The 254,483-nt window shown below is 41.6% G+C and overlaps 4 protein-coding genes and 2 pseudogenes across 6 annotated transcripts; 2 read left to right on the plus strand and 4 right to left on the minus strand.

The window, feature by feature from the left end:
- Positions 1 to 320: 320 nt before the first annotated feature.
- LOC132885363 (zinc finger protein RFP-like) lies at positions 321 to 15,883 on the plus strand. The gene is made up of 6 exons (XM_060919996.1): positions 321 to 512; positions 675 to 770; positions 891 to 1,124; positions 1,221 to 1,383; positions 1,511 to 1,537; positions 15,335 to 15,883. The coding sequence occupies exons 1-6, from the start codon at positions 321 to 323 to the stop codon at positions 15,880 to 15,882; spliced, it is 1,260 nt and encodes a 419-aa protein (XP_060775979.1). The 3' UTR covers position 15,883.
- Positions 15,884 to 21,786: 5,903 nt separating this feature from the next.
- LOC132900913 (serine/threonine-protein kinase D3-like) lies at positions 21,787 to 37,266 on the minus strand. Its single transcript, XM_060943322.1, has 11 exons — positions 37,145 to 37,266; positions 36,953 to 37,030; positions 34,694 to 34,907; positions 28,498 to 28,526; positions 28,345 to 28,417; positions 28,151 to 28,257; positions 27,897 to 28,058; positions 25,066 to 25,164; positions 24,449 to 24,716; positions 24,222 to 24,307; positions 21,787 to 22,077 (listed from the first exon to the last, which is right to left on the minus strand). The coding sequence occupies exons 1-11, from the start codon at positions 37,238 to 37,240 to the stop codon at positions 21,925 to 21,927; spliced, it is 1,365 nt and encodes a 454-aa protein (XP_060799305.1). The 5' UTR covers positions 37,241 to 37,266; the 3' UTR covers positions 21,787 to 21,924.
- A 33,786-nt stretch (positions 37,267 to 71,052) lies between these two features.
- LOC132900986 (E3 ubiquitin-protein ligase TRIM39-like) lies at positions 71,053 to 216,777 on the plus strand. 3 transcript variants are annotated; one of them, XM_060943426.1, is made up of 8 exons: positions 71,053 to 71,190; positions 71,846 to 71,935; positions 202,847 to 203,403; positions 203,566 to 203,661; positions 203,782 to 204,015; positions 204,112 to 204,250; positions 204,353 to 204,388; positions 216,034 to 216,777. In XM_060943426.1, exons 2-8 carry the CDS (start codon positions 71,869 to 71,871, stop codon positions 216,579 to 216,581), a joined length of 1,677 nt encoding a protein of 558 aa, XP_060799409.1. In that variant the 5' UTR covers positions 71,053 to 71,190; positions 71,846 to 71,868; the 3' UTR covers positions 216,582 to 216,777. The 3 variants fall into 3 exon arrangements, with proteins under 3 accessions (XP_060799409.1, XP_060799490.1, XP_060799438.1); XM_060943507.1 differs by lacking the exons at positions 202,847 to 203,403; positions 203,566 to 203,661; positions 203,782 to 204,015; ... (1 more) ...; positions 204,353 to 204,388; positions 216,034 to 216,777 and adding exons at positions 91,620 to 92,176; positions 92,339 to 92,434; positions 92,555 to 92,788; ... (1 more) ...; positions 93,134 to 93,160; positions 96,040 to 96,709; XM_060943455.1 differs by lacking the exons at positions 71,053 to 71,190; positions 71,846 to 71,935 and adding an exon at positions 200,844 to 200,928.
- On the minus strand, positions 105,558 to 131,479 carry LOC132890005 (serine/threonine-protein kinase D3-like; annotated as a pseudogene).
- On the minus strand, positions 158,028 to 178,047 carry LOC132890015 (serine/threonine-protein kinase D1-like; annotated as a pseudogene).
- A 3,813-nt stretch (positions 216,778 to 220,590) lies between the features above and the next one.
- LOC132885369 (serine/threonine-protein kinase D1-like) lies at positions 220,591 to 237,081 on the minus strand. Its single transcript, XM_060920008.1, has 13 exons — positions 237,066 to 237,081; positions 235,940 to 236,069; positions 235,671 to 235,794; positions 235,479 to 235,556; positions 233,289 to 233,502; positions 228,084 to 228,112; positions 227,934 to 228,003; positions 227,742 to 227,848; positions 227,121 to 227,282; positions 222,315 to 222,413; positions 221,699 to 221,966; positions 221,475 to 221,560; positions 220,591 to 220,883 (listed from the first exon to the last, which is right to left on the minus strand). The coding sequence occupies exons 1-13, from the start codon at positions 237,079 to 237,081 to the stop codon at positions 220,731 to 220,733; spliced, it is 1,536 nt and encodes a 511-aa protein (XP_060775991.1). The 3' UTR covers positions 220,591 to 220,730.
- Positions 237,082 to 254,483: the final 17,402 nt, after the last annotated feature.

Below are 254,483 nucleotides of genomic sequence, written 5' to 3' on the forward strand. Positions count from 1 at the left end.
GCTCCCACCCAGCTTCGCTCCTTGGGTCCATAGCCCTCCCAATCTACCAGGAACTCTAGTTGACCCCTTCTGCATCTAGAGTCGAGGATCTTGTTTACCTGGTAGATGGGCTCTCCTTCAAGGCATAGGGGGAGATATTTTGGGTGTGAATATTTTGGTGAGTGACTTCATGAAAGAAAAGTATTTTATTGTTGGAGTGTTGTACTGATTCTGTATAAGAGGAATAAAGCACTCAAGCCTGAACAGTTTTATGGAAAAATAAATCCTGTCTGGATTGTTCTGCAAGTTTGTGTAAAACTCATCTAGAGTTTCATAGTAATATGCCCAAACTTAAGAAACACAAACTAATAAACCCTGTGGAGAACCTGGAGGACTACATATGCCAGAAACATGAGAGACCGCTGGAGCTGTTCTGTAGAGATGATCAGACGTGTGTGTGTCAGTTCTGCACTGAGACAGACCACAAGAATCACAACACTGTTCCTATAGAGGAGGAGAGCGGAGAGAGGAAGGTGAGAAACACTAATTAACATCAACTTTAGACATTATTATAGAAAATACAAATTAATTTATCCAGTGGTAGAGCAGACTGGAAATTTCTGAGATCAAATTCGAGGACAAGAGGTACAAAAGTATTAAAAATATCAATGATTTATCTTCTGCTCTGTCCTCAGATTCAGCTGGGGAAAACACAGACAGACATGCAGCAGATGATTCAGGACCGACTGAAGAAGATCCAAGAGATCAAACACTCAGTCGAGCTCAGCAAAGTGTGTGGAAAATAGTTTATGTATTGTTTGCTTGAATCTGTAGAAATTAACGATCCGCAATAAAGATTAGTTCATTATTCAGTGTGATGTAAAGAAAGTGAAAATGTGTTGCTCCTTTAGAGAAGCACAGAGAAAGAGAAAGCAGACAGTGTTGAAGTCTTCACTGCTCTGATTCGCTCCATTGAGAGAAGTCAGGCTGAGCTGCTCGAGGTGATGGAGGAGAAGCAGAGAGCAGCAGAGAGGCAGGCTGAAGGACTCATTAAAGAGCTGGAGCAGGAAATCACTGTGCTAAAGAGGAGAGACACTGAGCTGGAGCAGCTTTCACACACTGAGGAGCATCTCCACCTCCTACAGGTCAGTGTTCCTCTCTCTGCTTACTGGCAATGCAGAACATCACAGAACAACACTCACCATGCTGAGGGATTTCTCCTCTCTCCTGCTCTACTGTAGATTTACTCCTCCGTGTGCAGCCCTCCACACACCAAGAACTGGACTGAGATCAGTATTAACACTGATCTGAGTGGGGACACTGTGAGGACAGCTCTGTCTCAGCTTCAGCAGACTCTGAATGAGAAACTCACTAAAACACTCAATGACAAGTTAAAGGAAGCAGGTGAGAAACTGTGTGTGTTTTCTTGGCACAAGTCTATAATAATGTTGGTTCGTTTTTAGCTTTATCCTGCAATAAAACCATCTGAAATCTAATGAAAGTGATGTTTTGTTGTAATTATTTTCCACAGAACTGAAGAGGATTCAGCAGTATGCAGGTACAGTGAGGTTTCTGTTTCCTCTCATATTAAAATGTACAGATCATCATTACACCACTGCATCATCAGACTTATTTTCATCTATAGATCTCTCCAGCTAAAAGGAAGTCTTAAAGTGTCTCTCATTAGCCTCCTCACTACACTGTAAAAACAAAAATGTTGAGAAAACTCAAATTATCAAGGAAACATGATGCAATAGATTTTTGAATTGTCTCAACTTTTGACTACTGTTGTTGACTTTTACTAGTTTTCAAGTTTAGACAAGAGTTCTGCAGACTTTAATTTTCTTGTTCACATAATTTTGATAATCTTGCGAGGCTAACCATGAAATTCTTGCTTCAATAACATGTATTTCTATCTTCAACAAATACAGAAATTCCTGCTGAATAAATACACAATTCTTGATTCAGTGAGATAGAAATATTGCTTTATAAATCAATAAAAATGCATATTGCTGTAATAAATAAATTAATATTTAACTAAAATGAAGAGCACAAAGCGTTAAGTTAGCCGACACTATGTTTATTCCTCTTGGTAAACATCGTGGTGAACAGGACATGCATACATAAAATAATTGCCTGTCCAAGTGTATCTTGAAGTTGTAAATGAGCGCTAATCACAATGAAGTAGACAAGTTTAAAATTGCACATACACTGAAATTTTAGTAGAGATGAAAGTGGAGCAAAGAAAAAAATCCTGAACTTTTGAAAGTCAAACTAAGATGGGGGGGCAACATCCCCCGAAAAAAATTTTAATAACATCTCATCTCATCTCATTATCTCTAGCCGCTTTATCCTTCTACAGGGTCGCAGGCAAGCTGGAGCCTATCCCAGCTGACTACGGGCGAAAGGCGGGGTACACCCTGGACAAGTCGCCAGGTCATCACAGGGCTGACACATAGACACAGACAACCATTCACACTCACACCTACAGTCAATTTAGAGTCACCAGTTAACCTAATCTGCATGTCTTTGGACTGTGGGGGAAACCGGAGCACCCGGAGGAAACCCACGCGGACACGGGGAGAACATGCAAACTCCACACAGAAAGGCCCTTGCCAGCCCTGGGGCTCGAACCCAGGACCTTCTTGCTGTGAGGCGACAGCGCTAACCACTACACCACCGTGCCGCCCATTTTAATAACATAACATGCAAAACCCTGCATTCTAGTACTTATTTTCACTAAAACAAGTTATAACTTTTAAACCTTTTTCTTTCATGTACATTAATGATTAACCTGTCAAAAATATCAAATTTAATTCCCCTCGTTAATGAGTAATTTTCAGGAGTGCATTTAGAAAACGCGGTGATTTTCCTGCTACGCAGTTCATTACTTTGAAAAAAATCAGACAGTTGAAGGTAAAGTCAGCAAAATCCCAAAACAGTGCTGTTAAAAAGTAAAGGTCTGTTAGAGTTTCTAAAGCTTTCAGGTTTCAATGTTGGGGACATTGAGCCTTGTTTATCAATCTTTTAGTAGAGTTGTGCGTTTGCAGAAGCTAAAGTGAACTAAACATTTCCAATTCAGATTTTTGCGAGTTGAAGCCAATTGTTTACATTAGTTCGTATTGTCTGTAAATTTAAACACACCAATGAATACCAAATTTCTCATGTAAATCAGGGGTGTAGGGTGTGTGTGTGTGTGTGTGTGTGTGTGTCACACACTGACTGGCAGCCGAGTGCATTATGTAACAAAAAATAAATTACCATTGCTAGTTATAGGTAGCTTAGAAACGGGCTCTTCCATTATTGCTGTTTCTTCCACGTTTTCTTGATGCTGTGTTCTAGAAACGGCACTAAAACTTGGCTTCAAAGCCACAAAATGCAACTTTGATGGAAAAAAAATATAATAAATTGTTTACCTCTCTTCACGTCGAAAGAAGGAGGAAAGTTTTGCTTGTTTTGACATGGCGAATTATTAACACAAGAGCAGGGGCGTAGCTTGGGTATTGTGACGGGGAGGGCGGTAGATGTTTCAGAGGCCCCCCTACCCATATCTTAGGCTACAGCCTAATAAAATTCCGGCGATAAAGGCATTTTTACAATTTCGAAAATGCGACCATAATCTTCAGCAACAGACTCACGCATGACAATAAGTGCAAACTAAGAGGCTTTAATTTTATTTCACATCAATTATAAATCATACAGCTCGCTCTGGGTGATTATATCATTCGAACTCTGCAGCACTGCGTAGCGCACTGGAACTGCGCATTGCAAACAAGTACAAACCAGTGGCAAAATATCATTTGGTGGAAATTATTGTATGCCCATCAAACAAGTATTGTATGTCCATCATAAAAGTAATGCCTATGCCCATAATGATTGATTATTAAGATTGCGTCTGTGGGCTCAACTGAACAAAAAAGGGCAGCCTTAACACATTTAATTTAGTTTCAGCTTTAGCTTTCTCTCCTTCATACTAGCAAATCTGTCAACAACGCTTTCCTTATTCACATCGATGTCCCCCTCGATACAGATCAGCGCCAAATCTGACAAGCGCATCTCATACGGCTCATTCAAATCGAGGGATGAGCTAGCGCGAGATGTGCTCGCAGTAGCCGCGCCACTTTCCCCGACAATGCATCCCCCCAGGCGACTAGTGTTTTCAACCTCAGAAGGTCTGCTGACCCTTTCGCTTACGTTCTCTTCCTCGCTCAAGTCGAGAGATGAGTGAGGGCAGGTTGTGCAGTCAGAAGAGCCATCTTCCCGGACAGTAAACTCCACCTGACTATCATTTTCCACAGTGCTAGTACCAGCACATCCGCCTGTCTCGTTCACCTCAGGTGTAGCATCAACCGTAGCCTGGCGAAAATATCTCGTCAGTGGAGCACAGCTAGAAGTCACAGCATCTCTCCTCTGTTGCTCCTCTAATCTTTCTCTCCTTTTACGTGCGCCGGATTTAAACCGCCTCATACTTGTTTTAACACTGCTAAGATAACCGTACCATCACCACACCACAACTCAGCTAGCAGATTAATTCTTTGTTTGAGTAACCATAGCATTAGAATCCTGAGCAGCATGGACCACTGCGCAGGGGCAATTTCAGAATCTGGAGGGTACGCATAAACAAGCCATAAGCCTATGTCAGTGCCAGTAGGCCTAGTGTGTCTTACCTTGATATAAGCTGTCTCGTCACAGAAAATAGAATAATTATATAACCATATTCCACGTTATGTGTAGACGCCACCGGAGCAGGCACATAGTGTAAATAAAGTTTGACCAGCACGTCCGGTGATTGGCAGGGGCCCCCCCTAGTGGTGAGGCCCTGGGTTTTTGGCGCCGATGCCCCCCCCCAAACTACGCTACAGCACAAGAGGAAATACTTGTAATTCGCAACTAAAAAGACTGCAGCTCCACTGGCAGCTTGAACATGCTTTCTAGTGCGATTGTGTTGCGCAGAACGGTGCCAGTCCTGCGCGTGCCTTAGCTCGTGCACCTGAAGGCGCGCTAACGAACTCCGGCACGCGCGCCGTTATCAAAGAACACCTGTCTTTAATCAATGAACTGTGTTTGGGCTATTTAAGGACTGCGCCCATGCAAGGACGATGCGAAGTATTACGCCGCGTCTAGGAACGCGAAAAAGCCGAAAAATAAATGTCACCATTCGGGAAACCGGAGATTTTCAAGAGCTTTGTCAAATATGCGGATTTCCGGTTAAATCCGGAAGACTTTCATCTATATTTTAGTAACAAACTTGAACAGGAAAAACACTGGTTATGTGCCTCTTACAAATCTTGTAAAATGATCGAGACAAACGCATCCAAAAACGTCTTGAATTACGTCGCACAACACGTGCATCTTTCAAATGCGTTTAAAAGGTCTTTGAATCAAAGAATTTAAGAATAAAAAATTATAAAGCTCCACTGCCTCTTGTTAACTGCAGGGCTCGAAATTCTTTTTTTTTTTTTCCACCAGCCAGCCTGACTAGTTACCTTCCAAAGTAACCAGCCAAACAGAAAATCAACTAGCCAAAATTTGTTCATGTATGAATTTTACTTCTGTCAAAAATAACGCAAAAGAGAGTAGTTACCATTGTTCATGACTAATGTGCATTTATTTCAAGACCTGATTATTTTGATACTGTTGTTAAATACATAAATGAGAACAACACAGAGCACCATAATATAATATCAACAAATAATAATATATTGGAAAACTTGGCAACTTGGTGTATGAGTATTGAAAACAAATATACTTACTATCATGACTATAGCACCCAAAATATGTCCAACATGCTTTGTAGTGCTGCTGCCTTTCGTGATGACAGGGTTTTTTTTGCACACTTTACAAATTGGCATTTGCTGTTCCACGTCCTCCTCGCGATATCCAAAAAAATGCCAGATGACTGACCCCTTACTAGGTCTTTTAGGAACCAATTCATCCGCTTCCATTTTTAATTTGTCGCCGACATTGACAGAGCTTACACGGTAGCCTATGGAACACCAGCGATTGCATGAACTGAGTCAGCGCTGTAAACCGAAACTAGAAAATCTTCCCGCAAGTTCCTTTCAGCACCTAGATGTCGCCCGGGATTGGTTGGAGAGTGTGTGACGTTATTGGGGTTTTTTTACCCTTAGGCAGCCTCTCGCGTTACTGCCTGAGGGACAGGGAGAAAACCACCGGAAAAGGTTTTAAACAAACGCAACAAACACGAAACAAACGCAAGTCGGCAGATGACCATAAAATACTCGATAGTTTACAATATAATAATTTTATGTATCTCACACAGAATTTTCAGAGATATATCGAGTCTATTCGATATATCGCACAGCCCTAGTATGAATCTTCGTTTCATATATATTTTTTATTTTCAACTAGCCAGCCAGGCTGGCTAGTGACAGGAATTACCCGCCAAATGACAAATTAAGTCGCCTCGGGCGACCGGACCACCGCGAATTTCGAGGCCTGAACTGACATCCAACAATACCAAAAATGTATATTTCACAGGCAAACTGGAGTTCCATGCTTAAAATGACTGCACATGCAAGCTAGTGCATCCACCCAAGTTTTACTTGAGCACCAACAACAAACATGAACAGTGGAAACACGGTATATGCACCTCTTGTGAACTGGCAGCTGACATCTCCAAAAGTTTTATGAATCTTTGTTTCAGAGGCAGAGATCTGCATGCTTAAAATGACTAGCTCACAGCAATAGCTTTGTTTTGAGACCCCTTATGTGCTGTGAGCATCGAGAGCCAAGCTAAAAAAAAAAAGATAGTCTGAAGTGCTTCAAAGGTATACCTCATCTCCTTTGGATAATCAATGTTCATGGCATACAGAAGGCCAAAGATGGATGCAAAGGCAGTACTGAGGTCTGGTAGGTCATGGAGCACAATGGCCCCTTCCAACACAATAGCCATGTCTCGCACATTTGGTGAAACGGCAGCATCATTGTCTTCGAGGACAGTGAGGATGGCAACAGACCCACCTCTGAGCACTCGTTCTTCAGGGTCAGTGTCCTGAAGAGAAGTAACAAACATGATTGAATGTTAAAGAAAACTGAAAGACAAAATGCATTTCTTCTTATTCCAACCTAAATTTTAGTAACATGCTACTGACCCTTGCCATTCAGCTTGTGGAAGTTTAAAAAAAAGCACATTGAATTATCTGTGTAGGAAATGTGCTATAGAAATAAACTTGCTATTACTCACCGAACACTTCAAGAAGAATTTAGCGGTGTCATCCCGAACAAAAATAGGCAGGCCCCTCAGTGCTGCTGTCTTTCGGTGAGACACAATGTCCGATGTCTAACAGTACCCAGTGGAAAACACACAAGCATATCAATTAGTATAGTGCCAAAGTGAATTTATACAAAATGCAAAAGGAAAGAGGGAAAGAAATTCCACTGCAATCCTGCATTTATTTGTACTTTTACAAATCAGAAATACTGTGATCATTTTCTGTTTCAATTCAGAACACCAAAGCAATGACTGGTACCATCAATTTTTGCTGATGCATGTCCATCAAAGCATCTTTTAGCTTTTCTGTCTCTCTGGAATGAAAAAAAGTATATTCATGTTTTCCTAATAATCCCGGGGAAATATTTCATATTTTCAACAAAGGAAAGAGGCATGGGCGGTCACGTCTTCTTTGGCTACTGAACACAGCAAGTGCTCAAGGTTTGGCAGTTGAAAAGCATGACAGGTTATTTTCCCTCAACTTATGAATGCTTTTAGCTTCAGGCACATCACTTAGCTGTTCATCAAGGTTATCAAGGAGGTGTTCCATCTTCTGACCAAAGCCTGCCTTCCCTAGCCCGGTACAGTCGAAGCAGGCGAGGCACATATTTGTCAAGGGATGTAGTGAAAGTCCCCAGGAGGTCTTTGCTGGTGATTCGATTAAATTCTTCAGATATATGAACACAAACAATAAAATAATATAATTAATTGGGGGCGGCACGGTGGTGTAGTGGTTAGCGCTGTCGCCTCACAGCAAGAAGGTCCTGGGTTCGAGCCCCGGGGCTGGCGAGGGCCTTTCTGTGTGGAGTTTGCATGTTCTCCCCGTGTCCGCGTGGGTTTCCTCCGGGTGCTCCGGTTTCCCCCACAGTCCAAAGACATGCAGGTTAGGTTAACTGGTGACTCTAAATTGACCGTAGGTGTGAATGTGAGTGTGAATGGTTGTCTGTGTCTATGTGTCAGCCCTGTGATGACCTGGCGACTTGTCCAGGGTGTACCCCGCCTTTCGCCCGTAGTCAGCTGGGATAGGCTCCAGCTTGCCTGTGACCCTGTAGAAGGATAAAGCGGCTAGAGATAATGAGATGAGATGAGATAATTAATTGGACAATAATGATTCTGTTAGGGTTTTTTTTTCTTAACAGAAAATTCCTAGGAAGCTACAATACAATTACTCTATAAAAATGTGTATCATTTAGTTTTGGCAAAAAAGTTTCATTGTTTCACTGGCATCCGTAAAGACAAATCCTAAGGACTAACAATTAATCTGACTATAACACATCAATAATAATAATAATAATAATAATAATAATAAACAGGTTCAATTTATATAGCGCCTTTCTCAAAACCCAAGGTCGCTTTACAATTATAGACAGAGAGAAAAAAAATAAATAAAAGTCCACCAAATAGGGGTCAGGATGTCATTCCAGTGGTGTAGCAACCACAGTCCCACCAAAAGGCGCACGAAAACAAGTCCCACACCGCCAGCACAGCCACCGTGACGCCGCCAGCAACATGGCTTGAACACCACACCATGGATCCACAAAGCGAGCACAGAAGCACCGCCACGCAGAGCACTGGTATGTCCTAAACCTATCTGTGAAGATTCTCAATCATCCAGGTCATAGTAACCTGTGGGTGGTAGAAAAGGGCAACTGGACTTGCTTGAAGATTCTTGAAAACGTTTCACCTCTCGTCCGAAAGGCTTCCTCAGTTCTGTCTGACTAATAGGGAGTATCAGATATTATCTGATTGACTAATAGGGAGTATCAGATATTATCTGATACTCCCTATTAGTCAGACAGAACTGAGGACGCCTTTCAGACGAGAGGTGAAACGTTTTCAAGAATTTTCAAGCAAGTCCAGTTGCCCTTTTCTACCACCCACAGTATGTCCTAAACCGCCTGCACAACCGCCACGACGCCACCGAGCAACATCGCTCGGAACATCACGCCAAGCATTAAAGCATAGAGCGCTAGACAACCACGATGTTAAAATGAGCAATGAGCTCACTGCAGTCCATAGCTGGGAGCACAGGCATCACCCACAGCTAACCAAGGCCTGGAGGGAACCAACGCCCAAAACTGGGTCCGGAGCTACACCACAACCGGAGCTACACCACAACACTCAAATAAACATCAAACTACACAAACGCACAGAAAAAAGAAAAAAAATTGTTCCAATTTAAAAGTTGAATTAGGGGACATACTCCTTGGGAGGACAAATTCTATTACGAATTGTGGGGCTGATAGTGTAGTGAGTTGGAGTGTGTGGAGTGGCCTGTAGTGGAGTGGTAGGGCAGGGTATAGCAGGGTTTTTTAGAAAAATCTAGTATGAGGGCGCTCACCATGGTGGGGGGAGATGGTGCAGGGGTGCCCCCCCCCGCCGTGCGAAGCCTTTGAAAAATTGATGCTACAATGGGACATTCTGAGGCTATCTGAGAGGGAAATTGTAACAAAATTGTTTGTCAACATTGAAAAAGAAAATAAAACTGTCACAAATGCTTAAATCAAATTCTAATACCTCAATTCAAATTACACAATACTAATTCCTCATGATTCAAATAGAAATTTATAATTCAAATGAATCAAATGTAAAGTATTAAACATTCACCAGAGAAATCTGTTGTTTTCTTATACTAGAATAAGGTAAAGTTAGTTGTTCAAAATGAAAAAAATAATTCCAGAGCAAAATTATTTTCTTTAAAAGGAAACTAAAAAAGTAAACACTCTAAATTTGGAATCCAACCCAAAATCACAAAGTTTGAAACCATGCAAAAAATGTAAGCGTGCTAAAAAAAAAATATTATTATTTTCTTTTTTTTTATACACACACACACACACACACACACGAACTTTTCCTGGAACTCGGCCTTTTTCTCATTTTGCTTTTCCACTGAACACTCATACCCCTTTTCCACCAAATCAGTTCCAGGGCTGGTTCGGGGCCAGTGCTGGTGCTGGTTCACAACTCGTTCAACTTGCGAGCCAGCTGAGAACCAGTTTACTTTTCCATAGCTCGGGGTGCTACGCGGAGCCATGTCATTACGTCATTGTATACGTCAGTTACGTCGCTGCGTTTGTTTAACAACAACAACACGGAAAAGAAGCAGCAGCAGCAACAACAACAATAATAATGGATGACTTCGCGTTTGTACAGCTGCTGCTTCTCGCCGCTTAAAAATGGCGACCTTTCGTGATCTTGCTATTGTTGTTGGTCTTAACAACTCCCCCCCCCCCCCCCCCCCCCCCCCGCTGACGTAAGTGGTTCTTTCCTCTGGCCCAGCAGAGAGTTGATGCTAGCCTGGAACCAGTTTTTCTGACCCCAGAGCCAGTTCTTTGTCAGTGGAAACAGAAAACCCGGTTCCAAACTAAGCACTGGCCCCGAACCAGCCCTAGAACTGCTTTGGTGGAAAAGGGGCATCAGTGCCTTCATCAGAGCAAGACATCTGTCTTTGTTCATCACGGATTCCGCGACGCCACTGTCACAGCGCTCGGTTGGCGCGTCCTTCAATGAGCACGACCGCTTCAATGAGCTTCAATTGGCAGCATGGACCGATCCCTCGATTGTTGCGATCTCGCCATCGGAAACATCTTTATCCGCTTTGTGACAGAAAAAAGAAGTCATCTTCTTCTGTCCCGGACAGTCTTTGGCTTTCTTCCATTTCGTGCCGCTGGATGACATCTTTAAATGCCCAAGTGTCAACAAAAACAACTCACGAACTTCTTCTGTCCAAAGCTCCTGCGCCGGTGGGTGAAACGTCATTCAGTCTCGAGAAATCTCTCTCGACAAGTCAGCTGACCTTGTATGTAACCTATGTCAAATCTCGCGAGAGCAGCTGCGACAAGTAAACAACTAAACAACATGGCGCCTCGGTCTGGAAAAGGCCAATTCGGATCATTTTTGCACCATTTGACGGTGTATCTACTATGATTGGAATGTTTTTGGAGTCATTATAATGTATTTGATGATCAGACACATTGTCACGTGGTGTTGCTGGGATGTTTTCACGGAGAAAAGATCATTTTGAGAAAGACTGCATGTTGTGCAGTAGCATATAAGTGCATGGCCTAAGTGTGACTTGGGGTTCAATCGGCATTTCGGTAAGGGGGCGCACACCAAGAGTAAGAGGGTGCAGCGCCCCTGTTCCCCGGTTTAGACGAAAGCATGGTATAGTATAGCTTGCCAATATAGCTTATAACAGATTGCGCATTTTGTCAGTTATAGACAATGTGGTAAAATCAGACCTACCCAATTACACACACACTGCATTGGGCATTTGAACAATAAAATTAGGAAATAAATGAGCACAATCTTACCTCCTCAAAGGAAAACAGCGCAGGCCATCTCTCCTGGACCTCGGATACCATAGGCTGCCCCTCTACTACCTCTCTCCGCCTAAGGGAAAATGTCAGCTCCAGCTTGTGCCGCATCATTGTCAGGTTCTTTTTCTTCTTCATTTCATCAACCAGAGCAACTCTTCAAGAGTAGAATCATCATGGTGTTGTGGATAATCTGGAACATGGTTGACCTCTCCATGTTTGGGCTTTTTCAGGGTGAACAGGCGGTCATCCTCATCTCCACCTTTTCTTTTCCTGTTCACATCCACCTCATTGCAGCCTGCCTGGTGCAGCTTTGACCTGTAGTTTCCAAGCTTGTACTGGATACTTGTTTTCCATCCTTCATAGCCTGTGATGCTACCTAGCTCCTTAAGAACCAGGGAAGAGGCAACTGATTGAAGTTCATCTTTGTCAGGGTAGCTTTTGATTTCAAAAATTGCCTGTGAAATTTTATCCAAAATGCCCATTTTATTGTCTCTTGTCACGTCAAGGCCCTTCTTTGACTTTTTGTACATCTCCTTACCCTTACGCAATTTCAACTCAATGTCATACGAGAACTTAGGGATCGGGAACGGAGAGAGATGCTCAGCAACATGCCTTAAATTGCTCTGGATAGAGTCTGAGCTAGACCTGAAATGCTCAGAGTGAACACTGGCTGTATCAAGAGTGGAGACTGAACCAATCGAATGGTCACTGGATTGGTTAAGTAGAGATGAATTACAGTCCCGCATAATATGCAGGACTGCACACTCAGCTGGTAATTCAGACATTGTCAAGTTGCATAATGCACTGCCAAAATCTGGATCCTCAAACTGGAGTGAGAAATCACCTTCAAATCCAAGTCTCTCTTTCAGTCCATCAATCAGTTCACTGACAGATTCTGGTACAGCAAGCTCGATTCGTCTGGCTTCTTTGGAGAAGACAACCACCCAAAGTAACAAAGTCTGAAAACAAGAGCGAAATAAAGAGCGGGAAATAGTCAGACTTGGTTCAAAAACATTTGACAAGATAAAGCCAAAGTCTTAAGTGATCACAGCCCAGAGTGACCTCTTCAAATTGCTTTCTTAATCTGAGCAGCAGCCAAAGTATTAATTTTATAATAAAAGCAAAAGAACCTTAACACCTCAGTGAAGCTAGTATAAGAAAATGTTTAATATTTTAACCTGATAATTTTAATCAGTTTTCAAAAGAATACATTAGTTTAATCTCAGATAATTAAGCAATTGCAGATACATGTATATGTATGAAAATATAGATGTTCGTGTTTTATAACTGATATGGTTCAGCATGAACTGAGAATGAGACATTTTCCCCCACATGCATGGACAGTTAAATGACTTAAATAAGACAGAATGTTCTGAGTAACTTAAATGGATTTCAATTTAAGCACAATTTTGAACAATGAAAACAATCCTACAAAATCTTATACTTGGACTATTTTTCCTCACATTTCACACAGGAAAAGGTTAAATAAGATCTTTGTTGAATCGACCCTTTAGTGTAAACAGCTGGCACAAGGAAACATACCATTCTGAGTTGCTTTAATGGAGATACGATCGATACTTTAGATTGATACTTTAGATCAAGCTGCCCACCGCTAGCATTTCCATTCCTGCCGCAGCGTCCATTCGGGAGGCACTGGGAAGACTGTGCTCTTCTCCTGGGCCCAAGTCTAACCAACTTCGAAGCCCCTTCACTTTAATCAGCGAGTTTCCCGCATGGCGCTATACACTGGCTTGGATCTGCAGAATTGTAACATTTCTGACTGACAAATCGCCCTGCGTTTGCGTTCACTGCGCGGCTACTGCTAACTGCAGAACCAGGTCACCCCTCCCCCTCCTCCCAGTGCTCATTTGCATCATTTCCTCCTCAAACAAAACTACACCATAATTCAATTACAACGCATTATAAACACACGCAGTGCATTCCAACACACTAAAGTTAGCATAAAGTCGTGTTTGTGCAAGAATTCTTTTGAGGGTCACTAAGCTTGGAGTGTCGTCTGTAGTAGGGTTGCCACCATTCAGAAATGAAAATAAGGGACGCCCACCATGGCTCCTTGGGGCCATGACCACCACGGGCACGACTCCCATGGGGTGGGGTGCCCGCAGCAGTGGTATGTTTTATTTTGTAGGTGTTTTTAGTAAAGGGGTGATCAAGAAAGCAATTACTCATACTTAAAGCTTGAAATGCTTTATTGCCAATTCTGTAAAAGTGTATAATGTACAAGTGGGCAACAATGAACTTTTAAAATATAATCTAAATATATTGAGAACTTTATCACTGTAAATGTAAGTGCATAACTGTTCTTGGTGTAGGGACTCTCTTTGTGAACCTTGGGGACATTTTTACTTAGAGAGGAAAAAAGAGAACAAAAAACAACAAAAACACAACAAACATGTATGTCTGCTCATTCAAGAATGCAGAAAACAAGAAAGTGCAAAACATTACTCCTTCCCTCAACAGTCCTGAGTTCATCAGGAACTGTTGTGTTTCTCTTGTCTGTGGAGTAGACCAGATTTAAACAGTCAACAGATTTCCCTCACTTCTTTTCCCAAGTGTACTTCTTGTTACTCCTTGCTGCACTGAGTAACTCTTTGTCTTTCAAAGCGCTGTTGTAAAACTCTGAACAGGACTGCTCAAAGTTTAGAGTGATCAGGAGCTCACTCCTTATGAACTCCATGGAGCACCTGTTCCTGCAGTCACTCCATTTGTTGGCCATTCTTGAAAATACCCTTTCCACATATCCAGTGGATGCTGGGATGCTCAAGATGTGGCTGATGACAGACAGCATGTGAGGCAGGTCAGCTACTTGAAAGAGAGCCACCCACCTGGCAGCCACACCTTTGGACTTCCATTCATCCTCAGCATCTTCTTTGAGCCTCTTCAGAATGGGCTTTGCTGTGGAGCATTCATCATAAAGTTCATCCATGTTGACTTTATGGATGAGGTTGAGCTTTGTGGTTACCCTCTCAACATCACTGAAGGTCAAGGTGCCATGGTGCAGAGAAAGAGGTAGACATTTTTTAAAGGCCCGGGTTTTTTGAGCAGCGCCGGTGTGTGTCTGTCCGTCTCTAGGCAACCGTGACAGCGCCACACGCAGTGACGCAGGCAGCCAGGCGCAGACGCACAGAGCGGGACGCAGAGTGGAGGGTTTGTGTCCTGGGTAGATCCCGCAACGGAGTATTTCCTGTTTTATTTTGTTCATTATTGTTAGATTTAGTGTTGATATGTGTGAGACAGACATGTGTATTGGACATTTATGAAAATACGGAACAAATCGCGTCCCGTATCGGTTCAATACTGGACACAAGATTTAATTGCCAAATAAAGGACGATTCCGTATTTTACGGGACGGGTGGCGACCCTAGTCTGTAGCCTCGCTAGCAATGTTAGCTTTGGTGGTCGGACAAAATGAACCCATATTTTGTTTGAAACAGTAAACTGCGCTTCACTGTTAAATCCCTAGTCTAGTCAAACAACACTTACCTGCTTAGCCAAACGTAAACGGTGGCAGTATTTTAAGAAACTCGCATCCACGGTGTCCCACAAGTTGAGTCGGAGTTCAAAATGTCCGACCAGCAAGTGACTCCCACAGCTCATGTGGCCACTACGGAGTTTCCATCAAGGGGCTAAACGGAACCTCTCTCTGCTCAGAAACCGGTGTTTACCTGTTATTAAAATGCGTGTTAAGATATGTAAATGCTACAAATGATCCTCACTACTGGATGATGATTTAATCTGTTTTACCTGCAAACTCACATCACACACTGTGTGTTTCTCTCAGTGGATGTGACTCTGGATCCTGATACAGCAAATCCATATCTCATCCTGTCTGCTGATGGAAAACAAGTGACATATGGAGTTGAGCGGCAGAAACTCACTGATACACCACAGAGGTTTAATCCGGGTCTCGGTGTTGTGGGAAAGCAGAGTTTCTCCTCAGGGAGATTTTATTATGAGGTGCAGGTCAGAGGGAAAACTGCGTGGCGATTAGGAGTTGTGAGAGAGAACATTAACAGGAAGGAGAGGATTACACTGAAACCTCAGGATGGAGTCTGGACTGTGGGACTGTATGATGAGAATCAGTACTGGGCTGGTGCTGATCCCCCTGTCCGCCTCCCATTGAGAGAGAAGGTGGAGACGGTGGGGGTGTTTGTGGATTATGATGAGGGTCTGGTCTCCTTTTATGATGTGAAGTCCAGATCTCATATCTACTCTTTCACTGGTCAGTCTTTCACTCAGAAACTCTATCCATTCTTCAATCCTTGTAAAAATGATGGAGGTAAAAATTCAGCCCCACTGATCATCTCTCCTGTATTAAAGACTAAATGAATTTTCAACTCACAAATTTAATCATCTATTAAATGGTGAGAATAAATAGAAATATTTTACATTTTCTGTTTAATTTTAGAAATACATATTCCCCTTTAAAATGCTGTACAGTGTATTTTAATACCTGGGTTTCTTTTTTGTAGAAACAAATAATTTTACTCCTACTGTCTGTTTTTACACATTTTTATTGTGGAACTTTGTCATGACAAATCAAATATTAATAAAGATTATTTACAGTTCACACTGAGTTTTACTGCAGAATTTAATCTGATCAGTAAAATGTATGAAGTTCAGCTGCTGATGTCTGTGTAAATAAAACCAAACAAAACTGTTTCTCCTTCAAACCTCATCAAACACAAACAAACTTGTATTTTATTTCGAAATAAACATGTCAGGGCGGCACGGTGGTGTAGTGGTTAGCGCTGTCGCCTCACAGCAAGAAGGTCCTGGGTTCGAGCCCTGTGGCCGGCGAGGGCCTTTCTGTGTGGAGTTTGCATGTTCTCCCCGTGTCCGCGTGGGTTTCCTCCGGGTGCTGCGGTTTCTCCCACAGTCCAAAGACATGCAGGTTAGGTTAACTGGTGACTCTAAATTGAGCGTAGGTGTGAATGTGAGTGTGAATGGTTGTCTGTGTCTATGTGTCAGCCCTGTGATGACCTGGCGACTTGTCCAAGGTGTACCCCGCCTTTCGCCCGTAGTCAGCTGGGATAGGCTCCAGCTTGCCTGCGACCCTGTAGAAGGATAAAGCGGCTAGAGATAATGAGATGAGATGAGATAAACGTGTCAGGGTTTTTCTGTTCTTCAAAATAGAAACGAATGAAGAAATGAATCCTCAATCTGCACTAAATCCTTCCATCTGCTGGTACAAAGGTGAAATGACGCGGGCCATTTGGGCTCAAAATACTAAATTAAAACAAATATGTTAAATGTAGGATGGCAGAGGGAGTCTCATTAATAGCGGAGCTCCAGTGGAGCACCATACCTAAGAAAAAATGGTAAACCCATTGAGTCAATTTTTTTGTGGTTGTACCACCAGCAGTGGCATAGTCAGGATTTTTTACATGGGGTGGCCAAAGGGGAACCAAGGATATACCAGGGGTGGCCATATTTCCTGTATTCTGATGTATCTGGTGGCATATCTGGTGCCTAACTCATGAACAAAACCCATGTGAGCCAAGAGGTCAGAATTCTCATCTCATTATCTCTAGCCGCTTTATCCTGTTCGACAGGGTCGCAGGCGAGCTGGAGCCTATCCCAGCTGACTACGGGCGAAAGGCGGGGTACACCCTGGACAAGTCGCCAGGTCATCACAGGGCTGACCAGGCCCGGCCCTTACCAATTTGACACCCTACGCAAGATTTTAGGTGGTGCCCCCTCCCCAACACCAGTTAAAGCCAATGATAGTGTATCTATACTAACAAGAAATGGAATAGCTTTGTCTTAAAACATTCTTTTATTTAAACAAAAAAATTGCACGTTCAAAATACTTAATTAAAGGCATTAAATAAAGAAATTGCACTTTCAAAATATTTAATACTGAATTAAAGAAACAAATACAAAATATGAACTGAATATATGAAACATAATATAAATGGCTTACATAAAGTATTACATTTACAGTACTCCCAAAATAAAAAATGTAAACAAGTGTTGTAATTCGTAAATGCAATATAAATAAGGCATTGCACAAAATAAGATATTAAAGAAACCAGTGTGCATGAAAAATACAAGGATTTAAATAAAAATATATAAAATTGTGATATTAAAAAGACCTCTAGTGGTGTTTTTTGGTACTGCCTTCAACTTCAACTATTGAAAAACTATTGAACAGGGGGAAAAACTGTTGATATGTAACTATATGTGTATATGTTGATACTGAATATAGTACAAGGGAAATACTAGTTTACTATATGTTGATATGTTGTGCTGCTTTCCTATTTTTTTTTTCTCAGCACTTTGATGTCTGTCCTGTCTCTGTCCACGTATGGAAGAGTGAAAAACGTAATTTCAGCAGGGGCGCAGATAGGATTTTTGAACTGGGGGGGACTGCGCTGTCAGCAAATGATTCCATTTTGTGTATATATATATATATACACACACACAACTGTTCAAAAGTTTGGGGTCACTTTGAAATGTCCTTATTTTTGAAAGAAACGCACTGTTCTTTTCAATGAAGATCACTTTAAACTAATCAGAAATCCACTCTATACATTGCTAATGTGGTAAATGACTATTCTAGCTGCAAATGTCTGGTTTTTGGTGCAATATCTACATAGGTGTATAGAGGCCCATTTCCAGCAACTCTCACTCCAGTGTTCTAATGGTACAATGTGTTTGCTCATTGCCTCAGAAGGCTAATGGATGATTAGAAAACCCTTGTACAATCATGTTAGCACAGCTGAAAACAGTTTAGCTCTTTAGAGAAGCTATAAAACTGACCTTCCTTTGAGCAGATTGAGTTTCTGGAGCATCACATTTGTGGGGTCGATTAAATGCTCAAAATGGCCAGAAAAATGTCTTGACTATATTTTCTATTCATTTTACAACTTATGGTGGTAAATAAAAGTGTGACTTTTCATGGAAAACACAAAATTGTCTGGGTGACCCCAAACTTTTGAACGGTAGTGTGTATACATGTTATTTCACCTCCCTCACTGCCATCACCAGGAACTACCTGCAGGCCAGGACAATGATAACATTTTAAGATAGCCTATGGAAATCCAAAGTTTACACGTTATCATCACGCACAGAAATTGCAAAACTGCAAAACTAGTTTTAAAACCGCTAAATTCCAACTGTTAAACCTAGCGAGAGGCTGGGCTACGTGTGTGTGTGTAAAGTGTAAACCAGTGCATCCTGACTTTCTAACTATGCCTGTGTGTTGCGTGAGCGGCAGTCAGTCAACAACTCTTCGCAAAGTTTCCTTATGAAACAATATGCTCGCTGAAATTATGGCAGGGAACGCCAGATTAAACATTAAAACTGCCTTCTGAGCACTGTATCTACAGGCTACCACCGAAAGAAGGAGGCTACCAGAAAGGCATCTCTACTCCATACGATTTTACTTTCACTACGACATTACTTTGAACAGACTATCAAAAAATTGCAAGGTGATATGATAAAGTAAGGCACAGTTTACTTACAGTCGTTTTTTTTTTTTTTAAATGATGCAATCGTTTTCTGCCTTTTGGCACCCTTCATCATTCCATGTTGGGGTCCTGAACTAGGAGGAACTGTCCCTGATATGCCTGTCAAACTTGTTGTGGGTAACCATAGCAACCAAGCTCGAGCTCGCAACCCGTGCAATCTGCGCAGTTGCAACTATGTATGTACTGCTGTGCACCTCAATAAACCGAATGGTAATTAGTCTTTTGATTTTCCCGTGAGGTTTGCCTTATGCAAGGAAACACAGCATAGACGTTTTTTCCTCCCTATAAGTGGGGGGGACCGAACGAGGTGAATTTAAATCTGGGTGGGACGAATCCCCCCCGTCCCCCCCTCTATCTGCGCCCGTGAATTTTAGCTCCTTTGTATTTATGCTATTTGTAAAGAGAACACATCTGACTGCTTGTTTCGTTTCCCTGCAGTCTTGACGCACTGAGATTATTTCTTGTTTTTAAACGCGTTTATTATATTTTCCTCCAGGAAGCTCTTCACAACATGGTTGCTTGAATGAGCTGCTAAACTGTCATTTTAATGAGAACACAGATCAACAAAGCAACTTTGTTTTATTAAAAAAAAAAATGTGCCAGGCACCATTGGAATATCTTGCTGCGAAATGTGTTCGGTGCATAAAAGACCTTTACTTCAGCCCAGACTGCTCAACGACACCGACAGACTGCTCCAAGTGCAGCCATATTCAAAACAAGCAACAGATCTATGTCAGTTATCTACGTTATGCAAAAACACTCTTTAGCCAACAACACTTAGGCTATTACATGGCCAAAACAGAGAATAGCCGCGGATGCGCACTTGCGCGCCCGAAGACACACTATAGACAGGGCGAACCACTGTTGAGCGCTTATTGTTTCATGATTAACAACCACCACACCCCACCCCACCCCACGCCACCCCGCTTTTTTTGACAAATCGCACCCTGACTACATGCTTTGCTGTACAATTAAATTAGGCTAAGACATTATAATGCTGACTCGTTTTCAGAATAGTGGAAGTCATAATTTTTCTCCCCCCGTTTCTGCGTCCCTGGATGGACACAGCGCCCTTAGCATTTGCCTATATTGCCTATGCCACGGGCCGGCTCTGAATTACATGCCAACTAAAATGTTTCAAGCATTTTTCTATTTTAATTTGGATAATTATGGCCAACAGCACAAAAAAAATCTCATGAGAGAATATTTAATTTTGAGTCTGAGGGGTTTTTTTTTTAATAAAAAGTAAAAATAAATCTGTCTAGTTCAGTACATGTTCAACAAGCATATATGGGCGTACTGATCAGGTGTAATAATCAGACTTTTGACCATATAATGAAGTTAATTAGGCCTGTTATAATGTATTAGCACACAGACTGTAATTTGTCTTAAAGGTGCCCTTCCACCTAAAACGTTTAATACTGGCTCTTTTTGAAATACCATAGTTCACTCCGAGTTGCATATGCATGCGAAAACGTAATTCTACTCCCATTCCCTGTATCAGCTTATGAAAGAAAATAGTCGGAAAAACGAGTAAATCTGAAAAAGCCCTACGAACTTACGTCACTTCGAAAATTAGTATTCATGGCCTCGCCCACCTTGGCTTGCGACCGCCCACGGGAAGAAAGTTCGGATTTAAGCACGAGGAGAGATAGCAGAGCCCATCTCGTCAGTAGCTAATGAAGAGGACCTAACAGCAAGTTGAAAACATGTCTGAACAAGTTCGTGCCTGTGTTATTTGTGGCAGTAAGACATCAATGTTGCATTTCTTGCCCAAGATAGAAGAGCTGAAGAAGAAATGGTTGGAATTTATCTTTGAAACACCACCAGCGAAGTATAATGCAGCGTTAGTACTGTGTTCTGATCATTTCAACCACAGTGACTTTTCAAACTTCGGTGCCTTCAGTAGTGGTTTTGCTTCGAGGTTGTTTTTAATACCTGGATCTGTGCCGTCAAGATGATCGACCACCAGCTCACAAGCTGTACTGTAAGTAAAACAACCTTTTGTTTGAAGGTTTTTGTCACAAAATAGCATGTTCATATTCTCCATGTTAGCATGCATGACATGGTCACAAGCTAGGCAGGGATGAGAGTTTTCTGCTTTTTCTGAGTAAAAAAATAAAAAGTTCGTATTATGCCAAATCCATTGAGAATTTTTTTTTATTAATTTTGGGGGGGTTGGGGTATGTTCCTTCATGCTGTTCAAACTTTATTAACTCCAACGATGTTTACACATTATTTGTAAGTCGCCATCTTTAGTCTCGTTTAAATCTCGTTGAATGTGATGTAAAATTCGTGTTATCTACATTGTTATTCGTCAAAACATCGATGTCGAGACCATAATAGCCAATCAAAACAGTTTTTACAAAAAGACACCAACATCCGCTTGTTCTGACCCACTGGAGGTAGCGTCACAGTGCTGTTAGCCAATCAGAGGTAACACGTTTACATGTCATGAATATTAATGAGTAAGAGCTGAAATCCTGTCGTTCTCCCGCTACCCGCTCCTCCACCAAACTAGAACAGCCTGAAACAGGAGAACCACAGCATTTTTCACCAAAACCGGCTCACAGGGCATTCATTCATTCATACTAGAGACCACCGCACAATTAATGAAAAAACGATGCAATGAGACCTTTAAAAGTAACAATTCTACACTTCCTGATGGCTTCTGTACCTTGTTAGTGCTTTGCATAAGTGACACATTTTATATACACTTACTGTATACTGTATGTTTAAATCAAATTAAAAACCCAAATCCAGAGTTTTGCATCATTTTATTAAAAATAGTCAGTGTGCATAAAATGTACATCACATCAGGGCACTGGATTCTGTACAGTCCACACGCCACAGTCACAGGTCTCCTGATCAAACTGAGGTGTCCAGTGTACGTGTGTTAGTGTCCCTGCTCTGTCTGTAGATGTGGAGGGAGACTGAGGCCTTTCTCCTGAGCGTGGCATCTCCAGTGCTCATCATCCGAGTCATGAGTGAGGTAACGGCAACCCAGACGCTGCTCAAACTGACGCAGGTCACACCACAGTTGGAAGTTCTGTAGGCACACATGCACATGAAAACATATTTACAAATTATATTACTGCATCATTTTCACATTTTCTTTCTTTCGTTCTGATTCAGCCCAAGTTTTGTTTTTTCAGCTTTCTTGTTGGACTTGTTGGAAGTAGAAGATCCTCCACAAGTGGATGTATAACTGTGAATCCTGGCAATATTTTATCCTCTTCAATAGACCCCTTTCACATGACATCACCGCACCGCGAGATTTTGTTAGGCGCCATATTGGAAGACCAAGTACATGCACTCACAATATAAAACAAAGTACGAGCGAGAGTGAAGTGACACGATGGCTGATAATTCTGGTTATGTGAGTACATTACCAGCTGCAGAAAGGGCACAGTATGTGGAGAAACTGGCTGTGATTGATGGGTTTGACGCATATGATAAGACTCGCGGCAAGGGAGAATGGAAACATAAGGAGGACCTGACACCAATTCTGCCATCTGTTTGCTGTTAGGACTTGAACTGTTTTGGCCTCTAGAGGCCGCTGTTATTTCCTTTTCGTGTCATGTTTATTTTGGCCTCTAGAGGCCGCCACTGTTCCTGTGTTTTGTGTTAATTGCCTGTTTAGTCCTGATTATCTTCACCTGTGTCCTTAATTAGTTTGTGTATTTATACCCCTGAGTTCAGTCCTCTTGTCACGGAGTCTTTGTGCTGTTATGTTTATCTCCAGTTTCCTTTGTACTGTGTTCTTTGTTTTGCACTTTGCTTTTATTTTGGAATTAGTAGTGACTGTGTTTTGTGGATCTTCTGAGCTTTTGCATTTTTGCCTTTTTCCTTTTGAATTATACTCTGTTTTTTTTTGTTTTGCCCTGGATTGTATATAGTGTACATAGTATAAATAAACCTTTTGTTACTTTTTCTACTTCTGCCTCACGCCTCTGCATTTGAGTCATCCCCCTAGTGGCCTAGTGGGGGTTTGCTGGATCATCACACCAACGAACCAGGTTCGAATCCCAGCAAAACCCTAACAGTTTGCTACCCAGACATTGTAAACTATTTGTTGTTTACACCCAGTGCCTACACTCAGTGTTCGAACTATGCCGATATTTTCGGGGGGCCCCTTTTTTTCCCTTGGGGGTGTGTGTGCTTGCGCTTGTCTCGGAGCGCGGATCTCCAAACACATGAGAAGCCTATCTTATGCACATATCACGCGGACTCCACACCTCCACACACGCATCGCTTCTGAAGTCATAACTCATCAGGGGAAATCGTGTCCGCATTGGCATGTTCAAAAAACAACCTCGCGTCAATGATACCACACGCAAGGAAAAAGGAAAAAAAAAAAAAGTCAGGCTACTCAACAACCAACCTGGCAGCAGCGAGCAAGCCCCAAACCATCCTAAATTATTATTATTAAATTGTAGAAGTCTGGGAGGCTTGCTCCTCATACAGTTATCAACTTGGGGCCACTTTAGCATGTTTTAAATCTGAATTTCTTGCATTTGCTTACCTGAGTGTCCGCAGATCATGCACAGACTTATCCATTATATCCACAGTTTTTTGCCAAGTCTCACACAGGTTTCTTTGAAGTCTACTGTTGGGCCAATAAATCATAAATAAAACAGCTCAGATTTGTTTAAGTTGTTTGCCACTCCACTTTATTCTCGTGGGTTCACATACCGCTGCCGTTATTATCCCCTTATCACGAGTTTGTTGGTCTTCCAAAATGGCGCAGGGTCTGTTTACTTCCGGTTTCGGGTGACGTCAGTGAAAGGGGTCTATAGTCTTCTCTCTGTCGTTTTGGCTTTTATAAGCACAAAATCAAGCATTGCACGTGGATTGAAAGCACAACACACTGTTTTATAAGTGTGAGGGATTTTAAGGGTTAAAACACTTTACCCTGATTAACTAGAAATCACAATCATCTTGTGCCATGGTACTCATAGTGTGATCCCTGAAGCAGAGCCAGATGATCTGTGATTTGTTTTAATATTAGTATAATTCGGTACAGCTGAGGTCTGTAAATTTTTTTTCTCTTTTTTACAGGATCCAAAAAGTTAAACAACTCCTGATCTTGTGCATCACATAAAAATATGTGCGGATGTATAGGATTTACTATCATCAGCTTGCCTCGCCTCCACCCCCCATACTGAGACCAGGATTAAAAGGTGATTTTACCTGGAGCCAGGGGTGTCCCATAGCTTTCCCCACACTGAACCTGCGGCGCACCACCACCTGCAGCAGGTTATTAATCAAACTCACCGCTGTGAGAAAAAAGCAGAGAAAATCAGTCATCAGTAAAAGTCAAGTTGATTAATCACAGATTCATCAAAGTTTTCAGCATCAATTTAATCAAGCCAGATGTACATTCAGGTTTCTAGAACAGTCTGTGTTTTATGTCTCACCCTCGAGAGAAATGAGGGCCCACAGATGACGTGGGTACATGAAGGCAGCGTTAGTGATCTGCTGGTGAATGTCTTCATCCTCGTTGAAGGGAAACGTGCCGCTCAGGCTGACATACAGGATCACCCCTGCAGCCCACATGTCCAGGGAGCGGTTATAGCCATGGCTGCTGATCACCTCGGGGGCAAGATACGCCGGCATACCCACCACCGAGCGCCGGAAAGACTTCTCACCGATGAGCCGCGCAAAACCAAAGTCACACAGTTTCACCTGAAACACAGACAGTGTGGATATGTTTCAGCTTGTACTGCAAATGTCTGGGGCTTATTTAAATGTAGCTATTGATACACTCACTGTGCAAATCATCCTATATCATATAGTAGTACAATAGTAAAAAAGAAAACATCATTTAAATAGACAGGTTCAAAATCCTGTTCCTTGATGACTTCATCCAGTCTACAATCCTACTCTATTACAACTCATAAAACGTTTGAGCCAATAAATCTGCGCTAATACAAGTAAACCGTACAGGGAGATTAGGAGCATGGACAGAATCTGATCTCTGCTCGGACATGTTTGGGGAAAGCAGGCACTGGACAAAGCAAGTCAAGAGACACACCTGAGGAAAAGGATCTGGTGAGGCAAGCAGCACGTTCTCAGGTTTAAGGTCACAGTGAGCGATGTGTCTCATGTGCAGGTAGCGCAGAGCCTCCAAAATCTACAGAAACGCCCAGACACACCCAGATAAACATCTGACATCCAATAGCAAACAAGCATCGTCATGGTGTGGCAAAATATGTAAGGAATAGAACACCTGAGGGTGCGCAGTTACAGGAAAACAAGTACCATACAGTGTCTTGCAAAAGTATTCTCCCTTGGTGTTTGGCCTGTTTTGTCACATTACAAGATGGAATTAAAATGGATTTTATGGAGGGTTAGCACCATTTGATTTACACAACATGCCTACAACTTTAAAAGTGAAAATTGTTGTTTTATTGTGACAAACAATAAAGATGAAAAAACAAAACTGGAGCGTGCATAGGTATTCACCCCCTTTTATACGGTATGAAACCCCTAAATAAGAGCTGTAAAGTTCTTGAATTAAACACTAAGACAAAGGAAATTCTGTAAATGAATATTTCTTTACTTCACTCTCTCGAACACATTACAGATTATGTTATCCGCCTTCTGGCTTCTTCCTCTCTCGCTCCTTCCGCTTCCCACCTTTCTAGCTTACCCCCAAACAGTAAACCTAGCGCCCCCTTGTGGACTGAATTAAACAATGAACAGGTCATTGTGAATCATGAACATTACAACACTTCCTTTTTTTTAAGTTTAAATTGTGAAATGAAATTATCCACATTATTCAAAGTCAGCGAGATATGATGGGGGCCCTCTGTTCATCCTGACTGGGTATCTGCGTCCAGGTGACTGTGACCCTGGAGGGTCAGGGGGTAAGGGCTCTGGAGTTTGTTCAGGAAGGATTTCAGTCCAGTCCATGACGTCTTGTTGACCACTCATGGCTCTTGGATCACGTGACTGGGTAGAGAGATTTCCATTTGCTGTTATGGGTTTGAAGTGGGATGAGTTTCTGGTGATGACATGATTGTTGTTTTTGGCTGTCACCATAGAACCTTTTATGGCAACGATTTTGTATGGGTGGGGGTTGTAGGCAGGGCATAGCTTCCCATCTTTCTTTTGACGACACAGGACGAAGTCACTCACCCTCAATGTCGATGGAGTAACATGGCACATCCTGTCCGCATGTCGTTTCATCCGTTTCTTTGCCAGGGCATCTGCCTGTTGTATTGGTACAGCAGTTGGACACCAGTGGCCAGTGAAGGCCTTTCTGTGTGGAGTTTGCATGTTCTCCCAATGTCAGCGTGGGTTTCCTCCGGGTGCTCCGGTTTCCCCCACAGTTCAAAGACATGCAGTTAGGTTAACATGGGGTGGCCTTGGGCTGAATTGCCCTTGAGCAAGATACTTAACCCCTGACTGCTCCCCGGGTGCTGTAGTGTGGCTGCCCACTGCTCTGGGTGTGTGCGCACGCGTGTTCACTGCTTCAGATGGGTTAAATGCAGAGGATGAATCTCACTGTGCTTGAAGTGTGCATGTGACAAATAAAGGTTTCTTCTTTCTGCTGCTTCTTCTTCTTGAAAGAGAAGGCCACCCGCCAAAGTTCACAGACCAGACAAAGAGGGCATTTGATGCAACAAAGACACCAAAGATAACACTGAAGGAGCTGCAAAGACCCACAGTGGAGATGGGAGTATCTGTCCATAGAACCACTTTAAGCCATACACTCCACAGAATGGGGCTTTATAGAAACGGGGCCAGAAAAAAGCCATTGCTTAAGAAAACACATTTGGAGTTTGCCTAACAACATGCGGCAGACTCCCCAAACACATGGAAGAAGATTATCTGGTCAGATGAGACTAAACTTGATCGTTTTGGCCATCATGGGAAATGCCATGTGTGGCACAAACCCAACACCCTGAGAATACCATTCCCACAGTGAAGCATGGTGGTGGCAGCATCATGCTGTGGGGATATTTTTCATCTGCAGGGACAGGAAAGCTGGTCAGGACTGAAGGAAAGGTGAATGGCACTAAATACAGGGCAATTCTGAAGGAAAACCTGTTTGAGTCAGCCAGAGGTTTGAGACTTGACGAAGGTTCACGTTCCAGCAGGACAGTGACCCTAAACATACCGCTAAAGCTACATTGGAGTGGTTTAAAGGGAAACATTTAAATGTCTTGGAATGGCTATGTCAAAGCCCAGACCTCAATCCAACTGAGAATCTGTGGTCAGACTTGAAGATTGCTGTTCACCAGCGGAACCCATCCAACTTGAAGGAGTTGGAGCAGTTTTGCCTTGAGGAATGGGCAAAAATTCCAGTGGCTAGATGTGCTAAGCTAATAGAGACATACCCCAAGAGACTTGCAGCTGTAATTGCAGCAAAAGGTGGCTCTACAAAGTACTGACTTTGGGGGAGTGGGGTGAATACATATGCACACTCCAGATTTCCGGGGGGGGCATCTTAATGATCTTTTGTGTCACAATTTTAAAAAAATACAAAAAAAGCCTTTAAAGTTGTAGGCATGTTTTAGTAAATGAAATGGTACTAACCTCCCCAAAAATCCATTTTAATTCCAGCTTCTAATGTGACAGAACAGGACAAACACCAAGGGGGATGAATACTTTTGCAAGACACTGTATCTTATCCTTTCTAAATTAAGACCAGGAACATCCATAGTGCTACAGATTCCAGTGTTTTCCTGGTTTAATACTTAAATAACAAGAGCTTGAGAATCGGTATCTGAGTGGTGGTGTGGAGTAAACAGAATAAAAAAGTTTCCATTTCAGACTGATAATTAAAAAAAATAATAATAATAATTATAATAATAATAAAACATCTGATTATAATATAGCACAGATTTCCATGGCTACCTGCATAACAAGGAAGCGTGTGGTGCGTTCAGGAAGACGTCCGTTCTCGTTGGACAGAATCATCTCCAGCATGTCGCTATGGAGCTTCTCCATGATGACAAAAGTCCGCTCAGGTGTCTCAAACATGCCTTCGAGTACAATGACTCCAGGATGGGACAGACTCTGGACACACAAACATACAGCATTAACAAGGCAATATAGCAATCATTTTCTGAAACTAATTCCACTATAAAGAACACACTCATTCAACAGACCTGCAGTATTGCCACCTCATTTTTGCTCTGTCTCTCCTGCTTGGCCGGGAAGCGAGTTTTATCAATGACCTTAATGGCTACTGGTCGTCCCGTCTGCCTGTGAGTACCTGCACACAAACCCAACTCTCTGTACATGGCCAGCTCTTAATGGACTAACAGTGTAGATTACTTATCACTCTGAATGAACACCTTACCTCCGTACACCACTCCAAACTGACCTGATCCCAACACTTCATCAGAGAAAACCTGATACAGCAAACTAATATCCTGAGAAACACCCATGACAGTGTTAGCCCACACAGAATACAGGCATTTCCTGCAACAGCTGTATGAGAATAAATACTCACCTGGATTTCTTCACTGATGGCTCGATCATCTAGATAAATAACAAACAGCAAAACTTTATTCTCAAGCAATTTTTTTTCTGTTCTCACTCATTACACTCACCAATTCTTACATTTCAGTGATTAATGCACACTGTGCTTTCCTCTATAAATATGGATCAAAAAGATTTATATTAAAAAAAAAAACTCATACAGGAGACATAGTGGGCCTAAAGTGTGAAAGTGGACTTATAGATTATCATTTAATTCTAATCTGATTTGCGTATTTAGTAGTTTTCAATACTTTTGCATCATTTCATTTACAGAACATGCCTACAACTTTGAAGATGTGATTTTTTTTTAATTGTGAAGCAAACAACAAATTGCCAGATTTGACCTAGACACAGAAACGCTGTGTCCAGGTCCACTGCCGCTGTTTCCCAAATGCAGGAAAGTCCAATCTTGGACACCGCCACTCTCAACCAGTCAGAAAGAACAAAACAACAATCTCTTTCTTCCGGTCAAATCTGGCAGGCGTTTAAACTGTTGAAGATGGGGGGGGGGGGGGGGGGGTCAGAGATGACACCATTTGGAGACACACCATTTGAAAGTTGGGAGCACTTCAAAGGGGGTTTTAGTGTGTGGTGCAAAACAAATGGTCACCTTTTTACTGTGAAGAATTCCAGAACCGTTGAAAAAGCTAATAAGAACATCAGGCCTGGACAGCCACTGTACGATGCCAAGTTTACGTACTCCTACATGCGCTTTGAGTGCAAACACCTTGGATAACCTTGACTTAGGCCCTGTCCACACGGCAACGGATTCAGGTGACTCCGATACAATTGCTTATAGTTTAGACCTGGCGTCCACACGGCACCGGCGTTTTGGGTGCCCAAAACGCAATCTTTTTGAGAACGGGTTCCAGAGTGGAAAGATCTGGCAACGTTGCCGTTGTGAAGTCATCTGGATGAGTAGAACGGATTTGTTTACGATGACGTCACAACCACATGACTGTGAGTGCTTCACACCGGGTAGAAGTGTAACGAACTCGATGCGAGTTGTCAACAAATCCTATAACTTGGTTCATGAAACGCGCTTACAAAATATTTTCACTGTGAATATTTATTGTGTAATGGTGCAAAGTGAGAGAGAGAGAGAAAATAGCCCTTAGGGCAGAGTCAATCCCGCCAGCAAAAATAGGGAAAAAAAGGAGCGATCTCACCTCTTCAGATGTTGGTTTACAGGAAGTCCTACAATACATTCCTCAAAAAGGGCGTAGAAGAGCAAATTAATCCATCAACGTGTAGCATTCAATTTATTCCGGACCATTAAAGACGCCGCCTTCCGCGTAGAATCATACGTCATCCTCGCCGCCATATTGGATAGGTCAAAGCGGAGAATAAAGATTAGCTGCGTTTAACTGTACCGTCCAAACGAGATCACATGGGATTACCTTTCACAGGTGAGACTGGAAAAATACTTTTCATTGTATTTGGTCATTATAATGTAATTTTACGAACAGATTTTCCTGACTTTGTGGCTAATATGAAGTCTCGCGCATAATAGTTTATGCGCATGCGTCCTTACTTCTATTCTTCTGGTGTCTCCGAAGGGACCGTCTTACAGCGCCCCTAGAGGTGTGGCATGTGTATTGCATCGTTTTCAGCAAGCGTTGCGTTGCCATATGGACCTGATATTTTACTGATCGTTGCCCATTTGGATGCAATATATTTTTAAATAACATCTCGTTGCCGTTGTCGTGTGGATGTAGCCTTAGTTGATATACACTAAGGCCGGTAACATACAGGGCCCTTGGCCATTTTTTATTGATATTAATGTAAGATCAGTACATGAATAAATATATACATGTGTCAAAATTATGGCTCTCTTCAAGTATGGACATGGAAGGATTTTTCTTTTAGTTTACATGAATGTGCATACACAAATAGACCGTCATACTTGAATAAAGTACATAAGCACGTGTATGCACACATCAGTGCAGAAATTTAGTGCCACGGCACAACTTGACACGTATTGGTGTCCTGCAGATGTTCTATATATGGAAAATGTAATAATTTTTTTTTTCTATGTGCTATATACCGGCATATTTTACAACAAGTTGTAGTTTCCTAATTAACCATTTTTTTGAGGAGAAAGCGTGCCCAGTACCCGCAAGTAAGAACATTATTTTAGGGAAACAGCGGCGGTGCCCACAAGTAAGATATTTATTTTAGGGAAACAGCGCCGGTGGCCGCAAGCAAGATATTTAATTTAGGGAAACAGCGGCGGTGTCCTTAGCCTCAGCCAAACAGAAAACTTCAGCGTGCATAACTATTCACCCCCCTAATGTCAGTACTTTGTAGAGCCACTTTTGCTGCAATTATAGCTGCAAGTCATTTGGATAAGTCTCTATGAGCTTGCCACATCTAGCCACTGGGATTTTTGTCCATTCCTCAAGGCAAAACTGCTCCAGCTCCTTCAAGTTGGATGGGCTCCACTGGTAAACAGCAATCTTCAAGTCTGACCACAGATTCTCAGTTGGATTGAGGTCTGGGCTTTGACTAGGCCATTCCAACACATTTAAATGTTTCTCTTTAAACCACTCCAGTGTAGCCTTAGCAGTATGTTTAGGGTCATTGTCCTGCCGGAACGTGAGCCTTCGTCCAAGTCTCAAACCTCTGGCCAACTCAAACAGGTTTTCCTCCAGAATTGCCCTGTATTTAGTGCCATCCATGTTTCCTTCAGACCTGACCAGCTTTCCTGTCCCTGCAGATGAAAAATATCCTCACGGCATGATGCTGCCACCACCATGCTTCACTGTAGGAATGGTGTTCTCAGGGTGTTGGGTTTGCGCCACACATGGCATTTCCCATGATGGCCAAAATGATCAAGTTTAGTCTCATCTGAGCAGAGAATCTTCTTCCATGTGTTTGGGGAGTCTGCCACATGCTGTTGGGCAAACTCCAAACGTGTTTTCTTAAGCAATGACTTTTTTCTAGCCACTCTTCCATGAAGCCCCATTCTGTGGAATGTACGACTTATTGGGATTCTATGGATAGATATTCCAGTCTCTGCTGTGGAACTCTGCAGCTCCTTCAGGGTTACCTTTGGTCTCTGTGCTGCCTCTCTGATTAATGCCCTCTTTGCCTGGTCCATGAGTTGTGGTGGGCGGCCCTCTCTTGGCAGGTTTGTTGTGGTACCATGTTCTTTCCATTTGATGATGATGGATTTGATGGTGCTCCGGGGTATCATTAAAGATTTGGATTTTTTTTTTAAAGAACCCAACCCTGACTTGTACTTCTCAACAACTTTGTCCCTGACTTGTTGGGAGAGCTCCTTAGTCTTCATGGTGTTATTTGGTTAGTGGTGCCTCTTGCTTAGTGGTGTTGCAGCCTCTGGGGCCTTTCAGAACAGGTGTATTATATACAACCCCGATTCCAAAAAAGATGGGACAAAGTACAAATTGTAAATAAAAAGGGAATGCAATAATTTACAAATCTCAAAAACTGATATTGTATTCACAATAGAACATAGACAACATATCAAATGTCGAAAGTGAGACATTTTGAAATTTCATGCCAAATATTGGCTCATTTGAAATTTCATGACACCAACACATCTCAAAAAAGTTGGGACAGGGGCAATAAGAGGCTGGAAAAGTTAAAGGTACAAAAAAGAAACAGCTGGAGGACCAAATTGCAACTCATTAGGTCAATTGGCAATAGGTCATTAACATGACTGGGTATAAAAAAAGCATCTTGGAGTGGCAGCGGCTCTCAGAAGTAAAGATGGGAAGAGGATCACCAATCCCCCTAATTCTGCGCCGACAAATAGTGGAGCAATATCAGAAAGGAGTTCGACAGTGTAAAATTGCAAAGAGTTTTAACATATCATCTACAGTGCATAATATCATCAAAAGATTCAGAGAATCTGGAAGAATCTCTGTGCGTAAGGGTCAAGGCCGGAAAACCATACTGGGTGCCCGTGATCTTCGGGCCCTTAGACGGCACTGCATCACATACAGGCATGCTTCTGTATTGGAAATCACAAAATGGGCTCATGAATATTTCCAGAGAACATTATCTGTGAACACAATTCACCGCGCCATCCACCGTTGCCAGCTAAAACTCTATAGTTCAAAGAAGCAGCCGTATCTAAACATGATCCAGAAGTGCAGACGTCTTCTCTGGGCCAAGGCTCATTTAAAATGGACTGTAGCAAAGTGGAAAACTGTTCTGTGGTCAGACGAATCAAAATTTGAAGTTCTTTATGGAAATCAGGGACGCCGTGTCATTCGGACTAAAGAGGAGAAGGACGACCCAAGTTGTTATCAGCGCTCAGTTCAGAAGCCTGCATCTCTGATGGTATGGGGTTGCATTAGTGCGTGTGGCATGGGCAGCTTACACATCTGGAAAGACACCATCAATGCTGAAAGGTATATCCAGGTTCTAGAGCAATATATGCTCCCATCCAGACGACGTCTCTTTCAGGGAAGACCTTGCATTTTCCAACATGACAATGCCAAACCACATACTGCATCAATTACAGCATCATGGCTGCGTAGAAGAAGGGTCCGGGTACTGAACTGGCCAGCCTGCAGTCCAGATCTTTCACCCATAGAAAACATTTGGCGCATCATAAAACGGAAGATACGACAAAAAAGACCCAAGACAGTTGAGCAACTCGAATCCTACATTAGACAAGAATGGGTTAACATTCCTATCCCTAAACTTGAGCAACTTGTCTCCTCAGTCCCCAGACGTTTACAGACTGTTGTAAAGAGAAAAGGGGATGTCTCACAGTGGGAAACATGGCCTTGTCCCAACTTTTTTGAGATGTGTTGTCATGAAATTTAAAATCACCTAATTTTTCTCTTTAAATTATACATTTTCTCAGTTTAAACATTTGATGTGTCATTTATGTTCTATTCTGAATAAAATATGGAATTTTGAAACTTCCACATCATTGCATTCCGTTTTTATTAACAATTTGTACTTTGTCCCAACTTTTTTGGAATCGGGGTTGAACCGACAGAACATGTGACACTTGATCTGTTGGTATATAATACACAGGTGGACTTTATTTCACTAATTATGTGACTTATTAAAGTAATTGGTTGCACCAGAACTTTTTAGGGGCTTCATAGCAAATGGGGTGAATATATATGTACACGCCAGTTTTCAATTTTTTATTTGTTTTTTTTCTTCATTTCACTTCACCAACTTAGACTATTTTGTGTAGAACCATTACATAAAATTCAATTAAAAAAAAAAACACATTTAAAATTACAGGTTGTAATGTAACAAAATGGGTAAAAAGCCGGGGGGGCGGGAGTGAATAATTTTGCAAGGCACTGTAATAAGTAAGGAATGAAACACTTTGGGGCATGCTGTAATAGGAAAATAATCAATGACAGGCTGGTGTAACTGTTACAGCTCTGAATTTGACCCACACCCCAAACAACAGCACTTACCTCTTCTACCACAAAAATGTTTCAACAATTACATTTTTAATTATTAAAGAATGGCACGTCATGCTTTTTAACTGTTACTCTAGTTAGAAACAAGTTACTTCCTGCTAGCACTTGTATTGTAGGTGTTATAGTCACTCCTTCACCAGCCTCTCTTTTTTCAGCTTGTGCAAGAGAAACCACAAAGTGTAACATCCTCTGGCTTGTAGACTTGTTGGAACATTTGCTGACCATTACAAAGCTCTGACACAAACCCTAACCCTTACAGAAAATTTCACGTTTTTCTTTGATAACTAACAAAGTCTTAGGTTTTGTAGAGTATCCACCATACAAGTCTCTGTGAAAGAGCCGTTACTATAATAATACTAGTGTAACAGAATGATTGCATTAAATATAAAGATATTGCACTTGAATTACAGCCAGAGCTGCTGTTATGGAAAAGTAAGCAACACCCTTATGACCAGTCAGATTTAGAAATTTAACGGTACTGTCGTCCAAGAGTATTTTTTTTTTAATTTACTTGCTTGCGCCATTAAACCTTGCAGCACCCGTGCAGAACTAAAGAAGCAAACATGTCTTGGTTGCTTGACTGCATTTGGATTAAAGTGGAAAGTGCTGTCATTGTTATTTTTTGTAAAGGTTTTAATTTCGGGTGTAATATTATGGGACATTTTGGAATACCTGGAATAAGTTCGTATAAACAATTTGTGTGTGTGTGTGTGTGTGTGTGTGTGTGTGTGTGTGAGAGACCTGCAGGCCCTGCTGTGCTGAGGCCAATGCTCTGTAAAGGCATGAGCGCGAGTCTGACGGCCGACTCCCAGGCTGCTCCTTCTGTATTTGTGAACACACAGTAGACCACAGAACTCGTCAGCAGCTCAAATGAATGACCAGCGTCATCCGACTGCACAGTAACAGTGAGCTGAGATGAACCTCGAACCTGCAGCACTTCAGACAGAGGCAGCTCCTGTACAGCAAGGAGGAAGGATTAGGAACAATGTGTGACAGCTTATGAGAGCCAAACACAGAACATTTACATTTTTAAAGATGCCATATGAGATAAACAACAAATTATGTTATATATATATATATATATATATATATATATATATATATATATATATATATATATATATATAAATAAAAGTAAATAAAGTGGACATACTAAAAAGGATATGTTAGATTTTTGCGAAGTGAGGAAGAGAACACCTGGGTGGGGGGGCATGATGTTATAGGAAAATTATCGAAGGCGGAGTGGTGTGTGGGAGAGTTACTGTTAAAACCCACAAAATGATCATTCTGCATTATACACCAGTTAGTTCCATTTGACTAATTTGACTGGTCACGCAGTTTACCAAGAGTGCCCATATTTCCGATAAATGCACTGGGACATTTCACTGTGTTGACCACTCTGCTTGTCTGTGTCCACCACGTAAATTACACTTCCTATTTTGAAACCATTACTGCAGTGGTGTTCGTGACATCAACAACAAACATGGCAAAAATGACACTTTTCAGGAATATAACTTTTGGCTTAAAATATGAAAGCTCATCAGATGAAGATGAAAAAGAATACAGGATGCCGATTTTACCTGAAGTACTTTTAACGGGAATGTACGAATCAATCAATGTGAGCTAGCTAGCCAGTTACCTGATGTGCTATAAAGTGAGTGTGGTTTCTTTGGGATCAAAAAGAAACACAGTGTTTGGCCATACTGGCGTTGAGTAGTACATATATCCGATATATTCCATTCAGCTAGCATGAAATTGAATAAGTCGAAGATGAGTTCAATATTATGCTAGCTGAATGAAATATATCTGATATACCATGAAAAAAGCCAGCCAATATTATTAAGTCGTCCCGGGTATGATTTTAAACTGCAACCAGTTGAGAGTCTCAGGTCCAGGAGGACTTGAGCATTGGGGGAAGTGGAGTTACCCCTTAATCACCATTGCCCCTAGGTCCGCTCTGACCCGGAGTGGCTTCCAGCTATGGGTTAAATAGTACATCACCAATAAGGCGCTGGCAGCAGGGCACTTTTCGGTGCAGTGTGGCAGATGAACCCAACAGGGTCAATGGTACACCACTAGATGGCATGCAGAAGTGCCACTGAAATGGCCAACGGATGGCATCACTCGGCAAGTCGGTTGTCACTGTGGGGCAACTTCTATACCCGTCAGGTCTGTGGCACTTTTGTGCACCAATTGGCATCAGGTCTGGAGGTCCAGAGACAACACGATGGAGGCATGACATTGTTTGTCTGACCTTACCGTGCAACTCTCTTTTTCAGTTTTTCGATGTCTGTTGGTATGTTTTTCTCTTGTAAATCTACAAGAAAAACATTTAATGAAGTTTTGGGAGTCTTTTGGGTGTTCAATGCATCTTTGTCTTTCCCAGCGAACAAAGAAATGCTTCTGTGCATGCGCAGCAGAAACCTCTCACTGAATATTTGTATCAGCTCCAATGTGTGACATGTTGTCTTGACAACCATGCAATATAAACCATATTCAACGCTCATTCTCCATTGGGTAGAGTGACGTAATGCACATAGGATAAACGATATGCTAGCAATACTGCATGCTATCAAACCAAATGAATGAAACCTGCTAGAAGGGAATAGAACATTTTTATTCCATCGAAAAAGTGCCCTGTATGTATAATAATCAATATTAATGTCTTGCTTATAGAACCGTTGTATAAAAGTAATATTGCACTCGTAATTGTGTGGTTATACTGAATAATCAGCACAGCTGTAATTACCTATTGCACTTGGCCCGCAGGCTGGTACCTACACAGAACCAGTAGATATTCATTATAATCACACTCTTGCTTGTATGATACTGCTTAAATAACGCATCCTGAAGTGTTTCATTCCTCTAATATCACATCTGCTATTATGGAAAATTAATCAGCACCTTCTGACCAATCAGATTTGAGAACTGAATAGTGCTGTAGTATAAGGTACAATAACGTTCTGGGAGGTTGTGTGATTCACAGGGAATACAAAGCACCTTGTAGTACTTGTTGCTGTTCTCGTTCTGGTACAGTGTGATGCTTTTCCCATCTAGAACCCAGTAGTGCCTTTTTCTCTGCAAGACAAACCGAACTGATGTTCATTATCTAACATTTACAAATCTACACAATTTTCCCCTGACAACAAATGTCAGTGTGTTCTTCTGGTGTGTGTATTAGTGTTCACTCACCAGTGTATCTACATTGGTATGGTGCAACAGCCAGCCTTTCTTCAATATTCCACTGGATCTCCTCTTAGTTTGTTTAACTGACTGCACCACCCTCATCAAGGGGATATTACTGCTGAAACATGGACTGAAAGACAGACAGGGACAGAGAGAAGAGATGGATGGCTGGCGAGTGTAGTGTTTATGCAGGATACATGATGTACTGTATAAACACTAAATGTAATATTAGTACAGACTATAATACTGTACTATAGTCCATGATGTGTGGTTACCCAATTGGTGGTTGTTCGGCAGAGTCCTCAACATGAGGTCGCGCTTTAAAGGGATATTCTTCATAAATAGCGTTGACTGTTACCACAGCAATGTCCTCCTCAGATTCAGGCTTCTGGTTTGAGTTGCTCTCTGTGCAAGATGGGTGGGAGAAAGCATGTGGTTTGTCACTTCTTGTGTTAACTGGAAGTGTGTGTGGGTTCTGACTCTTCAAAAAAAAAAAAATTAATTTTGGTTACAATAAATTGCCCCTAGGAGTGAATGTGTGTGTGATGGGTCTTAATTCCTTTCCAGGGGGTATTCCTGCCTCGGTAGACTCTAGATCTATTGTGGCCCTGACCAGGATAAACCACTTACTGAAGATGAACGAATAATGAGTCACAACATCTGTATTTTCTCCATTTCCTGTTTTGTAGACGAAAATTTAACTGATTGGTTTGTACGTGTGGTAGAAATGCAACAATACATTGCAATCCAAAAACATGATGTGCAATATCAGTGATCTATTAATTAGTGTGAGTGCACAAGCTGTCACTTATTGTTCATGTTCCGGGTGGAGCTGTTTAGCCCAGGAAGCTGTATTTGTTATGCTACAGATGCTCAGTGCTGTGTTTATACTCAGCATGTACCTCCATCAGAGGTTTAGCACGGTATGTTATAAAGCTTTACTGTCTGTCATCCTGATATGTCATTCATTCGCAATGTAAAGTTTGTGCTTGCTGTTTATTGATTGTGTTTTGTTTGTGTTCAGTGCATTGGTTGAACTGTAGTTAAGCACTAGACTTTGAGCACAGAGGCTAACGGTGCATGTTTAGCGAACTTGTAGAGGTCTGCACCCTTGGTTTAGTTGAGCAAGGTATGTAAAGTTCAGAAAATAGTCTGTAAAAATGACTCTGCAAAATTGTATATTTGTTTACAACCATCCATCCATCATGTGTAACCGCTTATCCTGTGCAGGGTCGCGTGCAAGCTGGAGCCTATCCCAGCTGACTATGGGTGAGAGGCGGGGTACACCCTGGACAAGTCCCCAGGTCATCACAGGGCTCACACATAGACACAGACAACCATTCACACTCACATTCACACCTACGGTCAATTTAGAGAGTCACCAGTTATCCTAACTGCATGTCTTTGGACTGTGGGGGAAACCGGAGCACCCGGAGGAAACCCACGCGGATATGGGGAGAACATGCAAACTCCGCACAGAAAGACCCTCGCCGGCCGCTGGGCTCAAACCCAGGACTTTCTTGCTGTGAGGTGACCATGTTTACAACCATGTTACGCTAATTTTGTTTTCTTTAATTTTATTACTTTTGTTTTCTTTAGTTTTCATGGTGCTCGGTGTATGATGTCTGGTGTTCGAAGCTATACTCGTGTTCAAGAGGAATAAAACGCATCTGCACCTGTCATAGACTCTTTCCTGTTGTTCTTAATTCCAAGGACTGCTACACAGTGTTAGTAAATAATCCCACATTATTTTTTAAAAAGCAAATTAAAAATAAGCGCTGGATAAAAACCCATCTCTTATGTAAACAAAGATACAAATTTTGTTGTCTGGTGGTCAAGTGTTTATATGTTGCCTTGCACTTACGATCCAGTTCCCTGTGGTGGTGCACGCATGTTGTTCACCAAAGTCATCAAAAATCTGGTGACTTGTCTAGGGTGTACCCTGCCTCTCACCCATGGTCAGCTGGGATAGGCTCCAGCTTGCCCGCGACCCTGCACTGGATAAGCGGTTACGGATGATGGATGGTTGTAAACAAATACACAATTAGTTGATGCATTACCGCAGGGGTGGGCAATTATTTTTTCCATGGGGCCACATGAGAAACAGAAAATTTTGTGGAGGGCCGGACCAAAAGGCTGAACTAAATTCTGCATAATATAAATTGTATTTCTTTATATAAAGCAATAAATAACATTGTTTTTACAAGCTGCTAAGACTGGTAAGAGTATGGAAAAAATGAGGTTGCCTTACAAAAAAATGCCATTTATTCAATCAAATTTCCCAAAACAATGGTTAACAGAATGTGAACGTTTGTACCATTTTTTTTTCAGTCACATTCACCCCAAAACACAATAAAGACATCACAATATTGTCTTTCTACTCCAAATATCAAGCAAGATACATCATATTATAATAATGATGCCCACATTTGTAGTCTAATCACCTCATTTGGTGTTTTTCAGTTTTTTATTTGTTCAGTGAGAGAAATCTAGTCTCTGTTGGTCTTTAACGAGTGCATCAGAGTCAGGCTGAATGTCTGAGGTGGAGATGCGAAGCACAGCTGGCAGATGATCATCAGTCGATTCGGTGTAGGAATCAGATCTACAGATCGGCTCGGGCTCCGGCGCCTGCTGGTGACGTCACACTATGTGATTGGCTGGACCGTTTGAAGGATGACGTACAAGTTTGTGGTTGGTCTGGACAAATTACGGAAGTAGTTATCGCGGGATTAGGTTTCGTGGGATTTCATGTCATGTTCATGTCGCGCGCATTGCGTTTTTGTTGAACACAACTTCAAAATAAAAGCAATGCACATTCAGTCCATGCATGAGGTAAAATTAGAAAATACATTTATTTTGTAATTTCTAATTAACCTTACGCGGGCCGGTCAGAATGAACCAAAGGGCCGGATGCGGCCCGCGGGCTGTAAAATGCCCAGGTCTGCATTACCGTATTCTCTTCAGTATGGAGCTCTGCTTCACACACAGAAGCTCCGCTAAAATACACTGCCCGGCAAAAAATAAAAAAAAATTGCACATACTAATATTTAGTTGAACTGCCTTTAGCACTAATTACAGCCCATATTTGCTGTGGCACTGTTTCAGCAACCTTATGTAATGTCACAACATTTATTTGTGTTCAGAGTTGCATTAATTTTTCGCCAAGATCTTGTACTGATGAAGGGAGAATCGAACCACCCTGTAAAGTGTTCTCCAGTACATCCCGAAGACTTTCAATGGGGACCTGTCAGGACCCTGTGATGGCCAATTCATGTGTGAAAATGATTCCTCATGCTTTCTGAACCACTCTTTCACAATCTGAACCTTAATTTTATGCCCGTGCCATCAGGGAAGAAATAATCCATTGATATGATAATAACCTGGTCATTCAGTTCATCAGCTGACTTCATTTTATTGCCCCATAACGTTGCTGAGCCTCGACCTGACCAACTGAATCAACCCCAGATCATAACACTGTCTCTAGAGCGGCGGTTCCCAAAGTGTGGTGCGCGCACCCCCGGGGGTGCGCGAGCTGCCACTAGGGGGTGCGCAAGATAAAAAATGTAATGGCGATTTTTAACTCTTCTACGCCGTAACGGTTCTGCAGTAGTTTGTGGTTTCATTCATTCATTCATTTGCGATGCTCAACTGGTTGAAATCGGCGAAACTAAATGCGCCACCACAAATCAGGGATGAAGGAGGAGAAACCCCAACAGATAGGGAGGAATCCACCCACCCACCGTCTGTCTGTCTGTCTGTCTGTCTCTCTCTCTCTCTGTCTCTCTCGCTGCAGACTGAGCCGCCAGCGCTGCACTTCACAATCAGATGGATCCTCTTCTTTATCTGTTCCTGATATGCTCCTTAAATTGTTGTATCTCTTTAAAATACATATGTTCATAATTATCATTGCTATTTTTACTGTTATTATATGTTAACTTTTTTGCAAATTAAATTCATTCTCAATTCATTTTCATAACCTTGTAATGACAGGGTTGTGTTGCTAGTGTTTTAAACACGGATGAAAATCATATATTTTCCCCATATCTGGCTGGTAGACTACATGCCTCGATGTGATCTTCCTTTGTAATGAATTTGCGCATTTACCGTGTTGCAACGTTTTAAAACTGTTACATTTCAATCAAATTCTATCTAATTCAAATACGAGAGCGCATAATATGTTAATGTAATTCGATGTTCTCATTCGAGCAGGACATGCTGCCTTTGTAAGAAAGCTTTGGTGGTTTTTTTTTTCACTTTTGTGGTTTCCTGCAGGTGTGGCAAACGATGTTTATCTTTTTAGCACGATCAAAGATGCTGCCTTTATAAGAAAGCGTGTGTTTTTTGAAACTGGGGAACTGGGGGTGCGTCAACCTGGTTGGAGTATAGAAGGGGGTGCGCGGCCAAAAAAGTTTGGGAACCACTGCTCTAGAGGCTTGTACAGTGCATGATGGGTTCATCGCGTCATGTGATTCCCTTCTTACCCGGACACGTCCATCACTCAGGGACAGGGTCAATCTGGACTCATCAGACCACGTGACCTTTCTCCATTGCTCCAGAGTCCAATCTTTATGCTCCCTAGCAAATCGAAGCCTTTTCTCCTGATTAGTCTCACTAACAAGTGGTTTTCTTATGGACACACACAGCTGTTTAGTTCCAATCCAGCGAGGGGTTCCTGCATCGTGTGTGGAAATGCTCTTAATTTCACTATTAAACATAGCTGTGAGTTCTACTGTCAGTTTTTTTTTTTTACAATTTGACTTCAAGTGTTTAAAGTGATCTCTGATCATGGACAGTCAGGATTTTTTCCTGACCATGTTTCTTCTGCAAAGTTGATGGTTCATCACTATCCTTCCAGGTTTTAATAATGTGTTGTACAGTTCTTAATCCAATTCCAGCAATCTCCTAAGTTGTTTTCTTTGCTTGTTCCAGGCCAATAATTTGACCCTTCTGAAACACAGTAACATCTTTTCCACGACCATGGGATATGTCTACTGATATAACTGTTTAAGAAATGAGAAGTTACTCACTGCATCAGTTAGGGGTAAAAGAATTATTGCTAGCTGAAACACAATAATCACTGCAGTAATTATCCAATTAAAGGCTCTTAAATAGTTGTGCATTTAACAGCAGTGTAAATGGAGAGCAGGCTGGTCACATGATCGCATTCTTTCACGGAAAGACAAGAATCATCAGCACTTATGAAGCGACCAGTTGCAATGAACACCACGCACTATACGTTATAGCAGAAATAATCAACCTTTCTACTGAACTGAATCATGACCAGAGTGCATCATTATACCAGTAAATGTAGTTGCTTGTATGCATGTAATTTGGCAAACCTTCTCCATTGGCTCGCTCCCCTCTACAGTCCGGTGGAACCTGAGACTCACAGCGGCGATGACAGTTAAACTTGCAGTCTGCATAAAGAAGACAAGATGAAAAAACTTCAAAGGCAAATCAGTAAAATACAAACTAAGAGCAAGCGTAAAGAAATAACATCACATGCCTCTATATGCACTGGGCTAATGCTGCATTAAAGAATTACATCCCTGTTTTCCTCCATTATCTCTATCCACTGCAACTTTAGTGTATGTTAAGTTACCTTTCAAAATTCACCAAGGACAGATTTTGAACTCTGAATATACAAAACATTTTTATTGATTGCTTTAATAAATTCCCAAAGATATTTATAAATTAAGCTCTAAATTTGTATAAATTGTCTTTTTCAGTAATCAGATTAACTTTTACGTAGTAGTTGTTTATAGTTATGTGTAAACTTTAACGTACTGTATAAGTAATCAGAATTATTGTTTTGCTCTAGAGTAATGACAGTTTTGGAATGACTCCCCCCCCATCATTACTGTCAAAGAATTGTTAATAGTATTAACAGCGCTAATAGAGGAATAGTTTTAGATCTGAATTTGCTTTGTACAGTCACATGTTTAAAGTGCATATTCTGGACCAATTTCGTGTTGTTTTTTTTTATATGAAAGTATGTCCCTTTACACACTCATCCAGAAAGGTAATTTTGCACAAGGCCATCTGTCTACAGCAGAAAAAAATAAAATAACAAAACGTGTCTGGAAAAATCCCAAGGGAGTCTGGAGCCAGATTCGTGACGTCACCTGCGGAAGCACCAGCAGGCTGCGCGAGCTTTGCACGGTTTCAGTGCACAGCCTGTGTAGACCAAGCACTCCCATTTCTCTCTCATTGTCCGGTCTTTTGGGAAACGATGAGCACTAATCCCATCAAGAATGGTGTTGCTACACCCTCCTACGATACAACTGTTAACCATTTTAATAATTACTCGATAACGTTAAAGAAATTTGCAGAAAACCACCAGGTCGTTTTCTCATAAACAAACCAGCGCTGACGTAGGATTCAGAGGGAGGCGTCCCGCACGCGACGTCATGAAAATCAATGTTTCACGGGAAATCCAAATGCCAATTTTTTTCAGAGGCGGACCAATTCGCCTCAAATGGCTTGATTTCAACTGAATTTTTCTGGTATTGCGCAAGGTAAAAAACTGCAGAGAATGCAGAATGTGACAGATATTTGACCAAAGTTTCATATAAAATAGGAGAATTACATTGATCTTGCTCCTGAATATGCACTTTAAAAACTTCATAGCCAAATTCTTGACAACTGTCCTTAGACTTCCATTAAAGTACATTTCTGAGTAAACAAGATCAACTGTGAGTGACTGCTCACTTATGTATAGCCCCGCTCTCGCTTATATCAGAATGCAAGCATTCGAAGGAATAGGACAATTATTATGAATGTTGATTTCAACAAATAATTAACCCTGAAACAAGTATTAAGTAAAGAGCAGTTTTCTCCCCAGGGATTTCAAATAGCATCCTGGTAAACTGTCATTTTGAAATAGCATTTTGCTTCTTGAAATAGCGTCAGGATCTACCTGATAGGTTTCGTAAATACATTCAGTTGGTAAACAGGAAGTTGATGTGCGGCAGACATCAAAACAGTATACACGGTATAGAACCCCAAGCTGAAGCTCGGTACCAAATAGCAAGCTGTTGTGATTTGTAGTTGCTGAGAAAAGTGTGACGAAAATTTTGTAAATCCACACTATAGGTTTCGTAAATACATTCAGTCGGTAAACAGGAAGTCGATGTGCGACAGGCCTGAAAATGGTATACACAGTATAGAACCCCAAGCTGAAGCTCAGGACCAAGCAGTTGTGATTTGTTGTTGCTGAGAAAAGTGTTACGAAAATTTTATAAATCCACACTATATGTTTCGTAAATACGTTCAGTTGGTAAACAGGAAGTCGATGTGCGACAGACCTGAAAATGGTATAAATGGTATAGAACCCCAAGATGAAGCTCAGTACTCATTTGTAGTTGCTGAGAAAAGTGTTATGAAAATTTTGTAAATCCATCCTATATATTTCGTAAATAATTCCTTTCAGTAGATTTAGATCAAGTTTAAAAAAAAAAAAACGGATTTCTTTTACTATGGTCTTTGAGCCAAAAGGTCAAGAGTCCAGCATCTTCCTGCTCAAGCACATAGACTTAACCTAGATGTGTAACTAAAGTGTGTTAGAGCACAGAAGATACAAAACTGTTCAACCTTGACCTCAGTTATGTCCTTCATGTGTAATCTTTGACCCAGAAGTGTTAGCAGCTCTCACCGGAGCACTGCAGGCCTTGGCGGAACAGACCCTTCAGCAGCTGGTGACAGTGCTGACACACTGTAGGCTTGGTGTATGTGTGGATGTGAAAGGTGTGTGGCACCAGGGGTCTGCCTCCTTTAGTTCCATCGCACAGCCCCAACCACACGGGCCTGTCTGCCCACGATGGGGGCCGAGAGCGTGACCGCTTGGAAAGACTGATCTGGAAAAGAGAGGAGACAGACAACAGCATGAGTAAAGGAAGAATGGAAAATATAATTAATGTGTATTATTACTGAGCATTTTGTATTATTCTTGAGTGTTTATATGCCTGTCTTGTAGTGACGAACAATTACTATGAGAGCTGGGACTTCAGCTCAGCCAAACCTTAGCCAGACACCAAAAAAGCAACAGGGCCAAGGATTTTGCAAGGGATTAGCAGCAGGCTGCCAGGTTGCTCCGTTGTGTGTAGTTGTCGAAGTTCATTTTAAAAGTAACTAAGTAAAATCACACAGGGAAATGAATACTTAAGTTTGAGTGAAAAATACTGTTGCAAGTGTGCATGGAAGAAGAGTCTGGAGGCAGAAATCTTAGTTTCTAGGTTGTTAGCCTGTACTACTTGCTCTCAGTGGCACTGCTTTATTAGCATTCGTTAACACTACTGATGAACACTACACCAGCTGGAAGGTGACTTCACTGCTGCGCTGATGGTGCTGACTCACAGTTAAGCTTGCGTTGGCCTTCTCCGCACTGCTCTCCAAACTAAAAACCATGGAATTGATAAACTGGTCTCTTCATGCAATTGACACAATCTTCTCGATGAGAAGCCTGGGTTCGGGGGAACCAGCCTGTCCTGCCGGAACATTCGCAGCTGGCTACACGATGGATGCGTGGGAGCGGTGGTGGGTCGTGTGCCTGGCGGTCCTTTCTGTGGAGGACATTGAAGACATCTACCTATTCGGAACCAAGATTACAGGACTTTTGCTGATTGGATTAGGCATTGCCCTGGTTTATTGAGGAAATCAGAAAACGGTGACAGCTGTCCAAAGCCCCATAAAGCTGCCCGACATGATTGAAGCGGTGGGCAGAGCTGTTGGCACTCAGACTGTGCCTATTCAGAACTTGAACCGCAACATGGATAACATCATGGAGAAGCTTTCAGCTTTGCAGATGAAAACGGATTCGGAGACCAGAATGGACAGAGTAGTCGTGTAAAGGAATGCGTCTACTCATCCCAAGACCAAACAATCCCAATCTTATTTGCTTTCGGCTCCCTCAGACAGCACTGGCCTTGGCCAAGGCCGTTGCTGGGGTAACAATTCCCCCCGGAGGTCACTGCTGTTAGACTCTCTAATATTCCTCCCCCCTCTTCCCGCGGTCGCCACTACCCCCAGTGTGACAAGCGGGTGCGTGACCAGTGCCATCATGGCTGCAGGAACGGACAGCTGCTTGCTTGCGCTGGGTTACCTCTATCTCCTCCCCTCCCCCCTTTCCCCTCTCCCCCCATCAAGTCCCAAGTTTTCGTGTTGTAAAGTGTACTTGTGTTATTTTGTGCTTATGTGCTGAGGTGTTTTTTTAATGTTCCCACACTGTACTCCTCACAGGAGCATAGTGTGGGGGTTGTTGTTTTTTTCTCCTCCCCTATCCTCATGTTACTCTGTATTTTTTTCTTTTCATCCCCGTCTTCCTGTCCTGTCTAATCCCCCTATATCAATTGTATGTGTGTATGTAAGGACAGGTTGATGGTCAATTTTGCTGGTACTTGTGACTAGTGATAATAAAGGGTTCATTCATTCATATATATTACACACACACATAAAAAAAAAAAAACCTCAAACTCCTTCTCACCCCCCGGGGGGGTGGGGGGGGGGTGGGGGGTGGGTGGTATCCATGTCATCCTCAAGCTCGGGTCCTCTACCAGAGGCCTGGGAGTTTGAGGGTTCTGCGCAGTATCTTCGATGTTCCTAGGACTGCGCTCTTCTGGACTGAGGCTTCAGATGTTGTTCCTGGGATTTGCTGGAGCCACTCTCCCAGTTTGGGGGTTACTGCCCCAAGTGCCCCCACTACCACGGGGACCACGCAACCCTTGACCTTCCACATCCGTTCCAGCTGCTCTTTCAACCCTTGATACTTCTCAATTTTCTCATGTTCCTTCTTCCTTATGTTGGCGTCAGCTGGGATCGCCACATCTATCACCACCACCTTCTTCTGCTCTTTGTCCATCACCACTATGTCCGGTTGGTTAGCCAGGATCTGTTTGTCAGTCTGGAAGCTGAAGTCCCACAGAACCTTGGCCCTGTTGTTCTCAGCCACCTTCTGTGGTATGGCCCATTGGGACTTGGGTACTTCTATTCCATACTGGTTGCAGATGTTCCTGTATACTATCCCAGCCACTTGGTTGTGCCTCTCCATGTACGCTGATCCAGCTAGCATCTTACACCCTGCTACTATGTGCTGGACTGTTTCAGGGGCTTCTTTGCACAGTCTGCATCTTGGGTCTGATCTACTCTGGTAGATCCTGGCCTCTATGGCTCTTGTGCTTATGGCCTGTTCTTGTGCTGCCATGATTAGTGCCTCTGTGCTGTCTGTCAGTCCTGCATTATCCAGCCACTGGTAGGATTTCTTGATATCAGCCACTTCCTCTATCTGACGGTGGTACATGCCATGTAGGGGTTTGTCTCTCCAGGTTGTCTGTTCCTCCTCCTCCTCTGCACTCTCATCAGGGTTCTGCTGCCTGAGACATTCACTTAGCAGTTCATCCTTTGGGGCCATCTTTCTGATGTATTCTCGGATTTTCGATGTTTCATCCTGGACTGTGGTCTTGATGCTCACTAGCCCTCGGCCTCCCTCTTTCCGCTTAGTGTATAGTCTCAGGGCGCTGGACTTGGGGTGGAACCCTCCATGCATGGTGAGGAGCTTTCTAGTCTTGATATCTGTGGCTTCTATCTCCTCCTTTGGCCAGTTTATGATGCCAGCGGGGTATCTGATGACTGGTAGTGCGTACATGTTGATGGCTCGGACCTTGTTCTTACCATTCAGCTGACTTTTCAGGACCTGCCTTACTCTCTGGAGGTATTTGGCTGTGGTTGACTTCCTTGTGGCTTCTTCATGGTTTCCATTAGCTTGTGGGATGCCAAGGTACTTGTAGCTGTCTTGGATATCACCTATGTTGCCCTCTGGTAGGTCAATCCCCTCAGTCCGGATCATCTTGCCTCTCTTTGAGACCATCCGGCCACACTTGTCCAATCCGAATGACATCCCTATGTCATCGCTGTAGATCCGGGTGGTGTGGATCAGCGAGTCTATTTCTCGCTCGTTCCTGGCATACAGCTTGATGTCATCCATGTAGAGCAGGTGGCTGATTGTTGCCCCACTACGGAATCGGTACCCGTAGCCGCTCTTCGTGATGATCTGACTGAGGGGGTTCAGGCCTATGCAGAACAGCAGTGGTGATAGTGCATCTCCATATATATATACACACACACACACATTTCCTGGGCCACGCGAGGCAGAGTGTGGGGTTGTTTAGACGCGCATTCCAAAGTAAGCACACACGAGCACACACGGAGAGTGAAATAAAACGAGATGTTGTTCCATTTATTTTCCACAGTCCGGTTGACTTTCAATGAATCCAACAAACAAGGTAGTAAAAAAAAAAAAAAAAGGGTATAAACTAAGAGGGTACGCTATGTGGTCGAAAACTATGTCCTACTCACACTGCTTGCGAGGCACCTGTGAGTGCACCAATTAAATCTGTGATTCGCGCCACCAATGCGTGTCGGAGGGAGGGGTTTCACAGTACCGCCCACATCACAGGTGCATTGGGCCAGACAGAGGGTGTTTAGGTCCAGGTAAGTATACATAACAAGAGGTACTGTAAGTATATAAACAAAGAGGTAGGAATATAAACAACAGGTAAGTATTTATAATAACTAACTAAAAATCTCTCTTTTACAGGTTGCCAGCAACTCAAAGCAAATTTCTATCAATCTCAAATATGGCTCCAATACACTGGCCCCTAATTGTCATGGCTACTGCAGGACAATTACTAACATTATTCACCAAAAGGAGCCATACAACACTAAATAGATGCCATGCAAGACACCTTCTCATATTCCATAACCATAATACATCAGTCCATATATCAATCACAACAATGTTTACATTTGTGTTTGTTTTTTTTCACATTTTGTGCACCAGTAAAGTCCTTCAGGTGAAAAAGGTCAAAAAGGTTCAAAAAAGTTGAAGTCCAATGTAAATGTAGTGCAATATGGCAAAGTCCATGTATTTACCATCATTAACCTCATAGTATAATTAAATACACACACGCTGTCCAAACCTCCAAGTCGTCGCAACAGTCACAACCTACACAAACGCACACTTTCACAATGCATGTACAGTTAAAGGGCGTGTGTGTGTGTGTGTGTGTGTGTGTGTGTGTGTGTGTGTGTGTGTGTGTGTGTGTGAGAGAGAGATGTAAAAACTATTTCAGCACACGCTAATGGAAATGAGTTTTAAAGAAACTATGTAAGAGCTCTCTCTCTCTCACTGATGCTGTAGTAACCAGAGGTGGGGACTTGAGACTTGGACTCGAGTCACTGTTTTCATGACTTGTGACTTGACTTGACAAAACATGAAAATACTTGAGACTTGACTCGGACTTGGAAGTTTAAGACTCGGGACTTGACTTGACACACGATGACTTGAGTGACTTGAGTGTTATTTCCATCATGTTTTTATTGTGAAAATAAAATGTAATATGCACATACTTCAGTAATTTTGATTGCACTGCCGTTGCGTTGTCACCGCCCTGTCCATCAGGCATGCTCTCTGCGTGGGCTGTATACCACTAGCCTGGCTAACGCGACTTCAAAGCTCTCAGAGTTGCGTCACGCTTAGGATGGGCGGGCCCAGGCTAATATACCACGCCCCATGCCACGATGTGTTCACAGATTTCACATCTGTCATCATGTCAGCAATCCCAAGAGTAATCACTTTCGGCTTCAAGGGCTACTGCCTAGAAGGTAAACGACAAACGGCGCAGTGCAACGTGACGATTTCTGACAGCCAGACCACGACCTCCAATTTCGTCCGGCATTTGAAGATCCATTCTGCCCAGTAAGTTTATTAATGTGTTGTTATTTGGTGATAGCAGCTAAACTCCTCGTTAGCCAATGTTAGCCACGAGAGTGAGCGGTAGGAGGATTTTAGCCGTTGCAGATGTAGCTAGGGATTCAGTTTATTATTGTGAAATTCTTGTGTGAATGCTGGTAAGCAATGTAGTTACGTCAAGTTTAATGATATTGTATATCAGTAGTAGTAAGTTGATTGTGCACTTTGCAGTCGTGATGCTGAATAACATAAGCAGCTTCCTACCCTGTTGTTCTGTTTCAGGGTTAAGCTAATGGTCAGCTTGTGAACATGTACGCGTTCATGAGCAGCACAAATTGGTGTAAGTGTGTTCGTGTACATTAGCCAGACTGTCCATAGGGCAGAGAGGCAGGGAGTTTATCATAGCCGTTTGAAATAGCAGTGCAGCAACCTGCACATTTTTTTCGTCACACTACCCGATCAAAAAAGAAAAGAAAACTCCGTCCCACTGCCTATCATGCACTATTGAAGAAAGCGCCACGATTTGGATTCCCCGGCATGCCACTCGCTGTTTGAATACAGGCTAGCAGCGATACTAAACTCTGCAAAACAGGCTGACTGTGCGCGGGAGTCTCGGTTCCCGCTGTAACACAGTGTTAGGAAAATAAATTGTGCAGCCATCCAAACCATGAATTTACATTTAGTATATCAGGCTACCAGGCCGCCAGAACAATGGTTTGAATGACTACAATTTAGAGAGCACAACTCTGTAACTGAACAGGTGCATTGGATATTTCCAGTGAGGTCATTTAAAAAGTCTCTGGGTAATTGTTGAAGGAAAGCTGAATCCCGCGCGCTGTCCTTTCCGTATTGTTCCCGAAACGTTGCACTTGTGGTAAGGAGGACAGTGCGTTAGCCACGACCGAAACGTTGTGAGCAAAGTTCCTGTGGAAAGGAATGCGCGGGATGCATATTTCATTTAACATTGATTTTCGTAACAATCTATTCTAGCGGGAACCAAGACTCCCGCGCCAAAGTCGCTCTATATGTCCCCGCTCCGCACAGGCTGAGGCAGCCTCGGAGAGAGAGAGAGCGAGAGAGAGAGCGCTTTTGCACACACCTCTGGAGCTTGTCATATGGGGTAAGATGATGTCACTTTTGCACGGGCGAACAGGTCTTCTTTTTGAGACCTAAATTATGTCTGACACATTTCTCTATCCTCTCATCTCATCTCATTATCTGTAGCCGCTTCATCCTTCTACAGGGTCGCGTGCAAGCTGGAGCCTATCCCAGCTGACTACGGGTGAAAGGCGGGGTGCACCCTGGACAAGTCGCCAGGTCATCACAGGGCTGACACATAGACACAGACAACCATTCACACTCACATTCACACCTACGGTCAATTTAGAGTCACCAGTTAACCTAACCTGCATGTCTTTGGACTGTGGGGGAAACCGGAGCACCCGGAGGAAACCCACGCGGACACAGGGAGAACATGCAAACTCCGCACAGAAAGGCCCTCGCCGGCCACGGGGCTCGAACCAGGACCTTCTTGCTGTGAGGCGACAGCGCTAACCACTACACCACCGTGCCGCCCGCATTTCTCTATCCTTTGTTTTTTTTTTTACTGGCACAAACATACATCGAAGTCACTTCAGGTTTCTCCACGTGTATCTTATTAATAATAATCATCTCATCTGACGTGATTAGAGATTGGAGGAGCTCATGCCCCTGTTAACCCAAGGTGTCGTCCTACCCTCTTTTAACTACGCACATAACAGAATGCCAATTCTCTGCATGAGTAGGCTACCATAATGGGGTGTTTTTTTCATTAATTTTTGCATTTACTATTTATATGTATTTATTTATATATTGTTTAGTTTTATTTTATTGTGAAAAATGAGACAGACAGCTCCCTGAATTTTTCATCTTCCTTTGCTGTTCTTAAACTTCAGGGTGTACAATTACATTAAACATAGTGTGTATGGCATTAGACATGGTGTTCGACTTCGGCCCCAAAATTTCATTTCGGTGCATCCCTAATAATTAATTAGATGGCCTGTTACTGGATCAAGTAAAGGTGTTAGTAGCGGCTGCTGTTATTCCCATCACTGATCAGAAATAAATAAAATATAAAAATTAATGAATGAGGCAGTAGTGTGTAGACCTGCAATTTGTGATGCAAGGCATCATGGAATCTGTTGTGCAGGCGAGAGTGAACTATGAAACATAATACTTATAACAAGTTAAAGCAGTAAAAAAAAAAACAGGAAGGTCAATCAACTAGGCTTAAGTTGTGAATAGGAATACATGGTAGAGTGTTTACACTATGGACCTGGCATCGATACCTCTGACTTTATCATAGCAAGCCAAGAAGTTCAAAATACATTACTCCTTCAAAATGACTCCTATCGTAATATGTTTTTATAACACTTTGTTTATTTTTCTTGTTGGCTGATGACAATGTGAGAAACTAGGTTGGCTTTCAATCTTGCAATCAATTTTCTCATCTCATCTCATTATCTCTAGCCGCTTTATCCTGTTCTACAGGGTCGCAGGCGAGCTGGAGCCTATCCCAGCTGACTACGGGCGAAAGGCAGGGTACACCCTGGACAAGTCGCCAGGTCATCACAGGGCTGACACATAGACACAGACAACCATTCACATTCACACCTACGGTCAATTTAGAGTCACCAGTTAACCTAACCTGCATGTCTTTGGACTGTGGGGGAAACCGGAGCACCCGGAGGAAACCCACGCGGACACGGGGAGAACATGCAAACTCTGCACAGAAAGGCCCTCGCCGGCCACGGGGCTCGAACCCGGACCTTCTTGCTGTGAGGCGACAGCGCTAACCACTACACCACCGTGCCGCCCCGCAATCAATTTTGCCATCAATAAATTACATTGTGACATTATTACTGTTTTGTTTTATTCCATGATGTATTTTACAGAACATGAGTATTTAAAATGCAAATATTTAACAGGTTGGGCACATATGCCAGGGATGTTTACTGACATTTACTTATGTATTGCCTTTTCAATGTATTAAATTCATATTCTGCTGCTAAAATTACGCCAATACGCCTAAGGTGACTTGACTTGGACTTGACTTATTATAGGACTTGACTTGACTTGCCCAAGACAAAAAAAGACTTGGGACTTACTTGGGACTTGAAGGTTAAGACTTGAGACTTACTTGAGACTTGCACATGTGTGACTTGGTCCCATCTCTGGTAAATACTCACCACTTTAAACCTCATACACACTTCTCTAGCACATTACTCACTTCAGTGTGGCAAAACAAAATTACAAATTCTCTCTCTCACACACATGCATGCGCACTAAACATGTGCTGACAATCTGTGATACAATATATTGCAATATTCGACATGCACAATATTAACACACCTCTTGTGTTAAAGGAACAGTCCGCCGTATTTCCATAATGAAATATGCTCTTATCTGAAGTGAGACGAGCTGCTCCGTACCTGTCTGAGCTTTGCGCGACCTCCCAGTTAGTCAGACGCAGTCAGACGCACTGTCACTCCTGTTAGCAATGTAGCTAGGCTCAGTATGGCCAACGGTATTTTTTGGGGCTGTAGTTAGATGTGACCAAACTCTTCCGCGTTTTTCCTGTTTACATAGGTTTATATGACCAGTGATATGAAACAAGTTCAGTTACACAAATTGAAACGTCGCGATTTTCTATGCTATGGAAAGTCCGCACTATAATGACAGGCGTACTAACACCTTCTGCGCGCTTCGGCAGCGCATTGATATCTGAGCTCCGTATCAATGCGCTGCCGAAGCGCGCAGAAGGTGTTAGTACGCCTGTCATTATAGTGCGGACTTTCCATAGCATAGAAAATCGCTACGTTTCAATTTGTGTAACTGAACTTGTTTCATATCACTGGTCATATAAACCTATGTAAACAGGAAAAACGCGGAAGAGTTTGGTCACATCTAACTACAGCCCCAAAAAATACCGTTGGCCATGCTGAGCCTAGCTACATTACTAACAGGAGTGACAGCGTGTCTGACTGCGTCTGACTAACTGGGAGGTCGCGCAAAGCTCGGATAGGTACGGAGCAGCTCGTCTCAATTCAGGTAAGAGCATATTTCATTATGGAAATACGGTGGACTGTTCCTTTAAGTCCTGGAGGAGGTTGCCTATAGAGACCGTACTTTGTGCAGCGAAATAAATTCTGCCCTGTTTAAAAAGCTGTCTAAGGTCCTTAGTTTGGATTAACTGAATGTGTTCTTGATGGTGAAGGCAAAGTTTGCAAACATTATTCCAATGCAGGAAGATCACGCATTTTTAAGAATAATATTCTCACCGTATCATAAACCAGGTTTAAAGGTTAGGCAATTGTGCCAATATCGAAATGTAATATTGACACATGTATACATGCAGAGTCCTGTCTCAGAAAATGTGACTGGGGGCCCTGCTACACGAATCTATAAATAAATATTTAATGCAATATCAGTTGCATGACAAATGACCGATGCACAATGAGTGGACACACTGACATTTGACATGAGCTCAGGATATTTGTTGTATGTAGTGTGTTGCCAAAACATCCCTCAAGTGAATCTTACCACTGAAGAATCCCTAATTTAGTATGGAGACAGCGATGGTTTTGCTGTGCATGAAATATTTATACAAAACTGAAATCTGAGTATGCTGTTATCTGTTAATGAATAAGGGCCCTAATACACCAAGCTGATCACAGTCTATAGTAAGTGGAAATAACACCTCATTTTGGGTTGATATCAATATTAATATCAACTCTGTACAACCAGATAATGGGAACAGCAATTGAGAAAATATAAATCATCATCATCAATGGTTGAGGATTCAGTCTTTTTGACCGCAACTGCAGTATTCATTGCTTGAGAAAGTTTAAATCTATGTTTCTCATTTGTTCAAGTAACCTGTCCTTGATTTGCAATGTCTATAAAGCTCCAATGAAGCACATGAAGACGAGGACATGGAGTGCAAGCAGGTAGGTCAAGAAGCAGTAGCGAGATTTTGCTCTGGATGTCAACATCTTGGAGCAGTAAAGACTGCGACCTTGCAGCCAGCGACGGCATGAGTGAACACCACTCTTCATTGTGCACATAAGCAGGTGTTGCTTCGGATCTAAAATGAGCGCTTCCCATTCCTCTTCAGGTTCTAACTGAAGTCTCGCTGAGAAGATCTGGAAGGGCTGGGTTCCATACTCTTAATCCTCTGCTCAGCCAATCCCAGTGCTTCTTCCACTGCTTGTCTCCGCACTTGTTCTTCCTCCAGTCTGTCGTTGAGCAGAGACACATTTTGCTGGGTAGAGTCAAGCTGGAGCTCTGCTTCTGCCAGTCTGCTCTTAAGTTCTCTGATGTCCGATCCATCCAGATCACCTGCAGCACTGCTGATTTCCTGAGGAGCTCCAGGAGCAACTTCCACACATACCGAGCCCTGAGCAGGCGAGTGCTGGACTTGTTGTTGATTTGCTACCCAGTAATAGCGGTTCTGCGGCTCACTCAAACTAAGCTGGGTTTCTCTCAGAGTCTGAGATACGGCTCTCAATTGAGCAGAAACGGCAGTTTTCTCCTCTACAGCCTGCTGCAACTTGATGTTGAGCTGCTGGAAGCCAATATCTCTCTGCTGAATCTCTACTAGGCAGCGCTGTAGGTGAGACTGTAGCTGCATAACCTGTTCTGAAGTTGGGCCTTTACCTGGAACAAATTGTGAGTCCTTGCTGGTCTCCCTGAGAGCTTGACATTCAGACTGCAGTCGACTCTTTTCAGACCTCAGCTCTGCCTGGTATCCCAGAATGTCTTTTTCACACTGTTGTTTGAAAGTGTGTGCTTCTTGTAGTGCCCTCTGTTGGTCATCATATTTTTGCTTCAACTCCACTAGCTTGGTGTTTTCAGCCTGCAAATTTCCAACCTCCTTAAACAGTCTATCTCTCTCAGTCTGAAGAGCACCGACACTGACGCTAAGGCTATTTGAATCCTCCAATTTGATTGAGTTGAGTAACTCAGGGCTTGTTTGCTGTCTATGTTCGACTTCCTTCTTGGCCTTCCTGAGTTCATCCATCAGTCTGTCTCGGTCAGACTGCAGACTGACCATTGCTTTAGAAAACTCATTAACCTGTCTACTATAGGAACTCTTCTCCAGCGATGCGTGTTTAAGCTGGGCCTCTTTCTCAGACAGGGTTTGTGAAAGACCGTTCACCAGTGCCGATAATTTTGTTTCGAGTGTGGAGCTTTGCTTTCCAGGGCCAGAAGCTTTTGGACCAAGACATTCTTTTCTGTAGCAAGAGCTGATATCTCCGAGGTGGAATCATTTAGCTGATGCTCAAATTTATTCATGGATGCTGTAGCTTCCCTGAGTTCTTCATCGTATCTGCTGCGTAAAATCTTGAACTCTTCAATGAGCTGATCACGGTCATTTTGCAGTGCTGCCATGGCTTTCCCAAGCGATTCATTCTGAGATTTCAGATTCTTGTTTTGGCTTTTAGCTTCAGACAAATCCTGTTCTGCTTACATAATGTCTCTGGCCAAACCTGCAACTCTCTGGTCTGCAGTTTCTCTCTCGTTTCTCAGTAAATTAACTTCACGCTCAAAAGCATTTAATTCTACATTGTACTTTTCTTCAGCCTCCACCAATTTCCTCTCGGACTCACTGATCGCTTCCTTTAGGCTCTTGTTTAAGTCATCTGCAGGTACCTTCTGGGCAAACAACTTTTGCTGAAGTTCATTACATTCAGACGGTTTCGCTGCTACGGCCTGCTGCAAATCAGCAATCACTTTACTCTCGTTTGTCTGCTGCTTGTGGTCGGCATGGTCAATGTGCAGCAGTGTGGGGTGTCTTCCTTTACATGTTTGGCATTCTAGTCTTTTCTCACAGGTTTTGCTCATGTGACCCCTTCTAAGACAGCCAAAGCAATGACTGTTGTTTTTCAGATGTTCTACTTTCACAACATGAGGCTCCAATGCAAACTTGGTGCAGTAAATGACTGAATGGGCATCATCACAGAAACTGCATGTTGGCAAGGTAGGTAGCTGTCTATGTTTTTGGCCCACAGTTGATGCCATAATGGCTGCAAAGCTCTTCTTGGGAGTCTTTGAACTGGTCAGTCTTGATTTTGATGTTACGCTTTTGACTGGGACAGGATCTTTGATATCCCGAAATATGGGATGCAGCAAGATGTTGGCCTGGGTCTCCAGAAATTCCACGAGTTGTCTGAATTTAATGCGAGTCCTTTTCTGTTCAGATGCATACACTATAGTGCGCCATCTTTCACGCAGTTTGTATGGAACCTTTGACAACAGCAATTTCAAGTTGGATGCAACATTTAATTCATCCATGTGCTCCAGGTCGTTCATGGCGTTAAGGCATTCTCTCAGGTATAGAACATATGACTGTAATGATTTTCGTCATCAGGCTTAATGGGTGTCCAATTCAAGGCCTTTTCAATGTAGGCATTAGCTATTTTCATTTCATTGCCAAAGTGTTGTTCGAGCAGCTGTTTGGCCTCAGTGTAGCCTTGGCGAGGGTTCATGTGCATGCAGCTACGCACTAGATCTTTGGCCTACCCTGATGTAAACTGCTCTAAAAAATAAAGCCGATCCTGGCAATTACTTGTCTTGTCTTCAATGAGATACTTGAATGCGTGTACAAATGACTGATAAGACAGTGGATCTCCATTAAACACTGGCACTTCTCTCTGTGGCAATAATGAGAGATTCTGCTGCTGTAACATTAATCCTGTGAGCTCCTTTTGTGTTTGTAGCATTGTAGCACTGAGATCTGTGACATTGTTAATGACTAGAGTTACCATGGGGGCTAGATGAAGTAGTTGGTAATTGCTCACCTTTGCTGATGTGTTTCACCGCCTTTTGCAATGGCGTCCTGGGCACTGCGGTAACGGGAGCGGATTCAATGGCAGATGCATCAGTGAGAGTGTGTTCGTCCGTGTGGGGCACGTTCTGATCGTAATATTCATTCATTACGTTTCCCTGGTGTTCAGAATCCTCACACAACACTTTTAACTTGGCGTCAGCAGCATCCAGCTTTGCCTTAAAGGTGGGGTATGAGATTTTGGAATAACGGTTCCCGCAAGCCATATTTTGAAAAGAAACAAGCCCGCCCTCGCCATGCTCCCACCCCCCGCGTCTCGTTAAGTTAGAGTGTAGAGAGCTTGGGAAAATAGCTCAAACTTTCTCATTTAAACTGTGTTTTCAGCCCCAATTTTCACTCCACACACATAATTTTCTCAAAAGTAGTAGCCACACTTGTCCTGATTCACACAATGTGTCTACCTACACGATAGGACTTGCAGTTTTTGAATGAGAAGCCTGAAAGTGAGGAGAGCACACCCGCCCAGCCCCATAGACTGCCATTATAAACTTGGCAGAAAAGTCACTTGTTTTTAACTCGCTCGAGTGACCTCATTTTTTACACTACCGACAAAAAAAATACATCACTGTGTTCAGGGGAGCCTTGTGGCGCTCACTGTGAAAGAATTTTGTGAATATCTCCTACCGTTTTCGTGTAAATCCCCGTTGTTTGGAGGGACCTTTTTCTGTGCATTTCTGTCTCTCCCTGCTCGCTCGCTCTCTCACACACACACACACACACAAAGGGCTGCTCGCGGGCTTCAGTCTGATTGACGTGTCAGTATCCAATCATTTTGAGGTGGTACCTCGATAGGATTGGATGGCGTTTTTCCTTTATTTTACACTGTAGACTGGATTAAAATATTTCATTTTGGGGTCAAACCTTCTATTGTACTGCTTGCAACATGGGTGTGAGGAGCTTTTCAAGCAATATGGTAAAAAATACTCCTGAAAAAAATCTCATACCCCACCTTTAAGTTCTAGTTGTTCCATTTTTGATTTTAAAGCAGTTTCTTCCATCTTCAGCGCATGCAATGCAGGCAGAGCTTTGGCGCGCGCCTCCAGCGCAGCCTTCTCAGCCGCAGCGACTTTAACAGAAGAGGAGGAGGAAGACGATTTTATTGGTGGGACATGGCGATTCATTTCCGCCAGTTCGTTCATGTCGGTCAGTTCAGCAAAGAAATTCGTTCGTTCAGTTCGTTCACTCGTTCATTTTGATGATGTCACACCAAAGCAGCACAACAATGGCTGTCGTCCGAAGTTTAGTTCATCTTGAGTGAACGAGAGGCGGCAGAGGTGCCATCCACAATAGATTTTCATACATTACAATGTGCTTGAGAAAAAGATGGAAGAAAAACATTATCCTAGCATTATCTGAAAAAGACTACATAAACAAAGCTCTGAAAGTTAATTAAATATAGATGAGAATAAAGCTGTTTTTATATTTATTATATTTATTTTAGTAGAGCCATGGTCTGCCGGCTATGCAGTTGTTCTCTCAAACCCATTAAGCAAAAAAAAAAATTGCTTATTTAACAGCAACACTCATTTCAGAGAATAAACAACTTTACAAGTCATCGTATTCAGCGAACAGTAACCTGCGATGTCTCTCTGCTGCATTCATGATCATTCATTGTTTGGCCTGGTCATGGACATGGAAACGGTTGTTATGCACGAACATTCGATTGACGTCACGTCTAGCGAGACCTTTTCCAGCTGTTCGAGCAAGAGACCTCCTTTTCTCTCCTTGACGCGGACTAGGGAGGGGGATGCCGACAAAGTTGAGAAGAGACAATTCATCATCTTAACTCGACAGGTAAAATCACGATGGCTATATGAAATACATTGTTGTTTTATATGGTTTATTATTGCCAAGTTGCTTAGAGCTCTCAGTCTGAGGCCACCAATTTAAAATTGAAACGCAGGAATATCTGTTTTTGCTCGACTGCTAAGGTAAGACCAGACATGTAGCTCCTTTGGTTTTCGGAATTATGCTCTGATGTACTACGTCGTGTACTTTTAGTTCGTGCAAAAATATTTTGTAGAACCACCTGACCAACCATGTCGGTTTACCCCCTTGTCGAATATCACACGGACGTGACCGTGTACCACCATACCATTAATGTTTGCCACCATAACCATCTGCTTTGTTAATGTGATTAAGGCTGTTAGCATGCCACCTGTTCGGGCGGAGTCGAAGTTTGTTTCGTGGCCAAATAAATCCCCTCGGCTGAGAAGATGACGGTAGCATGGTGCATCTAACCCTATGAAATTCTACCATGCTTTTACTATGGCTAAATAACCATGGCTTTCATGGCGTTTTTTTGGGCAATTGAGCGCCATTTAATTAATCCAGAGTTACTATGACATGCCATGCCAGGGTGGCCGCGAGTCCTTAAAGTCTTGTGTTATTTTTTTTGTCAAATAAGGCCTTGAAAAGTCTTGAAATGTCTTAAAATTTCAAACCCAAATGTTTTAAAATTTTGCAGAGGAATCATTGACATTCATGTCTCTTTGAACTTTGGGGAATAAAAAAAGAAAGCAGTTTGGTAGCCACATACAGAGAGAGTATCACTTGCATGGATTTTGGGCTTTAGCACGCGCCTCACGTGCGTTTCATGCAGCTCACGTGCGTTTCTGGTCAAAGATTTTTCAGCTTTATTTTCACGTGTATAATCTTGCATGTTGCTCTAAAATGTCTAATAATAATGTCTTAATTTTCACTTGGTCAAACCTGTAGACACCATGCATGGTTAAACCATGGCAAAACTAGTTATAAGTGTGTTGAATGTAAAGATAGTTTAAGTAAATCATTTAATATGGTGGGTGTGTAATGTCAGCAAAAAAGGGCGATGTATACTCCTGAGTTGTGGGTCAGAAAGATTGTAATTTATAGATAATAGGAATAGAAAAGGAATAGAACATCAATTGTAACTGTCAATACAAATGACAAAGAACAAACAGCTCAATGAACACTCCCTCTCTCTTTCTCTCTCATTCATTCATTCATTCATTCATTCCAGTTGGTGTTGAGGAAGACCAGCTGCCGAACTTTGGAGGACTTGAGCCTGCTCCTGCGGTCGGTAATTATCCCTCCCATCTTACTGAACACTCTCTCTGACGGAACTGATGAGCCGGTGACACACAGCCTCATCAAAGCAGTCAGCCGGGGATAGATGGTGCTGCGACTCTTCCACCAGGCAAGTGGATTTTGAGACCTTGGTAGGAGGGACTCCTGAGAGTAAGCCCGCACCTCAAGGATCGCCTCAGCAGAGCTACTTCCCTGAGAGACGAGGCCCGACACCTGGTCATCAAAGTCCTTCCAGATCATGCTCTCACTGGCTGAGGCTGATGACGCTCCATCTTCTGCCACACCTTCAATCTGGCTTCCACTGATTGGCACTTGAGCAGCTGCTTGAGTCAGCCTCTGCGTGACCTCAGAGGCAGCGTGGTCGTCAGAGAAGGCCTTCTTCTTGAAACGGGGGTCCAGGTAGGATGCCTCTGACAGAAGGGTGTTAAATTCCATCCTGTGAAACCTTTTGGCCATGAGGCCGTTGAGGGCTGTCAGGAGGTCAATGGTGATGCGGTTTTGAAAGCGATTTGCCCTCAAGTTGTTGGCCGTCATGCGCTGAAGCCCCCTTGCCAACAGAATAATTTTTGAGGCGGTCACATATCTGAAAAAGCATAAGGAGACATAAATTGAAGGTTTTACACATTGTCCCCCAGCGTAGCCCCAAAACACACACACACACACACACACACACACACACACACACACACACACACACAGAGCTTTTTTGTTACAGTTGGTCACAGTTTTTATTTATTGACTCATGTTTAATTTTAACATTATGGATCAACCCCTTTGCGCAGAGCCTAGACTCTCTGTATTGTCATAGCAATGTTATGACGTTTTTAAGTATTTATAACAGTGAATGGGGCCCATCCACGCAAAGAGGCTTCATGAATTGCATAATGTGTTCTATCTATCTATCTATCTATCTATCTATCTATCTATCTATCTATCTATCTATCTATGAATTGCAGTGTATTGGCGTACAGTATGATTTTACCCCCACAATTATGTTATCAATATAAACAGGTTTTTTTTTAATTATTTGCACACAGTAGAGGTAGCATTGGAAGTGTTGTATTTGACACAAGTTTTCTGTTGTGATCTGTTTCAGCTCTGAACCCTAGCTGTAGAGCCTCCCCCCACCCCCAAGATGGATACCCTCCCCACCCCCCAGGATGGATTCCCCCTCTCCCCTGAGAGACGAGGCCCGACACCTGGTCATCAAAGTCTCTCCAAATCATGTTCTCACTGGCTCCCCTCTCTCACCAGTTCCCTTGCCCTCCCCCCTCGCCTTCCCTAATGCATGTGTATTTAATATATCTATATGTATTATTATTATATCTATGATCTCCTAACCATTCTACCCCTCATTCCTGCTACACCCTACGTTTCCTTGATGAACTATTTAAATGCACTAGGTATTTATTATTATTTATTATCTATTTCATTAAGAGTCCCATATTCCTTTTCCATAATCCAAATCATCCCCACCCCAAATGAGTTTCCTGAGTGTAAGCCCACAACTCCAGGATTGCCTCAGCAGACCTACCCCCCAATTTCAATGCACTATTTATTATCTATTTTATTAAGAGTCCCATATTCCTTTTACCTAACCCAAATACACCCCCCCCCGCTATAACCTACATTTCCTTCATGAACTAAGAACTATTTCAAGCACAATGATCAGCTGTAGAGCCCCAACCCCACCCCCAGCTGTTTTTAAATTATTGATTTATTAACTTACCTCTCTGCGCTGATCTCTGTGGTGACCTCCTCAAAAGGCTGCAACACCTCACATGCTTCCGTGATGGCTTCCCACTCGGTGGGGGAAAGGGTTGCCATGCTAGGATTTGTGAGGGCCATGGTGCTCACAATGGCATCCTTCATGTGGCTGAACCGCTTCAGCATGTACAAGGTGGAGTTCCACCTTGTCGGACAGTCCATAATTAACTTAAGGTCTGGGAGCTGCATTTATCTGAGTGTCCCTCTCAGCCTCTCTGCTGCCACGGTACTTTTATGGAAGTGTTGCACTATTGCTTTCACCTTCTCCACAGTGCCCTCCATCACACCCAGCGACCCTCTAACAATTAAATTGAGTGTGTGGGCAAAACAGGACAACTGCCTCCAGTCTAGCTTCCTTACAGCTGCCACAACGTTGGCAGCGTTGTCAGTGACACAGGCCACCACCTTATCAGAGACGCCCCACTCCTCCGCAATCTTGCTTAGCTGCTCTGCCAGGTTGTCTGCTGTATGCCGGTCTGAGAATTCAAAACAGTCCAGCAGATAGCTGACCATCTCAAAATCCTCATCAATGTAGTGGCAGGTCACTGACAAAAAGCTGGTGGTCGTCCGGGATGTCCAGCAGTCGGTGGTTAGGCATACTGATGCAGCCTGTGCCACTTTCCCTTTCACCTTGGCCTGGCACTTCAAGAACCGATCCGGTACCATGGTCTGCGAGAGCACCTTCCTGCCAGGCAGTGTGTAGGAAGGATTTAAGGCCTTCGTGTATTCCCTGAACCCCTTGTCCTCCACAACCGAGAATGGCTGAAGGTCAGTAGTGATCATTTTGATCAACTTCTCATCCACCTCCTTTTGCCACACGGCATTCATTGGTCGATGTAAGAACTGTGTCATCGGCACTTGTTCGGCAGCCCTTGACCTTGCAGATGTGGTTGGAGGTAGTGCCTGCTGTCCCCTGGCCCCTGCCCCCTGTCCTCCTGTCCCCTCCTGCCCTCTCCTCACCTCCGCTAACTGCAGGGTTGGGTGCCTGCTCTTCAGATGGCAATGTAAATTTGCTGTTGAGCCTCCTTTGAATGAGATAGTTGCCTTACAGGTTGTACATACCGCTGAGGTGTCTCCAGATGGATTAAAGAAATTCCAAATGACACTCTTTTTTCTGGTGGTCATTGTTTCTTTTAGCAATTTTCAATAATCAAACGCTGGTATGAATGGGTCAATGATCAATAATAAAGGTCAAAATGTCTGCCCCCAGCTAGGTCACCATCAGACAAACCAAAGTGGGGGGGTGTGGGGGTGTGGGTGATGGCGCTAATTTATTACAGTAGTGGAACGTCTCACTTTGTTTGTTTATTTATTTATTTATTATTGCTGGGAATGTCATGTTAACTTTTTCGGTGCAAACATTGTGCACAGAGGCACAAGTGTTGACTTAACATGCACACCCCCCCCCCCATGTTCATGTTAAAGACCAACGGAATATTCAACTCTCGTCCCAGCCGGGGCGAAGGGGGGGGGGGGGACTTATCGTGATGGTAAAAGTTGTGATAAATCAAGTCACTGTAAAGTTAATCTGAAAAGGTAAATAAAGTTCTTGTAATTTTTATATGTATTCGTACTGCCTACATTGTTTGCATTGTTTCTTCTTGAACTGGTCTCAATTTTAAAACTCACAATTTACAATGACCAGTCAATTGTGTACTGTATCTGGCGCTAGCTCCGGCCAGTACTACTCTGTCAACAACGAGAGAGGTGGTGGTGTTGCTGAAAAAATGAATACAAATGCTAGTTCTGAATAAATAAGTAGTGGCAGCCCACTGTATTTTATTCTCTCTTTTTTTAAGTACTGTGGCTGGCGAGGGCCTTTCTGTGCGGAGTTTGCATGTTCTCCCCGTGTCCGCGTGGATTTCCTCCGGGTGCTCCGGTTTCCCCCACAGTCCAAAGACATGCAGGTTAGGTTAACTGGTGACTCTAAATTGACTGTAGGTGTGAATATGAGTGTGAATGGTTGTCTGTGTCTATGTGTCAGCCCTGTGATGACCTGGCGACTTGTCCAGGGTGTACCCCGCCTTTCGCCCATAGTCAGCTGGGATAGGCTCCAGCTTGCCTGCGACCCTGTAGAACAGGATAAAGCGGCTAGAGATAATGAGATGAGATGAAATTGTAATAGACCTGCATGCCCCCCGCCCCCATAGTGGTGCGAACTTTCTGATAATGGTATCTCCCAGTAGGCAAGGGGAAATAAAGTAAAGCCAACTACGATAGATGCAGACTGTTTCATGCAGTTGTTCAAACCCATTAAGTAACACCCATTTTGCTCATATTCAACAGCAATGCTCATTACAAAGAACAAACCACTTTATTACAAATTGCATTAACATTAAAAAAACGAACACAGTATGCCGCGATCTCCAGAGCCACGTTCTTCATTGTTTATCACAGTCATGGAAACCGTTGCTATGCGCCCAGCACAGTATGGCAGCAGGCAGGCTGGCTGCTGGCTGTTCGTTCGTTCGCGAACTGCTGAGCTCGTTCGCTGTGAACTGAAATGTATTGCTGAGTGAGAGCTCTAAATTGTAAACTAAAGACCTGGCATGTGTCAACGCTCTGATAATAGGGCTCAGATAGCCCTTAAAGAAGTAAAGTGGCGCTGCTCTGCACAGATCAAAATGCAAGTTGGACGCCCTTCTGCTACTGAACAGATCCTGCTGATTCGCCAACGACCGAGATTCAGCGACCGCCCTGCTGCCAGCGAGCAGAGACTGCTGATTCGCGAACGACCGAGATTCAGCGACCGCCCTGCTGCCAGCGAGCAGAGACTGCTGATTCGCCAACGATCGAGATTCAGCGACCGCCCTGCTGCCAGCGAGCAGAGACTGCTGATTCGCGAACGACCAAGAGGCAGCGCGAACTAGTTCTAGTCGTTCACTTCGAAGACTCGTTCAAAAAGAACGGTTCGTTCATGAACGACACACCACTAGACGATTTAGTCGAGACCCGGGAAACAATGGAAACTCTGTCTTTGTGGTCAACGAGCTCTTGCAGCTTGCGCTGTTGCGTTTTCCAAGTGTCCACATCCTTCATAAAATATTCAAAGTTCATCATTCGGGGCTCGTACCACTCCACGTAATCAGTCTCCCTTTCATCTTCGCCGACAAGATCCTGCAGCTTTCCATGCATAGGCGGTTTTAAACGGGGGCCAGGGGGGGCCAGTGCCCCTGTAAAATTGCTCCTGGCCCCTGTTGTGGCCCCTGTGCTGAACAGATAATAAGCTTTATTAATTTCGACGTGCGCTGGCTCGAAGATCGGAACTGACATGACGGAGTGTTCTACACGGACTCCTTAAAGCGCTGCACACACACTGTTACCTGCAGCAGCACGAATTGTAAACTTCGGATGTGAGAGATAACAGCTGCAGCCCTGCAAGGACTAGGCTACTGCAAAGAGGCAAAGGTAAGGAAAATTATTCAATTTCGTAATGTCAGTGTTTGCACATATCCGTGTTTTACTGTTGTTGTTCACTACAATAATAAATCCGTTTTATTGCGCTTTCTTAAACGTGCGTTGCACAGCAATAAGTAGCCTAACTTAATATTTTTGGGAAATGGGTAAAATAACCGACAGTGTTTAACCTTCTTGTAAAACTTGAATGGCCTTGTGATATGTAGAGGCTACATTCCTCTCCGTTTACTTTTTAGTATAGGCCGACTGTAGGCTAGCATCATGGAAAGGAGCAAGAAGGACATTATGTCCTTTTTTGCCCCTGTTGGCAAAAAGCAACATAGAGAGAGTAAGGAAGATGAAGATTATGAAAGAGGAGAGAGAGCCAGAGGTGGAGAGAGAGCCAGAGGTGGTGGTTGGAGAGGTGGAAAGTGAGGCATCTGAAAGGCAGTCTGAGAGTGAGGATGAAGACATTCAGGATCAGATTGAGGGACAGAATGAGGGACAACCCAACGAGTCATTGGGACAACCAGATTCACCATGCATATCAAGTACAGCACCATCAGGTTTGTGATGTTGAATAAATGTGTGTGTGTGAGAGCAGTGTCGGCCTACAATTCATATAGCCTACCCTGAAAGTGTGAAGTCTGAATAATAATGAATAAATATAAAATAAAAATAGATATAATAATAAATTAATAAATGAATAATGATAAATGTTGTTCTCAGTCGCACTCTCATATTTACTGTATTCATCTTTCTCCAGATATCAGCAAGTGCTTGGACGACACTCCAGTGCAGCCACATCTGAAGAAAAGGTTCATTGTGTGCAAAAATAGAAATCTTATTTTACAAAAAAGAGAAATATGGTTTTAAGATTTATTGAGCACAATTTATTTTATGTTTAGGCTATTGAGACAGAATGTTTATCTCATTGTATTTATGCTCAATGTATTTTGTTTTGGTTTTAAATAAACTAAACAAAAATTTTGAACACTTAAATGTTTTGTCCATATGTGCCCCCCTGAAAAAACACTGGCCCCACCTTGGCCCCCCTAGTAATTTTGGTCTAGAACCGCCACTGTTTCCATGTACATCTTTAAAGTCATTTAAGTATGATACAAAGTCTTTCATAAGCAGCTCTACTTTTTCCACATCTCCATTTTCGATAAGCAGGGCTTTAATTTCGTTGCTTTTCCTCGTACATGTTCCTAATTTTCCTCTTCGCGTTGCACAGAGTGATTTTAAAAGTTCCTCCGCTTCCGCGGCGCTCTGGGCTTCCGGGTCACTCATTTTAACTTAAACAATTAACTGTCCGTTTTTAACAAATGATGGAGGATCAAAGAATAAAGTTCTGCTGCTTTTGTGTCCGTCAAAGTAATTTCCAAAAGTTCATTCATTAATTCCTCACAATGCCAGGTGAAGTCTCTTCAGTGCGCTGTGTCCTTAAACGTCGGCTCACGCAGCAAACTTTCTCCTGTCCTCGCTTCCGTATAATCCACAACGCTATCTTCCAGGTTTGTAATCCTTTGTTCCTGCGTCAATCTTCGGAGTAGTTTTCGACTAATGCTGTGGCCATTTTTTACCAAACATTTCCTGGGCCACGCGAGGCAGAGTGTGGGGTTGTTTAGACGCGCATTCCACAGTGAGCACACACGGAGAGTGAAATAAAACGAGATGTTGTTCCATTTATTTTCCACAGTCCGGCTGACTTTCAATGAATCCAACAAACAAGGTAAAAAAAGGGGGGGGGGGGGGGGTTATAAACTAAGAGGGTACGCTATGCGGTCTAAAACTGTATCCTGCTCACACACTGTCTGCGAGGCACCTGTGCGTGCACCAATTAAATCTGTGATTCGCGCCACCAATGCGCGTCGGAGGGAGGGGTTTCACAGTACCGCCCACATCACAGGTGCATTGGGCCAGACAGAGGGTGTTTAGGTCCAGGTAAGTATACAGTGGTGCTTGAAAGTTTGTGAACCCTTTAGAATTTTCTATATTTCTGCATAAATATGACCCAAAACATCATCAGATTTTCACACAAGTCCTAAAAGAAGATAAAGAGAACCCAGTTAAACAAATTAGACAAAAATATGATACTTGGTCATTTATTTATTGAGGAAAATGATCCAATATTACAGATCTGTGAGTGGCAAAAGTATGCGAACCTCTAGGATTAGCAGTTAATTTGAAGGTGAAATTAGAGTCCGGTGTTTTCAATCAATTGGATGACAAATCAGGTGTGAGTGGGCACCCTGTTTTATTTAAAGAACAGGGATCTATCAAAGTCTGATCTTCACAACACGTTTGTGCAAGTGTATCATGGCACGAACAAAGGAGATTTCTGAGGACCTCAGAAAAAGCGTTGTTGATGCTCATCAGGCTGGAAAAGGTTACAAAACCATCTCTAAAGAGTTTGGACTCCACCAATCCACAGGCAGACAGATTGTGTACAAATGGAGGAAATTCAAGACCATTGTTACCCTCCCCAGGAGTGGTCAACCAACAAAGATCACTCCAAGAGCAAGGCATGTAATAGTTGGCGAGGTCACAAAGGACCCCAGGGTAACTTCTAAGCAACTGAAGGCCTCTCTCACATTGGCTAATGTTAATGTTCATGAGTCCACCATCAGGAGAACACTGAACAACAATGGTGTGCATGACAGGGTTGCAAGGAGAAAGCCACTGCTCTCCAAAAAACTTGCTGCTTGTCTGCAGTTTGCTAAAGATCACATGGACAAGCCAGAAGGCTATTGGAAAAATGTTTTGTGGACGGCTGAGGCCAAAATAGAACAATTTGGTTTAAATGAGAAGCGTTAAGTTTGGAGAAAGGAAAACACTGCATTCCAGCATAACAACCTTATCCCATCTGTGAAACATGGTGGTGGTAGTATCGTGTTTTGGGCCTGTTTTGCTGCATCTGGGCCAGGACGGCTTGCCATCATTGATGGAGCAATGAATTCTGAATTATACCAGGGAATTCTAAAGGAAATGTCAGGACATCTGTCCATGAACTGAATTTCAAGAGAAGGTGGGTCATGCAACAAGACAAGGACCCTAAGCACACAAGTCGTTCTACCAAAGAATGGTTAAAGAAGAATAAAGTTCATGTTTTGGAATGGCCAAGTCAAAGTCCTGACCTTAATCCAATCAAAATGTTGTGGAAAGACCTGAAGCAAGCAGTTCATGTGAGGAAACCCACCAACATCCCAGAGTTGAAGCTGTTCTGTATGGAGGAACGGGCTAAAATTCCTCCAAGCCGGTGTGCAGGACTGATCAACATATACCAGAAACATTTACTTCCAGTTATTACTGCACAAGGGGATCACATCAGATACTGAAAGCAAAGGTTCACATACTTTTGCCACTCACAGATATGTAATATTGGATCATTTTCCTCAATAAATAAATGACCAAGTATAATATTTTTGTCTCATTTGTTTAACTGGGTTCTGTTTATCTACTTTTAGGACTTGTGTGAAAATCTGATGATGTTTTGGGTCATGTTTTTGCAGAAATATAGAAAATTCTAAAGGGTTCACAAACTTTTAAGCACCACTGTACATAACATAAAAGGTAGGCATATAAGTATTTATAATGACTAACTAAAAATATTTTTCTTTTACAGGTTGCCAGCAACTCAAAGCAAATTTCTATCAATCTTAAATGGCTCCAACAGACGTTATCCTGTCAAATCTAATCTAATAAAATATAAGAAAGATATTGCTCTTTCTGTGGTAATGCTGAAGAAACAATACCCCACTTATTTTGGGATTGTACATATGGTCATATTTTCTGGGTTGATTAAATAACTTCATAAATACTAAAATTGACCACTCATTCAAAATTAAAATTCAATATGTTTTATTTGGTCTTATGAAATCTGAGAAAATAACCATAGACAAAATGTATGTTATCAACCTTCTTTTAATGCTAGCCAAGTTTCATATTCATTGTACAAAATTTCGAAATCAAAGACCAGATGTTATTGTTTTCAAGGCTGTATGTTCATCATAAGGGGCGGCATGGTGGTGTAGTGGTTAGCGCTGTCCCCTCACAGCAAGAAAGTCTGGGTTCGAGCCCCGTGGCCGGCGAGGGCCTTTCTGTGTGGAGTTTGCATGTTCTCCCCGTGTCCGCGTGGGTTTCCTCCGGGTGCTCCGGGTTCCCCCACAGTCCAAAGACATGCAGGTTAGGTTAACTGGTGGCTCTAAATTGACCGTAGGTATGAAATGTGAGTGTGAATGTCTCTATGTGTCAGCCCTGTGATGACCTGGCGACTTGTCCTGGGTGTATCCCGCCTCTCACCCATAGTCAGCTGGGATAGGCTCCAGCTTGCCTGCGACCCTGGACAGGATAAGCGGTTACGGATAATGGATGGATGGATCATAATCCATCTGTACTGAAACTTCAAAGTGAAGATTCTCTTTGTTTTTTTTTTTTTCAAGTACAGATATAAAATAAGCTTTAAAAAAAACACAGATACATAACTGACATAATCACACATTTCATTCAGTTGTATGATTGTGGAACTTCATTACAATTCAAATATTAATAAAGAAATTTACAGTTCACACTGATATTAAAATGATCAATAACATTTGTTAAAAGCAGCTGCTGATGTCTGTGTGGATAAAACTGAACAAACATGAGTTTCTCCTTTCAACAAAAATACAAACATTATTCTTGTTTTATTTAGAACTAAAAATGTTCCTTAAAAATACAGCATGACCAAAATAAGTGTGAATCAGGAATACAATAATTGCAGCATGTGATCATGAATGAATGAAGTCTCCATTTGGGCCAAATGCTGCCATCTGCTGGGACAAAAATGAAATGACGTGGCCCACGATCTTCTCCGATAATCACGATAATCTGCAGGAGAAATAAACCACATTATTGTTATTTCATGTGCAGTTTGAATGACTGTATAAATCCACATGAGCAGAGGTGAAGTCTGGGAGGCGGAGACAAACTGCACTGTGATCATATGAGGAACCGCCCCTTTATCAACCCCTACAAAGGGAACAAGGAAGGGATTAAAGTGAAAGTGAAAGCAGTTACAGCTCACATCGAGAAGAAACCGTTATTTTCACATTAATTTCTGAAATGAACTGCAGGATTTTCACCGACTCTGAAATATAAACACAGACAATTCTCACTCCCTGAAAAGAGGCGAGTAAAATAAAGGTATGTTCTTCAGTGAATGTTTTATAGTTCAGAGGTTTTGTCAGTGTGTGATTTATCAGGATAAACTGCACATGTTAACAATGTCAGACAGAGACAGGGTCTCTAACACACTGCTGAAACACTGACACTGAAATACAAGCTGATTATAAGTGTTTTTATTGAGTTTAGTTTAAAAACTGTCTTTAATGATCAGTGATCAACCGAGACAACAAAGCTGAAAAACAGGTTCAAAAGTTGCTGTGTTTTATTAACTGCTCAAAACTAAACTGATTCCAGCATGGACACTGAAATACAAGTTAAAATACAATTTTATACTTTATACTGTGTGTGTGTGTGTGTGTGTGTGTGTTTGAAGTCCAGAGGTGATCACTGGGTGAAACATAAACACTTATAGAAACATATCAGTCAGTGAGAAACTGTGAATGATCCAGTTCCTGAGCTGAGAGCTGTGAGAATGATCAGTGAAATCCTGTGTTTATTACAATCTAATGAAGATGAGAATGTTTACGTGTGTTTTATATCACAGTCTAAATGCTTCCAGTGTCATTGCTGAGGTTTAACACTGCAGACAGGCCTGTGGAGTCAAACAGACTAATCAGTAACACCTCATACTGTTACATGTGTGAACTGAATGATGTGATTTCTGATTGAAAAGGTTCAAAACACAGGAGGAAGAAAATGGCTGAATCTTCATCACCAGCAAAAGACAGAAGAAGGAGAAGCATGGATGAACCACGTTCATCATGTAAGTTAAACAGCTCATACATGATTGTTTATGTTTATTAAATAGTTATGCAGTGGTAAGTTACTGTTTCTATAGTAACAACTAATTTACAGGGATTTGTACTGCATGGAAAAACCACCTTTATGTAAGTTATACAGCTCATACATGATTGTTGATGGTTATTAAATAGTTATGTAGCAGTAAGTTACTGTTTCTATAGTAACAACTAATTTACAGGGATTTGTACTGCATGGTGGATGAGCTACATCATTTAATGAAGGTATTTTCATGATAAAAAAAAAAGATGAATACACAGTGAGGTGCAAAAGTCTGAGACCACATTAAAAATCTGGGAATCTGGACATGAACTAAGTTTTGAATTTTTGCACATGTTCCACATTTAAAGTCACTACAGAAAGACAGCAGGCAATATGATATTATTGAAACGCTCGCTAGAGAGGGAGGTGGGATGACGCACTGAGATTATCGCAAGACTCCGGGTGAGATCCAACATGGCGGTGCACTGAATACCGTTTGTAAACACAGGACTACAGAAATACCTTCAATCCAATTCCTTCTGCATAAACTGGATATAACATCTCAACAAGAACCGAACTGTCTACCTACCTTCTCCGGCGGCCACCTCTTCATTCCGGGCAACATGACATCTGAACCGAGCAAGAAACGTCCAACACGCGACTGGTCCACCGAGACAGACTCAGACATGGAGCAACACGCTACCACCAACGGCAATACTACAGCTATTTACACATCCATCAACAACAAACTTAAAATTATTGAACTCCTTCACGCAGATATTAAAGACCTAAAAGCAAGTCTAGAATTCTCTCAGTCACAGATCGACACACTTGTACTAGAAAGCAGCGAACTCAAAGGAAATGTCACTAATCTCTCCACCCAAATAACCCATCTGACCAACGAAAACAAAAACATGAAAGAACAAATATTAGACCTACAGTGCCGTAGCATGCGTGATAACCTTATTTTTTCAGGAATACCACTACCAACAGCCACTCCCGACAACCCAGAGAAAGCAATCCAAGACTTCATGCAATCATCCCTAAAAATTCCACCGGAGACAGTTAACAGGATCACTTTCCACCGTGTCCACCATCTGACCTCCAAAGATAGTAAGAAACCACCTCCAATAATAGCCAAATTTGAACACTATAAACACAAAGAACTGGTTAAAAGCAAAGGGAAGGAATTGAAAGGCACATCATTCGGACTAAACAATCAATTTCCCAAAGAAATCCAGGAACGAAGAAGAGCCCTCTTGCCCCTAATAAAACAACTCAAGGCCTCTGCATGCTCTTGCGACAAGGCTTTCGCAGACAGCTTTTCGCAGACAGTTGTAATTTATCGTTGAAGGCCAATTTATGCTGACAACCCAGTCCTCGCAGACGGTGTCGCAGATAGCGTCTGCGTAGCCCCTCCCACCTTCGCAGACGCTCTGCGCGCACTTCCCAAAAATTGTGACCACCGCAGAAGCCTCGCAGATAAGAGGGCTCTGATTGGTCCACTCTACATCCGCTGTACACGCACTTCCACTTCCCTACTTTCCGGGTTTGGTTTGTTTTCACGACCGCCATTTTTAAAAACACGAGCGAAGATGGAGCAGCACGAAGAGCGGTTGATCAAGGAAGTGAGGAAGTACGTACATCTATACGACTCCAGTTCTAGTCATTATAAGTAACCGGAGGATAAACACTCCACTAACCACACCCACCAACTACTCCTAGCGACTTCGCGCCCCCTTGCGTTGTGGCAGTGAATAACATCGCGCACGCCTATTACTCCCCGCTCAACGATAAGTTACAACTGTCTGCAAAAAGCTATCTGCGAAAGCCTTGTCGCAAGAGCATGCAGAGGCCTTTACTCCCCGCTCAGGCAAGAGGGCAAACGCGCCACACTGTCTGTCGATAAACTGTATGTAAATGGAACAATCTACCGCGACCATAATATCACTACCTGGCTATAGCAACTCACTCGCCATTATTCATTTTGATTCAATTCACTCACCCCTCCTGCTTACATACTGCTGCTTACCGATGCTAACGTTAACAATATTACCTATAATTGCCTTCTGCCTCTTTCTCTCTCTTCCTCAAGCTCACAACATCTCTTTTTTCCATCTCTTTTTTAATCACTTTGCTTAATGTTATGTTGCCGGGAAATGATGTACACAGAACAACAAATGCATTTCAAGGGTTTTATCTGATAGAAAGTATCCTTAGTAAGAGTAAAAAATAGAAAATAAAGAGCACCACACTTGTGACTCAGAAGATCAACAAGAATTACAATTGGAAATAAAATTGACAGGGTTGCTTTTGGTCAGAGTAAAATGTTCCCAGTTCGTGTTACAGTACAACTGCCTCAAAACACCCAAGAGGCTAATCTCAAAACAAAATTGTTAAGTACTACGAGATAAAGCAGCCAAACTGATAGAACATTGAATAAGCTTATGACCCCAAATAAGTCAGAACAAACGGTAGTGGTGATACTGGAGATGAGAAAGGCACATAAGAACATTAGTACACCACAAACCCCATAGTTCACACTCCAAATATGCTTAAGGATTTACAAGGAAACCTTTTCACTTACACAATACACACGACGCCACACCAGCACGTGCTCACTGATCTTCACAGGACACCGAGTCTCCCTGGTTAGGGTTACAGTATAAAATCTATGTTTCAGTAATAGTCACCGTTTAAAACATGGAAGACACATTCTTATCTTGCGACCGGAGTACAAAACAAACCTTACACAAACACACCTACTTACATCAGCTAACATTTTAACTCTATATCCTCTTGTAGCGGCACTACGTTGAGTCACAGTATACCATACTAGTGAGGCAGCAAATCTGCAAGTAAATCTACATTCATCTGTTACATAGGCGAACTCTCTGAAATCATCTTCAGCAAAATTCACCGTGTTAATTACGTGTAGCGATATATTTGAACAGAGGTGAACTTACAACGTTGCTTAGTGCAGATTATTTCTCGTCTCGCTTGGTTTTCAGTCTGGGTTCGTGAACCGTTTCCCCAACCGGAAAACCCCGATCCTCCTCATGGCATATCCCGCCTACAACCTGAAGTCACTTCCTGTTTTGAGTCAATTTCAAACCAGGGTAGTTAAACCCAAAATTAAATAATCAAAAATCCATAAACATGACCCGGTTACATTCTCCCCTGCTTACAAGTCAATGGCCTCGGTGACTACAAATGAGTTTTTGATTTCCCTAACAGCTTCTCTGAACAACACTGCCCCTAGGTTTGCAAATATCTGAGAGATTACAGCTGAAGAACTGGGATCTAAAACTGACTTTGGCTCATGGTGAGGGTTGGAGTGATGGCCTGCTGTTGACCTTTGACTCCTGCGGGGAAAGGAAGCAGGTTCAGGCCTGGCCTCATCTTCTGTATCAGAATGTGCTTCCTGTGATTCTACCTCAGATTCTGGTTCGGGAAATTCTTCATCCTGTTCAGACTCACCATTGATACTACCTTCGGCGCTATTCTCACTGCTAGGGAGCCTGACCTGGCCTGGATCTTCAGTGCGAGCTGGAATATGGACTGGACAAGGAACCCTCACTTCTTCCAAAACTAAACCATCGGTAGTGTCCTCTGAATCTATACAGTCCTCCTGCGGGGACGCTAGGGGCTTTCTAAGACACCTGCTACTGGTTCGTGACCTGGGGACAGGCGGGAACACACATGGTCTGATGTCAACTCTGTTAACTCTTTTTGTAGGCCCCCCTTCTACTGGTTCGACTGTGTATGTGGTTCCTTGAATCTGCACCACGCGGTGGGGAATGGGTTTCCAAGCATCTTGAATTTTGTTTCTGCCTGGGGGCCGATTTCTGACATACACAATCTGACCTAGCTCAATGGGAGGACAGTACACCTTCTCATTATGCATGGAAATGCGTTCAGCAGCTTTCTGTTCACAGTACTCTTTGGCCCTGGCATGAGCATCGTTCAGACGCCGCTGATGTATCGCCAGCCAGTCGTGACTGGGTTCTACAGTGGACTCCTGTCCTAAAAGGGCATCAACAGGAAGGTGTGGGTCCACACCGAAAAGAAGGTAGTAGGGGGAGTAGCCTGTCGTTGAATGTGGGGTAACATTGTACGCATAGACTAACTCTGGCAAATGCTCTGGCCATCTGCGTTTTTTCTCGGGCGGGAGGGTGCGCACGAGTTCATGCAGCGTCCTATTAAAGCGCTCACATTGAGCATTGCCGGTAGGATGATGGGGGGTTGTACGACTTTTCTTCACACCATACAACTTGCAGAGCTCTGAAATCACTTCGCTTTCAAAATTCCGGCCCTGGTCCGAATGCAACCGTTCAGGGACACCATACTTGAGAAACCACTCTCTTAGCAGAACCTTGGCTGTTGTGTCAGCTTTTTGATCACGTGTTGGGAAAGCCTGTGTGAACTTCGTAAAAACATCAGTGATCACTAGTACATTTTCCCTACCGTCGCTAGCTGGTTCTAGAAGAGTAAAATCCACTGCGACTACTTCTAATGGCCTGCTAGCTAGAAATGACTTCATAGGGGGCTGAATCTTAGGATTCGGCATTTTTGTTAACACACAGCGGTCACATTTCTTTATCCACTGTTTGACATCCTCATGAATCCCCACCCAAAAACACCTTTGTCGTAGCAATTCAAGAGTCCGCTCAATGCCTTGGTGCCCCATTGAGTCATGCACACTCTCTAGCACTTGGGACTTCAAACAGCCTGGCACGAGTAGTTGAAAACATTCCCCATACCTCACATCCTCAATCACCCGATACAGCAGTCCCTCCTTCTCCCTAATATCTGGCCAATGTTTCAAAAGGGATAGCACTGGTTTTTCAAGATTTTTCCTCTCCTGAAAGTTAGGCTTACTCTTGCTGTCCCAAAACCTTCTAAAAACCCCCAGTACTGGATCCTGCCCCTGAAATTCTTTCAACTCATCTTTTGAATAGCCAGGTAAGGTTGGAGTATTTCCCTGTGCTCCAAAACCGGAACCATCTCCCTTTTCGTTTGCCCACATCTGCCTAATTTTATAACTCTCAATACCAGCGGTTGTTAGCTCAGCGGCAAGTGCTGTCCCTTTCTGGATAACATTGCAGATAGCCACACACCCATCATACTCCATGTCAGCCGGCATAGGTTCATGCTCCCCTGCAAATGGGTGCCTAGATAATGCATCGGCAGCCCGGTTGGACCGGCCAGGCCTATACTGCACATCAAAATCAAACACTGCTAACTGAGCCATCCATCGCTGTTCAAGTGCTCCTAATCTGGCAGTGTTAAGATGACACAGCGGATTGTTATCAGTAAGGACAGTGAATTTAGAACCTAGCAGGTAGCCTCTAAATTTTTCTGATATTGCCCATTTCAGAGCTAGAAGTTCTACTTTCATACTGCTATAATTTCTGTCATTCCTCTCTGCATTTCTGAGCCTACGGCTTGCATACGCAATAACTCTTTTTTCCCCCTTTTGTTGTTGATACAAGACTGCTCCCAACCCTTGGTTACTGGCATCAGTCTCAACAACAAAAGGACGAGTAAAATCAGCATACCCTAGTACTGGGGCACTAGTGAGTTTCTGCTTCAGAACATCAAACGAGTTTTGACATTGCGGCGTCCATAGACTACACATCCACTGATTCACCTTGGAGGGAGGCCCTGCATTCAAGCAGAGATTCACTAGGTCATGGAGCGGGCTAGCAATCTGGGAAAAGTGCTCAACAAATCGCCTATAATAACCACAAAACCCTAGGAACGAGCGCAACTCCTTCAGTGTGGTAGGCACAGGCCATTGTTTCACTGCCTCTATTTTACCTGGGTCCGTTTCAATTCCCTCTGCTGAAATTTGGTGACCTAAGAACTTAACCTTCTGCTGCAGAAAGTGGCATTTCTCTAGTTTGACTTTAAGACCGGTATCCTGTAGTCGTTTCAAGACTATGTCAACTCTTTCTAGGTGCTCCGTGAAGGTCTTGGAAAACAGCAAAATGTCATCCAAAAACACCAGCATGATTTGGAATATCAAATCATTCATTGCAGTTTGCATTAATCTTTGAAACGTTGCTGGACCATTACAGACACCCATCGGCATTCGCAAGTATTCATAAAGTCCAAAAGGGGTTGTGAAAGCGGTTTTATGTTGGTCATGCTCTTTTACTGCCACCTGGTGGTACCCACTTGCTAAGTCAATTGTTGAGAAGAACTTCGCGCCCTGCAAAGCATCAAAACTCTCATCAATTCTTGGCAGCGGAAAAGCATCTTTTCGAGTCTTCTGGTTAAGTTTACGGAAATCCACACATAGCCGTATACTACCGTCAGTTTTTCTCACTACCACCACAGGAGATGCATAAGAGCTACAACTCTCCTTGATTATACCCTTCTTCAACAGCTTGGATATATGCTCTTTCACCTCTGTATACTGGTTAGGTGGAATTCGCCGATAAGGCAGGTTCACAGGCACATCATCCACTAGGTTTATGTCATGTTTGACTCTGTCGGTGTACCCCAAGTCATCATCATCAACGGCAAAAACATTAACATACTTAGCTAGCACAGTTTTCAATTGTTCCTTTTGCTCTTTACTCCCTCCAATATCTAATTTGTCCAAGGCAGATGAGGTGCTGGCACCCAGGGCACTGGGCTGATCAACTGAGACATGTTCGATACGTGCTGAAACACGGTTAAACTTTACTTTAACTGGGGGTTCGTCACTTAAGCACTCCACAGGGGAAAATACCCCAAGCCGGGTCCTAGCATTTAGCCACACATCCTCCGATGAAAGATTCACTACCTGCACTGGGACAGTATTACTGCTAGCCTCAACCAAAGTGGGTAGGACAACAAGACCACTTGGAAAAGTGATGTTCCCCAGCTCTAGTAACCTCAAGCTGTCACCATCTTGTATCTTTGAAGGCCCTTTTGCCATGACCGTAACTACTGATGCTGCGGGAATGTGGGCTCCACAACTACCTACCAGCCTCGCTACACTTCGCCTAGTGACTGTATATTTCTGAACTTGCTGAAAGGCACTTCTCCAGTCTGAATCAAGTTTTCCCCCTAGGACAGTATCAAACTCAGCATGCACCAGTTGACGGCAGCGGCTAATGATATTCATGCCAACAATCCCTGCAGTTTCTGAATTTGGCGGATCTTTCACAACGAGAAAGCCACAATCAGGTATTTTCAGTCCCATAGTCTCGATCTCTAACTCAAGATATCCTAAATATGGAATTTCTAATCCATTAGCAGCAGTCAACCTTAACCATCCCGCTGTAGCCACCATGTCATCATCCTCCCCACACAAATGCTGACGGAAAAACTGTTCAGTTATGGTGCTGACTTGGCTGCCCGTATCTAGTAAGCACCGGGTTACCACACCACGTATGTTAATCTCTACAGTGGGACATGTTCCTACTGCACGGGCCAGTAACTGACCCTGAGTAATCTGTGCTTTAACTGAGTCTGAAGTGTTCCCCTTAATCGCTTGACTCACAGCGACCGGGGCCTCTAGTTTCCCTGAATCCGACTGCTTTGCTGTGCATTTGGTTTCTGTGGGCAGTTCTTGGCTATATGCCCTTCCCCCTGACATTTAAGACAGATGGGTTTTCCATCATCTGTAAATTTCAACTGGGCTCGACGGCGGGTATTGGTCTGTCCACTTGAATTTGTTCTCTGCATAGTTAGGGTCTTAACAGCAGCAGTCAACTCACTGATCTGTCTCCCTTGCTCTGCTACTACTTTGAAGAGATCACCTACAGTTCCCACTTGCTGTTCCTGAGCCATTACAGCACTGCACTGAGTCTCTCTATCTCCACTGTCTCCTTTACTTCGGCTTTTAGCAGATTTTGAATGGCTACCATCCTCCACTGACCACAAATAGGCTTCTTCTCGAACCTGTATCATAGTGGAGTCTGGTTTCTCCCTTGTAAACTTCCTCAGTTCTCTCTTAAGGAGTGGATCATGAAGGCCTTCAATGAACTGATCTCTAAGAACTTTCTGCTCATTAGCTAGGGCATTTGAGTCATGCTTCAAGATCGTTCTTAGAATCTGACACAAGGCATGTGAGTAACCAAGAATATCCTCACAATCTTTTTGTTTTCGGCTGTATAAGTCATGTAAGAGCTGAGCAGTGGATCTTTTATCTCTGAAGGCTTCTCTGAGGTACTTGAACAGATCAGCAACAGGTAGTGACCCCCCCCCACTACGAAATCGCATCTCCTCTAGAGCCGCACCCTTTAGAAGTGACATTACGAAGTCATACCCGTCATTGGCTGATTGGTATCGAGAATGCACCACACGCTCAACCTCTTCAATAAACTCATCAACCAAACGGCCATCCTTATCATAATCACCACTGAAAGGGGTTATTTGCCGTTCTCTAGGTACATAGACATAAGATCTCTGTGGTTCCTGCCTCAAAGAAGCGATAGCTGCCATGGCTTCATTTTGTTTACGTTTCAGTTCAGAAACCTGTTCTAAAATGTCTCTGTTTTCAGGCAATTCCTCAGCACCCCCATGTGCAGCGCCACCCACTGCGCTCTCCTCCATGTTTAAAAGTCTCTCTTACAAGTAGTCAAGGATATTGCGTTGAACAGTCCAAGCCCCGAGCCGGTCTGATGAACCCCCGGGAAATGCAGTCTCTTGGCCAAGAGTCCTCTCAGCTGATCCACGGTCTACGATCACTCCTGCCGGTCCCTCCGTCTGCACCCCGTCAGGCTCCAACCGTCCAGCCACACACGTCTGCTTCGTATCACCACTACCGTTTACTGTACTCCGCCGCAGGACACCAACCCACTTTAAACTATCAGAAAATTGACCCCACTCCTGGTACCAAAATTTGTTGCCGGGAAATGATGTACACAGAACAACAAATGCATTTCAAGGGTTTTATCTGATAGAAAGTATCCTTAGTAAGAGTAAAAAATAGAAAATAAAGAGCACCACACTTGTGACTCAGAAGATCAACAAGAATTACAATTGGAAATAAAATTGACAGGGTTGCTTTTGGTCAGAGTAAAATGTTCCCAGTTCGTGTTACAGTACAACTGCCTCAAAACACCCAAGAGGCTAATCTCAAAACAAAATTGTTAAGTACTACGAGATAAAGCAGCCAAACTGATAGAACATTGAATAAGCTTATGACCCCAAATAAGTCAGAACAAACGGTAGTGGTGATACTGGAGATGAGAAAGGCACATAAGAACATTAGTACACCACAAACCCCATAGTTCACACTCCAAATATGCTTAAGGATTTACAAGGAAACCTTTTCACTTACACAATACACACGACGCCACACCAGCACGTGCTCACTGATCTTCACAGGACACCGAGTCTCCCTGGTTAGGGTTACAGTATAAAATCTATGTTTCAGTAATAGTCACCGTTTAAAACATGGAAGACACATTCTTATCTTGCGACCGGAGTACAAAACAAACCTTACACAAACACACCTACTTACATCAGCTAACATTTTAACTCTATATCCTCTTGTAGCGGCACTACGTTGAGTCACAGTATACCATACTAGTGAGGCAGCAAATCTGCAAGTAAATCTACATTCATCTGTTACATAGGCGAACTCTCTGAAATCATCTTCAGCAAAATTCACCGTGTTAATTACGTGTAGCGATATATTTGAACAGAGGTGAACTTACAACGTTGCTTAGTGCAGATTATTTCTCGTCTCGCTTGGTTTTCAGTCTGGGTTCGTGAACCGTTTCCCCAACCGGAAAACCCCGATCCTCCTCATGGCATATCCCGCCTACAACCTGAAGTCACTTCCTGTTTTGAGTCAATTTCAAACCAGGGTAGTTAAACCCAAAATTAAATAATCAAAAATCCATAAACATGACCCGGTTACAGTTATTTGTTTATATGTGTTAGCTACATGTATGTCTTGTCTATTTATGTCCATTATGCATTTAGGCTTAGCCAATACTGTGATTCTTATGTCTATAATGCTAAACAGAAAATGACTTCCATTTCATTCATATTTTCTACCTTTCTCCCTCCTCCTCCCCTTTACAACCCATATACTTTCTGTAATACACACCTACCCCTCTCCCTTCACCTTCCTTCTTTAGCTTGTATCAAGGCCTGCACACACACCCTCACACACTCACAGCTCCACCTCTCATCTCACATTTTTATCTTCAAGACCATAACATGGCACCACTTACAATCCTGACTTGGAACATTCGTGGGATTGGGTCTCAGGCAAAGAGGGTCAAAGTCCTAAACCATTTGGAAAAACTACAAGCTGACATATGCCTCCTACAAGAAACTCACCTCTCAGATTTAGATTACACCCGCATCAAATCGGCACAGTTCAGTCACCTATATTCAGCACATTACAACTCAAAACAGAGGGGAGTTTGTATTTTGATTAATAAAAAAATCTCATTTACTCATAACACCACCATCGCAGACACAGAAGGACGTTTTATCATTATAAACATCTCAATTAACAGTGCCCCTATTACAATAGCAAATGTTTACGGACCCAACACAGATGATTCTGCTTTCTTTCAGAAGTTTTTTTCTTCTCTCTCCAATCTCTCCGACTGTCCTATCATACTTGCAGGTGACTTCAACACAGTTTTAGACCCCACAATAGTCAAATCTGATCACTCCCAAAACAAACGTACAGTATCTGGCAATCTACAAAAACAATAAAACAGTTCATGAGCGAGTTTGGTCTTGTCGATAGTTGGCGGCTTCAGCACCCAGACTCCACTGACTACTCTTTTTTCTCACCAGTCCACCACTCTTACTCCCGCATTGATTTCTTCCTAACTAGCAACTCCATTATGTCAAATATCGCTGAATCTACAATACACCCCATAGTCCTCAGTGATCATGCCCCTGTAACAATAAAATGGAATAGAACCTCCCCACAGTCATCCAGTAACAGATGGCACCTGAACACATCCCTTTTACAAGACCCCAAATTTAACAGTTTTATTAGGAGAGAGTGGGCATGCTTTCTAGAAATGAACGATTCCCCTGGATCATCTCCTTCCCTTTTGTGGGAGACAGGAAAGGCAGTGCTTAGAGGCAGAATAATCTCATTTTCAGTACACAAATAAAGGATAGAAAAAGAACAGGAAATTGAACTAAACCATAAAATTAAGCAATTGGAGGAAATTAACGCGACCCACCCATCTCAAGAAACACGAAATGAATTAAGAAAGTGCAAATCTAAACTAGATGAAATACTTAGTAAACACACCCAATTTATGATTCATCGATTAAGGCAAGAATCCTTTCATCACAGCAATAAATCAGGTAAATATTTAGCAAATCAAATCAGATGCAACAAAGAAAAAGCAACAATTTCAGCCATAAAGAACTCAGCAGGGAAGCTAACCAACTCACCTGAAGAAATTAACCAAGTTTTCTACAATTTCTACAATAAACTATATTCTTCTGAAATAAACCCTAACCAGGAATCCATTGACTCATTCCTCAATAATATCAATTTACCACAACTAACCTAAAACCAAATAAATAAACTGGAATCATCTATTACTCAAGAGGAATTGTTTTCAGCTCTGGAACGCATGCCTAACAATAAAGCACCAGGACCGGATGGCTTCCCTGCTGAGTTCTACAAACAATTCTGGTCCATTTTGGCTCCACTATTCATCAGGATGATCAATGAATCAAAAGAAAATTCAAAACTACCAGCTAGCACTACCTCAGCAACAATTTCACTCCTCCTCAAGCCCAATAAGGACCCAACAATTCCATCTAATTATCGACCAATTTCTTTTCTCAACGTTGACAATAAAATAATCGCCAAAGCTTTAGCACGTAGGTTAGAAGAAGTCACCCCATCTATTATCCATCCGGACCAAACTGGTTTTATCAAGGGTAGAATCTCAACCTCCAATGCTCGCAGATTATTTAACATTATACATTACTCCTCAACCATACAAGAAAATACCATCATAGCAACTCTAGACGCAGAAAAAGCATTTGACAGGGTTAACTGCAATTTCCTGTTTTCCACATTGGGGAGGTTTGGTTTTGGGGAATCGTTCATTAATTGGATCAAAATTCTATACACGTCACCTTCAGCCACAGTAATCACCAATGGACTAACATCACGTAGTTTCACTTTGCACCGGGGGACTAGACAAGGATGCCCACTCTCTCCTTCACTATTTACCATCTTCATTGAACTTTTAGCTGCCGCCATCCGACAGAACTCCCTCATCAAGGGAGTTCAAACTCCAAATTTACATCACAAAATTAGTCTCTATGCTGATGATATATCTTACTTTTCTTACAAAATCCCCCAACATCTGTACACGAAACTATTGAACTGATCAACACATTCTCCAACATTTCTGAATATTCTATCAACTGGAACAAATCTGCAATCCTCCCATTACATTCCAACAGCTGGGATGTGTCGGCCTACTCATCACCTATTCCCCTATGCACCAATCATATCACATACCTGGGGATAAGGGTTTCCCCCAAGCTCTCAGACTTGTTTGGTCTAAATTTCACCCCCCTACTCAATTCAATAACTCATGACCTCCAGCGCTGGATGAACCTTCCACTATCCATCATGGGCAGAATATCAGTTATCAAAATGACAGTTTTGCCCAAAGTTAACTATTTACTTTCAATGATTCCTATTCAGCCTACCCAATCCTGGTTTAAATCACTAGGCTCTACAATCATTAAATTCTACTGGAAAAACAAGGCACCAAGAATCAAGCTGACCACACTTCAAAAACCTAAAATACTAGGTGGTCTAGAGGCGCCACACTTCTACCACTATGCACTGGCCAACCAGCTTCAATACATTTACAAATGGATACATCCCACCTCACCTGAATTCACCTGGTTAGACCTAGAACAAACCATTTGCAAGGATATTCAGATCTCAGACTTACCTTTCTGCAGCCAGTCAGTCAAAAAGCATCCATCTTTCAAAGCTCCAACCATAGCATCAAGTCTGACAGCCTGGTGGAAGTTTTATGACCTCACTAATTCACCTCTGACACTATCAAATCACACCCCTATCTGGAACAATCCTGATTTCACCATCAATAAAAAAACACTCAACTTTCTCACATGGATAGGCAAGGGTATCACTCATCTTCATCATATCATCCAAGACAATAGACTGGTCTCTTTTGCCTATTTGGTCCAGAAGCATGGCATTGAGGGTGAACACTTCTTACAGTATCTTCAAATTAAATCAACTATTCAAGCAAAATGGAATATTCAGATACCTAATTTAGACATCCCCCCACAAATCTTGGAACTGATTAACATACCCTCCCCTCAAAAAATCCTTTCCAAAATATACAAAATTATATCACAATCCGAAAAAACTTTAAGCCTTCCATACCACAATTGGGAATCAGACCTCTCCATTACTCCTGATGCCGGCTTCTGGACCCAAATCTGCAAAAACATCTATCTAATGACTAAAAATGCCAATCTTCAACTAATACAGTACAAGGTACTCCATAGATTTCACTACACTGCACAGAAACTGGCAAGAATGGGTTTTGGCTCCGACACGTGTTCCCACTGCATGCTAAACACCCCGGACACATACATCCACGCTGTCTGGCATTGCACCCCGATCCATAGGTTCTGGATAAAAGTCACAGATTCACTCACCTCTATCCTTGGCCATCACATCCCAGCAACCCCTTCTCTCTGCATACTAGGAGATACATCTTCAACCAACCTTAACACCACAGACAATAAATTTCTTCTAGTAGCACTAACTGTCACCAAGAAAACAATCCTCATGAACTGGAATTCAAAGAACTCAATCCACATTACCCATTGGAAAAACCTGCTAGCAGATTATATATTATTGGACAATCATACCTCTCCCAACTTACTCCACACTCAGAATACACCCCCCCCCCCCCTTGTTCATCTTACCTCACCTTTTTACAGACTTGACCTGGCCCTCTGTGCCTGAGATCCAGTCCCAACGCCATACCCAAATATTCCTCCATAATCATTAATACTTAGCCATACATATTAGGAAAGGGAGGATGGAAGCTGGAATCTTTTATCTCTGTTTGTTTATGTACTTCATTTATTAATTTTTCCCACCACTCCCTCTTCTTCCCACCACTCCCTCCCTCCCTTTGCTACCGTCTTCCCTCCCCCACTTCATCTACTCCTGTTATACCTGGGCATTTGGGATGGCGTGGACAGCCCTACCCTGTCTGTCTGTCAGATGAGACTGGCATTGGTTGGTGCCATTGGGAGGGTTGATGGGTCAGGGTTCCCCTTCGGGTCAGGGTCCCAAGGTCCTCTCAGCGCCCCGCCCACCCCACGCATGCTCTCTGATACCTGCCTATTCTTGGTATTGCACAGTGCGCCTTATCCTCTTTTAAATGCTCTACACATTAGGAAGCACACACCATTTGCCCACCTTCAACAAGAACAACATGATAGACTAGGGCAGGGGAGGAGTGCATGTGGGAAACCTCTGCAGGTGCTTCCCTGCACTCCTCGCTTCTTTTAATGCAAATACATTTTAGAGGAGGTTTATATCTTTGATTATATAGGGTGCGGGGGGCGTGTAGGTGGAGATCTGGGCAGGTTTTCACCCTGCACGCCCTCTTCTTTTAATGCAGTACACTTTAGAGAAGGCACACATTCTTGTCATATACAGTCATATATAGGATAGGTAGGGCGTGTTGTGCGGAGGTTATGGGGGGCTGGTGTCAGTGTGTGGGGGCCCGGAGCCCTGCCTCATGCAGTACCTCCCCCTCCCCTCTGTCGTCCCATCATGACTTAGCTTGGGTAGGGGCAGCTGGCACCATAGCCATGAACAGGTGCTCAGGTAGTCATCATAATTAACTATTAAAGAACTATTATTTTTAGAATCACTATCTATAAAATATTTACTAACACAAAGGATTAGCAAATAAAATAATACTCCCCCCTCATTATGATCCAGCTTCTTTCTCCCTGGCCCGACACTAGACCAGCACTGCTTATATACACTCACACACACACACACACATGTGCTCACTATCACAAACTCCGCTCCCCCCCAACATACACACACTGTCCCTCCACCCATAACTCAAGGCCCAAAACCCCTCCAATTCCCCCCCCACCTACCCTCCTCCATCTCACATGTACATTCATTACCCCTAACCAACCCCACCCAGCCTCCCCTATTGAGGTTTTTCACCCACGTGACCAAGTCATGTGATGCATCGTTAGGCTGCCATTTTGGACGTCATGGCTCGAATCAGTTTGAATGCGAGGAAGGCGACAAACGAAAAACATAAAAGAAAAAGGAGCGAGATGCAGAAAGCACCTTCACTGTCCAGCGACGTAGGGCATTTACAGGGCGAGCAGAGGGAGAGGTCTCATCTCATCTCATTATCTGTAGCCGCTTTATCCTGTTCTACAGGGTCGCAGGCAAGCTGGAGCCTATCCCAGCTGACTACAGGCGAAAGGTGGGGTACACCCTGGACAAGTCGCCAGGTCATCACAGGGCTGACACATAGACACAGACAGTGGCGGTTCTAGACCAAAATTACTAGGGGGGCCAAGGTGGGGCCAGTGTTTTTTCAGGGGGGCACATATGGACAAAACATTTAAGTGTTCAAAATTTTTGTTTAGTTTATTTAAAACCAAAACAAAATACATTGAGCATAAATACAATGAGATAAACATTCTGTCTCAATAGCCTAAACATAAAATAAATTGTGCTCAATAAATCTTAAAACCATATTTCTCTTTTTTGTAAAATAAGATTTCTATTTTTGCACACAATGAACCTTTTCTTCAGATGTGGCTGCACTGGAGTGTCGTCCAAGCACTTGCTGATATCTGGAGAAAGATTAATACAGTAAATATGAGAGTGCGACTGAGAACAACATTTATCATTATTCATTTATTAATTTATTATTATATCTATTTTTATTTTATATTTATTCATTATTATTCAGACTTCACACTTTCAGGGTAGGCTATATGAATTGTAGGCCGACACTGCTCACACACACACACATTTATTCAACATCACAAACCTGATGGTGCTGTACTTGATATGCATGGTGAATCTGGTTGTCCCAATGACTCGTTGGGTTGTCCCTCATTCTGTCCCTCAATCTGATCCTGAATGTCTTCATCCTCACTCTCAGACTGCCTTTCAGATGCCTCACTTTCCACCTCTCCAACCACCACCTCTGGCTCTCTCTCCACCTCTGGCTCTCTCTCCTCTTTCATAATCTTCATCTTCCTTACTCTCTCTATGTTGCTTTTTGCCAACAGGGGCAAAAAAGGACATAATGTCCTTCTTGCTCCTTTCCATGATGCTAGCCTACAGTCGGCCTATACTAAAAAGTAAACGGAGAGGAATGTAGCCTCTACATATCACAAGGCCATTCGAGTTTTACAAGAAGGTTAAACACTGTCGGTTATTTTACCCATTTCCCAAAAATATTAAGTTAGGCTACTTATTGCTGTGCAACGCACGTTTAAGAAAGCGCAATAAAACGGATTTATTATTGTAGTGAACAACGACAGTAAAACACGGATATGTGCAAACACTGACGTTACGAAATTGAATAATTTTCCTTACCTTCGCCTCTTTGCAGTAGCCTAGTCCTTGCAGGGCTGCAGCTGTTATATCTCACGTCCGAAGTTTACAATTCGCGCTGCTGCAGGTAACAGTGTGTGTGCAGCGCTTTAAGGAGTCCGTGTAGAACACTCCGTCATGTCAGTTCCGATCTTCAAGCCAGCGCACGTCGAAATTAATAAAGCTTATTATCTGTTCAGCACAGGGGCCACAACAGGGGCCAGGAGCAATTTTACAGGGGCACTGGCCCCCCCTGGCCCCCGTTTAAAACCGCCTATGGACACAGACAACCATTTACACTCACATTCACACCTACGGTCAATTTAGAGTCACCAGTTAACCTAACCTGCATGTCTTTGGACTGTGGGGGAAACCGGAGCACCCAGAGGAAACCCACGCAGACACGGGGAGAACATGCAAACTCGCCCTCGCCGGCCACGGGGCTCGAACCCAGACCTTCTTGCTGTGAGGCGACAGCGCTAACCACTGCACCACCGTGCCGCCCCAGAGGGAGAGGTATTTGCAAAAATTGAGGTTAGCAGGCTTAGAGAACGAAGTTTACCTGCTTCCACCAGGATTCTTCACTGACGTACAGAAGTACACGAAGCCCTCGTCTTTACCTGACTTCGGCCCACATGATCTGTATACCTATGTCGTTAAAAACCCATCGCCATACACAGGTATTGATCTGAAAGCGTATAAGAGTTTGGATGCCTACAAATATTTTGTGTCAGGCTGGGTAACATGCCTACATCAGCGGGTCGTCCCTGGAGCCGGTGGTCGCCATCTTATTACAGCTAAGGTTTGTTCACATTTTCATTTACTTTCGGTCCTCAGGATAAACAAAATGTTATTAAATGTCATTGAAATAACTTCTTAGTCTGTTGAGACATGGCCCGTTATAAATTTGCTGTTACCAGGCAATGACCAAGAACTGTATTATTAGGGTCGGTGTCTGTGTTGTAGCAGTGTACTAGCAGCTAGCTGTTAGCACTAGCTAATGTCAACAACATAGCTAGTATGTTACTGTAGCAATGTTTACGTTCAGTCATTTGGATGACTGTTAAAACCTTTCAGTCTCAAGTTTTTCCTTTACTGTATTTACTAGTTTACTGTAATTATGATCCGGCAGCTATTTACACCGGATCCAGTGTAAATAGCTGCCGGAGCGCGCTCCGGAACCTCGGCCGGAGCACTCCGGGAGCAAGCCGGAGCGTGCTGCTTAATTTGAGGGGGAGCAAGCCGGAGCGCGCTCCGGAACCTCGGCCGGAGCACTCCGGGAGCAAGCCGGAGCGCGCTGCTTAATTTGAGGGGGAGCAAGCTGGAGCGCGCTGCTTAATTTGAGGGGGAGCAAGCCGGAGCGCGCTCCGGAACCTCGGCCGGAGCACTCCGGGAGCAAGCCGGAGCGCGCTGCTTAATTTGAGGGGGAGCAAGCCGGAGCGCGCTCCGGCAGCTATTTACACTGGATCCGGTGTCTGTAACACGTTTTTTTTTCAAGCTGGTTCTCCCTCTCTGTCTGCAGCGTTAGTATGTAGCTTGACCTTCAAAATGGCGGACACCGGGGCGTCACGTGACCCTGTGACGTCAGGTGAAAAACCTCAATACAGCAATATAGCTCTTGTTTATCTCTGTCGAATTTGTCTCCATGTGTCCTGTTACATCTCTCTGTCAACATATTAGTAGTACTGTCCAGCCTTTGAAACTCTTGTTAATGTTACATCAGTGTTTCTGTTGTATGTCATGTGTATGTATTAATTTGTTTTATTCTGTCCTTGATACTTTGTAGTTGTTTGTATTTGTTAGCAAATAAAAAAAAGTCTCTACAGAATGAAAAAAGTGTGACTTTGTGAAAGAAAAGTGTTTTATTGTTGGAGTGTTGCGCTGATTCTGTATAAGAGGAATAAAGAACTCAAGCATGAACAGTTTTATGGAAAAATAATCAGCTCTGGGGTGATAACGACTTTGTCATTGATGATGATTAATGCAGGAGCTTCTGGGTTTTATTTCTGATGTAAGATCTACAGTACACTTGTAAATACCTTTTGACTGTAAAATTCATGAAAGTATTCCACAAAATATTTTTCCACAAACATTAAAATGACGCCCCGACAAGTGCCTTTAGACTTCATTTGTGAGTTTAGAATGAAAAGCCTTTTTGGTATCAGTTCAGAAAAACGTGGAGAAATTCTGGTGTGTGATTTTCACACCTACACTACAGATGCAGTGGACTGAATAGAGACAAGGTTGAAACAAATTCCAGTATTTCTACCAGTGGCGTGCACAGACATTTTGGGGGGGCAAGTGCTCTGGGGGGGAAAAGGGCACTTTTTTGCGCATGTGGAACACCTTATTATAAAAGTCTGAGATTTAACCCTCCTCTTGTGTTCAGGTCACCACGGACCCGTTTTAGTTTTTAAAGGTGTAAAACAACCACTTGATGTGAATATATTACATCAAGACTTTTTGACTTTGCCAGGAATCTCTAGTTGAACAAAATAGAAAAAGAAATTTTGTTTTCCTAAATCTGAAAATGGTCTAGCAAAAAATATAATACTTATGTGCAGTTGTTTCTGTATGCGACGGGCTACTTCACGACAAAATAATTACAGCTTGGGCTTAGAGGGCAAACAATACATTTTCACTCGATTCATGTGTTACCTGGCTGGTGGGGCAGGGGAAGAGCTGACTGACTGCCCGATGTGTTGTCTGCGCTACGACAAGGCCGTGGCTTCTAGGACGCTATGCTGCTGCAACCTCACATTGAATGCACTGCACGCTTGTTCACGTGACAGAGCAAGAGAGACAGAGGTCCGGTGTGTGTGCGGAGGGGGCACACATCGGGACATTATTTTCACACACGCTTTTAATGCTGCGGCTTTTCTAAAAGATCATGTCGACATTGGCCTCAGTTAACTGTAAAAAAAAAAAAAATTCAAAAGGGCACTTTTTTGGACAGAGGGCAGAGGGGCAGGTGCTTGAGCACCACCTCGTGTCTATCTGTGCATGCCACTGCTTTCTACACTATTTATAAACAATGTATAACATTATTTTCTCTCAACCCTAGTTTCTGGTGACTCCAGCAGCCTCCTGTCTGAAGAGCAGCTGCTGTGTTCGATCTGTCTGGATGTGTTCACTGATCCAGTCACCACTCCATGTGGACACAACTTCTGTAAGAGCTGCCTTACACAGTGCTGGGAGAAGAGTCAACACTGTCACTGTCCATTATGTAAAGAGAAATTCACCAAGAAACCTGAACTGAAGATTAATACAACACTGAGAGAGGTTGCAGATCTCTTCAAGAAGAAACGTGGTCCTGACAAACCTCAGGTTCTGTGTGATGCCTGCACTGGAGAGAAGCTGAAGGCCCTGAAATCCTGTCTGGGTTGTTCTGCAAGTTTGTGTAAAATTCATCTAGAGTTTCATAGTAATATGCCCAAACTGAAGAAACACAAGCTAATAAACCCTGTGGAGAACCTGGAGGACTACATATGCCAGAAACATGAGAGACCACTGGAGCTGTTCTGTAGAGATGATCAGACGTGTGTGTGTCAGTTCTGCACTGAAGGAGAACACAAGAATCACAACACTGTTCCTATAGAGAAGGAGAGCGGAGAGAGGAAGGTGAGAAACACTGATTAACATCAACTTTAGACATTATTATAGAAAATACAAATTAATTTATCGAGTGGTAGAGCAGACTGGAAATTTCTGAGATCAAATTCCAGGACAAGAGGTACAAAAGTAGTAAAAATATCAATGATTTATCTTCTGCTCTGTCCTCAGACTCAGCTGGGGAAAACACAGACAGATGTGCAGCAGATGATTCAGGACCGACTGAAGAAGATCCAAGAGATCAAACACTCAGTCGAGCTCAGCAAAGTGTGTGGAAAATAGTTTATGTATTGTTTGCTTGAATCTGTAGAAATTAACGATCCGCAATAAAGATTAGTTCATTATTCAGTGTGATGTAAAGAAAGTGAAAATGTGTTGCTCCTTTAGAGAAGCACAGAGAAAGAGAAAGCAGACAGTGTTGAAGTCTTCACTGCTCTGATTCGCTCCATTGAGAGAAGTCAGGCTGAGCTGCTTGAGGTGATGGAGGAGAAGCAGAGAGCAGCAGAGAGGCAGGCTGAAGGACTCATTAAAGAGCTGGAGCAGGAAATCACTGTGCTAAAGAGGAGAGACACTGAGCTGGAGCAGCTCTCACACACTGAGGAGCATCTCCACCTCCTACAGGTCAGTGTTCCTCTCTCTGCTCACTGGCAATGCAGAACATCACAGAACAACACTCACCATGCTGAGGGATTTCTCCTCTCTCCTGCTCTACTGTAGATTTACTCCTCCATGTGCAGCCCTCCACACACCAAGAACTGGACTGAGATCAGTATTAACACTCATCTGAGTGGGGACACTGTGAGGACAGCTCTGTCTCAGCTTCAGCAGACTCTGAATGAGAAGTTGACAGAAACAGGTGAGAAATTTTCAGAATGAACTTTTTTGTGACATAAATCTAAAATGTGTTCTATACAAACCATCTGAAATCTAATGAAAGTGATGTTTTGTTGTAATTATTTTCCACAGAACTGAAGAGGATTCAGCAGTATGCAGGTACAGTGAGGTTTCTGTTTCCTCTCATATTAAAGTGTACAGATCATCATTACACCACTGCATCATCAGACTTATTTTCATCTGTAGATCTCTCCAGCTAAAAGGAAGTCTTAAAGTGTCTCTCATTATCCTCCTCACTACACTGTAAAAACAAAAATGTTGAGAAAACTCAAATTATCAAGGAAACATGATGCAATAGATTTTTGAATTGTCTCAACTTTTGACTACTGTCGTTGACTTTTACTAGTTTTCAAGTTTAGACAAGAGTTCTGCAGACTTTAATTTTCTTGTTCACATAATTTTGATAATCTTGCGAGGCTAACCATGAAATTCTTGCTTCAATAACATGTATTTCTATCTTCAACAAATACAGAAATTCCTGCTGAATAAACACACAATTCTTGATTCAGTGAGATAGAAATGTTGCTTTATAAATCAATAAAAATGCATGTTGCTGTAATAAATAAATTAATATTTAAATAAAATGAAGAGCACAAAGCGTTAAGTTAGCCGACACTATGTTTATTCCTCTTGGTAAACATCGTGGTGAACAGGACATGCATACATAAAATAATTGCCTGTCCAAGTGTATCTTGAAGTTGTAAATGAGCACTAATCACAATGAACTAGACAAGTTTAAAATTGCACATACATTGAAATTTTAGTAGAGATGAAAGTGGAGCAAAGAAAAAAATCCTGAACTTTTGAAAGTCAAACTAAGATGGGGGGGCAACGTCCCCCGAAAAAAATTTAATAACATTCATCTCTAGCCGCTTTATCCTTCTACAGGGTCACAGGCAAGCTGGAGCCTATCCCAGCTGACTACGGGCGAAAGGCGGGGTACACCCTGGACAAGTCGCCAGGTCATCACAGGGCTGACACATAGACACAGACAACCATTCACACTCACATTCACACCTACGGTCAATTTAGAGTCACCAGTTAACCTAACCTGCATGTCTTTGGACTGTGGGGGAAACCGGAGCACCCGGAGGAAACCCACGCGGACACGGGGAGAACATGCAAACTCCACACAGAAAGGCCCTCGCCGGCCCCGGGGCTCGAACCCAGGACCTTCTTGCTGTGAGGCGACAGCGCTAACCACTACACCACCGTGATTTAATAACATAACACGCAAAACCCTGCATTCTAGTACTTATTTTCACTCAAACAAGTTATAACTTTTAAACCTTTTTCTTTCATGTACATTAATGATTAACCTGTCAAAAATATCAAATTTAATTCCCCTCGTTAATGAGTAATTTTCAGGAGTGCATTTAGAAAACGCGGTGATTTTCCTGCTACACAGTTCATTACTTTGAAAAAAAATCAGACAGTTGAAGGTAAAGTCAGCAAAATCCCAAAACAGTGCTGTTAAAAAGTAAAGGTCTGTTAGAGTTTCTAAAGCTTTCAGGTTTCAGTGTTGGGGACATTGAGCCTCGTTTATCAATCTTTTAGTAGAGTTGTGCGTTTGCAGAAGCTAAAGTGAACTAAACATTTCCAATTCAGATTTTTGCGAGTTGAAGCCAATTGTTTACATTTGTTCGTATTGTCTGTAAATTTAAACACACCAATGAATACCACATTTCTCATGTAAATCAGGGGCGTAGGGTGTGTGTGTGTGTGTGTGTGTGTGTGTCACACACTGACTGGCAGCCGAGTGCATTATGTAACAAAAAATAAATTACCATTGCTAGTTAGGTCGCTGGGGCCATGTAGAACAAGCATCAAGTGGAATATCCAGAAAACAATTTGAGTTTTTAAAAATAACTTCGGACTGCCACCATACATATGATTCCAGCATGTGATTATTACAAAATGGTACAGTGAAATTACTTGAAAATCAACACAAAGGCAGCTGGGGCCATGTAGAACAAGAATCTGGTGGAATTCTCAGAAAACAATTTGATATATTTTATTTTTAATGAATTTTCCAATCTTACTGTCATCATACATTGTGTATGATTTCAGCATGATATTGTTCGAAAATGGTACAGTGAAATAACTTGAAATTAACCATAGAGTTTGCTGGGGACATGTAGAAAAAGACTCATGTGAAATTCTCAGAAAACAATTTGATCTGTTTTTTTTTAATGGATTTTCTAATCTAACTATGCACTATGTGTATCATGAAGCCGCTCATATACGCTCTACCGTAAATTCTGACGTAGACGGGCACTAGATTTTAAACCGCAGATGGCGTTACCGCAGTTGCTAGTTTTAGGTAGCTTAGAAACCGGCTCTTCCATTATTGCTGTTTCTTCCATGTTTTCTTGATGTTGTGTTCTAGAAACGGCACTAAAACTTGGCTTCAAAGCCACAAAATGCAACTTTGATGGAAAAAATATAATAAATTGCTGACCTCTCTTCACGTCGAAAGAAGGAGGAAAGTTTTGCTTGTTTTGACATGGCGAATTATTAACACAAGAGGAAATACTTGTAATTCGCAACTAAAAAGACTGCAGCTCCACTGGCAGCTTGAACATGCTTTCTAGTGCGATTGTGTTGCGCAGAACGGTGTCAGTCCTGCGCGCACCTTAGCTCGTGCACCTGAAGGCGCGCTAACGAGCTCCGGCACGCGCGCCGTTATCAAAGAACACCTGTGTTTAATCAGTGAACTGTGTTTGGGCTATTTAAGGACCGCGCCCATGCAAGGACGATGCGAAGTATTACGGCGCGTCTAGGAACGCGAAAAATCCGAAAAATACATTTCTCCATTCGGGAAACCGGAGATTTTCAAGAGGTCCAGAAACCGGTGTTTACCTGTTATTAAAATGCGTGTTAAGATATGTAAATGCTACAAATGATCCTCACTACTGGATGATGATTTAATCTTTTTTACCTGCAAACTCACATCACACACTGTGTGTTTCTCTCAGTGGATGTGACTCTGGATCCTGATACAGCAAATCCATATCTCATCCTGTCTGCTGATGGAAAACAAGTGACAGATGGAGGCAAGCGGCAGAATCTCACTGATACACCACAGAGGTTTGATGAAGATCTCGGTGTTGTGGGAAAGCAGAGTTTCTCCTCAGGGAGATTTTATTATGAGGTGCAGGTCAGAGGGAAAACTGAGTGGGTATTAGGAGTTGTGAGAGAGAACATTAACAGGAAGGGGAGCATTACACTGAAACCTCAGGATGGATTCTGGACTGTGGGACTGGATGATGAGAATCAGTATGAGGCTTATGCTGATCCCCCTGTCCGCCTCCCACTGAGAAAGAAGGTGGAGACAGTGGGGGTGTTTGTGGATTATGATGAGGGTCTGGTCTCCTTTTATGATGTGAAGTCCAGATCTCATATCTACTCTTTCAGTGGTCAGTCTTTCACTGAGAAACTCTATCCATACTTCAATCCTTGTGATAATAATGGAGGTAAAAATTCAGCCCCACTGATCATCTCTCCTGTATTAAAGACTGAATGAATTTTCAACTCACAAATTTAATCATCTATTAAATGGTGAGAATAAACAGAAATATTTTACATTTTCTGGTTAATTTTCGTACAACGTTTTTCCCGTTTAAAATGCTGGACATTTTATTTTAATACCTGGGTTACTTTTTTTGCAGAAACAAATAATTTTACTCCTACTGTCTGTTTTTACACATTTTGATTGTGGAACTTTGTCATGACAAATCAAATATTAATAAAGATTATTTACAGTTCACACTGAGTTTTACTGCAGAATTTAATCTGATCAGTAAAATGGATGAAGTTCAGCTGCTGATGTCTGTGTAAATAAAACCAAACAAAACTGTTTCTCCTTCAAACCTCATCAAACACAAACAAACTTGTATTTTATTTCGAAATAAAAGTGTCAGGGTTTTTCTGTTCTTCAAAATAGAAATGAATGAATAAATGAATCCTCAATCTGCACTAAATCCTTCCATCTTGTTGGTACAAAGGTGAAATGACGTGGGCCATTTGGGCTGAAAATACTAAATTAAAACAAATATGTTAAATGTAGGATGGCAGAGGGAGTCTCATTAATAGCGGAGCTCCAGCGGAGCACCATACCTAAGGAAAAATGGTAAACCCATCGAGTCGATTTTTTTTTTGTGGTTTGTAGGTGTACCACCAGCAGTGGCATAGCCAGGATTTTTTACATGGGGTGACCAAAGCGGGGCCAAGGATATACAAGGGGTGGCCATGCTGTGACTAAATAAAGGGGGGGGGGGTCCTCCCCCGGGAAATTTTGAATTAGCTAGATTTGATTTCCTGTATTCTGATGTATCTGGTGGCATATCTGGTGCCTAACTCATGAACAAAACGCATGTGAGCCAAGAGGTCAGAAATCTCATCTCATTATCTCTAGCTGCTTTATCCTGTTCGACAGGGTCGCAGGCGAGCTGGAGCCTATCCCAGCTGACTACGGGCGAAAGGCGGGGTACACCCTGGACAAGTCGCCAGGTCATCACAGGGCTGACCAGGCCCGTCCCTTACCAATTTGACACCCTAGGCAAGATTTTAGGTGGCGCCCCCTCCCCAACACCAGTTAAAGCCACTGATAGTGTATCTATACTAACCAGAAATGGAATAGCTTTGTCTTAAAACATCTCATCTCATTATCTCAAGCCGCTTTATCCTGTTCTACAGGGTCGCAGGCGAGCTGGAGCCTATCCCAGCTGACTACGGGCGAAAGGCAGGGTACACCCTGGACAAGTCGCCAGGTCATCACAGGGCTGACACAGACACAGACAACCATTCACACTCACATTCACACCTACGGTCAATTTAGAGTCACCAGTTAACCTAAGCTGCATGTCTTTGGACTGTGGGGGAAACCGGAGCACCCGGAGGAAACCCGCGCGGACACGGGGAGAACATGCAAACTCCGCACAGAAAGGCCCTCGCCGGGCCCGGGGCTCGAACCCAGGACCTTCTTGCTGTGAGGCGACAGCGCTAACCACTACACCACCGTGCCGCCCTGTCTTAAAACATTCTTTTATTTAAACAAAAAAATTGCACGTTCAAAATACTTAAAGGCATTAAATAAAGAAATTGCACATTCAAAATATTTAATACTGAATTAAAGAAACAAATACAAAATATGAACTGAATATATGAAACATAATATAAATGGCTTACATAAAGTATTACATTTACAGTACTCCCAAAATAAAAAATGTAAACAAGTGTTGTAATTCGTAAATGCAATATAAATAAGGCATAGCAAAAAATAAGATATTAAAGAAACCAGTGTGCATGAAAAATACAAGGATTTAAATAAAAATAAAAATATATAAAATTGTGATATTAAAAAGACCTCTAGTGGTGTTTTTTGGTACTGCCTTCAACTTCAACTATTGAAAAACTAAATGTAGAACAGGGGGAAAAAACTGTTATGTAACTATATGTGTATATGTTGATATTGAATATAGTACAAGGGAAATACTAGTTTACTATATGTTATGTTGTGCTGCTTTCCTATTTTTTTTTCTCAGCACTTTGATGTCTGTCCTGTCTCTGTCCACGTATGGGAGAGTGAAAAACGTGATGTCAGCTCCTTTGTATTTATGCTATTTGTAAAGAGAACACATCCGAGTGCTTGTTTCGTTTCCCTGCAGTCTTGACGCACTGAGATTGTTTCTTGTTTTCAACGCGTTTATTATATTTTCCTCCAGGAAGCTCTTCGCAACATGGTTGCTTGAATGAGCTGCTAAACTGTCATTTTAATGAGAACACAGATCAACAAAGCAACTTTGTTTTATTAAAAAAAAAAAAATGTGTCAGGCACCATTGGAATATCTCGCTGCGAAACGTGTTCGGTGCATAAAAGACCTTTACTTCAGCCCAGACTGCTCAACGACACTGACAGACTGCTCCAAGTGCAGCCATATTCAAAACAAGCAACAGATCTATGTCAGTTATCTACGTTATGCAAAAACACTCTTTAGCCAACAACACTTAGGCTATTACATGGCTAAAACAGAGAATAGCCGCGGATGCGCACTTGCGCGCCCGAAGACACACTATAGACAGGGCGAACCACTGTTGAGCGCTTATTGTTTCATGATTAACAACCACCACCACACCTTTTTTGACAAATCACACCCCGACTACATGCTTTGCTGTACAATTAAATTAGGCTAAGACATTATAATGCTGACTTGTTTTCAGAATAGTGGAAGTCATAATTTTTCTCCCCCCATTTCTGCGCCCCTGGATGGACACAGCGCCCTTAGCATTTGCCTATATTGCCTATGCCACGGGCCGGCTCTGAATTACATGCCAACTAAAATGTTTCAAACATTTTTCTATTTTAATTTTGATAATTATGGCCAACAGCACAAAAAAATCTCATGAGAGAATATTTAATTTTGAGTCTGAGGGTTTTTTTTTTTAATAAAAAGTAAAAATAAATCTGTCTAGTTCACTACATGTTCAACAAGCATATATGGGCAGGGGCGTGGCCACCGGGGTGGCCAGGGGTGGCATTGGCTACCCCTGAAATTTGGTTGGCCACCCTAAGTGGCCCCCCCTCCCCACCTCAGTAAGGGAGAAAAAAGGAGGGTTTAATTAATTGCAAAATTTATTTTTCCACGCATATGTATAAAAGTACAATTTAAAAGTGTTTTGATGTTGGGCAATATTATTTTTAATTATTTTGTACGCAACAGTATAACTGCTTTTGCAAATAGGTTATTGGCCGCACAGGAAGAACGTCAATTTCATCCAATCACAACAGAAGAAGTTGGACCTCTTTCATGTTCATCAAGCTGGTATGGTTTCTGAGAACACCACCACTGCGGTGGTTAAACACAAAGATTAATTAAGGTAAGTGAGAATGTCCAAAGTGTGAAAAAAGTGTGAATGTTAGTGTTTAATGTATTGGGAATTTCGCAGGTGATTAGGTAACGTTTGTGTAGCTGAAGTTAAGGAGCTAACGTTAGCAACATTAGCTCGACAGTATGTTATCAGCAATTAGCTGTGCAGTTATGTACTCGCGTATGGGTCCCAAAAAAGACGGTTCGAGCAGGAAAATAGAAAGGTCGCACATGTGCGAGTACCGAATTCAGCCCATTCATTCTCATTTTTCTCCAGGAATGAATTCGTGCAAAGAGGATCTAAGTACAGTAACTTTTTCGCGCATAAACAAACTTCCCTTTGGCACACCTCTAACACAGCCTGATAGATTTGACTTGAGTCAGGTCAGTGTCCTGAGCAGCCGCCTGAACTAGGCTACGTCCCTCGAGGGGAAAAAAAAAACAAACAAACACGCAGCCCCACATGCAGACAGTAGCCTCGTCAAAAAATATCACCCCATCGCGTTGAGGCTGAATGTCTTTGTCTAAATTGTTGTATGCACCATGTAGTTTGCCATCTCATGTCGTCATATCTCCATCTTTGCATCCTCTGCATTGTGTTGCTGGGCAAAGATGTGCTCCGATCAAATTGCCATGCGATCTAAACTGTAGGCTACTGTAGCCGTCAACCTAAGTAAAAAGTTAACAAAATGGCGACGTTATGGGGACATAAAATTAACTGGTGAACTTAAAATAATGCCATGCCGTGAGAATTTGTGTTTGTTTAATCTTGATAGGCTACATCAATCACTCATCAGTGTCTATGTTGTGAAAATACTTCCCCCAACTGAGCATCCTTTCCTGTCCTCCTACTTCGTGCTTATTGTCGGCTTGGGTAAAGTCAGTTTTATATTGGACATTTATTTAAGTAAATATTCAAAATAGAAACGTGATAGACCTACATCTGAAAAAATGTGACACATGAGGATTGTGGCGCATGAGGATATTTGTCTGTTTCAAAGTTGGTTTGACAAAAAACAAGTGTTATTTTTTCTGACAGATCTCGCTTGTATGTTGAATGTTAAATGAATGTCCAATATAAAATGTCTTCATCCAACGTTGAATGTACAACCCCGATTCCAAAAAAGTTGGGACAAAGTACAAATTGTAAATAAAAACGGAATGCAATGATGTGGAAATTTCAAAATTCCATATTTTATTCAGAATAGAACATAGATGACATATCAAATGTTTAAACTGAGAAAATGTATCATTTAAAGAGAAAAATTAGGTGAGTTTAAATTTCATGACAGCAACACATCTCAAAAAAGTTGGGACAAGGCCATGTTTCCCACTGTGAGACATCCCCTTTTCTCTTTACAACAGTCTGTAAACGTCTGGGGACTGAGGAGACAAGTTGCTCAAGTTTAGGGATAGGAATGTTAACCCATTCTTGTCTAATGTAGGATTCAAGTTGCTCAACTGTCTTAGGTCTTTTTTGTCATGTCTTCCGTTTTATGATGCGCCAAATGTTTTCTATGAGTGAAAGATCTGGACTGCAGGCTGGCCAGTTTAGTACCCAGACCCTTCTTCTACGCAGCCATGATGCTGTAATTGATGCAGTATGTGGCTTGGCATTGTCATGTTGGAAAATGCAAGGTCTTCCCTGAAAGAGACGTCATCTGGATGGGAGCATATGTTGCTCTAGAACCTGGATATACCTTTCAGCATTGATGGTGTCTTTCCAGATGTGAAAGCTGCCCATGCCACACACACTAATGCAACCCCATACCATCAGAGATGCAGGCTTCTGAACTGAGCGCTGATAACAACTTGGGTCGTCCTTCTCCTCTTTAGTCCGAATGACACGGCGTCTCTGATTTCCATAAAGAACTTCAAATTTTGTTTTGTCTGACCACAGAACAGTTTTCCACTTTGCCACAGTCCATTTTAAATGAGCCTTGGCCCAAAGAAGATGTCTGCACTTCTGGATCATGTTTAGATTTGGCTTCTTCTTTGAACTATAGAGTTTTAGCTGGCAACGGTGGATGGCACGGTGAATTGTGTTCACAGATAATGTTCTCTGGAAATATTGCTGAGCCCATTTTGTGATTTCCAATACAGAAGCATGCCTGTATGGGATGCAGTGCCGTCTAAGGGCCCAAAGATCACGGGCACCCAGTATGGTTTTCCGGCCTTGACCCTTACGCACAGAGATTCTTCCAGATTCTCTGAATCTTTTGATGATATTATGCACTGTAGATGATGATATGTTCAAACTCTTTGCAATTTTACACTGTCGAACTCCTTTCTGATATTGCTCCACTATTTGTCGGCGCAGAATTAGGGGGATTGGTGATCCTCTTCCCATCTTTACTTCTGAGAGCCGCTGCCACTCCAAGATGCTCTTTTTATACCCAGTCATGTTAATGACCTATTGCCAATTGACCTAATGAGTTGCAATTTGGTCCTCCAGCTGTTCCTTTTTTGTACCTTTAACTTTTCCAGCCTCTTATTGCTCCTGTCCCAACTTTTTTGAGATGTGTCATGAAATTTCAAATGAGCCAATATTTGGCATGGAATTTCAAAATGTCTCACTTTCGACATTTGATATGTTGTCTATGTTCTATTGTGAATACAATATCAGTTTTTGAGATTTGTAAATTATTGCATTCCGTTTTTATTTACAATTTGTACTTTGTCCCAACTTTTTTGGAATCGGGGTTGTAGGCCTATGGGATGGTCCCAAGGCATTTTGGGAGATGTAGTTTTCTTATAGAGAGAGAAATGTTTGAGTGTTCAAAGTATGGAACACAAAATCAATATGTACTTGTACTAATGTACTATGTATTTGTATTATTAGCAGTATGATCACTAATGGCCTATCAAACATGATAAATGCCTAACTGAGCATTATGGCTTTACTTATTTTCTCAGGGGCAGACTAGGGAAAGAAGGTAGTAATAGCGGGAACGATGAAGAGATCTCAAAACATTGAGACTTTCTTTATTGTAAATAAGAAAAAAAGATCTGCTGCAGGAGACAGTGAGGCTAAGACATCATCTTCAGGACAGCATTCAGCAGGTAAATAAATCATAAAATTAATAGTGCTAAATGTGTACTTAACCATAAGACAAGTTGAAATATATGCCTTATGTTTATGCATTAATGGAATATTTCTTTGTGTGGTCAGAGATTCTCCCCAGTGAGGGAGACAACCACTCAGATGAGGATCCACAAGAGTCTGTATGTGGAAGTTGCAGTGGCAGCGACACAGGCGAGGCTCCACATTCTCTGCTCCCTACATCGCCCCAGTCATCAGGTATTTAACTTCTAGTTTTGCTTGAAGATTAAGGAAAACTTGTACAAAAAATATGGATGAAGCAGTTTGGTGCATTATTTAATAGATGACCCAGGATTAGCTCACAACACTTGCAATTCATTATCATTGCATAAAAAACATTCAGTAATTATATAAAAAAAAAAAAAGATTCCTTTTTTTCCTAGACATATCACGGTGCCCAGCCAATGGACCAACACGGCCATACCTGAGGATGTATCCCAGGACAGTGCAGGCAGTGAGGAAGAGATCCTTTAACAGCTCATGGTACACACATTTCCCATGGTTGGAATATTCAACAAGTCAGGACTCTGCCTATTGTTTTGCATGTAGACACTTTAGCTTGCCCAACACTCCCGAAACACCTTTTGCAGCCAAAGTAGGCTACTCGAATTGGAAAAAAGCCATGTATAAAGATGGGGGGTTTAAATGGCATGAGCAGTCAGAAGGGCATGTTAATGCCATGTTTGCATGGAGCGAATTCAAGAAGAATATCATTATCAGCTACTGTGATCATGTGTGACAGAGTTTTGGTTTAATAAACAACGTGCTGAGCAAGCAAATGGTTTAACATGTTATTCCTATACTGTACCGAAACGAATCGTGACCCCAAAACCGAGGTAATCGTGATTTTTGTGTATCGTTACACCCCTACAATACAATATGCCACCCCTCTACAGATTGTGACCCTATTTGGCCCCCCCAAGAAAAAAATCCTAGACACGCCCCTGTATATGGGCGTACTGATCAGGTGTAATAATCAGACTTTTGACCATATAATGAAGTTAATTAGGCCTGTTATAATGTATTAGCACACAGACTATAATTTGTCTTAAAGGTGCCCTTCCACCTAAAACGTTTAATACTGGCTCTTTTTGAAATACCATAGTTCACTCCGAGTTGCATATGCATGCGAAAACGTAATTCTACTCCCATTCCCTGTATCAGCTTATGAAAGAAAATAGTCGGAAAAACGAGCAAATCTGAAAAAGCCCTACGAACTTGCGTCACTTCGAAAATTAGTATTCATGGCCTCGCCCACCTTGGCTTGCGACCGCCCACGGGAAGAAAGTTCGGATTTAAGCGTGAGGAGAGATAGCAGAGCCCATCTCATCAGTAGCTAACGAAGAGGACCAAACAGCAAGCTGAAAACATGTCTGAACAAGTTCGTGCCTGTGTTATTTGTGGCAGTAAGACATCAATGTTGCATTTCTTGCCCAAGATAGAAGAGCTGAAGAAGAAATGGTTGGAATTTATCTTTGGAACACCACCAGCGAAGTATAATGCAGCGTTAGTACTGTGTTCTGATCATTTCAACCACAGTGACTTTTCAAACTTCGGTGCCTTCAGTAGTGGTTTTGCTTCGAGGTTGTTTTTAATACCTGGATCTGTGCCGTCAAGAAGATCGACCACCAGCTCACAAGCTGTACTGTAAGTAAAACATGAACTTTTTGTTCGAAGGTTTTTGTCACAAAATAGCATGTTCATATTCTCCATGTTAGCATGCATGACATGGTCACAAGCTAGGCAGGGATGAGAGTTTTCCGCTTTTTCTGAGTAAAAAACGACCTTTTTATATTATGCCAAATCCGTTGAGAATTTTTTTTATTAATTTCGGGGAGTTGGGGTATGTTCCTTCATGCTGTTCAAACTTTATTAACTCCAACGATGTTTACACATTATTTGTAAGTCGCCATCTTTAGTCTTCTTTAAATCTCGTTGAATGTGATGTAAAATTCGTGTTATCTACATTGTTATTCGTCAAAACATCGATGTTGAGACGATAATAGCCAATCAAAACAGTTTTTACAAAAAGACACCAACATCCACTTGTTCTGACCCACTGGAGGTAGCGTCACAGTGCTGTTAGCCAATCAGAGGTAACACGTTTACATGTCATGAATATTAATGAGTAAGAGCTGAAATCCTGTCGTTCTCCCGTCACCCACTCCTCCACCAAACTAGAACAGCCTGAAACAGGAGAACCACAGCATTTTTCACCAAAACCGGCTCACAGGGCATTCATTCATACTAGAGACCACCGCACAATTAATGAAAAAACGATGCAATGAGACCTTTAAAAGTAACAATTCTACACTTCCTGATGGCTACTTTATCTTGTTAGTGCGTTGCATAAGTGACACATTTTATATACACTTACTGTATACTGTATGTTTAAATCAAATTAAAAACCCAAATCCAGAGTTTTGCATCATTTTATTAAAAATAGTCAGTGTGCATAAAATGTACATCACATCAGGGCACTGGATTCTGTACAGTCCACACGCCACAGTCACAGGTTTCCTGATCAAACTGAGGTGTCCAGTGTACGTGTGTGTTAGTGTCCCTGCTCTGTCTGTAGATGTGGAGGGAGACTGAGGCCTTTCTCCTGAGCGTGGCATCTCCAGTGCTCATCATCCGAGTCATGAGTGAGGTAACGGCAACCCAGACGCTGCTCAAACTGACGCAGGTCACACCACAGTTGGAAGTTCTATAGGCACACATGCACATGAAAACATATTTACAAATTATATTACTGCATCATTTTCACATTTTCTTTCTTTCGTTCTGATTCAGCTCAAGTTTTGTTTTGTTTTTTCAGCTTTTTAGTTTTCTTGTTGGACTCGTTGTTGGAAGTAGAAGATCCTCCACAAGTGGGTGCTGCTGTATAACTGTGAATCCTGGCAATATTTTATCCTCTTCAATAGACCCCTTTCACATGACGTCACCACGCCGCGAGATTTTGTTAGGCGCCATATTGGAAGACCAAGTACATGCACTCACAATATAAAACAAAGTACGAGCGAGAGTGAAGTGACACGATGGCTGATAATTCTGGTTATGTGAGTACATTACCAGCTGCAGAAAGGGCACGGTATGTGGAGAAACTGGCTGTGATTGATGGGTTTGACCCATATGATAAGACTCGCGGCAAGGGAGAATGGAAACATAAGGAGGACCTGACACCAATTCTGCCATCTGTTTGCTACCCAGACATTGTAAACTATTTGTTGTTTACACCCAGTGCCTACACTCAGTGTTCGAACTATGCCGATATTTTCGGGGGGCCCCTTTTTTTCCCTTGGGGGTGTGTGTGCTTGCGCTTGTCTCGGAGCGCGGATCTCCAAACACATGAGAAGCCTATCTTACACACATATCACGCGGACTCCACACCTCCACACCCGCATCGCTTCTGAAGTCATAACTCATCAGGGGAAATCGTGTCCGCATTGGCATGTTCAAAAAACAACCTCGTGTCAACAATGATACCACACGCAAGGAAAAAACAAAAAAACAGTCAGACTACTCAACAACCAACCTGGCAGCAGCGAGCAAGCCCCAAACCATCCTTAATAATAATAATTATTATTATTATTAAATTGTAGAAGTCTGGGAGGCTTGCTCCTCATACAGTTATCAACTTGGGGCCAGTTTAGCATGTTTTAAATCTGTATTTCTTGTGTTTGCTTACCTCAAAGTGTCCGCAGATCATGCACAGACATCCATTATATCCACAGTTTTTTGCCAAGTCTCACACAGGTTTCTTTCAAGTCTACTGTTGGGCCAATAAATCATAAATAAAACAGCTCAGATTTGTTTGCTTAAGTCGTTTGCCACTCCACTTTATTCTCGTGGGTTCACATACCGCTGCCGTTATTATCCCCTTATCACGAGTTTGTTGGTCTTCCAAAATGGCGCAGGGTCTGTTTACTTCCGGTTTCGGGTGACGTCAGTGAAAGGGGTCTATAGTCTTCTCTCGGTCGTTTTGGCTTTTATAAGCACAAAATCAAGCATTGCACGTGGATTGAAAGCACAACACACTGTTTTATAAGTGTGAGGGATTTTAAGGGTTAAAACACTTTACCCTGATTAACTAGAATCACAATCATCTTGTGCCATGGTACTCATAGTGTGATCCCTGAAGCAGAGCCAGATGATCTGTGATTTGTTTAATATTAGTATAATTCGGTACAGCTGAGGTCTGTACATTTTTTTTCTCTTTTTTACAGGATCCAAAAAGTTAAACTCCTGATCTTGTGCATCACATAAAAATATATGTGCGGATATATAGGATTTTAGGATTTACTATCATCAGCTTGCCTTGCCTCCACCCCCCATACTAAGACCAGGATTAAAAGGTAATTTTACCTGGAGCCAGGGGTGTCCCATAGCTTTCCCCACACTGAACCTGCGGCGCACAACCACCTGCAGCAGGTTATTAATCAAACTCACCGCTGTGAGAAAAAAGCAGAGAAAATCAGTCATCAATAAAAGTCAAGTTGATTAATCACAGATTCATCAAAGTTTTCAGCATCAATTTAATCAAGCCAGATGAACATTCAGGTTTCTAGAACAGTCTGAGTTTTATGTCTCACCCTCGAGAGAAATGAGGGCCCACAGATGACGTGGGTACATGAAGGCAGCGTTAGTGATCTGCTGGTGAATGTCTTCATCCTCGTTGAAGGGAAACGTGCCGCTCAGGCTGACATACAGGATCACCCCTACAGCCCACATGTCCAGGGAGCGGTTATAGCCATGGCTGCTGATCACCTCGGGGGCAAGATACGCCGGCGTACCCACCACCGAGTGCCGGAAAGACTTCTCACCGATGATCCGCGCAAAACCAAAGTCACACAGTTTCACCTGAAACACAGACAGTGTGGATGTGTTTCAGCTTGTACTACAAATGTCTGGGGCTTATTTAAATGTAGATATTGATACACTCACTGTGCAAATCATCCTATATCATATAGTAGTACAATAGTAAAAAAGAAAACATCATTTAAATAGACAGGTTCAAAATCCTATTCCTTGATGACTTCATCCAGTCTACAATCCTACTCTATTACAACTCATAAAACGTTTGATCCAATAAATCTGTGCTAATACAAGTAAACCGTACAGGGAGATTAGGAGCATGGACAGAATCTGATCTCTGCTCGGACATGTTTGGGGAAAGCAGGCACTGGACAAAGCAAGCCAAGAGACACACCTGAGGAAAAGGATCTGGTGAGGCAAGCAGCACGTTCTCAGGTTTAAGGTCACAGTGAGCGATGTGTCTCATGTGCAGGTAGCGCAGAGCCTCCAAAATCTACAGAAACGCCCAGACACACCCAGATATCAACATCTGACATCCAATAGCAAACAGGCATCATCATGGTGTGGCAAAATATGTAAGGAATAGAACACCTGAGGGTGCACAGTTACAGGAAAACAAGTACCATACAGTGTCTTGCAAAAGTATTCTCCTTTGGTGTTTGGCCTGTTTTGTCACATTACAAGCTGGAATTAAAATGGATTTTATGGAGGGTTAGCACCATTTGATTTACACAACATGCCTACAACTTTAAAAGTGAAAATTGTTGTTTTATTGTGACACAAACAATAAAGATGAAAAAACAAAACTGGAGTGTGCATAGGTATTCACCCCCTTTTATACGGTATGAAACCCCTAAATAAGAGCTGTAACGTTCTTGAATTAAACACTAAGACAAAGGAAATTCTGTAAATGAATTTTTCTTTACTTCACTCTCTCGAACACATTACAGATTATGTTATCCGCCTTCTGGCTTCTTCCTCTCTCACTCCTTCCGCTTCCCACCTTTCTAGCTTACCCCCAAACAGTAAACCTAGCACCCCCTTGTGGACTGAATTAAACAATGAACATATTTTTAAATTGTGAAATGAAATTATCCACATTATTCAAAGTCAGCGAGATATGATGGGGGCCCTCTGTTTATCCTGACTGGGTATCTGCGGCCAGGTGACTGTGACCCTGGAGGGTCAGGGGGTAAGGGCTCTGGAGTTTGTTCAGGAAGGATTTCAGTCCAGTCCATGACGTCTTGTTGACCACTCATGGCTCTTGGATCACGTGACTGGGTAGAGAGATTTCCATTTGCTGTTATGGGTTTGAAGTGGGATGAGTTTCTGGTGATGACATGATTGTTGTTTTTGGCTGTCACCATAGAACCTTTTATGGCAACGATTTTGTATGGGTGGGGGTTGTAGGCAGGGCATAGCTTCCCATCTTTCTTTTGACGACACAGGACGAAATCACCCACACTCAATGTCGATGGAGTAACATGGCACATCCTGTCCGCATGTCGTTTCATCCGTTTCTTTGCCAGGGCATCTGCCTGTTGTATTGGTACAGCAGTTGGACACCAGTGGCCAGTGAAGGCCTTTCTGTGTGGAGTTTGCATGTTCTCCCAATGTCAGCGTGGGTTTCCTCCGGGTGCTCCGGTTTCCCCCACAGTTCAAAGACATGCAGTTAGGTTAACATGGGGTGGCCTTGGGCTGAAGTGCCCTTGAGCAAGATACTTAACCCCTGACTGCTCCCTGGGTGCTGTAGTGTGGCTGCCGACTGCTCTGGGTGTGTGCGCACGCGTGTTCACTGCTTCAGATGGGTTAAATGCAGAGGATGAATCTCACTGTGCTTGAAGTGTGCATGTGACAAATAAAGGTTTCTTCTTTCTGCTGCTTCTTCTTCTTGAAAGAGAAGGCCACCCGCCAAAGTTGACAGACCAGACAAAGAGGGCATTTGATGCAACAAAGACACCAAAGATTACACTGAAGGAGCTGCAAAGACCCACAGTGGAGATGGGAGTATCTGTCCATAGAACCACTTTAAACCATACACTCCACAGAATGGGGCTTTATAGAAACGGGGCCAGAAAAAAGCCATTGCTTAAGAAAACACATTTGGAGTTTGCCTAACAACATGCGGCAGACTCCCCAAACACATGGAAGAAGATTATCTGGTCAGATGAGACTAAACTTGATCGTTTTGGCCATCATGGGAAATGCTATGTGTGGCACAAACCCAACACCCTGAGAATACCATTCCCACAGTGAAGCATGGTGGTGGCAGCATCATGCTGTGGGGATATTTTTCATCTGCAAGGACAGGAAAGCTGGTCAGGACTGAAGGAAAGGTGAATGGCACTAAATACAGGGCAATTCTGAAGGAAAACCTGTTTGAGTCAGCCAGAGGTTTGAGACTTGACAAAGGTTCACGTTCCAGCAGGACAGTGACCCTAAACATACCACTAAAGCTACATTGGAGTGGTTTAAAGGGAAACATTTAAATGTCTTGGAATGGCCATGTCAAAGCCCAGACCTCAATCCTATTGAGAATCTGTGGTCAGACTTGAAGATTGCTGTTCACCAGCGGACCCCATCCAACTTGAAGGAGTTGGAGCAGTTTTGCCTTGAGGAATGGGAAAAAATCCCAGTGGCTAGATGTGCTAAGCTAATAGAGACATACCCCAAGAGACTTGCAGCTGTAATTGCAGCAAAAGGTGGCTCTACAAAGTACTGACTTTGGGGGAGGGGGTTGAATACATATGCACACTCCAGATTTCCGGGGGGGGGGCATCTTAATGATCTTTTGTGTCACAATTTTAAAAAAATACAAAAAAAGCCTTTAAAGTTGTAGGCATGTTGAGTAAATCAAATGGTACTAACCTCCCCAAAAATCCATTTTAATTCCAGCTTCTAATGTGACAGAACAGGACAAACACCAAGGGGGATGAATACTTTTGCAAGACACTGTATCTTATCCTTTCTAAATTAAGACCAGGAACATCCATAGTGCTACAGATTCCAGTGTTTTCCTGGTTTAATACTTAAATAACAAGAGCTTGAGAATCGGTATCTGAGTGGTGGTGTGGAGTAAACACAATAAAAAAGTTTCCATTTCAGACTGATAATTAAAAAATAATAATAATAATAATAATTATAATAATAAAACATCTGATTATAATATAGCACAGATTTCCATGGCTACCTGCATAACAAGGAAGCGTGTGGTGCGTTCAGGAAGACGTCCGTTCTCGTTGGACAGAATCATCTCCAGCATGTCGCTATGGAGCTTCTCCATGATGACAAAAGTCCGCTCAGGTGTCTCAAACATGCCTTCGAGTACAATGACTCAAGGATGGGACAGACTCTGGACACACAAACATACAGCATTCACAAGGCAATATAGCAATCATTTTCTGAAACTAATTCCACTATAAAGAACACACTCATTCAACAGACCTGCAGTATTGCCACCTCATTTTTGCTCTGTCTCTCCTGCTTGGCCGGGAAGCGAGTTTTATCAATGACCTTAATGGCTACTGGTCGTCCCGTCTGCCTGTGAGTACCTGCACACAAACCCAACTCTCTGTACATGGCCAGCTCTTAATGGACTAACAGTGTAGATTACTTATCACTCTGAATGAACACCTTACCTCCGTACTCCACTCCAAACTGACCTGATCCCAACACTTCATCAGAGAAAACCTGATACAGCAAACTAATATCCTGAGAAACACCCATGACAGTGTTAGCCCACACAGAATACAGGCATTTCCTGCAACAGCTGTATGAGAATAAATACTCACCTGGATTTCTTCACTGATGGCTCGATCATCTAGATAAATAACAAACAGCAAAACTTTATTCTCAAGCCATTTTTTTTCTGTTCTCACTCATTACATTCACTAATCCTTACACTTCAGTGATTAATGCACACTGTGCTTTCCTCTATAAATATGGATCAAAAAGATTTATATAAAAAAAACTCATACAGGAGACATAGTGAGCCTAAAGTGTGAAAGTGGACTTATAGATCATCATTTAATTCTAATCTGATTTGCGTATTTAGTAGTTTTCAATACTTTTGCATCATTTCATTTACAGAACATGCCTACAACTTTGAAGATGTGATTTTTTTTTAATTGTGAAGCAAACAACAAATCGCCAGATTTGACCTAGACACAGAAACGCTGTGTCCAGGTCCACTGCCGCTGTTTCCCAAATGCAGGAAATTCCAATCTTGGACACCGCCACTCTCAACCAGTCAGAAAGAACAAAACAACAATCTCTTTCTTCAGGTCAAATCTGGCAGGCGTTTAAACTGTTGAAGATGGGGGGGGGGGCAGTCGGAGATGACCACCATTTGGAGACACACCATTTGAAAGTTGGGAGCACTTCAAAGGGGTTTTTAGCGTGTGGTGCAAAACAAATGGTCACCTTTTTACTGTGAAGAATTCCAGAACCGTTGAAAAAGCTAATAAGAACATCAGGCCTGGACAGCCACTGTACGATGCCAAGTTTACGTACTCCTACGTGCGCTTTGAGTGCAAACACCTTGGATGACCTTGACTTAGGCCCTGTCCACACGGCAACGGACTCAGGTGACTCTGATACAATTGCTTATCGTTTAGGCCTGGCGTCCACACGGCACCGGCGTTTTGGGTGCCCAAAACGCAATCTTTTTGAGAACGGGTTCCAGAGTGGAAAGATCTGGCAACGTTGCCGTTGTGAAGTCGTCTGGATGAGTAGAACGGATTTGTTTACGATGACGTCACAACCACATGACTGTGAGTGCTTCACACCGGGTAGAAGTGTAACGAACTCGATGCGAGTTGTCAACAAATCCTATAACTTGGTTCATGAAACGCGCTTACAAAATATTTTCACTGTGAATATTTATTGTGTAATGGTGCAAAGTGAGAGAGAGAGAGAGAGAGAGAGAGAAAATAGCCCTTAGGGCAGAGTCAATCCCGCCAGCAAAAATAGGGAATAAAAGGAGCGATCTCACCTCTTCAGATGTTGGTTTACAGTAAGTCCTACAATACATTCCTCAAAAAGGGCGTAGAAGAGCAAATTAATCCATCAACAGGTTTTCCTCCAGAATTGCCCTGTATTTAGTGCCATCCATGTTTCCTTCAGTCCTGACCAGCTTTCCTGTCCCTGCAGATGAAAAATATCCTCACGGCATGATGCTGCCACCACCATGCTTCACTGTAGGAATGGTGTTCTCAGGGTGTTGGGTTTGCGCCACACATGGCATTTCCCATGATGGCCAAAATGATCAAGTTTAGTCTCATCTGAGCAGAGAATCTTCTTCCATGTGTTTGGGGCGTCTGCCACATGCTGTTGGGCAAACTCCAAACGTGTTTTCTTAAGCAATGACTTTTTTCTAGCCACTCTTCCATGAAGCCCCATTCTGTGGAATGTACGACTTATTGGGATTCTATGGATAGATATTCCAGTCTCTGCTGTGGAACTCTGCAGCTCCTTCAGGGTTACCTTTGGTCTCTGTGCTGCCTCTCTGATTAATGCCCTCTTTGCCTGGTCCATGAGTTGTGGTGGGCGGCCCTCTCTTGGCAGGTTTGTTGTGGTACCATGTTCTTTCCATTTGATGATGATGGATTTGATGGTGCTCCGGGGTATCATTAAAGATTTGGATTTTTTTTTAAAGAACCCAACCCTGACTTGTACTTCTCAACAACTTTGTCCCTGACTTGTTGGGAGAGCTCCTTAGTCTTCATGGTGTTATTTGGTTAGTGGTGCCTCTTGCTTAGTGGTGTTGCAGCCTCTGGGGCCTTTCAGAACAGGTGTATTATATACAACCCCCATTCCAAAAAAGATGGGACAAAGTACAAATTGTAAATAAAAATGGAATGCAATAATTTACAAATCTCAAAAACTGATATTGTATTCACAATAGAACATAGACAACATATCAAATGTCGAAAGTGAGACATTTTTGAAATTCCATGCCAAATATTGGCTCATTTGAAATTTCATGACACCAACACATCTCAAAAAAGTTGGGACAGGGACAATAAGAGGCTGGAAAAGTTAAAGGTACAAAAAAGGAACAGCTGGAGGACCAAATTGCAACTCATTAGGTCAATTGGCAATAGGTCATTAACATGACTGGGTATAAAAAGAGCATCTTGGAGTGGCAGCGGCTCTCAGAAGTAAAGATGGGAAGAGGATCACCAATCCCCCTAATTCTGCGCCGACAAATAGTGGAGCAATATCAGAAAGGAGTTCGACAGTGTAAAATTGCAAAGAGTTTTAACATATCATCTACAGTGCATAATATCATCAAAAGATTCAGAGAATCTGGAAGAATCTCTGTGCGTAAGGGTCAAGGCCGGAAAACCATACTGGGTGCCCGTGATCTTCGGGCCCTTAAACGGCACTGCATCACATACAGGCATGCTTCTGTATTGGAAATCACAAAATGGGCTCAGGAATATTTCCAGAGAACATTATCTGAACACAATTCACCGCGCCATCCACCGTTGCCAGCTAAAACTCTATAGTTCAAAGAAGAAGCCGTATCTAAACATGATCCAGAAGCGCAGATGTCTTCTCTGGGCCAAGGCTCATTTAAAATGGACTGTAGTAAAGTGGAAAACTGTTCTGTGGTCAGACGAATCAAAATGTGAAGTTCTTTATGGAAATCAGGGACGCCGTGTCATTCGGACTAAAGAGGAGGAGGACGACCCAAGTTGTTATCAGCGCTCAGTTCAGAAGCCTGCATCTCTGATGGTATGGGGTTGCATTAGTGCGTGTGGCATGGGCAGCTTACACATCTGGAAAGACACCATCAATGCTGAAAGGTATATCCAGGTTCTAGAGCAATATATGCTCCCATCCAGATGACGTCTCTTTCAGGGAAGACCTTGCATTTTCCAACATGACAATGCCAAACCACATACTGCATCAATTACAGCATCATGGCTGCGTAGAAGAAGGGTCCGGGTACTGAACTGGCCAGCCTGCAGTCCAGATCTTTCACCCATAGAAAACATTTGGCGCATCATAAAACGGAAGATACGACAAAAAAGACCCAAGACAGTTGAGCAACTAGAATCCTACATTAGACAAGAATGGGTTAACGTTCCTATCCCTAAACTTGAGCAACTTGTCTCCTCAGTCCCCAGACGTTTACAGACTGTTGTAAAGAGAAAAGGGGATGTCTCACAGTGGGAAACATGGCCTTGTCCCAACTTTTTTGAGATGTGTTGTCATGAAATTTAAAATCACATAATTTTTCTCTTTAAATGATACATTTTCTCAGTTTAAAAATTTTTTTTTTTAATATTTTTATTAGGATTTTTTTTTTCATACAAACAAGAACATTACACAATTCAAAAAATAAAAATAGATAACGAAATTCTATTATGTAATAATTAAAATATTAAAGCTACACAGTACAAATAAAACCAAAAGGGAAAAAAAAAAACTAAAATAAAAAAAAAGTGGAGCGAGAGGGTCCGTCAGTTAGGGGGCAGAGACTGGAGAGAGTGGAAGAATGTAAGAAAGGGAAGCCACTTGTTATAAAATTTAGCAGAGTTACCGTTCACTGAATATCTGATCTTTTCCAACTTTAGAAGAGACATGACGTCATTGAGCCACTGACGACTCAAGGGAGCTTTAGTCGACTTCCAGTGGAGTAGAAGGTGGCGTCTTGCCAGTAAGGAAGTAAAAGCTAAAATATCCAATTGATGAGAGGTAAACCGGTTATGGTCCTCTGGGAGCCCGAATATGGCAACATGGGGGGAGACTTTTATGGTCACTGATAGTATTTTAGACATGGTATCAAAATAATTCAACCAGAAGCAAGAGAGTAGTGGACAAGAGTAGAACATATGGGTTAAATTGCAGGATGAGGCATGACATTTGTCGCATTTGTCAGCAATACTGGGATAGATTTGAGACAATTGAGCTTTGGAAAAATGGACTCTAAACAGTACTTTAAACTGTATAAGTGTGAGACGAGCACAGGATGAGCTTGTGTGAATTTTCTTAAGAGCAGTGTCCCACCAATCATCCTCCAAGTTTAGATCCAGTTCATCTTCCCAGGCAGTCTTAACTTTAGTAACTGGTGAGCAATCAAAAGAAAGAAGTTCGTTATAAACTTTAGAAATAAATGATTTTTGAAGTGGATCACGGTTTAAAAACACCTCCCAGTGTAGAGTAGGCGGTGAGGAAGGAAAAACTGGAAACAAAGCTTTAGCGCAGTGTCTAATTTGAAAGTATCGAAAGAGATGAGAAGGTGGGAGATGAAATTCTTTTGAGAGATCTATAAAGCTGCAAAAAATACCATCCTTGTAAAGGTCTTTAAAACATTTCAGGCCTTTATTATGCCATGCAAGAAAGGTTGAATCTGTAAACGGAGGTTGAAATAAATTATTCTTCAGTAAAGGAGCTAATGTAGATGCTGACTTAAATTTGAAGTGCTTCCTAAACTGATACCAAATTTTAAGTGTGGAGTAAACCACTTGATTATTTGTAAAGCCAGAGGGGTTAGATGGAATAGAAGAGGTAAGTAAAGCAGGTAAGGAGGATGAAACACATGACTGTGCCTCCACGTAGCACCATGGCAGATTCGTAGATTTGAACCAAAATGAAATTATATGAATATGTGCCGCCCAATAATACAGTTGGAAATTCGGAAGTGTCAATCCACCATTGAATTTACATCTCTGAAGTATGGATTTACGGATCCTGGGAGCCTTTCCACACCATAAGAAATCAGAAATAGTTTGATCAATTGTTTTAAAAAACTGCTTTGGCAGGAAAAGTGGGAGACAATGGAACAAAAATAGAAATTTGGGCAAGATGTTCATTTTAACTGCGTGAATTCTTCCAATTAACGAGAGAGGCAAGCTTCTCCACCTTTGGAAGTCAGATTTAATTTTAGACATTAAAGGTAAAAAATTAGCAGAAAAAAGTGACTTTAACGTTCTGGTAACGTTGATCCCAAGATACCTAAAGCCAGACAGATTCATCTTAAAAGGGACATCTGACTGTGTAAGCTGAGATGCTGAAGCATTAATAGGATAGCATTCACTTTTAGAGATATTCACTTTATAGCCTGAGAATGATCCAAATCTCTGGAAAGCAGATAAAATTGTGGGAATGGAAAGGACAGGATCTGAGACATATAACAATAAATCATCAGCATAAAGTGACAACTTAAATTCTGTGCCCAATCGTGAGATCCCTCTAAAAGTTGAGGAGGACCTCAGAAAGATTGACAATGGCTCTATAGCTAGTGTGAACAATAGAGGAGATAGGGGACACCCCTGTCTGGTACCACGGGTTAGAGTAAAAAAAACTGGATTGGATACCATTAGTGGAGATGCTTGCTTGTGGAGATGTATAAAGGAGACGTATCCATGAAATGAACCCATTTCCCAGTCCAAATTTCTTTAGTACAGTAAATAAATAGTCCCATTCAACCCTGTCGAAAGCTTTTTCTGCATCAACCGAGATTACTACTTCGGGTGTTGTGGTAGTTTTAGAATAAATAATATTTAGGAGTGTGCGGACATTAAAAAATAACTGCCGCCCCTTAACAAATCCAGTTTGCTCATGTGAGACAATAGTTGGTACAATGTTTTCCAGGTGACAGGCCAAAGCTTTAGCAAGGATCTTAGCATCTACATTTATCAATGAGAGAGGTCTGTATGAGCTGCAGAGATTTGGATCCTTATCTTTTTTTAAGAGGAGACTTATGGAGGCTTGCCTTAAAGTGGGAGGGAGAGTGCCATGTTCCAGTGATTCTTTATAAACAGCATGCAGTAAAGGGATGTAGTACAGCATGCAGTAAAGTTTTTCCTGAAATCTCTTAAAAAATTCAACTGGGAATCCATCAGGGCCAGGAGCTTTGTTATTTTGCATGCTACTCACAGCGAGAGTGATTTCTTCTACCGTTAATGGGGAGTCAAGTTTTTTAGCAGCATCTAAGCTTAACACAGGAAAATTGAGGCTATCTAGGAATGAATTCACTTCAGTGGTGTCAGGTGAAGATTCAGATGTATATAAAGAGGAGTAAAATGAGTGAAAAACAGAATTAATGGTAATGGGATCCTTATGCAATGAGCCAGATGAATCTTTTATCTGAAGGATCATACGTGAGGCTGCCTGGCGACGTAGTTGATGAGCCAGGAGCCGACTTGCCTTGTCGCCATGCTCATAATATGTGGAGCGTAAGAGAAGTCGCTCTGCATCACTAGTGGTGATGAGATCAAATTCAGTCTGTAAATCAACACGTTGTTTAAGTAAACTGGGAGAGGGGCAAGTAGCGAGTTGTTCTCCAATTTGGTGATATTAATAGAGAGTTCTTGCAATTTGGTTTTACGGGACTTATTCAAGTGGGCAGAGTAGGAAATAATTTGTCCCCGCAAGTATGCTTTTAATGATTCCCACAGCAGTGAACAAGAAACAGGTTCCATATCATTCTGATTTATAGAGATATAATCATCAATTTTAGTTGCAATAAATTCTGTGAACTTATCATCTGAGAGAAGTAATGTATTGAACCTCCAAGGTGTTGAGTAACGGGGTTATGAAGAAAACTGAATATCTAAAGAAAGAGGAGCATGGTCAGAAATAACAATCGGGTGGTAATTAACAGACAGTACTTTGGGAATTAATTTAGCATCAATAAAATAATAATCAATCCGAGAGAAAGACTGATGCATCTGAGAGAAAAATGAATATTCCTTGGTACAAGGAATAAAATCTCCAAGGATCAATGCAACTGTTCTTGGACATAAAATATGAAAGTGACCTCGACATTAAAGAAGGGGTCAGAGTTCGTGGGTTAGAGCGGTCTAGGTTGGGATCAATTACACAGTTCATGTCCCCTCCAATTATAAGAAGGCTGTTGTTCAATGAGCGAAGACATTCAAAAAGTTTATTCATAAAGTGTGGATCATCAAAATTGGGGGCATATATGTTAACTAATAAAACAGGAGTATGGAATAGCGTGCCTGTAACAATTAAGTATCTGCCGTTTTTGTCTGATATCACCTTAGAAGCTGAAAACTGGATTGACTTACCAATTAAAATAGCAACCCCCCTGGCTTTAGAGTTGAAATTAGAGTGAAACACCTCAGAAACCCAGGAACATTTAAGTCTGACCTGATCTTTGACACGCATGTGGGTTTCCTGCAGAAACACTAGGTCAGCTTTAAGACGTTTCAAATGAGCAAATATCCTTGATCTCTTAATTGGACTCCCCATGCCTTTAATATTCCAGCTCAAAAATCTCACAGAGGACCCAATATGTGGAGTATCAGAAGTACGAGCATTGGTGGACATATGTTAAGTTCCTAGAGATAGAAATAGACTGAAAACGGACCCCCAGGGAAGGATGGAAAAGAGGGGGAAAAAACGCAAAAAAAAAAAAAACCCACAAAAAAATAAAATAATAATAATAAAAAAAACCACCACACTTACAAATTGAACCCCCCACCCCACCCCATTGCACTTACAACGACCCCATCCCCAAATGATGGAGAACCCAGTGCTAACTCCACAAGGAGTCAGATCCCCAAAACGAAAACTTGCGGCTTTAAGCATGACTATCGAGCTTCGGATTGAGCTCCTGCAGTCCTAGCAACATTTGACAGAACGGTACAACCAATCAAGTCCAAGTTGAAGTGAAAACTGAAAACCACACAGTGTGCGTATATAAGAATAGTAAAGAAAAGAGGAAACAAATGAAATAAGGTAATAACTGTCAATATTAACTGACTCTGCTTCCTCAAGGTTGTGTATCATTTCTCGGTTCTCTCACTACTGAGCGATCTGATGAATGCGCTGGCCTCTTCTGGTGATTTAAACTCCTTCTCTGCACCGTTATGAGTGACCCGGAGGCGCGCCGGGTACAGCAAACCAAAGCGAATCCCCGGTATTTCGCGGAGTCGGCGTCGGACCTCATTAAAGGAGGCTCGGGCACGGGCCGTCCTCGGAGTGTGGTCGGGGAAGACAGAAAAACTCATGTCTCCAATCTTGATCCGTTGCTGAGCCCTGGCTCGGCGCAGTATGTCCACACAGTCTGTATGGTAGTGCAGACGAGCGATTATGGGGCGCGGGCGCTCTCCGGGCTTCGGTTTCGGCTGGAGAGTACGATGAGCGCGGTCCACGAGAGGCTCCTTCGCAAGGTTAAAGGCCTCCTTGAGCAGAGAGGAAACAGCTGTAGCAGTAAAAGAGGTGGAAAAGTCTTCGGGAATGCCCACTAGCCGTATGTTGTTGCGCCGCGATCTCGCCTCCAAATCCTCGCATTTATTGTCCAATCTCGTCAGTTCAGTTGTCAGATGCTCCACTTTAGCCTGTAAGGTAGTAATGTCGCCGGCGCAGGAGGACAGCGATGTCTCCATTTCACCTACGGTAGTCTTCAGAGTGCACACATCAGACTGGATGTTTGTAATGCTACTGGATAATTCAGTCTTCACTGCCTGTAGCTCAGCCTTGATATTTGATAAGTTTTCGGTCAAGGCAGCCTGAAGCTCAGTTTTAAAAATAGCCGACATGTCAACACGGAGTGACGAGAGCAGCTCGGCCTTAAAGTCGTGGAAAGCAGCACCGCCTGCGGCTTTGGCCAGACCAGAAGGAGAATCACTACGAGGCGGGGATGTAACGTGCGAAGCAGGCCGCGGTGGCTGCACAGGTACTTTAGGCTTTGGAGGCATTTAGATCGGCAAAAAGACAGCGTTAAATTCAAATTATGATGGTGGAGAACACACACACCGAAAAAAGATACAAAAGGTGTACCTAAAATAGGTTTTTTTAAAGATTGCTGCAGGAGCTCGGAGAAACGCGTCCTACTCCATTAGTCGCTACACCGGAAGTCCCCAGTTTAAACATTTGATGTGTCATTTATGTTCTATTCTGAATAAAATATGGAATTTTGAAACTTCCACATCATTGCATTCCGTTTTTATTAACAATTTGTACTTTGTCCCAACTTTTTTGGAATCGGGGTTGAACCAACAGAACATGTGACACTTGTGGACACAGGTGGACTTTATTTCACTAATTATGTGACTTATTAAAGTAATTGGTTGCACCAGAACTTTTTAGGGGCTTCATAGCAAATGGGGTGAATATATATGTACACGCCAATTTTCAGTTTTTTATTTGTATTTTTTTCTTCATTTCACTTCACCAACTTAGACGATTTTGTGCAGAACCATTACATAAAATTCAATTAAAAAAAACCACATTTAAAATTACAGGTTGTAATGTAACAAAATGGGTAAAAAGCTGGGGGGGGAGTGAATAATTTTGCAAGGCACTGTAATAAGTAAGGAATGAAACACTTTGGAGCATGCTGTAATAGGAAAATAATCAATGACAGGCTGGTGTAACTGTTACAGCTCTGAATTTGACCCACACCCCAAACAGCACTTACCTCTTCTACCACAAAAATGTTTTAACAATTACATTTTTAATTATTAAAGAATGGCACGTCATGCTTTTTAACTGTTACTCTAGTTAGAAACAAGTTACTTCCTGCTAGCACTTGTATTGTAGGTGTTAGAGTCACTCCTTCACCAGCCTCTCTTTTTTCAGCTTGTGCAAGAGAAACCACAAAGTGTAACATCCTCTGGCTTGTAGACTTGTTGGAACATTTGCTGACCATTACAAAGCTCCGACACAAACCCTAACCCTTACAGAAAATTTCACATTTTTCTTTGATAACTAACAAAGTCTTAGGTTTTGTAGAGTATCCACCATACAAGTCTCTGTGAAAGAGCCGTTAATATAATAATACTAGTGTAACAGAATGATTGCATTAAATATAAAGATATTGCACTTGAATTACAGCCAGAGCTGCTGTTATGGAAAAGTAAGCAACACCCTTATGACCAGTCAGATTTAAAAATTTAACGGTACTGTCGTCCAAGAGTATTTTTTTTTTTTATTTACTTGTTTGCGCCATTAAACCTTGCAGCACCCGTGCAGAACTAAAGAAGCAAACATGTCTCGGTTGCTTGACTGCATTTGGGTTAAAGTGGAAAGTGCTGTCATTGTTATTTTTTGTAAAGGTTTTAATTTCGGGTGTAATATTATGGGACATTTCGGAATACCTGGAATAAGTTCGTATAAACAATTTGTGTGTGTGTGTGTGTGAGAGAGAGAGAGAGAGAGAGAGAGAGAGAGACCTGCAGGCCCTGCTGTGCTGAGGCCAATGCTCTGTAAAGGCATGAGTGCGAGTCTGATGGCCGACTCCCAGGCTGCTCCTTCTGTATTTGCAAACACACAGTAGACCACAGAACTCATCAGCAGCTCAAATGAATGACCAGCGTCATCCGACTGCACAGTGACAGGGAGCTGAGATGAACCTCGAACCTGCAGCACTTCAGACAGAGGCAGCTCCTGTACAGCAAGGAGGAAGGATTAGGAACAATGTGTGACAGCTTATGAGAGCCAAACACAGAACATTTACATTTTTAAAGATGCCATATGAGATAAACAACAAATTATGTTTTATATATATATATATATATATATAAATAAAAGTAAATAAAGTGGACATACTAAAAAGGATATGTTAGATTTTTGCGAAGTGAGGAAGAGAACACCTGGGTGGGGGGGCATGATGTTATAGGAAAATTATCGAAGGTGGAGTGGTGTGTGGGAGAGTTACTGTTAAAACCCACAAAATGATCATTCTGCATTATACACCAGTTAGTTCCATTTGACTAATTTGACTGGTCACGCAGTTTACCAAGAGTGCCCATATTTCCGATAAATGCACTGGGACATTTCACTGTGTTGACCACTCTGCTTGTCTGTGTCCACCACGTAAATTACACTTCCGATTTTGAAACCATTACTGCAGTGGGGTTCGTGACATCAACAACAAACATGGCAAAAATGACACTTTTCAGGAATATAACTTTTGGCTTAAAATATGAAAGCTCATCAGATGAAGATGAAAAAGAATACAGGATGCCGATTTTACCTGAAGTACTTTTAACGGGAATGTACGAATCAATCAATGTGAGCTAGCTAGCCAGTTACCTGATGTGCTATAAAGTGAGTGTGGCTTCTTTGGGATCAAAAAGAAACACAGTGTTTGGCCATACTGGCGTTGAGTAGCACATATATCGGATATATTCCATTCAGCTAGCATGATATTGAATAAGTCGAAGATGAGTTCAATATTATGCTAGCTGAATGAAATATATCTGATATACCATGAAAAAAGCCAGCCAATATTATTAAGTCGTCCCGGGTATGATTTTAAACTGCAACCAGTTGAGAGTCTCAGGTCCAGGAGGACTTGACCATTGGGGGAAGTGGAGTTACCCCTTAATCACCATTGCCCCCAGGTCCGCTCTGACCCGGAGTGGCTTCCAGCTATGGGTTAAATAGTACATCACCAATAAGGCGCTGGCAGCAGGGCACTTTTCGGTGCAGTGTGGCAGATGAACCCAACAGGGTCAATGGCACACCACTAGATGGCATGCAGAAGTGCCACTGAAATGGCCAACGGATGGCATCACTTGGCAAGTCGGTTGTCACTGTGGGGCAACTTCTATACCCGTCAGGTCTGTGGCACTTTTGTGCACCAATTGGCATCAGGTCTGGAGGTCCAGAGACAACACGATGGAGGCATGACATTGTTTGTCTGACCTTACCGTGCAACTCTCTTTTTTAGTTTTTCGATGTCTGTTGGTATGTTTTTCTCTTGTAAATCTATGAGAAAAATATCTAATGAAGTTTTGGGAGTCTTTTGGGTGTTCAATGCATCTTTGTCTTTCCCAGCGAACAAAGAAGTGCTTCTGTGCATGCGCAGCAGAAACCTCTCACTGAATATTTGTATCAGCTCCAATGTGTGACATGTTGTCTTGACAACCATGCAATATAAACCATATTCAACGCTCATTCTCTATTGGGTAGAGTGACGTAATGCACATAGGATAAACGATATGCTAGCAATACTGCATGCTATCAAACCAAATGAAGGAAACCTGCTAGAAGGGAATAGAACATTTTTATTCCATCGAAAAAGTGCCCTGTATGTATAATAATCAATATTAATGTCTTGCTTATAGAACCGTTGTATAAAAGTAATATTGCACTCGTAATTGTGTGGTTATACTGAATAATCAGCACAGCTGTAATTACCTATTGCACTTGGCCTGCAGGCTGGTACCTACACAGAACCAGTAGATATTCATTATAATCACACTCTTGCTTGTATGATACTGCTTAAATAATGCATCCTGAAGTGTTTCGTTCCTCTAATATCACATCTGCTATTATGGAAAATTAATCAACACCTTCTGACCAATCAGATTTGAGAATTGAATAGTGCTGTAGTATAAGGTACAATAACGTTCTGGGAGGTTGTGTGATTCACAGGGAATACAAAGCACCTTGTAGTACTTGTTGCTGTTCTCGTTCTGGTACAGTGTGATGCTTTTCCCATCTAGAACCCAGTAGTGCCTTTTTCTCTGTAAGACAAACCGAACTGATGTTCATTATCTAACATTTACAAATCTACACAATTTTCCCCTGACAACAAATGTCAGTGTGTTCTTCTGGTGTGTGTATTAGTGTTCACTCACCAGTGTATCTACATTGGTATGGTGCAACAGCCAGACTTTCTTCAATATTCCACTGGATCTCCTCTTAGTTTGTTTAACTGACTGCACCACCCTCATCAAGGGGATATTACTGCTGAAACATGGACTGAAAGACAGACAGGGACAGAGAGAAGAGATGGATGGATGGCGAGTGTAGTGTTTATGCAGGATACATGATGTACTGTATAAACACTAAATGTAATATTAGTACAGACTATAGTACTGTACTATAGTCCATGATGTGTGGTTATCCGATTGGTGGTTGTTCGGCAGAGTCCTCAACGTGAGGTCACGCTTTAAAGGGATACTCTTCATAAATAGCGTTGACTGTTACCACAGCAATGTCCTCCTCAGATTCAGGCTTCTGGTTTGAGTTGCTCTCTGTGCGAGATGGGTGGGAGAAAGCATGTGGTTTGTCACTTCTGTGTTAAATGGAAGTGTGTGTGGGTTCTGACTCTTCAAAAAAAAATTAATTTTGGTTACAATAAATTGCCCCTAGGAGTGAATGAGTGTGTGATGGGTCTTAATTCCTTTCCAGGGGGCATTCCTGCCTCGGTAGACTCTAGATCTATTGTGGTCCTGACCAGGATAAACCACTTACTGAAGATGAACGAATAATGAGTCACAACATCTGTATTTTCTCCATTTCCTGTTTTGTAGACGAGAATTTAACTGATTGGTTTGTGCGTGTGGTAGAAATGCAACAATACATTGCAATCCAAAAACATGACGTGCAATATCAGTGATCTATTAATTAGTGTGAGTGCACAAGCTGTCACTTATTGTTCATGTTCCAGGTGGAGCTGTTTAGCCCAGGAAGCTGTATTTGTTATGCTACAGATGCTCACTGCTGTGTTTATACTCAGCATGTACCTCCATCAGAGGTTTAGCACGGTATGTTATAAAGCTTTACTGTCTGTCATCCTGATATGTCATTCATTCGCAATGTAAAGTTTGTGCTTGCTGTTTATTGATTGTGTTTTGTTTGTGTTCAGTGCATTGGTTGAACTGTAGTTAAGCACGAGACTTTGAGCACAGAGGCTAACGGTGCATGTTTAGCGAACTTGTAGAGGTCTGCACCCTTGGTTTAGTTGAGCAAGGTGTGTAAAGTTCAGAAAATAGTCTGTAAAAATGACTCTGCAAAATTGTGTATTTGTTTACAACCATCCATCCATCATCTGTAACCGCTTATCCTGTGCAGGGTCACGTGCAAGCTGGAGCCTATCCCAGCTGACTATGGGTGAGAGGCGGGGTACACCCTGGACAAGTCACCAGGTCATCACAGGGCTCACACAGACACAGACAACCATTCACACTCACATTTACACCTACGGTCAATTTAGAGTCACCAGTTAACCTAACCTGCATGTCTTTGGACTGTGGGGGAAACCGGAGCACCCGGAGGAAACCCACGCGGACACGGGGAGAACATGCAAACTCCGCACAGAAAGACCCTCGCCGGCCACTGGGCTCAAACCCAGGACCTTCTTGCTGTGAGGTGACCATGTTTACAACCATGTTACGCTAATTTTGTTTTCTTTAATTTTATTTCTTTTGTTTTCTTTAGTTTTCATGGAGCTCGGTGTATGATGTCTGGTGTTCGAAGCTATACTCGTGTTCAAGAGGAATAAAACGCATCTGTACCTGTCATAGACTCTTTCCTGTTGTTCTTAATTCCAAGGGCTGCTACAGTGTTAGTAAATAATCCCACATTATTTTTTAAATAGCAAATTAAAAATAAGCGCTGGATAAAAACCCATCTCTTATGTAAACAAAGATACAAATTTTGTTGTCTGGTGGTCAAGTGTTTATATGTTGCCTTGCACTTACGATCCAGTTCCCTGTGGTGGTGCACGCATGTTGTTCTCCAAAGTCATCAAAAATCTGGTGACTTGTCTAGGGTGTACCCTGCCTCTCACCCATAGTCAGCTGGGATAGGCTCCAGCTTGCCCGCGACCCTGCACAGGATAAGCGGTTACGGATGATAAATGGTTGTAAACAAATACACAATTAGTTGATGCATTACCGCAGGGGTGGGCAATTATTTTTTCCATGGGGCCACATGAGAAACAGAAAATTTTGTGGAGGGCCGGACCAAAAGGCTGAACTAAATTCTGCATAATATTAATTGTATTTCTTTATATAAATCAATAAATAACATTGTTTTTACAAGCTGCTAAGACTGGTAAGAGTATGGAAAAAATGAGGTTGCCTTGCAAAAAATGCCATTTATTCAATCAAATTTCCCAAAACAATGATTAACAAAATGTGAACGTTTGTACCATTTTTTTTCAGTCACATTCACCCCAAAACACAATAAAGACATCACAATATTGTCTTTCTACTCCAAATATCAAGCAAGATACATCATATTATAATAATGATGCCCACATTTGTAGTCTAATCACCTCATTTGGTGTTTTTCAGTTTTTTATTTGTTCAGTGAGAGAAATCTAGTCTCTGTTGGTCTTTAACGAGTGCATCAGAGTCAGGTTGAATGTCTGAGGTGGAGATGCGAAGCACAGCTGGCAGATGATCATCAGTCGATTCGGTGTAGGAATCAGATCTACATATCGGCTCGGGCTCCGGCGCCTGCTGGTGACGTCACACTATGTGATTGGCTGGACCGTTTGAAGGATGACGTACAAGTTTGTGGTTGGTCTGGACAAATTACGGAAGTAATCATCGCGAGATTAGGTTTCGTGGGATTTCATGTCATGTTCATGTCGCGCGCATTGCGTTTTTGTTGAACACAACTTCAAAATAAAAGCAATGCACATTCAGTCCATGCATGAGGTAAAATTAGAAAATACGTTTATTTTGTAATTTCTAATTAACATTACGCGGGCCGGTCAGAATGAACCAAAGGGCTGGATGCGGCCCGCGGGCTGTAAAATGCCCAGGTCTGCATTACCGTATTCTCTTCAGTATGGAGCTCTGCTTCACACACAGAAGCTCCTCTAAAATACACTGCCCGGCAAAAAATTAAAAAAAATTGCACGTACTAATATTCAGTTGAACTGCCTTTAGCATGAATTACAGCCCATATTTGCTGTGGCACTGTTTCAGCAACCTTATGTAATGTAACAACATTTGTGTTCAGAGTTGCATTAATTTTTCGCCAAGATCTTGTACTGATGAAGGGAGAATGGAACCACCCTGTAAAGTGTTCTCCAGTACATCCCGAAGACTTTCAATGGGGACCTGTCAGGACCCTGTGATGGCCAATTCATGTGTGAAAATGATTCCTCATGCTTTCTGAACCACTCTTTCACAATCTGAACCTTAATTTTATGCCCGTGCCATCAGGGAAGAAATAATCCATTGATATGATAATAACCTGGTCATTCAGTACATTCAGGTCATCAGCTGACTTCATTTTATTACCCCATAACGTTGCTGAGCCTCGACCTGACCAACTGAATCAACCCCAGATCATAACACTGTCTCTAGAGGCTTGTACAGTGCATGATGGGTTCATCGCGTCATGTGATTCCCTTCTTACCCAGACACGCCCATCACTCAGGGACAGGGTCAATCTGGACTCATCAGACCACGTGACCTTTCTCCATTGCTCCAGAGTCCAATCTTTATGCTCCCTAGCAAATCGAAGCCTTTTCTCCTGATTAGTCTCACTAACAAGTGGTTTTCTTATGGACACACAGCTGTTTAGTTCCAATCCAGCGAGGGGTTCCTGCATCGTGTCTGGAAATGCTCTTAATTTCACTATTAAACATAGCTGTGAGTTCTACTGTCAGTTTTTTTTTTACAATTTGACTTCAAGTGTTTAAAGTGATTTCTGATCATGGACAGTCAGGATTTTTTCCTGACCATGTTTCTTCTGCAAAGTTGATGGTTCATCACTATCCTTCCAGGTTTTAATAATGTGTTGTACAGTTCTTAATCCAATTCCAGCAATCTCCTAAATTGTTTTCTTTGCTTGTTCCAGGCCAATAATTTGACCCTTCTGAAACACAGTAACATCTTTTCCACGACCATGGGATATGTCTACTGATATAATTGTTTAAGAAATGAGAAGTTACTCACTGCATCAGTTAGGGGTAAAAGAATTATTGCTAGCTGAAACACAATAATCACTGCAGTAATTATCCAATTAAAGGCTCTTAAATAGTTGTGCATTTAACAGCAGTGTAAATGGAGAGCAGGCTGGTCACATGATCGTATTCTTTCACGGAAAGACAAGAATCATCAGCACTTATGAAGCGACCAGTTGCAATGAACACCACGCACTATACGTTATAGCAGAAATAATCAACCTTTCTACTGAACTGAATCATGACCAGAGTGCATCATTATACCAGTAAATGTAGTTGTTTGTATGCATGTAATTTGGCAATCCTTCTCCATTGGCTCGCTCCCCTCTACAGTCCGGTGGAACCTGAGACTCACAGCGGCGATGACAGTTAAACTTGCAGTCTGCATAAAGAAGACAAGATGAAAAAAAATTCAAAGGCAAATCAGTAAAATACAAACCAAGAGCAAGCATAAAGAAATAACATCACATGCCTCTATATGCACTGGGCTAACGCTGCATTAAAGGATTACATCCCTGTTTTCCTCCATTATCTCTATCCACTGCATCTTTAGTGTATGTTAAGTTACCTTTCAAAATTCACTAAGGACAGATTTTGAACTCTGAATATACAAAACATTTTTATTGATTGCTTTAATAAATTCCCAAAGATATTTATAAATTAAGCTCTAAATTTGTATAAATTGTCTTTTTCAGTAATCAGATTAACTTTTACGAAGTAGTTGTTTATAGTTATGTGTAAACTTTAAAGTACTGTATAAGTAATCAGAATTATTGTTTTGCTCTAGAGTAATGACAGTTTTGGAAGGACTCCCCCCCCATTACTGTCGAAGAATTGTTAATAGTATTAATAGCGCTAATAGAGGAATAGTTTTAGATCTGAATTTGCTTTGTACAGTCACATGTTTAAAGTGCATATTCTGGACCAATTTCATGTTTTGTTTTTTTTATATGAAAGCATGTACCTTTACACACTCAGCCAGAAAGGTAATTTTGCACAAGGCCATCTGTCTACAGCAGAAAAAAATAAAATAACAAAACGCGTCTGGAAAAATCCCAAGGGAGTCTGAAGCCAGATTCGTGACGTCAACTGCAGAAGCGCCAGCAGGCTGCGCAAGCTTTGCACGGTTTCAGTGCACAGCCTGTGTAGACCAAGCGCTCCCATTTCTCTCTCATTGTCCGGTCTTTTGGGAAACGATGAGTACTAATCCCATCAAGATTGGTGTTGCTACACCCTCCTACGATACATCTGTTAACCATTTTAATAATTATGCGATAACATTAAAGAAATTTGCAGAAAACCACCAGGTCGTTTTCTCATAAACAAACCAACGCTGACATAGGATTCAGAGGGAGGCGTCCCGCACGCGACGTCACGAAAATCAATGTTTGCCGGGAAATCCAAATGCCAATATTTTTCAGAGGCGGACCAATTCGCCTCAAATGGCTTGATTTCAACTGAATTTTTCTGGTATTGCGCAAGATAAAAAAAATTGCAGAGAATGCAGAATGTTACAGATATTTGACCAAAGTTTCATATAAAATAGAATTAAATTGATCTTGTTCCTGAATTTACCCATGATATGCACTTTAAAATCTTCATAGCCAAATTCTTGGCAACTGTCCTTAGATTTCCATTAAAGTACATTTCTGAGTAAACAAGATCAACTGTGAGCGACTGCTCACTTATGTATAGCCCCGCTCTCGCTTATATCAGAATGCAAGCATTCGAAGGAATTGGACAATTATGAATGTTGATTTCAACAAATAATTAACCCTGAAACAAGTAAGTAAAGAGCAGTGTCTCTCCCCAGGGATTTCAAATAGCATCCTGGTAAACTGTCATTTTGAAATAGCATTTTGCTTCTTGAAATAGCGTCAGGATCTACCCGATAGGTTTCGTAAATGCATTCAGTCGGTAAACAGGAAGCCGATGTGCAGCAGACATGAAAACAGTATACACGGTATAGAACCCCAAGCTGAAGCTCGGGACCAAGCAGTTGTGATTTGGTGTTGCTGATAAAAGTGTTACGAAAATTTTGTAAATCCACGCTATATGTTTCGTAAATACATTCAGTCGGTAAACAGGAAGTCGATGTGCGACTGACCTGAAAATGGTATAAATGTTATAGAACCCCAAGATGAAGCTCAGTACTAAATATCAAGCAGTTGTGATTTGTAGTTGCTGAGAAAAAATGTTACGAAAATTTTGTAAATCCATCCTATATATTTCGTAAATAATTCCTTCCAGTAGACTTAGGCCGAATCCCATTTCACCCCTTGGACGTACCCCTTGGCCCTTCCCCTCCATTTTGCGCGTTCACGTGAAGGGGTAGGGGTATCCCAATCCCAGTTAACGCGGAGGGGTAGGGGAAGGGGTAGGGCTTCTGTACCCCTCCAAACGGAGATTTTCCTGGAGCTGACTCCAAACGAAGGGGTTTGAGTGATTTCCCACAATGCCATGCGGATTTCAGTGCGATTTCATGCGGATTTCAGAAAGATGGCGGTTCCCGCGGCGAAAGATTGTCATAAATGTTTTCTCCATTATTTACGTAACCGTTCTATTACTACGTCAATAGTGTTAACTAGCCTATTAACGTTAACGTACTATAACATTAACGTTGTGTGATCGGTTGATGCAATGAAAATTGTGAACAAAGTTGTTATTTAGCAGTTAGCTCAAGTAATTACAAACAACAGAGGATCTGCTTTTCTGTTGTGTCGTTACGTTAACCAGCTTCCCATCCCTGTGTACTTGAACTAGGGAATCCAGAGGAAACACGCCGCTTGATTCGCTTTCGAGCTGAGAATGAGCAGCGATTTCTGAAATCCAAAGCTGCTGCGTACGTTTTGTTCTGTTATTCTCGCTTTTATTGTTTACATGAGTGTTCTGACACCTCTACTGGCATTTCTCCGTTTAGCTGCAGACAACCGTAAAAAGAGGCCTATAGCCCAGGACACAGTGATCACAACAGCAGCAGACGGCATTTCAGCAGAGATTTCTGGTTCTGGCTCTGACTGTAGCGGCTGGTCGCAGCCAATGACGCATTTGGTCGCGTTTTGCTAACGTAAACGCTGACGGAGGTACGCGATGACGTATGCGATCGTTGAAGGGCTATCCCAATACGTAGGGGTTGAATTTCAAGCCCTATCCCTTGTAGCTCAGTTTCAAGGGGAAGGGCCAAGGGGAAGGGGGAGGCGAAGGGGAAGGGGGAGGGGTAGAAATTAGAATTGGGATTGGGCCTTTGATCAAGTTTAAGATCAAAGCTTCATCCCTGTTTTCCTGTCCTGTCTACTCCCCCTCTGTCAATTGTATGTGTGTATGTAAGGACAGGTTGATGGTCAATTTCACTGGTACTTGTGACTAGTGATAATAAAGGGTTCATTCATTATATAATAATAATAAATAAATAAATAAATAAATAAATAAATATATATATATATATATATATATATATATATATATATACACACACACACACACACACACACACAACCCCGATTCCAAAAAATACAAATTGTAAATAAAAACGGAATGCAATAATTTACAAATCTCAAAAAGTGATACTGTATTCACAAGAGAACATAGACAACATATCAAATGTCGAAAGTGAGACATTTTGAAATTTCATGCCAAATATTGGCTCATTTGAAATTTCATGACAGCAACACATCTCAAAAAAGTTGGGACAGGGGCAATAAGAGGCTGGAAAAGTTAAAGGTACAAAAAAGTAACAGCTGGAGGACCAAATTGCAACTCATTAGGTCAATTGGCAATAGGTCTTTAACATGACTGGGTATAAAAAGAGCATCTTGGAGTGGCAGTGGCTCTCAGAAGTAAAGATGGGAAGAGGATCACCAATCCCCCTAATTCTGCGCCGACAAATAGTGGAGCAATATCAGAAAGGAGTTCGACAGTGTAAAATTGCAAAGAGTTTGAACATATCATCATCTACAGTGCATAATATCATCAAAAGATTCAGAGAATCTGGAAGAATCTCTGTGCGTAAGGGTCAAGGCCAGAAAACCATACTGGGTGCCCGTGATCTTCGGGCCCTTAGACGGCACTGCATCACATACAGGCATGCTTCTGTATTGGAAATCACAAAATGGGCTCAGGAGTATTTCCAGAGAACATTATCTGTGAACACAATTCACCGTGCCATCCACCGTTGCCAGCTAAAACTCTATAGTTCAAAGAAGAAGCCGTATCTAAACATGATCCAGAAGCATAGATGTCTTCTCTGGGCCAAGGCTCATTTAAAATGGACTGTGGCAAAGTGGAAAACTGTTCTGTGGTCAGACGAATCAAAATTTGAAGCTCTTTATGGAAATCAGAGATGTCGTGTCATTCGGACTAAAGAGGAGAAGGACGACCCAAGTTGTTATCAGCGCTCAGTTCAGAAGCCTGCATCTCTGATGCTATGGGGTTGCATTAGTGCGTGTGGCATGGGCAGCTTACACATCTGGAAAGACACCATCAATGCTGAAAGGTATATCCAGGTTCTAGAGCAACATATGCTCCCATCCAGACCACGTCTCTTTCAGGGAAGACCTTGCATTTTCCAACATGACAATGCCAAACCACATACTGCATCAATGACAGCATCATGGCTGCATAGAAGAAGGGTCCGGGTACTGAACTGGCCAGCCTGCAGTCCAGATCTTTCACCCATAGAAAACATTTGGCGCATCATAAAACGGAAGATACGACAAAAAAGACCTAAGACAGTTGAGCAACTAGAATCCTACATTAGACAAGAATGGGTTAACATTCCTATCCCTAAACTTGAGCAACTTGTCTCCTCAATCCCCAGATGTTTACAGACTGTTGTAAAGAGAAAAGGGGATGTCTCACAGTGGTAAACATGGCCTTGTCCCAACTTTTTTGAGATGTGTTGTTATCATGAAATTTAAAATCACCTAATTTTTCTCTTTAAATGATACATTTTCTCAGTTTAAACATTTGATATATGTCATCTATGTTCTATTCTGAATAAAATATGGAATTTTGAAACTTCCACATCATTGCATTCCGTTTTTATTCACAATTTGTACTTTGTCCCAACTTTTTTGGAATCGGGGTTGTATATAGTGTGTGTTGTGGCCATTTTTTACCAAACATTTCCTGGGCCACGCGAGGCAGAGTGTGGGGTTGTTTAGACGCACATTCCACAGTAAGCACACACGGAGAGTGAAATAAAACGAGATGTTGTTCCATTTATTTTCCACAGTCCGGTTGACTTTCAATGAATCCAACAAACAACGTAAAAAAAAGGGGTATAAACTAAGAGGGTACGCTATGCGGTCGAAAACTGTGTCCTACTCACACTCTGTCTGAGAGGCACCTGTGAGTGCACCAATTAAATCTGTGATTCGCGCCGCCAATGCGCGTCGGAGGGAGGGGTTTCACAGTACCGCCCACATCACAGGTGCATTGGGCCAGACAGAGGGTGTTTAGGTCCAGGTAAGTATACATAAGAGGTCAAGTATATAAACAAAGAGGTAGGCATATAAACATAACAGGTAAGTATTTATAATAACTAACTAAAAATCTTTTTCTTTTACAGGTTGCCAGCAACTCAAAGCAAATTTCTATCAATCTCAAATATGGCTCCAACACACTGGCCCCTAATTGTCATGGCTACTGCAGGACAATTACTAACATTATTTACCAAAAGGAGCCATACGACACCAAATCAAATAGATGCCATGCAAGACACCTTCTCATATTCCATAACCATAATACATCAGTCCATCAATCACAACAATGTTTACATTTGGGTTTTTTTTTGTTTTTTTTTTTCACATTTTATGCGCCAGTAAAGTCCTTCAGGTGAAAAAGGTCAAAAAGGTTCAAAAAAGTTGAAGTCCAATGTAAATGTAGTGCAATATGGCAAAGTCCATGTATTTACCATCATTAACCTCATAGTATAATTAAATACACACACGCTGTCCAAACCTCCAAGTCGTCGCAACAGTCACAACCTACACAAACGCACACTTTCACAATGCATGTACAGTTAAAGGGCAAGAAAGTGTGTGCGCGTGTGTGTGTGTGTGTGTGTGTGTGTGTGTGAGAGAGATGTAAAAACTATTTCAGCACACGCTAATGGAAATGAGTTTTAAAGAAACTATGTAAGAGCTCTCTCTCTCTCTCTCACTGACGCTGTAGTAAATACTCACCACTTTAAACCTCATACACACTTCTCTAGCACATTACTCACTTCAGTGTGGCAAAACAAAATTCCAAATTCTCTCTCACACACATGCATGCGCACTAAACATGTGCTGACAATCTGTGATACAATATATTGCAATATTCGACATGCACAATATTAACACACCTCTTGTGTTAAGTCCTGGAGGAGGTTGCCTATAGAGACCGTACTTTGTGCAGCGAAATAAATTCTGCCCTGTTTAAAAAACTGTCTAAGGTCCTTGGTTTGGATTAACTGAATGTGTTCTTAATGGTGAAGGCAAAGTTTGCAAACATTATTCCAACACAGGAAGATCACGCATTTTTAAGAATAATCTTCTCATCGTATCATAAACCAGGTTTAAAGGTTAGGCAATTGTGCCAATATCGAAATGCAATATTGACACATGTATACAGAGTCCTGTCTCAGAAAATGTGACTGGGGGTAGGCCTGTAACGATAACAGATTTTGCTGGACGATTAATTGACCAAGAAATTATTGCGATAAACGATAATATTGACATTTTAAGACCATTTTCAACTAATATAATGATAATGGAATAATAATGCAAATACACCCTTTCAAAGATCAATAAACTTTACTTTCTAAAGAACATTTAACACAGGAACTGCAAGACAACCAAAAACAATAGGCCTAAATAAAATGGACTTGTTAACATAAGAATAGCCTAATGTAGTCTGGCTTACGGCAAGGACTTAACAAAAAACTGCACTTGAATAAAAATCAAACACAACCAAAACAATAAATAAAATGGATTATTAAGTCTCTGTAACAAGATTGCCCTTAAAAGATATTAAACATTAGGCTCAGACAGGGAAAACAAACTGCCAGTTAGGACCTTTGTAAACAAAAAGTGCAAACTAACAACAAAAACAAGTGTGTGTGTCTGATCTGCGGTGCCAGCGTGTCCGTCAGTAAAAGATGTAATGTGGAGCGCCATTTCACCAAAGTCCACGGCAACTTTTCGCGGGACATTCCTGCGGGTAGCAGTCTACGAAAAGACAAGATAACGGAGCTGAAGACAACACTTCAACGGCAACAGTCTCTGTTCACCAAACCGGCGAAGAAGGCCAATTCAGCAACTGAGGCTTCGTTTAAAGTGGCTGTTGGGTTCACCCAGAAAGAGACCCCGATTCCTTCGTGCTGATGCCTTCCCTTCAGGCCCGAGGACGAGTCAATTTGCTCAGAAACGGACAGGAGAACACGTGTGGGTTGTTCACATGTCAGTTTATTCGCTTGCTTCGTCAGAATGAAAACATTTGTGGGACTGTATTATAGTGTTGCTATGTTTATGTTTTGTCTTCGTGTGTGTGTGTGTGTGTAATGAGTGTGTGTCTATGTAGAAGTGTGTAATGATCATAATATAATAACATATTTTTGCTGACAGTAAGGTACAGATAGATATCAGAGTTTTGGCTTATAATTAATATTATGTCTGATTCTTGGAATGTTAAACATAGACACTGTAGAAGGTCAACGGCACACAAAGTTTGCACAGAAAGGATCTGAATAATTCTTATAATTAACATGAATAATTCTTAACACATGAATGTAAATGTCAGTAAATTACATCTTGATTATTTTGATTCCATCAACATAAGTAAAATAACAAATGCTCTTAATAATGAATATTGTAAGAGAATAAACATAAAAAAAATAAGAACAACTTAACCACAAGAACAATGAGAATATGTCTGAGAGAGAGAGAACAATTAAACCACTAACAGGATTAAACTTATAACTAAATTAGGTTAATGCTCTTAAACTAAAAATCCTTAGAATCATAAGATCTTAATTATAATTATGAAACTAATCTAGAACTATGAAACTAACATTAATCACGGAATTAATCATTAATTACGGGATCTATAAAACTAACATTAATCATTACCATAGTATATTTCAATATATTTCAGTATATTTCATAGCCTTTATGAAGCCATGACCTAAGATTCAACTGAATGAATAAGCATGATCGTGAACTTTAATTCTACTATTTCTGAGTGTGGTCTGACACTAAGACAGACCTTCAGACTCTGTTTTCAAAATACACATTCAAAATACACATTCATAAACAAAATGTTCCCAAACATTGCCCAATGCCCGGCCGGACTAAGGTCGTTTGGTGCATTCATCAGAATAAGGAGAATTAATATTTTTCACTAATATTCTACATACTACATATATCTGTATCTTTATTCAACCTACTGATTCTGATTCATATTCTGATCATAATCTACATATAATAAAATTTGACCCCAACAATCCCCCCCTTTAATACTAATCATAGTATTAACTAGATTTTAAGTAAACATGTAAGTAAGATTATGATTAAGATTAGTGTTACACCCTAGCAGGACGATAATATACATTGTTCTCTCTATGCAGAGGTTTGCGGGTAAGACTATTTATCATCTTATGCATTCTGTCCATCAAACATCTCAAAATGCAAGGTCCCAGGAAAATAAACAAAAGAACAATCACCACTACAGGAATACACATAGAAAAAATAGCAGACCAACTAGACCAATTACCAAACAGTCCAGAAAACCACACCCACCCTGCCATATCCCCATGTTCATCATGTTCTAGTTGTTGAGCAATTTGTCTCATTTGATGTACGGCTGCACCTATTTCACCATCCGGGTTATCATTAGTGGGAATAAAAGTGCAACAGCTGTCTCCAATCATAGCACAAACACCCCCCTTTTCTGCTAACAAAATATCAAGGGCCATACGATTTTGAGTAGTCATTAGACGCAGGGAGGTTAATTCTGTTCTAATACCATCGACGGCTTTAATGGTTTCATTAACAAAGCTGGCCAAGCGATAATGTGTTAATTCTACATTCTTCCATAAATCAGCTACACCAAAATGAGGAAACATTGATGTCCAAAACCGGTGCCACCTGGTAGTAAGATGATGTTCCAAGGGTGGAAAATTATGAATAACATCTCGTTTTGGGCGATGAGCAGAGAAAGGATGGATAGCAGTGATAGCGTTTTTGAGTTGTATGGGAGCGCAAATGCCTGACCACTTGGTGGGAAACGAAACAAGGAGATTACTATTACCGCAGTACCAGTACCAGTTTAATGCTAATTTAACACCAGGATAATTATTAGGGTGTGGTGGAACGCAATTAGGATGAGCCCTACATGTATTCTTGATATATCCGATACTGTTGAGTGTACAATCGGTTAGCGGAGGGTTACATCGACATGAATTCGGGACCCAGCGAGGACATGGAGAGGTGACGGAATTCTGATCATATATCTGCTTACATTGAGACTTAGGAATGTGTCCTAAATAAATGTTACTTTTTTGAGAGTAATTCATTCTAAAACAATGAGGGAAAGTGTAATTAGAAGGCATATCTACTTTTAGAGTAGTGAGAATAGAATCTTGTAATATAATGTCAGGGGTATTTGTGCCATGTACTGAAGAAGTTTGGTTTAACTTTGCTACCACAGAAGGGTGAGGAGAGTAATTACAGAAAGGGCCCCAAAATTTAGAAGGTTGGCCTTTTGGCCCCCAAGCATAATATAAAGCTTCAGAGCATAACGGCAAAGGTGGGCGTGTAATAATAGTGGAGGATGGCATCAAATGACATACATAACAACTTTCATTTGTGTGAGCCCGTGCAGTCCAGTTAGCGAATTGCCAGAAGATGTTGTCTCGAGGTCCAGCTCCAGCGGGTAACCCTGCTCCGAGCAATAGGAGAATAGTCACGAAGGCTCGGGCGGGTAACCCTGCCCCGAGCAGAGATGAAGCAGCCACGAAGGCTCGGGTGGGTAACCCTGCCCCGAGCAAGGAAGTGATCCTGAAGGCCCGGGCGGGTAGCCCTGCCCCGAGCAGTGATATTACGAGACCCGCGATGTGGACCATCATGGTTGTAGTGAGGTGGTTCGGTTCCACGGCTCCAAACGGTTCGCGGTTCGGATTCCAGACTGGACGCAAGATCTCTTCCCCCTTCTCGTTCACAACGTCTCACAGGCAGTAACGGATTCTCAGTCAGCCGGGCTGCACAACTCAGTCAGCGTTTGCACACAGGTCAATTCTATAGCACAGAGAAAGGGAGAAAGAGAGAGAGAGAGAAAGAGACTGGATAGGGACACAAAAAACGTTAATAGCAACTGATTATTGTAACACAACTTTATTATCGAGCCTTCTTCAGTCGGGTGGCATGGATCCACTGTGGAAAAAGGTCAGTTAAGACAGCAGTACGAGTAATGGCGACTATTTCTGCAGGTTCACTATATCTAGGTTCTCCCAATTGTCCAAATCGTTTAAAAAGTCTCACCAACACCTTGTCTCCCACTTGGAAGGGGTGTGTGTTTGCTGATGGTGGAAATGATATCGTACTATTGACTTTAGTACAAATTTCATGCAATTTATCGATAAGGGCTGCAGAATACTCATCCATATGTGTCTTCAAATCAGAGGTACCCAGAGCCGGAGTCCCTTTTCTCCAGGGGACAGGGAACGGTCGCCCAAAAATGATCTCGTAGGGAGAATAGCCGCCGAGACTAGGCTTCGATGTCATGCGAATTTCAGCCAGTGTGGCTGGCAATAGGTCTACCCAATTTCTGGAACCCGTGGTCTGCATAGCCTTAGTTAGTTTGTCTTTCAATGTTCGATTAGTACGCTGTACGATACCAGAAGATTGAGGATGGTATGGAATGTGAAAGCGCCAGTTTAGTGAAAGATACTTACACAGATCTTGTGTGACCTTTGAGGCGAAAGGGGTACCTTTGTCTGAGTCTATGGCATCTGGAACCCCATAACGAGGTATTATTTCTTTTGCCAGCGTACGAGTCACTACCTTTGCATTCTCTCTAGAACACGGAAAGGCTTCTACCCATTTAGAAAATTTATCCACAATCACCAGAAGATATTTAAACGGCCCACAGGGAGGCATGTGTGTGAAGTCGATTTGCCATTCTAAGAATGGAGATGTCGGTATGGGTAAACACTCGTGTTTCGCGACTGCTTTGGAGTGATTGTTCTGTGCGCAGATGAGGCATCTCTCGAGAATTGAATCCACCAAACTGTTTAGATTGGCTATACAAAAAAGTTTATTCATGTCCCCCTTTACCCCCCTTCGTGCACGGTGTGTTACGCCATGAAATTCACGCACAAGGAAGGGAAGGCAATGTGATGGAAGACAAAGGCAGCCATCTTGGCTGTACCATAGGCCATCAGAGGCGACATAAGCATCTTGTAGCTGCCAAAAGGCAGAATCATTTGGAGAAGCTGAAGCCTGTAAAGAGATAAGGTCTAAATCTGGGATCAGACTACTAGCAAGACAAGATGTATTACATGATGAAGAGTCTAGACCAGGAGACATGACACCAGAAGCAGCAGCAAATTTTGCCATACGATCAGCAAGAGAGTTACCCATGCGTTCAGGGGTGTTTCCCGAGGCATGCGCTTTAGTCTTGACTATAGCGAGTGACCTAGGGAGATGACAAGAATCAATAAGATTTTGTACTAAAGTTGAGTGTGAAATGGGCTTCCCATCTGCGGCGTGGAAGCCCCGTGACTGCCAAATCCTCCCAAAATCATGAGCCACCCCAAAGGCATAACGAGAGTCTGTGTAGATTGTGACGTCCTTGCCCTGAAACAAAATACAAGCACGCATTAGTGCATACAATTCGGCTGCCTGAGCGGAAGAGAACGGGAGAGCATAGGCCTCGTGTACAATGTCAGGCAGGGAACACACAGAATAACCACAGAGGAAAACATTATCTGAAGGTTTAGAACAAGAGCCATCAACAAAGATTACTTCCCCAGTCTCCAGAGGGCTGGAGGAAAGATCAGGCCTGATACTGGTAGTATGCAGGATTTCAGATAGACAATCATGATCAGTGTCCTCTAAAGTGTCGCCCTGAGAGTTAAGAAGGCGTGCGAGAGCGTGACCTACAGTGTTAGAGGATGTGACACGAATTTCAAGATTGTCAGTAGAAAAGAGAATGGTTTCATATCCGGAGCGTCGCTGCGCAGTCATATGTTGAGTCTGTAAATTTTGCAATACCTGTTTAACTTGATGTGACGAGTGCAAGATCAGTGGGTGAGACAAAACCAATTTCTCTGCATCTGAAACCATCATGGCACAGGCGGCGACAGCTCTTAGACACGCAGGCAAGCCTTGAGCAACAGTGTCTAATGTTTTAGATAAGAACGCACACGGACGAATCCCCCTCCATGCTCCTGAGCCAAAACACCAGACGCCGTACCTTGTTGTTCGCAGGCGTAGAGATGAAAGGGCTTGGAGTAGTCAGGTAAACCCAGAGCAGGGGCGGAGCAGAGAGCACTTTTGAGGGAGTGATAAGCGTTAATCATAGTGTCAGTCCAGGTCAAAGGATGTCGCTGTGGGTCTTGATGAGAGATTGCAGAACGGAAAATCTTGTCATAGGAGGAGCAGTCAGGGATCCATTGTCTGCAATAATTGATAAGACCCAGAAAAGACATGAGGGCATGCTTAGTGGCAGGGCGTTTCGTGTCTAGAATCGCCTGCACCCGATCAGCTGACAGCTTACGACAACCTTGTGAGAGTTCAAAGCCCAGATACTTAACAGCGTCCTTGCAGAACTGGAGCTTGGTTCTGGAAACCTTGAAACCCTTTTTCGCCAGATGTTGGAGCAGGCGCAATGATGCGTCTTGGCAGATTTCTGGGGACTCAGCAGATATCAGAAGATCATCGGCGTAGGTCAGGATCACAGAGCCCTGGGGGAGGGAGAGGTCACAAAGTGCGTTACGAATTACAGCTGAAAATACAGCTGGAGAATCAATAAAACCTTGTGGTAGGCGTGTCCAAGTATACTGCTTCCGTCTGTGCGTGAACGCAAACAAAGGCTGTGTGTTTTCTCCAACCGGAACGCTGAAAAATGCAGAGCAGAGATCAATGACGGAGAAACAGCAATGATCAGCAGGAACTTGTGATATTACAGAGGAAACGTCAGGTACAATAGGTGCTACAGGAACAATCAGTTCATTAATCTTACGCAAGTCCTGCGTAAAACGCCAGGTACCGTCTGGCTTGGGCACAGGGTTGACAGGTGTATTGTACGGGCTGATACACTCTCTCACCACGCCTTGTTCAAGGAGAGACTGTAAGATGACATCAATCCCTTTGACTTTATCCTCAGAGAGAGGATACTGGTTAACATATACAGGGAGCAGATGTTTCAGCTTAGCTTCATAAGGAACACAATTAACCAGGCCTACCTCATCCTTCTGTTCAGCCCAAAGAGAGGAGGGGATTTCAGCCAAAGCCGTAGAAGGGTCAGCAGAGGGAATAACAGGGTTTACAGAAGTCATGCAAACAGCAGAAATATTTGGCACAGTCACATGTGAAGAAAGATAAGATAAAGCAGGAGGCAGCGAGTCAGGAGTGCAAATTGTCATCTTGGATCCCTGAAACGAAATGGATAAATGTAATAGACTCATTAGATCCCGTCCCATTAAGTTAAAAGGACACTGTGACATCAACACAAAAGAGTGATGTTTACGAAGTGCTGGGTCAGCGAGACAGGTTACCAATAACGGAGGAGTGCAAGGGGAAGAAAAAGGGACCCCATCAATTCCCACAGAGCGAACGGTTTTGTTAGACATCGGACCCTCGTATGACTTTCCCACCGAGGACATTGTGGCACCAGTATCAATTAAGAAAGGGAGCACCTTTCCATCCACAACCAATTCTACAACAGGCAAATCACTAGCTAGATAAGAGTCGAAACAACAATGTAACATCATGGGGTCACAGCTCTGTAGGCAGCTCTATGCTCGATATGGGCCTACACTTGCCGTAGGCAAAGCAAGAGGAGGAGGAGGGGGAGAAGAAGGAAGAGACACACCACGCTGAAGATTAGAAGAAGAAGCAGAAGCAGCTCTTTGCCGTGCCTTATCCTCATCTATCCGTTTCTTTCTACACTCGCGCTTCCAATGTCCTTCTTTACCACAATAATAGCACAATCTATCACCAGGGAATCCCTTATTCCCCGCCCTGTCTTGTGGATCACCCCAATTCTGTTGTGAGTAACCACTAGCAACGGAAAGACAGGCCACCTGCTTAGTATCCAAAAGATCATCTCCCTCCAAAACTCTAATCTTCTCCCCTAGAGCTCTCACTACCATATTACTCCGGTCACTCAAATGATGTTTCAACACCTTCTGTACATCAGGACGACAATTATTCAGAAATGTCGAGATAAAGAGAGGATTGCTTTGCTGCTGGTTCAGTGGCATATTTCCCAAACAAGTCCACGTCTCGCTAAAGCGTGTCAAAAACTTGGAAGTTAGTTCAGCCTTCTCCTGTTTACAACTAGTAACCTGTGACAGATCACGGCTAGCCTGTCTTCGTGAGAGCAGATAACGCGTCAATTGTTCCCTTAATTCTCTCATAGCTCTATCAGTCTCTTTCCAGTAAAACTTCATTACTTGTTTGGTCGTGGTCTGACCGTTTTCTTCCACTTTTACCTCCGTCACTTCATACTCGTCCGTTTCGGGTTTCAAGCAAGGTACGGCGGCTAGCAATGCATCTTCATCATATTTATCACTGAGAACAGCATGCATGAGAAAACGATAATCTGCACCAACCATTTGTTTGTGCCTGCACATTCTTACAAGCATGTCCACGAAATTGATTGGGTTGTTTATCGAAGGCAATAACTTGATAATGTCTTTTAATTCTGATCTTTCGATTACGTTCATTATGTCTTATATTAAATATAGTTAGTTTTTTTTTTTTCTTTTTTTTTTCTTTTTTTTTCTTTTTTATCAGACATCTAATTTATTGGGTTTGTTTACCTGACATGTTTCGACGTACAACTTCCGTCTTCCTCAGAGTGTCACCGGATGTTAATTGGTGACGCATCTTTTATCAGCTGCTGTTTCTGAAGGCGTGGCCTTCCTGTCTGGTTTGACAGGTCGGTCACGCCTTCTACTGTCTGTTTGTCCCCTGCAAGATGGCACTCCAGGTGTGGGAGAGCATGTATGCTCCCTCATCCCGGTTGATGGTCCTCGGGCTTCGCTTACGGATCTCCATGGCCTCCCTGATCCAGCGCTGATGTTTGTTATCTTCTGTGCGGATGACTCTGGCATTCCCCCAGTCCATAATGTGATTTTCCCTTTTACAGTGATCTGTTATAGCTGACTTATAATTTTCCTGTTGTGCCTTTTCTTTTATTGTTCGGGTTTGTCTTGTAGCTGTCTCCTTTTCGCACTCTTTCTTATGTTCATGTTTTCTTGTGCTGAAACTCCTTCCTGTCTCCCCAATATAAGTTTTATTGCATAATTTACATGGAATCTCATATATGGTGTTGCATCTGTTGAATTCATTCTGATGCTGAAGGCGGATTGATCTTAAACCCTCTTCCTCTTCGCGCCCACACACAAGCTGTGTTTATTTCATCATCAGAATCCGTATTAGATTCGTTTGTCTCGTTTCTTCTGCTCATTACAGTTTTTCTTCTAGCGCCTGTGTTATGAGATGCGCTAGGAACGTTATCAGCGGGACATGAAGCGTTCGCCGGTGTATCTACAGGAATGTTTCTTGTTTCCTCGAGTACCAGCGGAGGAGCAGAGGCTAGGGATCTAAATAAAGCAGGTTTCACCTCTGCATTACGTTTGGGATGTGGTATTGAATTCTTTTGTTCTTTCATCTCTTTAATTCTATGAAAATGATCCCAAATTGGCTTCATTCTAATCCACTCTAAATAACCTTTGGTCATATAATCATAATCCCATTCTGGGTTGCCGAATCCTTCATATATCTGTTTGTGTGCCGAAACGAGATACTCTGGTCTAAAAATCCCTGCACGAGGATAAATTAACCGAGACTGAAATTGTTTCGTGGACCAATCGGCTAAAAGGTCCAGCCAAGGAGCAGTATAGAATCCCAAATCACATCGATTCATCCAATCCCGTGGAGTGTCTTCAGAATCGGGTCTGAGTACCTCTTTACTACCACAACTACCCCCCATGGCCGCACGAAGGAATCAAAGATTAAAAGCGCGCTCTTCTCGTGACAGTTCTCCCCCTTGAAGCTTCTTCACGAGGCTCACCGTCCCGTAAACAAATTACGAGGTTTACCAGCTCAATCCCGTGGCTCTACCAGCCCCGTCTCGTCCCGTAAACAAGAGTCTAAAAGGTCTAATCTAATCTCTAAAAAGTTTACGAGGTTCCTTACGTCCCGTGCCTCCGCACGAGGATTACCAACCTGAATTATGGGTCTCTATTTTTTTTGAAATTACTACCAACCAGGCGGTCAACCAATCAATAACCAATCAAATTAAATTAAAATTAAATTAACTCACCTGGTTGGCAGTATCCCACTTCTGACACCAAATTGTTGGGTTCACCCAGAAAGAGACCCCGATTCCTTCGTGCTGATGCCTTCCCTTCGGGCCCGAGGACGAGTCAATTTGCTCAAAAACGGACAGGAGAACACGTGTGGGTTGTTCACATGTCAGTTTATTCGTTTGCTTCGTCAGAATGAAAACATTTGTGGGACTGTATTATAGTGTTGCTATGTTTATGTTTTGTCTTCGTGTGTGTGTGTGTGTGTAATGAGTGTGTGTCTATGTAGAAGTGTGTAATGATCATAATATAATAACATATTTTTGCTGACAGTAAGGTACAGATAGATATCAGAGTTTTGGCTTATAATTAATATTATGTCTGATTCTTGGAATGTTAAACATAGACACTGTAGAAGGTCAACGGCACACAAAGTTTGCACAGAAAGGATCTGAATAATTCTTATAATTAACATGAATAATTCTTAACACATGAATGTAAATGTCAGTAAATTACATCTTGATTATTTTGATTCCATCAACATAAGTAAAATAACAAATGCTCTTAATAATGAATATTGTAAGAGAATAAACATAAAAAAATAAGAACAACTTAACCACAAGAACAATGAGAATATGTCTGAGAGAGAGAGAACAATTAAACCACTAACAGGATTAAACTTATAACTAAATTAGGTTAATGCTCTTAAACTAAAAATCCTTAGAATCATAAGATCTTAATTATAATTATGAAACTAATCTAGAACTATGAAACTAACATTAATCACGGAATTAATCATTAATTACGGGATCTATAAAACTAACATTAATCATTACCATAGTATATTTCAATATATTTCAGTATATTTCATAGCCTTTATGAAGCCATGACCTAAGATTCAACTGAATGAATAAGCATGATCGTGAACTTTAATTCTACTATTTCTGAGTGTGGTCTGACACTAAGACAGACCTTCAGACTCTGTTTTCAAAATACACATTCAAAATACACATTCATAAACAAAATGTTCCCAAACATTGCCCAATGCCCGGCCGGACTAAGGTCGTTTGGTGCATTCATCAGAATAAGGAGAATTAATATTTTTCACTAATATTCTACATACTACATATATCTGTATCTTTATTCAACCTACTGATTCTGATTCATATTCTGATCATAATCTACATATAATAAAATTTGACCCCAACAGTGGCGCACGTTTTAACGAAGCGGAAAAAGCCGTTCACCGATGGCGGGATCGTAAAGGAGGCCATAACCGCGGTGGCTGAAACGTTGTTCAGGGACCATAAAAATAAGGAGGAAATTTTGTCTGCTATTGCCAATATACAGCTTGGTGCCAATATCATGGCAAGGAGTGTCTGCGCTGTCTGCGGATGCGGTAAAACAGCTGGACTCGGACATGAACAGGTGCAAATGGTTCTCTATTCAGTGCGATGAGTCTGTGGACCGCAGTGATACAGCCCAGCTAGCTGTTTTCATTCGGATGGTGTTTGACGACTTTTCCACCAAAGAGGAGTTTTTGACCTTACTCCCACTGAAAACTACAACCAGGGGAGTTGATATTTATAACGCAGTAAAGGATTACTTTGTGGAAAAAAGATCCCTATTGAAAAGCTGGTGTCTGTTACAACTGACGGAGCACCTGCAATGACGGGTCGTCACTCCGGATTTATTGCACTCTGCAAAGCGGACCCGGACTTTCCAAAGTTTTTTGTTGGGTAAAGTTTTTGATTCTTGGTTTGTAGAAATTGTAAATGATCCATGATAATATTTCATTTTCAGATGTCTTGGTGCATGTAAATAGTTTTGTGACGTGTGATACAGGGACATGGACATAGATAACAAGGATAAGTGAATAAGTAACAATATCTGTATTTGTAGTAATAATAATAATAATAATAATAATAATAATAACAACGATAATATTTTTGTGATGTTTTAATACAGAATGTGAGATGTGGACAGTAACATATTGTACCGTAATGTTCAGGAAAAGAAAGCTTATTGAGTTTGTTTCTTCGAAATGAGCGATGAGAATAAATGTTACAAAACATGAGTAGCTCTCGGCCATTTTTATTTTGTAAAAGTAGCTCTCAGAGGAAAAAAGGTTGGAGACCTGGAAGCGAGAGGAGTCAGTAGAGACCGATAGAAGCCTTTTGACATTCAGTCTCTTTGGGAGAGAGAGAGAGACGAGGAAAACAAACAAGCATGCAAATAGAAATTATCGCGGCCGGAAAAGTTATCGAGCTCATTAAAAGTTATCTTGCGATTAATTGATTTATTGATTATAATTACAGGCCTAACTGGGGGCCCTGCTACACGAATCTATAAATAAATATTTAATGCAATATCAGTTGCATGACAAATGAGTGGACACACTGACATTTGACATGAGCTCAAGATATTTGTTGTATGTAGCGTGTTGCCAAAACATCCCTCAAGTGAATCTTACCACTGAAGAATCCCTAATTTAGTATGGAGACAGCGATGGTTTTGCTGTGCATGAAATATTTATACAAAACTGAAATCTGAGTATGCTGTTATCTGTTAATGAATAAGGGCCCTAATACACCAAGCCGATCACAGTCTATAGTATGTGGAAATAACACCTCATTTTGGGTTGATATCAATATTAATATCGACTCTGTACAACCAGATAATGGGAACAGCAATTGAGAAAATATAAATCATGATCAATGGTTGAGGATTCAGTCTTTTTGACCGCAACTGCAGTATTCATTGCTTGAGAAAGTTTAAATCTATGTTTCTCATTTGTTCAAGTAACCTGTCCTTGATTTGCAATGTCTATAAAGCTCCAATGAAGCACATGAAGACGAGGACATGGAGTGCAAGCAAGTAGGTCAAGAAGCAGTAGTGAGATTTTGCTCTGGATGTCAACATCTTGGAGCAGCAAAGACTGCGACCTTGCAGCCAGCGACGGCATGAGTGAACACCACTCTTCATTGTGCGCATAAGCAGGTGTTGCTTCAGATCTAAAATGAGCGCTTCCCATTCCTCTTCAGGTTCTAACTGGATACTGAAGTCTCGCTGAGAAGATCTGGAAGGGCTGGGTTCCATACTCTTAATCCTCTGCTCAGCCAATCCCAGTGCTTCTTCCACTGCTTGTCTCCGCACTTGTTCTTCCTCCAGTCTGTCATTGAGCAGAGACACATTTTGCTGGGTAGAGTCAAGCTGGAGCTCTGCTTCTGCCAGTCTGCTCTTAAGTTCTCTGATGTCCAATCCATCCAGATCACCTGCAGCGCTGCTGATTTCCTGAGGAGCTCCAGGAGCAACTTCCACACATACCGAGCCCTGTGCAGGTGAGTGCTGGACTTGTTGATTTGCTATCCAGTAATAGCGGTTCTGCAGCTCACTCAAACTAAGCTGGGTTTCTCTCAGAGTCTGAGATACGGCTCTCAATTGAGCAGAAACAGCAGTTTTCTCCTCTAGAGCCTGCTGCAACTTGATGTTGAGCTGCTGGAAGCCAATATCTCTCTGCTGAATCTCTACTAGGCAGAGCTGTAGGTGAGACTGTAGCTGCATAACCTGTTCTGAAGTTGGGCCTTTACCTGGAACAAATTGTGAGTCCTTGCTGGTCTCCCTGAGAGCTTGACATTCAGACTGCAGTTGACTCTGTTCAGACCTCAGCTCTGCTAGCTCTGCCTGGTATCCCAGAATGTCTTTTTCACACTGTTTGAAAGTGTGTGCTTCTTGTAGTGCCCTCTGTTGGTCATCATATTTTTCCTTCAACTCCACTAGCTTGGTGTTTTCAGACTGCAAATTTCCAACCTCCTTAAACAGTCTCTCTCTCTCAGTCTGAAGAGCACCGACACTGACGCTAAGGCTATTTGAATCCTCCAATTTGATTGAGTTGAGTAAATCAGGGCTTGTTTGCTGTCTATGTTCGACTTCCTTCTTGGACTTCCTGAGTTCCTCAATCAGTCTGTCTCAGTCAGACTGCAGACTGACCATTGCTTTAGAAAACGCATTAACCTGTCTACTATAGGAACTCTTCTCCAGCGATGCGTGTTTAAGCTGGGCCTCTTTCTCAGACAGGGTTTGTGAAAGACTGTTCACCAGCGCCGATAATTTCGTTTCGAGTGTGGAGCTTTGCTTTCCAGGGCCAGAAGCTTTTGGACCAAGACATTCTTTTCTGTAGCAAGAGCTGATATCTCCGAGGTGGAATCATTTAGCTGATGCCCAAATTTATTCATGGATGCTGTAGCTTCCCTGAGTTCTTCATCGTATCTGCTGCGTAAAATCTTGAACTCCTCAATGAGCTGATCACTGTCATTTTGCAGTGCTGCCATGGCTTTCCCAAGCGATTCATTCTGAGATTTCAGATTCTTGTTTTGGCTTTTAGCTTCAGACAAATCCTGCTCTGCTTACATAATGTCTCTGGCCAAATCTGCAACTCTCTGGTCTGCAGTTTCTCCCTCGTTTCTCAGTAAATTAACTTCACACTCAAAAGCATTTAATTCTACATTGTACTTTTCTTCAGCCTCCACCAATTTCCTCTCGGACTCACTGATCGCTTCCTTTAGGCTCTTGTTTAAGTCATCTGCAGCTACCTTCTGGGCAAACAACTTTTGCTGAAGTTCATTACATTCAGACGCTTTCGCTGCTACGGCCTGCTGCAAATCAGCAATCACTTTACTCGTTTGTCTGCTGCTTGTGGTCGGTGTGGTCAATGTGCAGCAGTGTGGGGTGTCTTCCTTTACATGTTTGGCATTCTAGTCTTTTCTGACAGGTTTTGCTCATGTGACCCCTTCTAAGGCAGCCAAAGCAGTGACCATTGTTTTTCAGATGTTCTACTTTCACAACATGAGGCTCCAATGCAAACTTGGTGCAGTAAATGACTGAATGGGCATCATCACAGAAACTGCATGTTGGCAAGGTAGGTAGCTGTCTATGTTTTTGGCCCACAGTTGATGCCATAGTGGTTGCAAAGCTCTTCTTGGGAGTCTTTGAACTGGTCAGTCTTGATTTTGATGTTACGCTTTTGCAGACATGCCAACCCTGTATGATAGCAAACTGTAATGGTTGTTTTGAGATATTTGTCCATGTCTGCCAACGCAGAGCGTGCATGGGGGGGTTCAAAAGGGGTGTGTGCCCCCCTTTGGGCTCGGAAAATTTTAGAAAATGCATTCAGAAATGGTGACCTCTGGTGGCTTTTTACAGTGAAAATAAAGGGCAATCAGTACCATTTGAATACTTATAATATTAAATCATACAATTTCAGTTATTCTGTCAAACTTCAAAAATATTTGCAAATGAACATAAAAAATACTGGTTTTTTAGAATATATATTCTGAAAAGAAATCAAATGATTATCAAATAACTGAGAAAACTTTATTCTATAACTTCAAGCAACAAGAAGTCTCGTCTCGTCTCGTCTTCTTCCGCTTATCCGGGACCGGGTCGCGGAGGCAGCAGTCTAAGCATGGAAGCCCAAACTTCCCTTTCCCCAGACACCTCGGCCAGCTCCTCGGGAAGAACACCGAGGCGTTCCCAGGCCAGCCGAGAGACATAGTCCCTCCAGCGTGTCCTGGGTCTTCCCCGGGGCCTCCTCCCGGGGGGACATGCCTGGAACACCTCCCCAGGGAGGCGTCCAGGAAGCATCCGAAAAAGATGCCCGAGCCACCTCAGCTGATTCCGCTCGATGTGGAGGAGCAGCGGCTCTACTCCGAGCTCCTCCCGAGTGACTGTGCTTCTCACCCTATCTCTAAGGGAGCGCCCAGCCACCCTGCGAAGGAAACTCATTTCGGCCGCTTGTATCCGCGATCTTGTTCTTTCGGTCATTACCCAAAGCTCATGACCATAGGTGAGAGTCGGAACGTAGATCGACCGGTAAATTGAGAGCTTCGCCTTTTGGCTCAGCTCCTTCTTCACCACGACGGACCGGTAAAGCGACCGCATCACTGCGGAGGCTGCACCGATCCGCCTGTCAATCTCACGCTCCATCCTTCCCTCACTCGTGAACAAGATCCCGAGATACTTAAACTCCTCCACTTGAGGCAGGACTTCTCCACCAACCTGGAGAGGGCAAGCCATCCTTTTCCGGTTGAGAACCATGGCCTCGGACTTGGAGGTGCTGATTCTCATCCCAGCCACTTCACACTCGACTGCAAACCGCCCCAGTGCATGCTGAAGGTCCTGGTTTGAAGAAGCCAACAGGACAACATCATCTGCAAAAAGCAGAGATGAAATCCTGTGGTTCCCAAACAGGATTCCTTCCGGCCCCTGGCTGCACCTAGAAATTCTGTCCATAAAAATTATGAACAGAACCGGTGACAAAGGGCAGCCCTGCCGGAGTCCAACATGCACTGGGAACAGGTCTGACTTACTGCCGGCAATGCGAATTTTTTTTTTGAGAGAGAAAACACTTCTTGTTGCCTGCTGCTTGCCGGCAACAAGAAGTGTTTTCTCTCAAAAATGACAAATTACAATATAAAAATATCAGCAATTAACAAAACATTGGTTCAAACAGTACATCTATTCCAGTTCTACGTGAATTTGATAGACAGGATCCTTATCATAACATTCTTCAGACCTTGATTAGCTAAAAAGCATGCAAACCTACTCTAAAACTTTCCACATTCATATATATGAGTAAATTAAAAATGGAAAAATGCTTGAATCTCTGAGTACATATATAAATGAATCATAAATGAAAATCTAAAGATATACTTATTATAAAAACAAGTATTTGAAAAACAAGTATTTGGTATAAACACATAGAACTAATCTGACTAGAGACAGCAGATAATGAAAAAGTTTACCTGTACATATACCTTGATTTTGGAAAGCACCAAAAACTGGATACAAGGTACTGTATTCCTCTTTAAATTTTTGGCACACAGTCTTAGTTTTGCCGATCGTTTTTCTTGCTCTTTTCGGCGGCGGGTCAGACGGATCGGCTGAACTGTCAGCGATTTTTTGCTTCTTCTAAAGCAGGGGTGTCCAAACTGATCCATAAAGGGCTGTGTGGCTGCAGGTTTTCATTCCAGCCATGCAGCAGCACACCTGACTTGGCTCATTCAATCAACTGAACTGTCTTCACACAGTCAAATACTTGCAGCCACACCCACCCTTGATTAAAGGGTGGGTGTGTCAGTTGATTGAATAAGCCAAATCAGGTGTGCTGCTGCATGGCTGGAATGAAAACCTGCAGCCACACGGCCCTTTATGGATCAGTTTGGACACCCCTGGTGTAGAGAGCTTGGAAAAATAGCTCAAACTTTCTCATTTGAACTGTGTTTTCAGCCCCAATTTTTACTCTACACACAATTTTCTCAAAAGTAGTAGCCACACTTGTCCTGATTCACACAATGTGTCTACCTACGGTACACGATAGGACTTGCAGTTTTTGAATGAGAAGCCTGAAAGTGAGGAGAGCACAGCCGCCCAGCCCCATAGACTGCCATTATAAACTTGGCAGAAAAGTCACTCGTTTTTAACTCGCTCTAGTGACCTCATTTTTTACACTACAGACAAAAAAAAATTACATCAGTGTGTTCAGGAGATCCTTGTGGCCCTCACTGTGAAAGAATTTTGTGAATATCTCCTTCCGTTTTCGTGTAAATCCCCGTTGTTTGGAGGGACCATTTTCTGTGCATTTCTGTCTCTCCCTGCTCGCTCTCTCTCTCTCTCTCTCTCTCTCACACACACACACACACACACACACACACACACACACACACACACACACACACAGAGGGCTGCTCGCGGGCTTCAGTCTGATTGACGTGTCAGTATCCAAACATTTTGAGGTGGTACCTCGATAGGATTGGATGGCATTTTTCCTTTATTTTACACTGTAGACTGGATTAAAATATTTCATTTTTGGGTCAAACCTTCTATTGTACTGCTTGCAACATGGGTGTGAGGAGCTTTTCAAGCAATATGGTAAAAAAAAACTCCTGAAAAAAATCTCATACCCCACCTTTAAATTCTAGTTGTTCCATTTTTGATTTTAAAGCAGTTTCTTCCATCTTCAGCGCATGCAATGCAGGCAGAGCTTTGGCGTGCTCCTCCAGCGCAGCCTTCTCAGCCGCAGCAACTTTAAAGGAACAGTCCACCGTACTTCCATAATGAAATATGCTCTTATCTGAATTGAGACGAGCTGCTCCGTACCTGTCCGAGCTTTGCGCGACCTCCCAGTCAGTCAGACGCAGTCAGACGTGCTGTCACTCCTGTTAACATTGTAGCTAGGCTCAGTATGGCCAACGGTATTTTTTGGGGCTGTAGTTTGATGCGACCAAACTCTTCCGCGTTTTTCCTGTTTACATAGGTTTATATGACCAGTGATATGAAACAAGTTCAGTTACACAAATTGAAACGTAGCGATTTTCTATGCTATGGAAAGTCCGCACTATAATGACAGGCGTACCAACACCTTCTGCGCACTTCGGCAGCGCATTGATACGGAGCTCAAATATCAATGTGCTGCCGAAGCATAATTAGCTTTTCTCTCTCACCTCAATCTGTTACCTACTCTCACGCTATCACCCCTTGAAGAAGATACCGCTGCACTGAAGCTCTGCGCACTTGGGGCTTGCTTGCTTATTTAGGCGGAGTAATGAAACCTTACATGCGTCGGTTCGCCCCCTAATGGTTTGGCGGAGTATTGGTCAAAAAGTGCTTGATCAGATATACAGCAGAGCCCGCATTTTAAATGGAAATAAATCACGATTTTCATTTAATTTAATCGTGGCAGCCAAAATCGCGATTTTCGATTAAATTCGATTAAGGGAAAACTGCGTGGACATTAGGAGTTGTGAGAGAGAACATTAACAGGAAGGAGAGCATTACACCGAAACCTCAGAATGGATTGTGGACTGTGAGACTGTGGAAGGAGAATCAGTACTGGGCTGGTGCTGATCCCCCTGTCCGCCTCCCACTGAGAGAGAAGGTGGAGACGGTGGGGGTGTTTGTGGATTATGATGAGGGTCTGGTCTCCTTTTATGATGTGAAGTCCAGATCTCATATCTACTCTTTCACTGCTCAGTCTTTCACTGAGAAACTCTATCCATACTTCTGTCCTTGGCCAAATGATGGAGGTAAAAATTCAGCCCCACTGATCATCTCTCCTGTATTAAAGACTGAATGAATTTTCAACTCACAGATTTAATCATCTATTAAATGATGAGAATAAATAGAAATATTTTACATTTTCTGGTTAAATTTAGAAATACATATTCCCCTTTAAAATGCTGTACAGTGTATTGTAATACCTGGGTTACTTTTTTGCAGAAACAAATAATTTTACTTCTACTGTCTGTTTTTACACATTTTGATTGTGGAACTTTGTCATGACAAATCAAATATTCTCATCTCATCTCATCTCATTATCTCTAGCCGCTTTATCCTTCTACAGGGTCGCAGGCAAGCTGGAGCCTATCCCAGCTGACTACGGGCGAAAGGCGGGGTACACCCTGGACAAGTCGCCAGGTCATCACAGGGCTAACACATAGACACAGACAACCATTCACACTCACATTCACACCTACGGTCAATTTAGAGTCACCAGTTAACCTAACCTGCATGTCTTTGGACTGTGGGGGAAACCGGAGCACCCGGAGGAAACCCACGCGGACACGGGGAGAACATGCAAACTCCGCACAGAAAGGCCCTCGCCGGCCACGGGGCTCGAACCCAGGACCTTCTTGCTGTGAGGCGACAGCGCTAACCACTACACCACCGTGCCGCCCCCAAATCAAATATTAATAAAGATTATTTACAGTTCACACTGAGTTTTACTGCAGAATTTAATCTGATCAGTAAAATGGATGAAGTTCAGCTGCTGATGTCTGTGTAAATAAAACCAAACAAAACTGTTTCTCCTTCAAACCTCATCAAACACAAACAAACTTGTATTTTATTTCGAAATAAAAGTGTCAGGGTTTTTCTGTTCTTCAAAATAGAAACAAATGAAGAAATGAATCCTCAATCTGCACTAAATCCTTCCATCTGCTGGTACAAAGGTGAAATGACGCGGGCCATTTGGGCTCAAAATACTAAATTAAAACAAATATGTTAAATGTAGGATGGCAGAGGGAGTCTCATTAATAGCGGAGCTCCCATCGAGTCGATTTTTTTGTGGTTGTACCACCAGCAGTGGCATAGTCAGGATTTTTTACATGGGGTAGCCAAAGGGGAACCAAGGATATACCAGGGGTGGCCATATTTCCTGTATTCTGATGTATCTGGTGGCATATCTGGTGCCTAACTCATGAACAAAACCCATGTGAGCCAAGAAGTCAGAAATCTCATCTCATTATCTCTAGCCGCTTTATCCTGTTTGACAGGGTCGCAGGCGAGCTGGAGCCTATCCCAGCTGACTACGGGCGAAAGGCGGGGTACACCCTGGACAAGTCGCCAGGTCATCACAGGGCTGACCAGGCCCGGCCCTTACCAATTTGACACCCTAGGCAAGATTTTAGGTGGCGCCCCCTCCCCAACACCAGTTAAAGCCACTGATAGTGTATCTATACTAACCAGAAATGGAATAGCTTTGTCTTAAAACATTCTTTTATTTAAACAAAAAAAAAATTGCACGTTCAAAATACTTAATTAAAGGCATTAAATAAAGAAATTGCACATTCAAAATATTTAATACTGAATTAAAGAAACAAATACAAAATATGAACTGAATATATGAAACATAATATGGCTTACATAAAGTATTACATTTACAGTACTCCCAAAATAAAAAATGTAAACAAGTGTTGTAATTCGTAAATGCAATATAAATAAGGCATTGCACAAAATAAGATATTAAAGAAACCAGTGTGCATGAAAAATACAAGGATTTAAATAAAAATATATAAAATTGTGATATTAAAAAGACCTCTAGTGGTGTTTTTTGGTACTGCCTTCAACTTCAACTATTGAAAAACTAAATGTAGAACAGGGGGGAAAAACTGTTGATATGTAACTATATGTGTATATGTTGATATTGAATATAGTACAAGGGAAATACTAGTTTACTATATGTTATGTTGTGCTGCTTTCCTATTTTTTTTCTCAGCACTTTGATGTCTGTCCTATCTCTGTCCACGTATGGGAGAGTGAAAAACGTAATCTCAGCTCCTTTGTATTTATGCTATTTGTAAAGAGAACACATCCGAGTGCTTGTTTCGTTTCCCTGCAGTCTTGACGCACTGAGATTGTTTCTTGTTTTCAACGCGTTTATTATATTTTCCTCCAGGAAGCTCTACGCAACATGGTTGCTTGAATGAGCTGCTAAACTGTCATTTTAATTAGAACACAGATCAACAAAGCAACTTTGTTTTATTAAAAAAAAAAATGTGCCAGGCACCACTGGAATATCTCGCTGCGAAACGTGTTCGGTGCATAAAAGACCTTTACTTCAGCCCAGACTGCTCAACGACACCGACAGACTGCTCCAAGTGCAGCCATATTCAAAACAAGCAACAGATCTATGTCAGTTATCTACGTTATGCAAAAACACTCTTTAGCCAACAACACTTAGGCTATTACATGGCCAAAACAGAGAATAGCCGCGGATGCGCACTTGCGCGCCCAAAGACACACTATAGACAGGGCAAACCACTGTTGAGCGCTTATTGTTTCATGATTAACAACCACCACCACACCACACCACACCCCACCCCACGCCACCCCGCTTTTTTTGACAAATCGCACCCTGACTACATGCTTTGCTGTACAATTAAATTAGGCTAAGACATTATAATGCTGACTCGTTTTCAGAATAGTGGAAGTCATAATTTTTCTCCCCCCATTTCTGCGTCCCTGGATGGACACAGCGCCCTTAGCATTTGCCTATATTGCCTATGCCACGGGCCGGCTCTGAGTTACATGCCAACTAAAATGTTTCAAGCATTTTTCTATTTTAATTTTGATAATTATGGCCAACAGCACAAAAAAATCTCATGAGAGAATATTTAATTTTGAGTCTGAGGGGTTTTTTTTTTAATAAAAAGTAAAAATAAATCTGTCTAGTTCAGTACATGTTCAACAAGCATATATGGGCGTACTGATCAGGTGTAATAATCAGACTTTTGACCATATAATGAAGTTATAATGTATTAGCACACAGACTGTAATTTGTCTTAAAGGTGCCCTTCCACCCAAAACGTTTAATACTGGCTCTTTTTGAAATACCATAGTTCACTCTGAGTTGCATATGCATGCGAAAACGTAATTCTACTCCCATTCCCTGTATCAGCTTATGAAAGACAATAGTCGGAAAAACGAGCGAATCTGAAAAAGCCCTACGAACTTACGTTACTTCGAAAATTAGTATTCATGGCCTCGCCCACCTTGGCTTGCGACCGCCCACGGGAAGAAAGTTCGGATTTAAGCACGAGGAGAGATAGCAGAGCCCATCTCGTCAGTAGCTAACGAAGAGGACCTAACAGCAAGTTGAAAACATGTCTGAACAAGTTCGTGCCTGTGTTATTTGTGGCAGTAAGACATCAATGTTGCATTTCTTGCCCAAGATAGAAGAGCTGAAGAAGAAATGGTTGGAATTTATCTTTGGAACACCACCAGCGAAGTAACATCGTCAAAACATCGATGTCGAGACCATAATAGCCAATCAAAACAGTTTTTACAAAAAGACACCAACATCCGCTTGTTCTGACCCACTGGAGGTAGCGTCACAGTGCTGTTAGCCAATCAGAGGTAACACGTTTACATGTCATGAATATTAATGAGTAAGAGCTGAAATCCTGTCGTTCTCCCGTCACCCGCTCCTCCACCAAACTAGAACAGCCTGAAACAGGAGAACCACAGCATTTTTCACCAAAACCGGCTCACAGGGCATTCATTCATACTAGAGACCACCACACAATTAATGAAAAAACGATGCAATGAGACCTTTAAAAGTAACAATTCTACACTTCCTGATGGCTTCTTTCTCTTGTTAGTGCTTTGCATAAGTGACACATTTTATATACACTTACTGTATACTGTATGTTTAAATCAATAAATTAAAAACCCAAATCCAGAGTTTTGCATCATTTTATTAAAAATAGTCAGTGTGCATAAAATGTACATCACATCAGGGCACTGGATTCTGTACAGTCCACAAGCCACAGTCACAGGTCTCCTGATCAAACTGAGGTGTCCAGTGTACGTGTGTGTTAGTGTCCCTGCTCTGTCTGTAGATGTGGAGGGAGACTGAGGCCTTTCTCCTGAGCGTGGCATCTCCAGTGCTCATCATCCGAGTCATGAGTGAGGTAACGGCAACCCAGACGCTGCTCAAACTGACGCAGGTCACACCACAGTTGGAAGTTCTGTAGGCACACATGCACATGAAAACATATTTACAAATTATATTACTGCATCATTTTCACATTTTCTTTCTTTCATTCTGATTCAGCCCAAGTTTTGTTTTGTTTTTTCAGCTTTTTAGTTTTCTTGTTGGACTCGTTGTTGGAAGTAGAAGATCCTCCACAAGTGGGTGCTGCTGTATAACTGTGAATCCTGGCAATATTTTATCCTCTTCAATAGACCCCTTTCACATGACGTCACCGCGCCGCAAGATTTTGTTAGGCGCCATATTGGAAGACCAAGTACATGCACTCACAATATAAAACAAAGTGCGAGCGAGAGTAAAGTGACATGATGGATAATAATTCTGGTTATGTGAGTACATTACCAGCTGCAGAAAGGGCACGGTATGTGGAGAAACTGGCTGTGATTGATGGGTTTGACCCATATGATAAGACTCGCGGCAAGGGAGAATGGAAACATAAGGAGGACCTGACACCAATTCTGCCATCTGTTTGCTATCCAGACATTGTAAACTATTTGTTGTTTACACCCAGTGCCTACACTCAGTGTTCGAACTATGCCGATATTTTCGGGGGGCCCCTTTTTTTCCCTTGGGTGTGTGTGTGCTTGCGCTTGTCTCGGAGTGCGGATCTCCAAACAGATGAGAAGCCTATCTTACGCACATATCACGCGGACTCCACACCTCCACACACGCATCGCGTCTGAAGTCATAACTCATCAGGGGAAATCGTGTCCGCATTGGCATGTTCAAAAAACAACCTCGCGTCAACAATGATACCACACGCAAGGAAAAAAAAAAAACAGTCAGGCTACTCAACAACCAACCTGGCAGCAGCGAGCAAGCCCCAAACCATCCTAAATTATTATTATTATTATTATTATTAAATTGTAGAAGTCTGGGAGGCTTGCTCCTCATGCAGTTATCATCTTGGGGCCACTTTAGCATGTTTTAAATCTGAATTTCTTGCGTTTGCTTACCTCAAAGTGTCCGCAGATCATGCACAGACTTATCCATTATATCCACAGTTTTTTGCCAAGTCTCACACAGGTTTCTTTCAAGTCTACTGTTGGGCCAATAAATCATAAATAAAACAGCTCAGATTTGTTTGTTTAAGTCGTTTGCCACTCCACTTTATTCTCGTGGGTTCACATACCGCTGCCGTTATTATCCCCTTATCACGAGTTTGTTGGTCTTCCAAAATGGCGCAGGGTCTGTTTACTTCTGGTTTCGGGTGACGTCAGTGAAAGGGGTCTATAGTCTTCTCTCTGTCGTTTTGGCTTTTATAAGCACGAAATCAAGCATTGCACGTGGATTGAAAGCACAACACACTGTTTTATAAGTGTGAGGGATTTTAAGGGTTAAAACACTTTACCCTGATTAACTAGAATCACAATCATCTTGTGCCATGGTACTCATAGTGTGATCCCTGAAGCAGAGCCAGATGATCCGTGATTTGTTTTAATATTAGTATAATTTGGTACAGCTGAGGTCTGTAAATTTTTTTTCTCTTTTTTACAGGATCCAAAAAGTTAAACAACAACTGATCTTGTGCATCACGTAAAAATATGTGCGGATGTATAGGATTTACTATCATCAGCTTGCCTTGCCTCGCCTCCACCCCCCATACTGAGACCAGGATTAAAAGGTAATGTTACCTGGAGCCAGGGGTGTCCCATAGCTTTCCCCACACTGAACCTGCGGCGCACCACCACCTGCAGCAGGTTATTAATCAAACTCACCGCTGTGAGAAAAAAGCAGAGAAAATCAGTCATCAGTAAAAGTCAAGTTGATTAATCACAGATTCATCAAAGTTTTCAGCATCAATTTAATCAAGCCAGATGTACATTCAGGTTTCTAGAACAGTCTGAGTTTTATGTCTCACCCTCGAGAGAAATGAGGGCCCACAGATGACGTGGGTACATGAAGCCAGCGTTAGTGATCTGCTGGTGAATGTCTTCATCCTCGTTGAAGGGAAACGTGCCGCTCAGGCTGACATACAGGATCACCCCTACAGCCCACATGTCCAGGGAGCGGTTATAGCCATGGCTGCTGATCACCTCGGGGGCAAGATACGCCGGCGTACCCACCACCGAGCGCCGGAAAGACTTCTCACCGATGATCCGCGCAAAACCAAAGTCACACAGTTTCACCTGAAACACAGACAGTGTGGATATGTTTCAGCTTGTACTGCAAATGTCTGGGGCTTATTTAAATGTAGATATTGATACACTCACTGTGCAAATCATCCTATATCATATAGTAGTACAATAGTAAAAAAGAAAACACCATTTAAATAGACAGGTTCAAAATCCTGTTCCTTGATGACTTCATCCAGTCTACAATCCTACTCTATTACAACTCATAAAACGTTTGAGCCAATAAATCTGTGCTAATACAAGTAAACCATACAGGGAGATTAGGAGCATGGACAGAATCTGATCTCTGCTCGGACATGTTTGGGGAAAGCAGGCACTGGACAAAGCGAGTCAAGAGACACACCTGAGGAAAAGAATCTGGTGAGGCAAGCAGCACGTTCTCAGGTTTAAGGTCACAGTGAGCGATGTGTCTCATGTGCAGGTAGCGCAGAGCCTCCAAAATCTACAGAAACGCCCAGACACACCCAGATATCAACATCTGACATCCAATAGCAAACAAGCATCGTCATGGTGTGGCAAAATATGTAAGGAATAGAACACCTGAAGGTGCGCAGTTACAGGAAAACAAGTACCATACAGTGTCTTGCAAAAGTATTCTCCCTTGGTGTTTGGCCTGTTTTGTCCCATTACAAGCTGGAATTAAAATGGATTTTATGGAAGGTTAGCACCATTTGATTTACACAACATGCCTACAACTTTAAAAGTGAAAACTGTTGTTTTATTGTGACACAAACAATAAAGATGAAAAAACAAAACTGGAGTGTGCATAGGTATTCACCCCCTTTTATACGGTATGAAACCCCTAAATAAGAGCTGTAAAGTTCTTGAATTAAACACTAAGACAAAGGAAATTCTGTAAATGAATATTTCTTTACTTCACTCTCTCGAACACATTACAGATCATGTTATCCGCCTTCTGGCTTCTTCCTCTCTCGCTCCTTCCGCTTCCCACCTTTCTAGCTTACCCCCAAACAGTAAACCTAGCGCCCCCTTGTGGACTGAATTAAACAATGAACATATCATTGTGAATCATGAACATTACAACACTTCCTTTTTTTTAAGTTTAAATTGTGAAATGAAATTATCCACATTATTCAAAGTCAGCGAGATATGATGGGGGCCCTCCGTTCATCCTGACTGGGAATCTGCGGCCAGGTGACTGTGACCCTGGAGGGTCAGGGATTAAGGGCTCTGGAGTTTGTTCAGGAAGGATTTCAGTCCAGTCCATGACGTCTTGTTGACCACTCATGGCTCTTGGATCACGTGACTGGGTAGAGAGATTTCCATTTGCTGTTATGGGTTTGAAGTGGGATGAGTTTCTGGTGATGACATGATTGTTGTTTTTGGCTGTCACCATAGAACCTTTTATGGCAACGATTTTGTATGGGTGGGGGTTGTAGGCAGGGCATAGCTTCCCATCTTTCTTTTGACGACACAGGACGAAGTCACCCACCCTCAATGTCGATGGAGTAATATGGCACATCCTGTCCGCATGTCGTTTCATCCGTTTCTTTGCCAGGGCATCTGCCTGTTGTATTGGTACAGCAGTTGGACACCTGATGGGGACAGGAGAATCAGGTAACTTGATCCGAAGGGGCCTCCCAAATAGCACATCAGCAGGAGCCAGGCCAGTTGAGCAGTGAGGTGTGGCACGATAATTGCGAAGGAAAGCGTACAAAGTCTGTTTCCATGGGCGGCGTTCCACATGTGTTGCATGTATGGCCTTTTCAAGAGTGCGCATGAAATGTTCGGCCTCTGCATTAGCCTGCAGCCAAAGTGGAGTTATTTTCCTATGTCTGAAACCTATGTAAGTTGCAAACTCTGCAAACTCTGAGCTTTGGAAGGGTGGGCCATTATCGGTTTTGACTTCTAGAGGGATCCCCAATGTTGAGAATATTTTGTCAAGTTTGGGAATGGTGGCCCTGGCTGATGTAGATTGCAGAATCTCTACTTCTGGATACCTCGAGTATTCATCAATGACCACCAAAAGGTAATCACCAGAGGGGAATGGACTACAGAAGTCAACACCAACTTTTTCCCATGGTGATGATGGCAACTCAGACATGCAGAGAGGTTCTCGTGTGTGAGTGACGACAACCGCCTGACATAGGATGCAGCCAGCCATCATGGTTTCCACCTGTCTGTCAATGCCAGGGAACCAAACCTTCTCCCTGATCAGTTTCTTTGTTTTGACCAGTCCCTAATGGCCTTCATGCGCAAGTGATATTGCTCTAGACTGTAGAGAGTGGGGTAGAACAATTTTCGTGCCCCGTAGTACAGGGTCATCAGTGGCTGTCACGGTCAGATCATCTTTGACTTTGTGGAATGACTTCAGGGCAGCAACATCGACCCCATCAGCAAAGTCTTGTGTTGTAGACAGCAAGTCCCATGCATTTTGTTTGATAATGTTGATTACTGTGCCTAGTGTGGGGTCAGCCTTTGTTGCCTCCTGAATTTCTGCAAGTGTCATTGCTTTGGGGACAGCAATGACACTCACAGAAACACCTCAGTGACAAAATTGACATATTCTTCCACTTGTTCAGCATTTGAGGCACCCAGAGAGATATGTGACATGTGTGCAGGGTGGCGTGACATGTAATCTGCTGGGTTGTCTTTGCCAGCCTTGTAACGGACTCTGTAGTGGTAAGGTTGGAGACGTAGGCTCCAGCGTTCGATACAAGCAGGCGGCCTAGATTTGGGGTTGTTGAAAATCCATTCCAAAGGTTTGTGGTCACTGACAAGGGTAAATGGTGCCCCATAAAGATACATGTGAAAATGTTCACAGCCCCACACAATAGCAAGGGCCTCGCGTTCCGTTTGTGAGTATTTTTGTTCGATGGGTGACAAAGCTCTGCTTGCATAGCTCATCACTCTGGCTGGTTCATGTGGGCTACATCTCTGCACCAACACGGCTCCAAGGCCCACGGGACTTGCATCCACCACTAGTTCAGTCAGTTTGTATGGGTCAAAGTATGTCATGACTGCATCATTTGACAGGCTTTGTTTCAACTTAGAGAGATTTTTGGTGTTCCTCTGTCCAAGTCCAGCATATATTCTTTTTTGTAAGCTCTCTCAATGGCTGTGTTATGGTGGCGAAATCTTTGATGAAACAGGCACTGTAATTTGCCATGCCAAGAAGACTGCGAACCTCGCCAGCATTGGTTGGTGCAGCTGCATCATGTAGTGCCTGAACTTTTTTTGGATCAGGAGAGAAACCTCCATCTGAGAATGTGTATCCAAAGAAGTCCAGAGTAGTTTGTGCATAGGAGCATTTGGCCTTGTTTAGAGTTAGGTTTTTTTCTTTCAGGCGCTGAAGCGTTGCTCTTAGGGCTGCATCATGGCCAGCCTTCGTTGTGCCGAACACTAAAATATCATCACCCAGATTGATGACTCCTGGGATACCATCTAGGGCTTGCTGAACAGCATTTTGAAATACTTCAGCTGCTGAGGACACTCCAAAACTCAGTCTTTTGTATCATCCTACATGAGTGGAGAATGTTGTGATGTATCGTCATGATGGCTCCAGCTTCAACTGATGATAGCCGCAATTTAAGTCCAATTTTGAGAAGAATCGAGCTCCATTGAGTGCTTGTATTACATCGTCTACTGTAGGTGTAATATGTCTCTCGTTCAATGGCTTGATTTGGTATCCTCATATCTACACAAATGCGCACTGCTTCTGGGTCTTTTGGCTTTGGAACAGGAACAATGGGAGAAACCCAAGGAGTGGGCCCGTCCACCTTCTCAATGATGTCAAGTGCCTCTAAACGTTCTAATTCGGCTTCAATTCGCTTCCTGACATGAATTGGCACTCTTCTGTGAGGTTGCGTGACTGGAGGAACATTTCTTTATATGTAGCTTGACTTGAAAGTCCTTTAATTTTCCTATCCTGTGGAAAAGGTCAGCATACTCGGTGAGGAGATCTTCCCCTGTATTTGACTTTGTATGGTGAGAAGTTTCTGTGAGTTGCACTGATTGCTGTGGCGTAAGGAGTGTGTTGGCGATTTTGATCAGTCCCAACTGACTGGCAGTGTCATAGCCAAGTAAGCTACCATTGTTGCCTCAGAGTACATGGAAAGTGGCAGTTGTGAACTTTGACTTGGATTCTATTAGTGAATTAAATTTCCCTACGGTAGGTAGGGGCTTGCATGAACTGTAGGGAAAAATAGGAACTGTACATTTGGTGAGTGGGGGTTGATGTCTCAGTGTTCGATAAGTTGCTTCATCAATGATATTCACAGTTGCCCCAGAATCAAGCATTACTCTTACATTGCAGTCACTAATTTTTACTTTTGCATGTGGGAGATTTGTTTTTGATCAACCAACTGTGTACACATACTGCTCAGAGGACTCTGTGTCTGCATTGCCTGCTGCTTGAGGTGTGGTGTTGCCATCTTCACCGTTGTGTGCACGTAGTGCACTCTGTCTCCCTCTGGTGTTATTTGTTGGATGCGTAGAGTGACAGCATTTGCTAAAATGTCCTTGCCTCCCACACACGTTGCATGTTTTTCCCTGTGCTGGGCACACCGTGCCCTCCCGGTGAGGAAAGGGGCCAGAACAGTTGTAGCATCTTTTCTTTTCCTGCCCTCTTCTCATTTCTATAGCCATAACGTCGTCTTGTGAATGTTCTGCTGTTCCCTGTCGTGTTTGTTCCATGCCTGATGCTTGGATTTCAGCAAGTTCCATGGTCCTGCCGAGTAACAGCAGGTCCTTCAATTTCAGCTCTGGTTTCTGTAGTGCTTGACGCCGCAATTTATTGCTCGTGCACGTCTGAATTATCATGGTTTTGATCTCTCTTTCAGTATCAGGAAAATTGCAGGTTGCTGCTAAGTGCCGTAGTCTCACATGATAGGAGTCAAGTGTTTCTCCTGTTAGTTGTTTAGCCTGTCTGAATTTGTATGTCTCATACTCGATGTTGATTTGAGGAGAGAAGTACTCACTGGGTGCTTTCGTCACTTTTTCGTAGTCCTCCACCTCTCCGGTGTCTGTGAGTGTGTCAAAGATGTCCTGTACTCTCTCTCCGGCATAATGCAAAAGCATTGCACGTTTCCGTGTATCATCCTTTATATCCAGTGCAATTAGAAAGTTTTCAAATCGCTGCAGCCACTTCTTCCATCGGATGGATGCATTTTGTTCCTCATCTACATCAAAACTAGGGAAAGGTGGTAATGCTGCAGCCATGTTTCATCTTTTGTATCCCATCCTCGTCGCCAGTATAAAGTTCTTGAATTAAACACTAAGACAAAGGAAATTCTGTAAATGAATATTTCTTTACTTCACTCTCTCGAACACATTACAGATTATGTTATCCGCCTTCTGGCTTCTTCCTCTCTCGCACCTTCCGCTTCCCACCTTTCTAGCTTACCCCCAAACAGTAAACCTAGCGCCCCCTTGTGGACTGAATTAAACAATGAACATAACATCATTGTGAATCATGAACATTACAAGAGCTGGTCCAACCAATTCACTTCACAAGTCACATAATTAGTTGATTAAGATTTACCTGTGTGCAATCAAAGTGTCACATGATCTGTCACATGACATCTATATAAATCCACCTGTTCTGGAAGGACCCTGACTCTGCAACAGTACTAAGCAAGCAACATGGAAACCAAGGAGCCTCCAAACAGGTCAGAGACAAAGTTGTGAAATCAGTATAGATCAGGGTTGGGTTATAAAAAAAAATATCCCAAACTTTGAATATCCCACAGAGCACCATTAAATCCATTATAAGAACATGGAAAGAATATGTCACCACTACAAACCTGACAAGAGAATGGTGGTGGTGTGGTTAGCGCTGTCGCCTCACAGCAAGAAGGTCCTGGGTTCGAGCCCAGTGGCCAGTGAGGGCCTTTCTGTGTGGAGTTTGCATGTTCTCCCCATGTCAGCGTGGGTTTCCTCCGGGTGCTCCGGTTTCCCCCACAGTTCAAAGACATGCAGTTAGGTTAAAATGGGATGGCCTTGGGCTGAAGTGCCCTTGAGCAAGATACTTAACCCCTGACTGCTCCCCGGGTGCTGTAGTGTGGCTGCCCACTGCTCTGGGTGTGTGCGCGCGCGTGTTCACTGCTTCAGATGGGTTAAATGCAGAGGATGAATCTCACTGTGCTTGAAGTGTGCATGTGACAAACAAAGGTTTCTTCTTTCTGCTGCTTCTTCTTCTTGAAAGAGAAGGCCACCCGCCAAAGTTCACAGACCAGACAAAGAGGGCATTTGATGCAACAAAGACACCAAAGATAACACTGAAGGAGCTGCAAAGACCCACAGTGGAGATGGGAGTATCTGTCCATAGAACCACTTTAAGCCATACACTCCACAGAATGGGGCTGTATAGAAACGGGGCCAGAAAAAAGCCATTGCTTAAGAAAACACATTTCGAGTTTGCCTAACAACATGCGGCAGACTCTCCAAACACATGGAAGAAGATTATCTGGTCAGATGAGACTAAACTTGATCGTTTTGGCCATCATGGGAAATGCTATGTGTGGCACAAACCCAACACCCTGAGAATACCATTCCCACAGTGAAGCATGGTGGTAGCAGCATCATGCTGTGGGGATATTTTTCATCTGCAGGGACAGGAAAGCTGGTCAGGACTGAAGGAAAGGTGGATGGCACTAAATACAGGGCAATTCTGAAGGAAAACCTGTTTGAGTCAGCCAGAGGTTTGAGACTTGACGAAGGTTCACGTTCCAGCAGGACAGTGACCCTAAACATACTGCTAAAGCTACATTGGAGTGGTTTAAAGGGAAACATTTAAATGTCTTGGAATGGCCATGTCAAAGCCCAGACCTCAATCCAATTGAGAATCTGTGGTCAGACTTGAAGATTGCTGTTCACCAGCGGAACCCATCCAACTTGAAGGAGTTGGAGCAGTTTTGCCTTGACAAAACTTGACAAACACCAAGGGGGATGAATACTTTTGCAAGACACTGTATCTTATCCTTTCTAAATTAAGACCAGGAACATCCATAGTGCTACAGATTCCAGTGTTTTCCTGGTTTAATACTTAAATAACAAGAGCTTGAGAATCGGTATCTGAGTGGTGGTGTGGAGTAAACACAATAGAATAGTTTCCATTTCAGACTGATAATTAAAATAATAATAAAACATCTGATTATAATATAGCACAGATTTCCATGGCTACCTGCATAACAAGGAAGCGTGTGGTGCATTCAGGAAGACGTCCGTTCTCGTTGGACAGAATCATCTCCAGCATGTCGCTATGGAGCTTCTCCATGATGACAAAAGTCCGCTCAGGTGTCTCGAACATGCCTTCAAGTACAATGACTCCAGGATTGGACAGACTCTGGACACACAAACATACAGCATTCACGAGGCAATATAGCAATCATTTTCTGAAACTAATTCCACTATAAAGAACACACTCATTCAACAGACCGGCAGTATTGCCACCTCATTTTTGCTCTGTCTCTCCTGCTTGGCCGGGAAGCGAGTTTTATCAATGACCTTAATGGCTACTGGTCGTCCCGTCTGCCTGTGAGTACCTGCACACAAACCCAACTCTCTGTACATGGCCAGCTCGTAATGGACTAACAGTGTAGATTAGTAATCACTCTGAATGAACACCTTACCTCCGTACACCACTCAAAACTGACCTGATCCCAACACTTCATCAGAGAAAACCTGATACAGCAAACTAATATCCTGAGAAACACCCATAACAGTGTTAGCCCACACAGAATACAGGTATTTCCTGCAACAGCTATACGAGAATAAATACTCACCTGGATTTCTTCACTGATGGCTTGATCATCTAGATAAATAACAAACAGCAAAACTTTATTCTCAAGCAATTTTTTTTCTGTTCTCACTCATTACATTCACCAATCCTTAAACTTCAGTGATTAATGCACACTGTGCTTTCCTCTATAAATATGGATCAAAAATAATTTTATTATATATATATATATATATATATATATATATATATATATATATATATATATATATATATATATATATATATAAAAAGAGACATAGTGGGCCTAAAGTGTGAAAGTGGACTCATAGATTATCATTTAATTCTAATCTGATTTGCGTATTTAGTAGTTTTCAATACTTTTGCATCATTTCATTTACAGAACATGCCTACAACTTTGAAGATGTGATTTTTTTTTTTTTAAATTGTGAAGCAAACAACAAATCGCCAGATTTGACCTAGACACAGAAACGCTGTGTCCAGGTCCACTGCCGCTGTTTCCCAAATGCAGGACAGTCCAATCTTAGACACCGCCACTCTCAACCAGTCAGAAAGAACAAAACAACAATCTCTTTCTTCCGGTCAAATCTGGCGGGCGTTTAAACTGTTGAAGATGGGGGGGGGGGGGGGGGGGGGGGGGTCGGAGATGCTCGACACACCACTGGAAAGTTGGGAGCACTTCAAAGGGGTTTTTAGTGTGTGGTGCAAAACAAATGGTCACTTTTACTGTGAAGAATTCCAGAACCGTTGAAAAAGCTAATAAGAACATCAGGCCTGGACAGCCATTGTATGATGCCAAGTTTACGTACTCCTACGTGCGCTTTGAGTGCAAACACCTTTGATGACCTTTACTTAGTTGATGTACACTAAGGCCGGTAACATACAGGGCCCTTGGCCCATTTTTTATTGATATTAATGTAAGATCAGTAAATGAATAAATACATACATGTGTCAAAATTACGGCTCTCTTCGAGTATGGACATGGAAGGATTTTTCTTTTCGTTTACATGAATGTGCATACACAAATAGACCGTCATACTTGAATAAAGTACATAAGCACATGTATGCACACATCAGTGCAGAAATGTAGTGCCACGGCACAACTTGACACGTATTGGTGTCCTGCAGATGTTCTATATATGGAAAATGTAATAATTTTTTTTTATCTATGCGCTATATACCGGCATATTTTACAACAAGTTGTAGTTTCCTAATTAACCATTTTTTTGAGGAGAAAGCGTGCCCGGTACCCGCAAGTAAGAACATTATTTTAGGGAAATAGCGGCGGTGCCCACAAGTAAGATTTATTTTAGGGAAACAGCGGCGGTGTGCCCGCAAGCAAGATATTTATTTTAGGGAAACAGCGGCAGTGTCCTTAGCCTCAGCCAAACAGAAAACTTCAACGTGCATAACTATTCACCCCCCTAATGTCAGTACTTTGTAGAGCCACTTTTGCTGCAATTATAGCTGCAAGTAATTTGGATAAGTCTCTATGAGCTTGCCACACCTAGCTACTGGGATTTTTGTCCATTCCTCAAGGAAAAACTGCTCCAGCTCCTTCAAGTTGGATGGGCTCCACTGGTGAACAGCAATCTTCAAGTCTGACCACAGATTCTCAGTTGGATTGGGGTCTGGGCTTTGACTAGGCCATTCCAACACATTTAAATGTTTCTCTTTAAACCACTCCAGTGTAGTCTTAGCAGTATGTTTAGGGTCATTGTCCTGCCGCAACGTGAGCCTTCGTCCAAGTCTCAAACCTCTGGCCGACTCAAACAGGTTTTCCTCCAGAATTGCCCTGTATTTAGTGCCATCCATGTTTCCTTCAGTCCTGACCAGCTTTCCTGTCCCCGCAGATGAAAAATATCCTCACAGCATGATGCTGCCACCACTATGCTTCACTGTAGGAATGGTGTTCTCAGGGTGTTGGGTTTGCGCCACACATGGCATTTCCCATGATGGCCAAAATGATCAAGTTTAGTCTCATCTGAGCAGAGAATCTTCTTCCATGTGTTTGGGGAGTCTACCACATGCTGTTGGGCAAACTCCAAACGTGTTTTCTTAAGCAATGACTTTTTTCTGGCCACTCTTCCATGAAGCCCCATTCTGTGGAATGTACGACTTATTGGGATTCTATGGATAGATATTCCAGTCTCTGCTGTGGAACTCTGCAGCTCCTTCCGGGTTACCTTTGGTCTCTGTTCTGCCTCTCTGATTAATGCCCTCTTTGCTTGGTCCATGAGTTGTGGTGGGCGGCCCTCTCTTGGCAGGTTTGTTGTGGTACCATGCTCTTTCCATTTGATGATGATGGATTTGATGGTGCTCCGGGGTATCATTAAAGATTTGGATTTTTTTTTTAAAGAACCCAACCCTGACTTGTACTTCTCAACAACTTTGTCCCTGACTTGTTGGGAGAGCTCCTTAGTCTTCATGGTGTTATTTGGTTAGTGGTGCCTCTTGCTTAGTGGTGTTGCAGCCTCTGGGGCCTTTCAGAATAGGTGTATTATATACAACCCGATTCCAAAAAAGATGGGACAAAGTACAAATTGTAAATTAAAACAGAGTGCAATAATTTACAAATCTCAAAAACTGATATTGTATTCACAATAGAACATAGACAACATATCAAATGTCGAAAGTGAGACATTTTGAAATTTCATGCCAAATATTGGCTCATTTGAAATTTCATGACACCAACACATCTCAAAAAAGTTGGGACAGGGGCAATAAGAGGCTGGAAAAGTTAAAAGGTACAAAAAAGGAACAGATGGAGGACCAAATTGCAACTCATTAGGTCAATTGGCAATAGGTCATTAACATGACTGGGTATAAAAAGAGCATCTTGGAGTGGCAGCGGCTCTCAGAAGTAAAGATGGGAAGAGGATCACCAATCCCCCCAATTCTGCGCCGACAAATAGTGGAGCAATATCAGAAAGGAGTTCAACAGTGTAAAATTGCAAAGAGTTTGAACATATCATCATCTACAGTGCATAATATCATCAAAAGATTCAGAGAATCTGGAAGAATCTCTGTGTGTAAAGGTCAAGGCCGGAAAACCATACTGGGTGCCCGTGATCTTCGGGCCCTTAGACGGCACTGCATCACATACAGGCATGCTTCTGTATTGGAAAATCACAAAATGGGCTCAGGAATATTTCCAGAGAACATTATCTGTGAACACAATTCACCGCACCATCCGCCGTTGCCAGCTAAAACTCTATAGTTCAAAGAAGAAGCCGTATCTAAACATGATCCAGAAGCGCAGACGTCTTCTCTGGGCCAAAGCTCATTTAAAATGGACTGTGGCAAAGTGGAAAACTGTTCTGTGGTCAGACGAATCAAAATGTGAAGTTCTTTATGGAAATCAGGGACGCCGTGTCATTCGGACTAAAGAGGAGGACGACCCAAGTTATCAGCACTCAGATCAGAAGCCTGCATCTCTGATGGTATGGGGTTGCATTAGTGCGTGTGGCATGGGCAGCTTACACATCTGGAAAGGCACCATCAATGCTGAAAGGTATATCCAGGTTCTAGAGCAACATATGCTCCCATCCAGACGACGTCTCTTTCAGGGAAGACCTTGCATTTTCCAACATGACAATGCCAAACCACATACTGCATCAATTACAGCATCATGGTTAGATACAAGAAGGGTCCGGGTACTGAACTGGCCAGCCTGCAGTCCAGATCTTTCACCCATAGAAAACATTTGGCGCATCATAAAACAGAAGATATGACAAAAAAGACCTAAGACAGTTGAGCAACTAGAATCCTACATTAGACAAGAATGGGTTAACGTTCCTATCCCTAAACTTGAGCAACTTGTCTCCTCAGTCCCCAGACGTTTACAGACTGTTGTAAAGAGAAAAGGGGATGTCTCACAGTGGTAAACATGGCGTTGTCCCAACATTTTTGAGATGTGTTGTCATGAAATTTAAAAATCACCTAATTTTTCTCTTTAAATGATACATTTTCTCAGTTTAAACATTTGATGTGTCATCTACGTTCTATTCTGAATAAAATATGGAATTTTGAAACTTCCACATCATTGCATTCCGTTTTTATTTACAATTTGTACTTTGTCCCAACTTATTTGGAATCGGGGTTGAACCAACAGATCATGTGACACTTGATCTGTTGGTATATAATACACAGGTGGACTTTATTTCACTAATTATGTGACTTAAAGTAAATGGTTGCACCAGAACTTTTTAGGGGCTTCATAGCAAATGGGGTGAATATATATATACACACGCCAATTTTCAGTTTTTTATTTATATTTTTCTCTTCATTTCACTTCACCAACTTAGACTATTTTGTGCAGAACCATTACATAAAATTCAATTAAAAAAAAACAAACATTTAAATTTCAGGTTGTAATGTAACAAAATGGGGAAACGCCGGGGGGGGGGGGAATAATTTTGCAAGGCACCGTAATAAGTAAGGAATGAAACACTTTGGGGCATGCTGTAATAGGAAAATAATCAATGACAGGCTGGTGTAACTGTTACAGCTCTGAATTTGACCCACACCCCAAACAGCACTTACCTCTTCTACCACAAAAATGTTTCAACAATTACATTTTTAATTATTAAAGAATGGCACGTCATGCTTTTTAACTGTTACTCTAGTTAGAAACAAGTTACTTCCTGCTAGCACTTGTAGGTGTTATAGTCACTCCTTCACCAGCCTCTCTTTCAGCTTGTGCAAGAGAAACCACAAAGTGTAACATCCTCTGGCTTGTAGACTTGTTGGAACATTTGCTGACCATTACAAAGCTCTGACACAAACCCTAACCCTTACAGAAAATTTCACATTTTTCTTTGATAACTAACAAAGTCTTAGGTTTTGTAGAGTATCCACCATACAAGTCTCTGTGAAAGAGCCATTACTATAATAATACTAGTGTAACAGAATGATTGCATTAAATATAAAGATATTGCACTTGAATTACAGCCACAGCTGCTGTTATGGAAAAGTAAGCAACACCCTTATGACCAGTCAGATTTAAAAATTTAAACGGTACTGTCGTCCAAGTGTTTTTTTTTTTTATTTACTTATTTGCGCCATTAAACCTTGCAGCACCAGTGCAGAACTAAAGAAGCAAACATGTCTCGGTTGCTTGACTGCATTTGGGTTAAAGTGGAAAGTGCTGTAATTTTTATTTTTTGGAAAGGTTTTAATTTTGGGTGTAATAATATTATGGGACATTTAGGAATACCTGGAATAAGTTCATATAAACAATTTGTGTGCATGTGTGTGTGTGTGTGTGTGTGTGAGTGAGTGAGTGAGTGAGTGAGTGAGTGAGTGAGAGAGAGAGAGAGACCTGCAGGCCCTGCTGTGCTGAGGCCAATGCTCTGTAAAGGCATGAGCGCGAGTCTGACGGCCGACTCCCAGGCTGCTCCTTCTGTATTTGCGAACACACAGTAGACCACAGAACTCGTCAGCAGCTCAAATGAATGACCAGCGTCATCCGACTGCACAGTAACAGTGAGCTGAGATTAACCTCGAACCTGCAGCACTTCAGACAGCGGCAGCTCCTGTACAGCAAGGAGGAAGGATTAGGAACAATGTGTGACAGCTTATGAGAGCCAAACACAGAACATTTACGTTTTTAAAGATGCCATATGAGATAAACAACAAATTATGTTATTTTATATATATATATATATATATATATATATATATATATATATATATATATATATATATATATATATATATAGAGTGGACATACTAAAAAGGATATGTTAGATTTTTGCGAAGTGAGGAAGAGAACACCTGAGTGGGGGGCATGATGTTATTGGAAAATTATCGAAGGCGGAGTGGTGTGTGGGAGAGTTACTGTTAAAACCCATAAAATGATCATTCTGCATTATACACCAGTTAGTTCCATTTGACTAATTTGACTGGTCACGCAGTTTACCAAGAGTGCCCATATTTCCAATAAATGCACTGGGACATTTCACTGCATTGACCACTCTGCTTGTCTGTGTCCACCACGTAAATTACACTTCCTATTTTGAAACCGTTACTGCAGTGGTGTTCGTGACATCAACAACAAACATGGCAAAAATGACACTTTTCAGGAATATAACTTTTGGCTTAAAATATGAAAGCTCATCAGATGAAGATGAAAAAGAATACAGGATGCCGATTTTACCTGAAGTACTTTTAACGGGAATGTACGAATCAACTAATGTGAGCTAGGTAGCCAGTTACCTGATGTGCTATAAAGTGAGTGTGGCTTCTTTGGGATCAAAAAGAAACACAGTGTTTGGCCATACTGGCGTTGAGTAGTACATATATCGGATATATTCCATTCAGCTAGCATGATATTGAATAAGTCGAAGATGAGTTCAATATTATGCTAGCTGAATGGAATATATCTGATATACCATGAAAAAAGCCAGCCAATATTATTAATAAGTCCCGGGTATGATTTTAAACTGCAACCACTTGAGAGTCTCAGGTCCAGGAGGACTTGAGCATTGGGGGAAGTGGAGTTACCCCTTAATCACCATTGCCCCCAGGTCCGCTCTGACCCGGAGTGGCTTCCAGCTATGGGTTAAATAGTACATCACCAATAAGGCGCTGGCAGCAGGGCACTTTTCGGTGCAGTGAACCCAACAGGGTCAATGGTACACCACTAGATGGCATGCAGAAGTGCCACTGAAATGGCCTACGGATGGCATCATTCGGCAAGTCAGTTGTCACTGTGGGGCAACTTCTATACCTGTCAGGTCTGTGGCACTTTTGTGCACCAATTGGCATCAGGTCTGGAGGTCCAGAGACAACACGATGGAGGCATGACATTGTTTGTGTGACCTTACTGTGCAACTCTCTTTTTCAGTTTTTCGATGTCTGTTGGTATGTTTTTCTCTTGTAAATCTACGAGAAAAATAACTAATGTAGTTTTGGGAGTCTTTTGGGTGTTCAATGCATCTTTCTCTTTCCCAGCGAACAAAGAAATGCTTCTGTGCATGCGCAGCAGAAACCTGTCACTGAATATTTGTATCAGCTCCAATGTGTGACATGTTGTCTTGACAACCATGCAATATAAACCATATTCAACGCTCATTCTCCATTGGGTAGAGTGACGTAATGCACATAGGATAAACGATATGCTAGCAATACTGCATGCTATCAAACCAAATGAATGAAACCTGCTAGAAGGGAATAGAACACGTTTTTATTCCATCGAAAAAGTGCCCTGTATGTATAATAATCAATATTAATGTCTTGCTTATAGAACCGTTGTATAAAAGTAATATTGCACTCGTAATTGTGTGGTTATACTGAATAATCAGCACAGCTGTAATTACCTATTGCACTTGGCCTGCAGGCTGGTACCTACACAGAACCAGTAGATATTCATTATAATCACACTCTTGCTTGTATGATACTGCTTAAATAACGCATCCTGAAGTGTTTCATTCCTCTAATATCACATCTGCTATTATGGAAAATTAATCAACACCTTCTGACCAATCAGATTTGAGAATTGAATAGTGCTGTAGTATAAGGTACAATAACGTTCTGGGAGGTTGTGTGATTCACAGGGAATACAAAGCACCTTGTAGTACTTGTTGCTGTTCTCGTTCTGGTACAGTGTGATGCTTTTCCCATCTAGAACCCAGTAGTGCCTTTTTCTCTGTAAGACAAACCGAACTGATGTTCATTATCTAACATTTACAAATCTACACAATTTTCCCCTGACAACAAATGTCAGTGTGTTCTTCTGGTGTGTGTATTAGTGTTCACTCACCAGTGTATCTACATTGGTATGGTGCAACAGCCAGCCTTTCTTCAATATTCCACTGGATCTCCTCTTAGTTTGTTTAACTGACTGCACCACCCTCATCAAGGGGATATTACTGCTGAAACATGGACTGAAAGACAGACAGGGACAGAGAGAAGAGATGGATGGCTGGCGAGTGTAGTGTTTATGCAGGATACATGATGTACTGTATAAACACTAAATGTAATATTAGTACAGACTATAGTACTGTACTATAGTCCATGATGTGTGGTTACCCGATTGGTGGTTGTTCGGCAGAGTCCTCAACGTGAGGTCGCGCTTTAAAGGGATACTCTTCATAAATAGCGTTGACTGTTACCACAGCAATGTCCTCCTCAGATTCAGGCTTCTGGTTTGAGTTGCTCTCTGTGCGAGATGGGTGGGAGAAAGCATGTGGTTTGTCACTTCTTGTGTTAACTGGAAGTGTGTGTGGGTTCTGACTCTTCAAAAAAAAAAAAAATTTAATTTTGGTTACAATAAATTGCCCCTAGGAGTGAATGTGTGTGTGATGGGTCTTAATTCCTTTCCAGGGGGCATTCCTGCCTCGGTAGACTCTAGATCTATTGTGGCCCTGACCAGGATAAACCACTTACTGAAGATGAACGAATAATGAGTCACAACATCGCGAAAAAAATAAGGCTGGACATAAAACTAAACCAAATTCATCTCCCACAAACCCCAACAAAAATGCAACCTGTGGCTCCCCCCAAACACTAAGCCAAACTTACGCCAATTGAGGTTTTTCACCTGACGTCACAGGGTCACGTGACGCCCCGGTGTCCGCCATTTTGAAGGTCAAGCTAGCTAATGTCAACATCATAGTAGCTAGTATGTTACTGTAGCAGTGTTTACGTTCAGTCATTTGGATGACTGTTAAAACATTTCAGTCTCAAGTTTTTCCTTTACTGTATTTACTAGTTTACTGAGCGAGCGCGCTCGGGCAGGCTGGGAGCGAGCGCGCTAGCTCAGTAAACTAGTAAATGAAAAACTTGATACTGAAAGGTTTTAACAGTCATCCAAATGACTGAACGTAAACATTGCTACAGTAACATACTAGCTACTATGTTGTTGACATTAGCTAGTGCTAACAGCTAGCTGCTAGTACACTGCTACAACACAGACACCGACTCTAATAATACAGTTCTTGGTCATTGCCTGGTAACAGCAAATTTATAACGGGCCATGTCTCAACAGACTAAGAAGTTATTTCAATGACATTTAATAACATTTTGTTTATCCTGAGGACCGAAAGTAAATGAAAATGTGAACAAACCTTAGCTGTAATAAGATGGCGACCACCGGCTCCAGGGACGACCCACTGATGTAGGCATGTTACCCAGCGTGACACAATTTGTAGGTATCCAAACTCATACACTTTCAGATCAATACCTGTGTATGGCGATGGGTTTTTAACGACATAGGTATACAGATCATGTGGGCCGAAGTCAGGTAAAGACGAGGGCTTCGTGTACTTCCGTACGTCAGTGAACAATCCTGGTGGAAGCAGGTAAACGTCGTTCTCCAAGCCTGCTAACCTCAATTTTTGCAAATACCTCTCCCTCTGCTCGCCCTGTAAATGCCCTACGTCGCTGGATAGTGAAGGTGTTTTCTGCATCTCGCTCCTTTTTCTTTTATGTTTTTCGTTTGTCGCCTTCCTCGCATTCAAACTGATTCGAGCCATGACGTCCAAAATGGCAGCCTCACATGACTTGGTCACGTGGGTGAAAAACCTCAATACGTTTCATTCAACGCCCCAACGTTACCCCAACGTCAATTACGTAACTAATGGGAATCGCAGCGTAGCCTACCTTCCAAAGTCCAAAGCGCACCGAAAAGTTCCAGGTCAATTTAACCGGATCGAGCCCCCACATATCATGGTCACCTGACTCAAGGCAGCCACAACATAAAGGGGAGACCACACAGTTGCTCCAATTAACGAAAGATATTTATTCAAATAAACTATGTACAAAAATCAGGGAATAAGAGATAAAGCAAGACTATAATATATATCAACATAGTAAAGTGCAAAAAAACAAACCAAACCATAAACCATAGCCCGCTCCGGCTGCCAGCGCCGCCGCCAGGCGAGGAAGGGGGGTGGGGGGAGAGAGCGAGCTCTCTAGCAAACTGCCAGGACCCGGCTTATACCCACCTCCCAATCACCTGAGCAATTAGCCTACATCACACTGATGGCAAGCTCCCCCTGCAGGCCAAAGAGAGAAACAACAACCAACAGACAGACAGGACAGGACACGTGACAGACCCAGCACAAACCAGCTGGGGCGTCACAACAGCGAGGCCAAGATGGCGGCGGAGGGAACTACATGGTTCAGACCTCGCTCTGTCCTAATATCTTTTAAAAGCCGCAAAACTACCTTTTAAATTTTCTTCAGCTGAACACAGATAAAACAGAAGTAATTCTATTTGGAAAAAAAAATGAAAGACTCAAAATTACCACTATTCTTGACACAAAAGGGATGAAAACTAAAGAAATGGTTAAAAATCTTGGTGTTTTCATTGACAGCGAGCTAAACTTTGATAGACACATGAAAGCAATCACTAAAACGGCATTTTATCACCTAAAAAACATTTCCAAACTAAGAGGACTTATGTCAAAAAATGATCTGGAAAAACTAATACCTGCCTTCATCTCTAGTAGGGTTGATTACTGCAATGGCCTTTTCACAGGCCTGCCAAAAAAACCATCAAATGACTTCAGCTGGTTCAAAATGCAGTGGCTAGGGTTCTCACACGAACAAAAAGAACAGAGCACATTACTCCAATTCTAAGGTCCCTTCACTGGCTTCCAGTAAGCTACAGAATTGACTTTAAAGCATTGCTGCTGGTGTACAAATCTCTAAATGATACAGGGCCCAATTACCTCTCTGATATGTTGCAGCGGCCTAACCCAATCAGATCTACCAGATCGCAGCAGAAAAATTTACTATTAAAACCAGTTGTTAAAACAAAGTGTGGTGAAGCAGCTTTTAGCTACTATGCAGTACAGCTATGGAACCAACTGCCAGAGGACATTAAAAATGCTCCTGCTGTTGGCAGCTTCAAATCTAGGTTAAAGACCAAGCTGTTTTCAGATGCTTTCTGTTAAATAATTAATATTGTCTTTTTTTTTAATAATTTTTACTTTCTCTGCATGTTTTAAATTTACTTTAATTTTAACTCTATTCTATTTTATTCTATTGTGCTGTTTTTTTTCTCCTCCTCCTCCTATTTCTACTTTATTTTATTTCTACTATTGTTTAATTCTTATTTTCTTTTAATTCTTTTAATTGTTCTAGAATAAAAATAAAATTATTTTATGTAATTTTATTTCTCCATTGTATACTCTTTTTGTTTTTACTTCTGTAAAGCACATTGAACTGCTATTGTGTATGAAATGTGCTATATAAATAAACTTGCCTTGCCTTACAGTCGAAAAGTTTAGATGCAAGTGATGGCAAAAAACCCAGGTCCAACTAAGCGACCGTCTATTACTCCTGACTCGACTCCAACAAAATCTTCCAACAAGAAAATAATAATAATAATAATAATACATTTTATTTATAAGCGCCTTTCAAGGTACCCAAGGACACTGAACAGTAAAAAATAAATAAATAAAAAGCAAAACAATAAGATAAGAACCATAATAAAATCATGAGAAATCAATAATGATAACGTTATTGAAAATCAGAGAGAAAAGGCCAAGCTAAAGAGATGTGTTTTTAGCTGTTTTTTGAACGTGGACAGTGTTGAGCATTGGCGCAACGCTAGTGGCAGGGCATTCCACAGCTTAGGGCCATTAACACTGAAAGCCCCGTCACCCATAGAGCAGAGCCGAGAGTAAGGGACTACTAATAGGTGGACATCTGTGGAACGAAGATTTAGAGGTAGCTGATATGGAGTTAGAAGATTTGATAAACCGGGAGAAAAGAGCAATGGAACATGATGCTGCGGAGAGCATTATTGCTACACTGAAAATGGCTATCGAAGCACAGGGAAACAGCATCGAAAAGAGTATCAGCGAATTAAAAGCTGCAATCAACTTCATTTCTGAAGATATCAAGGAGCTGAAAGGAAAGGTATCCCATACCGAAAACCGAGGAAGCAAAGCCGAAGAGAAAATCCAAATCCTCGAAAGCAAAGTGCTGGATCTGTCTCGTTACAAATGGAGATGGAATTTGCGTCTGTACGGCCTTAAAGAAGAAGACGGGGAGGATGCGCGCCAGAAGGTGACTGAAATCTGCCAAAACATGACGCCAAAATACCGTAAAAAGTTGCCGGAGGTGCTGGACTCGGTGCATAGGCTCGGTCAGAAACGTCAGATTGCATCTCAACCACAGCCCCGGACCATAATCCTACAGTTTATGATGAGGTGCTTTCGCGACATCATCTGGAAGGCTGCAAAGCGTTCGGAGTTCCTGGCGGAAAAAAGCTGCGTTTTAAAGAGGATCTGTCTCCCGAGGACCGAGAGCGTCGCAATCAGCTATGGCCACAGATTGAAAAGGCACGCAAGGAGCGGAAGACTGCTTATTTTGTTGGAGCCCGGGCGTTTGTGGACAGAAAGGAAATTAAATGACGCACTTCATGTAAGCTGATCTGGCCTGGTGTTTATAATGCTTAAGTTCGACTGTTTAAAAATGCACCTCTTATCCTACAATACTGTTGCTGCTGCGAACGCATGTATTGCACTGTTTTACACAGAGGAGTTCTGTTTTCACTGAAGTTTACTCGTTTTTCTCAGGGTGAAAAGCTAGTTACATTACAAAATATCTTCTTTAACTTTTATTTCTATTAATGCTCGAGGTCTAAAGGACAAGACAAAACGGAAAGCCTTATTTATTTACGCGAAAAGTTTCAATGCCGATTTTTCTTTAATTCAAGAATCACATTCTGGTTCTAATGACATCAGTTTTTGGAAATCGCAATGGGGGGATGATGTGTGGATGTCTCATGGGACAAATCATTCTGATGGAACTTTGACTTTGAAACACAAGTTCAATGGGAAAATTATTTCTTCAGTAACAGATTTGAATGGGCACTTTGTTCTGTTGGTTATTTCATTCAATGATCAGTTATTTTTACTGGATAATGTTTATGGTTACAATAACAAATGAGAATATTGCTTTAATGCAGTTACTGAATACCAAAATTGGGTTTTTAGTAAGCACTTTCCCAGATCTAAGAATTGTTTTAGGTGGGGATTTTAGTTGCTCCTTAAATGATGCTTTAGATAGATGGCCAATTAAAAATAATGATAATTTATATATGCTTGATTTCATAAATGAAATAGATTTGATTGATATTTGGAGACATAGGTATCTTGCAATCAAAGAATACACGTGGAAGAATAGGTCAGGCTCTTTCCAATCACGGATTGATTTTTGGTTAATTTCTGATTCCCTAATTCATTTTATTTCCTCAGTTAAAATTTTACCTACGTCCCTGACGAATCATAAGACGATCCTATTAGAGGTATGTATTTCTGCTAGGCAACAACCTAAGCGAGTAAGCTCATATTGGAAATTAAATAACCATCTTTTATCAAATGATTCACTGACTAAGGACATTAAAGCAAAGATATCTGAATGTTGGGAAAAGGCCTGTGCTGAAAATATCTATGGCAAGCATTGGGAATTTCTTAAGTTTGAATTAAGAACACTTATGAAAACAGGAGCTGAAATGGCCAAGAAACGAAAAAAAAGGAGGAATCAAATCTAATCTCTGAAATAATCTCCTTGTTATCTATATCAGATGATAATACCCATACGAAAAAAACAGTAAAGAACTTATAAGAATTTACCACTGTCTTAGTAGTAAATCCTTATAAATATAAGGATAAATCCTTATAAGGATTTATAAATATATATGCCATGTATGATTTACTCCTGAAAGTGGCCCCTTTTGCATTTTCCTCATACAAATTTTTTCTGAAAATCTAGTATGTATGAAGTGAACATTGTGCATGGTTTTTACAGATAATGTGTATGATGAATTACACCATCTTTGTATGCTTCATGTAATGTTTGTAGTTTTAAATTATATTTTACAGTTTAAAATGTATATGCCTTTTATATGTAAATCCACACAAACATATGTTTTTGTTTGAATTGTGGATGTATCGTAAAGGTATTCTATGATGGCTCTCTATGTTTTTTATATGTCAACCTACTGAAAAAGACAGGTTTATTGTATGGCTTCTTTAGGTTTATAGATGTTTTTATATGTCGATCAATTACTCATTCATCTCATCTCATTATCTCTAGCCGCTTTATCCTTCTACAGGGTCGCAGGCAAGCTGGAGCCTATCCCAGCTGACTACGGGCGAAAGGCGGGTACACCCTGGACAAGTCGCCAGGTCATCACAGGGCTGACACATAGACACAGACAACCATTCACACTCACATTCACACCTACGGTCAATTTAGAGTCACCAGTTAACCTAACCTGCATGTCTTTAGACTGTGGGGGAAACCAGAGCACCTGGAGGAAACCCACGCGGACACGGGGAGAACATGCAAACTCCACACAGAAAGGCCCTCGCCGGCCCCGGGGCTCAAACCCAGGACCTTCTTGCTGTGAGGCGACAGCGCTAACCACTACACCACCGTGCCATCTCAATCAATTACTATAAATGTAAAAATAGAAGAGTTTTTTTTGTATGAATTGTTCAGGTTTATCTATGTTTTTAAAATGTCAACCAATTACTGTCAGTGTAATGTTGACATATAAAAAACATGGAGAGCCATCATAGAAAAGCTTTACGATACATCCACAATTCAAACAAAAACATATGTTTGTGTGGATTTACATATAAAAGGCATATACATTTTAAACTGTAAAATATAATTTAAAACTACAAACATTACATGAAGCATACAAAGACGGTGTAATTCATCATACACATTATCTGTAAAAACCATGCACAATGTTCACTTCATACATACTAGATTTTCATAAAAAATTTGTATGAAGAAAATGCAAAAGGGGCCACTTTCAGGAGTAAATCATACATGGCATATATATTTATTTATAAATCCTTATAAGGATTTATCCTTATATTTATAAGGATTTACTACTAAGACAGTGGTAAATGGCTTCAAATTTTACAACTAAAACTAGACAAAATGTATACTCAGAAAGCAAAGGGGGCCTTTGTACGTCCTAGGCAAAGATGGAGAGAAGAGGGAGAGAAAAACCAGTTATTTTTTAAGTTGGAGAAACGACGTCATAAAGTTAATAGCTTAACAAAACTTCATTCAGATGGAGTCATTACAGAAGAGCCTCAGAAGATTTCTGAAATTTGTGAATTATTTTATAAGAACTTATATAGTTCTAAATTATCAATAAATGATATGGAATGTTTCTTTAATTCTTTGGGTGATATTAAAACCAAGTTATACTACTAAAACATCATGTGATGCTTTAATCACATTAATGGATATCGAAGATGCTATTAAACAGCTGACGCTTAATAAGAGTCCTGGGACAGATGGTCTGACATCTGAGATATACAAAATGTTTTCTTAGGAGTTATCCCCCTTTCTGCATAAGGTCTATCTGGAAAGTGTTGGTCATGAAAAGCTCCCTCCTTCTTTAACCCAAGGCATAATTACTTTGATCCCCAAACCGCAAAAAGACACCTTACTTTTAGATAATTGGAGACCAATATCACTCCTAAATATTGATTATAAAATTATTGCTCTCTGTTTAGCTAAAAGACTTTAAAAAAACTCTCATGATATCATTGATGAGACACAATCTGGGTTCATGTGTGGCAGGCATATAACAAATAACATTCAAGTAGTACTTGATCTTTTAGATGACTCAGAGTTAATAGAAGAAAATAGCTTTATTCTTTTCTTGGATTTTTATAAAGTGTTCGATTCTATCGAACATCAGTTTATGTTTAGGGCACTGGATGTATTTGGATTTGGTGACATGTTTATAAAATCTGTTAAAACTTTATATGCCAACACAAATAGCTCAATTAAACTTCCTTTTGGCACAACCAAAAGATTTAATACTAACCATGGAATACGTCAGGGTTGCCCAATTTCAGCATTTTTATTTCTTCTCCCTATGCAATTACTCTCTATTCATTTTAAAAATAGTGATGTAATGGGGCTCTCTATTGCTGGTAACATACTGTCCATAACTCAACTGGGCTCAAGTTAAACATTTCTAAATGTGAGCTTCTGCCAGTCAAAGAATGCACGGATATTGTTATCTCAGGAATTCCGGTAAGATACAGTGTCAAATATCTAGGTATTATAGTAGAGAAAGACAAATGTAATGGACTATCAGTTAATTTTAACCTCCTTATAGACTCTGTCCAAAAGAGATTCAATCTTTGGCTTCAAAGAGATTTGTCCATAACTGGAAGATCTTTAGTTGCTAAAGTTGAAGGCCTCTCCAGACTTCTATATGCATCTATGGCTCTTGATGTATCTAAAAACTTACGGACAAAATCATCTTTGATTTTATATGGAAAAAGAAAATACATTACATAAAATTGTGTTATAATAAACAAACTGCAATCAGGTGGTCTTAATGCTATAGACTTCACATCTTTGAATTACTCTTTTAAAATTAAATGGATTAAACTTTTCTTTAAAAACCCCAATTCAATCTGGAATTGCATTGCTACCCAAATATTCAATTCTCTTGGAGGGCTGAGTTTTTTTGCTGAGATGTAATTATATTATCTCCAAGTTACCTGTAAAGCTGTCCAATTTTCACAAGCAGCTTTTACTTTCCTGGTCAATGATGAAAACACAATTTCTCTCCCCACAAATATTTCATTTGGAATAATCAAGAAAATATATTTAAAAATAAGTCCTTATTCTTTAAAAGATGGGTTGATGATAATATTGGACTTGTTAAGTCAACTATTGAATGAAAATGGTCAACTGTTCACTTATGAAGAATTTCTTTCAGTCTATGGTTTCCCTGTTACACCGAGGGAATTTTCAATTGTTTTTGATGCAATACCAGAAGGTGCTAGAAGATTGTTGATGTCTGCCCCAAAGGCTTAAATCTTAATAATTTTTTATATATGTCATATCTGCACTCTAATGAGTGTCAAAGCTACTAATCAATGTGTTAGGAATATCATCCATAGAGAAATTGTGTCCAAACCACCAGCCATATACTATTGGAATAACTTGTACAATGACATAGACTGGAAAAGTACTTGGGTCTTATCAAGGAAATTTCTTCTCACGAACAAAAGTACGAGAGGTTACATTTAAATTGCTTCACGGATGTTATCCTGTCAAGTCTAATCTAATAAAATATAAGAAAGATATTGACACACAATGCTCTTTCTGTGGTAATGCTGAAGAAACAATATCCCACTTATTTTGGGATTGTACATACGGTCATATTTTCTGGGTTGATTTAAATAACTTCATAAATACTAAAATTGACCACTCTTTCAAAATTAAAATTCAATATATATGTTTTATTTGGCCTTATGAAATCTGAGAAAATAACCATAGACAAAATGTATTATCAACCTTCTTTTAATGCTCGCCAAGTTTCATATTCATTGTACAAAATTTCTAAGTCAAAGACCAGATGTTATTGTTTTCAAGGATGTATGTTCTTCATATTTGGAAAGCCTAAAACACTCCACTAACCCCAAAGGTATTAAAACCAGAACATTTTGTGAACGTTTTGATATATCATTAAATCTCGAGCCCCTCGTTTTTTTCTTCTTTTTCCTTCTTATTTTTCTATTCTTGGAATGTAAAGTTATGTAAGGTAACTCTTTTTGTCCTGATATTTTGTAATATGTCTGTATATAGTGATATATACTGCGTCTCAAAAAAAAAGGGGGGGGGGGGCAGCCAATAGTGACTTTCCTTACTGAGGATTTGGTTAAACGTCAAAAATATAGTCACACTTCCACAGTCTGAAGTTACCTCAGATCATTATCTCATCTCACTCAAACTATGTCTGAGTAATAATATATGCACCTCACCACGCTACTGTATTAAACGTACATTCACGTCAACTACTGCACAGAGGTTTATAAATGATCTCCCAGAGTTATCAACTTTGACTGGGTCACTGTCAGCCCCTGCAGAACTCGATCAGGCAACTGAATGCTTAGAGTCAACGTTCCGCCATACTTTAGATAATGTAGCTCCACTTAAAAGGAAAATGATCAGAGAGAAAAAATTAGCACCCTGGTATAATGATGACACTCGCACATTAAAGCAGACCACTCAAAAATTGGAACGTAAATGTCGTCAAAAAATTGGTAGCGTTCAAATTAGCGTGGAAGGAGAGCTTCTTGAAATATAGAAAAGTTCTTAGTGCTGCTCAATCAACATATCTCTCCTCCCTAATAGAAGATAACAAAAATAATCCTAGATTCCTATTTAATACTGTAGCAAAATTAACCAGGAATAAGTCCACTATAGACACATGCACACCTGCAGTATGTAGTAGCAATGACTTCATGAATTTTTTTTTAATGACAAAATTGAAAATATCCGACAAAAAATTCAAACTACTAATTTAAGGTCAGACAACGTAAGTGACCCTGTAGTGAACAATATAACTGTATCAGATCAGCAATTAGAATATTTTACTCACCTTAGAGAAATTAAATTACTTTCATTAATCTCCGCATCGGGCGGCACGGTGGTGTAGTGGTTAGCGCTGTCGCCTCACAGCCAGAAGGTCCTGGGTTCGAGCCCTGGGGCAAGCGAGGGCCTTTCTGTGCGGAGTTTGCATGTTCTCCCCGTGTCCGCGTGGGTTTCCTCCGGGTGCTCCGGTTTCCCCCACAGTCCAAAGACATGCAGGTTAGGTTATCTGGTGACTCTAAATTGACCGTAGGTGTGAATGGTTGTCTGTGTCTATGTGTCAGCCCTGTGATGACCTGGCGACTTGTCCAGGGTGTACCCCGCCTTTCACCCGTAGTCAGCTGGGATAGGCTCCAGCTTGCCTGCGACCCTGTAGAAGGATAAAGCGGCTAGAGATAATGAGATGAGATGAGATGAGAATCTCCGCATCAAAAGCTTCAATTTGTATGCTAGATCCCTTACCTACACGTCTATTCAAACAGATAATACCTGAAGTAATTGGACCGGTTCTAAAAATAATAAATTCTTCTCTTAGGATCAGCTATGTACCCAAATCCTTTAAACTAGCAGTTAAACCCCTGATTAAAAAACCTGACCTTGATCCCTGTCAGCTGTCCAATTATCGGCCAATATCAAACCTCCCCTTTATCTCCGAGATCCTTGAAAAAGCTGTGGCACAGCAGTTATGCTCATATTTACATAGGAATAACATCCATGAAACGTATCAGTCAGGAATTAGACTTCATCATAGCACAGAGACGGCTCTGGTTAAAGTAGTAAACGACCTACTGTTGGATTCTGATCACGGCTGTGTCTCGCTACTTGTGTTGCTTGACCTTAGTGCAACATTTGATACCACTGATCATTCCATTCTTCTGGATAGACTAGAAAATGTTGTGAGAGTTAAGGGAACGGCCCTCTCCTGGCTCAGGTCTTATTTAACTGATCACTATCAGTATGGGTGGCATGGTGGTGTAGTGGTTAGCGCTGTCGCCTCACAGCAAGAAGGTCCGGGTTCGAGCCCTGTGGCTGGCGAGGGCCTTTTTGTGTGGAGTTTGCATGTTGTCCACGTGGGTGTGCTCCGGTTTCCCCCACAGTCCAAAGACATGCAGGTGAGGTTAACTGGTGACTCTAAATTGACCGTAGGTGTGAATGTGAGTGTGAATGGTTGTCTGTGTCTATGTGTCAGCCCTGTGATGACCTGGCGACTTGTCCAGGGTGTACCCCGCCTTTCACCCGTAGCCAGCTGGGATAGGCTCCAGCTTGCCTGCGACCCTGTAGAACAGGATAAAGCGGCTAGAGATAATGAGATGAGATGAGACTATCAGTATGTTGATGTAAATGGTGGATTTTCTAGTTCTAGACATACTGAGGGAAAGTTTGGTGTTCCGCAAGGTTCTGTCTTGGGTCCACTGATTTTTTTCTTTATATCTGTTACCTTTGGGTGATATTATTCAAAAACATTGTATTAGTTTCCACCGTTATGCTGATGACACACAGTTGTATGTTTCTGCAAAACCTGATGAGAGACACCAGCTTAATAGAATTGAGGAATGTGTAAAGGACATTAGACACTGGATGCTTATTAACTTCCTTCTACTTAACTCTGACAAGACTGAAGTATTTGTATTCGGACCACATGCAGCTAGAAGTAGGTTTTTCACTTCGATAACACATCTATAACATTACCCAGATTGCTTTCTTTCATCTCAGAAATATTACTAAGATAAAAAAATTTAATGTCACTTCACGAAGTAGAAAAACTAGTTCATGCTTTTGTTACCTCCACGTTGGATTACTGTAATGCCTTACTGTCTGGATGTTCCAATAAGTGCGTACAGTGGTGTTTGAAAGTTTGTGAACCCTTTAGAATTTTCTATATTTCTGCATAAATATGACCTAAAACATCATCAGATTTTCACATCAGTCCTAAAAGTAGATAAAGAAAACGCAGTTAAAGAAATGAGACAAAAATATTATACTTGGTCATTTATTTATTGAGGAAAAGGATCCAATATTACAGATCTGTGAGTGGCAAAAGTATGTGAACCTCTAGGATTAGCAGTTAATTTGAAGGTGAAATTAAAGTCAGGTATTTTCAATCAGTGGGATGACAATCAGGTGTGAGTGGGCACCCTGTTTTATTTAAAGAACAGGGATCTATAAAAGTCTCATCTTCACAACACATGTTTGTCGAAGTGTATCATGGCATGAACAAAGGGGACTTCTGAGGACCCCAAAAAAAGTGTTGTTGATGCTCATCAGGCTGGAAAAGGTTACAAAACCATCTCTAAAGAGTTTGGACTCTACCAATCCACAATCAGACATATTGAGTACAAATGGAGGAAATTCAAGACCATTGTTACCCTCCCCAGAAGTGGTCGACCGACAAAGATCACTCCAAGAGCAAGGCATGTAATAGTCGGTGAGGTCACAAAGGACCCCAGGGTAATTTCTAAGCAACCGAAGGCCTCTCTCACATTGGCTAATGTTAATGTTCATGAGTCCACCATCAGGAAAACACTGAACAACAATGGTGTGCATGGCAGGGTTGCAAGGAGAAAGCCACTGCTCTCCAAAAAGAACATTGCTGCTCATCTGCAGTTTGCTAAAGATCACATGGACGAGCCAGAAGGCTATTGGAAAAATGTTTTGTGGACGGATGAGACCAAAGTGGAACTTTTTGGTTTAAATGAGAAGCATTCTGTTTGGAGAAAGGAAAACACTGCATTCCAGCATAAGAACCTTATCCCATTTGTGAAACATGGTGGTGGTAGTATCATGGTTTGTGCCTGTTTTGCTGCATCTGGGCCAGGACGGTTTGCCATCATTGATGGAAGAATGAATTCTGAATTATACCAGCGAATTCTAAAGGAAAATGTTAGGACATCTGTCCATGAACTGAATCTCAAGAGAAGGTGGGTCATGCAGCAAGACAATGACCCTAAGCACACAAGTTGTGCTACCAAAGAATGGTTAAAGAAGAATAAAGTTAATGTTTTGGAATGGCCAAGTCAAAGTCCTGACCTTAATCCAATCGAAATGTTGTGGAAGGACCTGAAGCGAGCAGTTCATGTGAGGAAACCCACCAACATCCCAGAGTTGAAGCTGTTCTGTACAGAGGAATGGGCTAAAATTCCTCCAAGTCTGTGTGCAGGACTGATCAGCAGTTTACCAGAAACGTTTAGTTGCAGTTATTGCTGCACAAGGGGGTCACACCAGATACTGAAAGCAAAGGTTCACATACTTTTGCCACTCACAGATCTGTAACATTGGATCATTTTCCTCAATAAATAAATGACCAAGTATAATATTTTTGTCTCATTTGTTTAACTGGGTTCTCTTTATCTACTTTTAGGACTTGTGTGAAAATCTGATGATGTTTTAGGTCCTATTTATGCAGAACTATAGAAGATTCTACAGGGTTCACAAACTTTCAAGCACCACTGTAAACAAGCTCCAGTTAGTTCAAAATGCAGCAGCAAGAGTCCTTACTAGAACTAGAAAATATGACCACATCACCCCTGTCTTATCCACATTGCATTGGCTCCCAATCAAATTTCGTATTGATTATAAAATATTACTATTGACCTTTAAAGCACTGAATGGTTTCGCACCACAGTACCTGAGTGAACTTCTGGTCCTCTATGACCCGCCACGCCTACTTAGATCAAAAGGTGCAGGCTATCTGCTGGTACCTCGTATAATGAAGGCTACATCAGGGGGCAGAGCCTTTTCTTACAAAGCCCCACAGTTATGGAATAGCCTTCCAAGTAGTGTTCGGGAATCAGACATAGTCTCAGCATTTAAGTCTAGACTGAAAACATATCTGTTCTGTCAAGCCTTTTGTTAATGGTGTTTATGAGGTAAAGGTGTAGATCTGGAGGGTCCTCAGACATAGTGTTTTGGTAAACTGGGATGTATGGATGCTGTCAGTCGCCAACTCACTTGCTCACTCGAGTTTGTTGGCAGTGTAGTGGCTGCTGCTTTATGTCCCAGGGCTCCCTCATGCCTGTGTTACCTTCTGGCTCTCCCCTTTTAGTTATGCTGTCACAGTTAGTTTTGCCGGAGTCCCTGCTTGTACTCAGCACAAAATGTATACTGTTCCTACTTATTCAGGTGATATTGGGCATACCCACCAACAACCTGTGTTTTCTCTCCCCCCATCTGTCCCTCTGAGTTGCATGTCAATCCTGAGATCAAGATGCTGACAACTTCTGCTCCTTGGACCTGCCTGATCCATCCTGATGCTCTATGTCCTGCTGGAGTCTCATCACATTGCTCCTGCAGAGGACAGCCCCATATGGACAGTTGAAAGTCACACTTGGAAGACGCTCTGGACACTTACAGTAATGCTTTTATGGCTGAGGACTACAGTTGACTTGCTAACTTCAAGTCTGCAGTTGTCATGAACAGTTTTGCACTCAAGTTTCCATCAATGAAGATTTATAACATCAACGAAACTGACTTCATGTTAAAACTGTTAATGTTCTATTTATGTTGTCTGTTGTTGCCCAAATGAGGATGGGTTCCCTTTTGAGTCTGGTTCTTCTTGAGGTTTCTTCCTCATGTCGTCTGAGGGAGTTTTCCCTTGCCACCGTCGCCACAGGCTTGCTCATTGGGGATAGATTAGGGATAAAATTAGCTCATGTTTAAACTCATTCAAATTCTGTATAGCTGCTTTGCAACAATTGTTTATTGTTAAAAGCGCTATACAAATTAACTTGACTTGACTTTACCTTCAAAAACGAAAGAGCTTAATTTTAATTTTGTTCATAATATATATCCCGGGCGGCACGGTGGTGTAGTGGTTAGCGCTGTCGCCTCACAGCAAGAAGGTCCTGGGTTCGAGCCCCGGGGCCGGCGAGGGCCTTTCTGTGTGGAGTTTGCATGTTCTCCCCGTGTCCACGTGGGTTTCCTCCGGGTGCTCCGGTTTCCCCCACAGTCCAAAGACATGCAGGTTAGGTTAACTGGTGACTCTAAATTGACCGTAGGTGTGAGTGTGAATGGTTGTCTGTGTCTATGTGTCAGCCCTGTGATGACCTGGCGACTTGTCCAGGGTGTACCCTGCCTTTCGCCCATAGTCAGCTGGGATAGGCTCCAGCTTGCCTGCGACCCTGTAGAAGGATAAAGCGGCTAGAGATGATGAGATGAGATGAGATATATATCCCTCAGGTGAACTCCTGAGACAAAGATTCAACTTTGATCAAAATAATTGCACATTCTGTGACAATGAAATAGAAAGCATGGATCACTTATTTTTCTTCTGTCTGTATAACGAGACCTTTTTGGTGTGACATGTATGATTGGTTCGAAGCAAAAATCTATTTTCTTATCAGAAATGAGGATACATTTGGAATAATAATGGAGGATCAAGAGACTGAATTTCTCTTAAATATTTTAGTTATTCTGGACAAATGTTATCTTCATAAATGTAAATATATTACAACACAAATCTTCTTGATTTTCTTTGAGAGAACTATCATATTACAAATCATTAAAATTAATGAAAAATAAAACAGAGCAGAAACTACTGAATATTATTAATGTCTTAAACTTGTTAGAAATGACCCCTTAGTTGTGTTTTTTTTTTGTTCAGTTAACATTGTGTGCTCTTTTTGCGCTTGCCATATATTATTGTACATTTCCTGCCTCAATTAAAAAAAAAAACAAAAAAAAAAAACAAAGTAAATAGTGGTGTATTTCATGTGACAGCACCCCCTAGAGGAGACACACAACTTACATGAAGTATAAAAGCTTCACACTGCGGAAGCGTCGAGGTCGAACTTCCGGTGTGGATTTGATCCAGAAGTGAAAATCAGCCTTAACAGAAGCCTCACAAATCAGATCAAATACATTTATTTGTTAAAGTCACAGGGTTATACGATAGTACAATGTTGATTTCTCTGTAATGTTTCAGAAATCTCAGTGAAATAAAAAAAGCAGAAAATTATTCCACATATCACCTTTAATTCAAGGATTTTAGCAAAAACATCACAAACATTTAGGAATTACAGACATTTTTACACATTTACTCCATTTTCACAGGCTCAAAAGTAATTGGACAGACTGAAATGCTTATAAATATAAGGATTATTTTTAATACTTGGATCATTATCCAGGGGCAGCACGGTGGTGTAGTGGTTAGTACTGTCACCTCACAGCAAGAAGGTCTTGGGTTCGATCCCAGTGGCCAACAGCGGCCTTTCTGTGTGGAGTTTGCATGTTCTTCCCGTGTCCGCGTGGGTTTCCTCCAGGTGCTCCGGTTTCCCCCACAGTCCAAAGACATGCAGGTTAGGTTAACTGGTGACTCGATCTAAATTGGCCGTAGGTGTGAATGTGAGTGTGAATGGTTGTGTGTCTCTGTGTGTCAGCCCTGTGATGACCTGGCGACTTGTCCAGGGTGTACCCCGCCTCTCACCCATAGTCAGCTGGGATAGGCTCTAGCTTGCCCACGATCCTGTAGGACAGGATAAGCGGCTACAGATAATGTATGGATGGATCATAATCCATCTGTACTGAAACTTCAAAGTGATTCTCTTTGGGTTTTTTTTTCATGTACAGATATAAAATAAGCTTTAAAAAAACAGATACATAACTGACAATCACACATTTCATTCAATTGAATGATTGTGGAACTTCATTACAATTCAAATATTAAAGATCATTTACAGTTCACACTGATATTAAAATGATCAATAACATTTGTTAAAATGTTATTCCACTGTAAGACATTTAAAAGGACATGGGATGATTATTTGCTGCCTTCCAAATGCATCCATCTCTGACACCAAAGACAGCATTTTGAAACTCATGTCCGAGCATAAAACTATCAAACGTATTGTTGTGCATGTTGGAGCAAATGATGTTTTCAGAGAACAGCTGTTTGTCCAAGATGGTTTCAGAAAACTTTTTTCTGATCTCTATAAGACTGGAATACAATCTTTTATCAGTGGCCCACTCCCTGCAAGGGGAAGCTTTGCATTTACTCGACTCTTCAGTCTTAACACCTGGCTTGGAAAAACTTGTTTTTCATCTGGTATGAACTTCATAGACAATTTTAACCTTTTCTGGAATCGCAGAGAATTCTTCAAGCCAAATAGTACTGAACTCAGCTGGATTGGGACCAAAGTTTTAGCGGATCATTATAGACTCACTCTACACCATGCAATTTTCTCTCAGCCAACATTGAGGAAAACAGTTGATAAGATGTCGCAGACTGACCTAGTTACAAATATCAACAATACCTCTGCAAAGCCAAAACAATCATCTATGCAAGTCTTCACCAAGGACACACAGCCATCTGGGGCAGACTGCCAAGAACCATCTGGGGCAGACTGCCAAGGACATCAACAATCACATGGAGAATGTGAGCATGCGATTCCATCATGCAATTCCATCCAGATTGAGGACCTGACCAAAGACAATCATGCCAAGGCTGCATCATCCACATCTCGACCCCATGCAAGTATCACAGAGACTGTCAGGGAGACAGTCACCACAGAGACAGTCATGGAGACACTTACAAAGACCTCACCAAAGTCTCGCTCTTCTGACTTTATTGTACCATCTCCATCTCCCCCCTGCATGGATTTCCCTAAAAGTATGCAGAGACTGCTGCCAATGGCTACACTCTCTTTTTCCAGCCCAAATCTGTCGCGACAAGCAGTGTACCCAGTTCATCAAACATCAACCAACAGACTGAACTGTGTTCGCCCAGGACTTTCAGCTGGCTACCAATCTTTTTCACCATCTAAAAGATACATGACATCTCCAATCCTTCCACCCTCAAACCAAATGGAACATAGAGAGAGTCTTGTATGATGTGCTGGGGGTCCCTGCATTGGGTGTAGTTTTGAAAACAAGCTGGGACCCAGTATGCCTATGCCATTCTCTATTCCTGTGTTGATAAGAAATAGAAAACATAGAGCATATTTAACCCAGGGGGTAAACCAGTCTAGTCTCCTTCCTGTTTCAAAACAACATCAGAGTGCCCAAGCGGATATTACTTCTAGACTTTCTGTAAAGCTAGCTCTTCCGAACGTTAGATCACTTTCAAACAAGTCATTTTTAATTAATGATCTTATCTGCAAACACAATCTTGATTTTTTGCTTCTAACTGAAACTTGGCTGGATCAAGCAAATAGTGCTACCACCCTTATTGAAGCAGCTCCCCCAAATTTTAATTTTATGAATGTTACCCAACAGAGGAAAGGTGGATGGATCGCAAATATATTCAAAGTCTCTTTTCAATGTAAACAATCCTCACTTGGTGATTTTACATCCTTTGAACACTTATGTGCACTTGTTACATGGTCTCCAAACATATTGTTATTAACTATTTACAGGCCTCCGAAACATTCAGCCAAAGTTTTTCTGGAAGAGTTTGGTGAACTGTTGTCAGTCATTTGCTTAAAGTTTGACTGTCTTATTATATCTGGGGATTTTAACCTGCATGTAGATAATCCTGAAAACACTTATGCCAGAGAACTACTTGCACTTATTGACAACTTCAACCTAGTACAACATGTACAGGGGCCGACCCACTCTCATGGTCATACCCTTGACCTCGTCATCACAAAGGGTCTTACTGTTTCTACTACTGTTGTTGACCTGGCCTTATCTGATCATTTTTGTGTTTTCTCTGATGTTTCTATGTCTCCTCACATTCAGAACAGCTCAACGACTATGGGTAGGAGAGTCATAAATGACAACACATATGTTCTCTTTGAGCAAGCTCTCTCTTGGATCTCAACCAAAATGTCAGACTGTGTAGATGATTTACTGGAAATTTTTAATTTAAATATGACCCAAATTATGGATGATATTGCTCCATTCAAAATCAAAAGAGTCAATGACAAGCAGAAAGCACCATGGAAGCAATACCCAGCTGTTAAACTGCTAAAGAGAGAATGTAGAAAGACTGTAAGAAAATGGCACAAATCTAAACTTCACATCCATTATCAAATCCATAAAGAGATGCTTTGTAAATATAATTATGAAATTCATAAAGCAAGACAGTCTTTCCTCTCCAACATCATCACCAGGAATATGAACAATGCCCGTGTGCTATTTTCAACAGTAGAGAAGCTAACTAATCCCCCACCACAATTAGCACCTGAACTTCTCTCAGTTAATAAATGCAATGAGTTTGCATCCTTCTTCAAAGGTAAAATTGATAAAATACGGCAGAATATTGCTCATAATATATCTCAGTTGCAAATAATTGAAAAGCTGCAATCACCAGTGACACAGACAGATAACTTCAACACAATGTCAGAATTTTGTTTAATTGATTATGAGACTCTTGAAAAAACTGTACAAAATCTCAGTTCTTCAACATCTGAATTGGACATTCTGCCCACCAACTTTTTTAAGTCTGTTCTTCATCTTATAATTACAGATGTGCTTCAAATCATAAATACATCCCTAGAGACTGGCATTGTTCCTGTGTCCCTGAAAAAAGCCGTTGTAAAGCCCCTACTTAAAAAGAATAATCTGGATGCTTCAGTATTAAACAACTACATGCCAATATCAAATCTACCATTCATCGGGAAAATCCTTGAAAAAATTTTCTTCAATCAATTAACTGCCTTCTTGATATCAAACAGCTGTTTTGATAACTTTCAGTCAGGATTTCGTGCCAATCATAGCACTGAAACAGCGCTGATTAAAGTTATAAATGGCATACGTCTTAATACTGATGCAGGCAAAACATCGGTCCTGGTGTTACTGGACCTCAGTGCAGCTTTTGATACTATTGATCACAACATACTGCTATATCGACTTGAACACTGGGTTGGGTTGACTGGTAAAGTTATCAATTGGTTAAAATCATACTTTAAAGATAGAAGCTTCTTTGTTACCATGGGAAATTGCACCTCAACATCAATGTCCTTGACCTGTGGTGTCCCCCAGGGGTCGATTCTTGGACCATTACTATTCAACTTTTATATGCTCCCACTTGGGCAAATTATCAAGAACAACTCAATTTTGTATCACTGCTATGCAGATGACACCCAAATTTATTTTGCTCTATCACCTAATGATTATACCCCCCTTGAATGTCTCTACCAGTGTATCGACCAAATCAACAACTGGATGTCACAAAATTTTCTTCAGCTGAACACAGATAAAACAGAAGTAATTCTATTTGGGAAAAAAGATGAAAGACTCAGGATTACCAGTATTCTTGACACAAAGGGGATTAAAACGAAAGATATGGTTAAAAATCTTGGTGTTTTCATTGACAGCGAGCTAAACTTTGACAGTCACATGAAAGCAATCACTAAAACGGCATTTTATCACCTAAAAAACATTTCCAAACTAAGAGGACTTATGTCAAAAAATGATCTGGAAAAACTAATACATGCCTTCATCTCTAGTAGGGTTGATTACTGCAATGGCCTTTTCACAGGCCTGCCAAAAAAGACCATCAAACGACTTCAGCTGGTTCAAAATGCAGTGGCTAGGGTTCTCACACGAACAAAAAGAACAGAGCACATTACTCCAATTCTAAGGTCCCTTCACTGGCTTCCAGTAAGCTACAGAATTGACTTTAAAGCATTGCTGCTGGTGTACAAATCTCTAAATGGTACAGGGCCCAATTACCTCTCTGATATGTTGCAGCGGCCTAACCCAATCAGATCTACCAGATCGCAGCAGCAAAATTTACTGGTAAAACCTGTTGTTAAAACAAAGTGTGGTGAAGCAGGCCTAACCCAATCAGATCTACCAGATCGCAGCAGCAAAATTTACTGGTAAAACCTGTTGTTAAAACAAAGTGTGGTGAAGCAGCTTTTAGCTACTATGCAGTACAGCTATGGAACCAACTCCCAGAGGACATCAAAAATGCTCCTGCTGTTGGCAGCTTCAAATCTAGACTAAAGACCAAGCTGTTTTCAGATGCTTTCTGCTAAATTATTAATATTGTCATCTTTACATGTTTTAAACTCTTAACTTTTACAGTCTCTGCATGTTTTAAACTTTACTTAACTTTTATTCTATTTTATTCTGCTGTTTTTTTACTGAACTTTTACTTCATTTTATTATTTTATTTCTACTATTGTTTAATTCTTATTATTTTTCTTCCCCATTTATTTCATGCAATTTTATTTTCTATTGTTTACTGTTTTGCTTTTACTTCTGTAAAGCACACTGAACTGCCACTGTGTATGAAATGCGCTATATAAATAAACTTGCCTTGCCTTAAAAGCAGCTGCTGATGTCTGTGTGGATAAAATTGAACAAACGTGTTTCTCCTTTCAAAAAAATACAAACATTATTGTTTTATTTAGAACTAAAAATGTTCCTTAAAAATACAGCATGACCAAAACAAGTGTGAATCAGGAATAAAATAATTGCAGCATGTGATCATGAATGAATGAAGTCTCCATTTGGGCCAAATGCTGCCATCTGCTGGGACAAAGATGAAATGACGTGGCCCACGATCTTCTCCGATAATCACGATAATCTGCAGGAGAAATAAACCACATTATTGTTATTTCATGTGCAGTTTGAATGACTATAAATCCACATGAGCAGAGGTGAAGTCAGGGAGGCGGAGACAAACTGCACTGTGATCATATGAGGAACCGCCCCTTTATCAACCCCTACAAAGGGAACAAGGAAGGGATTAAAGTCAAAGTGAAAGCAGTTACAGCTCACATCGAGAAGAAAGCCTTATTTTCACATTAATTTCTGAAATGAACTGCAGGATTTTCACCGACTCTGAAATATAAACACAGACAATTCTCACTCCCTGAAAAGAGGCGAGTAAAATAAAGGTATGTTCTTCAGTGAATGTTTTATAGTTCAGAGGTTTTGTCAGTGTGTGATTTATCAGGATAAACTGTATATGTTAACAATGTCAGACAGAGACAGAGTCTCTAACACACTGCTGAAACACTGACACTGAAATACAAGCTGATTATAAGTGTTTTTATTGAGTTTAGTTTAAAAACTGTGTCTTTAATGATCAGTGATCAACCGAGACAACAAAGCTGAAAAACAGGTTTAAAGGTTGCTGTGTTTTATTAACTGCTCAAAACTAAACTGATTCCAGCATGAACACTGAAATACAAGTTAAAATACAATTATACCTTATACTTGATGACCTAATTTCCCAACTGTGTGAGCTGTGCTGAATTTACTGGATGAAAGGTGTGTGTGTGTGTGTGTGTGTGTGTGTGTGTGTGTGTGTGTGTGTGTGTTAGAAGTCCAGAGGTGATCACTGGGTGAAACCAGTGGCGGCTCCTGAATTTTTTTTCAGGGGGGGCAATTTTCCCCCGTTATGTCTACACGGACCGTAAATGTCCACAGGACTGAAGTAAATTGACCTAGGTAGCAAATCAATTGGCCGAACTTGTTTTTGCCTGGTAAATTCAGATATCAATACAGACAATATCTCTTCTCTCCACTAGGTGGCAACACTAAACAAGTTAAGGTGGCAAACTAAGGTAGCCTAGTAAACTAGACCCACCCGCCTAGCGGCCAAAAATATTTTTGCCTACGAGTGGCAAATATTCACATTTAGTCTGGCTTGCCAGGCTAAAACTAAGGGAGATTCATTGTGAAGCCTTCAAAGCAAAACATTTGGCATCACAATCAATTAATATTACATTACTCATTTATTTTCTCATATTATTCCAGTATTCTATAATAATTAGACACAAATTCTTAATTATAAACATATTCTAATTTCTTCAATTCTAAAGAATGCAATTAAAGTGGCAGGATATAAATCCAAAACAAGTGTTTATTTAAGTTTTGAAAAAGATGAAGAAAAGCATAACCATCAAACAAACATGTGCAGCTTAATTATGTTTTTTATATGGAATTGCACCATTTTAACAACAAATAATTCTAAATAAATTCTGCAGTTTTTTTCCCAAGAATTCCTCCAGAAAGCCATGCCTTAAAAGGAAATTTAAAGTATTACAAGCATGTCAATGAACACAAAAGGCTTTAGTTATTTAGCTATATACACACACAAGGTTAAACAAGGTTTTGTAGTCAGTGCAACTTGGCTTAACAAGTTGGAAAAAAGGTAAGGTGCTGCTGGCTCCAATGAACACACATACTGTACAATATATAAAAACTGAAAATATGCTTAATTTACACCAAGTCAGAGAGAACTTGAGGCTACTGAAATATTCCAAGCATGGCAATGTTAAACTGCCATTGGTAAAACAAAAACATGGCAATGTTAAACTGCCATTGGTAAAACACACACAAAAACAACTTTTGCCTAGTAAATTCAAATATCAGATATCACTGTACCGTCTGCTGTGCTACTTCCAGGGTGGAAGAGAACGCAAGGGTAGCAAAAAAGAGCATTGACTACATCACAGCCAGCTAGCCAAGTTTTGCGGTGGCACCAGTTCTTGTTAAAACCTCTTGAGTAGGTCTTCTCCCCCTTCGTAGACACTTGCTTGATGTTTAAATTCGGTCTAGGAGGTCCTAGCTGTTTGATTGCCGTTTTCTCCTCATTGGTACGACGACTAAAGGGAACTTCTTTCAGAGACGCTATCGTATTGTTGCACTCAACACTCGCCGCCATCTTCATAGAATGTTCACACATTTCCCACGCAAGTTGCGTTTTCCAGCCCAAAATTATGTTCAAAACCCGCCAAAATGCACTTAAAACCAATCTGGCAACACTTGCGCGGCGCAACAGGCGTATGACGTAAGCACGCTGCTTGTGCGAGCACATAAAACCTAATAGAAAATGCATTGGGAGCATGATTTTCGAAAAAAACGTACGTACCATTAGTGTCAATGGGAAATTTTGGGGCAAATCTGAACCTGACAGAAATCGCCCCAAAAGGGCGTGGCTACACCAGGCGCGACCTTAGCCTGATTGGACAATGACATTACTGTTGCCGTGGTAGTAGGAGTAGATAAAAAAAAAATCTCCATCCCTGTTTGGGAGTGCGTCGCCCAAATCGCCCCTATTAACGAGCCGCCAGTGGGTGAAACATAAACACTTATAGAAACATATCAGTCAGTGAGAATCTGTGAATGATCCAGTTCCTGAGCTGAGAGCTTTGAGAATGATCAGTGAAATCCTGTGTTTATTACAATCTAATGAAGATGAGAATGTTTACGTGTGTTTTATATCACAGTCTAAATGCTTCCAGTGTCATTGCTAAGGTTTAACACTGCAGACAGGCCTGTGGAGTCAAACAGACTAATCAGTAACACCTCATACTGTTACATGTGTGAACTGAATGATGTGATTTCTGACTGAAAAGGTTCAAAACACAGGAGGAAGAAAATGGCTGAATCTTCATCACCAGCAAAAGACAGAAGGAGCAGCAGGGAAGAACCACCTTCATCATGTAAGTTATACAGCTCATACATGATTGTTTATGTTTATTAAATAGTTATGCAGCAGTAAGTTACTGTTTCTGTCATAACAACTAATTCACAGGGACTTGTACTGCATGGTGGATGAGCTACATAATTTAATGAAGGACTATTATGAAATTTTGGCTGAAATGAAGGGTTATAGAAATGATCTCAGTGAATGGTTTCATTGTTTTTCTGGTGATTTTGTGCCACTTTTCATATCACACTTGTGTTATAATGCAGGAACATCTTAGAAAGCCAGTTATTGATGCTGTATATTGACATTGTGTATCTGTGGAGGATATTTTAGACATTATGTATTTAAATATGTAACTCATAAAGATATTCAATAATTAGATATGTGGTTAAATGTGACAGTAAATAAATTGTACTGGAGAATGATTGGGGCAGGAAAAAATGTGACAATGTTTTGTTCTGATTTAAATGTTTATTTATTGAAACAAAAGTGAATGACAAAAAAGTAACATGAAATAAATAAAAATGAGCATCCTCTCTGAAATCTGTCACTTTCATCCATCCTTATTAAAATCTGATGAAACTCCATGTGTAATTAAATAAAATTTCTTTACAAACTAAAAAGACAAAAATAGTAACAAATATATACAACCTGATAAAGAAATATGCACAGACATTACCTCATAATGTACAATATTCTTTTGTGAATTCTGTTACTAAATAATGTAGGATGGTGTCAGGGTGCAGGCACTTACAGCTGTATGTGCAGGGGAGAGCGGGGAAGCAAACTGGAGACCAAGCCAAATCACAAGATGAGAATCATAGTCGAGAAAACAGGCAGGGGTCGATCAATCAGCACACAGAGCAATACAGACTAGACTAGAGAGTGTGGTGAGAATAACAAGAAACAGGGTCAAGGAAACTAGAAGGCAAATGGAGTAAACAAACAGCTCGGTACACAGGAGTGAAGACTGGACAATACTTCGCATCTTTGAGGTGTGAGAGGGGTTTAGTAGCAGGTATAGTGATTAGTGGAATCACAGACAGGTGTAATTAGAACTCAGGTGACAGAGGGCGCTGTGGATCTTAAGGTTGTAATTATTAGCATCCATGTTTGTAGTCCGTCTTGAGCTGTCGCTCTTAACGTTATTACTGACAGAAACACCCCACCCCCGGGGGAGCTCCCTCCGGGAGCTAAACACTTCCTGGGGCAGCCTCTCCCCCTTGGTGCAGGCTTGTTGGGTTATTGGGAATGATACTCTTGAGTTAAGAGAGAATCTAAGATGTCCTTGGCTCCCACCCAGCTTCGCTCCTTGGGTCCGTAGCCCTCCCAATCTACCAGGTACTCTAGTTGACCCCTTCTGCATCTAGAGTCGAGGATCTTGTTTACCTGGTAGATGGGCCCTCTTTCAGGGCATAGGGGGAGATATTTTGGGTGGGAATATTTTGGTGAGTGACTTCGTGAAAGAAAAGTATTTTATTGTTGGAGTGTTGCACTGATTCTGTATAAGAGGAATAAAGCACTCAAGCCTGAACAGTTTTATGGAAAAATAATCAGCTCTGGGAGGAAAACAACTTTGTCATTCTTGTTAATGCAGGAGGTTCTGGGTTTTATTTCTGATGTAAGATCTACAGTACACTTGTAAATACCTTTGACTGTAAAATTCATTAAAAGTATTCTACAAAAATGGTTTGACCAAAACATTAAATGACGCCCTGACAAGTGCCTTTAGATGTCAACTATAAGTGAGTTTAGAATAAAAAGCCTTTTTGGTATCAGTCCAGAAAAACGTGTAGAAATTCTGGTGTGTGATTTTCACACCTACACTACAGATGCAGTGGACTGAATAGAGACAAGGTTGAAACAAATTCCAGTATTTCTACACTATTTATAAAACAAACAATGTGTAACTCTTTTATTATAAATCCTAGTTTCTGGTGACTCCAGCAGTCTCCTGTCTGAAGAGCAGCTGCTGTGTTCGATCTGTCTGGATGTGTTCACTGATCCAGTCACCACTCCATGTGGACACAACTTCTGTAAGAGCTGCCTTACACAGTGCTGGGAGAAGAGTCAACACTGTCACTGTCCATTATGTAAAGAGAAATTCACCAAGAAACCTGAACTGAAGATTAACACAACACTGAGAGAGGTTGCAGATCTCTTCAAGAAGAAACGTGGTCCTGACAAACCTCAGGTTCTGTGTGATGCCTGCACTGGAGAGAAGCTGAAGGCCCTGAAATCCTGTCTGGATTGTTGTGCAAGTTTGTGTAAAATTCATCTAGAGTTTCATAGTAATATGCCCAAACATAAAAAACACAAACTAATAAACCCTGTGGAGAACCTGGAGGACTACATATGCCAGAAACATGAGAGACCGCTGGAGCTGTTCTGTAGAGATGATCAGACGTGTGTGTGTCAGTTCTGCACTGAGACAGACCACAAGAATCACAACACTGTTCCTATAGAGGAGGAGAGCGGAGAGAGGAAGGTGAGAAACATTCATTAACATCAACTTTAGACATAATTATAGATAACACAAATTAATTTATCCAGTGGTAGAGCAGACTGGAAATTTCTGAGATCAAATTCCAGGACAAGAGGTACAAAAGTATTAAAAATATCAATTATTTATCTTCTGCTCTGTCCTCAGACTCAGTTGGGGAAAACACAGACAGACGTGCAGCAGATGATTCAGGACCGACTGAAAAAGATCCAAGAGATCAAACACTCAGTCGAGCTCAGCAAAGTGTGTGGAAAATAGTTTATGTATTGTTTGCTTGAATCTGTAGAAATTAACGATCCGCAATAAAGATTAGTTCATTATTGAGTGTGATGTAAAGAAAGTGAAAATGTGTTGCTCCTTTAGAGAAGCACAGAGAAAGAGAAAGCAGACAGTGTTGAAGTCTTCACTGCTCTGATTCGCTCCATTGAGAGAAGTCAGGCTGAGCTGCTCGAGGTGATGGAGGAGAAGCAGAGAGCAGCAGAGAGGCAGGCTGAAGGACTCATTAAAGAGCTGGAGCAGGAAATCACTGTGCTAAAGAGGAGAGACACTGAGCTGGAGCAGCTCTCACACACTGAGGAGCATCTCCACCTCCTACAGGTCAGTGTTCCTCTCTCTGCTCACTGGCAATGCAGAACATCACAGAACAACACTCACCATGCTGAGGGATTTCTCCTCTCTCCTGCTCTACTGTAGATTTACTCCTCCATGTGCAGCCCTCCACACACCAAGAACTGGACTGAGATCAGTATTAACACTGATCTGAGTGGGGACACTGTGAGGACAGCTCTGTCTCAGCTTCAGCACACTCTGAATGAGAAGTTGACAGAAACAGGTGAGAAATTTTCAGAATGAACTTTTTTTGTGACATAAACCTAAAATGTGTTCTATACAAACCATCTGAAATCTAATGAAAGTGATGTTTTGCTGTAATTAGTTTCCACAGAACTGAAGAGGATTCAGCAGTATGCAGGTACAGTGAGGTTTCTGTTTCCTCTCATATTAAAATGTACAGATCATCATTACACCACTGCATCATCAGACTTATTTTCATCTGTAGATCTCTCCAGCTAAAAGGAAGTCTTAAAGTGTCTCTCATTATCCTCCTCACTACACTGTAAAAAAAAATGTTGAGAAAACTCAAATTATCAAGGCAACATGATGCAATAGATTTTTGAATTGTCCCAACTTTTGACTACTGTCGTTGACTTTTACTCGTTTAAGTTTAGACAAGAGTTCTGCAGACTTTAATTTTCTTGTTCACATAATTTTGATAATCTTGCGATGCTAACCATGAAATTCTTGCTTCAATAACATGTATTTCTATCTTCAACAAATACAGAAATTCCTGCTGAATAAACACACAATTCTTGATTCAGTGAGATAGAAATGTTGCTTTATAAATCAATAAAAATGCATGTTGCTGTAATAAATAAATTAATATTTAAATAAAATGAAGAGCACAAAGCATTAAGTTAACCGACACTATGTTTATTCCTCTTGGTAAACATCGTGTTGAACAGGACACGCACACATAAAATAATTGCCTGTCCAAGTGTATCCTGAAGTTGTAAATGAGCGCTAATCACAATGAACTAGACAAGTTTAAAATTGCACAAACATTGAAATTTTAGTAGAGATGAAAATGGAGCAAAGAAAAAAATCCTGAACTTTTGAAAGTCAAACTAAGATGGGGGGGCAATGTCCCCCGAAAAATTAGTGAAACTAAGATGGGGGGGCAACGTCCCCCGAAAATTTTTTATAACATAACACGCAAAACACTGCATTCTAGTACTTATTTTCACTAAAACAAGTTCTAACTTTTAAACCTTTTTCTTTCATGTACATTAATGATTAACCTGTCAAAAATATCAAATTTAATTCCCCTCGTTAATGAGTAATTTTCAGGAGTGCATTTAGAAAACGCAGTGATTTTCCTGCTACACAGTTCATTACTTTGAAAAAAATCAGACAGTTGAAGGTAAAGTCAGCAAAATCCCAAAACAGTGCTGTTAAAAAGTAAAGGTCTGTTAGAGTTTCTAAAGCTTTCAGGTTTCAGTGTTGGGGACATTGAGCCTTGTTTATCAATCTTTTAGTAGAGCTGTGCGTTTGCAGAAGCTAAAGTGAACTAAACATTTCCAATTCATATTTTTGCGAGTTGAAGCCAATTGTTTACATTATAGTTCGTATTGTCTGTAAATGTAAAGACACCAATGAATACCAAATTTCTCATGTAAATCAGGGGAGTAGGGTGTGTGTGTGTGTCACACACTGACTGGCAGCCGAGTGCATTATGTAACAAAAAATAAATTACCATTGCTAGTTTTAGGTAGCTTAGAAACGGGCTCTTCCATTATTGCTGTTTCTTCCACGTTTTCTTGATCTTGTGTTCTAGAAACGGCACTAAAACTTGGCTTCAAAGCCACAAAATGCAACTTTGATGGAAAAAAATATATATAATAAATTGCTTACCTCTCTTCTCGTCGAAAGAAGGAGGAAAGTTTTGCTTGTTTTGACATGGCGAATTATTAACACAAGAGGAAATACTTGTAATTCGCAACTAAAAAGACTGCAGCTCCACTGGCAGCTTGAACATGCTTTCTAGTGCGATTGTGTTGCGCAGAACGGTGTCAGTCTTGCGCGCGCCTTAGCTAGTGCACCTGAAAGCGCGCTAACGAGCTCCGGCATGCGCGCCGTTAACAAAGAACACCTGTCTTTAATCAGTGAACTGTGTTTGGGCTATTTAAGGACCGCGCCCATGCAAGGACGATGCGAAGTATTACGCCGCGTCTAGGAACGCGAAAAATCCGAAAAATACATTTCTCCACTCGGGAAACCGGAGATTTTCAAGAGTTTTGTCAAATATCCGGATTTCCGGGTAAATCCGGAAGACTTTCATCTATATTTTAGTAACAAACTTGAACAGGCAAAACACTGGTTATGTGCCTCTTACAAATCTTGCAAAATGATCGAGACAAACGCATCCAAAAACATCTTGAATTACGTGGCACAACACGTGCATTTTTCAAATGCGTTTAAAAGGTCTTTGAATCAAAGAATTTAAGAATAAAAAATTATAAAGCTCCACCGCCTCTTGTTAACTGCAGGGCTCAAAATTCTTTTTTTTTTTTTCCACCAGCCAGCCGGACTAGTTACCTTACAAAGTAACCAGCCAAACAGAAAATCAACTAGCCAAAATTTGTTAATGTATGAATTTTACTTCTGTCAAAAATAACGCAAAAGAGAGTAGTTACCATTGTTCATGACTAATGTGCATTTATTTCAAGACCCGAGTATTTTGAGACTGTTGTTAAATACATAAATGCGAACAACACAGAGCACCATAATATAATATCAACAAATAATAATATATTGGAAAACTTGGCAACTTGGTGTATGAGTATTGAAAACAAATATACTTACTATCATGACTATAGCACCCAAAATATGTCCAACATGCTTTGTAGTGCTGCTGCCTTTCGTGATGACAGGTTTTTTTTGCACACTTTACAAATTGGCATTTGCTGTTCCACGTCCTCCTCGCGATATCCAAAAAAATGCCAGATGACTGACCCCTTACTAGTTCTTTTAGGAACCAATTTGTCGCTGAAATTGACAGAGCTTACACGGTAGCCTATGGAACACCAGCGATTGCACGAACTGAGTCAGCGCTGTAAACCGAAACTAGAAAATCTTCCCGCAAGTTCCTTTCAGCACCTAGATGTCGCCCGGGATTGGTTGGAGAGTGTGTGACGTTATTGGTTTTTTTACCCTTAGGCAGCCTCTCGCTTTACTGCCTGAGGGACAGGGAGAAAACCACCGGAAAAGCTTTTAAACAAACGCAACAAACACGAAACAAATGCAAGTCGGCAGATGACCATAAAATACTCGATAGTTTACAATATAATAATTTTATGTATCTCACACAGAATTTTCAGAGATATATCGAGTATATTCGATATATCGCACAGCCCTAGTCTGAATCTTCATTTCATATATATTTTTTATTTTCAACTAGCCAGCCAGGCTGGCTAGTGACAGGAATTACCCGCCAAATGACAAATTAAGTCGCCTCGGGCGACCGGACCACCGCGAATTTCGAGCCCTGAACTGACATCCAACAATACCAAAAATGTATATTTCACAGGCAAACTGGAGTTGCATGCTTAAAATGACTGCACATGCAAGATAGTGCATCCACCCAAGTTTTACTTGAGCACCAACAACAAACATGAACAGTGGAAACACGGTATATGCACCTCTTGTGAACTGGCAGCTGACATCTCCAAAACTTTCATGAATCTTTGTTTCAGAGGCAGAGATCTGCATGCTTAAAATGACGAGCTCACAGCAATAGCTTTGTTTTGAGACCCCTTATGCGCTGTGAGCATCGAGAGCCAAGCTAAAAAAAAAAGATAGTCTGAAGTGCTTCAAAGGTATACCTCATCTCCTTTGGATAATCAATGTTCATGGCATACAGAAGGCCAAAGAGGTATGCAAAGGCAGTACTGAGGTCTGGTAGGTCATGGAGCACAATGGCCCCTTCCAACACAATCGCCATGTCTCGCACATTTGGTGAAACAGCAGCATCATTGTCTTCGAGGACAGTGAGGATGGCAACAGACCCACCTCTGAGCACTCGTTCTTCAGGGTCAGTGTCCTGAAGAGAAGTAACAAACATGATTGAGTGTTAAAGAAAACTGAAAGACAAAATGCATTTCTTCTTATTCCAACCTAAATTTTAGTAACATGCTAGTGACTCTTGCCATTCAGCTTGTGGAAGTTTAAAAAAAAGCACATTGAATTACCTGTGTAGGAAATGTGCTATAGAAATAAACTTGCTATTACTCACTGAACACTTCAAGAAGAATTTAGCGGTGTCATCCTGAACAAAAATAGGCAGGCCCCTCAGTGCTGCTGTCTTTCGGTGAGACACAATGTCCGATGTCTAACAGTACCCAGTGGAAAACACACAAGCGTATCAATTAGTATAGTGCCAAAGTGAATTTATACAAAATGCAAAAGGAAAGAGGGAAAGAAATTCCACTGCAATCCTGCATTTATTTGTACTTTTACAAATTAGAAATACTGTGATCATTTTCTGTTTCAGTTCAGAACACCAAAGCAATGACTGGTACCATCAATTTTTGATGATGCATGTCCATCAAAGCATCTTTTAGCTTTTCTGTCTCTCTGGAATGAAAAAAAGTATATTCATGTTTTCCTAATAATCCCGGGCAAATATTTCATATTTTCAACAAAGGAAAGAGGCATGGGTGGTCACGTCTTCTTTGGCTACTGAACACAGCAAGTGCTCAAGGTTTGGCAGGTGATAAGCATGACAGGTTATTTTCCCTCAACTTATGAATGCTTTTAGCTTCAGGCACATCACTTACCTGTTCATCAAGGTTATCAAGGAGGTGTTCCATCTTCTGACCAAAGCCTGCCTTCCCTAGCCCGGTACAGTCTAAGCAGGCGAGGCACATAATTGTCAAGGGATGTAGTGAAAGTCCCCAGGAGGTCTTTGCTGGTGATTCGATTAAATTCTTCAGATATATGAACACAAACAATAAAATAATATAATTAATTGGACAATAATGATTCTGTTAGGGTTTTTTTTCTTAACAGAAAATTCCTAGGAAGCTACAATACAATTACTCTATAAAAATGTATATCATTTAGTTTTGGCAAAAAAGTTCCATGAAGTTTCATTGGCATCCGTAAAGACAAATCCTAAGGACTAACAATTAATCTGACTATGACACATCAATAATAATAATAATAATAATAATAATAATAATAATAATAATAATAATAATAATAAACAGGTTCAATTTATATAGCGCCTTTCTCAAAACCCAAGGTTGCTTTACAATTATAGACAGAGAGAAAATAAATAAATAAATAAAAGTCCACCAAATAGGGGTCAGGATGTCATTCCAGTGGTGTAGCAACCACAGTCCCACCAAAAGGCGCACAAAAACAAGTCCCACACCGCCAGCACAGCCACCGTGACGCCGCCAGCAACATGGCTTGAACACCACACCATGGATCCACAAAGCGAGCACAGAAGCACCGCCACGCAGAGCGCTGGTATGTCCTAAACCTATCTGTGAAGATTCTCAATCATCCAGGTCATAGTAAACTGTGGGTGGTAGAAAAGGGCAACTGGACTTGCTTGAAGATTCTTGAAAACGTTTCACCTCTCGTCCGAAAGGCTTCCTCAGTTCTGTCTGACTAATAGGGAGTATCAGATATTATCTGATACTCCCTATTAGTCAATCAGATAATATCTGATACTCCCTATTAGTCAGACAGAACTGAGGAAGCCTTTCAGACGAGAGGTGAAACGTTTTCAAGAATCTTCAAGCAAATCCAGTTGCCCTTTTCTACCACCCACAGTATGTCCTAAACCGCCTGCACAACTGCCATGACGCCACCGAGCAACATCGCTCGGAACATCACGCCAAGCATTAAAGCATAGAGCGCTAGACAACCACGATGTTAAAATGAGCAACGAGCTCACTGCAGTCCATAGCTGGGAGCACAGGCATCACCCACAGCTAACCAAGGCCTGAAGGGAACCAACGTCCAAAACTGGGTCCGGAGCTACACCACAACCGGCGGACAAAACACTCAAATAAACATCAAACTACACAAATGCACAGAAAAAAGAACAAAAATTGTTCCAATTTAAAAGTTGAATTAGGGAACATACTCCTTGGGAGGACAAATTCTATTATGAATTGTGGGGCTGATAGTGTAGTGAGTTGGAGTGTGTGGAGTGGCCATCCACATTTTTTTTAGAAAAATCTAGTATGAGGGCGCTCACCATGGCGGGGGGAGATGGTGCAGGGGTGTCCCGTTCCCCCCCCCCCCTTCCGCCGTGCAAAGCCTTTGAAAAATTGATGCTACAATGGGACATTCTTAGGCTATCTGAGACGGAAATTGTAACAAAATTGTCAACATTGAAAAAGAAAATAAAACTGTCACAAACGCTTAAATCAAATTCTAATACCTCAATTCAAATTACACAATACTAATTCCTCATGATTCAAACAGAAATTTATAATTCAAATGAATCAAATGTAAAGTATTAAACATTCACCAGAGAAATCTGTTGTTTTCTTATACTAGAATAAGGTAAAGTTAGTTGTTCAAAATGAAAAAAATAATTCCAGAGCAAAATTATTTTCTTTAAAAGGAAACTAAAAAAATTAACACTCTAAATTTGGAATCCAAACCAAAATCACAAAGTTTGAAACCATGCAAAAAATGTAAGCACGCTAAAAAAAATTATTATTATTTTCTTTTTTTTTTATACACATATACACACACGAACTTTTCCTGGAACTCGGCCTTTTTCTCATTTTGCTTCTCCACTGAACACTCATACCCCTTTTCCACCAAATCAGTTCCAGGGCTGGTTTGGGGCCAGTGCTGGTGCTGGTTCACAACTTGTTCAACTTGTGAGCCAGCTGAGAACCAGTTTACTTTTCCATAGCTTGGGGTGCTACGTGGACCCATGTCATTACGTCATTGTATACGTCAGTTACGTAGCTGCGTTTGTATAAACCTTGGCGCGAAGATCGTAGCAACAACAACACGGAAAAGAAGCAGCAGCAGCAACAACAACAATAATAATGGATGACTTCGCGTTTGTACAGCTGCTGCTTCTCGCCGCTTAAAAATGGCAACCTTTCGCGATCTTGCTATTGTTGTTGGTCTTAACAAATCCGCCCCCCCGCTGACGTAAGCGGTTCTTTCCTCTGGCCCAGCAAAGAGTTGATGCTAGCTTGGAACCAGTTTTTCTGACCCCAGAGCCAGTTCTTTGTCAGTGGAAACAGAAAACCTGGTTCCAAACTAAGCACTGGCCCCGAACCAGCCCTAGAACTGCTTTGGTGGAAAAGGGGCATCAGTGCCTTCATCAGAGCAAGACATCTGTCTTTGTTCATCACGGATTCCGCGATGCCGCTGTCACAGCGCTCGGTTGGCGCGTCCTTCAATGAGCACGACCGCTTCAATGAGCTTCAATTGGCAGCACGGACCGATCCCTCGATTGTTGCGATCTCGCCATCGGAAACATCTTTATCCGCTTTGTGACAGAAAAAAGAAGTCATCTTCTTCTGTCCTGGACAGTCTTTGGCTTTCTTCTATTTCGTGCCACTGGATGACATCTTTAAATGTCCAAGTGTCAACAAAAACAACTCACGAACTTCTTCTGTCCAAAGCTCCCGTGCCGGTGGGTGAAACGTCATTCAGTCTCGAGAAATCTCTCTCGACAAGTCAGCTGACCTTGTATGTAACCTATGTCAAATCTCGCGAGAGCAGCTGCGACAAGTAAACAACTAAACAACATGGCACCTCGGTCTGGAAAAGGCCAATTCGGATCATTTTTGCACCATTTGACGGTGTATCTACTATGATTGGAATGTTTTTGGAGTCATTATAATGTATTTGATGATCAGACACATTGTCACGTGGTGTTGCTGGGATGTTTTCACGGAGAAAAGATCATTTTGAGAAAGACTGCATGTTGTGCAGTAGCATATAAGTGCATGGCCTAAGTGCGACTTGGGGTTCAATCGGCATTTCGGTAAGGGGGTGCACACCAAGAGTAAGAGGGTGCAGCGCCCCTGTTCCCCGGTTTAGACAAAAGCATGGTGTAGTATAGCTTGCCAATATAGCTTATAACAGATTGCGCATTTTGTCAGTTATAGACAATGTAGTAAAATCAGACCTACCCAATTACACACACACTGCATTGGGCATTTGAACAATAAAATTAGGAAATAAATGAGCACAATCTTACCTCCTCAAAGGAAAACAGCGCAGGCCATCTCTCCTGGACCTCGGATACCATAGGCTGCCCCTCCACTACCTCTCTCCGCCTAAGGGAAAATGTCAGCTCCAGCTTGTCCCGCATCATTGTCAGGTTCTTTTTCTTCTTCATTTCATCAACCAGAGCAACTCTTCAAGAGTAGAATCATCATGGTGTTGTGGATAATCTGGAACATGGTTGACCTCTCCATGTTTGGGCTTTTTCAGGGTGAACAGGCGGTCATCCTCATCTCCACCTTTTCTTTTCCTGTTCACATCCACCTCATTGCAGCCTGCCTGATGCAGCTTTGACCTGTAGTTTCCAAGCTTGTACTGGATACTTGTTTTCCATCCTTCATAGCCTGTGATGCTAACTAGCTCCTTAAGAACCAGGGAAGAGGCAACTGATTGAAGTTCATCTTTGTCAGGGTAGCTTTTGATTTCAAAAATTGCCTGTGAAATTTTATCCAAAATGGCCATTTTATTGTCTCTTGTCACGTCAAGGCCCTTCTTTGACTTTTCGTACATCTCCTTACCCTTACGCAATTTCAACTCAACATCATATGAGAACTTAGGGATCGGGAACGGAGAGAGACGCTCAGCAACATGCCTTAAATTGCTCTGGATAGAGTCTGAGCTAGACCTGAAATGCTCAGAGTGAACACTGGCTGTATCAAGAGCGGAGACTGAACCAGTCGAATGGTCACTGGATTGGTTAAGTAGAGATGAATTACAGTCCCGCATAATATGCAGGACTGCACGCTCAGCTGGTAATTCAGACATTGTCAAGTTGCATAATGCACTGCCAAAATCTGGATCCTCAAACTGGAGTGAGAAATCACCTTCAAGTCCAAGTCTCTCTTTCATCAATCAGTTCACTGACAGATTCTGGTACAGCAAGCTGTGTTCGTCTGGCTTCTTTGGAGAAGACAACCACCAAAAGTAACAAAGTCTGAAAACAAGAGCGAAATAAAGAGCGGGAAATAGTCAGACTTGGTTCAAAAACATTTGACAAGATAAAGCCAAAGTCTTAGGTGATCACAGCCCAGAGTGATGTCTTCAAATTGCTTTCTTAATCTGAGCAGCAGCCAAAGTATTAATTTTATAATAAAAGCAAAAGAACCTTGACATCTCAGTGAAGCTGGTATAAGAAAATGTTTAATATTTTAACCTGATAATTTTAATCAGTTTTCAAAAGAATACATTAGTTTAATCTCAGATAATTAAGCAATTGCAGATACATGTATATGTATGAAAATGTAGATGTTCGTGTTTTATAACTGATTTGGTTCAGCATGAACTGAGAATGAAACATTTTCCCCCACATGCATGGACAGTTAAATGACTTAAATAAGACAGAATGTTCTGAGTAACTTAAATGGATTTCAATTTAAGCACAATTTTGAACAATGAAAACAATCCGACAAAATCTTAAAACTTGGACTATTTTTCCTCACATTTCACACATGAAAAGGTTAAATAAGATCTTTGTTGAATCGACTCTTTAGTGTAAACAGCTGGCACAAGGAAACATACCATTCTGAGTTGCTTTAATGGAGATACGATCGATACTTTAGATCGATACTTTAGATCAAGCCGCCCACCGCTAGCGTTTCCATTCCTGCCGCAGCGTCCATTCGGGAGGCACTGGGAAGACTGTGCTCTTCTCCTGGGCCCAAGTCTAACCAACTCCGAAGCCCCTTAACTTTAATCAGCGAGTTTCCCACATGGCGCTATATACTGGCTTGGATCTGCAGAATTGTAACATTTCCGACTGACAAATCGCCCCGCGTTTGCGTTCACTGCGCGGCTACTGCTAACTGCAGAACCAGGTCACCCCTCCCCCTCCTCCCAGTGCTCATGGGCATTATTTCCTCCTCAAACAAAACTACACCATAATTCAATTACAACGCATTATAAACACACGCAGTGCATTCCAACACATTAAAGTTAGCATAAAGTCGTGTTTGTGCAAGAATTCTTTTGAGGGTCACTAAGCTTGGAGCGCCGTCTGTAGTAGGGTTGCCACCATTCAGAAATGAAAATAAGGGACGCCCACCACGGCTCCTTGGGGCCATGACCACCACGGGCACGACTCCCATGGGGTGGGGTGCCCACAGCAGTGGTATGTTTTATTTTGTAGGTGTTTTTATTAAAGGGGTGATCAAGAAAGCAATTACTCATACTTAAAGCTTGAAATGCTTTATTGCCAATTCTGTAAAAGTGTATAATGTACAAGTGGGCAACAATGAACTTTTAAAATATAATCTAAATATATTGAGAACTTAATATCACTGTAAATGTAAGTGCATAACTGTTCTTGGTGTAGGGACTCTCTTTGTGAACCTTGGGGACATTTTTACTTAGAGAGGAAAAAAGAGAACAAAAAACAACAGAAACACAACAAACATGTATGTCTGCTTATTCAAGAATGCAGAAAACAAGAAAGTGCAAAACATTACTCCTTCCCTCAACAGTCCGGAGTTCATCAGGAACTGTTGTGTTTCTCTTGTCTGTGGAGTAGACCAGATTTAAACAGTCAACAGATTTCCCTCACTTCTTTTTCCAAGTGTACTTCTTGTTTTCCTTGCTGCACTGAGTAACTCTTTGTCTTTCAAAGCGCTGTTGTAAAACTCTGAACAGGACTGCTCAAAGTTTAGAGTGATCAGGAGCTCACTCCTTATGAGCTCCATGGAGCACCTGTTCCTGCAGTCACTCCATTTGTTGGCCATTCTTGAAAATACCCTTTCCACATATCCAGTGGATGCTGGGATGCTCAAGATGTGGCTGATGACAGACAGCATGTGAGGCAGGTCAGCTACTTGAAAGAGAGCCACCCACCTGGCAGCCACACCTTTGGACTTCCATTCATCCTCAGCATCTTCTTTGAGCCTCTTCAGAATGGGCTTTGCTGTGGAGCATTCATCATAAAGTTCATCCATGTTAACTTTATGGATGAGGTTGAGCTTTGTGGTTACCCTCTCAACATCACTGAAGGTCAAGGTGCCATGGTGCAGAGAAAGAGGTAGACATTTTTAAAAGGCCTGGGTTTTTTGAGCAGCGCCGGTGTGTGTCTGTCTGTCTCTAGGCAACCGTGACAGCGCCACACGCAGTGACGCAGGCAGCCAGGCCCAGACGCACAGAGCGGGACACAGAGTGGAGGGGTTTGTGTCCTGGGTAGATCCCGCAACGGAGTATTTCCTGTTTTATTTTGTTCATTATTGTTAGATTTAGTGTTGATATGTGTGAGACAGACATGTGTATTGGACATTTATGAAAATACGGAACAAATCGCGTCCCGTATCGGTTCAATACGGGACACAAGATTTAATTGCCAAATAAAGGACGATTCCGTATTTTACGGGATGGGTGGCAACCCTAGTCTGTAGCCTTGCTAGCAATGTTAGCTTTGGTGGTCGGACAAAATGAACCCATATTTCGTTTGAAACAGTAAACTGCGCTTCACTGTTAAATCCCTAGTCTAGTAAAACAACACTTACCTGCTTAGCCAAACATAAACGGTGGCAGTATTTTAAGAAACTCGCATCCACGGTGTCCCACAAGTTGAGTCGGAGTTCAAAATGTCCGACCAGCAAGTGACTCCCACAGCTCATGTGGCCACTACGGCGTTTCCATCAAGGGGCTAAACGGAACCTCTCTCTGCTCAGAAACCGGTGTTTACCTGTTATTAAAATGCGTGTTAAGATATGTAAATGCTACAAATGATCCTCACTACTGGATGATGATTTAATCTTTTTTACCTGCAAACTCACATCACACACTGTGTGTTTCTCTCAGTGGATGTGACTCTGGATCCTGATACAGCTCATCCCAAACTCATCCTGTCTGCTGATGGAAAACAAGTGACAGATGGAGACGAGTGGCAGAAACTCACTGATACACCACAGAGGTTTAATCCGGGTCTCGCTGTTGTGGGAAAGCAGAGTTTCTCCTCAGGGAGATTTTATTATGAGGTGCAGGTCAGAGGGAAAACTAAGTGGACATTAGGAGTTGTGAGAGAGAACATTAACAGGAAGGAGAGCATTACACCGGAACCTCAGAATGGATTCTGGACTGTGGAACTGCGGAATGAGAATCAGTACTGGGCTAATGCTGGTCCCCGTGTCCCCCTCACACTGAGAGAGAAGGTGGAGACGGTGGGGGTGTTTGTGGATTATGAGGAGGGTCTGGTCTCCTTTTATGATGTGAAGTCCAGATCTCATATCTACTCTTTCACTGGTCAGTCTTTCACTCAGAAACTCTATCCATTCTTCAATCCTTGTTTAAATGATGGAGGTAAAAATTCAGCCCCACTGATCATCTCTCCTGTATTAAAGACTGAATGAATTTTCAACTCACAAATTTAATCATCTATTAAATGGTGAGAATAAATAGAAATATTTTACATTTTCTGGTTAATTTTAGAAATACATATTCCCCTTTAAAATGCTGTACAGTGTATTTTAATACCTGGGTTACTTTTTTGCAGAAACAAATAATTTTACTCCTACTGTCTGTTGTTACACATTTTGATTGTGGAACTTTGTCATGACAAATCAAATATTAATAAAGATTATTTACAGTTCACACTGAGTTTTACTGCAGAATTTAATCTGATCAGTAAAATGGATGAAGTTCAGCTGCTGATGTCTGTGTAAATAAAACCAAACAAAACTGTTTCTCCTTCAAACCTCATCAAGCACAAACAAACTTTTTTTTGACTATTTTATGTCGAAATAAAAGTGTCAGGGTTTTTCTGTTCTTCAAAATAGAAACGAATGAAGAAATGAATCCTCAATCTGCACTAAATCCTTCCATCTGCTGGTACAAAGGTGAAATGACGTGGGCCATTTGGGCTCAAAATACTAAATTAAAACAAATATGTTAAATGTAGGATGGCAGAGGGAGTCTCATTAATAGTGGAGCTCCAGTGGTGCACCATACCTAAGAAAAAATGGTAAACCCATCGAGTCGATTTTTTTGTGGTTGTACCACCAGCAGTGGCATAGTCAGGATTTTTTACATGGGGTGGCCAAAGGGGAACCAAGGATATACCAGGGGTGGCCATATTTCCTGTATTCTGATGTATCTGGTGCCTAACTCATGAACAAAACCCATGTGAGCCAAGAGGTCATAAATCTCATCTCATTATCTCTAGCCGCTTTATCCTGTTCTACAGGGTCGCAGGCAAGCTGGAGCCTATCCCAGCTGACTACGGGCAAAAGGCGGGGTACACCCTGGACAAGTCACCAGGTCATCACAGGGCTGACCAGGCCCGGCCCTTACCAATTTGACACCCTATGCAAGATTTTAGGTGGCGCCCCCTCCCCACCACCAGTTAAAGCCACTGATAGTGTATCTATACTAACAAGAAATGGAATAGCTTTGTCTTAAAACATTCTTTTATTTAAACAAAAAAATTGCACGTTCAAAGTACTTAAAGGCATTAAATAAAGAAATTGCACATTCAAAATATTTAATATTGAATTAAAGAAACAAATACAAAATATGAACTGAATATATGAAACATAATATAAATGGCTTACATAAAGTATTACATTTACAGTACTCCCAAAATAAAAAATGTAAACAAGTGTTGTAATTCGTAAATGCAATATAAATAAGGCATTGCACAAAATAAGATATTAAAGAAACCATTGTGCATGAAAAATACAAGGATTTAAATCAAAATCAAAATCTATAAAATTGTGATATTAAAAAGACCTCTAGTGGTGTTTTTTGGTACTGCCTTCAACTTCAACTATTGAAAAACTAAATGTAGAACAGGGGGAAGAAAACTGTTATGTAACTATATGTGTATATGTTGATATTGAATATAGTACAAGGGAAATACTAGTTTACTATATGTTATGTTGTGCTGCTTTCCTATTTTTTTTTTCTCAGCACTTTGATGTCTGTCCTGTCTCTGTCCACGTATGGGAGAGCGAAAAACGTAATTTCAGCTCCTTTGTATTTATGCTATTTGTAAAGAGAACACATCTGAGTGCTTGTTTCGTTTCCCTGCAGTCTTGACGCACTGAGATTGTTTCTTGTTTTCAACGCGTTTATTATATTTTCCTCCAGGAAGCTCTTCGCAACATGGTTGCTTGAATGAGCTGCTAAACTGTCATTTTAATGAGAACACAGATCAACAAAGCAACTTTGTTTTATTAAAAAAAAAATGTGCCAGGCACCATTGGAATATCTCGCTGCGAAATGTGTTCGGTGCATAAAAGACCTTTACTTCAGCCCAGACTGCTCAACGACACCGACAGACTGCTCCAAGTGCAGCCATATTCAAAACAAGCAACAGATCTATGTCACTTATCTACGTTATGCAAAAACACTCTTTAGCCAACAACACTTAGGCTATTACATGGCCAAAACAGAGAATAGCCGCGGATGCGCACTTGCGCGCCCGAAGACACACTATAGACAGGGCGAACCATTGTTGAGCGCTTATTGTTTCATGATTAACAACCACCACCACACACCACTTTTTTTGACAAATCGCACCCTGACTACATGCTTTGCTGTACAATTAAATTAGGCTAAGACATTATAATGCTGACTCGTTTTCAGAATAGTGGAAGTCATAATTTTTCTCCCCCCGTTTCTGCGCCCCTGGATGGACACAGCGCCCTTACCATTTGCCTATATTGCCTATGCCACGGGCCGGCTCTGAATTACATGCCAACTAAAATGTTTCAAGCATTTTTCTATTTTAATTTTGATAATTATGGCCAACAGCACAAAAAAATCTCATGAGAGAATATTTAATTTTGAGTCTGAGGTTTTTTTTTTTTAATAAAAAGTAAAAATAAATCTGTCTAGTTCAGTACATGTTCAACAAGCATATATGGGCATACTGATCAGGTGTAATAATCAGACTATTGACCATATATTGAAGTTAATTAGGCCTGTTATAATGTATTAGCACACAGACTGTAATTTGTCTTAAAGGTGCCCTTCCACCAAAAACGTTTAATAGTGGCTCTTTTTGAAATACCATAGTTCACTCCGAGTTGCATATGCATGTGAAAACGTAATTCTACTCCCATTCCCTGTATCAGCTTATGAAAGAAAATAGTCGGAAAAACGAGTGAATCTGAAAAAGCCCTACGAACTTACGTCACTTTGAAAATTAGTATTCATGGCCTCGCCCACCTTGGCTTGCGACCGCCCACGGGAAGAAAGTTCGGATTTAAGCACGAGGAGAGATAGCAGAGCCCATCTCGTCAGTAGCTAACGAAGAGCACCTAACAGCAAGTTGAAAACATGTCTGAACAAGTTCGTGCTTGTGTTATTTGTGGCATTTTTTGCCCAAGATAGAAGAGCTGAAGAAGAAATGGTTGGAATTTATCTTTGGAACACCACCAGCGAAGTATAATGCAGCGTTAGTACTGTGTTCTGATCATTTCAACCACAGTGACTTTTCAAACTTCGGTGCCTTCAGTAGTGGTTTTGCTTCGAGGTTGTTTTTAATACCTGGATCTGTGCCGTCAAGACGATCGACCACCAGCTCACAAGCTGTACTGTAAGTAAAACAACTTTTTGTTCGAAGGTTTTTGTCACAAAATAGCATGTTCATATTCTCCATGTTAGCATGCATGACATGGTCACAAGCTAGGCAGGGATGAGAGTTTTCTGCTTTTTCTGAGTTAAAAAAAAAAAAAAAAAATGACCTTTTTATATTATGCCAAATCCGTTGAGAATTTTTTTTTTATTAATTTCGGGGGGTTGGGGTATGTTCCTTCATGCTGTTCAAACTTTATTAACTCCAACGATGTTTACACATTATTTGTAAGTCGCCATCTTTAGTCTCGTTTAAATCTCGTTGAATGTGATGTAAAATTCGTGTTATCTACATTGTTATTCGTCAAAACATCGATGTTGAGACCATAATAGCCAATCAAAACAGTTTTTACAAAAAGACACCTACATCCGCTTGTTCTGACCGACTGGAGGTAGCGTCACAGTGCTGTTAGCCAATCAGAGGTAACACGTTTACTGATTGCTGTTAGCTAATCAGAGGTAACACGTTTACATGTCATGAATATTAATGAGTAAGAGCTGAAATCCTGTCATTCTCCCGCCACCCGCTCCTCCACCAAACTAGAACAGCCTGAAACAGGAGAACCACAGCATTTTTCACCAAAACCGGCTCACAGGGCATTCATTCATACTAGAGACCACCACACAATTAATGAAAAAACGATGCAATGAGACCTTTAAAAGTAACAATTCCACACTTCCTGGTGGCTTCTGTACCTTGTTAGTGCTTTGCATAAGTGACACATTTTATATACACTTACTGTATACTGTATGTTTAAATCAATAAATTAAAAACCCAAATCCAGAGTTTTGCATCATTTTATTAAAAATAGTCAGTGTGCATAAAATGTACATCACATCAGGGCACTGGATTCTGTACAGTCCACACGCCACAGTCACAGGTCTCCTGATCAAACTGAGGTGTCCAGTGTACGTGTGTGTTAGTGTCCCTGCTCTGTCTGTAGATGTGGAGGGAGACTGAGGCCTTTCTCCTGAGCGTGGCATCTCCAGTGCTCATCATCCGAGTCATGAGTGAGGTAACGGCAACCCAGACGCTGCTCAAACTGACGCAGGTCACACCACAGTTGAAAGTTCTGTAGGCACACATGCACATGAAAACATATTTACAAATTATATTACTGCATCATTTTCACATTTTCTTTCTTTCTGATTCAGCCCAAGTTTTGTTTTTCAGCTTTGTTGGACTCATTGTTGGAAGTAGAAGATCCTCCACAAGTGGGTGCTGCTGTATAACCGAATCCTGGCAATATTTTATCCTCTTCAATAGTCTTCTCTCTGTCGTTTTGGCTTTTATAAGCACAAAATCAAGCATTGCACGTGGATTGAAAACACAACACAATGTTCGATAAGTGTGAGGGATTTTAAGGGTTAAAACACTTTACCCTGATTAACTAGAATCACAATCATCTTGTGCCATGGTACTCATAGTGTGATCCCTGAAGCAGAGCCAGATGATCTGTGATTTGTTTTAATATTAGTATAATTCGGTACAGCTGAGGTCTGTAAATTTTTCTCTTTTTTTTACAGGATCCAAAAAGTTAAACTCCTGATCTTGTGCATCACATAAAAATATGTGCGGATGTATAGGATTTTAGGATTTACTATCATCAGCTTGCCTCGCCTCCACCCCCCATACTGAGACCAGGATTAAAAGGTAATTTTACCTGGAGCCAGGGGTGTCCCATAGCTTTCCCCACACTGAACCTGCGGCGCACCACCACCTGCAGCAGGTTATTAATCAAACTCACCGCTGTGAGAAAAAAGCAGAGAAAATCAGTCATCAGTAAAAGTCAAGTTGATTAATCACAGATTCAAAGTTTTCAGCATCAATTTAATCAAGCCAGATGTACATTCAGGTTTCTAGAACAGTCTGAGTTTTATGTCTCACCCTCGAGAGAAATGAGGGCCCACAGATGACGTGGGTACATGAAGGCAGCGTTAGTGATCTGCTGGTGAATGTCTTCATCCTCGTTGAAGGGAAACGTGCCGCTCAGGCTGACATGCAGGATCACCCCTACAGCCCACATGTCCAGGGAGCAGTTATAGCCATGGCTGCTGATCACCTCGGGGGCAAGATACACTGGCGTACCCACCACCGAGCGCCGGAAGGACTTCTCACCAATGATCCGCGCAAAACCAAAGTCACACAGTTTCACCTGAAACAGACTGTGTGGATATGTTTCAGCTTGTACTGCAAATGTCTGGGGCTTATTTAAATGTAGATATTGATACACTCACTGTGCAAATCATCCTATATCATATAGTAGTACAATAGTAAAAAAAGAGCACACCATTTAAATAGACAAGTTCAAAATCCTGTTCCTTGATGACTTCATCCAGTCTACAATCCTACTCTATTACAACTCATAAAACGTTTGATCCAATAAATCTGCGCTAATACAAGTAAACCGTACAGGGAGATTAGGAGCATGGACAGAATCTGATCTCTGCTCGGACATGTTTGGGGAAAGCAGGCACTGGACAAAGCGAGTCAAGAGACACACCTGAGGAAAAGGATCTGGTGAGGCAAGCAGCACGTTCTCAGGTTTAAGGTCACAGTGAGCGATGTGTCTCATGTGCAGGTAGCGCAGAGCCTCCAAAATCTACAGAAACGCCCAGACACACCCAGATATCAACATCTGACATCCAATAGCAAACAAGCATCATCATGGTGTGGCAAAATATGTAAGGAATAGAACACCTGAGGGTGCTCAGTTACAGGAAAACAAGTACCATACAGTGTCTTGCAAAAGTATTCTCCCTTGGTGTTTGGCCTGTTTTGTCACATTACAAGCTGGAATTAAAATGGATTTTATGGAAGGTCAGCACCATTTGATTTACACAACATGCCTACAACTTTAAAAGTGAAAATTGTTGTTTTATTGTGACACAAACAATAAAGATGAAAAAACAAAACTGGACTGTGCATAGGTATAATGGATGTCAGATGTTGATATCTGGGTGTGTCTGGGCGTTTCTGTAGATTTTGGAGGCTCTGCGCTACCTGCACATGAGACACATCGCTCACTGTGACCTTAAACCTGAGAACGTGCTGCTTGCCTCACCAGATCCTTTTCCTCAGGTGTGTCTCTTGACTCGCTTTGTCCAGTTCATACCCTTTTATACGGTATGAAACCCCTAAATAAGAGCTGTAAAGTTCTTGAATTAAACACCAAGACAAAGAAAATTCTGTAAATGAATATTTCTTGACTTCACTCTCTCGAACACATTACAGATTATGTTATCCGCCTTCTGGCTTCTTCCTCTCTCGCTCCTTCCGCTTCCCACCTTTCTAGCTTACCCCCAAACAGTAAACCTAGCGCCCCCTTGTGGACTGAATTAAACAATGAAGATATCATTGTGAATCATGAACATTACAAGAGCCGGTCCAGAGTGCGAATTACCCCACCATAATTGGGGGGGGTGTACCATCATGGTCCACTATCACATCAATCGCCCCCCCCCCCCGGTCCCGTCTCGTCTATGGAAGTCGGTGTCAGTAACTCAACACAATAACTCTGAACAATAATTTTTAATGTCATTAAGAAGCATGACAAACCATACAGTACTACCACAGAAGGAAAAACAGCAGTACAACCTGATAACCTTCTTTGTCAGAACAAACTGGGTATCAACACTACAAATGAGTCACATACAGTATATACACACATGCAGAACAGTCCTGCTGAATGTCTTGCTCTCTTTCGTCCTGCTGTGCTTCTCCTGTCTGCTGGGAACCCATTTTCTTTATTCACATGAACAGTGTATAAAACCTAACTGCACCTACACTTGTACTGTAATTGTCTGTAGATCTTAGTGCTAATATTTACTACTTTTTTAGCACCAAAAAAATGCCTGATGTCTGGCCCTTTTCTTTTCCTCATGTTTGGCCTACTGTCTCTGTGAATAAAATCAAACAGGGTACTCAGATGAAACTATGAATATCTTAAAAATAATACAAAAGGAATGTAAGTAAAAACAATAGAAAACAAATTCAAATACTAGCATATGTACTAGGCTATTTTGCCTAGGCTTGCCTACTACCTGGCTCTTTTTATGTTGCCCCCAGAGGTTCTGATTGTAATTGTACATAGGCTTAGCTCGGCCTACATCAGAACTTCTTGTGCCTAATCACACACACAGGATGGGCCTATGTGCCAAATGAATTTCAGGAGGGCACAATTTATTCATGATAAAATGAGAATCGTTTCTATACCACACTGTAATAAGCTTGATTTAAATAGAGACTTAGCTTATCTTGCTAATTAACGTTGGTAACTAACGTTAACGTCCGTCCACTGTAGCCTACTGGCCTCAGTGGGTAAGTACTAATTCAACATATAAAGACGTGACATGAGCTGAAAGAAGAACAAATCACTTTAATAAATTAAAGTTGTAACATAACACATTTTCAACAGGCTAAAAGTTGGTTAGCAACTAACATTACCAATGCACGGCTTCTGCTGCAAACCATAGATTGTATAATTTGCTGCAAACCCATGGACTGTATCTGATGAATCCACTGAATACGGTGTGGACTAGAAGCTGTTGCTTCTAGTGCATTCTAGCGCTGCGGTGACTAAAAATGGTACGGTCCATAATAGGGGTGTCTGTCTGAAATCGATTTACATTAAAATGTTCCTACAATAAGAATGCTGAATGGGAGTTGGTTTGAATTATATATTCCTTTTCACAATATCAGAAAAAATATCAGACCCCCCCAAAACTTATATTTTTGTCTCTTTGGGGGGTACTGGGTCTTCATTGGGGGGTATAGTACCCCCCAGTACCCCCCGTAATTCGAACTATGAGCCGGTCCAACCAATTCACTTCACAAGTCACATAATTAGTTGATTAAGATTCACCTGTGTGCAATCAAAGTGTCACATGATCTGTCACATGATATCTATATAAATCCACCTGTTCGGGAAGGACCCTGACTCTGCTACAGTACTAAGCAAGCAACATGGAAACAGGGATGAGAATAAAAAATATTTAAAAAGTCTGAAAAAACCAGGGCGGGGCCCATGGCCCAGGGGTTCCAGGGGCTAATGATTTTTGGCTATTTTTTTATTTATTTATTTTATTATTAGACAGGGAGATGATTATTAGACACGGAGATCTGTGTAATCTGAGCTGAAGTGGGTTTTGTGCTTTGGTTTTTTGGGGCACTCGCGTGCTCTCTCTGCCATGCCGATCCTGTAGGCTGCGCTGACTCAGCTGAAAACTCCGGTCCTCGAGAAAAAGAGATAAAAGCCCTCCCACACTGAAAGCTGATTGGCTTATCTTGCTGAGTAACCCAATCAGGATGCTCTTTGTCTGGCATGCGCTACATGAACAAGCACACAGTCTCCCTCGCGCGCGCACATTCTAAGATGCATGATGCAGACCTTAATGTTGCGCGCGCATGCTCAAAAACAATCATTTTGGTCTGAAAAAGTCGGAAATCCGCCGATCGGCGGAAAATTCTCATCCCTGTGGAAATCAAGGAGCCTCCAAACAGGTCAGAGACAAAGTTGTGAAGACGTATAGGATCAGGGTTGGGTTATAAAAAAATATCCCAAACTTTGAATATCCCACGGAGCACCATTAAATCCATTATAAGAACATGGAAAGAATGTCACCACTACAAACCTGACAAGAGAATGGTGGTGGTGTGGTTAGCGCTGTCGCCTCACAGCAAGAAGGTCCTGGGTTCGAGCCCAGTGGCCAGTGAGGGCCTTTCTGTGTGGAGTTTGCATGTTCTCCCCATGTCAGCGCGGGTTTTCTCCGGGTGCTCCGGTTTCCCCCACAGTTCAAAGACATGCAGTTAGGTTAACATGGGGTGGCCTTGGGCTGAAGTGCCCTTGAGCAAGATACTTAACCCCTGACTGCTCCCCGGGTGCTGTAGCGTGGCTGCCCACTGCTCTGGGTGTGCGCGCGCGCGTTCACTGCTTCAGATGGGTTAAATGCAGAGGATGAATCTCACTGTGCTTGAAGTGTGCATGTGACAAATAAAGGTTTCTTCTTTCTGCTGCTTCTTCTTCTTGAAAGAGAAGGCCACCCGCCAAAGTTCACAGACCAGACAAAGAGGGCATTTGATGCAACAAAGACACCAAAGATAACACTGAAGGAGCTGCAAAGACCCACAGTGGAGATGGGAGTATCTGTCCATAGAACCACTTTAAGCCATACACTCCACAGAAAGGGGCTTTATAGAAACGGGGCCAGAAAAAAGCCATTGCTTAAGAAAAAACGTTTGGAGTTTGCCTAACAGCATGCGGCAGACTCCCCAAACACATGGAAGAAGATTGATGAGACTAAACTTGATCGTTTTGGCCATCATGGGAAATGCTATGTGTGGCACAAACCCAACACCCTGAGAATACGATTCCCACAGTGAAGCATGGTGGTAGCAGCATCATGCTGTGGGGATATTTTTCATCTGCAGGGACAGGAAAGCTGGTCAGGACTGAAGAAAAGGTGGATGGCACTAAATACAGGGCAATTCCGAAGGAAAACCTGTTTGAGTCAGCCAGAGGTTTGAGACTTGACGAAGGTTCACGTTCCAGCAGGACAGTGACCCTAAACATACCGCTAAAGCTACATTGGAGTGGTTTAAAGGGAAACATTTAAATGTCTTGGAATGGCCATGTCAAAGCCCAGACCTCAATCCAATTGAGAATCTGTGGTCAGACTTGAAGATTGCTGTTCACCAGCGGAACCCATCCAACTTGAAGGAGTTGGAGCAGTTTTGCCTTGAGGAATGGGCAAAAATCCCAGTGGCTAGATGTGCTAAGCTAATAGAGACATACCCCAAGAGACTTGCAACTGTAATTGCAGCAAAAGGTGGCTCTACAAAGTACTGACTTTGGGGGAGGGGGTGAATACATATGCACACTCCAGATTTCGGGGGGGGATCTTAATGATCTTTTGTGTCACAATTTTAAAAAAATACAAAAAAAGCCTTTAAAGTTGTAGGCATGTTGAGTAAATCAAATGGTACTAACCTCCCCAAAAATCCATTTTAATTCCAGCTTCTAATGTGACAAAACAGGACAAACACCAAGGGGGATGAATACTTTTGCAAGACACTGTATCTTATCCTTTCTAAATTAAGACCAGGAACATCCATAGTGCTACAGATTCCAGTGTTTTCCTGGTTTAATACTTAAATAACAAGAGCTTGAGAATCAGTATCTGAGTGGTGGTGTGGAGTAAACACAATAGAATAGTTTCCATTTCAGACTGATAATAATAATAATAATAAAATAATAATATAATAATAAAACAACATCTGATTATAATATAGCACAGATTTCCATGGCTACCTGCATAACAAGGAAGCGTGTGGTGCATTCAGGAAGACGTCCGTTCTCGTTGGACAGAATCATCTCCAGCATGTCGCTATGGAGCTTCTCCATGATGACAAAAGTCTGCTCAGGTGTCTCAAACATGCCTTCGAGTACAATGACTCCAGGATGGGACAGACTCTGGACACACAAACATACAGCATTCTCATCTCATCTCATTATCTCTAGCCGCTTTATCCTTCTACAGGGTCGCAGGCAAGCTGGAGCCTATCCCAGCTGACTACGGGCGAAAGGCGGGGTACACCCTGGACAAGTCACCAGGTCATCACAGGGCTGACACAGACACAGACAACCATTCACACTCACATTCACACCTACGGTCAATTTAGAGTCATCAGTTAACCTAACCTGCATGTCTTTGGACTGTGGGGGAAACCGGAGCACCCGGAGGAAACCCACGCGGACACGGGGAGAACATGCAAACTCCACACAGAAAGGCCCTCGCCGGCCCCGGGGCTCGAACCCAGGACCTTCTTGCTGTGAGGCGACAGCGCTAACCACTACACCACCGCGCCGCCCAATATAGCAATCATTTTCTGAAACTAATTCCACTATAAAGAACACACTCATTCAACAGACCTGCAGTATTGCCACCTCATTTGTGCTCTGCCTCTCCTGCTTGGCCGGGAAGCGAGTTTTCTCAATGACCTTAATGGCTACTGGTCGTCCCGTCTGCCTGTGAGTACCTGCACACAAACCCAACTCTGTACATGGCCAGCTCTTAATGGACTAACAGTGTAAATTACTTATCACTCTGAATGAACACCTTACCTCCGTACACCACTCCAAACTGACCTGATCCCAACACTTCAGAGAAAACCTGATACAGCAAACTAATATCCTGAGAAACACCCATGACAGTGTTAGCCCACACAGAATACAGGTATTTCCTGCAACAGCTGTATGAGAATAAATACTCACCTGGATTTCTTCACTGATGGCTCGATCATCTAGATAAATAACAAACAGCAAAACTTTATTCTCAAGCAATTTTTTTTCTGTTCTCTCATATTACATTCACCAATCCTTACACTTCAGTGATTAATGCACACTGTGCTTTCCTCTATAAATATGGATCAAAAAGATTTATATTAAAAAAAAAAAAACCTCATACAGGAGACATAGTGGGCCTAAAGTGTGAAAGTGGACTTATAGATTATCATTTAATTCTAATCTGATTTGCATATTTAGTAGTTTAATACTTTTGCATCATTTCATTTACAGAACATGCCTACAACTTTGAAGATGTGATTTTTTTTTTTAAAATTGAGAAGCAAACAACAAATCGCCAGATTTGACCTAGACACAGAAACGCTGTGTCCAGGTTCACTGCCGCTGTTTCCCAAATGCAGGAAATTCCAATCTTGGACACCGCCACTCTCGACCAGTCAGAAAGAACAAAACAGCAATCTCTTTCTTCCGGTCAAATCTGGCAGGCATTTAAACTGTTGAAGATGGGGGGGGTCGGAGATGCTCGACACACCATTTGAAAGTTGGGAGCACTTCAAAGGGGTTTTTAGTGTGTGGTGCAAAACAAAATGGTCACCTTTTTACTGTGAAGAATTCCAGAACCGTTGAAAAAGCTAATAAGAACATCAGGCCTGGACAGCCACTGTATGATGCCAAGTTTACGTACTCCTACGTGCGCTTTGAGTGCAAACACCTTTGATGACCTTTACTTAGCTGATGTACACTAAGGCCGGTAACATACAGGGCCCTTGGCCCATTTTTTAGTGATATTAATGTAAGATCAGTACATGAATAAATATATACATGTGTCAAAATTATGGCTCTCTTCGAGTATGGACATGGAAGGATTTTTCTTTTCGTTTACATGAATGTGCATGCACAAATAGACCGTCATACTTGAATAAAGTACATAAGCATGTGTATGCACACGTCAGTGCAGAAATTTAGTGCCACGGCACAACTTGACACGTATTGGTGTCCTGCAGATGTTCTATATATGGAAAATGTAATAATTTTTTTTTTTTTTTATCTATGCGCTATATACCGGCATATTTTACAACAAGTTGTAGTTTCCTAATTAACCATTTTTTTGAGGAGAAAGTGTGCCCGGTACCCGCAAGTAGGAACATTATTTTAGGGAAATAGCGGCAGTGCCCACAAGTAAGATATTTATTTTAGGGAAACAGCGGCGGTGTCCTTAGCCTCAGCCAAACAGAAAACTTCAACGTGCATAACTATTCACCCCCCTAATGTCAGTACTTTGTAGAGCCACTTTTGCTGCAATTATAGCTGCAAGTCATTTGGATAAGTCTCTGTGAGCTTGCCACATCTAGCCACTGGGATTTTTGCCCATTCCTCAAGGCAAAACTGCTCCAGCTCCTTCAAGTTGGATGGGCTCCACTGGTGAACAGCAATCTTCAAGTCTGACCACAGATTCTCAGTTGGATTGAGGTCTGGGCTTTGACTAGGCCATTCCAACACATTTAAATGTTTCCCTTTAAACCACTCCAGTGTAGCCTTAGCAGTATGTTTAGGGTCATTGTCCTGCCGGAACGTGAGCCTTCGTCCAAGTCTCAAACTTCTGGCCAACTCAAACAGGTTTTCCTCCAGAATTGCCCTGTATTTAGTGCCATCCATGTTTCCTTCAGTCCTGACCAGCTTTCCTGTCCCTGCAGATGAAAAATATCCCCACAGCATGATGCTGCCACCACCATGCTTCACTGTAGGAATGGTGTTCTCAGGGTGTTGGGTTTGCGCCACACATGGCATTTCCCATGATGGCCAAAATGATCAAGTTTAGTCTCATCTGAGCAGAGAATCTTCTTCCATGTGTTTGGAGAGTCTGCCACATGCTGTTGGGCAAACTCCAAACGTGTTTTCTTAAGCAATGACTTTTTTTCTGGCCACTCTTCCATGAAGCCCCATTCTGTGGAATGTACAACTTATTGGGATTCTATGGATAGATATTCCAGTCTCTGCTGTGGAACTCTGCAGCTCCTTCAGGGTTACCTTTGGTCTCTGTGCTGCCTCTCTGATTAATGCCCTCTTTGCCTGGTCCATGAGTTGTGGTGGGCGGCCCTCTCTTGGCAGGTTTGTTGTGGTACCATATTCTTTCCATTTGATGATGGATTTGATGGTGCTCTGGGGTATCATTAAAGATTTGGATTTTTTTTTTTTTAAGAACCCAACCCTGACTTGTACTTCTCAACAACTTTGTCCCTGACTTGTTAGGAGAGCTCCTTAGTCCTAATGGTGTTATTTGGTTAGTGGTGCCTCTTGCTTAGTGGTGTTGCAGCCTCTGGGGCCTTTCTGAAAAGGTGTATTATATACAACCCCGATTCCAAAAAAGTTGGGACAAAGTACAAATTGTAAATAAAAACGGAATGCAATAATTTACAAAAATCTCAAAAACTGATATTGTATTCACAATAGAACATAGACAACATATCAAATGTCGAAAGTGAGACATTTTGAAATTGCATGCCAAATATTGGCTCATTTGAAATTTCATGACACCAACACATCTCAAAAAAGTTGGGACAGGGGCAATAAGAGGCTGGAAAAGTTAAAGGTACAAAAAAGGAACAGCTGGAGGACCAAATTGCAACTCATTAGGTCAATTGGCAATAGGTCATTAACATGACTGGGTATAAAAAGAGCATCTTGGAGTGGCAGCGGCTCTCAGAAGTAAAGATGGGAAGAGGATCACCAATCCCCCCAATTCTGTGCCAAGAAATAGTGGAGCAATATCAGAAAGGAGTTCGACAGTGTAAAATTGCAAAGAGTTTGAACATATCATCTACAGTGCATAATATCATCAAAAGATTCAGAGAATCTGGAAGTAAGTATCTCTGTGCATAAGGGTCAAGGCCGGAAAACCATACTGGGTGCCCGTGATCTTCGGGCCCTTAGACGGCACTGCATCACATACAGGCATGCTTCTGTATTGGAAATCACAAAATGGGCTCAGGAATATTTCCAGAGAACATTATCTGTGAACACAATTCACCATGCCATCCGCTGTTGCCAGCTAAAACTCTAATTCAAAGAAGAAGCCGTATCTAAACATGATCTAGAAGGGCAGACGTCTTCTCTGGGCCAAGGCTCATTTAAAATGGACTGTGGCAAAGTGGAAAACTGTTCTGTGGTCAGAAAAAATCAAAATTTGAAGTTCTTTATGGAAATCAGGGATGCTGTGTCATTCGGACTAAAGAGGAGAAGGACGACCCAAGTTGTTATCAGCGCTCAGTTCAGAAGCCTGCATCTCTGATGGTATGGGGTTGCATTAGTGCATGTGGCATGGGCAGCTTACACATCTGGAAAGACACCATCAATGCTGAAAGATATACAGGTTCTAGAGCAACATATGCTCCCATCCAGACGACGTCTCTTTCAGGTAAGACCTTGCATTTTCCAACATGACAATGCCAAACCACATACTGCATCAATTACAGCATCATGGCTGCGTAGAAGAAGGGTCCGGGTACTGAACTAGCCAGCCTGCAGTCCAGATCTTTCACCCATAGAAAACATTTGGTGCATCATAAAACGGAAGATACGACAAAAAAGACCTAAGACAGTTGAGCAACTAGAATCCTACATTAGACAAGAATGGGTTAACGTTCCTATCCCTAAACTTGAGCAACTTGTCTCCTCAGTCCCCAGACGTTTACAGACTGTTGTAAAGAGGGAAAGGGGATGTCTCACAGTGGTAAACATGGCCTTGTCCCAACTTTTTTGAGATGTGTTGTCATGAAATTTAAAAATCACCTAATTTTTCTCTTTAAATGATACATTTTCTCAGTTTAAACATTTGATGTGTCATCTATGTTCTATTCTGAATAAAATATGGAATTTTGAAACTTCCACATCATTGCATTCCGTTTTTATTTACAATTTGTACTTTGTCCCAACTTTTTTGGAATCGGGGTTGAACCAACAGATCATGTGACACTTGATCTGTTGGTATATAATACACAGGTGGACTTTATTTCACTAATTATGTGACTTATTAAAGTAATTGGTTGCACCAGAACTTTTTAGGGGCTTCATAGCAAATGGGGTGAATATATATGTACACGCCAATTTTCAGTTTATTTATATTTTTTTCTTCATTTCACTTCACCAACTTAGACCATTTTGTGCAGAACCATTACATAAAATTCAATTTAAAAAAAAAAAAATTAAATTACAGGTTGTAATGTAACTAAATGGGTAAAAAGCCGGGGGGGGGGGGGGGGGGGGGGGGGTGAATAATTTTGCAAGGCACTGTAATAAGTAAGGAATGAAACACTTTGGGGCATGCTGTAATAGGAAAATAATCAATGACAGGCTGGTGTAACTGTTACAGCTCTGAATTTGACCCACACCCCAAACAACAGCACTTACCTCTTCTACCACAAAAATGTTTCAACAATTACATTTTTAATTATTAAAGAATGGCACGTCATGCTTTTTAACTGTTACTCTAGTTAGAAACAAGTTACTTCCTGCTAGCACTTGTATTGTAGGTGTTAGAGTCACTCCTTCACCAGCCTCTCTTTTTTCAGCTTGTGGAAGAGAAACCACAAAGTGTAACATCCTCTGGCTTGTAGACTTGTTGGAACATTTGCTGACCATTACAAAGCTGACACAAACCCTAACCCTTACAGAAAATGGCACATTTTTCTTTGATAACTAACAAAGTCTTAGGTTTTGTAGAGTATCCACCATACAAGGCTCTGTGAAAGAGCCGTTATGATAATACTAGTGTAACAGAATGATTGCATTAAATATAAAGATATTGCACTTGAATTACAGCCAGAGCTGCTGTTACGGAAAAGTAAGCAACACCCTTATGACCAGTCAGATTAAAAAATTTAAACGGTACTGTCGTCCAAGAGTATTTTTTTTTTTAATTTACTTGTTTGCGCCATTAAACCTTGCAGCACCAGTGCAGAACTAAAGAAGCAAACATGTCTCGGTTGCTTGACTGCATTTGGGTTAAAGTGGAAAGTGCTGTAATTTTTATTTTTTGTAAAGGTTTTAATTTCGGGTGTAATATTATGGGACATTTAGGAATACCTGGAATAAGTTCGTATAAACAATTTGTGTGTGTGTGTGTGTGTGTGTGTGTGTGTGAGAGAGAGAGAGAGAGAGAGAGACCGAGACCGAGACCTGCAGGCCATGCTGTGCTGAGGCCAATGCTCTGTAAAGGCATGAGCGCGAGTCTGATGGCCGACTCCCAGGCTGCTCCTTCTGTATTTGCGAACACACAGTAGACCACAAAACTCGTCAGCAGCTCAAATGAATGACCAGCGTCATCCGACTGCACAGTAACAGTGAGCTGAGATGAACCTCGAACCTGCAGCACTTCAGACAGAGGCAGCTCCTGTACAGCAAGAAGGAAGGATTAGGAACAATGTGTGACAGCTTATGAGAGCCAAACACAGAACATTTACATTTTTAAAGATGCCATATGAGATAAACAACAAATTATTTTTTATAAGTGGACATACTAAAAAGGATGTACTAAAAAGGATGTGTTAGATTTTTGTGAAGTGAGGAATAGAACACCTGGGTGGGGGGGCATGATGTTATAGGAAAATTATCAAAGGCGGAGTGGTGTGTGGGAGAGTTACTGTTAAAACCCACAAAATGATTATTCTGCATTATACACCAGTTAGTTCCATTTGACTAATTTGACTGGTCACACAGTTTACCAAGAGTGCCCATATTTCCGATAAATGCACTGGGACATTTCACGGTGTTGACCACTCTGCTTGTCTGTGTCCACCACGTAAATTACACTTCCTATTTTGAAACCGTTACTGCAGTGGTGTTCGTGACATCAACAACAAACATGGCAAAAATGACACTTTTCAGGAATATAACTTTTGGTTGATAATATGAAAGCTCATCAGATGAAGATGAAAGAGAATGCAGGATGCCGATTTTACCTGAGGTACTTTTAACGGGAATGTACGAATCAATGTGAGCTAGCTAGCCAGTTACCTGATGTGCTATAAAGTGAGTGTGGCTTCTTTGGGATCAAAAAGAAACAGTGTTTGGCCATACTGGCGTTGAGTAGTACGTATATCAGATATATTCCATTCAGCTAGCATGATATTGAATAAGTCGAAGATGAGTTCAATATTATGCTAGCTGAATGGAATATATCTGATATACCATGAAAAAAGCCAGCCAATATTATTAATAAGTCCCAGGTATGATTTTAAACTGCAACCAGTTGAGAGTCTTAGGTCCAGGAGGACTTGAGCATTGGGGGAAGTGGAGTTACCCCTTAATCACCATTGCCCCCAGGTCCGCGCTGACCCAAAGTGGCTTCCAGCTATGGGTTAAATAGTACATCACCAATAAGGCGCTGGCAGCTGGGCACTTTTCGGTGCAATGTGGTAGATGAACCCAACAGGGTCAATGGCACACCACTAGATGGCATGCAGAAGTGCCACTGAAATGGCCAACGGATGGCATCACTCGGCAAGTCGGTTGTCACTGTGGGGCAACTTCTATACCCGTCAGGTCTGTGGCACTTTTGTGCACCAACTGGCATCAGGTCTGGAGGTCCAGAGACAACATGATGGGGGCATGACATTGTTTGTCTGACCTTACCGTGCAACTCTCAGTTTTTCGATGTCTGTTGGTATGTTTCTCTCTTGTAAATCTATGAGAAGAATATCTAATGAAGTTTTGGGAGTCTTTTGGGTGTTCAATGCATCTTTCTCTTTCCCAGCGAACAAAGAAATGCTTCTGTGCATGAGCAGCAGAAGCCTCTCACTGAATATTTGTATCAGCTCCAATGTGTGACATGTTGTCTTGACAACCATGCAATATAAACCATATTCAACGCTCATTCTCCATTAGGTAGAGTGACGTAATGCACATAGGATAAACGATATGCTAGCAATACTGCATGCTATCAAACCAAATGAATTAAACCTGCTAGAAGGGAATAGAAAATTTTTATTCCATCGAAAAAGTGCCCTGTATGTATAATAATCAATATTAATGTCTTGCTTATAGAACCGTTGTATAAAAGTAATATTGCACTCGTAATTGTGTGGTTATACTGAATAATCAGCACAGCTGTAATTACCTATTGCACTTGGCCTGCAGGCTGGTACCTACACAGAACCAGTAGATATTCATTATAATCACACTCTTGCTTGTATGATACTGCTTAAATAACGCATCCTGAAGTGTTTCATTCCTCTAATATCACATCTGCTATTATGGAAAATTAATCAACACCTTCTGACCAATCAGATTTGAGAATTGAATAGTGCTGTAGTATAAGGTACAATAACGTTCTGGGAGGTTGTGTGATTCACAGGGAATACAAAGCACCTTGTAGTACTTGTTGCTGTTCTCGTTCTGGTACAGTGTGATGCTTTTCCCATCTAGAACCCAGTAGTGCCTTTTTCTCTGCAAGACAAACCAAACTGATGTTCATTATCTAACATTTACAAATCGACACAATTTTCCCCTGACAACAAATGTCAGTGTGTTCTTCTGGTGTGTGTATTAGTGTTCACTCACCAGTGTATCTACATTGGTATGGTGCAACAGCCAGCCTTTCTTCAATATTCCACTGGATCTCCTCTTAGTTTGTTTAACTGACTGCACCACCCTCATCAAGGGGATATTACTGCTGAAACATGGACTGAAAGACAGACAGGGACAGAGAGAAGAGATGGATGGCTGGCGAGTGTAGTGTTTATGCAGGATACATGATGTACTGTATAAACACTAAATGTAATATTAGTACAGACTATAGTACTGTACTATAGTCCATGATGTGTGGTTACCCGATTGGTGGTTGTTCGGCAGAGTCCTCAACGTGAGGTCGCGCTTTAAAGGGATACTCTTCATAAATAGCGTTGACTGTTACCACAGCAATGTCCTCCTCAGATTCAGGCTTCTGGTTTGAGTTGCTCTCTGTGTGAGATGGGTGGGAGAAAGCATGTGGTTTGTCACTTCTTGTGTTAACTGGAAGTGTGTGTGGGTTCTGACTCTTCGAAAAAAAATTTAATTTGTTACAATAAATTGCCCCTAGGAGTGAATGTGTGTGTGATGGGTCTTAATTCCTTTCCAGGGGGTATTCCTGCCTCAGTAGACTCTAGATCTATTGTGGCCCTGACCAGGATAAACCACTTACTGAAGATGAACGAATAATGAGTCACAACATCTGTATTTTCTCCATTTCCTGTTTTGTAGACGAGAATTTAACTGATTGGTTTGTACGGTGTGGTAGAAATGTAACAATACATTGCAATGCAAAAACATGTGTAATATCAGTGATCTATTAATTAGTGTGAGTGCACAAACTGTCACTTATTGTTCATGTTTTTCCAACTCGAACACCTCATTATGTTTAAGCTTTTCTATTTCCAATAAACGATCTTTTTCCCCTTTCCTGCGTTTCCAATTTCTTTTGTTCCAACTGCATCCTTAGCAACTCCACTTGTTGCTCGAAAGTCAGCTGGCTAGAGGAGCGCATACTGGAACTCGAGGACGTGTCTAACAATTGTGTTGCCGTCGGATCTACCCCAGCTGATGTATCTACAAGTGGTATTTCCAGCTTACCAGTCTCGCTCGGTGAACCCACCGGCAGCACCTCTCTCTCTCGCTATTAATTTGTTATGAATAAAGTCAAACAATTGGTCTTTTTTAGATGACTTAGGAATGGTTATTTCCGGCTCATAATGGTCCGCTATACTAAACAGCGGATCTTTCGTGAACTTCACACAACTCCTCTGATGGAGCTCGCAAAAACTCCTCCACTGCACTCATAACAGCGCTGTAAGTGTACCAACTACCCACTCAACAAACTAACAACCAACGCTCATACAAAATAAACAAATTGATCTTCCAGACTATCCAACCCAAATAACTACCACGCGAAGTACAGACAGCTCACAAAACTGGACAAACTATGGAGCTTCCCCATATCTAAAGCATTTACCCACCATATGCTAACCTAGCTTCGCAATGTGCCCAAGAGCCAAGTTCTTTACTCACCCGTACCGCTGGAGTCGAGCTGCCCCGACCAAAGCCAGTTCAGCCCGAATTCCCACGGCGATGTCCTCGGCCCAGGCACAGTGACAGTCCAGCCTAAAGCCCCAGCGCAATGGCGCTCTAAGCCGAGGATGAACGATAGCTCCAAAATATTTTCATCCGGTTACATAAACTGCCAAAATACACCGCGAAAAAAATAAGGCTGGACATAAAACTAAACCAAATTTATCTCCCACAAACCCAAACAAAAATGCAACCTGTGGCTCCCCCCAAACAGTAAGCCAAACTGACGCCAATTGAGGTTTTTCACCTGACGTCACAGGGTCACGTGACGCCCCGGTGTCTGCCATTTTGAAGGTCAAGCTAGCTAATGTCAACATCATAGTAGCTAGTATGTTACTGTAGCAATGTTTACGTTCAGTCATTTGGATGACTGTTAAAACCTTTCAGTCTCAAGTTTTTCCTTTACTGTATTTACTAGTTTACTGAGCTAGCGCGCTCCGGCAGGCTGGGAGCTAGCGCGCTCCGGCAGGCTGGGAGCTAGCGCGCTCCGGCAGGCTGGGAGCTAGCGCGCTCCGGCAGGCTGGGAGCTAGCGCGCTCCGGCAGGCTGGGAGCTAGCGCGCTCCGGCAGGCTGGGAGCTAGCGCGCTCCGGCAGGCTGGGAGCTAGCGCGCTCCGGCAGGCTGGGAGCTAGCGCGCTCCGGCAGGCTGGGAGCTAGCGCGCTCCGGCAGGCTGGGAGCTAGCGCGCTCCGGCAGGCTGGGAGCTAGCGCGCTCCGGCAGGCTGGGAGCTAGCGCGCTCCGGCAGGCTGGGAGCTAGCGCGCTCCGGCAGGCTGGGAGCTAGCGCGCTCCGGCAGGCTGAGCACGCTAGCTCCCAGCTTGCCCGAGCGCGCTAGCTCAGTAAACTAGTAAATGAAAAACTTGAGACTGAAAGGTTTTAACAGTCATCCAAATGACTGAACGTAAACATTGCTACAGTAACATACTAGCTACGATGTTGTTGACATTAGCTAGTGCTAACAGCTAGCTGCTAGTACACTGCTACAACACAGACACCGACCCTAATAATACAGTTCTTGGTCATTGCCTGGTAACAGCAAATTTATAACGGGCCATGTCTCAACAGACTAAGAAGTTATTTCAATGACATTTAATAACATTTTGTTTATCCTGAGGACCGAAAGTGAATGAAAATGTGAACAAACCTTAGCTGTAATAAGATGGCGACCACCGGCTCCAGGGATGACCCGCTGATGTAGGCATGTTACCCAGCCTGACAAAATATTTGTAGGCATCCAAACTCTTATACACTTTCAGATCAATACCTGTGTATGGCGATGGGTTTTTAACGACATAGGTATACAGATCATGTGGGCCGAAGTCAGGTAAAGACGAGGGCTTCGTGTACTTCCGTACGTCAGTGAACAATCCTGGTGGAAGCAGGTAAACGTCGTTCTCTAAGCCTGCTAACCTCAATTTTTGCAAATACCTCTCCCTCTGCTCGCCCTGTAAATGCCCTACGTCGCTGGATAGTGATGGTGTTTTCTGCATCTCGCTCCTTTTTCTTTTATGTTTTTCGTTTGTCGCCTTCCTCGCATTCAAACTGATTCGAGCCGTGACGTCCAAAATGGCAGCCTCACATGACTTGGCCACGTGGGTGAAAAACCTCAATACGTTTCATTCAACGCCCCAACGTTACCCCAACGTCAATTACGTAACTAATGGGAATCGCAGCGTAGCCTACCTTCCAAAGTCCAAAGCGCACCGAAAAGTGCAGGTCAATTTAACCAGATCGAGCCCCCACATATCATGGTCACCTGGCTCAAGGCAGGCACAACATAAAGGGGAGACCACACAGTTGCTCCAATTAACGAAAGATATTTATTAAAATAAACTATGTACAAAAATCAGGGAATAAGAGATAAAGCAAGACTATAATATATATCAACATAGTAAAGTGCAAAAAAACCCCAAACCATAAACCACAGCCCGCTCCGGCTGCCAGCGCCGCCGCCAGGCGAGGAAGGGGGGGTGGGGGGGAGGGAAGGAGAGAGAGAGCTCTCTCGCAAACTGCCAGGACCCGGCTTATACCCACCTCCCAACCACCTGAGCAATTAGCCTACATCACACTGATGGCAAGCTCCCCCTGCAGGCCAAAGAGAGAAACAACAACCAACAGACAGACAGGACGGGACACGTGACAGACCCAGCACAAACCAGCTGGGGCGTCACAACAGCGAGGCCAAGATGGCGGCGGAGGGAACTACATGGTTCAGAACTCGCTCCGTCCTAATATCTTTTAAAAGCCGCAAAACTACCTTTTACAGTCGAAAAGTTTAGATGCAAGTGATGGCAAAAAACCCAGGTCCAACTAAGCGACCGTCTATTACTCCTGACTCGACTCCAACAAAATCTTCCAACAAGAAAATAATAATAGTTACATTTTATTTATAAGCGCCTTTCAAGGTACCCAAGGACACTGAACAGTAAAAAATAAATAAATAAAAAGCAAAACAATAAGATAAGAACCATAATAAAATCATGAGAAATCAATAATGATAACGTTATTAAAAATCAGAGAGAAAAGGCCAAGCTAAAGAGATGTGTTTTTAGCTGTTTTTTGAAAGTGGACAGTGTTGAGCATTGGCGCAACACTAGTGGCAGGGCATTCCACAGCTTAGGGCCATTAACACTGAAAGCCCCGTCACCCATAGAGCAGAGCCGAGAGTAAGGGACTACTAATAGGTGGACATCTGTGGAATGAAGATTTAGAGGTAGCTGATATGGAGTTAGAAGATTTGATAAACAGGGAGAAAAGAGCAATGGAACATGATGCTGCGGAGAGCATTATTGCTACATTGAAAATGGCTATCAAAGCACAGGGAAACAGCATCGAAAAGAGTATCAGCGAATTAAAAGCTGCAATCAACTTCATTTCTGAAGATGTCAAGGAGCTGAAAGGAAAGGTATCCCATAGGCTTTCATCTAAACGGGGGAACAGGGGCGCTGCGCCCTCTTACTCTCGGCGTGCGCCCCCTTACCGACTCCGTGAAAACATCCCAGCAACACTATGTGACAATGTGTCTGATCATCAAATACGTTATAATTGCTCTAAAAATATTCCAATCATAGTAGATACACCGCCAGACGGTGCAAAAACAATCCGAATTGGCGTTTTCCAGACTGAGGCGCCATGTTGTTTAGTTGTTTACTTGTCGCGGCTGCTCTCGCAAGATTTGACATGGGTTACATACAAGGTCAGCTGACTTGTAGAGCGAGATTTCTCGAGACTGAATGACCTTTCACCCACCGGCGTGGGAGCTTTTGACAGAAGTAGTTCGTGAGTTGTTTTTGTTGACACTTGGGCATTTAAAGATGTCATCCCGCGGCACGAAACGGAAGAAAGCCAAAGACTGTCCGGGGCAGAAGATTACTTCTTTCTTTTTCAATGTTGACAGACAATTTGTTACAATTTCCCTCTCAGATAGCCTCAGAATGTCCCATTGGAGCATTTTTCAAAGGCTTTGCACGGCGGCGGGGGGGGACAACCGGCACCATCTTCCACCCCCCCCGCCATGGTGAGCGCCCTCATACTAATTTTTTTTCTAGAAAAAACCCCGAAAACCGAGAAAGCAAAGCCGAAGAGAAAATCCAAATCCTCGAAAGCAAAGTGCTGGATCTGTCTCGTTACAAACGGAGATGGAATTTGCGTCTGTACGGGCTTAAAGAAGAAGACGGGGAGGACGCGCGCCAGAAGGTGATTGAAATCTGCCAAAATACCGTGAAAAGTTGCCGGAGGTGCTGGACTCGGTGCATAGGCTCGGTCAGAAACGTCAGATTGCATCTCAACCACAGCCCCGGACCATAATCCTACAGTTTATGATGAGGTGCTTTCGCGACATCATCTGGAAGGCTGCAAAGCGTTCGGAGTTCCTGGCGGAAAAAAGCTGCGTTTTAAAGAGGATCTGTCTCCCGAGGACCGAGAGCGTCGCAATCAGCTCTGGCCACAGATTGAAAAGGCACGCAAGGGGGGGAAGATTGCTTATTTTGTTGGAGCCCGGGCGTTTGTGGTCAGAAAGGAAATTAAATGACGCACTTCATGTAAGCTGATCTGGCCTGGTGTTTATAATGCTTAAGTTCGACTGTTTAAAAATGCACCTCTTATCCTACAATACTGTTGCTGCTGCCAACGCATGTATTGCGCTGTTTTACACAGAGGAGTTCTGTTTTCACTGAAGTTTACTCGTTTTTCTCAGGGTGAAAAGCTAGTTACATTACAAAATGTCTTCTTTAACTTTTATTTCTATTAATGCTCGAGGTCTAAAGGACAAGACAAAACGGAAAGCCTTATTTATTTATGCGAAAAGTTTCAATGCCGATTTTTGTTTAATTCAAGAATCACATTCTGGTTCTAATGACATCAGTTTTTGGAAATCGCAATGGGGGGATGATGTGTGGATGTCTCATGGGACAAATCATTCTGATTGAACTTTGACTTTGAAACACAAGTTCAATGGGAAAATTATTTCTTCAGTAACAGATTTGAATGAGCACTTTGTTCTGTTGGTTATTTCATTCAATGATCAGTTATTTTTACTGGGTAATGTTTATGGTTACAATAACAAACGAGAATATTGCTTTAATGCAGTTACTGAATACCAAAATTGGGTTTTTAGTAAGCACTTTCCCAGATCTAAGAATTGTTTTAGGTGGGGATTTTAATTGCTCCTTAAATGATGCTTTAGATAGATGGCCAATTAAAAACAATGATAATTTATATATGCTTGATTTCATAAATGAAAGAGATTTGATTGATATTTGGAGACATAGGTATCCTGCAATCAAAGAATACACCTGGAAGAATAGGTCAGGCTTTTTACAATCACGGATTGATTTTTGGTTAATTTCTGATTCCCTAATTCATTTTATTTCCTCAGTTAAAATTTTACCTACGCCCCTGACGAATCATAAGACGATCCTATTAGAGGTATGTATTTCTGCTCGGCAACAACCTAAGCGAGTAAGCTCATATTGGAAATTAAATAACTATCTTTTATAAAATGATTCACTGACTAAGGACATTAAAGCAAAGATATCTGAATGTTGGGAAAAGGCCTGAGCTGAAAATATCTATGGCAAGCATTGGGAATTTCTTAAGTTTGAATTAAGAACACTTATGAAAACAAGAGCTGAAATGGCCAAGAAACGAAAAAAAAAGGAGGAATCAAATCTAATCTCTGAAATAATCTCTTTGTCCCATACGAAAAAAAACAGTAAAGAACTTATAAGAATTTACCACTGTCTTAGTAGTAAATCCTTATAAATAAGGATAAATCCTTATAAGGATTTATAAATAAATATATATGCCATGTATGATTTACTCCTGAAAGTGGCCACTTTTGCATTTTCTTCAGACAAATTTTTTATGAAAATCTAGTATGTATGAAGTGAACATTGTGCATGGTTTTTACAGATAATGTGTATGATGAATTACACCGTCTTTGTATGCTTCATGTAATGTTTGTAGTTTTAAATTATATTTTACAGTTTAAAATGTATATGCCTTTTATATGTAAATCCACACAAAATGTTTTTGTTTGAATTGTGGATGTATCGTAAAGGTATTCTATGATGGCTCTCTATGTTTTTTATATGTCAACCTACTGAAAAAGACAGGTATATTGTATGACTTCTTTAGGTTTATAGATGTTTTTATATGTCGATCAATTACTCATTCATCTCATCTCATTATCTCTAGCCACTTTATCCTTCTACAGGGTCGCAGGCAAGCTGGAGCCTATCCCAGCTGACTACGGGCGAAAGGCGGGGTACACCCTGGACAAGTCGCCAGGTCATCACAGGGCTGACACATAGACACAGACAACCATTCACACTCACATTCACACCTACGGTCAATTTAGAGTCACCAGTTAACCTAACCTGCATGTCTTTGGACTGTGGGGGAAACCGGAGCACCCGGAGGAAACCCACGCGGACACAGGGAGAACATGCAAACTCCGCACAGAAAGGCCCTCGCCGGCTACGGGGCTCGAACCCGGACCTTCTTGCTGTGAGGTGACAGCGCTAACCACTACACCACCGTGCCACCTCAATCAATTACTATAAATGTAAAAATAGAAGAGTTTTTTTTATATGAATTTTTCAGGTTTATCTATGTTTTTAAAATGTCAACCAATTAATGTCAATGTAATGTTGACATATAAAAAACATAGAGAGCTATCATAGAATACCTTTACAATACATCCACAATTCAAACAAAAACATATGTTTGTGTGGATTTACATATAAAAGGCATATACATTTTAAACTGTAAAATATAATTTAAAACTACAAACATTACATGAAGCATACAAAGACGGTGTAATTCATCATACACATTATCTGTAAAAACCATGCACAATGTTCACTTCATACATACTAGATTCTAGATTTTCATAAAAAATTTGTATGAGGAAAATGCAAAAGGGGCCACTTTCAGGAGTAAATCATACATGGCATATATATATATATATATATATATATATATATATATATATATATATATATATATATATATATATATATATTTATTTATTTATTAATCCTTATAAGGATTTATCCTTATATTTATAAGGATTTACTACTAACACTGGTAAATTCTTATAAGTTCTTTACTGTTTTTTTTCGTATGGGTAGAAACAGGCTTCAAATTTTACAACTAAAACTAGACAAAATGTATACTCAGAAAGCAACGGGGGCCTTTGTACGCTCTAGGCAAAGATGGAGAGAAGAGGGAGAGAAAAGCCAGTTATTTTTTTAAGTTGGAGAAACGACGTCATAAAGTTAATAGCTTAACAAAACTTCATTCAGATGGAGTCATTACAGAAGAGCCTCAGAAGATTTCTGAAATTTGTGAATTATTTTATAAGAACTTATATAGTTCTAAATTATCAATAAATGATATGGAATGTTTCTTTAATTCTTTGGGTGATATTAAAACCAAGTTATACTAATAAAACATCATGTGATGCTTTAATCACATTAATGGATATCGAAGATGCTATTAAACAGCTGAAGCTTAATAAGAGTCCTGGGACAGATGGTCTGACATCTGAGAAATGTTTTCTAAGGAGTTATCCCCCTTTCTGCATAAGGTCTATCTGGAAAGCCTTGGTCATGAAAAGCTCCCTCCCTCTTTAACCCAAGGCATAATTACTTTGATCCCCAAACTGCAAAAAGACACCTTACTTTTAGATAATTGGAGACCAATATCACTCCTAAATATTGATTATAAAATTATTGCTCTCTGTTTAGCTAAAAGACTTTAAAAAAAACTCTCATGATATCATTGATGAGACACAATTTGGGTTCATGTGTGGCAGGCATATAACAAATAACATTCAAGTAGTACTTGATCTTTTAGATGACTCAGAGTTAATAGAAGAAAATAGCTTTATTCTTTTCTTGGATTTTTATAAAGCGTTCGATTCTATCGAACATCAATTTATGTTTAGGGCACTGGATGTATTTGGATTTGGTGACATGTTTATAAAATCTGTTAAAACTTTACATGCCAATGCAAATAGCTCAATTAAACTTCCTTTTGGCACAACCAAAAGATTTAATATTAACCATGGAATACGTCAGGGTTGCCCAATTTCAGCATTTTTATTTCTTCTCCCTATGCAATTACTCTCTGTTCATGTTAAAAATAGTGATGTAATGGGGCTCTCTATTGCTGGTAACATACTGTCCATAACTCAACTGGGCTCAAGTTAAACATTTCTAAATGTGAGCTTCTGCCAGTCAAAGAATGCACGGATATTATTATCTCAGGAATTCCGGTAAAATACAGTGTCAAATATCTAGGTATTATAGTAGAGAAAGACAAATGTAATGGACTATCAGTTAATTTTAACCTCCTTATAGACTCTGTCCAAAAGAGATTCAATCTTTGGCTTCAAAGAGATTTGTCCATAACTGGAAGATCTTTAGTTGCTAAAGTTGAAGGCCTCTCCAGACTTCTATATGCATCTATGGCTCTTGATGTATCTAAAAACTTATGGACAAAATCATCTTTGATTTTATATGGAAAAAGAAAATACATTACATAAAAAGAGTGTTATAATAAACAAACTGCAATCAGGTGGTCTTAACGCTATAGACTTCACATCTTTGAATTACTCTTTTAAAATTCAATGGATTAAACTTTTCTTTAAAACCCCCAATTCAATCTGGAATTGCATTGCTACCCAAATATTCAATTCTCTTGGAGGGCTGAATTTTTTTGCTGAGATGTAATTATATCATCTCCAAGTTACCTGTAAAGCTGTCCAATTTTCACAAGCAGCTTTTACTTTCCTGGTCAATGATGAAAACACAATTTCTCTCCCCACAAATATTTCATTTGGAATAATCAAGAAAATATATTTAAAAATAAGTCCTTATTCTTTAAAAGATGGATTGATGATAATATTGTACTTAAGTCAACTATTGAATGAAAATGGTCAACTGTTCACTTGTGAAGAATTTCTTTCAGTCTATGGTTTCCCTGTTACACTGAGGGAATTTTCAATTGTTTTTGATGCAATACCAGAAGGTGCTAGAACATTGCTGATGTCTGCCCCAAAGGCTTGAATCTTAATAATTTTTTATATATGTCATATCTGCACTCTAATGAGTGTCAAAGCTACTAATCAATGTGTTAGGAATATCATCCATAGAGAAATTGTGTCCAAACCACCAGCTATATACTATTGGAATAACTTGTACAATGACATAGACTGGAAAAGTACTTGGGTCTTATCAAGGAAATTTCTTCTCACGAACAAAGTACGAGAGGTTACATTTAAATTGCTTCACAGATGTTATCCTGTCAAGTCTAATCTAATAAAATATAAGAAAGATAATGACACACAATGCTCTTTCTGTGGTAATGCTGAAGAAACAATATCCCACTTATTTTGGGATTGTACATATGGTCATATTTTCTGGGTTGATTTAAATAACTTCATAAATACTAAAATTGACCACTCTTTCAAAATTAAAATTCAATATGTTTTATTTGGTCTTATGAAATCTGAGAAAATAACCATAGACAAAATGTATGTTATCAACCTTCTTTTAATGCTCGCCAAGTTTCATATTCATTGGACAAAATTTCGAAATCAAAGACCAGATGTTATTGTTTTCAAGGCTGTATGTTCTTCATATTTGGAAAGCCTAAAACACTCCACTAACCCCAAAGGTATTAAAACCAGAACATTTTTTGAACGTTTTGATGTATCATGAAATCTCGAGCCCCTTGTTTTTTTTTTTCCTTCTTATTTTTCTATTCTTGGAATGTAAAGTTATGTAAGGTAACTCTTTTTGTCCTGATATTTTGTAATATGTCTGTATATAGTGATATATACTGCTTCTCAAAAAAAAAGGGGGGGGCAATAGTGACTTCCCTTACTGAGGATTTGGCAACACTGGCTGTAGGCAGGTGTAGTCTTTCCCAGGCAGTAAGCGACAACGTCCGAATGACGACTTGTTGCACACACTAGCAGTGTTTCAGATAAATCCTCAGGGTTCTGGGTTGAAATGATGAGTCACAGCCGATAGCGTTAGCTGGATCAGCTAGACAGCGGCTAATGGTGATGATACACCGGGCAACTTTTTGGGCAATGTTGCCGAGCAATGTTGCTGGGCAATTGCGTTTTGATTCTTTTCTATTGAGATTGGGCAACATTGTTTCTTTCTGAATGGTTTTGATAATCTCTGGCAACTTTTTGAGATAAGCCAATCAGAACGCGAGTATCGAGTCATGTGACCTCCGGTGAGGTTCGGATCAGAAATTTCAAACAAATATGGCGGCCGCTCAGTGTCAGTGGAGTGAAGAGATGGAGAGACTCCTCATCTGTTTTTACGCCGGTAAGTTGTTATTTTAATATTCTATATGGAGGAATTTACCTCACCAAAGCTCTAAAAAACAACAGACAGCTTGATTAAATGGTCACAGCAAAAATTAAGACATCGATTTTTTTTTTTTAGCTAACTGTAAACTGCCGTTGCTAACTGTTGTTGCCCATTGTTAGTTGCCCTGAAAAGTTGCCCTGTGTCTCACCTAGTTTCCCGTTGCCAGCAACATTGCTCGGCAACATTGCCCAAAAAGTTGCCCCGTGTATCATCACCTTAAGAGTCCAGTCGCTTTTACGAACGAATGCTAGTAACACACTCTGAACTAGCTTACAAGCAGCTAAACACGTGCACAACTTACAAAAGAAAAACTTCGAGTAGAAATGTCTCTAGTTGCTCACAAACCAGGTGGAGATCAAGTATTCAGTTTAGAATGTCGAGCAGACAGTCTTTTAGAGACTGAAAACTGCACACTTTCTCAATGCACTTTACACACTCGCTGTGATGTGACTCCGCCATCTCTCATCCGCGCCATCTGTCTCGCTCCCCAAAATTAACACACACTCCTCTCTCTTCCTGTCTGTGCCTTAAATCACACACCTTCAACCAACGAACGACCCCAGTATTATCCTTATTCTCAATCAGTACTTCCTCCTTTTAATGTGTGGGGATTTTAACGGCGTTACATAATACTAACATTCAGGTTAAACATAGAAAATATAGTCACACTTCCACAGTCTGAAGTTACCTCAGATCATTATCTCATCTCATTCAAACTATGTCTGAGTAATAATCTATGCACTTCACCACGCTACTGTATTAAACGTACATTCACGTCAACTACTGCACAGAGCTTTATAAATGATCTCCCAGAGTTATCAACTTTGACTGGGTCACTGTCAGCCCCTGCAGAACTCGATCAGGCAACTGAATGCTTAGAGTCAACGTTCTGCCATACTTTAGATAATGTAGCTCCACTTAAAAGGAAAATGATCAGAGAGAAAAAATTAGCACCCTGGTATAATGATGACACTCGCACTTTAAAGCAGACCACTCAAAAATTGGAACGTAAATGTCGTCAAAAAATTGGTAGCGTTCAAATTAGCGTGGAAGGAGAGCTTCTTGAAATATAGAAAAGCTCTTAGTGCTGCTCAATCAACATATCGCTCCTCCCTAATAGAAGATAACAAAAATAATCCTCGATTCCTATTTAATACTGTAGCAAAATTAACCAGGAATAAGTCCACTATAGACACATGCACACCTGCAGTATGTAGTAGCAACGACTTCATGAATTTTTTTTAATGACAAAATTGAAAATATCCGACAGAAAATTCAAACTACTAATTTAAGGTCAGACAACGTAAGTGACCCTGTAGTGAACAATATAACTGTATCAGATCAGCAATTAAAATATTTACTCACCTTACAGAAATTACATTACTTTCATTAATCTCCACATCAAAACCTTCAACTTGAGTGCTAGATCCCTTACCTACACGTCTATTCAAACAGATAATACCTGAAGTAATTGGACCGCTTCTAAAAATAATAAATTCTTCTCTTAGGATCAGCTATGTACCCAAATCCTTTAAACTAGCAGTTATCAAACCCCTGATTAAAAAACCTGACCTTGATCCCTGTCAGCTGTCCAATTATCGGCCAATATCAAACTTCCCCTTTATTTTCGAGATCCTTGAAAAAGCTGTGGCACAGCAGTTATGCTCATATTTACATAGGAATAACATCCATGAAACGTATCAGTCAGGAATTAGACCTCATCATAGCACAGAGACGGCTCTGGTTAAAGTAGTAAACGACCTACTGTTGGCTTCTGATCACGGCTGTGTCTCGCTGCTTGTGTTGCTTGACCTTAGTGCAGCATTTGATACAATTGATCATTCCATTCTTCTGGATAGACTAGAAAATGTTGTGGGAGTTAAGGGAACGGCCCTCTCCTGGCTCAGGTCTTATTTAACTGATCACTATCAGTATGTTGATGTAAATGGTGATTTTTCTAGTTCTAGACATACTGAGGAAAAGTTTGGTGTTCCGCAAGGTTCTGTTTTGGGTCCACTGATTTTTTTTTCTTTATATATGTTACCTTTGGGTGATATTATTTGAAAACATTGTATTAGTTTACACCGTTATGCTGATGACACACAGTTGTATGTTTCTGCAAAACCTGATGAGACACCAGCTTAATAGAATTGAGGAATGTGTAAAGGACATTAGACACTGGATGCTTATTAACTTCCTTCTGCTTAACTCTGACAAGACTGAAGTATTTGTATTCGGACCACATGCAGCTAGAAGTAGGTTTTTCACTTCAATAACACATCTATAACATTACCCAGATAGCTTTCTTTCATCTCAGAAATATTGCTAAGATAAAAAATTTAATGTCACTTCACGAAGCAGAAAAACTAGTTCATGCTTTTGTTACCTCCACGTTGGATTACTGTAATGCCTTACTGTCTGGATGTTCCAATAAGTGCATACAGTGGTGCTTGAAAGTTTGTGAACCCTTTAGAATTTTCTATATTTCTGCATAAATATGACCTAAAACATCATCAGATTTTCACACAAGTCCTAAAAGTAGATAAAGAGAACACAGTTAAAGAAATGAGACAAAAATATTATACTTGGTCATTTATTTATTGAGGAAAATGATCCAATATTACAGATCTGTGAGTGGCAAAAGTATGTGAACCTCTAGGATTAGCAGTTAATTTGAAGGTGAAATTAGAGTCAGGTATTTTCAATCAGTGGGATGACAATCAGGTGTGAGTGGGCACCCTGTTTTATTTAAAGAACTGGGATCTATCAAAGTCTCATCTTCACAACACATGTTTGTTGAAGTGTATCATGGCATGAACAAAGGAGACTTCTGAGGACCCTAAAAAAAAGCGTTGTTGATGCTCATCAGGCTGGAAAAGGTTACAAAACCATCTCTAAAGAGTTTGGACTCCACCAATCCACAATCAGACATATTGTGTACAAATGGAGGAAATTCAAGACCATTGTTACCCTCCCCAGAAGTGGTCGACCAACAAAGATCACTCCAAGAGCAAGGCATGTAATAGTCAGTGAGGTCACAAAGGACCCCAGGGTAACTTCTAAGCAACTGAAGGCCTCTCTCACATTGGCTAATGTTAATGTTCATGAGTCCACCATCAGGAGAACACTGAACAACAATGGTGTGCATGGCAGGGTTGCAAGGAGAAAGCCACTGCTCTCCAAAAAGAACATTGCTGCTCATCTTCAGTTTGCTAAAGATCACATGGACGAGCCAGAAGGCTATTGGAAAAATGTTTTGTGGACGGATGAGACCAAAGTAGAACTTTTTGGTTTAAATGAGAAGCATTCTGTTTGGAGAAAGGAAAACACTGCATTCCAGCATAAGAACCTTATCCCATCTGTGAAACATGGTGGTGGTAGTATCATGGTTTGGGCCTGTTTTGCTGCATCTGGGCCAGGACAGCTTGCCATCATTGATGGAAGAATGAATTCCGAGTTATACCAGTGAATTCTAAAGGAAAATGTCAGGACATCTGTCCATGAACTGAATCTCAAGAGAAGGTGGGTCATGCAGCAAGACAACGACCCTAAGCACACAAGTTGTTCTACCAAAGAATGGTTAAAGAAGAATAAAGTTAATGTTTTGGAATGGCCAAGTCAAAGTCCTGACCTTAATCCAATCGAAATGTTGTGGAAGGACCTGAAGTGAGCAGTTCATGTGAGGAAACCCACCAACATCCCAGAGTTGAAGCTGTTCTGTACGGAGAAATGGGCTAAAATTCCTCCAAGTCTGTGTGCAGGACTGATCAATGGTTTACCAGAAAAGTTCAGTTGTAGTTATTGCTGCACAAGGGGGTCACACCATACTGAAAGCAAAGGTTCACATACTTTTGCCACTCACAGATCTGTAACATTGGATCATTTTCCTCAAGAAATAAATGACCGAGTATAATATTTTTGTCTCATTTGTTTAACTGGGTTCTCTTTATCTACTTTTAGGACTTGTGTGAAAATCTGATGATGTTTTAGGTCATATTTATGCAGAAATATCGAAAATTCTAAAAGGTTCACAAACTTTCAAGCACCACTGTAAACAAGCTCCAGTTAGTTCAAAATGCAGCAGCAAGAGTCCTTACTAGAACTAGAAAATATGACCACATCACCCCTGTCTTATCCACACTGCATTGGCTCCCAATCAAATTTCATATTGATTATAAAATATTACTATTGACCTTTAAAGCACTGAACGGTCTTGTGCCACAGTACCTGAGTGAACTTCTGGTCCTCTATGACCCACCACGCCTACTTAGACCAAAAGGTGCAGGCTATCTGCTGGTACCTCGTATACTGAAGGCTACATCAGGGGGCAGAGCCTTTTCTTACAAAGCCCTGCAGTTATGGAATAGCCTTCCAAGTAGTGTTCGGGAATCAGACATAGTCTCAGCATTCAAGTCTAGACTGAAAACATATCTGTTTAGTCAAGCCTTTTGTTAATGGTGTTTATGAGGTAAAGGAGTAGATCTGGAGGGTCCTCAGACATAGAGAGTTTTGGTAAACTGGGATGTATGGATGCTGTCAGTCCCCAACTCACTTGCTCACTTGAGTTTGTTGGCGGTGTAGTGGCTGCTGCTTTATGTCCCGGGGATCCCTCATGCCTGTGTTACCTTCTGGCTCTCCCCTTTTAGTTATGCTGTCATACCGTAGTTAGTTTTGCTGGAGTCCCTGCTTGTACTCAGCGCAAAATGTATACTGTTCCTACTTATTCAGGTGACATTGGGCATACCCAACAACCTGTGTTTTCTCTCCCCCCATCTGTCCCTCTGAGTTGTATGTCAATCCTGAGATCAAGATGCTGACGACTTTTGCTCCTTGGACCTGCCTGATCCATCCTGATGCTCTATGTCCTGCTGGAGTCTCATCACATTGCTCCTGCGGAGGACAGCCCCATATGGACAGTTGAAAGTCACACTTGGAAGACGCTCTGGACACTTACAGTAATGCTTTTGTGGCTGAGGACTACAGTTGACTTGCTAACTTTAGGTCTGCAGTTGTCATGAACAGTTTTGCATTCAAGTTTCCATCAATGAAGATTTATAACATCAACGAAACTGACTTCATATTAAAACTGTTAATGTTCTAGTCATGTTGTCTGTTGTTGCCCAAATGAGGATGGGTTCCCTTTTGAGTCTGGTTCCTCTTGAGGTTTCTTCCTCATGTCGTCTGAGGGAGTTTTCCCTTGCCACCATCGCCACAGGCTTGCTCATTGGGGATAGATTAGGGATAAAATTAGCTCATGTTTAAAGTCATTCAAATTCTGTAAAGCTGCTTTGCGACAATGTTTATTGTTAAAAGCGCTATACAAATAAACTTGACTTGACCTTCAAAAACTAAAGAGCTTCATTTTAAGATTGTTCATAATATATATCCCTCAGGTGAACTCCTGAGACAAAGATTCAACTTTGATCAAAATAATTGCACATTCTGTGACAATGAAATAGAAAGCATGGATCACTTATTTTTCTTCTGTCTGTATAACGAGACCTTTTTAGTGTGACATGTATGATTTGTTCGAAGCAAAAATCTCTTTTCTTGCAGAATTTATCAGAAATGAGGTTACATTTGGAATAATAATGGAGGATCAAGAGACTGAATTTCTCTTAAATATTTTGGTTATTCTACACAAATGTTATATTTATAAATGTAAATATATTAAAACACAAATCTTCTTGATTTTCTTTGAGAGGACTATCATATTGCAAATCATTAAAATTAATGTAAAATAAAACAGAGCAGAAACTACTGAATATTGTTAATGTCTTAAACTTGTTAGAAAATGACCCCTTAGTTGTGTGTTTTATTTATTTTTTTGTTCAGTGAACATCTCGTCTCGTCTCGTCTCGTCTTCATCCGCTTTATCCGGGGCCGGGTCGTGGAGGCAGCAGTCTGAGCATGGAAGCCCAAACGTCCCTTTCCCCAGATACCTCGGCCAGCTCCTCAGGAAGAACACCGAGGTGTTCCCAGGCCAGTCGAGAGACATAGTCCCTCCAGCGTGTCCTGGGTCTTCCCCCCCTCCTCCCAGGGGGACATGCCTGGAACACCTCCCCAGGGAGGCATCCAGGAGGCATCCAAAAGAGGTGCCTGAGCCACCTCAGCTGATTCCTCTCGATGTGGAGGAGCAGCGGCTCTACTCCGAGCTCCTCCTGAGTGACTGTGCTTCTCACCCTATCTCTAAGGGAGCGCCCAGCCACCCTGCGAAGGAAACTCATTTCAGCCGCTTGTATCCGCGATCTTGTTCTTTTGGTCATTACCCAAAGCTCATGACCATAGGTAAGAGTCGGAACGTAGATCGACCGGTAAATTGAGAGCTTCGCCTTTTGGCTCAGCTCCTTCTTCACCATGACGGACCGGTAAAGCGACCGCATCACTGCGGAGCATACCTGTCAACCCTCCCGTTTTTCCCGGGAAATCCCTTATTTTGACTTATATTGTTAAATAAAAAACGCTGTCTTCCCGTTTTTTATTTTCCCGAAAATATCCCGTATTTTGACATTATATAAAAGTCCCGTATTTTCACAATATAAAAAAGTCGGTAGGTCCAGAATTCATGACGCGCCTCTGACAGGAGTTTACAGCAGGAAGTCAGGCCATGAATTCACATCCCCGCCCTCTCAGGCATCAGTAATTACATTAAATATCAGTAAATACATTACTGATGTACTAATTACATCAGTAATTAGTGTTGCCAGATTGGGAGGTTTCCCGCCCAAGTTGGGCAGTTTCAAGTGCATTTTGGCGGGTTTTGAACATAATTTGGGCTGGAAAACGTCAGCAGTATCTGGCAACACTGATTAGGTCTGAGGTGAAGATGGCGATGCTAATAGCTAAGAAAAACATTAGCCTCTCTTTCTTTGATGATTTCAACAAGTGCGTGGCTGGAATGTTCCCAGACTCTTCCATCGCAAAGAAATTTTCCATGGGGAAAACGAAAGCCTCCCAAATAATCAAAGGTAAGCTACACATGTTTACATTAAGTATGTCCTGGCTAAGACCTCATAAATAGCCTAGTGTAAACTAATTGGTGTATTAACTGTTTTATCCACTCATTGTCTATTTTATTTTCTAACTGAAACTTACCCATTTTAAATCACTCTTGGTTTAATATCTTATATTACTCTTTATCTCTCTATCTCTCTATCTCTCTATCTATCTAGTGTTCCGAGGCCATGACTATGGTAAAACCATAATAAATTGCAATGGAATTGAATTTATTGACTGGTTATATAATGACCTTTCTTATTTTAACATAAGATACGTATTTTAGCCCTTAATTTGGGAAATAACTGGTACCACTGAAAGCAAATAAAAAAAAAATGTATAGTTTATTCACAAATGCACTCTATAAACCATAAGCAT

The sequence above is a fragment of the Neoarius graeffei genome, chromosome 1 (genome assembly GCF_027579695.1).
Source record: "Neoarius graeffei isolate fNeoGra1 chromosome 1, fNeoGra1.pri, whole genome shotgun sequence".
Lineage (NCBI taxonomy): Eukaryota > Metazoa > Chordata > Actinopteri > Siluriformes > Ariidae > Neoarius > Neoarius graeffei.

Excerpts from the sequence above, each read along its gene's own strand:
- LOC132900913 (XM_060943322.1), bottom strand. The coding sequence starts at position 37,240 with ATGAGGGTGGTGCAGTCAGTTAAACAAACTAAGAGGAGATCCAGTGGA. Across the intron at positions 28,059-28,150 it reads ATGAGGTGGCAATACTGCAG|AGTCTGTCCCATCCTGGAGT; the intron begins GTCTGTTGAATG and ends TTGTGTGTCCAG. Across the intron at positions 24,717-25,065 it reads CACCAGATCCTTTTCCTCAG|GTGAAACTGTGTGACTTTGG; the intron begins GTGTGTCTCTTG and ends TCTGTGTTTCAG.
- LOC132885363 (XM_060919996.1), top strand. The coding sequence starts at position 321 with ATGCCCAAACTTAAGAAACACAAACTAATAAACCCTGTGGAGAACCTG. Across the intron at positions 771-890 it reads ACTCAGTCGAGCTCAGCAAA|AGAAGCACAGAGAAAGAGAA; the intron begins GTGTGTGGAAAA and ends TTGCTCCTTTAG. Across the intron at positions 1,384-1,510 it reads TGACAAGTTAAAGGAAGCAG|AACTGAAGAGGATTCAGCAG; the intron begins GTGAGAAACTGT and ends TATTTTCCACAG.
- LOC132900986 (XM_060943426.1), top strand. The coding sequence starts at position 71,869 with ATGGCTGAATCTTCATCACCAGCAAAAGACAGAAGAAGGAGAAGCATG. Across the intron at positions 204,016-204,111 it reads AGCATCTCCACCTCCTACAG|ATTTACTCCTCCATGTGCAG; the intron begins GTCAGTGTTCCT and ends GCTCTACTGTAG. Across the intron at positions 204,389-216,033 it reads GAGGATTCAGCAGTATGCAG|TGGATGTGACTCTGGATCCT; the intron begins GTACAGTGAGGT and ends TGTTTCTCTCAG.
- LOC132885369 (XM_060920008.1), bottom strand. Across the intron at positions 227,849-227,933 it reads GTTTGGAGTGGTGTACGGAG|GTACTCACAGGCAGACGGGA; the intron begins GTAAGGTGTTCA and ends GTTTGTGTGCAG. Across the intron at positions 220,884-221,474 it reads TGGGACACCCCTGGCTCCAG|AACTTTCAACTGTGGTGTGA; the intron begins GTAAAATTACCT and ends GTGTGCCTACAG.